General features: G+C 44.4%; 1 protein-coding gene across 3 annotated transcripts; it reads right to left on the minus strand.

The window, feature by feature from the left end:
* Positions 1–37,605: 37,605 nt before the first annotated feature.
* CHODL (chondrolectin) lies at positions 37,606–192,507 on the minus strand. Of its 3 annotated transcripts, XM_040421771.1 has the most exons (8): positions 192,209–192,507; positions 97,118–97,430; positions 73,494–73,651; positions 46,079–46,126; positions 42,577–42,660; positions 42,115–42,217; positions 39,286–39,379; positions 37,606–38,087 (listed from the first exon to the last, which is right to left on the minus strand). In XM_040421771.1, the coding sequence occupies exons 1-8, from the start codon at positions 192,303–192,305 to the stop codon at positions 37,992–37,994; spliced, it is 993 nt and encodes a 330-aa protein (XP_040277705.1). In that variant the 5' UTR covers positions 192,306–192,507; the 3' UTR covers positions 37,606–37,991. The 3 variants fall into 3 exon arrangements, with proteins under 3 accessions (XP_040277705.1, XP_040277706.1, XP_040277707.1); XM_040421772.1 differs by lacking the exon at positions 46,079–46,126; XM_040421773.1 differs by lacking the exon at positions 39,286–39,379.
* Positions 192,508–288,358: the final 95,851 nt, after the last annotated feature.

A 288,358-nucleotide genomic window follows, 5' to 3' on the forward strand; every position in this document is an offset into this window, starting at 1 on the left:
TATAGAGGAGTCCCATAGTGACTGGTCTAGTCCTATAGTCTTGGTTCCCAAACCTGATGGCACCATACGTTTCTGTAATGACTTCAGGAAACTGAACACTGTCTCAAAGTTTGATGCTTACCCAATGCCTCGAGTGGATGAGCTGATTGATAGGCTTGGTAATGCTAGGTTCTTTACCACATTAGATCTTACAAAAGGTTACTGGCAAGTACCGTTGACTGAGGGGGCCAAAGAAAAAACTGCTTTTAGTGTCCCTGATGGCCATTTTCAGTATGTAGTCCTTCCCTTTGGTTTGCATGGGGCCCCGGCCACATTTCAGAGGATGATGGACAAAATTTTAAGACCACATCGTAGATACGCAGCTGCCTATTTAGATGATGTGATAATCCATAGCACGGATTGGGAAAGTCATCTACCCAGGGTAGAAGCCGTCCTGAATTCTATTAGGGAAGCAGGGTTAACAGCGAATCCAAAAAAATGTGCCATTGGGCAAGAAGAGGCAAAGTACTTGGGGTACATGATTGGGCGAGGAGTTATAAAACCTCAAATAAACAAAGTGGAAGCCATCCAGAGCTGGCCAAGGCCTTTGAACAAAAAACAAGTCAGAGCATTCCTAGGTTTAACTGGTTATTATAGGCGTTTTATTGAAAATTTTGCCAGCATTGCGAGCCCTTTAACAGACCTTACAAAAGGGAAGGATTCAACCATGGTCAAATGGACCACAGAAGCGGAACAGGCCTTTCAGAACCTGAAGCAGGCTCTATGTGCCCACCCAGTGTTAGTCACACCAGATTTTAAAAAGGAGTTCATTGTGCAAACAGATGCCTCGGATGTTGGTATAGGGGCTGTGTTGTCGCAAGTAAGGGCTGGGGAAGAGCATCCTGTAGTATACCTGAGTAAAAAGTTAAATGAACATGAAAAGAAATACTCCATTGTAGAAAAGGAGTGTTTGGCAGTTAAGTGGGCCATAGAAGCTCTCAGGTATTATTTGGTAGGGAGAACATTTAAACTGGTAACTGACCATGCACCCCTTAAATGAATGTGCCAAAACCGTGAGAAAAACAGGCGAGTGACCCGATGGTTCATGTCTCTTCAAGATTATAGTTTTACAGTTGAACATAGGCCCGGGCGTCAGCTTGGAAACGCAGATGCCCTGTCCAGGATGTACTGTTTAAGGGCACAGAGTGTTCCTACCCCAAGGTCGAAACAGGGGGGGAGGATATGTGACAGGACCAGGGGGAAAGTGGTAGAAGGAGTCTACATTTCACCTAGGTTCCTGTCCTATACGTTCTAAAAAGCAGCCAGGGAATTGACAGCAAGGAAAACTAGGTTTTCTCTTTGCAAGGGTTTTGTTAAAAACCTGGTTAGAAGGGCCTGGCTGCTTGGAGCAGGGAGAGTTGGGTGGGTCCCTGCTCCAATTAGCCACTCCAGGTATTCAGGGTAACTGTGGCTAATCACCTTGCAACCTGAGTGTGCTATAAAAGGGCAAACAGCTCACTAGCTGATCTCTCTGCTCCTGGGAAGAACCCTGCTGGGTGAGTGAAAAACAACTGTGTGTTTTGTTGATGGAGCTGGGCACAAGGCTCAGTTTCATGTAGTTAGGGACTACTGCCTGTTTAGAAGTAGTGGCCAGACGGCCAGGTATTTCATTTGTTTTGAACTGTTTTGTTTAATTCTTTTTCTGCAAAAATCAATAAAACTGGCTGAGGCCAGTTGCACCGTACTTGCTTGGACTGGACTGTGTTTTATGTGCCTATAGCGCCCGTCTATCCCAGGAGACGGCGGTCCTGTGAGCTAATCCCGCTACAATGCATTAAATCAAACTGAAGCATTTTGCTCCGGGTTTGAGATGCTCTGTCGGATCTCAAAACCAGAATTTAAAACGCATATGGGAAAGTAGTCTTACCCTGAAGATCACAAGTGACTGCTGTGAATTACATCAGCGAGATACCTTCTGAGAAGCTTATTTTCAGAGGACCTTTCTTAGAAACCTACAAGTCTTAAAAAGTCTATATAAAGTGAAGTTTCTTCTTAGCAATCCTTTGCTGAAATTATTCCATCTCACCCTTGAGCAGAAGCTAACAATGATCGGTGTTACATCCAGCTATACATTTTCCTGGAAGTGAAATTCCAGTTACTGAAATTAATGGTCTTCCATGAAAAACATGGATAGCCAATAGCCAGTGGGTGACCAATCTGCCCATCTATGCTATTTATGAATAGGCTTGGTTACCTTACTGACGTGAGAAGTTTTGATCAGTAGGGGTCAAATGTAGTGCTGATCGAGCACCCGAGCACAATGGAAGTCAATGGGAGAATCTGAGCATTAAACCTGCTCTGAAGAGGGGAGGGTGTCTGGTTCACATGAAAAGGTCAAAAATTGATGGAAACACCACTGAAATGGTTCGGGAACAGCATGGGAGGATGTCTGGATGCATCCTGGACTCCCAGGCCGCTGCTGGGAACGATGTTGTCCGAGTAGTGCGCCTCTTTTACAGACTGACAATAATACGCACAAAACCAGAGATAAAATCAATTTTAGAGGAAAAATTGTTAGGAAACATTCTTTCCTGTATATTTACTTGTACAGTTGTGTTGAAAATAATAGCAGTCAGACATCACTAACCTGATCAATCACTGTTTTTGGTAGAAAGGATATTTCTACATGGCAAATAATTTACTAGCAGGTGTAGTAGAGTAATAGAAACCCAACAGACCCAACAGTCATGACCTGCATGCTGCTGATTCTCCGTAATTCAATCACTTATTGAAAGGGGCATGTTCAAAATAATAGCAGTGTGGAGTTCAATGAGTGAGGTCATTCATTATTTGAAAAACAGGTGGCAATTATTGCCCTTATTTAAGGAAGGAAGGCAGTAAATGTTGTAGATGCTGGTTACAGTGCATTTCTCTCTGAAATTCTGAGGAAAATGGGTCGTTCCAGACATTGTTCAGAAGAACAGCGTACCTTGATTAAAAAGTTGATTGGAGAGGGAAAAACATATAAAAAAGTGCAGAAAATGATAGGCTGCTCAGCTAAAATGATCCCACATGCTTTAAAATGGCAACCAAAAGCTGAAAGATGTGAAAGAAAGCGAAAAGCTACCATTCGAATGGATAGAAGAATAGCCAAAATGGCAAGGACTCAGCCAACAATCAGCTCCAGGAAGATCAAAGAAGGTCTAAAGTTACCTGTGAGTACGGTTACAATTAGAAGACGCTTATGCGAAGCCAAGTCATCTGCAAGAAGCCCCCGCAAAGTCCCACTGTTGAAAAAAAGACATGTGCTAAAGGTTACAATTTTCCAAAAAGCACATTGACTGGCGTAAAGAGAAATAGCGCAACATTTTGTGGACTGATGAAAGTAAGATTGTTCTTTTTGGGTCTAGTGGTCGGAGACAGTTTGTCAAACGACCCCCAAACACTGAATTCAAGCAACAGTACACTGTGAAGACAGTGAAGCATGGTGGCCAAGCGTCATGATATAGGGATGTTTCTCACACTATGGTGTTGGGCCTATTTATCGCATACCAGGGATCATGGATCAGTTTGAATACATCAAAATACTTGAAGAGGTCATGCTGGCTTATGCTGAAGAGGAAATGCCCTTGAAATGGGTATTCCAACAAGACAACGACCCCAAACACACCAGTAAACGTGCAACATCTTGGTTCCAGACCAACAAGATTGACGTTATGGAGCGGTCAGCCCAATCCACAGATCTTAATCCAATAGAAAACTTGTGGGGTGACATAAAAAATGCAGTTTCTGAGGCAAAACCAAGAAATAGAGAAGAACTGTGGAATGTAGTCCAATCATCCTGGGCTGGAATACCTGTTCACAGGGGCCAGAAGGTGGGTGACTCCATGCAACACAGATGTCCAGCAGTTCTCAGAAACAGCGGTTATACAACTAAATATTAGTGAAGTGATTCAAAGGAAAGCAAAATCTTCAAACATTTTTCAGCTTATATAGTGAATGTTTGAGTTTGTAAAGAAGAATAAAAACACTGCTATTTTTTTTTAACAGTCTACTATTCACTTTTTTTTTTTTTTTTTAGAGGAACAACACAAATTTTATATATTTTTCTTCATGTTTTGATTTGGAATAGAATGTGTAGTGTTCCCAATGCATTTGTGTGTATGGAAATAAAAGCTCTTAGAAGGATTTTGAGCTTTATTCACTTTTTTAAGCACACTTCTATTATTTTGAACACAACTGTATATAAAGTGCAAGTGCTGCCAAAAATTACAAGGAAGAGGCACTCCGATACAACCTGTATATCACATAAAGGAGGGCCTCATTCACATTGTGGTACAATTGTTCAGGTAGTGGGACTCCTACACTCATGAAGCCTATGCACTAAGTGAAAGGGCTGCCAAAAATTACAAGGAACCGACACTCCAATGCACCCTTTATTACACATAAAGGAGGGCATAATACACCCTTGTTGATGATTGATGGCCTGCTTGTGAGCTGACCCTCTAAAAAATTATATGCGAGGGCCTGTAGGTGAGATGACCCTGTAAAACATTATATGCGAGGGCCTGCAGGTGAGTTGACCCTGTAAAACATTATATGCAAAGGCCTGCAGGTGAGCTGACCCTGTAAAAGAATGTAAGTTAGGGCCTGCAGGTGAGCTGACCCTGTAAAAGATTGTAGGTGAGAGCCTTCTAGGGAGCTGACCCTGTAAAAGATTATATGCGAGGGCCTGCAGGTGAGCTGACCCTGTAAAACATTATATGCGAGGGCCTGCAGGTGAGCTGACCCTGTAAAACATTATATGCAAAGCCCTGCAGGTGAGCTGACCATGAAAAAGATTGTAGGTGAGGGCCTGCAGGTGAGCTGACCCTGTAAAACATTATATGCGAGGGCCTGCAGGTGAGCTGATGCTGTAAAACATTATATGCGAGGGCCTGCTGGTGAGCTGACCATGTAAAAGATTGTAAATGAGGGCCTGCAGGTGAGCTGACCCTGTAAAAGATTGAAGGTGAGGGCCTGCTAGGGAGCTGACCCTCTAAAGAATTATATGAGAGGGCCTGCAGGTGAGCTGACCCTATGAAAGATTGTAGGTGAGGGCCTTCACGTGAGCTGACCCAATAAAAGATTGTAGGTGAGGGCCTGCAGGTGATCTGACCCTGTAAAACATTATATGAAAGGGCTTGCAGCTGAGCTGACCCTGTAAAACATTATATGTGAGGGCCTGCAGGTGAGCTGACCCTGTAAAAGATTGTAGGTGAGGGCCTGCTGGTGAGCTGACCTTCTAAAAAATTATATGTGAGGGCCTGTAGGTGAGCTGACCCTGTAAGACATTATTTGCGATGAATAAGCATGTTGATATGATGGAAGAGGAGGAGGAGGATGAGAAAAGGAAGATTCAACCATATACACTTGTTTGTGTGGAAGGAGTACATGGGAATACAGTATATTCAGTTCATTATAAATAACACATTTAAAGTACCTTTATGTTCATCAGCTTTCCTCTGGTGAAGTCAAGAAGTCATGGTCAATCCAGGCCTTGTTCATTTTTATAAGAGTCAACCTGTCAGCATTTTCAGTTGTCAGGCTGATACGCTTATCTGTTACAATGCCACCAGCAGCACTTAATACCCGCTCAGACAAAACGCTGGTGGCAGGGCAGGCCAGCACCTCCAAGGCATAGAGCGCCAGTTTGTGCCATGTGTCCAGCTTTGACACCCAGTAGTTGTAAGGCACTGAGGGATCATTGAGGATGCTGACATGGTCTGCTATGTACTCCTTCACCATCTTCCAAAATGTTTCCCTCCTTGTGACAGTAGGCCGCGCATCAGGGTGAGGGATCTGGCGGGGTGTCATGAAACTGTCCCAGGCTTTGGAGAGTGCTGCCCTGCCTCTGTTGGAACTGCTGTGTGTTCCCCTTGTCTCCCCTGCTCAGTTGCCCAAGGAACTACAGACTCTGCCGCCAGCGTTGTCAGATGGAATTTTTTGGAGCAATTTTTCAACAAGAACCTTCTGGTATTGCACCGTTTTGCTCATCCTCTCCACCAGAGGAATAAGAGATGAGAAGTTCTCATCGTATCGGGGGTCAAGAAGGGTGAACACCCAGTAATCCGTGTTGTCTAAAATGCGTATAATGCACGGGTCGTGGGAAAGGCAGCCTAACTTGAAGTCAGCCATGTGTGCCAGAGTAACAACAGGCAAGACTTCGCTGTTGTCATTAGGAGGATGACTCTCAATATCCTCATCCTCTATCTCCTCTTCTGCCCACCCACGCAGAACAGATGGAATTAAACTTTCATGGGTAGTACCCTCTGTAGCCGAGGCAACCGTCTCCTGCTTCTCCTCTTCATCGTCCAATTTGCGCTGAGAAGACGAACTGAGGGTGGTCTAGCTATCACCCTGTGTAATGTCTTCCCCAATTTCCACCTCTTCCACATGCAGCTGGTATTCCACTACTGCCCTCTGTTGCTCAGAAAGTCTGGCCAACATGTGGAACGTCGAGTTCCAGCATGTGCTGACGTCACACAACAGCCTGTGAACTGACAATTTCCAGGTCTGCTGCAGCGTTGACAGACCGGCTGAAGCTGTCGATGACTTGCGGAAATGTGCACACACGCGGCGCACCTTCACCAGTAGTTCAGGCAAATTTTGATGTGTTGAGAAATTGCTGAACCACTAAGTTTAAGACGTGGGCTAGGCATGGGATGTGTGTGAGCTTGCCGAGCTCCAAAGCCGCCACCAAGTAATGGCCATTATCAGACACAACCATGCCTGGTTCTAGGTTGAGTGGCGAGAGCCATAGCTCAGTCTCGTCTCTTATTCATGCCACAGCTCTGCGGCTGTGTGCTCTTTGTCCTCTGAGCATATCAGCTTCAGCACGGCCTGTTGCCGCTTCCCCACTGCAGTGCTACACTGCTTCCAGCTATCGAATGATGGCTGACTGGTGCTGCACGTGGATAATTCAAAGGTGGAAGTGGAGAAGAATGCGGAGGAGGAGAAGTGGGGGTTGGAGCCACTAACGTAGGTGCTGGCGGAAACCCTGATCAACAATCCTTGGCGTCGGTAGCACCTGTGCCATCCCAGGGTACGACTCACTCCCGATCTCCACAACGTTCACCCAGTGTGCCTTCAGGGAAATGTAGCGTCTCTGGCCGAATGCACTTGTCCATGTGTCCGTGGTTAAGTGGACCTTCCCAGTAACTGCATTGGTCAGGGCACGTGTGATATTACAGAACACATGTTGGTGTAAGGCGGGCACGGCACACCTCAAAAACTAGTGGCGGATAGGGACTGCGTAACGCGGGATGGCCGCCGACATCAGGCTGCAGAAGACCTCAGGGTCCACAAGCCTAAATGGCAACATTTCCTGGCCCAGTAATTTGGAAAGTTGTGCATTTAGTGCTGTGGCCTGCGGATGGGTGGCTGGGTATTTGCGCTTGCGTTCAAATGCCTGGGGTAAGGACATTTGTACGCTGCGCTGGGACACAGAAGTGGATGTGGTCGCTGATGGTGCTTACGAAGGTCCAGGTGCAGGGCGGAAGGTATCCGGCCCTGCGCCTTCAACAGGGGATTGGCCAGCACGTAACACAGGGGAAGAGGAGGCAGTGGTGTGACCCGCAGACACAGATTGTGGACCCAAGCGTTTGGCCCACTTATTACGGTGCTTGGATGCCATGTGGCGGATCATGCTGGTGGTGGTGAGGTTGCTAGTGTTCACGCCCGGCTCATTTTGGTACGGCACAGGTTGCAAACTACTATTCTTTTGTCATCCGCATTTTCCTCAAAAAAGCGCCATACAGCGTAACACCTACCCCATGGCAAGGGATATTTACGCAAGAGGGTGCTCCGTGGAACAGTTGCGGGCCTGTTTGGTGTGGCCTGTGTCTCCCTTTTGCCACCCCACTGCCTCTTCCAGCCTATTGCGGTGCAGCAGATCCCTCCCCCTCTGTACTGCTGTCCTCGCTCGGTTTCCCAGGTTGGGTCAGTGACTTCATCGTCCACCACCTCCTCTTCTACTTCCTCACTCTGCTCATCCTCCTGACTTGTAGACCTAACCATAACCTCAGTGATTGACAACTGTGTCTCATCCTCTTCATCAACCTCTTGAGACAGTAATTGCCATTGACTTATTCGCAACTGTGTACTGTCTCATCATCATCCACCTCATTAAACAGTAATTGGCGCTCCCCACTGTCATCTTCTTGTGACTGTGGATGCTTAAGAGTTTGGGAATAAGAGGACAAGATCTGTCCCTCTTCAAGCATGCTTGGCAAGAGGGCCAAATCAAGGAATGGCGCTGAAAAGAGCTCCTTGGAATATCCGAGTGTGGGATCACTTGTTTGCCCAGACTCTCCATGGTGGGAGGAAGGATGATCAGGGTGAGGATTGTGTTGAGTAGACTCTTGGCTACTGAGACTGGACTTGGTGGAAGACAGGGTGGTGCTTAACCCCTTAAGGACATAGGACGTACCGGTACGCCCTATTTCCCGAGTCCTTAAGGACACAGGACGTACCGGTACGTCCTGACTTAAAATCGGAATTCCGGCGCCGCGGGGGTTAATCGGAACGGGATGCCGGCTGAAATCATTCAGCCGGCATCCCGTAACAATGCAGGGGGGGTCATTTGACCCCCCCGTATCGGCGATCGCAGCAAACCGCAGGTCAATTCAGACCTGCGGTTTGCTGCGCTTTTTGCAGTTTCTGATCCCCGCGGGCCCTGATCAGAAACTTGAGAGTGCATAAAATCAATATTTTTCACCCCCCCCCTGCACCCCTGCACGATTTGATGCCGGCGGGTGGTGCGGGGGGGATGTCGCAGGCGGTGGGGGCGTTGCGGGAGGCGGGCGGTGCGGGAGGCGGGCGGTGCGGCAGGCGGGATCGCAATCCCCCGCCCGCCTCCCCATGAACGATCGTTGGCTTCTAGTGGGTATACCAGGGTGCCAGCACATTGCTGGCACCCTGGTATAAACGACTGACATCTGTGCAGATGTCAGCCGTTTAACCCTTTCCATACCGCGTACGGACCGCTGTATGGAAAAAGTTAACTGTCATCGGTCAGGGAGCTCCCTCCCTCTCCATCGGGGGGCTGCTGTGCCTTTGCAGCCCCCCGATGGAGAGGGAGAGAGCCCCCCGACAGCCCCCCTCAGCCCTGTGCTTACCCTTCCCCGTCTGCGAAGTTGTGGCAGACGGGGAAGGTTCCCATGGCAACAGGACGCCTGCTCAGGCGTCCTGCTGTCCATGGTGCTGAACAGATCTGTGCTAAAAGCAGAGATCTGTTCAGACAAAGTGTAAGTAAAATACAGTGCAGAGCCCTATATATGGTTCTGTACTGTATTATACAGACATCAGACCCACTGGATCTTCAAGAACCAAGTGGGTCTGAGTCAAAAAAATGTAAAAAAAAGTGAAAAAAGTTAAGATAAAAAAAAAAAACATTTATCACTGAATAAAAATTAAAAAAATAAAATAAAGTACACATATTAGGTATCGTCGCGTCCGTAACGACCTGATCTATAAAACGGTCATGTTACTTTCCCCGCATGGTGAACGCCATAAAAATAAAAACTATGAGAAAATTGAAATTTTGCCCACCTTACTTCCCAAAAAAGGTAATAAAAGTGATCAAAAAAGTCGCATGTACGCCAAAATAGTACTAATCAAACCGTCATCTCATCCCGCAAAAAATGAAACCCTACTCAAGATAATCGCCCAAAAACTGAAAAAACTATGGCTCTTAGACTATGGAAACACTAAAACATGATTTTTTTTTGTTTCAAAAATGAAATCATTGTGTAAAACTTACATAAATAAAAATAAAGTATACATATTAGGTATCGCCGCGTCCGTATCGACCGGCTCTATAAAAAAAATCACATGACCTAACCCCTCAGATGACCACCGTAAAAAAAAAAAAAAAAAACGGTGTAAAAAAAAAGCAATTTTTTTGCCATCTTACGTCACAAAAAGTGTAATAGCAAGCGATCAAAAAGTCATATGCACCCCAAAATACTGCCAATCAAACCGTCATCTCATCCCGCAAAAAATGAGACCCTACTCAAGATAATCGCCCAAAAACTGAAAAAACTATGGCTCTTAGACTATGGAGACACAAACATTTTTTTGGTTTTAAAAATGAAGTTATTGTATAAAACTTACATAAACAAAAAAAATTGTATACATATTAGGTATCGCCGCGTCCGTGACAACCTGCTCTATAAAATTACCACATGATCTAACCTGTCAGATGAATGTTGTAAATAACAAAAAAAAAAAACGTGCCAAAAAAGCTATTTCTTGTTACCTTGCCGCACAAAAAGTGTAATATAGAGCAACCAAAAATCACATATTCATGTACCCTAAACTAGTACCAACAAAACTGCCACCCTATCCCTTAGTTTCTAAAATGGGGTCACTGTTTTGGAGTTTCTACTCTGGGGGAGCATCAGGGGGGCTTCAAATGGGACATGGTGTAAAAAAAAAACAGTCCAGCAAAACCTGCCTTCCAAAAACCGTATGGCATTCCTTTCCTTCTGCGCCCTGCCGTGTGCCCATACAGCGGTTTACGACCACATATGGGGTGTTTCTGTAAATTACAGAATCAGGGCCATAAATATTGAGTTTTGTTTGGCTGTTAACCTTTGCTTTGTAACTGGAAAAAAAATATTAAAATGGAAAATCTGCCAAAAATGTGAAATTTTGAAATTGTGTCTCTATTTTCCATTAAATCTTGTGCAACACCTAAAGGGTTAACAAAGTTTGTAAAATCAGTTTTGAATACCTTCAGGAGTGTAGTTTCTTAGATGGTTTCACTTTTAGGGAGTTTCTACTATAGGGGTGCATCAGGGGGGCTTCAAATGGGACATGGTGTCAAAAAAACAGTCCAGCAAAACCTGCCTTCCAAAAACCAAACGGCGCACCTTTCACTCTACGCCCCGCTGTGTGGCCGTACAGTAGTTTACGGCCACATATTGGGTGTTTCTGTAAACGGCAGAGTCAGGGCAATAAAGATACAGTCTTGTTTGGCTGTTAACCCTTGCTTTGTTAGTGGAAAAAATGGGTTAAAATTGAAAATTAGGCAAAAAAATGAAATTCTCAAATTTCATCTCCATTTGCCAATAACTCTTGTGCAACACCTAAAGGGTTAACAACGTATGTAAAATCAGTTTTGAATACCTTGAGGGGTGTAGTTTCTTAGATGGGGTCACTTTTAGGGAGTTTCTACTCTAGGGGTGCATCAGGGGGCTTCAAATGGGACATGGTGTAAATAAACCAGTCCATAAAAATCAGCCTTCCAAAAACCAAACGGCGCACCTTTCACTCTACGCCCCGCTGTGTGGCCGTACAGTAGTTTACGGCCACATATTGGGTGTTTCTGTAAACGGCAGAGTCAGGGAAATAAAGATACAGTCTTGTTTTGCTGTTAACCCTTGCTTTGTTAGTGGAAAAAATGGGTTAAAATGAAAAATTAGACAAAAAAAATGAAATTCTCAAATTTCCTCCCCATTTGCCAATAACTCTTGTGCAACACCTAAAGGGTTAACAATGTATGCAAAATCAGTTTTGAATACCTTGAGGGGTGTAGTTTCTTAGATGGGGTCATTTTTGGGTGGTTTCTATTATGTAAGCCTCGCAAAGTGACTTCAGACCTGAACTGGTCCCTAAAAATTGAGTTTTTGTAAATTTCTGAAAAATTTCAAGATTTGCTTCCAAACTTCTAAGCCTTATAACTTCCCCAAAAAATAAAATATCATTCCCAAAACAATTCAAACATGAAGTAGACATATGGGGAATGTAAAGTCATCACAATTTTTTGGGGTATTACTATGTATTACAGAAGTAGAGAAACTGAAACTTTGAAATTTGCAAATTTTTCCAAATTTTTGGTAAATTAGGTATTTTTTTGTGCAAAAAAATTTTTTTTTTTTACTTCATTTTACCAGTGTCATGAAGTACAATATGTGACGAAAAAACAATCTCAGAACGGCCTGGATAAGTCAAAGCGTTTTAAAGTTATTAGCACTTAAAGTGACACTGGTCAGATTTCCAAAAAATGGCCTGGTCCTTAAGGTGAAAATGAGCCCGGTCCTTAAGGGGTTAAGCGACTGGAAGCATTATCTGCTGCAATCCAACCGACCACCTGGTCGCACTGGTCTGACTTCAAGAGTGGTGTCCCGTGCTGCCCTGCAAACTGGTACATGAAGCTAGGTATCGTGGATGATTGTTTTTCTTGTGCTCTGGCAGCAGGCACAGTTTCACCGTGCCCAGGGCCACGGCATCAGCATCACGGCCACTTCCCCATCCCTTAACGCTCGCCTTCTTCATATTAAATGTTATATAAGCTTGAAAGTCTGTCACACGTACAGTAGCATAGCATTTGAAAGTGTATGCGCAAACAAATTTAAAAAGGTATTTGGGATGTAGAAACGTCACACAGGAGATATCCCACAGATAATGTCAATGCTGTCACCAGCAGCTAATAATAAATTACAGGGAATGTCACAGGTATTTGGGATGAGGAAACGTTATACAGGAGAGGTACAACCGGTAATGTCACTGTCCCCAGTGTCTACGAAAAATGTACACTGCATGTCACAGATAAAAAATTTCAGCGCACACGTTACACTGCAGATGTACCCCAGGTAATCTCACTGTCAGCAGCGGACACCGTCTACGGAAAAAGTACACTGGATGTCACAGATATTTTTTGGATGTGCACACTTTACACAAGAGATGTGGTGCAGCTAATGTTGCTGTCTGCAGCGGCCTAACTATTGCACGCTATTTAGCGCAGGATGCGCTAAAAATAGATATTGCTGCTGCCACACATAACAATAGTCCTTAAAAGGACTTTTGGGTCTCTGAAAAGTTTTTCTAATAAAATTATTCCTATATCACTCCCTATACTGTCTGTCCCTTCTTCGGGACAGCTCTCCCTGAATAAAAATTAGCCGAACACACGTCATCGGGTGCTATATAGCACCCGATGACGCGTTCCGTCCAGCCAATCACTGTAATGCCAGTAACCAACATGGCTACGGCATTACAGTGAGGGCAGTACTTACCTGCACGATTATTGGCTGCGTAGCAGCCAAGAAACGTGCGTGAAGGAGACTCGAGCATTGCGCTTGAGCACAAGCGGCATTCGGCTGAATACCGCCATGTGCCAAGCATCGAGATGCTCGAGCCGAACTGGTGTTCAGGCGAGCATGCTCGATCTACACTAGTCAAATGGTTGGGAACCCTAGTTGTCACTGGAAGCTTTTAGCTAAAGCCATGTACTAGACTTTTCATGAGGATTGGTACACCGCTCTGTGCAACTCTCATAGAAAGTCTTCATAAAGCCAATCAGAGCAGAAGGGATACAATACTTGCCCCTTCATTTCAGTTACCTTTCACTATCACATGAAGATGTTATTATTATTTTTTTATATCAATCATAGCGGTGTGGTATTAACATACCAAAGATGGGTGAAAGATTTTGTAAATTTTGGTCCACAGTGAGACATTCAGTTCACCACTCAGTTTAACTTGGTTCAAGGTTCTTTCACAGCACACAGACGGTATGAATATTTGGTTGTATTTTTGCACAGTTTGCATATGTAACTGGCTGTAGCTTCCAAGCAGTGGAATTTGAATCATAATATAAAAAATATAAAAGTGCTCCATTAAGATCTCAAGTCATTTCAAAAGCTGTTAGTAATGAAAATAACATATGGAAAATTGTGCAATTTACGCTAAAAGTACAGCTTTCTACATGTATTGTTCACATTGGATGTATTGTTATGTCTAATAATGTCACCATTTTTGCAAGAAATGTAACTAAATTAGTATAATAGTCATACTTAAACTCCTACTGGCAGCAGAAGATATTGGATGGAATCCAGCTAGTTTAAGCAGATCTCAACTATTATTAGAAACTGCAGGATATAGCAGGGCATTTAAGAAAAGGATGAAATGTGCTTAAAACAGCATGCACTCAAGATCATCTTGTTCACTGCATTTTCTTCAACTTTTATTTTCTTTTTTCTTTTTATTTTGACTGCTGCTAGCTTACCTGCTGTAATGTCCCACTACATCTTTGAGGTATGGGTTTATAGTCAGCATGTAAGGGGGTCACACCTTTCCTAAGGTCTATGTTTTATGTCTATGTTCTACAGGGTGGGCCATTTATATATACACCCTTACAAACTCCAGCTACTGCAGCATCTCAACGAGGATGACCCAGATCGGCGCACTGAATTTGCACAATGGGCGAAACAAAAATTGGAACAGGACCCTCAGTTTACGCAGAAGATTTTGTTCAGTGATAAGGCAAACTTTTATGTGAATGGTGAAGTTAACAAAAAAAAAACCACCGCTATTGGTCTGACACTAACCCAACATTGTGAAAGCACAACTCCCGAAACAGCTGCTAGTCAATTTTTACAGGTGCACCATAGAATCTGTTATCACATACTGCATTACAGTGTGGTCCTCCGGCTGCTCTTCTGAGGACAAGAAGACCCTCAAGCGCATCATCAGAATGGCTGGCAGAATCACTGGTACTCAGCTACCATCACTGGATGACATCTTCACTGCTCGCTGCAGCAACAGGGCAAAAATTATCTGCGGGGATCCAACTCACCCCGGCCACAGCCTTTTCATTCCCCTACCCTCCGGTAGGCATCTTAGAGCCCTACATGCCCGCACCACTAGGCTGAAGAACAGCTTTTACCCCAAAACAATCAGTCTCCTAAATGCTCAGAGACTATTGCCCCTTCCTAGGATAGAAACTACCACAGACTGAAAGTGACTGCTGCATTCATGACCCCATGATGATCTCTTGTCTGCAGTGGTGTCTGATCAGTGTGTATATATACTCATAAGCATTTCCTACTTTGCTCTTGCTGTGCATATATATGCTGTGAACTGTGAATAGTAATGCTTTCTAGTGCAATGTTTTGTTTTTTTCTAGTGTAATGCTTTAGTTTAGTCAGTTCTTGTTCCTCTGTCCATGGCATCTAGGATTGCTCCAAACAACATTTCATTGTATTGTACATTCTATTACATTGTATTGTACAGTGACAATAAAGGCATCTTATCTTATCTTATCTTATCTTATCTAATTGGATAGATCCCTCCAAGACTGAAGAAAAAAATTGATGGTATGGTGTGGTATATGGGGTACAAAGATAGTGGGGCCATTCTTCATCAATGGAAACCTCAAGGCCACTGGATATGCGAAATTGCTACATGATGATGTGTTTCCCTCTTTATGCACTGAAGCTGGCACGTTCCCTGAGTTTTTCCAGCAAGATGGTGCACCACCACATTATGGGTGTCAGGTCCGAGCATTCCTAGATGAACAGTTTCCTGGAAAGTGGATTGGTCATCGTGGGCCAGTTGAATGGCTCCCAAGGTCTCCCGATCTGACCCCCTTAGACTTTTATCTTTGGGGTCATCTGAAGGCAATCGTCTATGCTGTGAAGATACGAGATGTGCAGCACCTGAAACTACGGATACTGGAAGCCTGTGCTAGCATTTCTCCTGCGGTGTTGCTATCAGTGTGTGAAGAGTGGGAGAAGAGGGTTGCATTGACAATCCAACACAATGGGCAGCACATTGAACACATTTTATAAGTGGTCAGAAACTTGTAAATAACTCATGAAAGAATAAAGTTACGTTAAAACCAAGCACACCATTGTTTTTTGTGTGAAATTCCCAATACGTTTGATGTGTCACATGACCCTCTTCCTATTGAAAAAACAAACGTTGGATTCAAAATGGCTGACTTCAAAATGGCCGCCATGGTCACCACCCATCTTGAAAAGTTTCCCCCCGTACATATACTAATGTGCCACAAACAAGAAGTTAATATCACCAACCATTCCCATTTTATTAAGGTGTATCCATATAAATGGCCCACCCTGTATATCTTCTCTGGAGGGTGGTCCTCTTTGCTTCTGGTCCCCCATGAGAAGTAGCTTGTTTGTCCCACCCTTCCAGTTATTAAAATGTTTGTATTACCTTTTTGCAAGTGACTGCTGGTGCCGGTAATTGTGGTGCCCATTGAGGGGTACAGGCTGTGGGCATTAACTGCAGGTGGAAAACGTTTATGAATGGTTTGTGCTTTTCAATTTTAACTAGAGATGAATAAATTGATTCAACATGAAAAATAATTTTAAAAAGTCAGAGATTAGAGAGAAAAATATCCTAGGTGAAATTTTAGGTCCACCAGAGTACTTTCGATTCAGGTAGAGTTCATTCGAGCCCAAATCAGACCAGATCAAACCCAAACCGAATGTTATATATACTATGTGGGTCAATTTTTTATTTAATGGGGTTGCGCTACTAAAATTATTCATCAGCACCTGGAACAGTATACCTTTTGTAATTGCATGTAATTAAAAACTTAGTATAGCCACTGAATTATTCACTAAAATGTATCTGTACAGAGCCACCTGCTGTGTGTTTTTTTTCTTATTTCCCAGCACAGTTGGACACACAACCTGACTTATAATAGGCAGAGAGCTAGAGCAGAAGGGACACTTCCCACGAGCTGCCAGCTTGATATAAGATGCACTTTTTCCCCAAAAAGTGTGTGTGTGTGTGTGTGGGGGGGGGGGGGGGGGGGGAATGGCAGTGAGTCTTATGGAGCGAATGCTGGCGTTTTTACTTTGCACTGATATATACCGCCGCGATGCTGCACAGTGCGGCCTGAGATGTATCAGCGGGGAGGGAGGAGGGGCTGGAGGCCGGCAACTTGTGTTGAATCGCAGCGGGGCCCTGTGCAGTCACTGTTCTCTTTTACACCAGGCACCGCTCACAGCAGTATTTATTAAGTGAAGACATGGGTCAAGCTTTGTTAAGGTATAGCAATCCTCTGCCGCAGTAGCACACAAAGTACTCACTTCCTCATGCGCATGCTCCTCCAACTTTATGAATAAAGCAGGCGGAGCAGGCGCGTGACGGAGTGAGTGACGTTACGCTGCCGGCCTCCCTGCCTGCTTCGGGAGTTTCATAGTGAGTACTATGTGCGCTACTGCTGCAGAGGATTAACAAAGCTTTACCCATGACTTCACTTAATAAATACTGCTGTGAGCAGGGCCCGGTGTAATAGAGAATAGTGACAATAATTCCAACACAAGTTGCCGGCCTCCACCCCCTGTATTGGGGGTCACTATTTTCACAAGATATAATATGGGTAGAGAAAGAAACAAAGTTCGCGGCACTCACCGAAGCTGTGACAATGTTGCGGCTTTATTTATACTTCATGGAAAAAAGCGTTACATCGGATCCAGGGGCAGACACACTGTGGCAGGTAGTAGCGGCTAGGGCCGTTCCACGCGGCAGGCGCGCTTCTTCTGGCTGCTGTCAACGTCATGGCGCAGACTTGCGCTTTATAAAGGGCGGGCTGGATGTGGCCTGTACTATTAGCCACAGCTGTGCGCCGCTGATTAGTGACATTTTAAAAACAAGTGGAGCAGGAAACAGACTGCTCAATTACACCTCAGGTAAAGAAAGAGGAAAGAAAGGTGGGATACAGTGCAATTACTGTGAAGTGAAACATGATGAATGCTGGAATCATAATATAACGCAAAATATGCATATATAGTATTAAAGCAATATACATTAGAGGCTAAGTAGGATCAAGTGCACAGAGGGATAGCTCATATAAACACTGACATATCATTCCTCTCGTTTAACCCCGCAGCTCCCATGGCCTCAGTAAGCATGATCCACCTTGCCTCCCTCTGCAGGAGCAGGCGATGTCGGTCCCCACCCCTTGGGATAGGTCGGACATGTTCTATTCCTGCAAAGGAGAGGCACCGCGGATGGGCATCATGGGCAGTGCGGACATGCTCAATTAAGCGTGGGCAACCTCTGCCTGATCGTATGGAACCCACATGTTCGCGGATCCGCTCAAATAAGGGGCGGATAGTCTTGCCGATGTAGAAGCGTTTACAGGGACAAAAAACAACGTACACCACATAGGGTGTACGACAGTTAATGAAATCTCGTACAGTGTGATTGATTCCTCCTACCTCTACCCTTTTGCTACAAGTATTTAGTGTACAAAAAGAACAGTGGCCGCACCTAAAATTACCTCTAGGTTTCCTAAGCCAGGACACTTCTTGCGGTTCACTGTACATGCTTCTGACCAGCTTATCCTTGAGGGTGGGGCACTATCTAAATGTAACTAAGGGTCTTTGGTCGGACAAACTGCTCAAGGATGAGTCCCCCTTGAGAAGGTCCCAATTATCCTAAATGGCCCGTTTTAATGCCGTCGCAACCGGACTATACTTAAAAGAGAAAGCAAAACGAGGAGGTGTCGTTGATCCTCCTTAACCGGACAAATTGCCCGTACGGGACCGCACGTTTCACTGAGTCCGGGTGGAAGCTGGTCTGGTGGAGGAGCGAATTAGTCGCCGTAGGCTTACGAAAAGCCCTTGGTGTGTACTACACCATCTATGACCGTGACGCGCATGTCCAGAAAGTCAAGGGATCCACCACCAAAATTAAAGGTGAATCTCATGTTCATCTGGTTGTGTGTATTAAGATGGTCAACAAAAGCACGGCATGACTCCTCGCTCCCCGACCAGACCAGAAAAATATCGTCCACATATCTTAAAAGTAGGTGAATGGATTGCAAGAAGGGGTTATCCATCGAGAAGATGTAAGTCTCTTCAAATACCGCCAGGTACAGGTTCGCAAATGTGCACGAGACCGGTGTGCCCATTGCGGTACCTAGTACCTGGCGGTACCACTGGCCATTAAACTGGAATACATTATTGGAAAGGACAAGGTCCAAGGCCTCCTGGATAAAGTGCTGGAACAGGGTATCCTTATTACTCAGACTGAGGGTACGTTGAATGGCCCTGAGTCCTAGGTTGTGGGGAATGCGGGTATATAAATTCTCAACGTCCAAGGACACAAGGCTGAACTCACTCCGCCACTCTAGGGATCTGAGTGCCCGGAGGAAGTCACCCGTGTCCTTGAGATACGTTGGAGTACTACTCAACAGTGGTCTTAGGAGCCAATCGATGTAACCAGACAAAGGTTCAGTCACCGACCTGATCCCAGCCACTATGGAGCGGCCCGGGGGTCGGGTCAGTGACTTGTGAACCTTAGGCACAAAATACTAGACAGGAGCTTTAGGGTGTGCTGGAATAAGTCGGTCCACCATATTTTTAGGTAGGAAACCTAGCATGATGTATCGATCAACTAGCGCGTGTAATTTCAACGAGATCTCCGAAATTGGATCCCCTCTAAGTTTGAGGTACACTGTATTATCATTTAGTTGCCTGTGGGCCTCCTCCAGATAATATTCCCTAGACATCAGGACCACATTCCCTCCCTTGTCGGCCGGCTTCACTACTATACTGTCCTGCTTACAAAGCCACGAGAGAGCCCGGGATTCCTCAGTCGAGAGGTTAGGGTGCGCTACGGGATGCATCAGCGCACGCATATCCTTCAGAACTCTCTTGTGAAACAGGTCTATAGCTGAGCCGGCCGGCATGGGAGGAAGGAAGGTGGACCCGACGCCTCCAGTGAACCTGTCCAGATGGCCGTGTGCACCTGATGGCTCCCCTAGTTCCATGCTGGACAAAAAATGGATACACTCAATTTCCTCCTCGCTAAACTTTCCCCTAAGGTGAAAATCGGTTTGAGTCATAGTGTCTGGGACTTCTCCCGATAAAGGGGTGGAACCCTGCAGGGGGGTCTCAGCGAACAGCTTTTTCAAATACAATTTACGGACTGATAAAAATAAATCAATCTAAAAGTCCACTGGGCTGAACTGTTCCGGCAGGCTGAATCCCAGCCCTCGGTTGAGGAGTGGGATGCAGCCCGGCGGCAGTTCTAAGCCCGTGAGGTTAATGACTATGTCCTTGATTGGTGTACTGACGGGGTCTGCGTCCGTCATTGTCGCCAGGAGACCTGACGCCTCCTCCTGGTCGACTTGCGGACCTCTCTTGTTTTTTCTTGAGTTTCTGCCACGCCCCCTTCTCTTGCTTTTTCCAAAGGGGACGGATTTAATAAGCGCAAGTCTGCGCCATGACGTTGACAGCAGCCAGAAGAAGCGCGCCTGCCGCGTGAAACGGCCGTAGCCGCTACTACCTGCCACAGTGTGTCTGCCCCTGGATCCAATGTAACGCTTTTTTCCATGAAGTATAAATAAAGCCGCAACATTGTCACAGCTTCGGTGAGTGCCGCGAACTTTGTTTCTTTCTCTACCCATATTATATATTGCGGATCTCCTCTCTACGCTGAGCACCACACAGGAAGCACGCCTGAACCGCAGCATCGGCTTTCTGCAACTGTGGGCTTTGAATCAGTACAGGCAGTGCCGCCGTATTCACCCTCTCAATTGTTGCCACTATTTTCACAAGGACAGTGTTATAGGGGGGATCTGTGGATTAAACATACAGGTGAAACTCAAAAAATTTGAATATCGTGCAAAGTTCATTTATTTCAGTAATGCAACTTAAAGGGATTCTGTCACCTCTCATAACCCAAATTCGGATTTTAAACGAGTCATGCTCCACAGCTTACCTTGAATCGGCTGTGCTGTTCTATATTGTAATCCATCCAGTAGTTTTGCAGAAAAACGACTTTTATAATTATGCAAATTAACCCTGAAGGTGCCCAGAGGGGCGTTATGTTCCCCTTTGTGTGCCCAGTAACGCCCCTCTTACAGTGCCCAAAACGCCTTCCTCCAGAACCCCTTTCCTCCCCCTCCCTGACGGCCGAGCGAAGTCTTGCACAGACGCAGTACCCACTGAGGGCTGCGCCAGTGCGATTTGCTGGAGACTGAGGGAAAAGCGAGCATCGGACGTCACTGGGGTCGGCGCATGCCCAGTGACGACAAGGAAGCTCCTGCCCTCAGTCTCCAGCAAATCGCACTGGCACAGCCCTCAGTGGGTACTGCGTCTGCGCAAGACTTCGCTCGGCCATTAGGGAGGGGGAGGAGAGGGATGAGACGCTGTGGGCGGTTAGGGATTCTGGAGGAAGGCGTTTTGGGCACTGTAAGAGGGGCGTTACTGGGCACACAAAGGAGAACATAACGCCCCTCTGGGCACCTTCAGGGTTAATTTGCATAATTATAAAAGTCGTTTTTCTGCAAAACTACTGGACGGATTACAATATAGAACAGCACAGCCGATTCAAGGTAAGCTGTGGAGCATGACTGCTTTAAAATCAGAATTCGTGTTATGAGAGGTGACAGAATCCCTTTAAAAGGTGAAACTAATATATGTGATAGACTCATTCCATGCAAAGCAAGATATTTCAAGCCTTTATTTGTTATAATTTGGATGATTATGGCTTATAGCTTATGGAACCCCAAAGTCTCAATCTCAGGTCCCCTTTGCTCAGGGGATATGGATTAATTAGCTGACTACAGTGTGACACTTTGAGCCTAGAATATTGAACTTTTTCACAAAATTCTAATTTTAAGCTGCATTAATGCAATTCCTTTTAAGTTGCATTACTGAAATAAATGGACTTTTGCACGATATTCAAATTTTTTGAGTTTCACCTGTATATAGCATAAGATGCTATATATGTGTCATCCCCAGATCCCCCCATAGCAGTGTCATCCACAGATCCCCCCATAACAGTGTCATCCACATATCCCCCATAACAGTGTCATCCACAGATCCCTGCATAACAGTGCCATCCACAGATCCCCCATAACAGTGCGTGATCCACAGATCCCCTCCATAACAGTGTCATCCACAGATCCCCCCCATAACAGTGTCATCCACAAATCCCCCATAACAGTGCATCATCCACAGATCCCCTCCATAACAGTGTGTCATCCACAGATCCCCTCCATAATAGTGTCATCCACAGATCCCTCATAATAGTGTCACCCACAGACCACCATTAGTTCAAAACCCACCAAAAGCACACCTTTTGGTTCAAAATATTTTTTTCTTATTTTCCTCCTCAAAAACCTAGGTGCGTCTTATGGACAGGTGTGTCTTATAGGGCGAAAAATACGGTATTTTACTATGCATTTAGACACAGGGATAGGACAGCAAAACAAAACTTTGCCCTAGGTGAAGAAAACCCTAGCTATTACTCCATGCCATTCATGGATTATTACATGTAAGGACAGTTACCGTATTTTTCGCCCCATAAGACGCACTTTACCCCCCCAAAAAATGGGGCGTCTTATGGGGCGAATGCTGACAGTTTAACATCGCAGTCTGCGATTTACGAGCGAGCGGGGGAGGGACTGGGAGGAGGAGCTGGGGGCCAGCAATTGCGGCGGGGCGGTGCAGTCACTGTACTATAGCCCCGCCCGACGCTCCAGTGCTGCACAAATATAAAATGTCTTATTCAATTAAAAGTTATTAAACATGCCCCCTCACTCCTATTATTACCGTACATCCTAATAGCTTCTGTACAATGCCGGCAGCATAACTCCCAGATGTCACGTGCCTGCGCCGCCTACTTTATGAATGAAGCAGGCTGCGCAGGCAAGTGACATCAGTGAGTGACGCGCCGCCCGGCCTGCCTGCCGGCATTGTACAGAAGCTATTAGGATGTACGGTACTATTAGGAGTGAGGGGGCATGTGTAATCATTTTTAATTGAATAAGACACTTTATATTTGTATACTGGGGGGGGGGGCGGCGGCGGCGGGGGGGGGGGGGACCGGTTGATAACATCCGTGGATGGCACAGTTAAGGGGTGGGGGTCTGTGGATGGCACTGTTATGGGCTGGGGGGGTCTGTGGATGGCACTGTTATGGGGTGGGGGGTCTGTGGATGACACATATATAACAGTGCCATCCACAGATCCCCCCTGTAACAGTGCCAGCCACATATCCCCCCTGTAACAGTGTCCGTCATCCCCCCTGTAACAGTGTCCGTCATCCACAGATCCCCCATAACAGTGTCCGTCATCCACATATCCCCCCATAACAGTGTCCGTCATCCACAGATCCCCCCATAACAATGTCCGTCATCCACAGATCCCCCATAACAGTGTCCGTCATCCACAGATCCCCCCATAACAGTGTCCGTCATCCACAGATCCCCAGTAATAGTGCCATCCACAGACCACCATTAGTTCCAAACCCACCAAAAGCACACCTTTTGGTTAAAAATATATTTTTTCTTATTTTCCTCCCCAAAAACCTAGGTGATTCTTATGGGCTGGTGCGTCTTATAGGGCGAAAAATACGGTATTTGAATTTGTGTCATATAATACTATCAGAGGGTCAGAGGCCAGACGAAGTGCAAGTTAGAGCGAAACGGCCGTCGCCGCTTTTGTGTCCGTGAAGCTTGCATGTTTTGCTCCTGCCGAATTGCGTTTTTAAGTGAAGAATAAAGGACTGTTTTTATTCAGCAGTGGTGAGTGCCGCCCCTTCTTTTATATTTTATCTTTGTTATTATATCCACTGAGACTCTCAGTTTTTGGGCTGAGCACCACGTTCACTGGCTGTCGCATTGACAGGGTGATCCAGTGCCTGGTGCTATTTCACGCTACACACAGCAGTGCCACCCTATCCTTTTTGCTCTCATGCTACATTTTCAAATAATACTATATTATGCCTCCAGAAGATTGCTGAGGGTTAATACCACTAGCTTCCATTTAAAAAGAAATTGTCTTCATGACAAAATATGTGTACTGCCCTTTTAGCATTTCTCAGGAACAATCTTGTGACATAAAATTTTCCAATAACCTATACTTGGTCTATAGCAGTAATTAGACTGAGGCGCTTATATGTAATTGTAGAAAATAACTCCAAGTGAACATTTTCCCAGCTCTTCGCTACAATAAGCCCAATTTCAGCATTTCATTCAGAACAGTGATATACTATATTGAGCATACTATGTCTTTGTGAAAGTCTCAAGTTCAATGTTTTCAGTTAGTCGCAAAATGTATTTGTTCTGTAATGATACTACAGTATTAAAGGCTATATACACCTTCTGGTGCATTTTGTTTTATTGCTTTTAACTAATTTTGGGCTAAAAATTATTTTTTCAATTGGCCTTTATTAAAGATATTGAGCTGCTCTGTCACGAAGGGTTAATTGTCTGGCTGCGTGAATTGTACTTTCACTTTCACTTTGTGCTGGTCATCTAATAAACCTTATCTCTAAATTACTAAAAGGTCATAAACACTTATTTAAGCCACATTCTTATCATTGAGATAAGAATTGAGCTATAATGAGTGTGTATAATATGAGACAGCAGAAATAAGGAGTCCGACAGCTCAGAGACTGCTACTAGAGAAACTCAAGGCTGCACAGAGACAAGTGATATGGGAAATGGCACCCATTAAACATGGGCATTCCCCCACTAATCACTCTAAGGGTACTTTCACACTTGCGGCAGGACGGATCCGACATGCTGTTCACCATGTCGGATCCGTCCTGCGGCTATTTCGCCGTGCCCCCGGGCCGCCGCTCCGTCCCCATTGACTATAATGGGGACGGGGGAGGAGCTCCGGCACAGCACGGCGGTGCACGGCGAAAGGCCGCCGGACTAAAATTACTGCATGTCAGGTTTTTTAGTCCGGCGGCTTTCGCCGTGCACCGCCGTGCTGCGCCGGAGCTCCGCCCCCGTCCCCATTATAGTCAATGGGGACGGAGCGGCGGCCCGGGGGCACGGCGAAATAGTCGCAGGACGGATCCGACATGGTGAACAGCATGTCGGATCCGTCCTGCCGCAAGTGTGAAACTAGCCTAAATAAGGTTATTACAGAGCAATTTGGAAAAATATATTTTACAAAATAATTACATAAAAAGTCAAACATGATTTAGCTACTTTCACACTCGCATTTTTGGCTTTCCGTTTGTGAGATCTGTTCAGGGCTCTCACAATCGGTCCAAAACGGATCAGTTTTGCCCTAAGGCATTCTGAATGGAAAAGGATCCGCTCAGAATGCATCAGTTTGCCTCCGTTCAGTCTCCATTCCGCTCTGGAGGCGGAAACCAAAACGCTGCCTGCAGTCTGATGAAACTGAGCCAAACGGATCCGTCCTGACACACAATGTAAGTCAATGGGACGGATCCGTTTTTTCTGACACAATCTGGCACAATAGAAAACTGATCCGTCTCCCATTGACTTTCAATGGAGTTCATGACGGATCCGTCTTGGCCATGTTACAGATAACACAAATGGATCCGTTCATGACGGATGCATGCGGTTGTATTATTGTAACGGATCCGTTTTTGCAGATCCATGACGGATCCACCCAAAACACGAGTGCGAAAGTAGCCTATCCCCTAGTTAAAGGGGTTTTCCCATCTCAGCTTTACTAAGGTGAGTTGGAAGTAAGTGCCGACCATCTGATGGTCGGGAAACAGGAATCTCCACTGTTTTAGTAGCTTCCACTGCAGTTCAGGAGCTAAGGAAACAGCATAGCACAGCAAGCTATGATGTTTTCTTAAGTTGCAGATAGTGTAACTTGCTGTACTATGCTGTTTTTATAACTCCCATGGACCTCAATGGGAGCTACTAAAACAGAGCCAGCCAGCTTCCCTGCTTCCTGGCCATTTCTTTAATAATTAACATTCACCATATGTTTACTTTATGTTGTCATTATTTAGTAAATGTCATTTTATTTTTTTAGGATATTAAAAGGCTTAAGGTGGGTTCACATCACATTTTATGCCTCCGTTTGACATACACGTTAGGAAAAAAAAGGATACAAAAACGCAGCACACCACATTCTTGATTCCTGCACAGTCTGGTAAAAAAACGTATACTTTTATTTTTACAATAGTAAAAAAAGTATAAGTTTTTTCCTTACAGTGGAACTCTATGGGGAACAGATGCCACTGTATGGTATCAGTCTGAGGCATCCGTTTTTTGTATATGTTAAACAGACAGGAAAAACGTGATGTGAACCCAGTCTTTTAGACGCAAGTTTTCAAACTTTTAACAAAATTTCTGCTTAGGCCGTTCACTGACTTTCCTTAACCCCTTAAGGACCGGGCTCATTTTCACCTTGAGGACCAGGCCATTTTTTGCAAATCTGTTATTCACACTTTATGTGTGAATAACTTTAAAACGCTTTTATTTATCCAGGCCATTCTCAGATGGGGTGCATCAGGGGGGCTTCAAATGGGACATGGTGTAAATAAACCCTAAAAATAGTCCCAACAAAACTGCCAACTTATCCCGTAGTTTCCAAAATGGGGTCACTTTTCTGGAGTTTATACTCTAGAGGTGCATCAGGGGGGCACATGGTGTCAAAAAACCAGTCCAGCAAAATCTGCCCTCCAAAAACCATATGGTGTTCCTTTCCTTGTGCGCCCTGCCGTTTGGCCAGACAGCATTTTACGACCACATATGGGGTGATTCTGAAAACTACAGAATCAGGGCAATAAATATAGAGTTTTGTTTGACTGTTAACCCTTGCTTTGTTAACGGAAAAAATGAATTAAAATGGAAAATTTGCTAAAAAATAGCAGTTTTTATTTTATTTTTTTGACTGTGTTAATTTGAGGGGTTAGGTAATGTGTTATTTTTATAGAGCAGATTCTTACGGACGCGTCAATACCTAATATGTCTATTTTTTTTATTTTATTTAGGTTTTACACTATAATATCCTTTTTTAAGTTTTTAGCCAATTGTCTTAGGTAGGGGCTAATTTTTTGCGGGATTAGAGGGCGGTTTTATTGGCACTATTTTGGGGGTGCATATGACTTTTTGATTGCTTGCTATTACACTTTTTGTGATGTAAGGTGACAAAAAAAAGCCTTTTTTTTTTTTCTGGGCGATTGTCTGTGGCCAAATAGAATTTAAATTGGGAAGGGTATTATAAATTTAGTACTCCATGGAAGTGTGGTACTCCCTGAAGCAACCGTCAATGCAGAGGCCCAGATGATCGGGGCTCGTGTCACATTGAGTAGTGGTGTCCTTCCGTATCCCCCGCCTGTGACACACTCTGCATCTTTTTTTTTGGGTCCGTCCCTTTTTTCCAGTATGGGGGACCACACCTGGAAAGTGTTGGCCAGGGACAATCCATGCGCCTCCAGTTCCTGAGGTACTCAGGCCTGCTCTTTCCCGGTCAGAAAAGATCAGGGCCTTGAGAACTGCCTCATAGAACTGGAGGAATGTCCCTGGGCTGCCAGCGCTCTGGGACAGCACAAAAGAGTTGTACAAGGCAACCTGTACATAGTAGACCGCAACTTTTTTGTACCATGCCCGGGTTTTGCGAATGACGTTATATGGCGTGAGGACTTGATCAGAGAGATCAACTCCTCCCATATACCGATTGTAGTCCACGATACAATCGGGCTTGAGGACCGTTGCAGCGGTACCTAGCACAGGTACAGAGGTGATGCCATTACCGTGAATTGTAGACAGTACAAGGACATCCCTCTTGTCCTTATATCTGACCAGCAACAGGTTTCCACTGGTAAGGGCATGGGTCTCACCCCTGGGGATAGGTACCTAGAGGGGGTGGGTAGAGAGGCCGCGTTCATTTTTCCGCACGCTCCCACAAGCGGACGTGGATCTGGCGGCGAGGGACTGGAACAAGGGGATAGTATAAAAGTTATCCTTGTACAGGTGGTAACCCTTATCTAGCAGTGGGTGCATAAGGTCCCACACAAGTTTCCCGCTAACACCCAGAGTGGAGGGACATTCTGGGGGTTCAATACGGGAATCTCGCCCCTCGTACACATGAAACTTGTAAGTGTACCCTGAGATACTCTCACAAAGTTTGTACAGCTTCACTCCATACCTCGCCCGCTTAGAGGGAACATACTGGCGGAAAATGAGTCTCCCCTTGAAAGCAATGAGAGAATCATCAATAGCGACCTCTCTTCCAGGTACATGGGCCTCCAAAAATTTGGCCCCGAAGTTTGAATTGACAGCCAACAATAATCCATTGTCGTGATTTATTCTTATTTTTTAAGTATTTAAGCCCAAAACATTGAATATGTGGACATCAGAGTTACTGCGTGACACTTTTGCTCTAAAAGCGCAGCTTTGTTAAATAGCTGTGTAATGTGTTTATCTGTTGTAATTGTCACATCGTATATTCATAGACAGCCTGACCTCGCTGACTGCATATAACAACGTTGCTTACAAAAAAAAACATTAAATCGTTAATTCAACCCTGTTTCACAGTGAGAGCTTGCAGCATGCCTGAATATGCCGTTTTTTGGCATGAAAATCTATGGCTAAGCCCTCAATTATCTTACACTATCTCTTGCTTTATAAAAAAAATATGTATAATCAGCTGCATACTGATCTGCGGACTAATACAACCCACTAGTAGTAACCCTATGATTTTAGAAATTGGAGGTGGAAGATAATAACAGGATTTATATCTTTTTGTTGATACCATGGTTGTAAATCCATTTTGAACATGCATTTGCACATTATTCTGGACACTAACCAGGCAATGTTACACTCTGGTTTTCTTGATTATACATGTTATATTATGTGCATGTTATTCTTTCTTGTCAACACGATCAGCCCAATTAAACAAGGCATATTGCCTGGTAGGGTTGTTCCTGCTGATTAAAATAATACCTATCTTGTGAAAATTGGTTTTAGCATTCCCAAGAAAAAAACTTCAGAAGGGCTTCAGTGCAAAGAAGGGATCAGGCTCTGACAGCATAATGTGCTGCCCCCAAAGATCCAGACAAAACATTTGGCTGCCTTCTGAGCCAATCACTTGCCACTAGGGTCTATTTCTTTGATTCAAAACCTATAAAATTTTATTGATGATCTAGGGGTTGAGCCTCAGGAATCATTTCCGCTTGTGGGCTCCAGGAACCTCAGTTCGATGCTGCCACCAAGCAGACTACCAATCAGAGAATGCAAACACCAAGATGTTTACCATTACTTGTAACCACCATCAGAGGAGAGACTGCAAACACCAGGATGCTTACCATTACTTGTAACCACCATCAGAGGAGAGACTGCAAACACCAGGATGCTTACCATTATTTGTAACCACCATCAGAGTGGCCAGGCGAGACTGCAAACACTAAGATGTGCACCAATACTTGTAATTACAAGGCCAAGTGCCCAATGGTGACTGTAACTGCCATGCTCAGAGCCACTGTTTAGAACCATTACACTGGTTGCTCTATTTGGAGTAAGTTCTGTTGCTTTGAACTCTGCTTCGTTAACCTCAATTTCTGCACCATCTTTGAGGGGGTTACCAAATCAGGATCAAACACCACACACAAATATTGAGCCTTTTACATTCCGGTACTTAGGACTGTACCTAAAAGCCTAGTGTGACCATATAAAGGGGTTATTTCACAAAAATATTTACTCCTAGTCACAGAATAGGTGTTAAATGTACATTTGCTGGAGTCCCTGATTCTGGGAGCTTCAGAATCACACAGAACTCCTGTTCTGGAGGAACGTAAATAGAATGGTGGTCACTCTACATCAAAGGGCATCTATCAGCAGATTTATACCTATGATGCTGGCTGACCTGTTACATGTGCGCTTGGTAGTTGAAGGCATCTGTGTTGGTCCCATGTTCATATGTGTCTGGATTGCTGAGAAAAATGATGCTCTCTGTGCAAATGCCGGGCACGCTCTACTTTGAGAGGGCCAGTGTCACCAATGTCCCGGCGACAGTGAGTGGCAGGAGATCTATGAGACTGGCAACACGTGGTTTGATCTGACAGGTTTTCCTTGTGGATCAATAGGTGTCTGTGTTGTTTCTGTAATGGCCACACTCCTTGCCTCCAGGTGTTGCTTAGGCTACTTTCACACCTGCGTTAGGTGCGGATCCGTCTGGTATCTGCACAGACGGATGTGCACCTATAATGCAAACGCTTAGATCCGTTCAGAACGGATCCGTTTGCATTACCATGAACAAAAAAAAAATATATATATATATTTATTTTTTTGTTCATGATAATGCAAACGGATCCGTTTTGACTTTACATTGAAAGTCAATGGGGGACGGATCCGTTTGAAAATTGAGCCATACTGTGTCAACTTCAAACGGATCCGTCCCCATTGACTTACATTATAAGTCTAGACGGATCCGTTTGCCTCCGCACGGCCAGGCGGACTCCCGAACGCTGCAAGCTGCGTTCAGGGGTCCGCCTGCTGAGCGGAGCGGAGGACAAACGGAGCCAAACTGATGCATTCTGAGCGGATCCGCATCCACTCAGAATGCATTAGGGCTGGACGGATCCGTTCGGGGCCGCTTGTGAGAGCCTTCAAACGGAACTCACAAGCGGAAACCCGAACGCTAGTGTGAAAGTAGCCTAATGTGGTCATTTAACCTTCCTTATTTATAGTTGCTTCTCCCACTATGCTGTGCAGTTTATAGCTTCTGTGCTTGTGGATTGTTTGTGGTTGGATCTTGGCTGAGTTCCTGGTGCTTCCATAGCCTCTTTGAAGTTAAGTTTTTCCTTTCCCTTTTGTATTTTGTTTGGGTTCTGTGTGTTGCATTTCCCTATTGTTTCTATTAAGCCTGAAGTAGACCCCTGTTCTCCCTTCCTTTTGGAGGAAGGTAGTCTTGTCCTTACCATTAGTACCAGGGTCCTATAGGGCTCAATAGGACTCTAGGTATTCCTGCATATGAACTCACCTACCTTTGGGGTCTGTTCATACTGGTAGTCAGTCAGGATTTTGGTTAGGGTTTTCACTAAGAGGTGTCCATCTTCCTTCCCTAGTTCTCAGGCCTGATTCCCTGTTTCCCCCTTCCCTCCTATGCTTGGTGTGGTGTTTCCCTCCCACACCGAAGCGTGACATTATAAACCGCCTTAACCGTCATTTTTTGTTTGTTTGTGTGCAGCCATGGATCCTATTGCTGCACTGGCAGGTCAGCTGTAAGGGCTGTCTTTGGAGGTAGCTGACCTCCGCACGACCATCTCGCAGATGCAGAGATCACAGGCTGTTGGTCCTGGTGATAGTGGTGGAGACCAGGCCTATCTGGAGCCTAAAGTTGCCCTCCCAGACAGATTCTCTGGGGGATGTGATCATTTAATATTGTTTAGGGAGGCGTGCAAACTGTATTTTAGGCTATGTCCACACTCATCTGGGGATGAGAAACAGCAAATCAGTGTGGTTATTCCCTTGCTTAAGGGGGATGCGCAGTCATGGGCTTTTTCTCTGCCGACCGGATCGCAGTCTCTCCGGTCGGTAGATGAATTTTTCGAAGCTTTTGGTCTAATCTATGATGATCCAGATCGGACCTCTCTAGCCAAAACCAAGCTGCGAGGCCTTCGTCAGGGTGATTGTACCACTGAGATTCATTGCTCTTAGTTTAGGAGGTGGGCTCCCTGCCCTCCATAGCCAGTTTTGTCAAGGGTTATCAGAGAGGCTGAGGGATGCTTTCGCCTTTCATGAAACCCCAGTGTCTTTGGACGCTGCTATGTCTCTAGCTGTACGCATTGATAGACGCCTGAGAGAGAGATCTAGGGCCCCCCACTCTCAGGACATACTATCACATGATGTATCGTCCTCCTCTGACACTTTGGGTGAAGCTACTCCTAGGTTTATGTCTGGGGACGAACCCATTCAATTAGGAAGAGCTACTCCTGGATCCGCTTTTAAGCATACTGGTAACAGGAAGGGGGTGTGTTTTTTCTGCAGACAGAAAGGACATTTTATCAGAGTATGTCCATAGATTCAACGGCAAAAAGAAAAAAGAGGGACATTTAATTCCCATCTGACTCTTGGAGGGGTGAGAGGAGAGTCAGGGAACGTGCATTTTTCTTTAACTGGTAGTTCCTGATTTCTCCTGACTGCTGAAGTGGCGCTAGAGTCAAAATCTGTGGGGATTGAGGTGCTTATCGACAGCGGGGCCGGGGTGAACTTGATTGATGCTCAGTTTGTCCGTATGCACGGGTTGTCACCGAGTGCTGTAGAAAAAATTTCCATTTTTGCTATTGATTCTGCACCTCTAACTCAGAAGTGTTTATCTCAAGTGGTGTATGATATCAGATTAAGAGTGGATGACTTTTAGAGATGAGCACATTTAAAAAAAATTTGATTCAGCCGGTTCGCCGAACTCTGGAAAAAATTTTGTTTGATCCAAATTTATTTGTGGCAAATCGCGTTAAAAAACGTCTATTTCCTGGCTGCAGAGAGTGCTTATAGTGGTGTAGAACACTGTGCCTTGCAGTAACACGCATAGGGAGTCTGCTGTGATAGTGAAACAATACTGTGAGTCAGTATGACATGCAGATGACAGGCGTCGCTCTTAGAATCACTGCACACTTCACTTATTTGGGCAGTCACGGAACCAAGTCATGGGCTTTTTCTCTGCCGACCGGATCGCAGTCTCTACGGTCGGTAGATGAATTTTTCGAAGCTTTTGGTCTAATCTATGATGATCCAGATCGGACCTCTCTAGCCAAAACCAAGCTGCGAGGCCTTCCAGGTCGATGTTAGCGCCAAGAAGAAAAACACTCCTTTTACACTGTTGTCAGCTGATTCCACCTAGATGTCCACCTGTTCTATTAAACTCATATACAAGTAGAGGCCCCCGACAGAGTGGAGAGGGTGTCATCAGTAAGTTTGTGTTGTCATCGCTGATTATTTTGCACTTCCTCTGATCCATCCGAACAATAACCCCCAAAAAACTGATCCTGTCTGTTGAGCATCTGCCTTCACTCGGTCAGCATTTGGTCAGTAATCCATCAGTATTGCTAAAGCCCAAAAAAACAGGAGTGGATCCAAAACAGAGATGACCGAGTCAACCATTCAAGAACCGCCGGGGTACTGGTCAAGACAAGACCGCTAGATGACACCGGGAGCTCAGGCCTGTCGCTGTGACTCCTGCTGCCACGCCCCCTTACTCTGCTATGACCTGTGCCTGCGCCAGAAACATTTAGGCCTCTGTCACTCCCCTGTGCAGGGCCTGGCACTTCTCTGTCTGACATACTGTTAGATCAGATAAATAAATAAAAAGGAAATTAAAACTCCCCAAAAAAGTCTGTAATTTTCTCACTTCACCACACAACGGATAATAAGCCCTTTTTTCCCCCTACTAATACACTCCAAAAAGGGCTGTAATTTTCTCATTTCACCACACAACTGCAAATATTTTTTTGTGCCACTAATACACTCGTGGACAAAAGTTTTGAGAATTACATAAATATTGGAAATTGGAAAAGTTGCTGCTTAAGTTTTTATAATAGCAATTTGCATATACTCCAGAATGTTATGAAGAGTGATCAGATGAATTGCATAGTCCTTCTTTGCCATGAAAATTAACTTAATACCAAAAAACCTTTCCACTGCATTTCATTGCTGTTATTAAAGGACCTGCTGAGATCATTTCAGTAATCGTCTTGTTAACTCAGGTGAGAATGTTGACGAGCACAAGGCTGGAGATCATTATGTCAGGCTGATTGGGTTAAAATGGCAGACTTGACATGTTAAAAGGAGGGTGATGCTTGAAATCATTGTTCTTCCATTGTTAACCATGGTGACCTGCAAAGAAATGCGTGCAGCCATCATTGTGTTGCATAAAAATGGCTTCACAGGCAAGGATATTGTGGCTACTAAGATTGTACCTCAATCAACAATTTATAGGATCATCAAGAACTTCAAGGAAAGAGGTTCAATTCTTGTTAAAAAGGCTTCAGGGCGTCCAAGAAAGTCCAGCTAGCGCCAGGATCGTCTCCTAAAGAGGATTCAGCTGCGGGATCCGAGTGCCACCAGTGCAGAGCTTGCTCAGGAATGGCAGCAGGCAGGTGTGAGCGCATCTGCACGCACAGTGAGGTGAAGACTTTTGGAAGATGGCCTGGTGTCAAGAAGGGCAGCAAAGAAGCCACTTCTCTCCAAAAAAAAACATCAGGGACAGATTGATCTTCTGCAGAAAGTTTGGTGAATGGACTGCTGAGGACTGGGGCAAAGTCATATTCTCCGATGAAGCCTCTTTCCGATTGTTTGGGGCATCTGGAAAAAGGCTTGTCCGGAGAAGAAAAGGTGAGCGCTACCATCAGTCCTGTGTCATGCCAACAGTAAAGCATCCTGAGACCATTCATGTGTGGGGTTGCTTCTCATCCAAGGGAGTGGGCTCACTCACAATTTTGCCCAAAAACACAGCCATGAATAAAGAATGGTACCAAAACACCCTCCAACAGCAACTTCTTCCAACAATCCAACAACAGTTTGGTGAATAACAATGCATTTTCCAGCATGATGAAGCACCGTGCCATAAGGCAAAAGTGATAACTAAGTGGCTCGGGGACCAAAACGTTGACGGGTGGACAAACAAAAACCCACTAATTCTGACAAACTCCAAGAAGTGATTATGAAAGAATGGGTTGCTATCAGTCAGGAATTGTCCCAGAAGTTGATTGAGAGCATGCCCAGTCGAATTGCAGAGGTCCTGAAAAAGAAGGGCAACACTGCAAATACTGACTCTTTGCATAAATGTCATGTAATTGCCGATAAAAGCCTTTGAAACGTATGAAGTGCGTGTAATTATATTTCACTACATCACAGAAGCAACTGAAACAAAGATCTAAAAGCAGTTTAGCAGCAAATTTTGTGAAATCTAATACTTGTGTCATTCTCAAAACTTTTGGCCACGACTGTACACTTGCACAAGTGTTTGTTGACAACATTGTGAAACTCCATGGAATTCCCTCTGTCGTGGTATCGGATCATGGGACTCAGTTTGTTTCCAGATTCTGGAAGGCGTTCTGTGCTCAACTGGGGGTACAACTGTTCTTTTCTTCGGCTTTTCATCCTCAGTCGAACGGACAGACGGAGCGCACTAATCAGAGTCTGGAGACTTACTTGAGATGTTTTGTCTCTGAGAACCAAGAGGAGTGGCCTTCGTTTTTGTCTTTGGCAGAGTTTTACCATAAATAGTCGTAGACAGGAGTCCACTGGGAAGTCGCCGTTTTTTGGGGCATATGGGTTTCACCCGCAGTTTGGCACATTTTCTGGTTCAGATACTTCTGGTATCCCTGAGGAGGAACTTTTTTCATCATCATTGTCATCTATATGGCGGAAAATTCAAGATAACTTGATGAATATGGGCAACAAGTATAAACGTGTGGCTGACAGGAAACATATGAATGGTCCGGACCTAAGAGTGGGTGATTCTGTCTGGCTGTCCACAAGAAACATTAAGTTGAAGGTACCTTCTTGGAAGTTGGGTCCAAGGTTTATTGGTCCATATAAGATCACTGCCATTTTAATCCTGTAGCTTTTCGTCTTGATCTTCCTCAGGCCCTGAAAATTCATAATGTGTTTCATAAATCTTTGTTGAAGAGATATGTTGAACCTTTGGAGCCATCTTCCTTGTTACCCGTTCCTGTCATGGTGGACGGTAGTTTGGAATTTCAGATCGCCAAGATAATTGACTCTCGAGTTCTCTGTAGATCTCTTCAGTATCTTGGACTGGAAGGGTTATGGACCAGAGGAGAGGATGTGGGTACTGGAATTGGACATAAATGCTAGACGTTTGGTGAAAGCTTTTCACAGGTCTCACCCGGATAAGGTCGGTCCTGAGTGCCCGGAGGTCACCCGTAGAAGGGGGGTACTGTCACAGACGTACTGAGACATACGGACGTCCTGGCGACAGTGAGTGGCAGGAGATCTGTGAGACTGGCAACACGTGGTTTGATCTGACAGGTTTTTCTTGTGGATCAATAAATATATGTGTTGTTTCTGGTAATGACCATACCCCTTGCCTCCAGGTGTTGCTTATGTTGTCATTTAATCTGCCAGAGTCTTGGTATTTCTCAAGTGTTTAATGTGGTTATAGCACCATCTAGCGGTGTTAAGTTGTATTACACTTTGTTTTTCCTGTTACAAAGACTGCTGCATTGTGGGTGGTGCAAAGCATTGTGGGAGTGCAAAGCATCCTGGGAAAGAGAAGCCTCTAGTCTCCAGGACACATCAGCAGAGCTGTCCTTTTGCATATCTCCTTCTCAAACACCACCATCCTTGTAAAAGTTTATCTGGTGAGAGATCTACCTTTGTTTCAGGGATATTATGTTATGCAGAGCTGTTCAGTCAGTTGTAATTGTTACTCTGGGAGTTGCTACTACTGTTAGTTAGACATTAGTCCTATGTAAGGCAGCCATTTTACCATCTGCTTCAGTGTTATGCAAATGTAACAGTACATGCTATTCTATACGTTATACTTATACATGTTATTTGCATTCTTGTAGTTTTACCGCACATTTGTACAATCTCTCACTCACGCACATTGCGCAGAGAGTATAACCTGTTGACCAATAAACAAGTTAGACTACAAAGAACAGTCCTCTTATTTGGAAGACAGGAATGGTTTATGCTGAATGTCAGACTGCACACTTTTGTATTTTGTTTGGGTTCTGTGTGTTGCATTTCCCTATTGTTTGTATTAGGCCTGAAGTAGACTCCTGTTCGTCCTTCCTTTTGGAGGAACAGGTAGTCTCGCCCCTACCATTAGTACCAGAATCCTATAGGGCTAAATAAGACTCTAGGTATTTCTGCGTATGAACTCACCTACCTTTGGGGTCTGTTCATAGTAGTCAGTCAGGATTGTGGTTAGGGTTTTCACTAGAAGGTGTCCATCTTCCTTCCCTAGTTCTCAGGCTTGATTGCCTGTTTCCCCCTTCCCTCCTATGCTTTGTGTAGTGTTTCCCTCCCACACCGAAGCATGACAGCCAGGCAGTGAAAATTTCACCAACAGCTTAGATGCCTTCAGCTGCCAAGTGCATATGCAACAGGTCAGCCAGTTTCTTAAGTACAAATCTGCTGACAGATGTCCTTTAACTCTCTATGGGACTGACAGAGATAGCCAAGCACTATAGTGTTTGGTTGAGGTCAGAAAAGTGGGACCCACAATGACCATACATTTAGCACCTATTCTGTGGATAGCTGATACATGCTTTTCATGGCATAACCCCAAAAAATGTGTCATTTGGCTCAATGTGTTATTTGTGAGTTATCCCAGCCCATAAAATGTACTGCTAAATAACATCTACATCTGTATAATAAGCCTCTTCTGGTTGATTTCCTACGCTTCTCCCAATGTGTAAACTAAGCCTAAAATGGAAAGTAAATGCAAAAATCGTGAGCATGGCTGGTTTATCTGGAATCAATACTGCTCCAGTTCACTTTCTTCCTGGGAGATGACGTTCTAAATAAGCTTAAAGAGTACCGATGTTTTAATATAAACTGCAAACGAAGGCGCGTCCGAGCAGAAAGCCCACAGTTCAATTTTTTAGCACTCTCAAATGCCGTGGTGACATTTGACAAATGCGACAAGGGGGCCCACTGAGATTTATCGCCCAAGGGCCCATATGAACCTGGAGCTGGCCCTGGTGAATGGGGATGAGCCGCAACACCAGATAGAGAAGGTGACGGTGCTACTGAGATCGCCAGTGCCTTCTCAAACAGCTGATTGGCAGGGGTCCCAGATGTTGGACCCCCACTGATCAGATATTGATGACCTATCGAGAGGATAAGTCATCAGTAAAAAAACTCTTGGAAAACCCCTTTAATTCTGAGTATAAGTATGGAGGCAAATGCAGGCAGATTCTTTTATAAATGTGGATCTCATGCTCTCCATATATGTATCGTGGCGTGTCTTCCTATATGTAAAAGTAATGTGACGCTGGGAGACAGAGCGACATGCAAACACATTGTTTTTATCAAATCTTTATGCAAAGATAAATTAGGTTTGTTTCTTTTTACAATACACATTCATAGCAATAGACTGTAATGCTCATCAAAAAGTACAATACATAAGGAACAGGATAATAAAATCAACCATTCTCATTGCAAACAGTGTCAAACATACAGAACATTTCTTCGTATAAATTGAAAGAGGTATTGTCCCTTTCCTCTGCTGCATGGTAATTGAAGATTTTCAACCAGCAAAATAAACATAGGCTTCTTTATTCTAAACGGAGCAAGACTCGGATGCCGGTTTACTTATGAATCAAACATGAGAATTACAAAAGTGTTCTTAAAATGTGCCTCAAGGGGGAGCCGTTCTCGCTGAACAGAATACTGATGCTGCTGAGATAGCAAGTCATTCCAAGCGGATGCTTTAAAGTCTACTGATCCAGAAAATACATTTTGATACATTTTCCTCGCGTGGTGGTGATATGAGTCATTGTTTTGTTAAACCTCCATAGTGATATCGCTCCTCGGGGCTTTGGAAATCCACAGGGTAGATTGAGTTGGGCTGGTCTTTGAACGTTCTTTGCTAAAAGTCAGAAGAACAATATAGAGAGATAATATATTACAGGGGTAGCGCTGAGCAAAACAGGGACTAGAGACAAATCATTGAATTTGTGCCTTTGTTTATGTGAATCTATGAAGGTGGGCTCATTAAAACACAACCGGTAAAGGTGAAGGCTGGCTTCTGCTGTAGGTGCAGACAGAAAAACTGATATTATAGCAACTTAAATATCTAAAAAGGGTTGTGCAGAGATTTACTGTATATTGATGACCTATCCTCTGGATAGATCACCAATATCTGATCGGCAGGGATCCGACACCCGGCACCCCCACCGATCAGCTGTTTGAAGAGGAGGCAGTGCTTCATGCGAGCGCCTCTTTCTGTTCATTACACTGCGCATCGTCTCCTGTGGAGTGGCGGTGTAATGTAATTACAAGTACTTGCTCTATTTACTTGAATGGAGAGAGCACCTGTAATTACATTACACCTCCACTCCACAGGAGAAAAGACGTAGTGTAAAGACCAGGACCTCCACATCAAACAGCTGATCAGACATTGAGGATTTATCTTGAGGATAAGTCATCAATTTAAATCACTGCAGAACCTCTTTATTCTTTATTGTTAATTTTCTTCTTAAAGTCCCCTGTGATCTACACTTTACAATTTGAGGAGCCAGATCAAAGGATGGTAGTGCTAGTGGCCCTCACAATGATGTGTCACAGTGAACTCCCTCGGGCCCTCTCTCCCAGGGATCAGAGCAGTGAAGGAGGGGCTCTCTGTGTTCCCTAGGGGCACTCCTTGTAGCTTTGAGCAAAATGATGGTAGTTCAGCAGTGTCCATGGTTTTGAGGGCCATGCGGGTGCTAGACAGGATAGGTGATGGACATGCAATAGCCAATGTGTTGTGTTGAGAGAGTTAGAGACAATACCAGATTGATCCTAACAAAAGTATTTTTTTACTGTGCACAATAGGAGTTGTAGTACATCCAACAGTTATCTGTACACAGTGCCAATTCCTTCCAGATGTCCAAGCATGAGCTAGACAGTTTGTTAAAGCAATGGCCCTCTAGTTATTCCTGCTCGTGCTAAAATCTCTGTTACTGGGACCTCTGGCTACCAACTGCAATCTGGCAACAGTGGCTGTAGTGTCTATTAGTCATAGGGTGTCTTAACTTGTTTCCCCTTTTCAGCAGCAAGTTCTGGAAAGCTTTAAGCTGGGTTACCTTGCTGACTTTCACGCTGTAGCCATGCGAATCCTCCTTCATATCTTCATCTTCTAGAGCATGTGCTGAAGGCTCCTGGGACTGAAGCTTGAGTCTGGGGGAGAGGAGCACATGAAGACTGCTCCTTACTTTCTTCATCTCTACATCTAGGTTAACTGAGATCTTCTGGAACTAGGGGGTGGAGCCAGCCAACACCCTAAGCTCCAGAGAAGGATGAGCCAGGATAGTTAACTCTGGCCATGCCTGTCTCATGCTTAGACATACTGGATGTAAGGTGCATTACACTAGTATTGCTAAATGTTACATAACATTGCATTGCAAATGAAACATTGCAAATACTCCCAGGTCTGGGGTACTGCACATGAACTAAAAATCCCTGCTGTCTAAGTCTGGGTGGGTTCACATATACTGTATCAGTTGTGTCCGGTCAGTTGTCTTATGAGTATATATAGAGTCAGACATATTTGATGTTAATTTAGGTGGACAGGCAGACAGACAGGCAGGAATTTAAACAGATGAGGGTTGGAAGGATGCACAGACAATAGGAAAGCGGGTCGATACTGTAGGTAGATAGACAGATATTAAGATATTTAGACAGATGATGGTTGGATGGTTACATGGAGAGTGGGAAGGTAGATAAATAGTTATAGTGGATATAAAAAGTCTACACACCCCTGTTAAAATGTCAGGTTTCTGTGATGTAAAAAAATGAGACAAAGATAAATCATTTTAAAGCTTTTTCCACCTTTAATGTGACCTATAAACTGTACAACGCAATTGAAAAACTAATTGAAATCTTTTAGGTAGACGGAAGAAAAAATATAAAAATAAAATAATATGGTTGCAAGTGAGCACACCCTTAAACTAATACTTTGTTGAAGTACCTTTTGATTTTATTACAGCACTCAGTCTTTTTGGATATAAGTCTATCAGCATGGCACATTTTGAATTGGCAAGATTTGCCCACTCTTCTATGCAAAAACACTCCAAATCTGTCAGATTGCGAGGGCATCTCCTGTGCACAGCCCTCTTCAGATCACCCCACAGATTTTCAATCGGATTCAGGTCTGGGCTCTGGCTGGGCCATTCCAAAACTTTAATCTTCCTCTGGTGAAGCCATTCCTTTGTTGATTTGGATGTATGCTTTGGGTCATTGTCATGCTGAAAGATGAAGTTCCTCTTCATGTTCAGCTTTCTAGCAGAAGCCTGAAGGTTTTGTGCCAATATTGACTGGTATTTGGAACTGTTCATAATTCCCTCTAGCTTAACTAAGGCCCTAGTTCCAGCTGAAGAAAAACAGCCCCAAAGCATGATGATTCACTGTGGGTATGGTGTTCTTTTGGTGATGTGCAGTGTTGTTTTTGCGCCAAATATATCTTTTGGAATTATGGCCAAAAAGTTCAACCTTGATTTCATCAGACCATAACACCTTTTCCCACATGCTTTTGGGAGACTTCAGATGTGTTTTTGCAAAATGTAGCCGGCTTGGATGTTTTTCTTCGTAAGAAAAGGCTTTCGTCTTGCCACTCTACCCCATAACCCAGACATATGACGAATACGGGAGATTGTTGTCACATGTACCACACAGCCAGTACTTGCCAGATATTCCTGCAGCTCCTTTAATGTTGCTGTAGGCCTGTTTGTAGCCTCCCAGACCAGTTTTCTTCTCATCTTTTCATCAATTTTGGAGGGACATCCAGTTCTTGGTAATGTCACTGTTGTGCCATATTTTCTCCACTTGATGATGACTGTCTTCACTGTGTTCCATGGTATATCTAATGCCTTGGAAATTCTTTTGTACCCTTCTCCTGACTGATACCTTTTAACAATGAGATCCCTCTGATGCTTTGGAAGCTCTCTGTGGACCATGGCTTTTGCTGTGGGATGCGACTAAGAAAATTTCAGGAAAGACCAACTAGAGCAGCTGAACTTTATTTGGGGTTAATCAGAGGCACTTTAAATGATGGTAGGTGTATGCTGACTCCTATTTAACATGATTTTGAATGTGATTGATTAATTCTGAACACAGCTACATCCCCAGTTATAAGAGGGTGTGCACACTTATGCAACCACATTATTTTTGTTTTTTTTTGTTTTCTTCCCTCCACCAAAAACATTTCAGTTTGTTTTTCAATTGAGTGGTACAGTATATAGGTCACATTAAAGGTGGAAAAAGTTCTGAAATGATTTATCTTTGTCTCATTTTTTTACAGGACAGAAACCTGACATTTTTACAGGGGTGTATAGACTTTTTATATCCGCTGTAAATATAGATAAATATTTGGATGGATAATGGATGAGTGGGTTTGGGTAGAGAGGTTGATATTGGATAGATAGATATGATAGATAGATAGATAGATAGATAGATAGATAGTTAGATAGATCGATAGATAATCTTGTAGATCGTGATCCTCTCTCCTTCTGTACCAGTCTGTAACTCGTCTTGTTCATGCTTATTGTACTTGTTTGGTATTGTATATGTACCCCTTTTTATATGCACAATGCCATGGAACTAATGGCGCTTTAATATTAAATAATAATAATATGAAATATGACAGATAGCTAGATATGAGATAGATAGATAGATAGATAGATAGATAGATAGATAGATAGATAGATAGATAGATAGATAGATCTTCTGCACATCTGCTTTCAGATGTTTCCCTCATGGTAGCATTTCTGAATTACAGCTAAATGGTATTTAGTTACAATACAATCATGGATACATTGCTCTCAGAAGAAGTCTCTAGTCCGGACCTCCCTCTCATGGTCAGTGGATAGGCAATTGATGTTCACAGCAAGCAAATTTAGTGAAGCGACAGTTTGTACCTTTTATGTAGCATTTGGAAACAGCAGGTCCCGAACGCCACCAGTATCAGCAGCAGCAGCGGTATGGTGGGTATAATAACATAGATTAGGTTTGGCATTATTCCTAGAAGATGAAGAAGAAAAAAAAAAGCAAACAGAAAAATATTAACAATCCACCTTCCCACTCAATTTTTCCATGCCGCAGTTTGCGGCACGTATCTAATGTTCTCTGCTTAAACAGCGATATAATTATATTTATTACAGCCTTTAAAAGTATTGATAATTAATAAATGATCAGCCGCTATCGCAGCCTTAATTACTGCTCTGAGATACAGCACACGCTGCTGGTTTTCCTCAGGCTGACAACTATATTATGGGAATATTTACTGCATGCTGCTGCGCTTATTGGAAAATGAAGTAAGCATTTCGCTCACACAAATGAATTTTAGCTGAGCTGTTTTCGAGTTAATGGAAACAAATCACCTGTTTCAGCCACAGATACATGAGAGGAGTCCTCCGGCTTGACTGTAGCTAGGGTTACATCTGTGGTCACAGGAGACTCTGGGTCTGGAAGCCAGAAGTAAAATATATTATTAGGAAGTAGTAGTTTTTCATTTTAAAAAAAAATTACCAAATCCACATTAATAGTTTTTACATAAATTCATCTCAATAATGAGAATACCAGCAGGTCACTGTCAACATGCCATTTATCTCTTCAATATTCTTCAATAATCTGTGAGTTGTAATGGGAAGTATGTGGGCTGAGATTGTCGAGGGGTCATTCTCACTATGTAGTTAAAAGGTTTTTCCGGGAGTAGAATATTGATGAACTATCCTCAGGATTAGGCGACGTTCACATCTGTGTTTTCCTTTCCGGTTCAGTTTTGTCCCCATTCATTTTCAATGGGGATGAAATTGAACATACCGGAATGGAACGCATCAGAATGCATTCCGTTCCGGTCTGTTGCATTCCCATGGGCATGGGAAACTGAACATGTTGGATCCGGCACCAAAAACAATGTAAGTCAGTGGTACCGGATCTGTTTTTTTAGGATCCGGCACTCATTGACTTACAGTGGTTTTAGTTCCGGATCCAAGTAAATTCATTTTCAATATAATACCACCGGATCGGTTCTCATTCAAACAGATGCGTTATGCTGTGGTTTTGAGATCCCCGCCTGGATCTCCAAACTGTAAAGCAAAAACGTTGATGTGAAAGTAGCCTTAGTCCTCAATATCTGATCGGTGCAGGTCTGACTCCTGGCACCCATCGCCAATCAGCTGAAAAGGCAGCATGGCTCTGGTGAGTGCTAGGGCCTCTTATGAGGCCACTGATATCATGTTCATTGGTCACAACATTTGGCTTATTTGCAATACCAAGGACAGCCACTATACAATGTGCAGCTCTGTGCTTGGTATGCTGCGAGGAGGCTACAGTATTCACTGGAGCATCATGGCCTCTTCAAATTGCTGATCGTCTAGGGTTCCAGGAATGTAACTCGCACCAATCAGATATTAATGTTCTCTCCTGAGGATAGGTCATTAATATAAAAATCCTGGAAAACCCCCTTTAATTTTCCAGAACATTGTAAAAATACCAAGAGGTAACTGTGGTCATTCTCATACCACTCAACCCACAAATGTATCTGCCCTCACCTTTCCTCTTGGTTTAAGATATCCTGATTCTGTCAGGCTACATTTATGTTATACAGGTGAAACTCGAAAAATTACAATATCGTGCAAAGTTCATTTATTTCAGTAACGCAATTTAAAAGGTGAAACTAACATATGTGATAGACTCATTACATGCAAAGCGAGATATTTCAAGCCTTTATTTGTTATAATTTGGATGATTATGGCTTACAGCTTATGGAACCCCAAAGTCACAATCTCAGGTCCCCTTTGCTCAGGGGGTATGGATTAATTAGCTGTCTAGAGTGTGACACTTCGAGCCTAGAATATTGAACATTTTCACAAAATTTAAATTTTAAGCTGCATTAATACAATTCCTTTTCATTTGCATTACTGAAATAAATGGACTTTTGCACGAATTTCTAATTTTTAGAGTTTCACCTGTATGTGCCTGCGTGATAATGTACCTATATTTAATTAATATCATGAGAAGTTGGAGTCTTTCCTGAAATTCACTGAAAGGCTGGACACATCAAAGGCCAGAAAGTAGCATGGCCCTTTCTGTGACGTCTTTGAAGCTGGAAGAGTCCCCAGTGACAATCCCATTTGTAGCTGACTTTGAAGGTAACCACCTGTATATTTGTTATAAGATGATTCCCAAGGAAACCATATGGACGATAAGTCTTCTGGGCGCTATGATAGCAACAAATTTTTATGCAATTAGAAGTCTACATGTATAGCTAGTCAGGGGTGTAACTACCATAGCGGCAGACCATGCGACAGCTATAGGGTCCAGGGCAAGAGGGGGCCCAGTTGGAATCATCCCCCTTTTACCAGGGTTAAAACTTGGTCAGGACTTTACCCTCTAAAGGAACAAATGAGACAGTGGAAAAAGTGGCCCAAGGATCATTGAAAGGGGTTTGGACGGAAACCCTTCTGTCCTGTGTGGGGGGCCTGGTTTGATCCTTGCTATGGGGCCCTTACTTCTCCATGTATGCCACTGGCTGGAGTGTAACCAGTAACCATGGGGACCCCATTTCAAAACTTTGAATAGGGTCCACTCTAATGGTAAAGTAATGAAATAATTCAAAACTGCTTACTTCTGAGTTGATTTTGGTCTTCACTGACTATTGGGTCCCATAGCAGCTGCTATGCCTTCTGACCTGGTAGTTACTCTCACAATGGACTAGTAATGATGAGTGAATAGATGCTGATACATGGCAGAGCAGAATGACCAAAATGAATGTAGTCATGTATATTTCTTGCCTCCAATAAAAACTTCAAGAGGTGGTTTGTTGTGCCCCAGTTGTTCCTTGTTGTTTACTGGGTAAGGGGCATTTGCATGGTTCACTAATCCAAAAAAGCCTGCCATCGCAGCCAATGGATTAATCCTAATATTGGGACCAGACAGAGTGTTTATCAAAAGATGATGAGAGAGAGGAAAATGCTTGCATACTTTATGAGCCTCTGTGTGTGGCCAAAAACACTTGGGGAAAGGAAGGAAACCAGAAACAATGCTATATATATTTTATTTTTTTTGGGGGGGGGGGTGTTATTTTCTTCTGGCATGTTTCAAATAGGCTTTTCTGCAAAACATCATAAAACAGCAGAAAAATGCATGTTACAAATGCCATGAATTGAAAAACACCACCAAAACATTTTTGAAAAACCCTATCCTCAGGATAGGCCAACAAGAGCTGATCAGTGAGGATCCGACACCCTGCATCGCTGCCAATCATCTGTTTGGCTACAGCTCTAGCACCAGAAGCAGACAGCTCCATTACGTTTGTAGTAGACTGAGCTCATCATTGCAGCGCAGCTCCCACGGAAGTCAATCAGGATAGGCCATTGCTTAATAAAGGTGAAAAACCTCTTTAAAACTTATGGTGTTTTATATGAGAAAAAAAAAAAATAATAATAAAAAAAATAAATGAATATGAAAGAAGCTTAACAAAACTTTATAAAGCACGCAGCTTCCCGTAGTATAGCCAATATGGACTTGTAGGAAGATTCTTTCACCCAAGGCCTGTCTGTGGTGGACCTCACTATAATTTATCGTATAATTTTTTTTACATGCACATTTTTTTTAACTTTTCCCTTCTCTTTAGCCTGACTGTATAAACAAGCTGTAAAAAATAAATTTGGATTCACCGTCACATTATATCAAGTCTACAAATCAAATTACAACAAACCAGAAGGGAACATTTCTAAACCATGCACAATTATCTTCTATGAGATTACTTCTCCATCTTTATATTTGGCCATAAATATGTCTATTATCATTGAGTTATCCTTTCGCCTGGTGAATCACTGGAAAACTTGCTGTATAACTGGAAGGCTTTTCGTTTCTTACCATGGTGTGGCTCTGCTCTGTCTCCTAATTCTTTCTCTAGGATATTTTCTGTTAAAGAAAAGAAAATCGCCCAAGAGGTGTAGAACTCGGTTAGCTCCGTGTAACAAGCACTCATTTCTCTTACACTTACTGTGTCATGCCAAATAAATCGGATTACAATGAGCGAGCATGCTAAGAAAGCAAATGGCTCTCCATCCAGGGACACAGCTCTGTACGGCAGGTATTCTAGTCTCAATACATTGTGTGGTGCCATTCAGGGTTATAAAAATGCATTGAAAAACATTGGCTGAACTATTTAATTTTTTTTATTTCATAGCAAAAACTTTCATATTTCACTTCAGAGCTGTATCTACACATTTGATGCAAAGATACAATTTAGTCCTCATATAAACATAAAAGCCTAGTACCTAACAAAATCAACCCTGAAATATACCATTAATTACATACCATTATAAAGTACACATATATAGTGTCACACAAGTGGCTCATTTGCATACCTTCTTTCCAGAATTCCAGAGGAAGGTTGAATGGCCTCTAAAACTGCTCGCGCCATTTAAGCGCTATATACTGTACTATCCCTCAAATCCTGACCGAGGCCTCTCACCCAGTTAAGCCAGTACTCTTTAATCTGCACTAAGGAGATGCAATCACCCTGAAAATGATGTCTGCAGATGATTTGCTGGCTTACTTATTATTTAAGTCATGTCTTAAGGCCTGTTTAAAAGGTTGAACATTAACTTATAGGCTAGCTGCCTCACATCTGGTGGTATCAGAGCCACAGCTTGTTAAGACTCATTAGAATACTCTCTTCCCAGAATTCTAGAGGAGTGTTGCCTGGTCTCCTCACCTTGTGCTCTCTATAAAGAAATATAGCATGCCCCGAATAGTATCACACATGCATTCATAGTACTCCTATACTACAAACAAACATGTTACATATAGCACAAATGTATGTTTTCCCCTTATCTTAGCATGGATTGTGTTAAAGGGATATTCCAGGAGGTAAAAAGTTTTTATCCTGTGGATAGGGTATAACTATCAGATCGGTGGGGGTCCCATAACCCTTGCTCCCCTAAAATGACCGGAGCAGCCGGTTGCGCATGTGCGCTGTCACGCCATTCATTTCTGAAAGGGGTTATCCAACAAAAAATATTCAGCAGTTTTCAAACAAGCACCCAGGTCTGAATACTTTTGCAATTGCATGTAATTAGAAATTACTCCTGACGAAGCTGAGGAAGCCAAACGCTCGTCAAGGCATTTTCTGGCCATCTCTTGGTCTTTTTCCCCTGATCATGTCTACAGGTAGGTTTTGTGGATGGGGGTCTTTGATGTGATTTATTACTCTTTAGCCTTATTGTCATTTGAGGATTATGGTGGAAGTCCCCCTCTGATTATTACATAATTCAATATAGGCTTTATATGCAATTATATGGTGCTATTTTGTAACACCACCCAGTTTCCCCTAGGTTATTCCTGGATAGAGTTGAGCGAACCCGAACTGTAAAGTTCGGGTTCGTACCGAACTTTAGGTTTTTCGGCACCTGGACCCGAACACGAACATTTCAGTAAAAGTTCGTGTTCGGTGTTTGGCAATTTTTATGGCGCTTTCTGAAAGGCTGGAAAGCAGCCAATCAACAAGCGTCATACTACTTGCCCCAAAAGGCCATCACAGCCATGCCTACTATTGGCATGGCTTTGATTGGCCAACTGAAGCATGTGACCCAGCCTCTATTTAAGCTGGAGTCACATAGCGCTGCCTGTCACTCTGCTCGGATTAGTGTAGGGATAGGCTGCAGCTGCTGTGAGGGAGAGATCAGGGAGAAATCTTATGAAGAACTGCTTCTTTACTCAGCGATCTACAGCAAATGTGTTTTGTGGGTGCAGTGCACAATTGTTATAAGCCTGCCCTAAGCCAACTACTACTGAAAACGAACTTTGTTTCCTTCAGTTAGTCAATATCAATACATAATCGGCAGCCATTTTATGCAACGATAGTGCACCAGCACAGGCTATCTGCATGTCTGCAAGTCCAGAAATACTGCTTTGAGACACTGGGCTTAAAAAAAAAACTTTTTTTCATATAGTGCACATCTAGGATTATACGTGCATAAGTGACTGTGAAATTTAGGCCACAAATACGGCTTTTTGCTTACTTGGGCATACTGGGGCGAAAAAACCCCATCTGTTTCATATAGTGCACATCTAGGATTAGATGTGCATAAGTGAGTGTCACATTTAGGCCAGAAATACAGCTTTTTGCTTACTGGGGTTAAAAAACCCTCTGATATACTGCACATCTGGGATTAGACTTGCATAAGTGACTGTGAAATTTAGGCCACAAATACGGCTTTTTGCTTACTGGGGTGAAAAAACCCTCTGATACACTGCACATCTGGGATTAGACGTGCATAAGTGACTCTGAAATTTAAGCCACAAATACCACTGTCATATAGAGTTAAAAAAAAAATTTTTTTAGTGCAATACCCTACATCAGGGTTTTTATTGGCGGTTAATTATTTTTAACAGACTTAACCACTTTTTACTTTGCTTGGTGAACGCTAACTATGAGGCAAACATCTAATAAGAGACGAGGTCATGGTCGTGGTGGTGGTGTTGGTGGAGCCTCTGGTGCAGGGAGAGGACGTGGCCGTTCTGCCACAGCTACACGTCCTACTGAAACTACTACCTAAGGTCGGGCCTAATTCCGTTCTAAGGATGGTAAGGCCTGAGCAAGTACAGGCGCTAGTCGATTGGGTGGCCAACAGTGGATCCAGCAGGTTCACATTATCTCCCACCCAGTCTTCTGCAGAAAGTGCACAGGTGGTGCCTGAAACCCATGCCCATCAGTCTGTCACATCACCCCCATGCATATCGGGGAACCTGTCTGAGCCTCAAGTCATGCAGCAGTCTCTTATGCTGTTTGAAGACTCTGCTGGCAGGGTTTCCCAAGGGCATCCACCTAGCCCTTCCCCAGGAGTGGAAGACATAGAATGCACTGACGCACAACCACTTATGCTTCCTGATGAGGACATGAGAATACCACCTCAGCACGTCTCTGATCATGACGAAACACAGGTGCCAACTGCTGCGTCTTTCTGCAGTGTGCAGACCGAAAAGGAGGTCAGGGAGGAAGACTGAGTGGAAGACGATGCAGGGGACGATGAGGTCCTAGACCCCACATGGAATGAAGGTCGTGCCACTGACTTTCAGAGTTCGGAGGAAGAGGCAGTGGTGAGACCGAGCCAACAGCGTAGCAAAAGAGGGAGCAGGGTGCAAAAGCAGAGCAGAAGAGTCCTGCCAACACAATGTGCTGACGACAAGACCCGAGTGGTTTGCATGCTGTGCCATCAGAGCCTGAAGCGAGGCATTAACGTTCTGAACCTTAGCACAACCTGCATGACCAGGCATCTACATGCGAGACACGGGCTGCAGTGGAGTAAGCACCTTCAAAACCATGAAAGGGCTCAGGCCCCTCCTGCTCCCTCTTCTGCTGCTGCCTCGGCCTCTTCCTCCGCCTCTGGAGGAACATTGGCACCTGCCGCCCAGCAAGCAGAGGATGTGCCACCAACAACACCACCTCCGTCACCAAGCATCTCCACCATGTCACACGGAAGTGTTCAGCTCTCCATCTCACAAACCTGTGAGAGAAAGCGTAAATTCCCACCTAGCCACCCTCGATCCCTGGCCCTGAATGCCAGCATTTCTAAACTACTGGCCTTTGAAATGCTGTCATTCAGGCTGGTGGAGACAGACAGCTTCAAACAGCTCATGTCGCTTGCTGTCCCACAGTACGTTGTTCCCAGCCGCCACTACTTCTCCAGGAGAGCCGTGCCCTCCCTGCACAACCAAGTATTGGATAAAATCAAGTGTGCACTGCGCAACGCCATCTGTGGCAAGGTCCACCTAACCACAAATACGTGGACCAGTAAGCACGGCCAGGGACGCTATATCTCCCTAACTGCACACTGGGTAAATGTAGTGGCGGCTGGGCCCCAGGCGGAGAGCTGTTCTCTCTCTCGCTGGTGCACGTCCTTCCGCCACCAAGGATCGCAGGGCATCATTCTTTGCCTCCTCTTCCTACTCGGCTTCCTCCTCCTCTTCTACCACCTCCTCATCCGGTCAGCGACAGACCTTCACCACCAACTTCAGCACAACCAGGGGTAAACATCAGCAGGCCGTTCTGAAACTGATGTGTTTGGGGGACAGGCTCCACACTGCGCAGGAGTTGTGGGGGGGTATAGAACAACAGACCGATGAGTGGTTGCTGCCAGTGAGCCTCAAGACCGGCCTGGGGGTGTGTGATAATGGGCGAAATCTCGTTGCAGCTCTGGGACTAGCCGGTTTGACGCACATCCCTTGCCTGGCGCATGTGCTGAATTTGGTGGTGCAGAAATTCATTCACAACTACCCCGACATGTCAGAGCTGCTGCATAAAGTGAGGGCCGTCTGTGCGCGCTTCCGGCGTTCTCATCCTGCCGCCGCTCGGCTGTCTGCTCTACAGCGTAACTTCGGCTTTCCTGCTCACCGCCTCATATGCGACGTGCCCACCAGGTGGAACTCCACCTTGCACATGCTGGAGAGACTGTGCGAGCAGCATCAGGCCATAGTGGAGTTTCAGCTGCAGCACGCATGGGTGAGTCGCACTGCGGAACAGCGCCACTTCACCACCAATGACTGGGCCTCCATGAGAGACCTGTGTGCCCTGTTGTGCTGTTTCGAGTACTCCACCAACATGGCCAGTGGCGATGACGCCGTTATCAGCGTTACAATACCACTTCTATGTCTCCTTGAGAAAACACTTAGGGCGATGATGGAAGAGGATGTGGCCCAGGACGAGGAGGAGGAAGAGGGGTCATCTCTAACACTTTCAGGCCAGTCTTTTAGAAGTGGCTAAGAGGGAGGTTTTTTGCAACAGCAGAGGCCATGTACAAATTTGGCCAGCCAGGGCCCACTACTGGAGGACGAGGAGGAGGAGGATGAGGAGGAGGATGGTGATGAAGCATGTTCACAGCGGGGTGGCACCCAACGCAGCTCGGGCCCATCACTGGTGCGTGGCTGGGGGGATACGGAGGACGCAGACGATACGCCTCCCACAGAGGACAGCTTGTCCTTACCTCTGGGCAGCCTGGCACACATGAGCGACTACATGCTGCAGTGCCTGCGCAACGACAGCAGAGTTGCCCACATTTTAACGTGTGCTGACTACTGGGTGGCCACCCTGCTGGATCCCCATTACAAAGACAATGTGACATCATTAATTCCCTCACTGGAGCGTGATCGGAAGATGCGCGACTACAGGAGCACGCTGGTAGACGCGCTCCTGAGATAATTCCCGACTGACACCGGGGGACAAGTGGAAGCACAAGGCGAAGGCAGGGGAGGAGGAAGAGGTCGCCAATGCAGCTGTGTCAGCGCCAGCACCTCAGAAGGCAGGGTTAGCATGGCCGACATGTGGAAAAGCTTTGTCACCTCGCCGCAACAACCGGCCCCAACAGATGATATGGAGCGTGTTAGCAGGAGGCAGCATTTAAGGGCTCTTTCACACCTGCGTTCTTTTCTTCCGGCATAGAGTTCCGTCGTCGGGGCTCTATGCCGGAAGAATCCTGATCAGTTTTATCCTAATGCATTCTGAATGGAGAGAAATCCGTTCAGGATGCATCAGGATGTCTTCAGTTCCGGAACGGAACGTTTTTTGGCCGGAGAAAATACTGCAGCATGCTGCGCTTTTTGCTCCGGCCAAAAATCCTGAAGACTTGCCGCAAGGCCGGATCCGGAATTAATGCCCATTGAAAGGCATTGATCCGGATCCGGCCTTAAGCTAAACGTCGTTTCGCCGCATTGCCGGACCCGACATTTAGCTTTTTCAGAGTGGTTACCATGGCTGCCGGGACGCTAAAGTCCTGGCAGCCATGGTAAAGTGTAGCAGGGAGCCGGGGAGCAGCATACTTACCGTCCATGCGGCTCCCGGGGCGCTCCAGAGTGACATCAGGGCGCCCCAAGCGCATGGATCACGTGATCACATGGATCACGTCATCCATGCGCATGGGGCGCTCTGACGTCATTCTGGAGCGCCCCGGGAGCCGCACGGACTGTAAGTATACTGCTCCCCCGCTCCCCGCTCCTACTATGGCAACCAGGACTTTAATAGCGTCCTGGGTTCCATAGTAACACTGAAAGCATTTTGAATACGGCTCCGTCTTCAAATGCTTTCAGTACACTTGCGTTTTTCCGGATCCGGCGGGCACCTCCGACAACGGATGTGCACGCCGGATCCCAACAACGCAAGTGTGAAAGAGGCCTAAACAACATGGTGGAACAGTACCTGTGGACACGCCTACACATACTGACTGATGGTTCTGCCCCATTCAACTTCTGGGTCTCCAAATTGTCCACATGGCCAAAGCGTGCCCTGTATGCCTTGGAGGTGCTGGCCTGCCCTGCGGCCAGTGTACTCTCTGAACGTGTATTTAGCACGGCAGGAGGCGTCATTTCAGACAGACGCAGCCGCCTGTCCACAGCCAACGTGGACAAGCTCACGTTCATTAAAATGAACCAGGCCTGAATCCCACAAGACTTGTCTGTACCTTGTACTCAAGTGCACTTATTCCTTTTTTTTTATTTTTTATATGTCACAATATTTTGGGGGATTCCCCTATGTAAAAATGCAAAATAACACACATCTGTGTTGGCTACCTATTCCTCCTTCGCCGCCGCTTCCACCTAGACCGCCACATGAGCCTACACGGCCACATCCACCCATTCACCGCCTCCTCAACCTCTTCCTCCTACATCATTCCTAATTTTTATTTTTTTAAGGTCTTTTAATGTTTTTCAATTCATTTGCCTATCCACATTTGTTTGCAGAGCATTTGCCATGCTCTTAAGCCCATTTTGCTGCCTTTTGCAGCCCTCTAGCTCTTTCTAGGGCTATTTTAGAGCCATTTTAGTGGCCAAAAGTTCGGGTCCCCATTGACTTCAATGTAGTTCGGGTTCGGGGTCAAGTTCGGGTCCAGGTGTCCGCTCAACTCTATTCCTGGACATGTTATACAACCTTTTGGGAGGGAGTAAGACCAGTGGCCAGTGACTTAGTACAGCATTGTGGTTATGGTTACCTACTTCTAAAGCTATCATTGACATTTTTATTATGTATTTTTCGTTTTTTTTTTGTTCAATAAACTGATATTTTTCTCATTTATATTGTTGAGCTTGGTGTAAATATTTATAGGTTATTGTGATAGAGAGAGCTGGTTCTAGCTTTGTTAGAAACAGATTGTCCTGTGCTATATGATGTCTGATTTTTATTTCTTACGTTAATCATGGGATAACCCCTTTAAGGGGTTTCTCAGGCTCCTGAAATTGCTGATTTATCCTCACCCCCTTCCCTCCACATACAGATGCATATCAGCAGAGAGGTGGGATGAGTTATTCACTGACAGCCTGTTTAGCTGCCAATGCCACATCACCACTCTGTGGTCTCCTCATGCTGCTGCCACATCACCACTCTGTGGTCTCCTCATGCTGCTGCCACATCACCACTCTGTGGTTTCCTCATACTGCTGCAACATCATTACTCTGTGGTCTCCTCATGCTGCTGCTTCCATCTCCACACTATGTTGCCTTGCCACTTTGTGGTCTCCTCATGCTGCTGCCAACTCACAACTGTGTCTCTGGGCCACTCTGTGGCCTCCTCATGCTGCTGATGCCACCTTCACACACTGTCATTGTGCCACTCTGTGGTCTCCTTTTGCTGCTGCCCCATCACCACTCTGTGGCCTCCTCATGCTGCTGCTGCCACCTCCACACTATGTCACCTTGCCAGTCTGTGGCCTCCTCATGCTGTTGCTGCCACCTCCACACTCTGTCATTGTGCCACTCTGTGGTCTCCTTATGCTGATGCCACATCACCACTCCATGGTCTCCTCATGCTGCTGCCACATCGCCACTCTGTGGTCTCCTCATGCTACTGCCACATAACCACTCTGTGGTCTCCCCATGCTGATGCCAAATCACTACTCTGATCTCCTCATGCTGCTGCTACCTCAACACTATGTCACTGGGCCACTCTATGGTCTCCTCATGCTGCTGCCACCTCATCACTATGTCACTGGGCCACTCTGTGTCTCCTCATGCTGCTGCTACCTCAACACTATGTCTCTGGGCTACTCTATGGTCTTCTCATGCTGCTGCCACCTCATCACTATGTCATTGGGACACTCTGTGGACTTCTCATGCTATTCCCACCCTCCCCACTGTGTGACTAGGCCACTAGTGTCCCTGTTTGGCCTTGTTGACATCATCATTTATTTGAGCCTTCTTCTGATCTGTCATAAGAAAGGAAAAATGAGACGCAAAATGGATCCTGTCTATGTAGCAGCTGAAAGGCCTCTAAGGTCCCATCAGAATTACGTGTCATCTCGTGTTTTGGATCCACTCCTGTTTTCTTAGCATCAGCAATACTGATGGATTACTGACCAAATGCTGACCAACTGAAGGCAGACAGGATGCGTTTTTTTCAGAGTTATTGTTCTGACAGAGCAGAGGAATCGAAAAATGATTAGTGACGTCAACACAAACTTACTGCTGACACCCTCCCCATTCTGTCGGGGGGGGGGGGCTCTACTTGTGTAAGCGTTTAATAGAACAGGTTCTGTAGACATCTATGTGGAATCAGCTGCCGACGGTGTAAAAGGAGTGCGCACTTTCACACTATAGTAGGATCTTGGGTAGAGTTGAGCGGACACCTGGATGTTCGGGTTCGACGAGTTCGGCCGAACTTGAAAAAAACCCTTGAACCCAAAACCGAACGCCATTGAAGTCAATGGGGACCCGAACTTTTGGGCACTAAAATGGCTCTAAAATAGTCCTGGAAAGGGCGAGAGGGCTGCAAAAGGCATCAAAATGTGCTAAAGAGCATGGCAACTGTTCTGCAAACAAATGTGGATAGGGAAAGGACTTAAAATAACATAAAATACAGAAAAATTAAAAATAACAATCTGGATCTAGGAGTAGGAGGTTGAGGAGGCGGTGGATGGGTGGATGTGGTGGTGTAGGTTGACGTGGCGGTGTAGGTGGAAGCGGCGGTGAAGGAGGTATAGGTAGCCAACACTGATTTGAGTTATTTTTTATTTTTAAATTGGGGTATCCCCCAAAATATCTGGACATATAACAAAATAAAACAAAGAATAAGTGCACTTGAGTACAAGAATGGATGGCTGAGGCTGGTTTAAATGTCTATTCTGCACAAGGTACGGACAATCCTGTGGGATCCATGCCTGGTTCATTTTAATAAACATAAGCTTGTCCACATTGGATGCGGCCTGTGATCATGCTCTCTGCCGTGCTAAACACACGTTCACACTATACACTGGCTGCAGGGCAGGTCAGCACCTCCAAGGCTGACAAAGCTTTTCCACATTTTGGCCATGCTAACCCTGCCTTCTCAGGTGCTGGCGGTGCCCCAGCCTCCTCCTCTGCATTCGCCTTGTGCTTCCACTGTGCCCCCGCTGTCAGGTAGGAATGCCATCAGCAGCGTGCGCTTGTCGCACATCTTCCGATCAGTAACAGATATTTTCACTAAATTTAGTCCCCTGTCAGCAATGCAGAGCAGGGGTTCATTCACGGCAAAAGGGGGTTAATGTCACCCAGCAATAGAACAGAGCATTTTGAGAGAACGAGGCCCATGTCACCCAGGCACAGCAGGCGTTCATTCACGGCAAAAGGGGGATCTTGTCACCCAGCAATAGAACAGAGGATTTTGAGAGATTTAGGCCCCTGTCACCCAGGCACAGCAGGGGTTCATTCACGGCAAAAGGGGGTTCATGTCACCCAGCAATAGAACAGAGGATTTTGAGAGATTTAGGCCCCTGTCACCCAGGCACAGCAGGGGTTCATTCACGGCAAAAGGGGGTTCTTGTCACCCAGCAATAGAGCAGAGGATTTTGAGAGAACGAGGCCCATGTCACCCAGGCACAGCAGGGGTTAATTCAAGGCAAAACTAGCTTCATGTCACCCATCAATAGAACCAAGGAAAAAGTAAAATTTGCTTAAAGGGAATCTGTCACTAGCAATTTACCAATTTTTTTTTTTCATGAATCCATGTTTAACAGAGTACCTTTTTTCCATCTGTCTTGTTCTTTTGATTGTCAGTCTTGTCATTTCTTCAAAAAATCGATTCTTATGATATGTAAATGACGCTGTAAGGAGCCCAGAGGGGCGTTCTTCTTTCTCCACGGTGCCCAGGAACGCCCCTCTGAAGTGCCGTGCCCGGCTAAATTTGAAAACTAATAACGCCTCCAAGTTCATCTAAATCGCCTCCCTGAGGCGCGGCTAAGTGCTCAACACCCCCCCTCCTCAGCGCCGCGCTCTGCGGCAAACACCCCGATCCTCCTCTCGCCAGCATCCCATTCCCCGCGCAGGCGCAGTGCCGGCGATTGCCTGCGCTATGATAAGATGACTGACGGCACTGCGCCTGCGCGGGATTTGGGATGCCGGCGAGAGGAGGATCGGAATGTTTGCCACAGAGCGTGGCGCTGCGGAGGGGGGGTGTTGAGCACTTAGCCGCGCCTCTGGGAGGCGATTTAGATGAACTTGGAGGCGTTATTAGTTTTCAAATTTAGCCGGGCACGGCACTTCAGAGGGGCGTTCCTGGGCACCGTGGAGAAAGAAAAACGCCCCTCTGGGCTCCTTACAGCGTCATTTACATATCATAAGAATCGATTTTTTTGAAGGAATGACAAGACTGACAATCAAAAGAATAAGACAGATGGAAAAAAGGTACTCTGTTAAACATGGATTCATGAAAAGAAAATTGGGGTAAATTGCTAGTGACAGATTCCCTTTAAGAGCATGGCAACTGCTCTGCAAACAAATGTGGATAGGGAAATAACTTAAAATAAAATTGTTGAGGGAAGTGTTGGATTTAAATATATATGTACCGTATATGTCGGCGTATAAGACGACTGGGCGTATAAGACGACCCCCAACTTTTCCATTCAAAATTAGGGTTTGGGCTATACTCGCCGTATAAGACTACCCCCTGGCACTGTTATGGGGAGGGAGATCAGTGGATGACACTGCTATGGGGGGGATCTATGGAGGACACTATATAGCATCTTATGCTATATGTGTCATCCACAGATCCACCCCATGACAGTGCCATCCACAGATCCCCCTCCCCCTAAACAGTGCCATCCACAGATCCCACCCTAAACAGTGCCATCCACAGATCTCCCTACCCATAACAGTGTCATCCACAGATCACCCCCATGACAGTGCCATCCACAGATCTCCCTCCCATAACAGTGCCATCCACAGATCCCCCAATGACAGTGCCATCCACAGATCCCCCTCCCCATAACAGTGTCATCCACAGATCCCCCCATGACAGTGCCATCCACAGATCCCCCTTCCCATAACAGTGCCATCCACAGACCCCCCTCCAAATAGTGCCATCCACAGATCCCCCCCTAAACACTGCCATCCACAGATCTCCCTCCCCATAACAGTGCCATCCACAGACCCCCCTCCAAATAGTGCCATCCACAGATCCCCCCCTAAACACTGCCATCCACAGATCTCCCTCCCATGACAGTGCCATCCACAGATCCCCCTCCCTGACGCCCAGAGGAGTATACATTTATTAACTGTAATCTGTAAACTTTACCTTTAAATGAGCGCTCATGTCTTTACTATTGTACTCTCAGCTCTGGTAATAGGCACTAGCAGTGCGGGCGGCGCTCACTCACTGACGTCACGCGCCTGCGCCGCCTAGTGGAATGAGCAGGCACGTAACGTCAGACGTCAGTGAGTGAGCGCCGCCCGCACTGCCTGTTAGCGGAGCTGAGAGTAAGGTACAATAGTAAAGACATGAGCGCTCATTTAAAGATAAAGTTACAGATTACAGTTAATAAATGTAGTGAGCGGTGGGGCCCTGTATATTCTAACACCCAGGCAAGCGTCCCCGTCACCATGGGAACGCCTGGGGGTTAGAATATACCATCGGATCTGAGTATACCCGGCGTATAAGACGACCCCCGACTTTTGAAAATAATTTTTAGTGTTAGAAAGTCGTCTTATACGCCGGCATATACGGTATATATGCCCTTACATATATACATATATATTGGCCCTTTTTCATGGGCCAGTCCAGGTGGTAGGTGTATACATAGAGATGTATGTATGCTCCCTTGTCAGCATACATCTCTATGTATATAATATATTGTAGGTGGGCTTATTATTGCCCATTCAGACCCCCTGATATATATATATACAGTGGGGGAAATAATTATTTGACCCCTCACTGATTTTGTAAGTTTGTCCAATGACAAAGAAATGAAAAGTCTCAGAACAGTATCATTTCAATGGTAGGTTTATTGTAACAGTGGCAGATAGCACATCAAAAGGAAAATCGAAAAAATAACTTTAAATAAAAGATAGCAACTGATTTGCATTTCATTGAGTGAAATAAGTATTTGAACCCCTACCAACCATTAAGAGTTCTGGCTCCCACAGAGTGGTTAGACACTTCTACTCAATTAGTCACCCTCATTAAGGACACCTGTCTTAACTAGTCACCTGTATAAAAGACACCTGTCCACAGAATCAATCAATCGAACAGACTCCAAACTCTCCAACATGGGAAAGACCAAAGAGCTGTCCAAGGATGTCAGAGACAAAATTGTAGACCTGCACAAGGCTGGAATGGGCTACAAAACCATTAGCAAGAAGCTGGGAGAGAAGGTGACAACTGTTGGTGCGATTGTTCGAAAATGGAAGGAGCACAAAATGACCATCAATCGACCTCGCTCTGGGGCTCCACGCAAGATCTCACCTCGTGGGGTGTCAATGGTTCTGAGAAAGGTGAAAAAGCATCCTAGAACTACACGGGAGGAGTTAGTTAATGACCTCAAATTAGCAGGGACCACAGTCACCAAGAAAACCATTGGAAACACATTACACCGCAATGGATTAAAATCCTGCAGGGCTCGCAAGGTCCCCCTGCTCAGGAAGGCACATGTGCAGGCCCGTCTGAAGTTTGCCAATGAACACCTGAATGATTCAGAGAGTGACTGGGAGAAGGTGCTGTGGTCTGATGAGACCAAAATAGAGCTCTTTAGCATTAACTCAACTCGCTGTGTTTGGAGGAAGAAAAATGCTGCCTATGACCCCCAAAACACCGTCCCCACCGTCAAGCATGGGGGTGGAAACATTTTGCTTTGGGGGTGTTTTTCTGCTAAGGGCACAGGACAACTTATTCGCATAAACGGGAAAATGGACGGAGCCATGTATCGTGAAATCCTGAGCGACAACCTCCTTCCCTCTGCCAGGAGACTGAAAATGGGTCGTGGATGGGTGTTCCAGCACGACAATGACCCAAAACATACAGCAAAGGCAACAAAGGAGTGGCTCAAGAAGAAGCACATTAAGGTCATGGAGTGGCCTAGTCAGTCTCCGGACCTTAATCCAATCGAAAACCTATGGAGGGAGCTCAAGCTCAGAGTTGCACAGAGACAGCCTCGAAACCTTAGGGATTTAGAGATGATCTGCAAAGAGGAGTGGACCAACATTCCTCCTAAAATGTGCGCAAACTTGGTCATCAATTACAAGAAACGTTTGACCTCTGTGCTTGCAAACAAGGGTTTTTCCACCAAGTATTAAGTCTTTTTTTGTTAGAGGGTTCAAATACTTATTTCACTCAATGAAATGCAAATCAGTTGCTATCTTTTATTTAAAGTTATTTTTTCGATTTTCCTTTTGATGTGCTATCTGCCACTGTTACAATAAACCTACCATTGAAATGATACTGTTCTGAGACTTTTCATTTCTTTGTCATTGGACAAACTTACAAAATCAGTGAGGGGTCAAATAATTATTTCCCCCACTGTATATATATATATATATATAAACATACAGTTGCAAGAAAAAATATGTGAACCCTTTGGAATGATATGGATTTCTGCACAAATTGGTCATAAAATGTGATCTGATCTTCATCTAAGTTACAGCAATAGACAATCACAGTCTGCTTAAAGAATTAAATGTTACCATGTTTTTATTGATCACACCATGTAAACATTCACAATGCCGGTGGAAAAAGTATGTGAACCCCTAGACTAATGACATATCCAAGAGCTAATTGGAGTGAGGTGTCAACCAACTGGAGTCCAATCAATGAGTTGAGATTGGAGGTGTTGGTTACAGCTGCCCTGACCTACAAAAAACACACACCAGTTCTGGGTTTGATTTTCACAAGAAGCATTGCCTGATGTGAATGATGCCTTGCACAAAAGAGCTCTCAGAAGACCTACGATTAAGAATTGTTGACTTGCATAAAGCTGGAAAGGGTTATAAAAGTATCTACAAAAGCCTTGCTGTTCATCAGTCCACGGTAAGACAAATTGTCTATAAATGGAGAAAGTTCAGCACTGCTGCTACTCTCCCTAGGAGTGGCCGTCCTGTAAAGATGACTGCAAGAGCACAGCGCAGACTGCTCAATGAGGTGAAGAAGAATCCTAGAGTGTCAGCTAAAAACTTACAAAAGTCTCTGGCATATGCTAACATCCCTGTTAGCGAATCTATGATACATAAAACACTAAACAAGAATGGGTTTCATGGGAGGATACCACAGAGGAAGCCGCTGCTGTCCAAAAAAAGCATTGCTGCATGTTTACAGTTTGCACAAGAGCACCTGGATGTTCCACAGCAGTACTGGCAAAATATTCTGTAGACAGATGAAACCAAAGTTGAGTTGTTTGGAAGAAACATACAACACTATGTGTGGAGAAAAAAAGGCACAGCACACCAATATCAAAACCCCATCCCAACTGTGAAGTATGGTGGTGGGGGCATCATGGTTTGGGGCTGCTTTGCTGCATCAGGGCCTGGACGGATTGCTATCATCGAAGGAAAAATGAATTCCCAAGTTTATCAAGACATTTTGCAGGAGAACTTAAGGCCATCTGTCCACCAGCTGAAGCTCAACAGAAGATGGGTGTTGCAACAGGACAACGACCCAAAGCATAGAAGTAAATCAACAACAGAATGGCTTAAACAGAAGAAAATACGCCTTCTGGAGTGGCCCAGTCATGGTCCTGACCTCAACCCGATTGAGATGCTGTGACATGACCTCAAGAAAGCGATTCACACCAGACATCCCAAGAATATTGCTGAACTGAAACAGTTCTGTAAAGAGGAATGGTCAAGAATTACTCCTGACCGTTGTGCATGTCTGATCTGCAACTACAGTAAACATTTGGTTGAAGTTATTGCTACCAAAGGAGGTTCAACCAGTTATTAAATCCAAGGGTTCACATACTTTTTCCACCTGCACTGTGAATGTTTACATGGTGTGTTCAATAAAAACATGGTAACATTTAATTCTTTGTGTGTTATTAGTTTAAGCAGACTGTGATTGTCTATTATTGTGACTTAGATGAAGATCAGATCACATTTTATGACCAATTTGTGCAGAAATCCATATCATTCCAAAGGGTTCACAAACTTTTTCTTGCAACTGTATATATGTGTGTATATATATACTTATGGATGTGCCCCAAGCATCTATAAGTATATATACAGTTAAACTGTGCCCAGAGCTCCCATGGATGCCCCCCCCCCTCTGGAATGTGCCTGCTGGGTGGGGAGAGACCGACAACTGGACAATTATGTCCAGTTTTGGCCTCTTCAAAGGACAGATGATCAATAAAGATCCTCTGCCCTTTGTCACCATCTCCGGCAGCGCCGCTCTGTGTGCCGCTCACCTCCGGCGCTGTAATTACAGCGCCAGAGATGTGCGATATCCCCACAGGCGGGAGGATCAAAGGATCCCTCTGCCTGGGAGCGCGGGCTGGTGCGGTGATGTCATATCACCGCACCAGCCCACGTGGACCTGGCTGCAGGCGCGCGTGCGCACGCCTGCAGGGCGGGAAAACGGGAGCGAGTTTAAATACCCCAGCGGCACTGCGCTCTGGAGATCGGGACCCCCCCCTTCAAAAGATTTTTGTTGCCCAAAATGGCTGTATTTCAAATGAATAATTCAAACCCCTGTATGTAGAGGTAGTATCTCAGAGGGCCTGAACCTCTGTAGGCCTGCAGTAAATATATCTTTGCACAAAATTGCTGTATTTCAAATGACTGTATTTCAAATGCCTAATTCAAACCCCTGTATGTAGAGGTAGTATCTCAGAGGGCCTGAACCTCTGTAGGCCTGAAGTAAATATATCTTTGCACAAAATGGCTGTATTTCAAATGGCTGTATTTCAAATGCCTAATTCAAACCCCTGTATGTAGAGGTAGTATCTCAGAGGGCCTGAACCTCTGTAGGCCTGAAGTAAATATATATTTGCACAAAATGGCTGTATTTCAAATGGCTGTATTTCAAATGCCTAATTCAAACCCCTGTATGTAGTGGTAGAATCTCAGAGGGCCTGAACCTCTGTAGGCCTGAAGTAAATATATCTTTGCACAAAATGGCTGTATTTCAAATGCCTAATTCAAACCCCTGTATGTAGAGGTGGTATCTCACAGGGCCTGAACCTCTGTAGGCCTGAAGTAAATATATCTTTGCACAAAAAGGCTGTATTTCAAATGGCTGTATTTCAAATGCCTAATTCAAACCCCTGTATGTAGAGGTGGTATCTCACAGGGCCTGAACCTCTGTAGGCCTGAAGTAAATATATCTTTGCACAAAATGGCTGTATTTCAAATGGCTGTATTTCAAATGCCTAATTCAAACCCCTGTATGTAGAGGTAGTATCTCAGAGGGCCTGAACCTCTGTAGGCCTGAAGTAAATATATCATATATTTCAGGATAAATTCGATTCACCACGAAGCCGAATTTCCTCGTGCATCGTGGTAGCGAATCGGTTTTACCTGAAACAGTGTAAAATTAAATAAAAAATCATACTTACCTCATCCATTTGCTCGCGACAGGCCGGCCGCCGCCATCTTATTTGAAGATCTCACACTAAATCCCATATGCGGTGATGAATAACGTCCTCACTGGTGGAGCGAAATTTTAAGGCAAATCTTTAAGCAAGATGGCGGCTGGCCTGTTACAAGCAAATGGATGAGGTAAGTATGATTTTTTGTTTTGTTTTTTAAATTTACACTGTATTATTATTGTCAGGTACCACAATCGTGTATGAACGCGGCATCCGAGGGGTACAATAACAGGGAGCGGTGCTATCGCACCCACTACTTACAAAGAAATGTACTTCGTGACTAGTGATGATCGAGCACCAAAGTGCTCGGGTGCTCTGGCCGAACACATCGGGATGCTCGGGTGCTCGGTAGAATAGTATAATGGAAGTCAATGGGAGACACCGAACATTAAACCAGGCACCCCCTGCTCTGAAGAGGTGAGGGTGCCTGGTTCATAGGAAAAGATCAGAAATTGATGGAAACACCACTGAAATGGTTCGGGAACAGCATTGGGAGGATGTCTCGATGCATCTTGAACTCCCAGGTCGCTGCTGGGAACCATGTTGTCCGTGTAGTACGGCACTTTTACAGCCTGACAATAATACGCAATAAACCGAAGATAAAATCGAATTTAGAGGAAAATTGTTAGGAAACATTATTTCCTGTATATTTGCTTGTATACAGTGCAAGTGCTTCAAAAAATTACAAGAAAGAGGTACTCCGATACAACGTGTATATCACATAATGGAGGGCCTCATTCACTTTGTGGTACAATAGTTCAGGTAATGGGACTCCTGCACTAAAGCCTATGCACTAAGGCTGGGTTCAGACCTGAGCGTATTTGATATGCGCGTTTAACGCGCGTTTTTGTTGCACATTTTTATGCGCGTTTTTTGCAATAGTAAACGCGCGTTTGACGCGCGTTTGTGTGATTGACTGCAGTGTCCTATGGCCACAAACGCGCGTCAAAACGCCCCAAAGAAGCTCAAGAACTTGTTTGAGCATAGGGCGTTTTTCAGCGCGTTCAAAAGCGCTGTAAAACGCTCAAGTGAGAACCAGGGCCATAGGGAAGCATTGGTTTTCATGTGTTGAGCGTTTTACAGTGCGTTTGAACGCGCTGTAAAACGCTCAGGTCTGAACCCAGCCTTAGTGAAAGGGCTGCAAAAATTACAAGGAACCGGCACTCCAAAACACCCTTTGTTACACATAAAGGAGGGCATCATACACACCCTTAAAAAATTATGATTGATGGCCTGCTGGTAACCCTCAAAAACATTTGGAGCAAGGGCCTGCGGATCTAACCATCTAAAACATTAGGGGGCGAGGGCCTGCTGCCGCATTGGTGACTCTAGATAACCTCTGGGCCATTGCACGTCCCCGTGACGGCGACGATCCATTTGGTCATCTGCCCCATCGAATTTAGATGTTTTTTTCTGCGCCTACTATGGTGATCATAGGTAACGGGGAATCAGGGTTCGATGCCGGAGAGGGAGCTTGAGAAAGGGATACCACATCCAAGAATGGCTGAAATCTGATTGGCTGTTGTTGCCTTGCCCCTTTTGGGAGTGGGTCAAGTTATTAATGCAGAAGCATCAAAGGAAGGCAGCAGGCACGCAGCAATTACCTTCTCCCGACTTGGGAAGGTAGTGACGATAAATAACAATACAGCACTCCTAAGCGGCCCTGTTATTGGAATGAGTACACTTTCCATTAACGAGGAAATATTGGAGGGCAAGTCTGGTGCCAGCAGCCAACTTGCTCCTGGCCTCCACAGCGTTCACTCAGTGAGCACTCATGGTGAGGATTGTGTGGACCAGACTCTTGGGTACTGAGACTGGACTTGTAGATGAGGGCCTTGTTGACTCTAGATAACTTTGAGGCGATCGCACGTCCCCGTGATGGCGACGATCCATTTGGATGTCTGCCCTATCAACATTCAAGCGATTTTTCAACAAGGACCTTCTGGTATAGCACAGTTGTGCTTGTCCTCTCCACCAGAGGAATGAGAGATAAGATGTTCTCTTTGCAGCGTGGGTGGAGAAAGGTGAACAGCCAGTAATCCGTGTTGTCTATAACACGCGGGTCGTGGTAAAGGCAGCTTAACATGAAGTCAGCCATGTGTGCCAGAGTAACAACAGGCAAGAGTTCGATGTCGTCATCAGAAGGTGAGCTGACCCGGTAAAAGATTGTAGATGAGAGCCTGCAGTTGAGCTGACCCTGTAAAACATTATATGCGAGGGCCTGCAGTTGAGTTGACCCTGTAAAACATTATATGCGAGGGCCTGAAATTGAGTTGACCCTGTAAAACATTATATGCAAGGGCTTGCAGTTGAGCTGACCCTTTAAAACATTATATGCGAGGGCCTGCAGTTGAGCTGACCCTGTAAAACATTATATGCAAGGGCCTGCAGTTGAGCTGACCTTGTAAAACATTGTATGCGAGGGCCTGCAGTTGAGTTGACCCTGTAAAACATTATATGTGAGGGCCTGCAGTTGAGCTGACCCTCTAAAACATTATATGTGAGGGCCTGAAGTTGAGCTGATCCTGTAAAACATTATATGCGAGGGCCTGCAGTTGAGCTTAACCTTTAAAACATTGTATGCGAGGGTCTGCAGTTGAGCTGACCCTGTCAAACATTATATGTGAGGGCCTGCAGTTGAGCTTACCCTGTAAAAAATTATATGCGAGGGCATTATATGCGACGAATAAGCATGTTGATATGATGGAAGAGGAGGAGGAGGATGAGAAAAGGTAGGTTTAACCATATACCCTTTTTTGTGGTGGAAGGGGTGCATGGGAATACAGTGTATTGAGTACAATAAACAACACATTTAAAGTGCCTTTGTTCATCAGCTTTCCTCTGGTGGAGTCGAGAAGTCTGGGGCAATCCAGGCCTTGTTCATTTTTATAAGAGTCAACCTGTCAGCATTTTCAGTTGACAGGCAGATATGCTTATCTGTTATATGCAGCACTAAATACCCACTCAGACAAAATGCTGGCAGCAGGGCAGGCCAGCACCTCCAAGGCGTAGAGCACTAGTTCGTGCCACGTGTCCAGCTTGGACACCCAGTAGTTTTAAGGCACCGAGGGATCATTGAGGACGCTGACACGGTCTGCTATGTACTCCTTCACCATCTTCCAAAATTTTTCCCTCCTTGTGACACTAGGCCACGCATCAGGCAGTGTTGCCCTGCCTCTGTTGGAACTGCTGTGTGTTCCCCTTGTCTCCCCTCCTCGGTTGGCCAAGGAACAACAGACTCTGCCGCCAGCGTTGTCAGATGGAAATTTTTGGAGCAATTTTTCAACAAGGACCTTCTGGTATTGGACCGTTTTGCTCATTCTCTCCACCAGAGGAATGAGAGATGAGAAGTTCTCTTTGTAGCGGGGGTCGAGAAGGGTGAACACCCAGTAATCTGTGTTGTCTAAAATGCGTATAATGCGCGGGGCGCGGGAAAGGCAGCCTAACATGAAGTCAGCCATGTGTGCCAGAGTACTAACAGGCAAGACTTCACTGTCGTCATGAGGAGGATCACTCTCAATCTCCACATTCTCTTCCTCCTCTTCTGCCCACCCATGCTGAACAGATGGAATTAAACTTCTATGGGTACTACCCTCTGTAGCGGAGGCAACCGTCTCCTGCTTCTCCTCTTCCTCCTCTTTATCGTCCAATTCGCGCTGAGAAGACTGGCGGAGGGTGGTCTGGCTATCACCCTGTGTAATGTCTTCTTTCCTCATTTCTACCTCTTTCACATGCAAAGTGTCGTCCTTAATTGTGAGCGGCAAGCGTTTGAGTAGACACAGAAGTGGGATGGTGACGCAGATAATAGCGTTATCGCCGCTCACCATCTGAGTTGATTCCTCAAAGTTTCTTAAAACCTCACAGAGGTCAGACATCCATGCCCAATCCTCGCTTCTGATTAGCGGAAGCTGACTGGAAAGGCGACGACCATATTGCAGCTGGTATTCCACTACTGCCCTCTGCTGCTCACAAAGCCTGGCCAACATGTGGAACGTGGAGTTCCAGCGCGTGCTCACTGAAGCTGAAGCTGTCGATGACTTGAGAAAATGTGCACACACACGGCGCACCTTCGCCAGTAGCTCAGGCAAATTGGGGTAGGTTTTGAGAAACCGCTGAACCACTAAGTTTAAGACGTGGGCTAGCCATGGGATGTGTGTGAGCTTGCCAAGCTCCAAAGCCGCCACCAAGTTACGGCCATTATCACACACAACCATGCCTGGTTGTAGGTTGAGTGGTGAGAGCCACAGCTCAGTCTGGTCTCTTATCCCCTGCAACAGCTCTGCGGTGGTGTGATGTTTGTCCCCTAAGCATATCAGCTTCAGCACGGCCTGTTGACGCTTCCCCACCTCAGTGCTACACTGCTTCCAGCTACCGGCTGATGGCTGACTGGTGCTGCACGTGGATAATTCGGAGGTGGAAGTGGAGGAGGAGAAGTGGGGGTTGGAGCCACTAACGCAGGTGCTGGCAGAAACCCTGATGGAATTAGGGCCCGCAATCCTCGGCGTCGGTAGCACCTGTGCTATCCCAAGGTACGACTCGCTCCCGGCCTCCACAATGTTCACCCAGAGTGCCGTCAGTGAAATGTAGCATCCCTGGCCAAATGCACTTGTCCATGTGTCCGTGGTTAAGTGGACCTTCCCAGTAACTGCGTTGGTTAGGGCACGTGTGACGTTTCGGAACATATGTTCGGAAAATAGTGGCGGTTGGGGACAAAGTACCGCAGGACTGCCGCCGAGATAAGGCTGCAGAAGGTCTCATTGTCCACCAGCCTAAATGACAACATTTCCAGGGCTAGTAACTTTGAAAGGTGCGCATTTAGTGCTATGGCCTGTGGGTGGGTGACTGAATATTTGCGCTTGCGTTCAAATGCCTGGGGTAATGACATTTGGACGCTGCACTGGGACAGGGAAGTGGATGTGGTCGCTATTGGTGCTTGTGAAGGTCCAGGTGCATCCTCGCCTGCGCCTTCGACAGGCGATTGGCCAGCACGTACCATAGGGAAAGATGAGGAAGTGGTGTGACTCGCAGACACAATTTGTGGACCCAGGTGTTCATACCACTTATTACGGTGCTTGGATGCAATGTTGCGGATCATGCTGGTGGTGGTGAGGTTGCTAGTGTTCACGCCCCGGATCATTTTGGTGTGGCACAGGTTGCAAACTACTATTCTTTTGTTACTGCGAAACACCTACCCCTTGGCAAAGGAGATTTACACAAGGGGGTGCTCTGTTTGGTGTGGCCCGCCTTCTCCCTTTTACCACACACTGCCTCTTTCAGCCTCTTGCGGTGCTGCAGATCCTTCCCCCTCTGAACTGCTGTCCTCGCTCGGCTTTCCACCTTCCCAGGTTGTGTCAGTAACCTTATCGTCCACCACCTCCTCTTCCACTTCCTCACTCTGATCATCCTCTTGATTTGTTATCAAGAATCAACCTCAGTGATCAACCTCAGTGATTGACAACTGTGTCTCATCCTCTTCATTAACCTCTTGAGACATCAATTGCGGTTGACTCATTGGCAACTGTGTCTCATCATCATTCACCTCAATAAACACTAATTGCGTTTCCCAAGATCATGTTCTTGTGACTGTGGATGCTCAAGAGGTTGGGAATCAGGGCACAAGATCTCATGTCCCTCTTTAAGCGTGCTTGGCGAGAGGGCCAAATCAAGAAATGGCGAAGAAAAGAGATCCTCGTAATTTCCGAGTGTGGGATCACTTGTTTGGAAACACTGTAAATGGTGGGAGGAAGGAGGATCAGGGTGAGAATTGTGTGGAACAGACTCTTGGCTACTGAGACTGGACTTGGTGGAAGGCAGGGTGGTGCTTAACCGACTGGAAACATTATCTGCTGCAATCCAACTGACCACCTGGTCGCACTGGTCTGACTTCAAGTCTGACTTCAAGACACCCTGCAAACTGGGACATGAAGCAAGGTATCGTGGATGATTATTTGTCTTGTGCTCTGGCAGCAGGCACAGTTTCAACATGCACAGGGCCACGGCCTCTGCGTGACCCATCAGCATCACAGCAACTTCCCCGTCCCTTACTCTTCACCTTGCGCATACTAAATGTTAAATGCATGCTTGACACACAAGATGTGGCACGGATGTCACAGTTCACAGCAAGCACAGTATATGGAAAAAGGAAAATAGATTTCAGTTATATTTCTCCTATCTCTGGCCCTAACACAGAAGGTATTGGACATATGTCTCTAGTCACTGCAGACACACTGTATAGAAAAATGATTGAAAATGATGGAAAAAATATAGTATTTTTACGTTATATTTCTCCAATCTCTGGCCCTGACACACAGAAGGTATAATACAGATGTCACTAGTCATTGCAGACACCCTCTATAGAAAAATCATTGAAAATGATGGAAAAAATATATACATTTTCAGTTATATTTCTCTAATTTCTGGCCCTTATACACAGAAGGTATAGGACAGATGTTATAAGTCACTGCTGACACCCTCTATATAAAAGGTATTGAAAATGATGATAAAAAATATATCAATTTTCAGTTATATTTCTCCAATCTCTGGCCCTGACACACAGAAGGTATAATACAGATGTCACTAGTCACTGCAGACACCCTCTATAGAATAAGTATTTAAAATGCTGGGGGGGGGAAAAATTGTACTGTAGCTATAAAATACTGCCAGCCTGCCACCACACACAATAGTCCTTAAAAGGACATTTGGGTCTTTGAATTTTTTTTCTACTGAATTGGTTGCGATCAGACTCGCTACACTCTCTGTCCCTTCCGTGACTACAAATGAGCCGATGACGTATTCCGGCCAGCCAATCACTGTAATGCCAGTAGCCAACATGGCTACTGGCATTACAGTGAGGGCAGTATTTACCTGCACGCTTATTGGCTGCATAGCAGCCGTGAAACGTGCGGGAAGGAGACTCGAGCATGGCGTTCGAGCACATGTGACAAAGTAATTAGTCACAAAGCAAATTTTTTTGTCAAATTCGGCAAAGCAGCCGATTCAAATTTTTCAATAATTTGCTCATCTCTAATTAGTGGCGCAAAAATCTGTCCCACACTAAGCCAGCCAATAATTGGTATAGAAATAGACAAAAGCGTCTCTCCCTGCACCATATTTATCATCCATCCTGAGTCCCTGGGATACATCTGCTGCAGGTCTAGACAGCTGGTCTAAGGTTACGCCATCTTTAAGATCAGTAAATCTGCCCCATTGTTTGCACATGCGACCTTAAGATGGCAGACTCACTGTTAAAGCTAAAATATCCCCTATTGTGGAATAATGTAGAAATTCTTCTTTTTTGCCTCACGTATATCTAATGACAAAAAATGACATGATTCTGCAATCTTATTCTGGTACATAAATGGACCTGTGTGTCCAGTACACCCTCCTCATAAGTATCGCATGGCCAAGTGCATGTAGAAACAAGTATGGGTGGAAACTTGCTGAAGAAATCCACCCTTGAATGATCGTATTCTTTAAAATTACCGTCCGGCATCCGAGACGGCTGATCAGCGTGGAGTGCCTGCGCGTCATCCGGTTGCTAGGCGATGGGTGACGCTCAGACACATCCACATGAATTTCCGGCAGCCCGAGTGATCATGTGACATCGACTTCCGGTGGAGTGGAGCGCATGGAAATAGCGTGCGTTCCATGTGCGTTCCACCGGAGGAAGGTGGAGCAGGAGGGCGTAAACAGCTGGAGGCGCTGATTTTAAAAGGTTAGGCGGCTGAATGGGCTGTGTTCTCACACAGCTGGCATTCAGCAGTGAGGTGAGGCGAGGGTATTACTGGGGACACTTCTCCATACCCCGGCAGGGACGCGTACCACTGACCGTCCACACCATTTTGTATTTACAAGAAACTCTCTACTGAAACAGTAAGTTTGAGACTACATACCTAATGCTGTCTGAATGTGTATCTAAATAGGCGCATGGTAGTGACCACGCTATGCATATTTCTCTTTTTGTGTATTTTTTGTAGAAACCTTCTGATTTCAATGAGCCCCTGATGAGCTCCATTTTATGGAACGAAACATGGCATGTAGGGCCATACAGTAAGGGACCTTTAGGGAATAGGCCCCAGCTAGGGACAGGTTCCGTATGGGGTCGCCCCTGTCGGGGCGGGTGCTCCGTGTCGTTGAGGCAGGTCTATGAGGATAGCCCCTGACCATCCATATAGGGAGGGCTCTAGACCAGGGCATTATAGGAGTATCCAGATTGCCATATCAACCTAACAACTGGACACCAGTGCCTGTGACCACACTGGAGCATTGCTGCCATCCACCAACCCTGACCGTGTACCTACAGGACGGGGTAAGACCCACCCAGTATTACTTTACCGTGGTCTTATAAGGTGGCAAAATAAGTGTTTATATGTATGTATGTCTATTTTGTCTTTGTCTCACTGCTACCACCAACGTTTTTAAGTGAAATTACAGTAAAAGTTAAATTTTATATATACTCAGTCCACATATGGTAAATAAGTTTATAGGAGGTGTGACATATCTCAGCACATATGCACCTGGTGCATTGAGGTATATTTTTTGTATATAAGATGGCAGTCCGCAAAAGAATGAATGAAATTGTAAGTGATGGGTATATTGAAGGACCTCTGTACTCAGGGGTGCACCTAGCCTTTCTGCTGCCTGAGGCAAAAACTGAAATGGCGCCCACCATGCAAATTTTTTAACCTAACTCCTTTGCCACAATGAAAGCGCTCATTGCCCATGGCCCTTCCACTGCCCCCCTCTTGCGCCTACCTGGTGCTGCCTGAGGCGGTCGCCTCACCTGGCCTCATTGGTGGTGCACCCCTGTCTGTACTGCAAAAAATATATATATATAATCCCCTTATTTCATAAGCCACAGGGAAACTGCACATGCGACTTTGTGTGACGTAGTGTACCAGAGTGTTTCCTTGTAATAAGCCATGCATCTTGTGCCATGCATATGAAGACTCAGGTTTATTTTCATAAAACCCAGAAACCCTCATAGGGCCCATTCACACTGCATCTTTTGCAACCAGAATTGTGGTGTGGATTCCGCTGCAGCAGTGGCCACATGGTGTCCACCTCTCATTGTTTTCAATGGGAGGTCACACAGCTGGTCACAGACGTGGCCCTTATTGGCACAGTGTTTGGACAGACACCGCTGGAAGCCTCAGCAGGTATCCACTCGCGGTTTAGGTCTATTCCATGGAGCAAAACCCTGAGTGGCTCTGCAGCATTCAAAATGAAAAACCACGGCAGAAACCAAGTGTGCAGTGTGAACAGGCCTGAAAAATGGACACATAAGTATAAAAGAACAGCAAAAACATTATAAAAATGATGACATATATACATGTATTAGCAGATCTGTTATCAGACTATGCTGGCCTATGTAAGGGCAGTTTAGTAGGGAACATGTCTGATGTCCTTTTAGCCAAAATAGCACAAAAAATATTCAGTCATTTGTCTAAGGGCAAATTGCGGATCCGCAAAACACGTGTGCGTTCCACAATTTGCAGAAAGGGCAGCCCATTATAGAAATGAATGGAGCAACGGATCTTTTGCGGCCCCATTGAAACTAATGGGTCTGCAACCGTTCCGGAACAAATGCGAACCCATTCGTACAGCCGTGTGAATGAGCCCTACCAGAAATGATCAAAGACTACACAGAAAAAAAATCTATGAGTTCAGTGTATTCACGAGGAGAACACTTTCCCTGCTACTCTTACTGGTGACTGATGGCTGAAGCTGTAGGGGGACCACTCCCCCCACCAAACTCATAATTATCTGTCCAGTGCAGTAAAGTAACTACCAAGGAGACAGACCACATGACAGCTATGGGGCCAGGGGAAACTGCTTCTCCTATCTTCAACATAGTTTCCCTGCATTTTCCAGCAGCCACCTCTAAGGGAGCTCAGTGCAAAGAAATTATTCATAAGCTCCCATTGATATAAATGGTAACTGTATACATTCCTAAGCACTGAGCTCCCCCTAGTGGTTGCTGCAGGCAGACAGTTTTATAATATACTGTGTGAAGGAAAGCAGGAGATTTTTCACTGTATTTCTGCCAATTCTCTGGTGTAAATATACTGACATATTTGGCGTTCAACATAAGCTCCATATATATGAAGCACCTAATCCACTTTTTTCAATGTAGAAGGGGAATAAAGTGAATGAGGCAGAGGTCAACTATTCTAATCACAATTTTCTCCACTTAAAAATCATAAATACGTCAGAAAATTGTGCTTTGTGTTCTGCATTCCCTCAGAATATTTAATGCACACGCAGAAGAAGGGGGCCCATGCAAAGTTTGTTATTGGGCCTATGAGATCTGGTCGAGTGTATTCTCCGATTGTCCGATTACCCTAATAGCTCATTTTTTCATTTTTTCTTTTGCTGTTTTAGAGAGTGGATCTCTTCCAACACTATGTGGCCCTTACATTCAGGCAGCATAGTCTGATAAAAACATACAATGAAACCAATGATAAATCACCTACCAGGAGGGTATTTACATATAAAATTGTGCTTCATATTACACCGGTCATCGTTCCACTGGTACAGATATGGGCCTCCTAGGCCAGGATGTGCCGTTGGCTGATGATACATGACAACACAGGCTTCACTGCCACAAGACGGCTCATCCGCATACCACTTCCTGCCAATATAGAGAGATAGCTCAGTTCATATTATACTTAAAGGGAATGTGCGGCCAGGAGATGCCATGGTGTATAATGGGGTATCACCGCATAATATTGGTATGGCAGGATGATCGGGGTGTGATTTCTGGGATCACTTTCTGGAGATCCTATCTATTAACAATGTAAAATGCAATCAAACATTTTAAAATGAATAACTAGACAGAAGAAATGTCTACATGTTGAGAGTAGTTGTTCTCACTGTATGTAATAAACATGATACATGAGTCATGGTGATTGAACAAAAGTGTTAAATAAGAACTTTTTGCAGTCACGTTTCAAACTGTTCACATGTAGAACCTAGTTTCAGACACTTGTGTGTAGCCTATATCACTGTTCATCCTGAGGTTATTGGTTCATGAATGTCATAAAAGATCCACACTCCAGAATTTTATTCCCTTCCGGGCATGGGACACATGCAGAATTTTTTAAAGATGGACATAAAAGTACATGCAAACATACAGAAACACGCACACATACAGTATACAGACTAAGCTGGCCGGACAGTCAGGCTTTCTGGCTTTCGGTCCCCCGTCTGGTGCAAGGTCTGATGGGATGCCTGGGAGTCCTCCTTTTCTGCAACCACAGACTGATTGAATTAACAAGAGCAGTGACTACCGACTGGGACCTGCTCTGTATCTGCTGCACTTAAAGGGAACCTGTCATCAACTTTATGTTGCCCATACTAACGGTAGCATAAAGTACAGACAGGTGAGCTGATTTCAGGGGTCTGTCATTTATAAGTTAAAAGTAAGTGGTTGCTGAGAACCAACATCACAATCATTGCAGACTGGGCCTGGAAAAGAGTCCCGGCCACCTGAGAAGAGTCCTGGTTATTCATGACTTCCTGCTCTCCTGCCCACCTGCTCTCCCTGACAGTCTTCTACCTGGTTTTCTCCCTTTCTCTCTAGGAGAGAACTGCCAATCATCAGCAGATGGTCGGGGAGAGCAGGAGATTATGTATAACCAGGACTCTCCTCAAGTACATTTGACTCTTTTCCAGGCCCGGGCTGCAATGATTATGATGCTGGTTCTCAGCAACCACTTAGTTTTAGCTCATGAGTGACACACCGCTGACATCAGCATTTCTGTTACTAGTTTATGCTGCCCTCAGTTAGGTCATCATAAAGTTGATGACAGGTTCCCTTTAAAGAGCTGAAGGACCCGTGATGATGTCACCATTATGTCATCAGTGCAGGAGGGGGCAGAGCTCAGCATTGGGGAGGGGAAGAGGTGGGGTAGGACCTGTGATGATGGTATGTTACATTAGGGGCAGAGGTTTGAATGGAGAAGAAGAAAGTGATGGGTCCAGTGCTTCTTCTACAGAGCCAAGATATCCTAGGAGTTATAGTTCTCTCCTCTGATGTTCTACAATAACAGTCTGTACATGCTGGGAGTTATAATTCTCCTCTCTGATAGTCTACAATAACATCTTTGATATGGTGGGAGTAGTAGTTCTCTGATATCCTAAAATAACAGGACCGGGACCCAGGAAGCCAGAGTGTGCAGCCTAATGCACACGACCATTCCGTTTTTTGCGGTCGGCAAATCGCAGATCCGCAAATCACGGATGGCGTCCATGTGCGTTCCGCAATTTGCGGAATGGCACAGACAGCCTTTAATATAACTGCCTATTCTTGTCCTCAAAGCGCGGACAAGAAAAGGACAGGTTATATTTTTTTTGCGGGGCCACGGAAAGGATTGAAGTGAATGGGTCCGCATCCGAGCCGCCAAAACTGCAGCTCGGATGCGGACCAAAACAACGGCCGTGTGCATGAGGCCTAAATCTGGACATCTACCTCAGTTGCAAGTTCTAGGGTGGCCAGATATCCAGGGTCCTATAAACAGTATTGTATTGGGGTTCATGTAGCCAGTAATATATGGGGGTCCTGTAGCCAGTAATATATGGGGGTCCTGTAGCCAGTAATATATGGAGGTCCTGTAGCCAGTAATATATGGGAGTCCTGTAGCCAGTAATATATGGGAGTCCTGTAGCCAGTAATATATGGGAGTTCTGTAGCCAGTAATATATGGGGGTCCCATAGCCAAAAATGTATGAGCATCCTGTAGCCAGTAATACATGGGGGTTCTGTAACCAGTACTGCATGGAGGTTCTGTAAATAGTATTATATGGGGGTTCCGTAACCAGTACTCTATGGGGTTTCTGTAAAAGTATTGTATGGGGGTTCTGAACCCAGTACTGTATGGGGGTTCTGTAACCATTACTGAATGGGGGTTCTGTAGTTAGGACTTTATGGGGGTTTTGTAACTAGGACTGTATGGGGCTTCTGTAACCAGTACTGTATGGGGGTCCTGTAACCAGAAATATATTTGGGTCCTGTGACCAGTATTGTATAGCGGTTCTGTAGCCAGTAATGTATGGGGGTTCTGTAGCCAGTAATATATGGAGTTTCTGTAACCAGTAATGTATTGGGGTTATGTAACCAGTAATATATGGGGGTTCTGTAGCCAGTACTGTATGGGGTTATGTAGTTGGTACTTTATGGGGGTTCTGTTGCCAGGACTGTATGGGGTTCTTTAACCAGTAATGTATGAGGGTTCTGTAGCCAGGACTGTATGGGGGTTCAGTTGCCAGGACCTCATGGGGGGTCCTCTAACCAGGACTATAGCGTGTTCTGTGACCAGTCCTGATTGGGGTTTCTGTAACCAGTAATGTATGGGGGTTCTTTAACTAGCACTGTATGTAATTCCTGGTCAATAGCAGTCTCTTAGGGGCCATGAGGAAAGTACTTAGGGCTCATGCACACGACCGTATGTATTTAGCAGTCCGCAAAAAACGGATCCGCATGAAATACGGATGACATCCGTGTGCATTCTGTATTTTGCCGAACGGAACAGCTGGCCCCTAATAGAACAGTCCTATCCTTGTCCTTAAGGCGCACAATAATAGGACATGTTCTTTTTTTGGGGGGAAGGGAAATACAGACATACGGAAACGGAATGCACATGGAGAAACTTCCTTTTTTTTGCAGACCCATTGAAGTGAATGGTTCTGCATATGGTCCGCAAAAAACGGAACGGACACGAAAGAAAATACGTTCATGTGCATGAGCCCTTAAGTACGTATTGCAAGTAGGCACCAAACTTGGGGAGTAAAACCACCATTTATCGTGCCCCACTGTCCCGAGTATGAGGTCCTCCTTTTGGGTATGTGATTTCCTCCTTTTTGGGGCTATGAAAGTGGCCAACCTAATACAGATTGTAAAACTTACATCAGTAGAGTATACATACAGTATATACTTACTTTTGCACACATATGCACATCCACATTGTGACACATACCATAATATATATTATACATTCACACACATGCTGTATAAACACAGAAACACGCCTGCATTCACAGATACAGTACATACAGTACAGACCAAAAGTTTGGACACACCTTCTCATTCAAAGAGTTTTCTTTATTTTCATGACTATGAAAATTGTAGATTCACACTGAAGGCATCAAAACTATGAATTAACACATGTGGAATTATATACATAACAAACAAGTGTGAAACAACTGAAAATATGTCATATTCTAGGTTCTTCAAAGTAGCCACCTTTTGCTTTGATTACTGCTTTGCACACTCTTGGCATTCTCTTGATGAGCTTCAAGAGGTAGTCCCCTGAAATAGTGTGCCCTGTCAGGTTTAATAAGTGGGATTTCTTGCCTTATAAATGGGGTTGGGACCATCAGTTGCGTTGAGGAGAAGTCAGGTGGATACACAGCTGATAGTCCTACTGAATAGACTGTTAGAATTTGTATTAGGGCAAGAAAAAAGCAGCTAAGTAAAGAAAAACGAGTGGCCATCATTACTTTAAGAAATGAAGGTCAGTCAGTCAGCTGAAAAATTGGGAAAACTTTGAAAGTAAGGGCTATTTGACCATGAAGGAGAGTGATGGGTTGCTGCGCCAGATGACCTGGCCTCCACAGTCACTGGACCTGAACCCAATCGAGATGGTTTGGGGTGAGCTGGACCGCAGAGTGAAGGCAAAAGGGCCAACAAGTGCTAAGCATCTCTGGGAACTCCTTCAAGACTGTTGGAAGACCATTTCAGGGGACTACCTCTTGAAGCTCATCAAGAGAATGCCAAGAGTGTGCAAAGCAGTAATCAAAGCAAAAGGTGGCTACTTTGAAGAACCTAGAATATGACATATTTTCAGTTGTTTCACACTTGTTTGTTATGTATATAATTCCACATGTGTTAATTCATAGTTTTGATGCCTTCATAGTCTTTGAATGAGAAGGTGTGTCCAAACTTTTGGTCTGTACTGTATATTCCCACACTTCTACATAAACATGCATTCACTACCTTCTCCATAGACTTTCAGGTTACTAGAGTATGAGTTACTTAAAGGGGTTGTCCAGGATTAGGCCTCATGCACATGACTGTTGGCTGTTTTATGGTCCACAAATTGTGCATCTGCAAAACACGGATACCGGCTGTGTGCATTTTGCACAATGGAACTTCCGAACCCTAATAGAACAGTCCTATTTTTGTCCGTAGGACATGTTCTATAATTTTGTAGACGGCACGGAACAGACGTGCACGCTGAGTACATCTTTTGCCGCCCTATTGAAGTGAATGACAAAATATGTTTGTGTGCATGAGCTCTTAGAAAAATATGTCTGTTTTCTTTAAAAAAAAAAACAGAACCACCACTGTTAATGCGCTGTGTTTGGTATTGCAGCTCAGCTCCTTTGGAGTATATGGAGCAGAGCTGCAATACTGCACACCACCTGTAGGCAGTGGCATGCCCAGGGGGGGCGCCCCGGGTGCCAGCTCTCACAGGGGTGCCACGCCCAGAAGCAATGAGCGCTTCCATCAATTCAGATGGAAGCGCTCATTGCTGAAGCGCTGACACCCACATACTGCGGCGGGGCACGGGAGCGGAGGGCAAAGTTCCCTGCCTCGCTGCCAATCACCGCCATAGGATTCAGGCTTAGTAGGCCTGAGGCCTATGTAGTAGTGAAATCCCGGCATAGTCACGCGTGGTGACGTCATCACGCGTGCCTGTGCCGGGACTCAGCAGCACAGTGCCAGGACTCTGCGAGCAAGCGCAGGTGAGGATTTATCTTTTATTTTATTTTTTTGTTTTTTTATGTGCTATCTTTGGGGAACATGAGGGGGGTGCATATAGTGGGATATTGTGTGGGGGGAAATTATTTATTTTATTTTATGTGCCAAATTTGGGGGACTTGAGGGGGGTGCACAAAGGAGGACATGTGGTGGGAAAATATGGTGGGATGCTGTGTGGGGGAAAATTATTATGGGAGGGATTACTATGTGGGGGGGAAATTACAATATGGGCAATGTACGTGAAACTACTATGTGGGGGCAGTGTGGGAGAAACTACTATGTGGGGGCAGTGTGGAGGAAATTACTGTATGGGGAAACTACTGTATGGGGCAGTGTGGGGGAAACTACTGTATGGGGCAGTGTGGGGGAAACTACTGTGTGGGGGCAGTGTGGGGGAAATTACTGTATGGGGGAAACTACTGTATGGAATAAACTACTGTATGGGGCAGTGTGGTGGAAATTACTGTATGGGGGCAGTGTGGGGGAAATTACTGTATGGGGGAAACTACTGTATGGGAAAATTACTGTATGGGGCAGTGTGGGGGAAACTACTGTGTGGGTGCAGTGTGGGGGAAACACTACTGTATGGGTGCAGTGTGGGGGAAACACTACTGTATGGGGGCAGTGTGGGGGAAACTACTGTGTGGGTGCAGTGTGGGGGAAACACTACTGTATGGGTGCAGTGTGGGGGAAACACTACTGTATGGGTGCAGTGTGGGGGAAACACTACTGTATGGGGGCAGTGTGGGGGAAACTACTGTGTGGGGGAAACTACTGTGTGGGGGCAGTGTGGGGGAAATTACTGTATGGGGCAGTGTGGGGAACACTACTGTATGGGGGCAGTGTGGGGGAAATTGCTGTGTGGAGGACACTACTGTGTGGGGGAAATTACTGTGGGGGGCAGTGTGAGGGAAAATACTGTATGGGGGAAGTGTGGGGGAAATTACTGTGTGGGGGAAACTACTGTGTGGGGGCAGTGCGGGGGAAACTACTGTGTGGGGGGAAGTGTGGGGGAAATTACTGTATGGGGAAGTGTGGGGGAAACTACTGTATGGGGAAACTACTGCATGGGGCAGTGTGGGGGGAATTAATGTATGGGGAAGTGTGGGGGAAACTACTGCATGGGGCAGTGTGGGGGGAATTAATGTATGGGGAAGTGTGGGGGAAATTACTGTATGGGGCAGTGTTGGGGCTAACTACTGTGTGGGGGCAGTGTGGGGGAAACTACTGTATGGGGGAAACTACTGTGTGGGGGCAGTGTGAGGGAAATTACTGTATAGGTGCAATGTTGGGGAAACTACTGTATGGGGGCAGTGTGGGGGAAATTACTGTGTGGCAGAAACTACTGTATGGGGGCAGTGTGGGCGAAATTACTCTGTGTGGGAAATTACTGTGGGGGGCAGTGTGTGGGAAATTACTGTATGGGGCAGTGTGTGGGAAATTACTGTATGGGGCAGTGTGGGGGAAATTACTGTATGGGGCAGTGTGGGGGAAATTACTGTGTGGGGGCAGTGTGGGAGAAACTACTGTGTGGGAGCAGTGTGGGGGAAATGACTGTGGGGGGAAGTGTGGGGAAAACTACTGTGTGGGGGCAGTGTGGGGGAAACTACAGTATGGGGTAGTGTGGGGGAAACTACTGTGTGGGGGACACAACTGTGTGGGGGCAGTGTGGGGCAAATTACTGTATGGGGTAGTGTGGGGGAAATTGCTATATGGGGACAGCATAGGGGGCCTTGCTATTGGGGAGGCACTGTAGGGGCAATTCTATTATTTCTGGGGACACTATACAGGGATTATTGCCTGGAGCACAATATAGGATGCTATTATTACTGGGGTTCTCTAGGGGACATTATAGCTGCTGTGGACACTATAGGGACATTTGGGGTAATTTATCAAACTGGTGTAAAGTAGAACTGGCTTAGTTGCCCATAGCAGCCAATCAGATTCCACCTTTTATTTTTGACAGCTCTTTTGGAAATCCAGTTCTACTTTACACCAGTTTGATAAATTACCCCAATTATGTCACTATTTTTCAGCAGTATAGTACCTGGCACATTGGGGAGCACAACGGGCACAATATAAGGGGTGGCAGCAGGATGACACTGTGGGGACAAAAAAGAGGTATGTGGTAAAGTAGGGGGGGGGGGGGGTGCCAGAAAAAAGACCCGCCCCGGGTGCCAAACACCCTAGGCACGCCACTGCCTGTAGGCAGGGGTGGTGCTTTTTGTGGAAGAAATCAGTTATATTTTCTAATCCTTGGCAGTATGAGGATGCTGGAGCTGTTAATCTCTCTCCCTTCCTCTTAGTCCTCATGCACACGACCATTGTTTTGATCCGCATCCGAGCCGCAGTTTTTGCGGCTTGGGTGCAAACCCATTCACTTCAATGGGGCCGCAAAAGATCCAGACTGCATTCCGTTGCTCTGTTCTGTGGTCCACAAAAAAAAATAATATAACATGTCCTATTCTTGTCTGTTTTGCGGACAAGAATAGGCAGTTATATTAATGGCATTAATGGCTGTCCATGCCGTTCCGCAAATTGCGGAACGCACATGGATGCAATCCGTGTTTTGCGTATCCGCAATTTGTGGACCGCAAAACACACAACGGTCGTGTGCATGTAGCCTTAGGCCAAGTTCACACTCCGGTTATTTGGTCAGTTATTTCCATCAGTTATTGTGAGCCAAAATCTGTTATTGTGAGTGAAAAACAGAACGGGTGCAGATCTTTCCATTGTACCGTATCTTTGAGTAGGCTTCACTACTGGTTTTGGCTCATAATAACTGATGGAAATAACTGACCAAATAACCGAAGTGTGAAATTTACCTAACTCATTGACCAGACTGCTGTATATAATCCAGTCTGCCATCTGCTGGTGAGAAGTGAACATTTTCAATGTAATGATAAGCTTTCACCAGCAGAGGGCAGGCAATATTACATACAGAATGTCTACAAATATAGAACATCTGGAGGAAGAAATTCAAGGGGGTGAGGTGATAAAAGTCAGAGTACAAGGGGTCAGTGTTCACCCTGCAGGGGCAGATTGGCCGTAGACCTTACATGGAAATTTCCTGGTGGGCCGATGTCCAGGGGGCCGCTCAAGCCCTCCTCTCTGCCGCTGGTACATAATGAGCTCTCAGCGGTAATTTGAGAGCAACCTCACATGTCCTCCTAAATTCAGCTGCTGTGGCCCCACCTCCTAGGCCCCCTGCTCCATATATTAAACAAAGACAACGTTGAAGAGGACAGAAAATGGCATCTATTGATGGCCACCAAAGGGACAGTATTTTGCACTATGGTACTGCTGACCCCATCTACTTGTGTTGCCTCATCTTGGTCAATTTGGACCCACCTTCAACATGGGGCCACTTTTTTTTTTTTTTCCAGGGCCACTTTAAGTTCCCAGTCCATCCCTCTCACCCTGTAACCCCCTTCCTCAGGGGCGTAGCTATATGGGGTGCAGAGATAGCAGTAGCAGCCTTAGGCCTCTTTCACATTGGTGAGATTTCCGCGCGGTTGCAATGCGTGAGGTGAACGCATTGCACCCGCACTGAATACCAACCCATTCATTTCTATGGGGCTGTGCACATGAGCCGTGATTTTCACGCATCACTTGTGTGTTGCGTGAAAATCGCAGCATGCTCTATATTGTGCATTTTTCACGCAATGCAGGCCCCATAGAAGTGAATGGGGCTGCGTGAAAATCAAAACCATCCGCAAGCAAGGAGACGATCGGGATGGGGACCCGATCATTATTATTTTCCCTTGTAACATGGTTATAAGGGAAAATAATAGCATTCTTAATACAGAATGCTTAGTAAAATAGGGCTGGAGGGGTTATAAAAAAAAGTCACCTCATCCACTTGTTCGCTCTTCTCCTCTGTCTTCTTCTTTGATGACCAGGAGCATAAGGACCTGTGGTGACTTCACTGCGCTCATCACATGGTCCGTCACATGATCCATCACCATGGAAGAAGTCCGGGTTCGGGTTTGGGTACCAAACATGCCGATTTTTGCACTCGCGCAGAAAAATCGCAACGCACCCGCATCTTATCTGGCTCTCACACGCGACGCCCGTGTGAAAGAGGCCTTAGTGATCTCACTCTGTACTCACTGATTGGTCAGACAGCCTTGTCATCACTGCAGCAAAGGAAACAAGACCAGCAGGGAACGCCGGAGCAGTGGTACTAGATCAACATGGCATAAACCGATGGCTGTGACTTCTTTTTTATTTTAATATTGCTTATTTTGAATTTTATTTCTTTTTATTTTACTATTGCTTATTTTATTTTTTATGTTAACATAGCTTATATTTTGTTTTTATTTTGTATTATAGTATTGCTTATTTTTTATTGTATTTATTTTATTATTGCTTATTTGATTTTTATAAAATAAAATAATTGAATATTAACCACCTCCGGACCGCCTAACGCAGATTCGCGTTCCGGAGGTGGCAGCGCTGCGTAGAGTCACGCATATACGCGTCATCTCGCGAGACGCGAGATTTCGCTCCAAGCCGGCCCGCGCATGCGCATCGCGGGCCGGCAAAAGTTAAAGAACAAGTTCGTCACCAGCCTGCCAGCAACGATCATTGGCTGGCAGGCTGGCGATTTTCAAAAAATCCAATCACAAGTCATATAACAGATCATATTAGTAAATATGATCTGTTATATGGCTTCTCTGCTCCTCTGCTGGTCCTTTTCGTCGGTTGGATCCAGCACAGGAGCAGACTGAACTGTGAGTACACCAAACACTACACCTTAGCCCCAGATCACCCCCCTGCACCCCAATTAACCCTTTGATCACCCCTTTGATCGCCCCTGTCAATCACTAGTGAAAGACAAAAAGTGATCAGTGTAAACTGTCACTTTTTTTTTTCACTAGTATTGACTGATAGGTTTTAGGGATAGTTTAGGCCCCTTGGTTAGGTAGTTAGCGTGAGTTAGCGCCCAGCCCACCGCACCGCAGTCACTTATTCGCTGTTTAGCGTATCGCTAATCAGCATTTGTACTTTTATAGTATCTGTAAGTGATCAAAACTGATCACAGTCAGATCTATAATTGTATTAGTTTCACCTTAGCTCGCCCTCCACCCAAAACGCAGTGTTTGCCCGATCAGGCCTGATCGGTCGCCCACACGTGCGTTCACCCACGCCTGCCCCACCGCAGTGACAAAAAATATATATTTTTTTGATCACTGCACATTCATTTTACACGCTCTGCGGCGATAAAAAAATCAGTTTTGATATTTTTTATCAACCGCAGCGGCCTCCGGTACTTCGCTAGCCTCCCCTTTGTAAGACAGGCTTGCTTTTTTTCTTGGGTAGTCTCAGGGAATACCCCTAAATTTAGTAGTCCAAAATGTCAAACAGGGGGTATTCTTCTGAAGAGGCCTACAGGATTCTGACCCAGTCGGATGAGGAGTGGGAACCCTCATCTGACGAATCTAGCGGGTCAGAATATGAACCTGTGGAAAGCAGTGGCTCTCTGACCCAAAGTTCGGACGAGGAGGTGGAGGTCCCTGACACCACCAGGCGTACCCGGCCCCGTGTCGCTAGACCACAGGTTACGCAGGATCCGCTTCAAGAGCAGCAGAGTGGGGCTGTCGCTGCCGGATCACGTGGTGAGGCATACACCAGCAGCGCAGCCCTCCCTGGACCTAGTACCAGCACTGCCGTACAACATGGTGACGTGGCGAGCACCAGAAGGGCAGTTGAAGCTGGTACGGTGGCACGTGCACTAGTTACCCCGTCGCAGCCACCGCACAGACAGGCCCGTAGAGCCCCTAGAGTCCCTGAGGTGCTGGCAAACCCTGATTGGCAGTCACCAACTTCAGCCGCACCAGTAGTTCCCCCTTTCACCGCCCAGTCTGGAGTTCGGGTTGAGACAGCTCAAATCGGTTCGGCCCTGGGATTTTTTGAGCTGTTCTTGACTGCGGAGCTCTTGGACTTAGTCGTGGCAGAGACAAACCGGTATGCCACACAATTTATATCCGCCAACCCGGGAAGCTATTATGCCCAGCCTTTACGGTGGAAACCAGTCCAAGTTTCCGAACTTCAAATTTTTTTGGGCCTTCTCCTCAACATGGGTCTAACTAAAAAGCATGAATTGCGGTCATATTGGTCCACGAACCCGATTCATCACATGCCCATGTTCTCTGCTGCTATGTCCAGGGCACGTTTTGAGACCATCCTGCGTTTCCTGCATTTTAGCGACAACACCACCTCCCGTCCCAGAGGCCACCCAGCTTTTGACCGGCTCCACAAAATTCGGCCCCTCATAGACCATTTCAACCAGAAATTTGCAGATTTGTATACCCCCGAGCAAAACATCTGCGTAGACGAGTCCCTAATACATTTTACCGGGCGCCTTGGCTTCAAACAATACATCCCAAGCAAGCGTGCCCGGTATGGGGTCAAATTGTATAAGCTCTGTGAAAGGGCCACAGGCTATACCCACAAATTTCGGATCTATGAGGGAAAAGATCAGACCCTGGAGCCGGTCGGTTGCCCTGACTACCTGGGGAGCAGTGGGAAGACAGTCTGGGACTTGGTGTCACCCTTATTCGGCAAGGGGTACCATCTTTATGTGGACAATTTCTACACAAGTGTGGCCCTCTTTAGGCATTTGTTTCTAGAACGAATTTGCGCCTGTGGCACCGCGCGAACTAGTCGCGTGGGCTTCCCCCAACGGCTTGTAACCACCCGTCTTGCAAGGGGGGAGAGGGCTGCCTTGTGTAACGAAGAACTGCTCGCGGTGAAATGGAGAGACAAGCGTGACGTTTACATGCTCTCCTCCATTCACGCAGACACGACAATCCAAATTGAGCGAGCAACCCGTGTCATTGAAAAGCCCCTCTGTGTCCACGACTATAATGCGCTCATGGGAGGGGTGGACTTCAATGACCAGATGTTGTCTCCGTATTTAGTTTACCGCAGAACCAGACGCTGGTATAAGAAGGTGTCTGTATATTTAATTCAATTGGCGCTGTATAATAGTTTTGTTCTCTACAGTAAGGCTGGGAGAACACGATCCTTCCTCAAATTCCAGGAAGAGATCATCGAGAACCTCCTTTATTCAGGAGGTTCCGTGGCCCCATCCACCAGTGTAGTTAGCCGTCTACACGAGCGACATTTCCCCAGTGTCGTTCCTGGTACCTCAACCCAACCGTCACCCCGAAAAAGATGTCGTGTCTGTAGCAGGAGTGGAATAAGGCGTGACACCCGCTATTTCTGTCCTGACTGTCCTGACCACCCTGCCCTATGCTATGGAGAGCGTTTCCGGAAGTACCACACACAGGTACACCTAGCATAGGGATTGCATCTCACAGGACAGGCACACAGGGCTATTAGGGCCCTTACACTCACAGCTGCTGCAAACCTCTCCTTTCACCTGGGATAAAGTGCATAACGTACTTCGCCACATCTTTGGGCGATTTGCGCTTTGCACATTGTCCCATGGGGAAGGAGAGGTTTGTTCTATAAAGGTAAAAAAAACTAAACAAAAAAAAAATACTGGTAAGTAAAAAGGTTAATGTTCAGTTAAAAAAGTTAAAAAAAGTTTAATATGTTCTGTTCAAAAGTTAATAAATTTATTGCGTTGCGGCCTGTTTTTTTCTTTTTTGTTTTGTTTTTTTTACCTTCCAGGTGGACCAACCGATCGACTAGCTGCAGCACTGATGTGAACTCACTATGCCCATCAGCGAATACCTTAGGGTGTCTACTTTCTGAAATGGGGTCATTTGTGGGGTGTTTGTACTGTCTGGGCATTGTAGAACCTCAGGAAACATGACAGGTGCTCAGAAAGTCAGAGCTGCTTCAAAAAGCGGAAATTCAAATTTTTGTACCATAGTTTGTAAACGCTATAACTTTTACCCAAACCATTTTTTTTTTTACCCAAACATTTTTTTTTTATCAAAGACATGTAGAACAATAAATTTAGAGAAAAATTTATATATGGATGTCGTTTCTTTTGCAAAATTTTACACCTGAAAGTGAAAAATGTCATTTTTTTGCAAAAAAAACGTTAAATTTCGATTAATAACAAAAAAAGTAAAAATGTCAGCAGCAATGAAATACCACCAAATGAAAGCTCTATTAGTGAGAAGAAAAGGAGGTAAAATTCATTTGGGTGGTAAGTTGCATGACCGAGCAATAAACGGTGAAAGTAGTGTAGGTCAGAAGTGTAAAAAGTGGCCTGGTCTTTCAGGGTGTTTAAGCACTGGGGGCTGAGGTGGTTAAGTTGCTTATCTTTTTGTTTTATTTTTTATTATAGTACTGCTTATTTTAATTTTATTTTTTACTTTCAATATTGCTTCTTTTTTATTTTATTTACTTACAGTAGTTTAATATTGCTTATTTTTAATTTAATTTTTTTATTTTTAATATTTCTTTTTTATTTTATTTTATTTAGTATTTATGTTTAGTTTAGTATTTTTTTAGTTATTTATTGCTTTTTTAGTTCATATTTTTTATTTTATCATTGTTTATTTTTTATTTTATTTCTTTTTATTTTAACGCTGCTTATTTTTTTTTTCTACATTCCTGGAAAACTCTTTCAAAGTAGACAGCTCATGCTAGCCTTTTCTGGTTGTATCTGGCATGCATAAATATTTAAGGACCTTTCATCTTCTGACATTTATATTTTATTAAAGGGGTTTTCCAACAAAGTGCCTTTATAAAGGATAAGGGCACTTTGTTGGAAAACCCCTTTAATAAAATATAAATGTCAGAAGATGAAAGGTCCTTAAATATTTATGCATGCCAGATGCACAGGACCCCTTATCCACAGGACCTCCCCATGACAATGGAGGTGTCTGATTTTCCTTGTGAATGGTGCTGCAGTGAGCATACTGTACCTGATTACTGCTCCATTTTACGGGACTGCTGGAAGGTGAGCCGAGAGCCTTCTCCAAAAGCTTCCGGCTCCCAGCTATCAATTATCCCGATTCTATGAATACGGGATAACTGTTCTTTGTTGGACACCCACTCATTACTTATACTGCCCATGTACTGACAATTCTGGAAAATCTTTTTTTTAGAACTCTGTGTTGTGCCATTCCTCTGTTAATCCTCTAGGAAATAAACGAACATTCGGGTGTTTCCATGCCCCTTTTCTTCAGGATTTGTACAGTCAGACATTGACGACACTGACTAGACAGTTTCAGAGTGTGTAGAGTCATAACCTGTGGTAAAGGAAAAGGTAATGCCCAGTTGTCAGTGTTTCATTCATTTCTAGGAGCAATAACAGAGGACTGGGATGTAAGAGATGTTCCCTATTTATTATTTCATGGTTTATGCAAGTATTTCCTAAAACAGACATGTCAGGGGAGGTAACAGTTGCCCTCTGAATTGGCGGTCTAGTCTGCTTTCTTCCAGAAACAGTGCCACCCTTGTACCATGGGATGTGTCTGGTATTGCAGCTCAGTCTCATTCAAATGAAAACTGTAATAACCGGATACAGTCCCTGGAAACATAGTCGTTCATTGATATATTTGTGATTAATGATGTTGTGGGAATTAATCAGATTCCAGAAACAGCGTTGTCCTTGTCCGTGGGCTGTGTATTGTGTTACGGATTGGCTCCTGAGCTGCAATACCAACTACAGCCTATGGATATCAGTGGCGCTGTTTCTAGAATCTTATAAAACCCCTTTAAATTGGTTTACCAAGAGTTTAAAATTATTGGCCCATCCTCAGGGTCGGTCATCAATATCTGATTGATATCCCCGGAGATTAGCTTTTTGAATAGTCCACGGTGCGGTGCTGTGGCCTCAAAGTACAGCGCCATACATTGTATAGTGGCAGTGCTTGGTATTGCAGCTCAGGTCCTTTCACATGAATGGGACAAGGCCATGTCATTAATGAACATGACATCACTGGCCTCTTCAAACAGCTAATTGGCGAGGGTGTCGGGAGTTTGACCTCCACTTCTCAGATATTGATGACCTGTCCTGAGGATTGGTCAATATTTAAAGAGGACCTTTAATTGGTGTGTAGTAAAGGAGATAAATATCTGTACCTGCGGGGTACCCTCTGCTGTGCTGCCACCCTGCCTGTTTTTTTTTTAAAAATAGCGCTCCTGCGCCCTGTTATGGCCCCCTGCAAATTTTACACTCAGTATGCTAAAAAGAAAAACCTCCCTGGCCGTGATGCTCTGCGCTGCGATTGAACAGCGCTACAGCCAGGGGAGAAGGAGACGCCCACAGAGAAAGACTGCGTCTCCTCCCCATTGCTCCACAGGCAGGGTGGAAGCACAGCAGGGGGTACCCCGCAGGTACAGATATTTATCTCCCTTACTACAAACCAATAAAAGGTCCTCTTTAAAGAGGTTCTCTGGGCTTTTAATACTGATGACCTGTCCTTGGAAAAGGTCAACAATATCAGATTGGCGGGGGTCCGACACCCAGCACCCCCCGCCAATCAGCTGTATAAAGGGAAGATGTGCGCTTGTGCCGTCTCCCTTCTCTCTTCATGCTCGATACTGCTATGTCTATGGCAAGCAGAAAGAGAGAAGGGAGACGACGCGTGCGCACTGCGCATGTCTTCCCTTCATACGGCTGTTCGGCAGGGGTTTTAGATCTGATATTGAGGACCGATCCTGAGGAAAGGCTGGAAAACCTCTTTAACTAATTCCTGGAAAACCAGGCAGATGTATAAATAGTGATAAGTGAATCAATTTTGTGTGAATTCAATTTGCTTAGTAGCGGCACAAGCACAGAGGTTCTGCTGCTGCTGGCTGAGCAGCCCAGATTCCGACTGTGCATGCGCCACTACACTTCTCAGTGTACCCAGATGTCAGTATTGCATGCACAGTCATTATATGTGCTGCTCCGGTAGTAGCAGCAGAACCTCTGTGCTTGTACTGCTACGGGTGCAGGCGTGAGATGGACACGGCTAGATGAGATGTCTGACTCTGTCAATCACGGGAGAGGATGGAGTCTCTTCTGCAGCGGAGCCAGCCCCTCGCTGCTCAAGGAGGCAGATCTTTGATTGACTTGGATTCGTACTGATTGATTTGCTAATCAAGAAATATGAATTATAAGAACGTTTCTTAGGCAGGGTGCTCCTTAAAGGGGTTATCCTGGAAAAGATAATGATGACATCCTCAGGACAGCGCTGGACATCGTATAGTGGCAGTGCTTGGTATTTCTGCTCAGCCCCATTGACTTAAATAGGACTGAGCTGCAACGAGGTCACGTGACCCATGTACAGTGATGTCAGTGGCCTAGGAAGAGGCTGCGGCGCTCAAGGCTAACAGCTCTAACAGCTGATCGGTGGGGGTCCCAGGTTTTGCACCCCCACAGATCTGATACTGATGACCAAAAATATGTTTGCGTGCCTGAGCTGTAAGTCATAAATATCTTTTCCTGGATGACCCCTTTGACCCCTTGATTGTTGAGGGACAAGTTTCTAATGGCAGCATTTAATATTGCATATGATGTAGCGGGAAGCTGGAAAAATTCTAATTTTCGTTTTTACGCCATTCTATGCAGTAAAATGAACCTGTTACTTCTATTCTCAATTTAAGCGATGCCACATTTGCATTGTTTTCCTTGTGTTTTACTACTTTTAAAGAAAAGTGGAAATTATTTTTGCTTTGCATCTCCATATTCTGACCCCTATAGCTGTTTGAGAACTCGCGTTTCGTGGGATGATCTGTCGTTTTCAGTGATAGCGTTCTGGAGTGCGTATGACTTTGTGATCACTCTTTAGTCAATTTTATTGGAAGATGAAGTGATGAAAAAAATGACAAATCAACTATCTGGATTTTTTTCTGTTACTGTGTTCACTGTACGGGATAAAAATGTTTTTATTTTAATAGCAAAGATGCGGCGGTACAAATTATGTTTGTTTTTATAATAGGGAAAAGGAGATGAATTGAATTTTTTATATTTTTAAAAACGTCTTTCTTTTTTTACTTGTTTTTAGTTATATTAAGTCCCCCTAGGGGACTTAAACATGCAAACATTAGATTGCTTCTCCCATACACTGCAATGAGTCACCATTGCAGTCTATGGGAGATTTGCTATGTTTCTATGAAGCCCTCTCACATACAGGGTTCCATAGGAACCATGGAGCCCTGCCTGTGAGAGGGCTCCATAGGCAGGACTCTATAGGAATTATTGCTGTGGTAGCTTTGGATCTTTCCTAAGGCTTGAGGCTACGCCAACGAACAAACGGCTCCCCTGATCTTGGGCCGGGGGAGATATTCAGGCCCTGGGGGCGAGCTGTGGTCTTTGATCACTTTATTGCTAATCACAGACATTAGCTCTGGATGTCTACTGTTTCTGAGCTGGCATAATGTTTAAAGACCCGGCTTCCACTGTACATGTATGTCAGAGGTCAGAAAGGGGCTAAGAGGATGTCAGCTGGTTATGTTGTCGTATGTAAAAACAGCATTTTGAGCTACATTCAGATGGACAATATTTTAGAATGAATTTAGGCAGCACGGTGGCTCAGTGGTTAGCACTGGGGCCTCGTAGCGCTGAGTTCCTGAGTTCCAATCCGATCAGGGACATCTACCTGGAGTTTGTATGTACTCCCTGTAGGTGTATTCGGTTTTCTCCCACAATCCCAAAAATGTACAAATAGGCAAACTGGATTCCTACAAAATTTACCCAAGTGTGTGTTGGGGGTGAGTGCCTATATGGCAGCCATTGACTTCCCAAGGAGTCGCCTCTGCCACACAACAAACCCTGCCCTTTGAGAAAAGTGCATTGCAAATGTTTGTCATTGTCATAGAATGATGAACAGCACCCAAACTAAACGCAGGCCCATTTGGGCACATTCACATAGTTGATTTTCCGCACATGGATTATCCATGCCGAGAAAACCACACCATGCCTATCCAGCTCTGATTGTCCAGCAGGACACATTCGCTGAAGCAAATGGGTTTGCAAGATACTGTAAATGGACCCTGGATGGATGGCATCTGTGTGTGGTCGATTTAAAAACTTGTCCGTGTTTATCATCCGGAATATAGACGAGTATCCTGTGTTCTACCTGAGCCCTTGGTTAATAGGAGATGAGTCTGATGTCCCCTTCTCTCCCCATCCCTCCTCCAACCCTCTCTGCGGTAGTTGACAGGCTGCTACTGTATGTTATACAGTATATGCACATGTACAGTCATGAGAAAAAGAAACTACACCCTCTTTGAATTCCATGGTTCTATGTATTAGGACATACAAAAAAGATAAACCCTTCAGCAGGCAGTAGTAGAAAGGATAGGATTAGGCCTCATGCACACGACCATATTCATTTTGAGGTCTGCAAATCGCGGATCTGCACCATCTATGTGCTTTTAACATCTGCATGTCTTTTCCGCAAGCGATGGAACATGTCATATTCAGGTCATCAAAATGTGGGCCACAAACTCACTAAAGTCAGTGAAGGTATCCTTATTTTTCTGATCGGCAATTTGCAGATACGGTTATGTTCATGAGGCTTTAGATACACAGCACAGTAGGCAGTATCACACATGAGAATCTTCGATACAGGAACAGATGACTGTATTGCAGACACAAGACACTAGCAGGATTCATGTATGGGTGTAGTAACATGGCCACAGGAGGTGTAGGAGGCCGAGTTACTGCCGATTGAACAGTGCGGGGGCGGGGCCAGCCTGGGACTCACTCTGCAGAGCATAAAGCTAGGTATATATGCATTGTGAGGGGTGTTAGGAGCACATAAAAATAATTTTTATTTTGGGACAACCTCTGTAAGCTGTGCTGCCATCATTTTTTTTTTAGAAAGAAGAGGCTTTCTCATGGCAACCCTTCCAAACAAGCCACACTTTTTTTCTAAATGAACTTGAACATTTAACATGTTGAGGCCTTTCGTGTCTTACATGTAGCTCTTGGGTTTTTTGCAATTGTCTCAACTTGAGGTGAATTTGCTAGGACATCCACTGCTAGGGAGATTCTCAACTGTTGTGAATATTTTCCACTGGTGAATACTCTTTCTCAATGTGGAATGTACTTTAAATTGTTTGGAAATAGCCTTATAAGTAGTGTTGAGCGAACTTCTGTTTTAAGTTCGGCGTCTAAAGTTCGGCTTCCGGTTAGCGGAGAATCCCGATATGGATTCCGAATTCCGTTGTGGTCCGTGGTAGCAGAATCAATAATTGGCCATTATTGATTCCGCTACCACGGACCACAACGGAATTCGGAATCCATATCGGGATTCTCCGCTAACCGGAAGCCGAACTTTAGACGCCGAACTTAAAACAGAAGTTCGCTCAACACTACTTATAACCCTTCCCAGACTGATGGGCGGCAGCAACAATTGCTTCTCTAAGATCATTGCTGTTGTCTTTTCTTCCTGGCATTGTGTTAACAGGGGTCTGAATGCTACAGACCTGCAAACTGCCAAGACGTCTGTTTTTATAGAGCTGGTCCTACTTCCTGATAATCAATTAGTCAAGGACTTTTGATTATCAGCACCTGGCTGCTACTTAGGCTACTTTCACACTGGCGTTTTGGTTTCCGTTTGTGAGATCCATTCAGGGCTCTCCCTTAGTGCATTGTCAATGGATAAGGATCCGCTCAGAATGCATTAGTTTGCCTCCGTTCCGCTTTGGAGGCGGACACCAAAATGCGGGTTGCAGCGTTTTGGTGTCCGTCTGACGAAACTGAGCCAAACTGATCCGTCCTGACACACAATGCAAGTCAAAGGGGACGGATCCGTTTTCACTGACACAATCTGGCACAATAAAAAACGGATCCGTCCCCCATTGACTTTCAATGGTGTTCAAGACGGATCCCTTTTGGCTATGTTAAAGATAATACAAACGGATCCGTTCTGAATGGATGCATGCGGTTGTATTATCTGAACGGATGCGTTTGTGCAGATCCATGACGAATCCGCACCAAACGCGAGTGTGAAATTAGCCTTATCCTCTTACTTCCTATGGAAGCAGTAAAGCCTCATTCACACGTCAGTGTTCTCCACGTACATTTGCTGTACATGTTTTCCACGGACAGCACACGTCCCCATTCATTTTAATGTGTGTATTCACACATCAGTGTTTTAGCACGGTCTATGGGTCTGTGTTTTTAGCACGGATGCATGATCTATTTTGTACGTGTTCATCACGCCCATTATAGTCTATAGATTCGTGAAAACCATGGATGCAACGCGGATACCATCCGTGTTGCATCAGTGTTTCGCGGATCATTAGGAGAAGATGCTTTGAAAATTATTTTTCAGCTGTTCAGTGTCAGTGAGACACGGATGGCACAAGGACAGCAAAAAACGGACACGCAGACCCAACACTGATCCTTCATACACAGCTTCATGGATGCATCACTGATCACCTTCTCACGGATTTCAGCACGGACATGGACGTGTGAATGAGGCTTAACCCTTTCGCTACCAGAGCTGTACATGTACGGCGCTGGAGCAATAGGCAAACATGGCGCCCGATTGCATGTTTCAAACAGCAGAGACCTGCGGCTAATTACTATAATGCCGATCGCAGTAATTAAAGCCTTTAGATGCCATGATCAAGTGAGATCAGGGCATCTAAATGGTCTTCCAGGCTGTTACCGTCATCCTCAGGGGTCAGTGAGGATGGATTACTCGATTTGAATGCGCTCCGCCTCGCAGAAGAGACTTAGAGCATTCAAACTGCAATTCTTATTTTGGCCACATAAGAAAGGAGCAATAGACAGGAATAAATGCATTTAAAAAATACAGGATTGTTCAAAATTAAAAATTAAAAAAATGGATTTTGTAGGCTCAAATCCGAGTTTCAAAATCATTACAAAAAAAAGTTTAAAAAAAACTGTTTAAAAAAATATAAAAAAAGTTAAAATATAAAAGTTGAAATCACCCCCCTTTCCGTATAATAAAAAATAAATGCCTAAATAGCAAAAAATATAAACATCATGGGCGTTACCGCGACCGAAAACGCCCATACTATTAAAATATAAAAATATTTTTCCAATACAGCGAATGGCATAACGGAAAAAAGGGTCAAAATGGCCAATTTGCCATTTTTTTTTATTGCTTCTCTTTCCCCAAAAAAGTCACACACACCAAAATGGTATCAATAAAAACTACAGATTGTCCCACAAAAAATAAGCCCCACACAGCTCAGTAGATATAACTTAAAAAGTTATGGATGTCAGAATATGGTTATGTAAAAAAAAATGTACGGTATTTTTTTTTCAAAGTTTAATATTTTTTTTACACTATTTAGACATAAAAAAAAACTATACATAATGGTGTATCATTGTAATCATACTGACCCAGAGAATGAAGGGCATGGGTCAGTTTTGCCGCAAATGGAACACCAGTGGAACAATTACACCCCATTTGGATTTTTTTTTTTTTCTGCTTCCCACTACATTGTATGCCATAATTAATGGTGGCATTAGAAACTTGTCCCACCAAAAATAAGCCCTCATACAGCTATGTGAACGGAAATTTAAAAAAAGTTATTGCTCAAGGAAGATGGGGAAGAAAAATGAAAATGAAAAAAATGAAAAAAATATATATTTACTCATTTTTTCACACACAGATCAGAATTTTGCCCTAATTTCTGTTAAATACTTAAAGAGGTGGTGTATTTACCTAAGCTTTATACCTTCTAAGGACCATGGGGGTCATTTATCAAACTGGTGTAAAGTAGAACTGGCTTAGTTGCCCATAGCAACCAATCAGATTCCTCTTTTCATTTTCCAAAGGAGCTTTCCAAAATGAAAGGAGGAATCTGATTGGTTACTATGGTTTGATAAATGATCCCCCCATTTTTTTTATGACCTGATGCAAAAAACCAAAGAATTCAAAGAGGGTGTACTTCATTTTTCTTAGCACTGTACAAAGCAGCTTATGAATCACTGGCCTGAGAGGTGGAAGGGAGAAGTGGGGTTAGTGGTCCTCTTTTGAGTACACCAGACTCATACTTGAGTCCTTTGTATTCTTTCGGTACTTCTATTAGACAAATGGCCCAACAGTGTTTTGTTCCATTTTGGCTTTTAGGAGTACAGACCTGTACAGACATATGTAACGCCCCAGAGTGGCATTACCACATTTGCACCTCGCTATTGTTTTTATTGGTTAACCTCATGTCATCATGTGTATTTATTCCAGGTTCAAACACTGTGTTTTTGCTATTTTGCAACTGTTATGTTAATGTAATGTGCCTGGTTCACCAGCAGGTGGCAGCAAACATGGCAGAGCTGCAGTTACATAGAATGGAGCTTTCCATTCTATTCTAACCCCCCTCTGTGGAGAAGTGGGCGATTTCCTGTAGGAAGGGTGGGGACTAGTTCTAGGAGTAGTTAGTTTACCCCCAGCTAGGGGAAGGGAGTGCAGCTGGGCATGTCTCTGCTGGACGTGCCCAGGTCAAGCAAAACCAAGCCAGAGCACCTTCAGCTCTGCTGAATATGGAGGCCACAGTTTGGAGCCTCAGGAGCCAGGAAGAGATTTCTCTGGCCTAATTAAGAGAGAGACTACAAAGAGAGAAGTTGCAGCATAAAGGAGAAGCTGAGTTATACAGCCAGCCTGTCAACACACCAGAGCCAGAGAGCAACAGATGTAGCAGAGTTGAGTTTGCCTGCCAGAGTATTCACGTTAAAGCATGCCTGGACCAAGATAAATTCTGTAAACTGTTATGGAAAACGTTTACCAAAGTAAAGCTGCTATTCAACTTCATCACAAGGTCTGGACTCAAATTATTTCTTTCATCCCTCAATTACTACCCCCTATTTGTCTGCTTCGGAGCCAACGCCTGGGGTTCCAGCTGTATCCAGGTAGGAGCACCGTAACACTCATACAACATTAAGGGACATTTTAGGCCCCCCATACCACTCGGCCATTCCTACACTTTTTGTGCCATAAACGCTGCGTAGGAGGGACGCCTGAAGAGGACATACCCTGTAAGATGTAGCATGAAAAAGAAGGGCGGGTTGGGAGGGTACACAGCACCGACGCTGAGTCCGAAGGGGAACACCTGTCAGATTAATGAAGGCTGCTGACGACCCTCCCACAAATCCAGGCCAATAAATCGGCCTTCATACTTATTCCGTGTCGTTCTGTTTTTTTTTGCTGACTGTATACGGAACCATTCATTTCAATGGGTCTGCAAAAAAAACGGAAGGTACTCTGTGTGCATTCTGTTTCCGTATTTCTGTTCCGCTGAAAAATAGAACATGTCCTATTATTGTCCTCATTACGGACAAGGATAGTACTGCTCTATGAAGGGCCAGCTGTTCCGTTCCTCAAAATACGGAATGCACACAGATGTCATCCGTATTTTTTGCGGATCTGTTTTTTGCGGACCGCAAAATACATACAGTCGTGTTCAAGAGGCATTAAGCTAATTGATGAATACCTGAATTGGGAGGTGCTTCCATCATCCCACTCATAGAGGTCTGGACAAGCACCAGATGAAGCCATTCTTTCTCGGTTTCTTGAGAGTCCAATCCAGAAATCTCCATCCGATTTTCCAGATCCTGAATTTGTAAGATTTTGTAGCATTCTCTCAATGAGTTTTTGCTCTGCTTCACTTTCAATGCTCAGAAGATGGCCTCCTTCCACATCGCAGACTTGATGTGCCTGATGGTAGCCAACCCGTGCTGTTAAGTCTTGAAAAAAAGCTATTTTGTAGCATGGATGTTTATAATCTGCATAACAAACCTTCCGACCTGTAATAAAAAGAAAAAAAATCTGATAAAACATCACAAGAGGATTACATTTAGCAATGTATATATTTAACATTAAATGGGTTTTCCCAGACTTTAACCTCTTAGTGACCAGCCTGTTCTGGCCATTACTGACCAAGCGTTTTTCTTCCTTTTTACATTGTCGCGTTCCAAGAGCTATAACTTTTTTATTTGTCCGTCTATATAGCTTTATGAGGGCTTGTTTTTTGCAGGACAAGTTTTAGTTTTTAATTGTGCCATTTTGGGGTACACATAACATTCTGATTAACTTTTATTAACTCTTTCTGGGAGGGAGATGGAAAAAACAGCAATACTGCCACTGCGTTTTTACACTATAAATTTAACGGCGTTAATTTTTTGGCATAAATAAGATAATATCTTTATTCTCTGGGTCAGTACGATTACAGTGATACCAAATACATATAGTTTTTTTTTACAACTTTTTTGCAATAAAACCCCTTTTCATTAAAGAAATTTTTTTTTGCATTGCCAATTCCCAAGACCCATAACTTTTTTATTTTTCTATATATGGAGTTGTGTGAGGGCTTTATTTTTGGGGGACGACTTGTATTTTTCATTGGTATCTTTTAGGAGTAAATGGTGCTTTTTAATCGCTTATTACGTTTTTTCGGTGGCAACTAAGAATAAATTATCAATTCTTTTTTTTTTACGGCGTTCACCGTAGGGAAAATTTACAAGATATTTATGTAGTCCCGGTTGTTAAGGACGCGGCAAAACCAAACATATGGGGAAGATTATTTTTTTTTGCAATTTTTTTCATTGAAAAGCTGTTTTCAATGGGATAAAAAGCGTAATTTTTTCTAGAGAGGCGCATCCAGCTGGAAATTACTCAAGGCCGGTCTGGGGCCTACATCAGACCCCAGGCAGCATTCACACACATCAGCACCCCGCAATCGCATTTTTGGGGTGCTGATGGGAGACAGAGGGAGTCCACTCCCTCTATCAGCACTCTTAATGCGGCGGGGGCCATTGCATGCAGCATGTAAAGTATTAAACAGCCAGGATCGGCACTCCTGCTGGTCCGGGCTGTTAGAGCAGGGCCGCGGTTCTCATGTGAGAGCCGGGGACCCAAGCAGCGCTTAGACTGGGCCGCCGTAAAAAAAGCGATGGCTCAGCCTAAGGCCCCTTAGTGACCGCCGTAAAAAAAAATGGGTGGTCACTAAGGGGTTAAAAGTGGGGGAAAAAAATTATAAAATCTTCCAGCACCTGAACTAAAGTGTCCATATTTCCAGCAGTGAAAGGTTAAAGGGGTTTTCTGAGACTTTGATACTGATGACCTATCCTTATTTCCCGGTACAAATTAATTTATGAAGTTTTTACTAGAGATGAGCAAATTTTTCAAAAGTTCGATTCGGCTGATTCTCCAAATAAAAATAAATATATTTGCTTCGGGATGAATTACCTTGTCACGAAGCGCATTTTTTGGTAAGTAGTGGGTGCAATGAAAGGGAGCTATGACCATCATTGTATCCCTCAGTTGCCACATTCATACATGATTGAGGCATCTGAGTGTAAAAACAGTGTGAAATTAACATAATTTTTTAAAAATCAAACTTACTGTGTCCATTTGCTCGCGACAGGCTGGCCTTAAAGAGGACCTTTCACCTGTATGAACGATGTTAACTGAGTATGCTGCTATATAGAGCGGCGCCCGGGGATCTCACTGCACTTACTATTATCCCCGGGCGCCGCTCCGTTCTCCCGTTATAGGCTCCGGTACCTTTGCTTCTTAAGTTATAGTAGGCGGGTCTTCTCTTGTCCTGTGGGCGTCTCCTTCTCCTAGGCTGCAGCGCTGGCCAATCGCAGCGCACAGCTCACAGCCTGGGAGGTTTTTTTGTCCCAGGCTGTGAGCTGTGAGCTGCGATTGGCCAGAGCTGCAGCCTAGGAGAAGGAGACGCCCACAGGACAAGAGAAGACCCGCCTACTATAACTTAAGAAGCAAAGGTACCGGAGCCTAGAACGGGAGAACGGAGCGGCGCCCGGGGATAATAGTAAGTGCAGTGAGATCCCCGGGCGCCGCTCTATATAGCAGCATACTCAGTTAACATCGTTTATACAGGTGAAAGGTCCTCTTTAAGATCTGGTGCGAAATCTCGCGCGGCGCGAGATTACGCCGACCGAAGTGGTGATGTCATAAGTCACCACACACAGGATTTCGGCCGAGATCTTCAATCAAGATGGTGGCTGGCGGCCCATTGCGAGCAAATGGAGGTGGTAAGAAAGAATTTTTTGTTCTTTATACTATTTCAGGTTAAATCGATTTGCTTACACGAAGCACAAGGAAATTTGGCTTCGAGGCGAATCCAATTTATCCTGAAATTCGGATTGAATTCCTCTTCGTGGGATTTGATTAGCTCATCTCTAGGTATTACCCGAAGTCTCACGAGACTTTGCAAAGCAATAACTTCGGCTCAACGGAGCCAATACATTCTAATATTGTATGGAGCTCGACTAAGGATGTTTCATCTGAAGTCGATTCGCTCATCCCTAATAATACGTTAGACAGCATATGACAAATTCTAGAAACTTGGATGTTGAAAAAAATATCTTATTTTTCCATGTTTGTTCTCACTAGAAGCAATGCAGTACCATCCTGACTACTATTGATTCTAGCAGCCAAGAAGCTAACCTTGATCAACTAGCATCGGCAAAGGCTGAATCCATTTAATGGAAATCTGTATAATTTAGTCTTTATTTACTGCAATATTTTCATGCTTGGTATACCAGTGTTTGAGTAGAAAAACTGCCCCAAGCAGTCATATACAGTTGCAAGAAAAAGTATGTGAACCCTTTGGAATGATATGGATTTCTGCACAAATTGGTCATAAAATGTGATCTAAGTCACAACAATAGACAATCACAGTCTGCTTAAACTAATAACACACAAATAATTAAATGTTACCATGTTTTTATTGAACACACCATGTAAACATTGACAGTGCAGGTGGAAAAGTATGTGAACCCTTGGTAACTAGTTGAACCTCCTTTGGCATCAATAACTTCAACCAAACGTTTCCTGTAGTTGCAGATCAGACGTGCACAACGGTCAGGAGTAATTCTTGACCATTCCTCTTTACAGCACTGTTTCAGTTCAGCAATATTCTTGGGATGTCTGGTGTGAGTCGCTTTCTTGAGGTCATGCCACAGCATCTCAATCTGGTTGAGGTCAGGACTCTGACTGGGCCACTCCAGAAGGCGTATTTTCTTTTGTTTCACCCATTCTCTTGTTGATTTACTTCTATGCTTTGGGTCGTTGTCCTGTTGCAACACCCATCTTCTGTTAAACTTCAGCTGGTGGACAGATGGCCTTAAGTTCTCCTGCAAAATGTCTTGATAAACTTGGGAATTCATTTTTCCTTCGGTAATAGCAATCCGTCCAGGCCCTGATGCAGCAAAGCAGCTCCAAACCATGATGCCCCCACCACCATACTTCACAGTTGGGATGAGATTTTGATGTTGGTGTGCTGTACCTCTTTTTCTCCACACATAGTGTTGTCTGTTTCTTCCAAACAACTCATCTTTGGTTTCATCTCTCCACAGAATATTTTGCCAGTACTGCTGTGGAACATCCAGGTGCTCTTGTGCAAACTGTAAACGTACAGCAATGTTTTTTTTGGACAGCAGTGGCTTCCTCTGTGGTATCCTCCCATGAAATCCATTCTTGTTTAGTGTTTTACGTATCGTAGATTCGCTAACAGGGATGTTAGCATATGCCAGAGACTTTTGTAAGTCTTTAGCTGACACTCTAGGATTCTTCTTCACCTCATTGAGCAGTCTGTGCTGTGCTCTTGCAGTCATCTTTACAGGATGGCCACTCCTAGGGAGAGTAGCAGCAGTGCTGAACTTTCTCCATTTATAGACAATTTGTCTTACCGTGGACTGATGAACAGCAAGGCTTTTGGAGATACTTTTACAACCCTTTCAAGCTTTATGCAAGTCAACAATTCTTAATCGTAGGTCTTCTGAGAGCTCTTTTGTGCGAGGCATCATTCACATCATTCTTGTCAAAAGCAAACCCAGAACTGGTGTGTGTGTTTAATAGGGCAGGGCAGCTGTAACCAACACCTCCAATCTCATCTCATTAATTGGACTCCAGTTGGCTGACATCTCACTCCCATTAGCTCTTGGAGATGTCATTAGTCTATGGGTTAGTCTATGGGTTCACATACTTTTTCCACCTGCACTGTGAATGTTTACATGGTGTGTTCAATAAAAACATGGTAACATTTAATTCTTTGTGTGTTATTAGTTTAAGCTGACTGTGATTGTCTATTGTTGTGATTTAGATGAAGATCAGATCACATTTTATGACCAATTTGTGCAGAAATCCATATCATTCCAAAGGGTTCACATACTTTTTCTTGCTACTGTACTTGCTGGAAAAGACTTTGTTTGATTTGAGAAATATACTGTAATAAAAATGAAATTGACCCAAAGATGGTGCATCTCGTATCCTGCAATGAGCCCTGCAGGTCATGAATATTAGGGATTGTGGTTTCAGTACTGAAATAGACAAATGTTCCCCTCATGCACTTCATTCAACATGGTAAAGATGACATGAATGAATACTTTAAATGTTTTTTTTTTTCACATTTATATTTTCACTGGGTATGTCTTATATGAGGAGTCCACATCTGTCAGAAGAACAGAGGTCCCTGCCGTGCTTACAATAAGCTATGGCACCGTGATCTAGACTTATGATGATGTAGATAAAGGGTAGCTCTACTTATTTAAAGAATCCCAGATTAAATTACATTAAGCAGCTCCTAGACTACAAACTATTTATGAAGTTACTTGCTAAGGAGCTGCTGACTGTAGTCACTTGCTATGAAGCAACTGGCAGCGGATAGGTAATAAATGCCAATTTTGGAAAAACTGCTTTAAATAATGATTCCCATCTCAGACATTTCTGGCATATCCACAAGGTATGATGGATGCAGGTTCTGTTTCAGGCACCCCCAACTATTTCTAGAATCAAGGGCCCCGACCCCTTCTTCCTGAATGCATAGTCAAGATATAGTTGGAGCAATGAAAATGTCCAAGCTGGCTGTGCTATGCTATTTACACAAGTCCCAGACAAGTGAATGGGACTTATGAAAACAGTGTAGGACAGCAAGCTATGGTTTTTCCATAAGTTGTGAGATGTAGATGCAGCATGACTCCCAGTTTCTGTAGCCCTGACCACATCTAGGCAGGAGTTGGTTGGTGAAGAGGGTCCATCCTGAGATAAGAATAGACCTTTGTTCAAAGTGTTTGGATCTAGGTGAATTAAAATTAGGTATTGTATATATATACTTTGAAGGGGTTTCCAGGTATACTGTGGTTCTTAACAGATATTCTCATGTAATTTCCTACTAATGTTCCTAATGTTATTTTAACTGTTAATGCCTAGTAATGTATCAACATATCACTGTATAAATCAGTTGGGGTTAATAATCTTGACTCTGCCCCAGTAGGGGGTCTAAGGGGTTGAACTTAGAGCTGCCCCTAGCTCAGTTACAGTTGTGAGCTCCTGGAGGAAGTGAGAGAAAACTATATATGCTCACTCCTCAGAGAACTAGGCCTTCATCCCAGAGACTATGTCACGGATGGTGTACAGGAAACAAGATGATACAAATACAAACGATGACTCACTGGATCCACAACTAAGGAACAAAAAGGGAGACCCCTGCAATCGACCTGCCGCTCTCCCTTATTGCTCAGCCTATGCGACCACTCCAAAGGTGAATGGGCGCATATCCACGTACCTCGGCTATCTTAACCTGAAGGCCCTACAATAGTGAGGGGACACGACCACCGGCTCCCTACACAGACACGGAGGGAGTCAGGGTCACCTGAATCCAGACAACAGAAAATCATAAATACATAAACAGAACTTATCTGCAGACGACTGGGAGCTGAGGACAGCATGCACACACATTCCAGGAAGTTGTATCAGCCGCACCCTACTACCTTATGGGGAAGAATTTAAAGGGAGGTAATGAGTCTGACTGCATGACAGCTGAGATAGCCTAACGAGGTGAGGAACAGAAACCAAAACAAAGAAACTCAAGGGGGAGGATCTGAACGGCTCCTGTCAGAGCTTCTCAGCTGTCTGGTTGTGACAGTACCCCTCCCTCTAGGAGTGGACTCCGGACACTCAGGGCCCACCTTCTCAGGATGGGACCTATGGAAAGCCCTGATGAGGCGAGAGGCCTTAATGTCCGTCACTGGGACCCACATCCTCTCCTCAGGACCATAACCCTCCCAATGAACGAGGTACTGGAGGGAACCGCGGACAAGACGAGAATCCACAATCCTAGAGACCTGAAATTCAAGATTTCCATCAACAATAATCGGAGGAGGAGGCAAAGGCGAGGGTACAATAGGTTGAACATAAGGTTTCAATAAGAACTTATGAAAAACATTATGGATCTTCCAAGTCTGAGGAAGATCAAGACGGTAGGCAACAGGATTGATGACAGAGAGGATCTTGTAAGGCCCAATAAACCTAGGACCCAACTTCCAGGAGGGAACCTTCAATTTGATATTCTTGGTAGACAGCCACACCAAATCATCAACATTCAGGTCCGGACCAGGCACACGTCTCTTATCCGCCACACGCTTATATCTCTCACTCATGTTCTTTAGATTATCCTGAATCTTTTGCCAAATAGATGACAAAGACGAGGAGAATCTGTCCTCATCAGGCAAACCAGAAGAGCCCTCTCCAGAGAAAGTCCCAAACTGCGGATGAAACCCATATGCACCAAAAAATGGTGACTTATCAGAGGACTCCTGACGACGGTTATTTAAAGCAAACTCAGCAAGGGACAAAAAAGAACACCAATCCTCCTGATTCTCCGCCACAAAACAGCGCAGATATGTCTCCAGATTCTGATTGACACGCTCTGTCTGGCCATTCGACTGCGGATGGAAAGCAGAAGAGAATGACAAGCGAACCCCCAAGCGAGAACAGAAAGCCTTCCAGAATCTGGAAACAAACTGCGTGCCCCTATCAGAGACTATGTCTGAAGGAATCCCATGCAATTTGACAATGTGGTCAACAAATGCCTGCGCCAGCGTCTTAGCATTGGGCAAACCAGGAAAAGGGATAAAATGCACCATTTTGCTAAAACGGTCCACCACCACCAGAATCACAGACTTCCCCGAGGAACGAGGCAAGTCCGTTATGAAGTCCATGGACAGATGTGTCCAAGGACGGGAAGGAATGGGCAAAGGAAGGAGAGGACCTGATGGCCGTGAATGAGGGACCTTGGCACGAGCGCAAGTCTCGCAAGCTGCCACAAAACCCTCAACCGACTTACGAAGCGCAGGCCACCAGAATCTCCGAGCAATGAGATCCAGTGTGGCTCTTGTCCCCGGGTGCCCAGCAAGGACCGTATCGTGGTGTTCTTTAAAAATCTTGTGTCTCAAAGCGAGAGGCACAAACAACCTCCCAGGAGGACAAAGATCAGGAGCTTCTGACTGGGCTGCCTGCACCTCTGCCTCCAATTCAGGAAAAAGAGCAGAGACCACCACACCTTCAGCCAAAATGGGACCCGGGTCTTCAAAATTCCCACCTCCCGGGAAACAACGTGACAGGGCATCTGCCTTCACATTCTTAACCCCAGGGCGGAACGTAACAACAAAATTAAACCTTGAAAAGAACAAAGACCATCTGGCCTGTCTCGGGTTCAGACGCTTGGCTGACTCCAAGTAGGCCAGATTTTTATGGTCAGTAAACACGGTAATAGGGTGTCTGGCTCCCTCTAGCCAATGGCGCCATTCCTCAAAAGCCAACTTGATGGCCAACAATTCCCTATCTCCCACATCATAATTTCTCTCTGCGGAGGAGAGCTTCTTTGAGAAAAAGGCACACGGTTGCCATTTGGCAGGAGAGGAACCCTGAGACAAGACCGCACACACCCCTACCTCAGAAGCATCAACCTCAACTATGAAGGGTAACGAAACATCAGGTTGTACTAGGATGGGAGCGGAAGCAAAACTCTCCTTGATATTAGAAAAGGCCTTACGCGCCTCTACCGACCAGGAAGAAAAATCTACCCCCTTTCTGGTCATATCCGTAAGTGGTTTAACAACAGAGGAATAATTCAAAATAAATTTCCTGTAATAATTAGCAAAGCCCAAAAAACGCATCAGCGCCTTCTGATTCTCAGGAAGCTCCCACTCAAGCACAGCGCGAACCTTCTCGGGGTCCATGCGAAAACCAGAAGCGGAGACAAGAAACCCCAGAAATTGGATCTCTGGAACCGCAAAAACACATTTTTCCAGTTTCGCGTATAATTTATTCTCCCGCAGGATGAGTAAGACCTGACATAAGTGTTCCTTATGAGTCTTAAAATCAGGAGAAAAAATCAAAATGTCATCCAAATACACTAATACAAATTTTCCCATTAAATGATAAAAAATGCTGTTGACGAAATGCTGAAAAACGGCTGGGGCATTCATCAAACCAAAAGGCATAACTAAATTCTCAAAATGGCCCTCAGGGGTATTGAAAGCCGTCTTCCATTCGTCTCCTTCTCTGACCCTAACCAGGTTGTATGCCCCTCTTAGGTCTAATTTGGAAAAGACTTTCGCCCCAACAACCTGGTTAAACAAATCCGGGATTAGAGGAAGCGGATACGGATCACGAATAGTGATACTGTTCAGCTCCCTGAAATCCAGACAAGGTCTTAAAGAACCATCTTTTTTCTTAACAAAGAAAAAACCAGCGGCAACAGGTGACTTTGAGGGTCGTATGTGTCCTTTTCTCAGACTCTCAGAGATATAAGCACGCATCGCGACCCTCTCAGGTTGGGAAAGATTGTATAAACGAGATTTAGGCAGCTTGGCACCTGGGATAAGATCAATAGGGCAATCATACTCCCTGTGCGGAGGTAAACCCTGAACTCCACTCTCAGAGAAAACATCCAAAAATTCAGAGAGGAAAGGTGGTACAGTTTTAGTAGAAACCTCAGAAATAGATGTTATGAGGCAATTCTCTCTGCAAAAGTTACTCCAACCATTTATTTGCCTCGCTTGCCAATCAATGGTGGGGTTATGTTTAGTGAGCCAGGGTAGCCCCAACACTAGAGGAGTAGGCAAACCGTTAAGGACGAAACATGACACATCCTCAACATGAGCATCATTCACAATTAAACGGATATTGTGAACTATGCCCTTTAATGATTTCTGAGAAAGTGGAGCTGAATCAATAGAAAAAACAGGAATATCTTTTCCCAAAGTGCATACCTGGAAACCATGAGTTATTGCAAATTGGTTATCAATGAGGTTGACAGCTGCTCCACTATCCACAAAAATCTCACAAAAAATGCTCTTGCTCTCTAGCGCCACCCTAGCAGGCAGGAAAAAACGGGAACTACAAGCAAAAGAAAAATCTTCAATTTCCGCCTCAACCCTGCCAATAGTAACAGACGGAATATTCTTAAAAGATTTCTTCCTTTTTGTCTCTTTATTACTCCCAGAAAACTGCCTGAATCTCCTAGAGGGACAAACATTTGCCAGATGATTTATACCTCCACAACAAAAGCAAACCCTCCCCTGCGGGCTGAATCTTCTATTGTCAGAGGCAATCAACCCCAGCTGCATGGGCTCCTGCTCAGAAGGGGCTGACAGCGACTGAGACCCCTGTGCATAGAATGACACCGCTGCACTGTCCCGGGACTGAGCATGACAAGAAGGAGAGATCTCTCCTCTTTCTCTAAGACGCCTGTCAATACGAACAGCCTGAGACATAGCAGAATTCAAGGAGGTAGGTCTTTCATGAAAGGCAAATGCATCTCTCAATCCCTCAGAAAGACCATAGCAAAATTGACTTCGGAGTGCAGCATCATTCCAACCCGTATCTGCTGCCCATCTCCGAAATTCGGAGCAGTATATCTCTGCGGATTGTTTACCCTGGCATAACAGACGTAGTCTAGACTCAGCCAGAGCAATACGATCCGGATCATCATATATCTGACCCAGAGCTAAAAAGAATTCATCCACTGAACGGAGGGGCCGTGCCCCCTCCGGCAGCGAAAAGGCCCAGGACTGAGCATTACCTCTGAGCAGCGATATAATGATGCCCACCCTTCGTTCTTCATCACCGGAAGAATGGGGAAGAAGGCGAAAATGGAGTTTGCAAGCCTCTCTAAAACGTACAAAATTCTCACTACCCCCGGAAAACGTATCCGGGAGCGAAATCTTAGGCTCAGCACAAACTCCATGAACGCAAGCTGAACCGGTCACTTGAAACTGAGAAAAAGTCTTACGGAGATCAGCTACCTCCAAAGAAAGACCCTGAAAGTGTTCAGCCAAAAGTGTAACCGGATCCATGCTTGAGACGGTTTTGGCGGCTGATAATGTCACGGATGGTGTACAGGAAACAAGATGATACAAATACAAACGATGACTCACTGGATCCACAACTAAGGAACAAAAAGGGAGACCCCTGCAATCGACCTGCCGCTCTCCCTTATTGCTCAGCCTATGCGACCACTCCAAAGGTGAATGGGCGCATATCCACGTACCTCGGCTATCTTAACCTGAAGGCCCTACAATAGTGAGGGGACACGCCCACCGGCTCCCTACACAGACACGGAGGGAGTCAGGGTCACCTGAATCCAGACAACAGAAAATCATAAATACATAAACAGAACTTATCTGCAGACGACTGGGAGCTGAGGACAGCATGCACACACATTCCAGGAAGTTGTATCAGCCGCACCCTACTACCTTATGGGGAAGAATTTAAAGGGAGGTAATGAGTCTGACTGCATGACAGCTGAGATAGCCTAACGAGGTGAGGAACAGAAACCAAAACAAAGAAACTCAAGGGGGAGGATCTGAACGGCTCCTGTCAGAGCTTCTCAGCTGTCTGGTTGTGACAGACTAGTGATGGCCTTGCAATTCATATGGCGATGTTCGCGCTCGCCATATTCTTTTGCATTGCGCTGAACTAGGATTCATGACATCCATCAGGTGGGACAGGACAGCCAATTGAGACATTTGAGCACATGGACACACCCCCAGCCTATAACAGAACCCGATCTGACTGACATTTTACATTCTGTATCTTTTCAGTGTAGGGAGAGGTTGCATGTGGAGCAGGGACAGGCTGTAAGGGACACCAAACACTAGCTAATAGGGCCACAAAAGTCATTTTAAGGAATGGTATAGGCGTGCTATCGATAGGTGTGATATACTTATAATATACTTTCTAACATAGAAAGTATACAGTATTATAGTGCAATTAAACTGTGCTATAGACAAATGCTATTGGAATAACTAATTGCAACTGGTGTGATATACCGATAATATACTTTCTATATAGTGCATTTGAACTGTGCAGCAGTTGTGTGCGGTTCTGCTGCGATACCGAGCTATTGTCATGGTAGGTAAGATAAGGGAAGGAAACAGAACACGGCAAAGCAAACAAAACAACTGACTAGGTCCCAAATGCTTGGAAACAAAGGGGCGACCTCCCAGCAATCCCTAAAACACTTTCCCTAAGCTGCTATGCCCATGTGCATATCTTGATGGTAGATATGCACATGCCCACGTACCTAAGACTATAACACACTGAACCAAACCCTCAGCTGTAGAGAAGAGGGAAAGAGACACCCAGCTCCTTCAACAACCGAAGGAGCTAGCGTCACCCTAGAGGCCTAGTAAAAACAGACACAGAAGGAAAAAGGGAAAAGGACTTATCTAGAGATGTGTTGGAGCAGACGATCCACCAAACTTCCAGAGCTCACGCAAGGCAGAACTATAACCCACAAAGGCTATAGGGATAGGGAGGAATAAATAGCCTCACCAATTACCTAAAGAACAACACCTGGGAGGAGGTGGGATTCTGTTCAAACCCACAACAAAACAAACTGTCAGATCGAGTCATGTGCAGGAACTCTGACAGATCTCCTCAGAAAACCCACAGGGCAGGGCGTGACAGCTATAAAGAGGGACAAACAGTATTAGAACAACTAATTGCAACTGGTGTGATATACTAGTTGCCCCCAAAAAAACTGACCGAGGCAGGGGTGTGATATACCTATAATATTCTTTCTATATAATGCCTTTGAACTGTGCAGCAGCTGCGGCTCACTCACCTTTTTGCTTCTGCACCCTCCTCATCCTCTGTATCTGCACCCTCCTCACTTTTAGCTGTGTGCCCCCCAAATCTACCACCACCACAACCACCATAGCCCCTCCACACGAGTCAGAGAAATTATTTTCCCATCCATTCCCAGACCTTACCGATGCTCAGGCATTCTTGACATTGGATGAGGAAGAGGAGGTAGCAACGGCCGCCACCCAGCGGTCTGACGACCCAGTACCCAGATCAGCCCAAGGAGGGAGGTCCCCGCTGTTGCGGCCTACTCCGAGATCTCAAATGTCAGTGGTGGTGAAGGTGAGGATGATGGATGTCACGTGGGTGCCCACAAGAGAGGAAGAGGGGCAAGGACCAGTACTGGGTGGCAACGTACTTAGACCCCCGGTACAAACACAAAATGGCGGACATGTTACCAGCATCACAGAGGAATGTCAGAATGCAGCATTTCCAGGCCTTGCTGCGAGAGATGCTGCATTCTGCTGTTGTGGGCGCTGGCAGAGGAATTTCCACCCACAGCAAAACAGGTGCGGGTACCAATCCTACCTCGCCTGCAAGAATAGGGCGGTTTGAAGATGTGTTGGTCACTACGGATATGAGATCATTCTTGCAGCCAACCCATCGACAGCCGCCCTCCGGATCCAGCCTCAGGGAACGCCTAGACAGACAGGTGTCCGACTACATCGCTGAGAAGCGAGGAACCCCTGGACTACTGGATGTGCAGGCTTGACATGTGGCCAGAGCTGGCACAATTTGCCATGGAACTCTTGGCTTGCCCTTTGTCGAGTGTCCTGTCCGAAAGGACGTTCAGTGCAGCAGGGGGTATTGTGACTGATAAGCGCACTCGCCTAGCTCACGACAGTGTGGACTACCTCACATTTCTAAAAATAAATGAGCCATGGATCTCTGAGGAATTCAACACCTGTGACGACCACATGCAATTGAATTTCCTCATGCCAGCCCACACATATTCACCACTACCTAGAACAAAGAATGGTCCTTGTCTTATGTATATACAGCAGCAGCATAAAATGCCTTTTCTGTCAGGTGAATGCCTAATTTTTGGGCCTATACTCCAGTGGCCTACAGCGCAATTTTTATCAAGTGACCGCCTAATGTACCTCCAGCCACAGAATCACAAGTTCTTTTGCGTCAGGTGAATGCCTAATTTTTGGGACCTATACGCCAGTGGCCTCCAGTTCTTTTTTTATCCAGTGACCGCCTAATGTTCCTTCAGCCACAGAATCACAAGTTCTTTTGCGTCAGGTGAATGCCTAATTTTTGGGGCCTGTACTCGAGTGGACTACAGTTCTATTTTTATCCAGTGAGCGCCTAAGGTACCTAAAGCCACAGAATCACAAGTTCTATTGTGTCAGGTAGATGCCACATTTTTGGGGCCTGTACTCCAGTGGCCTACAGTAAAGATTTTATCCAGTGAACGTCTAATGTACCTCCAGCCACATTAGCCAAAGTTCTTTTCTGTCTGGTGAATGCCAAATATTTGGGGTCTGTACTGGCCTACAGTAAAAATTTTATCCAGTGAACGCATAATGTACCTCCAGCCACATTAGCCAAGTTCTATTGTGTCAGGTGAATGCCAAATTTTTGGGGCCTGTACTCCAGCAGCCTACAGTAAAATTTTTATCCAGTGAATGCCTAATGTACCTCCAGCCACATCAGCCAAAGTTCTTTTCTGTCCGGTTACTGCCAAATTTTTGGGGCCTGTACTCCACTGGCCTACATAAAAAATTTTATCCAGTGACCACCTAATGTACCTCCAGCCACAGAATTAGAAGTTCTTTTGTGTCAGGTGAATGCCTAATTTTTGGGGCCTCTACTCCAGTGGCCTACAGTTCTATTTTTATCCAGTGACCACCTAATGTACCTCCAGCCACAGAATCACAAGTTCTTTTCTGTCAGGTGAATGCCTAATTTTTGGGGCCCGTACTCCCGTGGCCTAAAATAAATATTTTCTAGGCTCCAGCAGGGCACATTTTTTAAAGTTTCCCTTTAAGACGCATAAAAATGGCCCCTTATTAAAATACATATTTTTTGTGGGAATTTTTGCCAATAATCCCACTCTGGTATATCACTGTTCATATTGTGGAGCTATTTGTGTACTTCTAGTAAGTGATTGCTGGCTGCAATTATGACCTAAAGGTTTTTCAGGTTCACCTGCCGTTAGAGTGAAAGGGGCCCTCCGCGAACATTTGATTGCGAACGCGCGTTCGCGAATCTTCCCGGCCGATGTTCATCCATCACTACCAGAAACTACTGGAGGAAGTGAAAGGAAGCTACATTTGCTCACTCTTCAGAGAATTAGGCCTTCGTCCCAGAGACTGCAGGAGGAAGTGAGAGGAAGCTACATGTGCTCACTCTTCAGAGAACTAGGCCTTCATCCCAGAGACTACTGGAGGAAGTGAGAGGAAGCTACATATGCAACACTTCCTGTTGCTGTATCCAACCAAACCCATGATGCACTTCTCCTATTTCTGTCACAGCTCCAGCACTGCCCCTAACAATGCCCAGCCAGTTTATAGCCCCTCCCACCCAGCTAGTTACATAGACACTCCCCTATCATTGCCCCGCCCATGGACATAACATCACAGGAAGTAAGAAAGAGCTGCATGGACATGGTTATGTGACCAAATCCCAAAACGGGAGATAAAGCAGAAGATAAACCGGAGCAATAATGGTAAAAGTTATACTTTTCAAAATTGCAGCGACCTTCATAAACCATTATTTAATAGTATTTAACATGTGAGAGTGGATCGCACATCCTCAATGCTATGCTTTTGATATGACAACTGTTTTTCAGCATAATAAAACAAGGCTTCTCAGCACAATTATTAATAAATATGACCTTATGCTATGCACTAAAAGGAGGCATTGGTATACAGTTTGATCAAAGAGCATAGGCCTACTTACCACGACAAGGTTGCCGCTTCAAGTGGGGACCTACTCTAACTTTAGCGCAGCACTGCGCAGCGACCACCGGCGCCCCCTCACCGCACCAGAAGGCGACAGGACCCAGTAGCCACTATTATTTAATAGTATGTTGAAACTGGAAAACCCCTTTAAGATATACATAAAAAATAATGTGCTATGCCTTTCAGATTTTGAGGTTTACTTCAATTTCCATTCAGCATTGGAAATTCACATCACTAGATTTTCCTTAAAAATATTGACGGTGAAATATCCATAATTCAGTGGGCTGCTGTCTCACTGGCCAGCCTTGTGAATTGCTATCTCTGATCTTCTCTGGGTGAATCTTATATCTGACAAACATTCAATTCTTTGAAACGGCTTCTGAGAATATTGATGTTATGAAAAAGAGGTTTTATATCTATCTATCCAACACATGCTGAGAGCCGAGAGCTGCTGTATTCGGGCTTTGTCTTTCGGAAGAAAAAAGTTGCCAATAATGGTAGATATTTTATGAGATTTGATTGTGCCATTTTAATCACATGACTGCCTTTTTTATTGTTTCATTTATACAATTCCAGGAAAATCAGCAAATAAAATAATAATTAAAAAAAACTGTTCTATAGGTAAATAAGAAAGCAATACCCTGAGCTACCCAAAGATCTCCACAAAATGTGAATATTACATCAAATATATAGAAAGGAAACCAAAATTGTGACATTGTCAATCAGCCAGCTCTGAACTATGGCATTTGGGTATTGTTTGGGCAGAAATGTGACAGAAAGGCAACTATCAGATTGAGGCCTCATGCACACGGCAATATGCTGGCACCGGCATCACGGATGCGGACCCATTCACTTGAACATGTTCTATTTTTTTACGATGCAGACGGATCACGGACCCATTCAAGTTAAAGGGATCTCGATCCATCCCGGTCGTTGCACAGACGTTACCTATGCATTGGGGACCGCAAATTGCGGTCCCCAATGCACGGAACGGTTGCACAACGGCCTTGTGCATGAGGCCAGAGTTTAAGTTATGGATTATATGGATGTGTCATTGGGAAATAGGGGACCGCTTTAAAGGCTGTCACAAAAATACAAATTGCAAAAATATTATTTAAATGTAGGAATTTATATCCCAAAGCTTTAACTTTTTTATGGTGTCAGGTAATGGCAGGAGACATCTGCTCAACCGGCCACTGGCCAAAACTGTGATCTGCCTCTGTTAGTACTGTAATTGGCTATGTATGCAGAATCTCCGTATGCATCAGTCATTTCCTGTATGTTGAGCCGGGAGCAGTCCAATTCTATATCGGACTCCAAAGCAAGCCAAAGAAATCCCTGAGAGCGTGCATTAGACAAAAGTATCTACCCGGACACACGTGCGAGGAGACTGTTGCAAAAACATAGGTAAGAGCGACTGAATCGCCGACTTACTCATATTGTGTATGGTTATACTACTATGCAGAATACCGGGTGAGGAAGAGAGTAGTATTAGTAATAGCCCTTTAATAGTAATCTGATCTGCAGCAGTTGCGGTACTGCTGCATTACTGCAGCACTAATATATACCCTTATAGGAGTACCTAGAACATATAGTAAATTTTCTATATAAAACAAATAAAAATAAGGAAAAAATTATAATAGCTGGAAAGTACAGCAAAAAATACCACTCCACCGCTTTTACAGCTTTTCACTTGAAATGTTTTTTTTTTTTTTACACTACAATCTCTAACACTGGGGGAGATTTATCAAAACTGGTGTAAAGGGAAACTGGCCAATCAGATTCCACTTTTCATTTTCCAAGATGCAGCGGCGGCTGTGTGGGCATCAGGAGCGACGTGGATGGCAGGGAGCAAGGTAAGTATAAACTATCTGAGGGGCCCGGGCTTTAGGGGGGTCATCATAGGTGTTGGATGATACCTTTTAATATTATTATTTCTGTTTTTGCATTTATTGTAGCTGTATGATTATGATACAGCATCCTTAGGGGTTTATTTTGCCAAAAATTCATGAGAAATTGATATAAATCTGTAAATCAAAATTTTTGCAAAAAAATATATATAAATAAAATGGCCCATTTTTTTTAAATAGGTTTGGACCATCACTCTAGAAAAAATAAATGATGATTATTTTCTTTCTTGAGACCCTTTGACAGAGCACTAAGCTTTACCTTCCTCCCCCCATGAGTAGTTCTATCATAATTATTAATATGGGTGCCATAAAAGTCCAACAGAGATGAATTGGGATTATGTTCGTTGGTAAAATGCCAGACTAATAGCCGAGATAAACTGCTTCATATCACTATTAACTTTCATTCATTGCTGGATTTCTGCTTCTTACATTTTCATTAATGATTATAGAAAATTATTCTACAGATAAATAACCTTTTTACTGTGAGATGTGGCCAGAGACCACCTTTAAGAATCACTCAGGTACACTGTTCTGCTGTATATTACAGTTTTTTTGCGCTGTATATGTTTTATGGTTGTCTGCGTTGGTTCCTGTTGCTGCCAGTAGATGGCCCTGCTACACTGCCATATAAAAAGAGCTGGTAAAAGGAAGAGGAGTGCAGAGTGGAGTAGAAACCACATGGAATGGTAGGCAATGTTGTTGCTCCAAAGAGAAGTAACAGAAGCCACTTTATAAAGACTAAGAGTTACTGAGAAGGTGGTCTGCAGATCTGAGGGAGAGAAGAAATCTTTCTGTGCCACTGCCATGCAGAGAAACCGAGACCATAGGGACTGGAGTCTGGAGACTGGAGACTTATGTAACAGGCATGTAGTAGGAAGCTGTGCCATGGAGCTCCAGAGTGGGTAGAGGTATGGAGGCTCCTCATCATTAGCTGCCACCAGTTTAAGAAGCACACACCCTGGCCTGTTTATCAACATCCAAAAGCCACTTGAATTGGAGAGGATTGGTGGAGTGTGGAGACTCCTTAGTGGTATCTGAGTGAGAGTGGGGCTGAGCTGCAGGAGAGATGGGCTAGAACGCACTATAGGCCTTCTCCAGCAGGTAGGATCTACCAGAGCCTAAGAGATGGTCAGGCTTTTGCTCATACACCAGACAGGTACAGAACTTTAGATAAGTTGTAAATATGGCAACCTAAAGACTGTTGGAAACTACTAAGTGTGATGTGCCCACATGTTGAGAGACTGTAACTGTTCGCTGTGAAATGTGTAAACATGGATGCGTGGGGCATTGCACGGCCACTCTGTAACATACATTTTACTCAATAGTGATTTATGTATTACATTTTTAAATTGATAATGTGAGACCTTGATGTAATGCATGGTTTACAAGAGAAATGCAGCTGATTCAAAATTCCCTGGATCGCCCGTGTGTCAACTAATCACAGGTCAGAATTCAGTTTTTCCAGACAATTCTTCACCATTTCCCATTTCATGAGACTGTAGGCTGACCACTATGTCTGCAATTTAAACCCTACTACTAGACTATGGACTGCTACAAACAGAAGTACTGCATCTGTCCTCAAACTTGGATGATAGCGTGGATTGGGAATTACTTACGACATGTGAGTATTTTTTTTATTAACGATTTCTGCAATGACAGGCAAAAGGATTGCTGCAAAAAAAGGCAAAATTAATCCAACCAATATATATGGCATATCTACAAGATAATAGTTCTACCTCTGGGACCTGCATCTCAACAATTGAGGTCGTCTGTGGTAGCCAGTTTGGTGCTGCTTGGTCTCTGGCTGCAATTGACTGCAGAGGTGGCTTGGATGACAGAAATAGCTGAGCTCGCTGTGTTAACCTGTTCTGGGAGAGTTAGGGAAACCACTCAACAAAGCGAGCTTGACTGTTTCTGTAATCCTGGCCGTTTCTGTATTCAGTTGTAGCCTGGATTTGGTGGCCAGCAGTGGGACAGTGTCAGGGTGATGCAGGAGAGGGTCAGCGGACCTCACTTCTCAAAATTGCATGGCCTGTTCTGTCTATCTTAGATGAGAATTCCTCTTTAAAGTGTCATTGGGTTTTCAAAAATATTTTATATGCCATAGCGACACATCAAAAGTTTTGATTGGTGAGGGTCTCTAGAACAAGGCGAGGGAAGTGGGCTGTCTCTCCTTGCTGCAAAAAAAAGAAACGAGATGGATCATAGACGTCTATTGATTATTCATGAATGATTGGGGTAAGCTTAATCTTTTATATAGACTGAAGGAGAGCTTCCAAAGTATCTCCCATCACTCTGTTCTGGTGAAGGTTTGAAATAGATGGAGCACCATGAAACTTGTCAGCTAATAACCTAAAAATATATATATATAATAGGAAATCTAATATCTGATTTGTTACTATGCTTTGTAGTATCTTCCATGCATCTATTTCTATATTTCATAAACTGGACAAGGCACCTTGTTCAGGCCTATTTAAAGATGTCACGCTTCATTTATATAAAGCTCAGTTCTGGAAATGGCTTTGATGAAAAATTAAAACTTGAGTTTTTTCACTTCTCCGTTAAAGACCATTGTCCATCCGTGCATAACATTTCTTTACTGTCAGAATTACTTTAAGCAATACACTGAGAAGAGATCTCTAGTGTCTTATCAAATATAAATGGTTTAGCTTCTGGAAGTGCACCAAACCACTATGTGGTCTAGAGAGAAATACACTTCAAAATTAGATCTGAAAACAATGGAAACCATCTAACCTTGCACAAATCAATTACAATAATACAGTTCCTTGTGGAAATCCATTTCAATGCAGCCCCGACACATTGATAATTCCTTTATACTTTGTATCAAACATGTATAGACATGACTTCACATCTTTATAGATGTGGTATTAATAAAGTAATGCAATAATTAGGGTACAGAAAATTTACATTTTACAGCACTTTATTATTGATGGTAGTCTATGCTGGAGATTATGTTAAAGGTGTTGTCTGGTTTACAAAATCTATGGTGTAACCCTGTGTAAGAGAAATTTCCCAAAGTAAAGAACACATGCAGAAAGCTCCTCTTGGTCTGGAGGACCCGACAAGTGTGTGTATTCTACAGATAGCTAGTTGATTTCAGTAGGAACTGTGTAATTCCTCATTTCTCCTCTGGTGGTGCTGTAGGAAAACTGAACACTTTCTGTCAGGATCGTAGCAGGGCAATTTATGATGAACTTATTGTAGGGTAACCACTCTAGCAAAAAGGGATTTTTCTAAGCCAAAAATTCCTTTAGGTAAGAAAAAAAAGATAAATGTAATACTTTTCCCATTTCTGGATAGACAAGCAGTCTTATCTACTTTTGTCTAGAGATGGAAGGATAGATTTGCCAGATTCAATATTTGAAGCAAATTCTCTATGTATTTATACATGTCACTTTACAGGAAACATTTAAGAAAAGAGAATGATGTTTGCTTGAGACCCAAAGGTAGAAGTGAAAAAAGTGGAGAACAGGGAGCCTGTCATCAGTTTGGACCACCCTAAGCCACTATCACCACAATATAAGGGCTGATGAGGCCCTTCTGAACATATCTATGTGTGCCATCGGTAATGTAACAAACTATACCTTAGAAAAAACACTTTGAACGATCCTGCACAGCATGAAAATCAAACTCCAAGTGTCCACTGGGTGTCTCTTCAGCAGGCAAGTGTCCTGCGGTCCTGTTGGTAACTCCTCTTATCTAGGCCAAAATGATATCTCTAAAACCTCCAGTGTCATCTATTGTGTCCTGCCAAGAGATGTCAATTGACCCTACAATAGATGGGAGGGGTTGCTACCAAGATCGTAAGACATCCTTCTACTGATCAAACACACAGATGAGTGAATCAATTATAAACAAATTGAATTTGAACCAAATTTTGAAAAAAATTGAGTCATATCAGAATTTTTGATGATTTTATTCAGGTGAATTTTGAAGAGAGAGAAAGACAGAAAAAAAAAGTAGATGAAGAAAAAGTCCTATACGACCTCAGGGTGTCATACACAAATTTTCTGACTCATTGGAACATTTTGGATAGAATTGATTTGGAGTAAAATCGAATTGATTGGCCAATTTGTCCAAAATGAACCCAAATCAAATTTTGAGCTCATCTTAATTGATGACCTATCTTCAGGCTGTCCTGTTGGCAGGTCATCAAAATCTGGAACTTGGAAAACTTTTAGGATACTGGAGTTGTCCAAATAGTTGTTTTTTTTTTCTAAATTATGCTGTATGACTGATGGCATACATGGATATGTGTATAAAGTCTCCCTAGCCCCTAGAGAGGGGCGAAAGCAGTTTACGGGGGTCAGAGCCACTGACAGGTTCTCTTCAGGGTACCGTATGTCTTCATGGCAAGGAAAAATTGCGGATTTGCATTCATTTTACAGTACCAGATGAGTGAATGAGATTATACATTCAATCCAAATGTTGCAGAAGAATTTTGCAGTGCACATTGACCTGTGGTGCTAATTTTAAAGGCTTTTTTTTATGATTGCATGTTACTCATTATTGGCTAAAAATAATTTTTTAAATTGGCCTTTATTAAAAAATATTGAGCTGTTCTGTCACAAAGGGTTAACTGTTTTTCTAGCTGTGTGACTGATACTTTCACTTTGTGCCAGTCAATTAATAAACCTTATCTCTAAACTACTAAAAGGTCATAAACACTTATTTAAGCCACATTCTTATCGGTAAGATAAGAACTGACCTATTGTTTATAATGTCAGAGAGCAGAGATAAGGAGTCCTGGTCTGATGGAAAAGACTGAAAGGGTGCTACTAGAGCATCTCAGCTCTGTACAGAATTAAAGGACTTCATATTTTTATTAAAGACCAATTTAAAAAAATGTTTAGCTCAAAATGAGTATAGTATACAATAAAAAATGCCTCCAAAGGTGTACATAACCTTTAAATCTGTAGCATGTCAATTTATGCAGGGTGTTTTTGCTGCAGATTTCACCCTTTGCGATAAAGAAGGTAAAATCCACAGCAAATCTGCAGCGGAATTTCTGCCGCATGTAGCCATACCCTAAGAAAGAATTCTGTCCAAGTTGGCTTATTTTTTCTGGAGGACTTGACATATCAATGCCCATTGATTTGTGGGCACAATGTAACGGTCAGAAAAGTGGCTGTAACGATAATTCCCATCCCTGAATTAAAGATCTAAATCGGATTGTTACAGCTCCCGGCCTACAATTTTACTGCCCCCTAAGGGAAAAATACAAGTATTGACCTGAATCAGTAGGAAGATTTAGGCCCCTTTCACACGAGTGAGAATTCCGCGCGGGTGCAATGCGTGATGCGAACGCACGGAATCTGGACCCATTCATTTCAATGGGTCTGTGTACATGAGCGGTGGTTTTCACGCATCACTTTAGCGTTGTGTGAAAATTGCAGCATGTTCTATATTCTGCGATTTATTTATTTTTTGCCCAAGGCTGGCCCCATAGAAGTGAATAGGGGTGCGTGAAAATCGCATTGCATCCGCAAGCAAGTGCGGATGCGATTTTCATGGATGGTTGCTAAGAGATGTTGCTTGTAAACATTCTGTTTTTTATCACTCGCGTGCAAAGCGCAGTAAATCGTGTTGCACCCACGCGATAAAAACTGAACAACTAAACGCGATCGCAAACAAAACTGAATTACTTTGTTTAGCGAAATGGCGCAGTTTTCACTGAACGCATCCGCAACGCATCCGGACATAATCCGCACACGCTCGTCTGCAAGGGGCCTTAAAGTGTTTTTTCTTTAGAAAGTGCTTCTGAATCTTTTTTTCACCACTGTGGATATGTGGAAGCTATCTCCTACAGACAGGACATGTGGCCTTTATGTAGACATGCTATTAAACGTAATGGTGGTGAACGAGTTTTGCTTCTCAGAATGCGATTTAACAATACATTTAATACAAAGCAGAGGCACTTTATTGAGTGTAATCCTATAAGATTGATGGCAGTGACTGCACTCCTCATCATTATCAGTAGACAACCCAGGAATGAGTGATGCCGCGGTGATTCAGCAACGGATGGCTCAAACCACTAACTAGATGCATTTAATTACATTATATTAGGACTTAATGACAGCAGTAATAAATAACCATCCCGGTAGAACATCTATATTACATTGGATTCATATTTAATACTGCAGCATTATTATTTTTGGATGATGATATCAGCAGGTATTATATTTTTTTATAGGCCGTAGCTTACGATATATTCATTATTTATCCTTAAAGGAGAATCCCACTTCTTTTTTCCTAGCTAGGACTTCAGAAATGTGACATCTTTGACTTTCAATGATGTTCAAGACGGATCCGTCTTGGCTATGTTAAAGATAATACAAACGGATCCGTTCTGAACAGATGCAGATGGTTGTATTATCTGAACTGATCCATGACGGATCCGCACCTTAATGTTTTTGGCACTTGATTTCTGCACTTGATGCAGATCACTGCTATAGCTTATGTGTCCTACAGTTTTAGGCCTCTTGCACACAATTTATTTTTGCGTTCCGTATACGGACTGTATACGGAACCATTCGTTTCAATGGATTCGCAGAAAAAACTGAAGGTACTCCGTATGCCTTTCGTTTCCGTATTTGTTTTCCATTAAAACATAGAACGTGTCCTAATATTTCCCACAAATCACGTTCTGTGGCTCCATTCAAGTCAATAGTTCAGCAAAAAAACTGAATGCATACGGAATGCATCCGTATGTCTTCCGTATCCATTCCGTTTTTGCGGAACCATCTATTGAAAATGTTATGCCCAGCCCAATTTTTTCATGTACTTACTGTTTAAACATTATTGTATGCTTCAGTTTCCATTTGCGATCCGCAAAAAATGGATGAGAAACGGAAACCAAACGGAAAAAGATAATGGCAAAACGGAAACACTACTGAAACAAACAAAAAAATAATATATGGAAAAACAGATCCCTTTAAAATGGATCGCAAAACCATACGGTTGTGTGCAGGAGGCCTTAGGTCTAATGGTTCTCTGGATTAGAAAACCTACATTTCGATAAACTATTAGGGCATTTTGAGTTAATAATACAGTGAGTCTGAACCTCCATTAGTTAGCCAGAGAAAAGCTGCATAGACGTCTCTTGTCCTAAAGGGCTTGACTAGAGATCAGCGAAGTTCTGGAAAAGTAAGATACGGCTGCTTCGCGAAATTTTACAAAATAATTCACTTAGCGATGAATTACTTCGTCACGAAGCGCATGTTTTTATAAGTAGCAGGTACAAAGAGAGGGAACTACGATATCATTGTACCCCTCAGATGCCGCGTTCATACATGATTGCAGCATCTGAGAGTAATAATACAGTGTAAAATTAACATTAAAAAAAATTAAATCATACTTACCTCCTCCATTTGCTTGAGACGGACTGGCAGCTGCCATCTTGCTTGAAAATCTTGTGCGAAATCTCGAGATGACATCATCACGCTGCCTGGCGCGGTGACGTCATGCATCACCATGCACGGGATTTTCGGCTGAGATCTTCAATTCAGATGGCGGTGGCCGGCCCGTCACAAGCAAATGGAGGAGGTAAGTATGATTTTTTTTTTCTTACACTATTTAAGGTTAAATCGATTCGCTACCACAAAGCACGAGGAAATTCTGCTTCGCGCAAATCGAATTTATCCTGAGATTCGGATAAAATTCCGCTTCGCTCATCTCTAGACTTGATTGTAACAGCAGCTGCTGTGCGCCGCTGTTCCCCTGCTTACCACGCCCGCTGATTTGTGATATTGATACATGCCTGCATTTTCCAGACAGTCAATTGATTTAAAGGAGAACTGTGTAATACTCAATTTCCCCTGGGGTGGCACTGTTGGGGAAACTGTCGACTTCCTGTCAGATTATAGCTGATTGCCGGAGGTCCAACCTGTGATCGCCACAATTTCATCAGATTCTTGTAACAAGAGAGATTATAAAAATTGGACATCCCCTTTTTATGAGATTTGTCAGACATAATAATCAGTTGCGTTTTCTATCAGCTATATCTACTGAAAAAATGGTGCAGTAGCAGTTTAAGAATTTCAAGCTTTGAATCTCAACAGCAAGTCATAAAATAACCTTATTAGATATACAGTGAGGCATGAAGCTCTGCCCGATACAGATGTCATGAGAAAGGAGGCGACTTCCTGATCACTCTGATCAGGGACTCTTTACAGTGTGAACTCCCTATTCTTGACTTTCCTGCCCACTCATCATCATTAGGACTGTTGATGCTTTTGCAAAAGTTGCAAAATTTTTGGGCCTTTTGCCACAAAATTAAAGAATCAGAAATGTGTATTATTTTTAAATATACTGATAGATGTTTATTTAAACTGGTGTTTCCTCCAGTCTAAGCTGGAGTTAGTTGTGCCCAATATATGCAGGCCATTTTATAAACTTGGTGCATCTTTTGGGAGTCCAGCTAAGAGCTGATGTACAGGGTGGGCCATTTATATGGATACACCTTAATAAAATGGGAATGGTTGGTGATATTAAGTTCCTGTTTGTGGCACATTAGTATATGTGAGGGGGGAAACTTTTCAAGATGGGTGGTGACCATGGCAGCCATTTTGAAGTTGGCCATTTTGATTTCAACTTTTGTTTTTTCAATAGGAAGAGGGTCATGTGACACATCAAACTTATTGGGAATTTCACAATAAAAACAATGGTGTGCTTGGTTTTAATGTAACTTTATTCTTTCATGAGTTATTTACAAGTTTCTGCGACTTATAAAATGTGTTCAATGTGCTGCCCATTTTGTTGGATTGTCAATGCAACCCTCTTCTCCCACTCTTCACACACTGATAGCAACACCGCAGGAGAAATGCTAGCACAGGCTTCCAGTATCCGTAGTTTCAGGTGCTGCACATCTCGTATCATCTGAAGGCAATCGTCTATGCTGTGAAGATACGAGATGTGCAGCACCTGAAACTACGGATACTGGAAGCCTGTGCTAGCATTTCTCCTGCGGTGTTGCTATCAGTGTGTGAAGAGTGGGAGAAGAGGGTTGCATTGACAATCCAACACAATGGGCAGCACATTGAACACATTTTATAAGTGGTCAGAAACTTGTAAATAACTCATGAAAGAATAAAGTTACGTTAAAACCAAGCACACCATTGTTTTTCTTGGGAAATTCCCAATAAGTTTGATGTGTCACATGACCCTCTTCCTATTGAAAAAACAAAAGTTGGATTCAAAATGGCCAACTTCAAAATGGCCGCCATGGTCACCACCCATCTTGAAAAATTTCCCCCCTCCATATACTAATGTGCCACAAACAGGAAGTTAATATCCCCAACCATTCCCATTTTATTAAGGTGTATCCATATAAATGGCCCACCCTGTAGATTTGAGCAATAGTTTTCAGGCATAAATCGTAGGAAATTCTATGAACCGGCAGTGGCCCCTGCCACTGCAAAATAAAGCTTTTGTTTTAAGGTGCGACTTTTGGATGCCAGAAAATTTGCATACAGCTAATGATAAAATCCCCCAATGTGATTATCTTGAATGTGCCTGTCCCTCAGGATTGTCTATAAGCAAAAAATAATAGAAATCTTCACTTACCAACTTAGCAGCTCACTAATATATTACGTTCAGCGTACAGATGTAAAATTTTTCATATAAATTCACCAAAGGTTTTAAAGAAGTCACAATTTTTTTTTTATTTAAAGTTGCAAATAATGGCGCTGTAAACCACAGTTGCATCATAAGTTTGTGACTTTTTAAGCTTCTCGCCACTTTTCTAAAGTATTCCAAAAGTATCGGGACTTTGCGTGGGCCACCTGATTTTCTATAACATGTCAGAAACTGGCGTAAATTATGGCTAAAGCCTATGCCATCACCCAGCTGGCATCGACTTCAGTTTCAGTACAGTACTTCCAGTCTTCCACAAATATAACTGCCAGGAACATAATGTAAGACAGAGGCGTGAAGCTATTCCCTTAGCACTTTTTTCGCCAATTATTGCTAACATGACCAGAATAATTATGAGCCTGCCAGAGAGATGACTAATTTATTAAGGGGTATCTGCCGCTTAATAAACTGGGCTCACCTCACTCTGGCGCACAGGGCTCAAGACTGGCATTTTTAATAAATGTCTCTTGTTCATTAGAAGTCTCTGACATAGATTACGTTTAGAGATGAGCGAATCGAGCTTCCAATGTTACATCCGTAGTCGCTTCATTCAAAACTTCGGATTAATACTGAACGGAGATCCGTCTCCGTACAGTATTAGAAGGTATGGGCTCAGACGAGCCGAAGTTAGTTATAAGCGAAGCCACGCATTACTTTGTTGAATAAAGGTTAAAACTTGAATCCGAACTCAGCTTCAGGCGAGGCTTCGCTTATAACTGACTTCGGCTCGTCGGAGCCCATACATTCTAATACTGTACAGAGACTGATATCCGTACAGTATTAATCCGAAGTTTTCGACAAAGCAACTTCGGATGTAATTATGTTCGCTCTGCTTTGTGTGGAGACATTGGGGTAGATTTATTAAACTGTGTAAAGGAAAACTGGCAACCATAGCAACCAGATTCCACCTTTCATTTTTCAGAACTCCTATGGAAAATGAAAGGTGGAATCTGATTGGTTGCTATGGGCAACTAAGCCAGTTTTCCTTTACACCAGTTTGATAAATCTCCCCCATAGACATGGATTTATCAAACTGGTGTAAAGGAAAACTGTCTTAGTTGCCCGTAGCAACCAATCAGATTCCGCCTTACATTTCCCAAACTCCTTTTTATTGGTTGTAACAGCTGCTAGTCAATTCTTACAGGAGCACCATAGAATCTGTTATCACATACTGCAATACAGGGTGGTCCTCCGGCTGCTCTTCTGAGGACAAGAAGACCCTCAAGCGCATCATCAGAATGGCTGGCAGAATCACTGGTACTCAGCTACCATCACTGGATGACATCTTCACTGCTCGCTGCAGCAACAGGGCAAAAATTATCTGCGGGGATCCAACTCACCCCGGCCACAGCCTTTTCATTCCCCTACCCTCTGGTAGGCGTCTTAGAGCCCTACATGCCCGCACCACTAGGCTGAAGAACAGCTTTTACCCCAAAGCAATCAGTCTCCTAAATGCTCGGAGACTATTGCCCCTTCCAAGGATAGAAACTACCACTACTACTGCATTCGTGACCCCATGATGATCTCTTGTCTGCAGTGGTGTCTGATCAGTGTGTATATATACTCATAAGCACTTCCTAGTTTGCTCTTGCTATATATATATATATATATATATATATATATATGCTGTGAACTGTGAATAGTAATGCTTTCTAGTGCAAGCTGTTTCTTTTTTCTATTATAATACTTTAATTTAAATGTCAGTTCTTGTTCCTCTGTCCATGGCATCTAGGATTGCTCCAAACAACATTTCATTGTATTGTACATTGTATTACATTGTATTGTACAGTGACAATAAAGGCATCTTATCTTAATGGGCAACTACGGTAAGCCGGTTTTCCTTTACACCAGTTTTGATAAATCTCCCTCTTTGTTTGAGCTGGAAAAACACATTCGCCAAACATAGCTGTAGGCCCCATTTACAGGACGAAGGTCCTCTGGCCTCTGTAAGAATGGTAGGCCTTGTGCACTATTGCATGTAGTAAGCCACCACATTTTTGTATGCAGTGTAGCCAGTCTGTCTACTGTAGATCCAACATCTATAACAAACGTAGCCTAAAAGGGTGCACTTTACGGCCCGAGGGAGTAGAACATGACTTGGGGTTTAAAGTGCTCCACAGAAAAAAGTATCCGACACATCAGGCCCATGTCCTTTTTTCTAGTATGGTTCCTTTAAGAGAATGCAGCAGAATTACCTGTATTGTTCTGTCAGATGGAAAACCCAGCTCTGCTGTCACACGTGCAGATTACAATACCAACCTCTGTATATAATTCCACGTAAAGTAGAAAGCCATGTACAACTAGCTGGATATAAATTAGATTTAATGCAGATGGGGCCATCCCCTGTCAGATTTTGCAGTTTGTTTAGGCGGCCTTGTAAATCCTAGTGTGTGTAAGTACAGTACTTCCAGTCTTCCATAAATCTAACTGCCAAGAGGATGACGTAAGACAGAGGCGACGCGTCCAGGAATGAAGCTATTCCCTCAGCACTTTTTTTTTTTGCCAATTATTGCTAATATGACCGGAATAATTATGAGCCTCTGTATCTCCACAAATGAGACTGTATTCCCGTCGCCAAATATCTCTATCGGAGAGAGATCCTCGATGTGTTATATGACAAAGAGCCTTAGTCATGGCAGTTTTACAGTAGCTTTTAAGCGGAAAAGATGTCCATACCGTTGGCGTCTGCTCCATACTGTATATTAAACATTGATCGCCCCAAATGGATTATTCTCGGTAATTTAGCTCCTTGTCCACTTACTGCATTTTTAGATTATCTGCCCGTCCATCGCTTTACAATTCTAGACATATCATTCTTGATCCTTTTCTGTTTATTTTTTTTCCTGAACTTTATGACTCAGCTGATTTGTGACAGACTACTCACCGGAGGCTATTGTGTATGAAACGTGGAGGCCTACCACACTCGGGGGGGGGGGGGGGGGATACGTTGTAAAATACATGATTCAAGCTGATAGCGAGTCTTCTTGAGGTTAGGTTGTACATTACCTCATGAAATTTAATGTGTAACACTACATTAATATAGGATTGAGCACAGCTGTGACTAATCACCTCCGAAGAAAGTTAATGGAGACTGCCAACAAGAATTTACATAAATGGAAATCCAAAATGTGTTGTGCCGAGTAAAGAAGTTAGATTAAAAACAGGAGGAGGCAGGTGGAAAAAACATAAAATGAATAGAACTGTGTCAACATGAAAGGTCATTTACAAGGAATAAAAGCGGCATGGGCCTTTACTTGCACTATTGAACTTATTTGTCCACAGTAATGTAGTCTACGTACATGAAATGTCAACTTTCTTACCTAGGGCCACAGATTGCGAATAAAATGCTAGTGCAAATTAAAGATATCAGTTAGCTCTTAGGGTAGTTTCACATTTGTGAATAACGGACCCAGTAGGCTGTTCTCTACTGGAGTTCACTGGATTCGGCCTAGCTAGATACTGCCATTTACCTCCTGACCCCATTGACTATAAATAGAGATGAGCAAAGATCTTAAAAAGTTAATTTGGCTGCTTTGCCGAATTTAAAAAAAAATTCACTTTGTGACGAATTATTTCGTCACAAAGCGCAATTTTTTAAAAGTATTAGGCGCAATGACAGGGAACAGAGATTGCGCCACCCCTCACATGCTGCATTCATCGCTGATTGCAGCATCTGAGATCATTATTAAAGCATTTTAGTTGTTGCTTATAAACAAAAATTAAATTGTACTTACCCCATCTATTTGAGTGTGAAGAGGCCATCGCAGCCATCTTGCTTGAAGATCCAAAGCAAACTCTCGCACAGAGAGCGATGACGTCATCACGTCGGCCGGTGTGATGACGTCATACGTCACCGTGCACAAGATTTCGAATGAGATCTTCAAACAAGATGGTCGCGGAAGCCTCTTCGCGCTCAAATGGATGAGGTAAGTATAATTTTTTTTTTCTTTATTTTTACAATTTCTGGGAAAATCTATTAGTTACCACGAAGCACAAGGAAATTCGGTTTCAAATTTTTCCTGAAATTCGGATCAAAGTCCACTTCGTTAACTTCGATTCACTCAACACTAACCCTAATGGATTTGGCGGGGATCCGACCAGTAACAGTTTTGCATGCAATGGTTTTTGTCCGGCAAAAACCAGCCAGATCTCCACCAGATCCTATTATAGTCAATGGGGTCCAGCAGTAAATGGCAGTATATAGCCGTAAATGACCGCCAATATGTTAGTAATGGAAAGAAAACCTCGACCACCTTATTCAGCAAAAGGAGCCTGCCAAGCAGAACCCTAGATCTCAGCCTCTTGGGCCAATGTGGGAGGGTAGGGAAAAAGTCATGTCTTAAGAAAATCAACTGGAGAATTCTTATCCACCTAATAATACAAAACAACTGTGGATGAATGGATGAATGTCTAAGCCTAAGGTAATTATACAGCAAAGGTCCCTTAACTTACAAGTCCCCCTCAACTCCAGCACCAATTCTCTTGTGGTTCTCAGTCTTTTTTTGCTTATCAACATCATGTTCATCCATGTGACTGATGCAGCCAATCACAGGCCTCAGCAGTCTTGTGCTATAATTGATAGCATCACCACTAAAAACAGTGATTGACTGTGGGTGTACGGCATGTTATTACTACAGATATAGATCAAGACGGGCAGGGACCATAGGAGCATCAGGTGCTGGAGGGGCTGTGGATTAAAACGGTAAGTAACCTTTGTTTTTTTATTTTTAAAACAATTGAAAGACCCCTTAAGGCAGGTATATGTTTTGTTTTTATGCTAAATATTCCAGAAAAACCCTTAAGGTTCCTTATTGATGTACAGGTGAAACTCGAAAAATGTGAATATTGTGCAAAGTTCATTTATTTCAGTAATGCAACTTAAAAGGTGAAACTAACATATGAGAGACTCATTACATGCAAAGCGAGATATTTCAAGCCTTTATTTGGTATAATTTGGATGATTATGGCTTACAGCTTATGGAACCCCAAAGTCACAATCTCAGGTCCCCTTTGCTCAGGGGGTATGGATTAATTAGCTGACTACAGTGTGACACTTTGAGCCTAGAATACTGAACCTTTTCACAAAATTCTAATTCACCTGTAAGATGTCTAGGGATGTATACAGCGTTTTGACATGACAAGTTCATAAATATTGTTATGCATTTGGTGCACACACACTCTTAAAAGGAGCTGTACGCTTTCAGGTTAAAACCGGACAACCCTCCAGATCAAGCTGTAATGAAGACTGGGTAAGTACTTACCTGCCAGATCCCTCACCTCTTTTCTGCTACTCCCAGCTGGGCTCTATTGACCTGGCTGAAGCGGCAACCTCAACAACACGTGACCACTGCTGAGACCAGTGATAGGCTGCAGCAGTTATATGTTGTTGATATGACATCACTGCAGCCAGGCAATTACAGCCTGACGAGGACTGGAGTGGTGGCATGGGATATGACAGGTAAGTACTGTACTTACCTGTTCTCTATTGCAGTTTGATCCGGAAGGTTTTCTACCCTCATCCTCAAACTGGACAACCCCTGCTATACTGCTATACTATAGAAATAAATAAAACCATAGTACACAAATATCACACCCATATAACAACAGAGCACATGCCCACAATGACAGCATCATGCCCCCAGAACTAGTGCCAGCAAAGTTTGATGCTTTATACTACAGAAATATTAAGTGTTGCAAAATCCATTTATTTTCTGTAATTTGTTACGGTTGATTTATTCCTGCATTGTCTAATTATTTGCTTGCTGACGCACAATGGCTAGACCGCCTTCCATTAGGTTTGTGTGTATGTGTATGTCTGTTTTTTATCCTTTATAACCTGGCAGAAAGAACATACAGTTTGTAACAATTTTCTATTTGCGTGTCACACATGGTTGCTACATTTATTTTTATATGATTTTGTTTGATTGAACCCCTGTTTGCCATAAATTCAAATTTATATGTTTAGTATTGCTTTCTACTGAGGTCTGTCCTGTAATCCTAATACAATTTATGACTAATTACCCGAGATCTAATTCATACTCCTTCAGTAATTGGGTTTTCCAGGTTCTTATTAGTCAAATCCATTTATATAATTTTTCAGAATAGTTTATGAATGGTTACCAGAGAAGACTCCTCTTTAAGCCATCTGCTCATCTGGATTTTTTTATTGCTCATGAAGCAATCCATTAATACAGTCCATGTCTACTGTATCATATAAAAGGCAAAGAGCATGGAACATTCATACTTAAGAAGCAATCCAAAATGTAGAATATTATAGTAAATAATGATATAAATTTTAGGACATAACTAGGAATTCAACATTGCACAATGCGGTGGACCCGGCTGCTTGGCGAAGATAGTGGTAATGTGGGTGTCGTCATTATTAGAGATGAGCGAAGTATTCAAATATTCGATTCGGCTGCTCTGCCAAATTTTACAAAAATTTTTGCTTTGTGATGGATCACTTCGTCACAAAGCAAATTTCTTTGTAAGTAGTGGGTGCAAAGACAGGGAGCGGCGATTGCGCCTCCCCCCGTCCTTGTACCCCTCAGATGCCGCATTCATAGCTGATCACGGCATCTGATAGGAATAATACAGTGATAAAAAAAATATATATATTAATTAAATTATACTTACCTCATCCATTTTTCTTCGCAAAGAGATGGGTGCCGCTATTCTGATGATCTAGTGCAAAATCTAACACGGCCTGTGATGATGTCACACTTTGGCCGACTTGGTGATGTCTTAAGTCACCATGCACGGGATTTCGGGCAATATCTTCAATCAAGATGGTGGCAGCCAGGCCGTCACGATCAAATGGATGAGGTACTTTAAGAATTATTATTATTATTATTATTATTATTTTTTTTTTAGATCCATTCAGGGAGAATTGATTCGCTACCGCGAGGAAATTCGGTTTCACAGCAAATCTAAGTTTTGCTCAACACTAATCATCATGTGACTAGATATTTGAATGCAGGGGCAGTTTAAGAACTCATAGTGGCCCAATGTTGTAGGCTGAGCCAAACCAGTAGAAGATGTGGCCAAGCTAAGTAGGTGGGGGGTTTTGTGGGACAATTCTAAATTTTTATCTATATAATTTTGGAAAGTATATGCTTTTTTGATCACAAAGGCAAATCTACTTTTGGAAAAATTTGCTTTGAACCAAATAAATTTGCTTAGAATTACATTAAAAAAACAGCTATTTCCTGGCTGCAGAGAGCCTTTCTAGTGGTATAGAACACTGTGCCTTGCAGTAACATGCATAGGGAGTCTGCTTTGGTAGTGAAATAATACTGTGAGTCCGTATGACATGCAGATTACAGGCGTCACTCTTAGAATCACTGCATACTTCACTTATTTGGGCAGTCACGGGGCCAAAACTGACAAAATAACTAAAGTATCAACTCAACCTTACAGGTCGATGTTAGCATCAAGAAGAAGCGCAGTCTTTTTACAACCTCGTCAGCTTATTCCACATAGATGTCTATAAAACCTGTTCTATTAAACGCTTATACAAGTAGAGCCCCTCTGACAGAGTGGAGAGGGTGTCAGCAGTAAGTTTGTGTTGACATCACTGATTAATTAGGTTTTCCTTTGATCCATCAGAACAATAACGGATGCTGTCTGTGGAGCATATGCCTTCACTTGGTCAGCATTTGCTCAATAATCCATAAGTATTGCTAATGCAAAAAAAACAGGAGTGGATCTATAACAGAGATGACACGTGAATAGAATATTTGCATGTCTTCTGTGTTTTCTACCCACTCCTGCTTTTGGCTATCAAATCTTTAGCCAATTCTGATGGGACCATACAGGCCTTATAGCTGTTGCACAGACAGGATCCGTTGTGCGTCTCATTTTTCCTTCCTTCTGACAGATCAGAAGAAATATCAAATAAATGATGATGTCAGCCAGGCCAAAAGACAGAATAATGGCCCAGTCATGTAGTGGGGAGGGAGGAAACAGCATGAGAGGTCCACAGAGTGGACCTAGGACATATTGATGAGATGGAAGCAGCATGAGGAGACCACAGAGTGGCCCAATGTCAAAGTGTAGAGGTGGTGGAAACAGAAGCAGCATCAGGACTATACTCCAGAGTGGCAAGGAGACATAGTGTGGAGATGGCAGCAGCAGCAGAAGATTACAGAGTGGCAAGGTGACATAGTGTTGAGATGGCAGTAGCAGCAGCATCAGGAGACCACAGGGTGGCATAGTGTGGAGATGGCAGCAGCAGGAGGAGGATACCACACAGTGGTAAGGTGACATAGTGTGGAGATGGCAGTAGTAGCATCAGGAGACCGCAGACTGGCAAGGTGACATAATGTGGATATTGCAGTAGCAGCAGGAGGATACCATAGAGTGGCAAGGTGACATACAGTGGATATGGCAGCAGCAGGAGGATACCACAGAGTGGAAAGGTGGCATAGTGTGGAAATGGCAGCAGCATCATCAGACCACAGAGTGGCAAGGTGACATAATGTGGATATGGCAGCAGCAGCAGGAGGATACCACACAGTGGTAAGGTGTTATAATGTGGAGATGGCAGCAGCAGGAGGATACCACAGAGCGGCAAGGTGACATAGTGTAAAGTTGGCTGTAGCAGCAGCATCAGGAGACCACATAGTGGCAAGGTGACATAGTGTAAAGTTGGCTGTAGCAGCAGCATCAGGAGACCACATAGTGGCAAGGTGACATAGTGTAAAGTTGGCTGTAGCAGCAGCATCAGGAGACCACATAGTGGCAAGGTGACATAGTGCGGAGATGGCAGCAGCAGGATACCACAGAGTGGCAAGGTGACATAATGTGGAGATGGCAGCAGCATCATTAGACACAAAGTGGCAAGGTGACATAAAGTGGATATGGCAGGAGCAGCAGGAGGATACCACAGAGAGGCAAAGTGACATAATGTGGAGATGGCAGCAGCATAAGCATCAGAAAACCACAGAAAGGCAAGGTGGCATAGTGTGGAGATGGCAGCAGCAGCAGGAGGATGCCACAGAGTGGCAAGATGACATAGTGTAAAAATGGCAGCATCATCATCAGACCACAGAGTGTCAAGGTGACATAATGTGGATATGGCAGCAGCAGTAGCAGCAGCAGGAGGATACCACACAGTGGCAAGGTGTTATAATGTGGAGATGGCAGGAGCAGCAGGAGGATGCCACAGAGAGGCAAGGTGACATAATGTGGAGATGGCAGCAGCATCAGCATCTGAAAACCACAGAGTGGCAAGGTGGCATAGTGTGGAGATGGCAGCAGCAGGAGGATGCCACAGAGTGGCAAGGTGACATAATGTGGATATGGCAGCAGCAGTAGCAGCAGGAGGATACCACAGAGTGGCAAGGTGACATCGTGTGGATATGGCAGCAGCAGGAGGAGGATAGCACACAGTGGCAAGGTGACATAGTGTGGAGATGGCAGCAGCAGCAGGAGGATACCACAGAGTGGCAAGGTGACATAGTGTGAAGATGGCAGCAGCAGAATCAGGAGACTACAAAATGGCAAGGTGGAATAGTGTGGAGCTGGCAGCATCAGCAGGAGGATGCCACAGAGTAGTGAGGTGACATAGTGTGGAGATGGCAGTAGCAGCAGCATTATCAGACCATAGAGTGGCAAGGTGACATAATGTGGATATGGCAGCAGCAGTAGCAGCAGGAGGATACCACAAAGTGGCAAGGTGGCATAGTGTGCAGATGGCAGCAGCATCAGGAGACCACACAGTGGAAAGATGAAATAGTGTGGATATGATAGCAGCAGGAGTATACCACAGAGTGGCAAGGTGACATAATGTGGATATGGCAGCAGCAGTAGCAGCAGGAGGCAAGGTGGCATAGTGTGGAGATGGCAGCAGCAGCAGGAGGATGCTACAGAGTGGCAAGGTGACATAATGTGGCTATGGCAGCAGCAGTAGCAGCAGGAGGATACCACAAAGTGGCAAGGTGACATAGTGTGGATAAGGCAGCAGCAGGAGGAGGATACCACACAGTGGCAAGGTGACAGTGTGGAGATGGCAGTAGCAGAATCAGGAGACCACAAAGTGGGAAGGTATCATAGTGTGGAGCTGACAGCAGGAGGATGCCACAGAGTAGCAAGGTGACATAGTGTGGAGATGGCAGCAGCATTATCAGACCATAGAGTGGAAAGGTGACATAATGTGGATATGGCAGCAGCAGTAGCAGCAGGAGGATACAACATAGTGGCAAGGTGACAGTGTGCAGATGGCAGCATCAGCAGGAGGATACCACAGAGTGGGAAGGTGACATAATGTGGATATGGCAGCAGCAGCAGGGGGATACCACACAGTGGCAAGGTGACATAGTGTGGAGATGGCAGCAGCAGCATCATCAGACCACAGAGTGGCAAGGTGACATAATGTGGAGATAGCAGCAGCATCAGGAGACCACAGAGTGGCAAGGTGACATAATGTGGAGATGGCAGCAGCAGGAGGATAGCACAGAGTGGCAAGTTGACATAGTGTGCATATGGCAGCAGAAGGGAGATACCACAGAGTGGCAAAGTGACATACTGTGGAGATGGTAGCAGCAGGAGACCACAGAGTGGCAAGGTGTCATAGTGTGGAGATGATGGCAGCAGCAGGAGGATACAACAGAGTGGCAAGGTGAAATAGTGTGGAGATAGTAGCAGCAGCAGGAGGATGCCACAGAGTGGCAAGGTGACATAATGTAAATATGGCAGCAGCAGCAGGGGGATACCACACTGTGGCAAGGTGGCATAGTGTGGAGATGGCAGCAACAGCAGCATCAGGAGACCACAGAGTGGCAAGGTGACATAATGTGGATATGGCAGTAGCAGAAGGAGGATACCACAGAGTGGCAGGGTTACATAATGTGGAGATGGCAGCAGCAGCAGGAGGATAGCACCGAGTGGCAAGGTGACATAATGTGGATATGGCAGCAGCAGCAGGAGACCACAGAGTGGCAAGGTGGCATAGTGTGGAGATGGCAGCAGCAGCAGCAGGAGGATACAACAGTGTTGCAAGGTGACATAGTGTGGATATGGCAGCAGCAGCAGCACAATACCACAGAGTGGCAAGGTAACATAGTGTGGAGATGGCAGCAGCAGAATCATCAGACCACAGAATGGCAAGGTGACATAATGTGGATATGGAGGCAGCAGCAGGAGGAGACCACAGAGTGGCAAGGTGACATAGTGTGGAGATGGCAGCAGCAGCAGGAAACCACAGAGTGGCAAGGTGACATAGTGTAAAGATGGCATCAGCAGAAGCATCAGGATACCACAGAGTGGCAAGGGGACATAATATGTAGATGGAAGCAGCAGGAGGACACCACAGAGTGGCAAGGAGACATAATTTAGATATGGCAGCAGCATCAGGAGACCACAGAGTGGCAAGGTGACATAGTGTAGATATGGCAACAGCAGCATCAGGAGAACACCTAGTGGCAAGGTGACATAATGAGGAGATGGCAGCAGCAGCAGCAGGAGGATATCACAGAGTGGCAAGTTGACATAGTGTGGAGATGGCAGCAGCATCATCAGACCACAGAGTGGCAAGGTGACATAATGTGGAGATGGCTGCAGCAGAAGGATACCACAGAGTTGCAAGTTGACATAGTGTGGAGATGGAAGCAGCATCATCAGACCACAGAATGGCAAGGTGACATAATGTGGATATGGCAGCAGCAGCATCAGGAGAACACAGAGTGGCAAGGTGACATAATGTGGATATGGCAGCAGCAGCATCAGGTGACCACAGAGTGGCAATGTGACATAATGTGGAGATGGCAGAATAAGCAGCAGGAGGAGGATACCACAAAGTGGCAAGGTGACATAGTGTGGATATAGCAGCAGCATCGACCACAGAGTGGCAAGGTGACATAATGTGGATATGGGAGCAGGAGGTTACCACACAGTGGCAAGGTGACATAGTGTGGAGATGGCAGTAGCAGCAGGAGACCACAAAGTGGCAAGGTGACATATTGTGGAGATGGCAGCAGCAGCTCCATTAGGAGACCACAAAGTGACCCATTGACAGAATGGCGGTGGGTGGCAATACCAGTACCCGCTGACAAAGGGGGCTGGAGCACCTGGCATCAGATGTGTGGCATCAGGTGGGTGACAGCATTAGAGTCATAGCTGAGGCAGGTAGTCAGAAGAAACCAGTCTCTTTTATCTAAGTGTTGGTGTGGCACCTTGGATGATCTAGTCTGATGCATCAGGAATTGGTGGTTGGAAATCCTGGCTGATCCACATTTTGGGTGGACAGACGAGTTCCCCTTGGGGTAACTATGCCCCACGCCGCACTAAATTCCCATTCTGATGCCACACTACTGGTCGGTCAGGACAGCTTTTCCAGGGAAAACTCTGCTGGTTGTGGCCACAAATCTAGTTTGGCTACTCAGTAGTCCAGCGGATCTTCAATGTGGGGTGGCAGGGTGCTGCCCAAGTATGCCACCACCCACTGGTTCAGGTCCTGCTTCAGGTCTACCTGCTGCTGCTGGTGGTGAGTAGTTTCTTCACTATGCGGGTGAAGAAAGCTACTCATCAGCGACAGGCTTCTGCTGATGGAGCTGCTACTGCTCCTGCTACCCCACCCCTCCCCAGCAGCCATGGCAGTGGAAAGTGAGCGCAGAGGGCCCCCATGGTCACTGCGAGAGGATGGACGATGGCGCAGATAGGCAGCGGCCAACTGACCACATAGGATGTTTCTGTAGTAGTTCAGTTTGTCCTCCCTCTCGATGGGTGAAAAAAAGGCCCCCATTCTGGACTTGTAGCGAGGGTCCAACAAGGTGGAGAGCCAGAAGTCACCTCTCTGCTGAATGGTGACAATTCAGCTGTCACTATGCAAGCAAGTGAGCATGCATCGGGCCATTTGTGCAAGTGACTCGGAGGGACTCACTACCTCTATCTCCAATGCATACTGCCACAGTGTGTCCGGGTCCTCTGTCTAGTATTCCTCATCGCCCTGTAGCTCCTCTGGCTGCTCCTGCTCCTCCTGTCCTGTCAGCTGAGTAGAAAAACCACCAATTTCTCTACACATTGCCTGTGCTCCAATATCCTCTGCCCCCTCCTCCAGTTCAGCCCCCACAGGGCACATGTGGCCGTGAGATCTAGGCGCCACATCTCCTGACCAGCCATTTTTACAAGCATTTGTTCCAGGACATGAAGCAGTGGAATGACGTAGATCAGCCCGTAGTCCTGGCGACTGACAAATAACGTGGCGTCCTCAAAGGGCCTGAGCAAACGACAGGTGTCACGCATGAGCTGCCACTAGCTGACATTGAAGTTACACTGGGGAGTACTCCTATCTGCTTACATCATCAAGAAATCGTTGATGGCCTTTCTTTGTTCGTATAGTCGGTCCAACATATGGAGGGTGGAATTCCAACGGGTGGAACCGTCACATATCAGCCGATGTTTGGGGATTCAGTTCTGCTGCTGCAGCTCAAGGAGTCAAGGAGGTTGTGCTTTGCGGTGTATGAGTGGCTGAAGTGCATGCAAAGTTTCCTGGCCATTTTTAAGATGTCTTGCAGATGGGTGGAAGACTTTAGGAGTCGCTTGACAACCAGATTGAACACGTGTGCCATGTAGGGCACATGGCTCAGCCTTCCTTGACACAATGTCGACACTATGTTCTTCCCGTTGTCGGTCACCATGGTTCCGATTTTCATTTGTCGCGGAGAAAGCCAGGATTTGATTTCTTGATGAATCACACGGAACAGTTCCTCCCCTGTGTGACTCAGTTCGCCCAGCGAAACGAGGTGCAGAACAGCACGACACCGCCATGCCCTGCACATGCGGTATGCTGGAGGAGCACTGTTACTTGTCCCTGCAGTGGAGGCTGAGGACATGGTGGAGGATGAGGAGACAGAGGCAGACATTGTCTCAGGAGCAACGGCGTGACAACGTGGATGCGCAAGTGGCATCACCTGACCAAGTTGCTGGTGTGGCTGTGCAGGAACCACATTTACCCAGTGGGCCATAAAGAACATGTATTGTCCCTGATCGTAGTTACAGCTCCACAAGTCGGCGCTCCCGTGCACTTTGGCAGACACCAACAGGGTCACGTACTGGCCCACCTTCTGTTCTACATGTTTGTGCAGGGCTGGTACTGCTTTTTTCGCTAAGAAATGACTGCTTGGGACTCTCCACCTCGGCTCGGCACTTGGAACAGGAGGGACTGAAGCACCAGCAACTTGGACATGAGCACATTCGGCTTCTGCACCGTTGGATGCGTGCACACATATTGTTGTCTCTTGGCAATCGCTTCAGTGATCGATTGCTGACAAAATGACTGATGAGGAGTAGGAGCAGGAGCATCTGGACCAGCAGAAGATGGGAATGACAGACAGCTCACTTCGGCTGAGGTGGTGGAGCCTTGAATAGCTGAAACCGAGTGCGTGCCACTGGGCGATTCAGGGGTAGGTGCGGCAGGCTGGACCAACACATCGGAGACACGGTTCTGCCAGGCCACTTTATAGTGACGCTGCATATGTTGACTCATAGCCGTGGTGCCAACATTGGCACCCTGGCCACGCTTCACCTTCTGCCCACATATTCTACATATGGCCATGTTGACCTCCTCCGGTAGCTTCACAAAAAACTGCCACAATGCCGAGTACCTGATTTTCCCCCCAACACTACTCACTGACTGACTGCTACCGCCACTGCTTCCGTGAACCCGTGCACCACTCCTTTCCGGGTAGGTAGGCTGCTGCAAAGTAGTGTTGATCACGAATATTCAAATTTAGATTTTTATCGCGAATATAGGTACTTCGAAAATTCGCGAATATTTTGAATATAGTGATATACACTCACCTAAAGAATTATTAGGAACACCATACTAATACTAATACCCCCTTTTGCCTTCAGAACTGCCTTAATTCTACGTGGCATTGATTCAACAAGGTGCTGATAGCATTCTTTAGAAATGTTGGCCCATATTAATAGGATAGCATCTTGCAGTTGATGGAGATTTGAGGGATGCACATCCAGGGCACGAAGCTCCCGTTCCACCACATCCCAAAGATGCTCTATTGGGTTGAGATCTGGTGACTGTGGGGGCCATTTTAGCACAGTGAACTCATTGTCATTAGTGTTGATCACGAATATTCGAATTTCGAACTTTTATTGCGAATATAGGTACTTTGAAAATTCGCGAAAATTTCGAATATAGTTATATATATTCGAAATTTAGAATATTCGAATTTTTTTCTATATTTTTTTTTCTATTTTTTTTTTATCAGTACACATGATCCCATGATCCCTCACTGCTTCTAGCTTGTGGGCCAATAAGAAGGCTGCAATATACTTGACTTTAGGAGTAGTAGTGTTTGCGAATTTTGCTCTATATTCGTTTTTTTTAATATTCGCTATATTGCTATATATTCTTGTTTTAGAATATTACGAATATTCGAAAAAACGAAGTTATAGCAATATAGAGAATATTCTAAAAAAAATCGAATAGAGCAATTTAGCTAATATAGTGATATAATCTTCTTTGTCTAATAGTTGTAAGTTGAAAAATTCGCAATAAAAAATTTGAATCTGAAAATTCGAATTCCGAAAATTCGCATATTACACAATCATTACCTTTCCGATTTTTTGAGTAAAAAAAATTTGAAATGATTCGAGCTTTGTGACATGGTGCATTATCCTGCTGGAAGTAGCCATCAGAGGATGGATACATGTTCTCATTCTGTTTACGCCAAATTCGGACTCTACCATTTGAATGTCTCACCAGAAATCGAGACTCATCAGACCAGGCAACATTTTTCCAGTTTTCAACAGTCCAATTTTGGTGAGCTTGTGCAAATTGTAGCCTCTTTTTCCTATTTGTAGTGGAGATAAGTGGTACCCGGAGGGGTCTTCTGCTGTTGTAGCCCATCCGCCTCAAGGTTGTGCGTGCTGTGGCTTCACAAATGCTTTGCTGCATACCTCGGTTGTAACGACTGGTTATTTCAGTCAACGTTGCTCTTCTATCAGCTTGAATCAGTCGGCCCATTCTCCTCTGACCTCTAGCATCAACAAGGCATTTTCGCCCACAGGACTGCCGCATACTGGATGTTTTCCCTTTTCACACCATTCTTTGTAAACCCTAGAAATGGTTGTGCGTGAAAATCCCAGTAACTGAGCAGATTGTGAAATACTCAGACCGGCCCGTCTGGCACCAACATCCATGCCACACTCAAAATTGCTTAGATCACCTTTCTTGCCCATTCTGACATTCAGTTTGGAGTTCAGGAGATTGTCTTGACCAGGACCACACCCCTAAATGCATTGAAGCAACTGCCATGTGATTGGCTGACTAGATAATTGCATTAATGAGAAATAGAACAGGTGTTCCTAATAATTCTTTAGGTGAGTGTATATTCGTAATTTTGAATATTCGATTATTATTATTTTTTTATATTCGATTTTTTTTTTTTTTTAATTAGTACACATGATCCCTCCTTGCTTCTAGCTTGTTGTCCAATAAGAAGGCTGCAATATACTTGACTTTAGGAGTAGTGTTGTTTGCGAATTTTTCTCTATATTCTTTTTTTTTCGAATATTCACAATATTGCTATATATTCTTGTTTTAGCAATATAGCGAATATTCGAAAAAAAAAAGAATATAGAGCAATTTAGCTAATATAGTGCTATAATCTTTTTTTTTTATAGTTGTAATTTTTTTCCAATCTGAACTTATACTTATACTGTGTTGTGAGCCTGAGGTCAGATTGTTGTCTGTCTTTATATGTGTAGGAACTCTGCTCCTCTCTGGATGTGTCATCTTTCCAGTGTGAGGGCATCCTAGTTGGACATCGTTTGTGTCACCCTTTCCCCTCCTCACCTGTTATGTTGTTTGGTGTGGTTTATTTTGGGGTTTTGTTGTTTATGTCATGTCTGGTGTTCCATGTCTGGTCGGTGTGGTGTTTGTGATCAGCATGGATGATTGACATTTTCCCCTGTGTGTTGTTCATCAGATCAGGTTTATTTATAGGGTAGGGGTTAGTCCATGTGCTGAAACGTCTCAATTGGCTGTCCTGTCCCACCTGATGGATGTGTCATGGGTCAAAGTTCTGCATAATGCAACGAATATGGCGCCGGCAGACATCGCCATATGTTCACCTGTTCAGCGAACCGCGAACGAGCAAGGTTCGCTGCAAAACGACTGCTGGGCACACCGCGAGGCAATCTCCTCTATACGCTTTCAACAGAAATAACTGCAGAAGCTGATCTTTAACCACATGTATCACAAAAACTGCTGATATTTTTTAATAAAGACCAATTGAAAAAATTATTGTTAGCCTGCAATGAGTAAAATGCAATAATAAAAAATTACCTTGAAGGTGTCCATGGCATTAAAAAGCTATGGACACCTTTTGGAGGGGGATGGGCAATTCTTTTTTTATTATTGCATTGTGCTCATTTTGAGCTAAGCATATTTTTTTCATTTGGTCTTTATTAAAAAATATTTTTTCTGTAGAGAGATGAGATTCTCTATTAGCACCATTTGGATTTTCTGTCTTTTCTGTCAGACCAGGAGCTGAAGGGCTCCTTATCCCTGCTGTCTGACCTCCTAAACACTCATTATAGCTCAGTTCTTATCTTACTGATAAGAATGTGGCTTAAATAAGAATTTATGACCTCTTAGTAGTTTAGAGATAAGGGAGCACATTTATTAATAAAGGCCTTTAGCTAGCGGTGGATCCGCCGACCATATGAAAAGGCACAGGTCTTTCCATAACTTCGGTGCATCCAGCGCCAGTTCCAAATGTAAGACAGCTTCTGAGCTGTCTTACATTTAGACCATTTTCTATGCTTAAGGCTACTTTTACACTTGCGGCAGAGTGATCCGGCAAGCAGTTCCATCGGCAAAACGTATGCCAACTGATGGCATTTGTAAGACTGATCAGGATCCTGATCAGTCTTAAAAATGCCTAATCAGTCAGAAAAATGCATTGAAATGCCGGATCCGTCTTTCCGGTGTCATCTGGCAAAACGGATCCGGCATTTATTTACTTCATCTTTTTTTCGGCCTGACAGATCCGGCATTCCAGTATTTTGAATGCCAGATGCGACACTAATACATTCCTATGGAAAAAAATGGCATTCAGGCAAGTATTCCGTTTTTTTCGCGGAGATAAAACCGTAGCATGCTACGGTTTTCTCTTTTGCCTGATCAGTCAAAATGACTGAACTGAAGACATCCTTATGCATCCTGAACAGATTACTCTCCATTCAGAATGCATGGGGATATACCTGATCAGTTCTTTTCCGGCATTGAGCCCTTTTGACGTAACTCAGTGCCGAAAAAGAAAAACGCTAGTGTGAAAGTACCCTAAAACATGCGTAGAAAATTATGAATTCCCCATCCCCGCCCACGCCACACCCACAATTTTAGACCTAGTGTGAGCGGAAAAAAGTCGCAGCCATCTGTGCCTGAAATATGCCTAATTAGGGTGTATTTCAGATTAGTATATGACCCCAAAGGTTTATTAGATGACCGGCACACAGTGAAAGTGAACCAACCAGTAAGTAACACAGCTAGAAAAACATTTAAGCCTTTGAGACACAACGGCTCAATGTTTTTAATAAAGGGCAATCGAAAAAATTATTTTTAGCCAAAAATTAGTAAAATGCAATCATAAAAAAATTGCCTCCGCAGGTGTACATAGCCTTTAAGTTTCTCCCAAGTGCCTTTACTGCAATACTTGTATTAAACCTGATATTTAGCAGTAATAATGGAAATGAAAAAGACTACTGTACATTATATAAATCAAGTGCAGCTGTACTGGGGGGCGACAGCTTTTAAGGGAGGCTGCCATGATAGGTTTTGGGGAGCGAGGGGACGCAGGGTAGATGGGTGAGGGCTGGTGAGGCGAGGTAGGGGTTAAAATGGTGTGAGGAAGCGGCTGGGGAGTGGGGGCGGAGCTGAGGGTTTATAAGGGTGGCGCCAAGGGCTATCCGGCGCCATCTTTAGTTGGAACAAGCTGGGAACAAGCTGCAGCGTGCGCACGCCGGAGATGGAGGCGATTATGGACAGATTGCGGGCGGTGGCAGGGGAGCGGGGCCCGGAGTGGCTAGAGGCGCAGGTATCCAGCCTGCTGAGTGGGGAGGCGGCGGGCACAGCCAGCGCGCCGCCGGAGGGCAGACGGCCGCGGCGGGTACGGCCGCCGGCGCGCCTTAGCCCAAGCGACACCCCACAGACTCGGCGCCGGATTGGGAGCCCCCCTAGGGACCCTCCGCGCCGGGGAGGAGGTAGCAGACCCCCAGCATCATCCTCCCGGCGCGGGAGGAATCCCGCAGTACGGCGGAGTCCTGTGCAGGGCAGGGGTTCCCTCCCCCTGCCTTCCCCTGCTAGCGACATGGGATCCAGACCAGGGCCTGCGGGGTCCCCCCCCTCCCTGGGGGTGGGGAGGCCCGCGCGACAGGGGAGCGGTGAAAGTGCTGGAAGCGAGGCTGGGCGCGTGGTGTCAGGCCACAGGAGGCCCAGGCCTTTGGATGCTGAATGGGATGACGCGGGCCCAGTGGAGAGCGGGCGTGCAGAGGAGCTGCCTGCCTCATCTTCGCCATCTTCCGGCGCACCCAGCAGCTTGGAGGCTGGGGTGCGGGGTTCCTGTTCCGTGGTGGTGCCGTGTGAGGACGTCTCGTCGCAGAGGATGGAGCATCAGGATTCCGGACCCACGGCTGCGGGGTTCACAGCGCCCGGGCAGCCAGGTAGGACCATGGGGAATTCATTGCAGACTGTGGTGGGGGTTCAAGGGGGTGTAGGGGTTGCTGGAGGTCAGGGAGAATTAATTGGGGGCCTTAGCCAGCTTTTAGGGAGTTTAGCGGGATGGGTGGCTGGTCTGGGGGGGTCAGGGGTGTCTCCGTTACCGGCGTGGGGGGGGCAGGAGGCTTCTCTGGGGCCGTGCGGGGTTGGTGCGGGGATTCCGGTGGCGGCGGGCCGGGTGAGTGAGGCGGTTTCGGTGCAGACGCAGGCCGGTGGGGAAGAGGAGAGGCGCAAGGTGGATGATGCGGCGCAAGGGGAGGTTTATGTTTGTTTCGAGGGCCCCTTGGGGGCGCATTTGAAGCAAGAGGTGAAAGAGAGGATTTGGAGGGGGGAGTATATTGAGATCTTTTCAGTATTGCCGCTGGAACGGTTTAACCTGGATAGGGCGCGTCGCGAGGAGGGTAAGAAGGAAGAGGATGAGAAGCGGCGGTATCTTTTGATTCCGCGCACGTTCTCTAATTGGTTGCAGGCATTTGCGATACTGGCTAGCGTGATTGGGGAGAGGGCGCCGGAGTGTTGCTCGGCGCTATTTTGTTACATGGATGCAATTGGGGAAGCGTACCGGGTGTATGGGGGTGTGGGGTGGCTTCGGTACGATGAACAATTTAGGCAGAGGAAAGCGGTCCGCCCGTCTATGCGGTGGGACCATAAGGATATAGGGTTATGGATGCGGGTGACTGCACCGGGACGGCAGGGGCAGTCCTTTCGGGGGGTTGGAGGTTCTGGGGCTGGTGCATCAACAGCGATGGCAAAGGGGCTGTGTTTCCTCTTTAATGAGGGAACCTGTAAGTTCGGTGCTAAGTGCAAGTTCAAGCACGAGTGCACCAACTGCGGTGGGGGGCATGGAGCGTCACGGTGTTTCAGGGGGGGGGGCGGCAGCAGGGGGGGGCGAATGGTGGAAAAGGGCAGGACGCCGGTGCGGGTGGAAAAGATGTTGCCGTTTCTAGATAGGTACCCGAATCGGGTTGCGGCGCAGTTGTTGTGGGAAGGCTTTAGTTTTGGTTTTAGGATCCCGTCGGATCCGGGACCGGCCCCTTTCGTCGGGCGGAATTTGCGCTCGGCCGGGGATCATCCGGGGATCATCCGGGGGTGGTGGCGGAGAAATTGGCGAAGGAGGTGGGGTTGGGGAGGATGGATGGCCCGTTTTCGGAGCCGCCTTTGCCTAATTTTAGGGTTTCACCTTTGGGGTGGTTCCGAAGAAGGAACCGAACAAGTTTCGGTTGTTTCATCACCTGTCATACCCAAAGGGGGCGTCGGTCAATGAGGGCATTGACCCCGAATTATGTTCGGTGGTCTATACCTCATTTGATGCGGCTGTGGAGTGGGTTCGGCGGTTGGGGCCGGGGACCTTGTTGGCAAAAACGGATATCGAGGCAGCGTTTCGGCTGCTTCCGGTGCATCCAGATAACCTGCATTTGTTGGGGTGTTTTTGGGAGGGGGGTTTTTATGTGGACAGGTGTTTGCCGATGGGTTGCTCCCTGTCCTGCGCGTACTTTGAGGCGTTTAGTTGTTTTTTGGAGTGGGTGGTGAAGGAGGTAGCAGGGAGTACGTCGGTCATTCATTATTTGGATGATTTCTTGTGTTTGGGGCCGGCGGATTCTCGGGTTTGTGCGGTATTGCTCGCTACGTTGCAATCGGTGTTTGCGTCTTTTGGGGTTCCTTTGGCGGGGGGTAAAACGGTGGGGCCCACTACCGAGCTTAGTTTTCTGGGGATTGTGTTGGATACTGTGGCTATGGAATGTAGGCTTCCGGAGGACAAGTTGTTGGATTTGCGTGCAGTGGTGGCCGGGGCGAGCCGGTTAGTTAAAATTCGCTTGCGGGATTTGCAGTCATTACTAGGTAAATTGAATTTTGCATGTCGGATTATGCCCATGGGGCGTATATTTTGCAGGCGGTTGGTGGCGGCAACCGCTGGTGTGACTGCTCCACACCATTTTATTCGTTTGGGGAAGGAGTTGAGGGGGGGTTTGGGGGTGTGGGCTCGTTTTTGGAGGATTTCAATGGGAGGGCGTTGGTTTTGGGAGACGCGGTGGATAGTGTGGATTTTGACCTTTTTTCGGATGCGGCAGGGGGGGTTGGTTTTGGGGTCTATTGTAACGGGCAGTGGTGTGCGGATCGCTGGCCTTTGTTGTGGGTGGAGAGGGGTTGGGTCAAGAACGTTGCGTTGTTGGAGTTGTTTCCCATTGTGTTGGCGTTGGAGTTGTGGGGGGACAAGTTTAGGAATAAAAAGGTGCGTTTTCATTGTGACAACTTGGGGGTAGTGCAGGCAATTAATCAGTTGTCTGCTTCCTCTCCTCAGGTTGTAAGGTTGTTGCAGCATATGGTTCTGAGTTGTTTGTCCTTGAATGTTTGGGCGGTGGCGGTACATGTGCCGGGTGTTTCTAATGGTGTTGCGGTTGCTCTTTCTCGTTCGCAGTGGGATTGTTTTTGGCAGTTGGCGCCGGACGCGGACGTCGTCGGGATGGAGTGCCCGGGGTTGTTGTGGGAGATATTGGAGGTACGGTGAACAGGCTGTTCAGGGCGTCCCTGTCGGCTGGTACGTGGGCGGCGTACGAGGCTGCGTGGGTTGCTTGGGGGGATTGGTGTGGTATGCTGGGGCTGGGAGTGGATGCTGGGGAGATTCCTTTAGTGTTGTTCCTGGGGTGGAAGAAGGAGGAGGGTTGGTCGGTGGCGAGGATTAACAAGTGCATGGCGGGCCTGGCGTTTGGGTTTCGGGTGCGGGGGTTGGTGGACTGTACCAAGGCTTTTGTGGTTCGACAGGTTCTGAAGGGCTGGCGGAGGGGGTGGAGGTCAGAGGATCGGCGTCGGCCGGTGTCTTTTGACTTGTTGCTGAGGCTGGGGGTGCAGGTTGAGTTGGTTTGCAGCTCCGGGAGCGAGGTGTTTAAGGCAGCGTATTCGCTGGCCTTTTTTGGGGCGTTTCGGTTGGGGGAGCTGGTGAGTGGGAGTGTTCGCTGTGCTGGAGGGTTGCGGGATGATGATGTAGATATTTTCCCGGATCGGGTGGTGATTCGGCGGAGGGTGTCAAAGACGGATCAGGAAGGGCGGGGTCGTTGTGTCTGTTTGTTTTCGGTTCCGGGCTGTTCTATGTGCCCGGTGGTTTGCTTGCGGGAGTATGGTGCGGGGTTGCGGGGGACGGGTGCCCCTTTGCTTAGGCATGAGAATGGGGCATTTTTGTCCCGGTATCAGTTTTTAGCTGTATTGAAGAAGTGTTTGCGGAGCCTGGGGGTGGACCCAGGGTATTACACGGGTCACTCTTTCAGGATTGGGGCAGCCACGGAGGCTGCGCGGAGGGGTGTGATTGATGAGGTTATTCAGAGGATTGGGCGGTGGGAATCTAGTAGGTTCCGCTCATACGTGTGGCTTGGGGAAATCTGATGGTTTGTGGTTTAGGGCTTGCTCTCTGATGTTGATTGTTTCTTTTGTATTTTAGGTCATTCGCCGGCGTTGGTGTGGATTATCGACCATTCCTTTGTTTTCTGGGGGGCGATACGGGCTGACGTGAGGCCTAACGGGCGGCAGTTGGGTGTTAGCAGGGATGTTGCGGCCATCCGGTGGATGGGCTATCGAGGTATGTTGTGGGGTGGGGTTTTGAGGGAGGTGCATCGTTTCGTTCAGCTGGATCGCCCCCCGAATGTCCTAGTTGTTTATGCAGGTGGTAACGATTTGGGGGTGAAGCCGGTGAGAGAGTTGATAAGGGACATTAAGTTTGACTTACTAAGGTTGTGGGCCTTGTTCCCAGGGCTGGTGGTAGTATGGTCAGATATTGTCCCGAGGAAGAGTTGGCGGGAGGCGCGTTCGGTGGAACGGATCAATAGGGCTCGTATTAAGGTGAATAGGGCAGTAGGTAAGTTTGTGGCCCGGAACGGTTCGGTTGTAGTGCGGCATTTTGATCTTGAGTCGGGTGAGGGGGCGTATTGGAGAGCGGACGGGGTTCACCTTAATGCGGTGGGTGTGGATTTATGGGCCCTGGGTCTGCAGGGCGGGATCGAACGGGCATTGGTGGTGTGGAGGGGCGCGCAAGCTTGAGTTAGTTGGTTCAAGTTGTGCGTCTGTGGCGGTAGGAGGTCCTGGAAGCTGGGCTAGGACTTGGTGTTTTGTGGATGGGAGGGCCTCAATTGGTGGGGCTGGACTCCCAGGTTTTGGTAATCGGGCGGTTTAAAAGGGGATACAGCACTCGGGGGTCTCCGAGCTGGTGTGGTGCGGCTGGAGGCAAGTTGTATTTACCTGGGTGTTTTTGGTGCACTTGTTTTAGAGTGTAACTAGGGCTTTCAGGACCTCCTTCGTCGGGTTCATGATGTACATGTTTTAATGTTATGTTATGTTAATAAAAGGCTGCTGTGGCCATTTAATTCCAATTATCTGCCTCAGTGTCTTTATTGGTGGGTTGATGGGTTGGGGCTGGTTGAGTGTTAGGGGTGGGATGGTGTGTGAGGGACCCGAGAGAACTTCCCCAATAACCCTATCAAGTGCAGCTGTACTGGGGGGCGACAGCCTTTAAGGGAGGCTGCCATGATAGGTTTTGGGGAGCGAGGGGACGCAGGGTAGATGGGTGAGGGCTGGTGAGGCGAGGTAGGGGTTAAAATGGTGTGAGGAAGCGGCCGGGGAGTGGGGGCAGAGCTGAGGGTTTATAAGGGTGGCGCCAAGGGCTATCCGGCGCCATCTTTAGTTGGAACAAGCTCCCACCCACCACCCCTTTTTTGTTTTTGTATTGCTTGGTGGCGGGAGGTCGAATCTGTTTGTCACGGCAGGTGTGGCGGTAGGAGGTCCTGGAAGCTGGGCTAGGACTTGGTGTTTTGTGGATGGGAGGGCCTCAATTGGTGGGGCTGGACTCCCAGGTTTTGGTAATCGGGCGGTTTAAAAGGGGATACAGCACTCGGGGGTCTCCGAGCTGGTGTGGTGCGGCTGGAGGCAAGTTGTATTTACCCGGGTGTTTTTGGTGCACTTGTTTTAGAGTGTAACTAGGGCTTTCAGGACCTCCTTCGTCGGGTTCATGATGTACATGTTTTAATGTTATGTTATGTTAATAAAAGGCTGCTGTGGCCATTTAATTCCAATTATCTGCCTCAGTGTCTTTATTGGTGGGTTGATGGGTTGGGGCTGGTTGAGTGTTAGGGGTGGGATGGTGTGTGAGGGACCCGAGAGAACTTCCCCAATAACCCTATCATGAATACGCTATTCCACAATATGAATAAAATATCTATGAGATCAGGCAATTGTCATATTTTTCTATTAATTCATAGATGTCTATTAATGAACCTAAGGTCCACACATTTATCTTTCATGAACTCTCACATTTTGTTTCTCTGTAAAATCCTTTTTACTATGATGAGTATATTGTACAGTAATCATGAATTAATGAGGCTATAAATTACAAGGTAGATATGGTGTCAGTTATGAATGCATTCACTTTATATGTTGTGACACAATCAAAGGTCTGTTGGTTGATGGGAGGTATTTTCCTTCCAGCATATGCTGCAAAGACTGATTGTAACAAGGTGAGGTCAAGCACCGGGCCGGATTTCAGTTGCCGATCCGTGCTTTGCAGACGCCCAACTCTCATTAACCCCTTAAGGACACGGCGATATTTCACCTTAAGGACCATTTTTTGCAAATCTGACCAGTGTCACTTTATGTGGTGATAACTTTAAAACGCTTTTAATTATCCAGGCCATTCTGAGAATGTTTTTTTTGTTACATATTGTACTTCATTACACTGGTAAAATGAAGTTAAAAAAAATCATTTTTATTTATAAAAAAAATAGCAAATTTACCTAAATTTTGGAAAAATTTGCAAATTTCCAAGTTTCAATTTCTCTACTTCTATAATACATAGTAATACCTCCAAAAATAGTTATTACTTTACATTCCCAATATGTCTACTTTATGTTTGAATCATTTTGGGAATGCCATTTTAGTTTTTGGGGACGTTACAAGACTTAGAAGTTCAGAAGTAAATTTTGAAAATTTTCTGAAAATTTCAAAAACCCAATTTTTAGGGACCAGTTCAGGTCTGAAGTCACTTTGTGAGGCTTACATAATAGAAACCACCCAAAAATGACCCCATTCTAGAAACCACACACCTCAAGGTATTCAAAACTGATTTTACAAACATCATTAACACTTTAGGTGCCATCTTCATTGGCAAATGAAGATGAAATTTCAGAATTTAAATTTTAATCAATTTTTTCCACTAACAAAGCAAGGGTTAACAGCCAAACTAAACTCATTATTTATTGCCCTGACTCTGCGGTTTACAGAAACACCCCATATGTGGCCGTAAGCTACTGTACGGCCACACGGCAGGGCATAGAGGGAAAGGAGCGCCATGTGGTTTTTGGAAGGCAGATTTTGATGGACTGGTTTATTTACACCATGTCTCATTTGAAGCCCCCCTGATGCACCCCTACAGTAGAAACTCCCTAAAAGTGACCCCATTTTGGAAGTTACACCCCTCAAGGTATTCAAAACTGATCTTATAAACTATGTTAACCCTTTAGGTGCTCCACAAGAGTCATTGGCAAATGGAGATGAAATTTCAGAATTTTTCCCAGATTTTCCATTTTAATCAATTTTTTCCACTAACAAAGCAAGGGTTAACAGCCAAACTAAACTCTATATTTATTGCCCTGACACTGCGGTTTACAGTAACACCCCATATGTGGTCGCACACTACTGTACGGCCACACGGTAGAAACTCCCTAAAAGTGACCTAAAGGGTTAACATTTTGGAAACTACGGGATAAGGTGGCGGTTTTGTTGGGACTATTTTAAGGGTACATATGATTTTTAGTAGCTCTATATTGCATTTTTGTGAGGTAAGGTTACCAAAAATATAAATTCAGAAATTTCATCTCCATTTGCCATAAACTGTTGAGGAACACCTAAAGGGTTAATAAAGTTTGTAAAATCAGTTTTGCATACCTTGAGGGGTGTAGTTTCTTAGATGGGGTCACTTTTATGGAGTTTCTACTCTAGGGGTGCATCAGGGGTTCTTCAAATGGGACATGGTGTAAAAAAAAAAAGTCATCAAAATCTGCCTTCCAGAAACCATATGGTGTTCCTTTCCTTCTGCGCCCTGCCGTTTGGTCATACAGCAGTTTACGACCACATATGGGGTGTTTCTGTAAACTGTAGAATAAGGGTAATAAATATTAAGTTTTGTTTGGCTGTTAACCCTTGCTTTGTTTCCGGAAAAAATGGATTAAAATGGAAAATGTGGCAAAAATAGCTGTTTTGGCACAGTTTTAAATTTATTTTTGGACCGTGTTAATTTAAGGGGGTTAGGTCATGGGGTATTTTTATAGAGGAGATTCTTACAGATGCGGCGATACTTAATATGTCTACTTTTTTATTTTATTTAGGTTTTACCCTATATTATCATTTTTTAAACAAAAAAAAAAACATTTTAGTATCTCCATAGTCAAGAGTCCGTTTTTTTTACGTTTTTAGCCGATTATCTTAGGTAGGGGCCAATTTTTTGAGGGATGAGGGGACGTTTTTTTTGGCACTATTTTGGGGGCTATATGACTTTTTGATCGCTTGCTATTACACTTTTTGTTATGTAAGGTGACAAAAAAATACCTTTTTTTGCACCTTTTTTTTGGACCGTGTTAATCTGGGGGGTTAGGGTATGGGGTATTTTTATAGAGAAGATTCTTACGGACGCGGCGACACCTAATATGTCAACTTTTTTTTAATTTATTTTAGTTTTACTAAATATTATTTTTGGAAAAAAACATAATTTTTTTTGGTGTCAAGTCTGAGAACCATAGTTTTTTTTTCGATAGTCAGTGGCTAAATTGGAGAAGGGGATTATAAATTTAGTACTCCATGGAAGTGTGGTACTCCCTGAAGCAACCAATAATGCAGAGGCCCAGATGATCAGGACACGTGTCACACTGAGTGGTGGTGTCCTTTCGTATCCCCCTCCTGTGACACACTCTGCACCTTTTTTGGGTCCGTCCCTTCTTTCCAGTATGGCGGACTACAACTGGAAAGTGTTGGCCAGGGACGATACGGGCGCCTCCAGTTCCCGAGGTACTCCCGCCTGCTCTTTCCCGGTCAGAAAAGATCAGGGCCTTGAGGACTGCCTCATAGAACTCAAGTAATTTCCCTGTGTTGCCAGCGCTCTGGGACAATACAAAAGAGTTGTACAAGGCAACCTGCACCAAGTAGACCGCAACTTTTTTGTACCATGCCCGGGTTTTGCCCATGGCGTTATATGGCTTGAGGACTTGATCAGAGAGATCAACTCCTCCCATATACCGATTGTAGTCGACGATACAATCGGGCTTGAGGACTGTTGCCGTGGTACCTCGCACAGGGACAGGAGTGATGCCGTTACCGTGAATTGTGGACAGTACAAGGACATCCCTCTTGTCCTTATATCTGACCAGCAGCAGGTTTCCACTGGTAAGGGCATGGGACTCACCCCTGGGGACAGGTACCTGGAGGGGGTAGGTAGGGAGGCAGCGCTGATTTTTCCGCACGGTCACACAAGCGGACGTAGATCTGGCGGAGAGGGACTGGAACAAGAGCATACTAGTATAAAAGTTATCCAGGTACAGGTGGTAATCCTTATCTAGCAGTGGGTGCATAAGGTCCCACACAAGTTTCCTAGGGGCGGGGGCAAGCTGCAACACCCCTGGGTGGGTCTAGGGTCACACAGCTAAGTGCTGTGGACCCCAGACACCCGATCAAGGTGCGAAAAGTGCTTTAGAAAAAAGAAAACTTTTTCCCCCTATTTATCCCTCACTATCCCTGCCGAAATCGCCTATCCCTACCTGTCCCTACAGACTACAGTGCCTAATGGCACAAAAAACTCACTTTTTCTGGGAAGCACAGCCGGAGCTCCGCTCTTTTCCGCTCCACGGACCAGTATGAGCTGGGAGAGGAGCACCGACAATTCAAATTTGCCACTCCGCCCGCCCAGCCTCACTGCCAGCCAATCAGATGCGATCGGCTGTCAGTGGTTGGCGGTGATCGGAACTACACATGACGTACCGGTACGTCATGTGTCCTTAAGTACCGGGACATCATGCCGTACCGGTACGTCATATGTCCCTAACAGGTTAAAGGTAGCTAGAGTGTGGGATAGGGCTGTCTGTGTTAAGCTATAAGTGAACACACGCCTGGACTTGGACTTTTTATGCAGAAACTGCAGCATGGTGTGATGAACACCAGGACTTTCAACTACGGTGAAGTTGGTTACTGAGCTGCTAAATCTGCTTGTGTGAATAAAACACTGCAGTTTGATCAAGATCTGTTTTTGGTGCCTCTGTTCTGCGACCACTCACCCTGCCTACCAGAGCGAATCCCCACAATTGATGGCTTGGAGCGGGCATATGCAGCGAGGCTGATGCAAAACCGGCATAATTTTTGTTTTGCATTTTTTCCGGTCACAGTTTTATGTCCTAGATTAAGCTTGCTAAATTACAACCATTGTCACGGGACAAGATGAAGGCTGTAGTGAAAGCCCTCATGGAGGCTAACCAGCAACTGCTAGAGGCTAATCAGCGACAGCAAGAAACGAATCAGCGGCTGCTGCAACACGCAGGGGCGGACATACTGCCTGTGCAGCTGGTTCAGCTGCACAGGGGCCCAGCAAGGGAGGGGGCCCATCCCAGTGCCAGCAGAGGCGTTTATTTTTTTTATCTTATCATATTTTTTATTCCCTATCTCTGCCAACAAGGTAACCTGGGCACCTTGGTGTGGAGGTCTGGAGGGTGGGGGGGCCTGATTAGCACTTACTGCGAATCTGCTGCCCGTTTGTGTCTACACTCCATAGCTGAAGGACCTTCGATGACATCATAGTCATGTGATATTTTAAGCAGTGAAAGTGGAGATAGGACCTGTGATGAGGTCACCGTCATGTGACCAGTGCAGAAAAAGGCAGCGCTCAGCAGTGGAGACCTGTGATGCCATGGAATGAATGTAAGTGTCAGAGAAATGCTGGGAGATGTGGTTCTCCCCATTATACCTCCTCCCTGCTTAGTGGGAGGGAAATATGTTATTTAACTGGGACTGTATGTTAGAGGGGCTGACGGGAGGGGAGGGGTGTCAGTTACATAGGACTGTATGTTATGGAAGACTATAAGAAAGATATGTTTTTTACATGGGACTGTATGTTATAAAAGATTGGAGGGAGATGACTGGTGTTATTTACATGGGACTGGATATTTTAGAAGACTGGAGGGTAAGGAGTGATGTTATTTATATGGGACTATGTGTTGGTGGGGGGGGGTGAAGGAGGGAAATTAAGTTATTTACATGGGACTGTATGTTATAGAGAACTGTAAGGAAGATAAGTTATTTACATGGGGCTGTAGGGAGAGGACTGGTTTTATTTACATGGGACTGCATGGTATAGAGGACTGGAGAGAGAGGACGGCCATTATAATTTATGAGGGTACTACAGAGATGATTATAACTCCGGGGGGTACGGCAGGAGGTATTATAATTACAGGGGGCACTGCAGGGGGCATTATAAATACTGTGTGCAGTGGTGGACGTCATTACTACTACTGAGGGCTCTATAGAAGTGCCTTATAGATTATAAGAGGTGCCCTATACGGAGGCCTTATTAGTACTGAGGTCACTGTAGGGAGCCTTATTACCACTGGGGATACAATTTTGGGGTGTCTTCCGCCTGGCAGTGAGCCCGGTGACGTCACTGGCACTAATGGACATGCTTGAGCGCTGCCTTAGCCTGTAAAATGGCTAGGGCAGCGCTAAAGCCACCCATCAGTGCCGGTCTGTGTTGGGCCCATGTTCATATATGCCTGCATTATTGAGAAAAAAATGAATATTTACTATGGATAAATATATCAGGGGTCAGTACAGAGATCTATCCCATCATCTATTTATCCCCAGGACTGTGATGAGGGGACATCCTCTGCGTCTGGAGGAAAGAAGGTTTGTACACAAACATAGAAGAGGATTCTTTACGGTAAGAGCAGTGAGACTATGGAACTCTCTGTCTGAGGAGGTGGTGATGGTGAGTACAATAAAGGAATTCAAGAGGGGCCTGGATGTATTTCTGGAGTGTAATAATAGGATATAGCTACTAGAGAGGGGTCGTTGATCCAGGGAGTTATTCTGATTGCCTGATTGGAGTCGGGAAGGAATTTTTTATTCCCCTAAAGGAAAATTGGCTTCTACCTCACAGGTTTTTTTTTTTGCCTTCCTCTGGATCAACTTGCAGGATAACAGGCCGAACTGGATGGACAAATGTCTTTTTTCGGCCTTATGTACTATGTTACTATGTTATGTACTATGTAATATTTCAATATATGCAAATGATCCTCTAGGAGCAATGGGGGGCGTTACCATTACACCTAGAGGCTCTGCTATCTCTGCAACTGCCGCGCCCTCTGCACTTTAACATGGCCCGGTGGGATGCATAGGCATCTCAGCAAGCCCAGAGTCGGGTCTACAATCGAGCGGCTCGGGTACGGAACTTTAGCCCGGGAGATAGGGTCTTGGTTTTTGTGCCGCCTGTGGACAGGAAGTTCCTCATTAGGTAGCAGGGGCCCTATGAGATACTGAAGAAAGTAGGCAATGTAAATTAAAGGAGGTCCACCATGTAAACTTACTGCAGCCTTAGAAGCCTGTTTATCTAGGAGAAGGGGTTCCGGTCCTCTGTCTGTTGCAGGGGAAGCGGCTGCCACGGTACGTGTTGCTGACAGCCTTTCCTCTAAGCAGGCTCAGGAGGCCAGGGAGTTCATTAGTCGGGACACGGATGTGTTCCCGGACCTCCCTGGACGTACTTCCGCAATCCGCCGTGGTATTGTCACAGAGCCCCATATACATATATATATACTATAGATGCCACTCATTTTAATGTAAGCCATGTAATGCTTATTTTGCTTGCAGTAATTATTGCAGGGGAATTTTCTGTTCTGCGAACACCTTCCTCTTGTAATTAGCTAACATAGAGGTCAGACACACAGATCAGCTTCATCTTCAGATGCAAAATAAGGACACCCGCTTATGGGCAGGGCTTAAATAATCCCTGCCCATTTTTGTCTTGGACTGCCAAATCTGTCAGGACAGTCTTGGAAAATTTGAGACATTTCCAGCAAATTCAGAACTCTTGGCAAATATGCATCATGAGCAGATAATAGCCCATACTTACTAGCCACAACTGTGACCCCCTCAGCTAGTGATTAGTGTAGCATGTGTCTGCTGGCATTTCCTGTGAGACAGGACCAGGATTTAGAGACCTCATTGGACAACCCCTTAAATATAGCACATGTTAAGAGGTTGCCCTTCAGGGGCAACATAGGCTGTGTTTTTTATGTGCGTGACAAAAGTAAAACCAAATGTATTATATGGTGAAATTGTATTGAAAGGGAATGTTTCCCATTTAACACCATGTTGTTTTCATGTCCAAAATTCTGTGCCGATTGATTTTTTTAATATATCTTTATAGTACTTGAAGCACCATAAACAATAAAGACCCTCAAACCCTCTGGAGAGACATGGATTTAAAGGTGTTTTCCAGGACCTACTAAGTCATGCAAGACTATCCGACATCAATGTTCCCATATGAATGTATACAGAAATTGACTTCCTCTCCACACAAAAGACGCTGTGTCAGTTGGAAAGTCAGAGTGTTGGTCACATAACACAGCTAAGGACCAGAACTGAGTATCTAACTCCACTCATTAACCCTTAACCCTTCCTTAACCCTTTGGCTCCCAGCACTGTACATGTACAGGGCTGGGAGGGTCTTTAAACATGGTGCTCGCTCGCACTTGCAGTGGGCGCCATAGCCGGCGGGTGCCTGCTGTTTCAAAAAGCAAAGGCCTCAGCTCTTGTCTGTAACCGTCAGTAATGCCAATCGGAGGCATTTAAGTCTTTAAATGTCATGGTCAAGCACAACCACGGCATCTAAATGGTGAAAAACCCGGAAGCACGTGCTTCTGGGTTAAGACCGGCTTCCTCATGCGACAATAGCGGAAGCTGGTCAATAGTTCTAATATGCTAAGTCTCTCTGAAGAGACCCAACATATTAGAGCTGCAGTTCCTATTTTGGCCAACATAGGATACCAGCAATTGGAGCTTATACTGTAGTTCTATGGAACTACAGTGTAAGCCATATAAAAACAAATTTGTTGATATTGTAGCCTCCTAGAGGGGCTACAAAAAAAGCCCAAAAAAAGGATTTTTTTTAAAATATTTTATATATATATATATATATATATAAAAAAAAAATTTAAATCACCCCCCTTGTCCTAGAATAAAAAAATATAAACAATATAAACATCATGGGTATCGCCACGTACAAAAATGCCCAAACTATTAAAATATTTATCCCATAAGGTGAATGGCGTAATGTAAAAAAATATCAAAATGGCCAATTCGCCATTTTTTCATCACTTGTGATCAAAACGTCAGACGTCGCCATTTTTTCATCACTTGTGATCAAAACGTCAGACAATCCAAAATGGTATCAATAGAAACTACAGATTGTTCTACAAAAATGATCCCCCCACACAGCTCAGTAGACATATCTAAAAAAAAAGTTATGGGGGTCAGAATATGGCAATGTAAAAAAATATATATTTTTTAAGTTTTTATATTTTTTCAGTATTAAAATGTGGTATCGTGGTAATCATACTGATCCAGAGAATGAAAGGCACAGGTACAGTACAGACCAAAAGTTTGGAAACACCTTCTCATTCAAAGAGTTTTCTTTATTTTCATGACTAGGAAAATTGTAGATTCACACTGAAGGCATCAAAACTATGAATTAACACATGTGGAACTATATACATAACAAACAAGTGTGAAACAACTGAAAATATGTCATATTCTAGGTTCTGTCCTGTCTAGGTTCTGCCCTGTCAGGTATAATAAGTGGGATTTCTTGCCTTATAAATGGGGTTGGGACCATCAGTTGCGTTGAGGAGAAGTCAGGTGGATACACAGCTGATAGTCCTACTGAATAGACTGTTAGAATTTGTATTATGGCAAGAAAAAAGCAGCTAAGTAAAGCAAATGAGTGGCTATCATTACTTTAAGAAATGAAGGTCAGTCAGCCGAAAAATTGGGAAAACTTTGAAAGTAAGGGCTATTTGACCATGAAGGAGAATGATGGGGTGCTGCGCCAGATGACCTGGCCTCCACAGTCACCGGACCTGAACCCAATCGAGATGGTTTGGGGTGAGCTGGACCGCAGAGTGAAGGCAAAAGGGCCAACAAGTGCTAAGCATCTCTGGGAACTCCTTCAAGACTGTTGGAAGACTATTTCAGGGGACTACCTCTTGAAGCTCATCAAGAGAATGCCAAGAATGTGCAAAGCAGTAATCAAAGCAAAAGATGGCTACTTTGAAAAACCTAGAATATGACATATTTTCAGTTGTTTCACACTTGTTTTGTTATGTATATAATTCCACATGTGTTAATTCATAGTTTTGATGCCTTCATAGTCATGAAAATAAAGAAAACTTTTTGAATGAGAAGGTGTGTCCAAACTTTTGGTCTGTACTGTACATTTTTCCACATATAGAATGCCATAGGGACAAATACTATCATAAGGTTATGTGAAGGGAAAAATAAAATAGTTATTACTCTGGGAAGACAGGGAAGAAAAATAAAAAATAAAAAACCTCCGGTATCCAAGGGGTTATAGGAACACTAAATACAGAATACAAACAAATAAAAGAACAATCAACGAAACCTAACATAACATCCTTATTTTTCTTGTTTTTGTTTTGTTGGATATCACAGTTTCAGACCATGAAAAATAAAACAGAAAAGCAGTGGATTGTTCTCTTAGACTATGGCCATTAATTCTCCCCCTCTCTCTCCCCGCTCTGAGGCTAGTGCACATGAGCTAGGAAGCTTAGGAGGAGGGGGTTGGATTCAGGCTAAATTCCTTCTGTCTATACACTAAGCATGGTCATTTTGCTGCCACAATTCTCCTAGTTACTGATAGTACAAAATGGATTTAGTAACAATGCCAGACATAGTATCAATAGTACTAATTGCAGGGGCATAGCTATAGGAGTTTTAGAGGTCTCAATTGAGACCGGGCCCCTAATCCAGGGAGGGGGGGCACACATGGCCACCCTTGACAGTGGCGCACCACTAATTATGTATTGCTATCCTCAGGATGGCAATACAGTTAGGTGCTGAGACCTAGCTAAGTTCACAAAAAAAAGAGCATTTTTTGTACTGGCACACAGAAGGGGAATTTTTTATGCTGGCACACATTTTAATGGGCATTTTTTGCACTGGCATGCATTATAAGGTGGTATGTTTTGGGCTTGTGCATATTATAAAGGTATTTTTTGCATTAGTACACACTATAAAGAGATATTTTTTGTACTGGTGCACATTGTAAGGAAGTATTTTTAGCACTGTAATACATTATAAGGGGGGATTTTTTGCATTAGCGCACACTATCAAAGTATTTTTTTTTGTACTGGAACATTGTCAGGGAGTTATTTTTATCACTATCACACAGTATAAGAGGGTATATTTTTGTGCTGGGGCACATTATAAGGGGGTATGAGGACTATTCTGGGCACTATGGGGATATTATCACTATTGGGGGTACTGTTAACACTAAGTGCACTCTGGCAGACAATTATTTCTATTGGTGGGACCTAGGGGAACACTATTACTGTGGTGGGCACTCTGGCAAAGTATCAGCGCAATTATTTTTTGGGGGAAATTATGGTTACACTATTAGTGTCAGCTACACTATTTGCTGGGCACTATGGGCACTGTGCAGTTGGGCAGTTAAAACATGTGCTAGGTTGCTAATATAGCTTGTGTGTTTACATAGCTAGACCTGCCAATAACCGTAATACAGTTCCTATGTTTGCGTGTTAAAGACAAAAGCAGAGTTATTTACAGTGACTACATGTCTGGATGTCATATAACTGTTATATATATTGTGTTCACAGAAGCAGAAAAGATAATATGCCTTTAAGATTCATTATATGGATGTGAGGTAAGCTCAATGACACAGCAGAAACAACAGAAAGCATAGAGTTAAACTGTTGTTGCTGAGCAGGAGTCTAGACCAATCACAGCCAGCCTCAAACACAGCAAGATTTTTGACCAATCACAGTCAGCCTCATACACAGCCTGTGTGGGAAATTCCCTAGCAGGAGCTGCTAGAAATTATTATTCACCAGAGAGAGAAGCTGAACAGACTTTCACTCCACTAAGAGTTGTGTTTTATGGAAGCAGAGAGGCCAAAATAGGTATTTGAAACAGTTATATAATGTTCCTACTGTTAATATAGCGATTAGAACTGTATATTGAACCAGTTATATGTGTGTTTACTTACAGTTCCACCAATTGCAAGCTACAAAGTTCACATTCCAAATTCAAATTCCATATTGCAATACAAATTGCATACAACCATACCAGATCATACTCAACCAATCTACAAATAGTTACTGCTAACTGCATACTGCAAATTGCGACCAAATTCAGCAAGTGAACTATTGGTTAAACTCAGATATACCTCTCAGAGAGATCATAAAGTGCTTAAATAACTTAAAGTGAGAGTACAGATACTGAAGAGAGAAATATATCCATTTTATGTTGAATGACAAGATTGAACTGTTGAACCACCATCTTATGCATACCGCCATTTTGTGATATCTTTTCAACACGTGTTATGTACATGAACTATCTGCTGCGGAGGTGGCAGTGTTATATATGAAGAAAAGTTGAAGTTAATAAATAAGTTATTTCACGCATTTGGTGTGCTATTTAAACCTACTGTTTCCATAGAATGGCGCTAGAGGAATTAGAGTAATAGACAGTCTGGTTAGACTAAAAAGTCAGAGATATAAAAATTCTTCGCCACAGCGCAAAAGTCGCTTCATAGTGCTGCGCCTGCCACACACTGTGTGCCAATAATAACTGAAAGGGGCACTACTAGCAATGTACTAGTATTTTCAGGAGGACTTTCTGCAGTATAGTATTGGGGAGCACAGTGGGCACAGTACTGGGGGTGGCAGAGTGCAGTGTTGAGAAGGTGGAGATGATGATGGAAAAGTAGTAAACTAAAATTTTTTTTTTGTCAAACTGCAGAGATGAGAAATGGCAAAAAAAATCATCATGGTGGCTTAGTCTGAATGGAGAACATGAGGAAAGAGAATATCTACATCAGAGGAGACGTCACTGGATGTTAGGCTACATGCACACGGCAGTGGTTTTTTGCAGCCTCCGTTCCGTTTTTCTTGCGGATCGGATGGTTTCCCATTCATTTCTATGGATCCTGTTAAAAATGGTAGACTCATCCATTTCCTGTCCGCGTCCGCTGTCTGTGTTTACCGGCCGCAATAAAAGTATTGCATGTCCTATTCTTGTCCGCAATAAACGTTTTGCGGACCCATTGAAGTCAATGGGTCCACAAAAAAATGCGGATGACGAACGGAAGCCATCCGTATGTCATGCGCATCCTTTTTTTTTTTGCGGATGGTTGCTGGGAAACCTGTATATATAAAATTTCAAGAATTACTGCCTTCAGGTTTTTTTTTGCGGACCGAAAAAGTCGAATAACATTTACTAAGCAAGTGCTGGCAGCCTTGTGAGTAATAATAATAATTAGTGTTGAGAGAATCAAAGTTAACGAAGTGGAATTCGATCCAAATTTCAGGAAAAATTTGATTTGGCACTAATCCAAATTTGTTGGTGTTTCGTGGTAATGGATACATTTTTCCTGAAATGGCTGTAAAAAAAAAAACATACTCACCTTATCTTCACCTTCATTTTGATTTAAGAAAACGCGCCAATTCACTCACGCGCTGATGGGTGACTTCACGACTTCATCATGCTGGGCGGTGCGGTGATGTCATAAGTAGAGATGAGCAAATTTTTAAAAAATTTGATTCGGCCGGTTGGCAGAATAAAAAAAAAAATTGGTTCGATCCCAATTTATTTGCGGCAAATTACTTTAAAAAACGGTTATTTCCTGGCTGCAGAGAGCCTTTATAGTGATGTAGAACACTGTGCCTTATAGTAACACGCATAGAGAGTCTGCTGTGAGTCAGTATGACATGCAGATGACAGGCGTCGCTCTTAGGCCCCTTTTCACACAATGGCAAGTATTCCGCACGGATGCGATGCGTGAGGTGAACGCATTGCACCCGCAATAAATACTGACCCATTCATTTCTATGGGGCTGTTCAGATGAGCAGTGATTTTCACGCATCACTTATGCGTTGCGTGAAAATCGCAGCATGCTCTATATTCTGCGTTTTTCACGCAACGCAGGCCCCATAGAAGTGAATGGGGTTTCGTGAAAATCGCAAGCATCCGCAAGCAAGTGCGGATGCTGTGCGATTTTCACGCATGGTTGCTATGTGGCAGTCTATTCACTGTATTATTTTCTCTTATAACATGGTTATAAGGGAAAATAATAGCATTCTGAATACAGAATGCTTAGTAGGTGATCAATTGAGGGTGAAAAAAAATTAAAAAATTAACTCACCTTCTCCTCTTGTTCGCGTAGTTCCCGGTCTCTTCTTTACTTCTTAAAAGATGAACTATCGGATAGGACCTGTGGTGACGTCAGATCACATGCTCCAATCACATGGTCCATCACCACGGTGATGGACCATGTGATTGGAGCATGTGATCTGACGTCACCAAAGGTCCTTTAGCCCACAGCTCATCATTAAAGAAGTAAAGAAGAGACCGGGAACTACGCGAACAAGAGGAGAAGGTGAGTTAATTTTTTTATTTTTTTTTAACCCTCAATTGATCACCTACTAAGCATTCTGTATTCAGAATCCTATTATTTTCCCTTATAACCATGTTATAAGGGAAAATAATAACCTCTACACAACACCTAACTCAAGCCCGAACTTCTATGAAGTTCGGGTTTGGGTACCAAACATGCGTGATTTTTCTCACGCGAGTGCAAAACGCATTACAATGTTTTGCACTCGCGCGGAAAAATCGCGGGTGTTCCCGCAACGCACCCGCACATTTTCCTGCAACGCCCGTGTGAAAGAGGCCTTAGAATTACTGCATACTTCACTTATTTGGAAAGTCACTCAGCCTTAAAGAGGACCTTTCACCTGTCCAAACATTGTGAACTAAGTATCATGACATATACAGCGGCGCCCAGGGATCTCACTGCACTTACTATTATCCCTGGGCGCTGCTCCGTTCTCCCGTTATGTCCTCTGGTATGTTCGGGGACTTGGTTATAGTAGGCGGAGTCTGCCCTTGTTCTGCTGGGCGTCTCCTTCTCCTAGGCTGTAGCGCTGGCCAATCGCATCGCAGAGATCACAGCCTGGGAGAAAAAAACCTCCCAGGCTGTGAGCTCTGCGCTACAGCCGAGGAGAAGGAGACGGCCCGGAAGAACAAGGACAGACTCCGCCTACTATAACCAAGTCCCCTAAGTCTCCGCCTACTATAACCAAGTTCCCGAACATACCGGAGGACATAACGGGAGAACGGAGCGGCGCCCAGGGATAATAGTAAGTGCAGTGAGATCCCTGGGCGCCGCTGTATATGTCATGATACTTAGTTCACAATGTTTGGACCGATGAAAGGTCCTCTTTAAGCCTCATGCACACGGCCGTGGAACACGGACCGTGTGATACCGGCCTGAATTTCTTCTGAGTGCAGGAGCGCACGCCGTCATTGGTTGCTATGACGCCGTGCGCTTCCTGCTGCCGCCGCAGTACAGTAGTACACTGGTATGATCGATGTTAGTGTAAAGAAGAAGCGGACTCCTTTTACACCATCATCAGCTGATTCCACATAGATGTCTGCAGAACCTGTTCTATTAAACGCTTATACAAGTAGAGCCCCCCTACAGAATGGAGACGGTGTCAAAACTAAGTTTGTGTTGACTTCACTGATTATTTTGCCTTTCCTCTGATCCGTCAGAACAATAACCCCCAAAAAACGGATCCAGTCTGTTGAGCATCCGCCTTCACTCGGTCAGCATTTGGTCAGTAATCCATCAGTATTGCTAATGCGAAAAAAAAACAGGAGTGGATCCAAAACAGAGATGACCGAGTCAACCATTTAAGAACCACTGGGTTGCTGGTCAAGACACGACCGCTAGATGACACCGGGAGCTCAGGCCTGTCGCTGTGACTCCTGCTGCCACGGCCCCTTACTCTGCTGTGACCTGTGCCTGCGCCAGAAACATTTAGGCCTCTGCCACTCCCCTGTGAAGGGCCTGGCACTTCTCTGTCTGACATACTGTTAGATCAAATAAATAAATAAATAGGAAATTTAAAACCCCCAAAAAAGTCTGTAATTTTCTCACTTCACAGCACAACGGCTAATAAGCCCTTTTTTTCACACTAATACACACAAAAAAGGGCTTTAGAACAGATAACTGCACCGCTAAACGGCAAATATATTTTACTTTTGCCACTAATACACGCCACAAAAGCAGGTGCTGCGGACTGCTGCTGTAAGGTTGCATGGAGCTTAAAGGGCCAGTTGTCCTAATTTAAAGATACTGACCTGGGAAAAAAATTTGTGGTCTCTGATTAAATGGACTTGTGTGCTGAAAGTCTGTTGCCATGGGTCTCGTGGAGGAATATGCCAGACGGTAGTCGCATATAAAACGGCGAGAAACCCTGGCCAAGGAGATGGGATATGCACCACGGAAATTGCTGTGCTTGAATCTATAGCTGGAGGCACAGCTGCAGATGGCGCTGGAGAGAGAGTCTTCAACGCTGAATGTACACTTTGTTTAAGTCCAAGGTGTCTGTGATGGACCTGGAGGTTTGGAGGAAAAGCTAATGTGTGCCATTGCCAAGGGCAACGGAAGGGAAGAAAGTGAAATCGAGAGTGGTGTGGCTCTCAAGAGTACATGTGTTTATGGCCAATGTGCACCGAGTCCTGGAGAGGATGTGCAGAGGAGCCGTCATGCGGTTGCTAGGTGCGACCAACCATGACAGCATGCAGCTGTCTAGCAGTTATGGAGCGGAGAAAGTGTTTCATATTCTGCGGCTGGAGATCCCAAAGAAAGGTCTCCAGAGAGTGTGACTCCCCGTCTGGAAGGAGGCCGGAGTCAAGGCATTTCTCGTGGTAACCACTGCAGTAAGGAGTCTGCAGGCGATCGTGGGATGGAGGATCCTGGAGCGTCCTCATCTCCCAGGACTGCCGAACCCGTGACAACAATGGGTAAGAGCGTTCCAATTATTCCGTGTTGCAGAGGGTCAGGTGATCCTGGTTCAGACCAGCCCGGTGGCTGAGAACTATGTGCGGGAAATTTATGGGGATAGCATGAACTTTCCTGTGGCTCTCACTGAGTATGAGACTCCAGTGCGATCTGGGACTTGCGAACGTCGTGATGCAGTTTCACGTATATATGATGTGTTATTGGGCTGCAATATCGTTTGGTTGCTGTGGGGTAAGGTAGACACTTCTGCAGATAGTGACGAAACTCCTGCAGAACCTGTACCTGTACCCAGGGCCGGCGCCACCACCCGGCAAACCCGAAACAACAGGGTAGATGGAGTTGTTTCGGTAGATGATAGATCCTATGCTAGAATGTAGTTGTTAGAAGGAGGTCTGTGACATCACTGGTCACATGCTAAACCCTGATGGCAGCAGCAGCTTGTGGAAGGAGGAGGGGCTGTGTGTGCCTGCAAGATGCAGAGTGAGGTAGGATGTGCTGCTGGAGTACACAGAACTTTGTGAGGGGAAGCATATGGAGCTCATATATGAGGGGCAGGTGGAGCACTCAGGGGCAGTGGGGTTCAAGTGGAGTGGAATCTGGTGCAATTAAGGGGGTTTATCATACAGATCTGGGTGTATTCTGAGGGCCATGATGTGTGTGTGTGTGTGTCTGTCTGTCTGTCCCTGTGTGTGTCAGTCTGTCTGTCCCTGTGTGTGACTGTCCCTGTGTGTGTGTCTGTCCCTGTGTGTGTGTGTGTGTGTGTGTGTCTGTCCCTGTGTGTGTCTGTCCCTGTGTGTGTGTGTGTCTGTCCCTGTGTGTGTGTGTGTGTGTGTCTGTCCCTGTGTGTGTGTGTCTGTCCCTGTGTGTGTGTGTCTGTGTCTGTCCCTGTGTGTGTGTCTGTGTCTGTCCCTGTGTATGTGTCAGTCTCCGTGTGTGTGTGTGTGTCTGTCCCCGTGTGTGTGTGTCTGTCCATGTGTGTGTCTGTCCCTGTGTGTGTGTGTCTGTCCCTGTGTGTGTGTCTGTCCCTGTGTGTGTGTGTCTGTCCCACCAGTATGGAGTCCTGTGGGATAGGCACAGGGAGGCACACTAAGGACGCAGGTAACACTACTACATGATCTACACTAGTGTTATCTGTGGTTTACATAGGACTGCAGGTAACACTACTACATTTTCTGTACTCAGATAGCCATGACTGTGTTATCTATGCTGTTACATAGGACTGCAGGTGATATCTACTGTATTATCTGTACTCAGAGAGTTACCACTGTGTAAAGGGGCCCACTAAGACTTTATCGCCTGGATCCGGCCCTGCCTGTACCTTTAAGTGAAGGTCTAAGGGAGCTGCACATTGACCTCCATGGGGAAAGAATATTGACCATTATAAACAATGGTGCTGGCAAAGTGCAAAGTGATGGTGCCAAGAGTGCGGAAATGCATAATGAAAATGTGATGTCATATGAAATATGTGGTGACAGTGACATGCCTTTTCCGTTGAAGGATGTGGTCAGGGGAATAGCGCTCCCTGGGAAAAAAATTATAAAGAATGCAGAAATGCTGATAAATGTTGAGAGCACACAGCTGGGGGAACCCACTGTAGAAAAGGTGGCAATGCTAGAGGGTGTACCATATGTACCAGAGGTGGATAAGCAGTCTCCGCCGTGTTCTAATGTTACTAAGGAAGTGTCCAATGTGGGGATTAGCTCATCTGTGGCCCTAGAGGTCAGAGCTGATAATGGCATGAGCGGTGTATGTGACGTATGTGCTGTGACCGATTGCAACTCGGAGAGTGAGGTTGCCATGTCAAAGTCTGATAAAACAAAGGTGTTTGCTAGTGGCAACCAGGAGATGAACGTGTCTGACAAGATGAGTGGCAAGTCTGTGAGCTTGGTGTGGGAACAGAGAATACCTGGTGGTGACTGTATGCTGGAAGGGTGTACAGAACTAGTGGAGGCTGCTAATAAAGTGTTTGTGGATGTAACCGGTGTCAATGCTGAGAGAGAACCTGAGTTAGTGTTGGTGATAAACTGGGCTCTGCTGGTGTGGTTGTGGCAAAACAAGGGGAAAACTGTGGTTGATGGAGATGCCCCCTCACCAGCCTCCCGTGGTTATGCAGGTGTTCACCCTCACGGGCTTGAACAAAGGGAGAGGGGGTATGTGAGACAGTGACAGGTCTCACTCAGGTTAGAGGCAAGAAGGGGTGTCTAGTGCGGTCCACACCCCTATTCCACCACAGGTGAGACCAGCTGGAAGTAATCAGGCTGGCATAAAGCACCTCCCAGGGTGTCAGCAAGGGGAAAGTGTGTTAACCGTGGACAGAGCCCTGGAGGCTTTGTGAGTGTCGTCTCAGCTGGGCAAGGCTGAGGGACCACAAGGCTGGGAGATAGCCTGGAGTTGGGGGACGCCTGGGAGAGTCGCAGGCCCATAGTCAGGTGGAATACTGAGCCCCAATCTCCCACAAGAGACACTGGACTGGAGACAGTGGGTGTACTGTGCTCTGTACAGCCAGGAGGCTGTGGGACATTGGCTGGGAAAGCCGCATGTGATCACAGGGTGTGAACAGGGACTTAGGTGAGTCAGGGATATTATGTTTAGTTAGAGCCTGGACGGGCGAGTGTTAATTGTTTTGCTTTTGCTTGTGTGCCACATTAAATGCACTGTTTGAACCTGAAACCTGGTGTTCTGAAGCCGTATCTGTGAGGATGATCCCCTGAAAGAAAGCTACCCCTCACACTCCTGATAGGCTGAATGTGACTCTCAGATGCCATGATCATATTTGGAGGAGGGGAAGGCGCGCGATCACTGTTCCTCATTATTGCGCCCACTTCATACAATGGAATACAATTTGTTATAAACAGTGCTTGAAGTGGGCCGGAACGCGGCGGTACTCAGTACCGCCACTTCCAAAAATTGCCCTGGAGAGTACCAGCACCTCTCCGTGCGCCCAGTACGTGGGTTTCCGGTACCGGAGCGCAGCGGAGAGCTGGCAGTATCTCCTCCCTAATGTCGTTGGCTGGGCAGCTAGTGGAGGGGGGCGGGTCGTTGCAGAGTACGGCTCAGGCTGGCGCAGGCAGGGAGTTGACCTCACGTTAGGTGACGTCAACTCCTTCCCGCGCGCCTGTGACTGAGGAGCGATCAGTGCGGCGACCAGTGACTGGTCCTCCTTGGAGTCAGGAGTCGGACGGTGCAGCAAAGAACATCGACTTTGCTTTGGAATCCAACTTCTGAAGAGTACTGGTGAGTGACAGGCACCCCCCCTCCCCCCACACACATTAGTTCCTCTCTGTACCAGTACCCCCCCCCCCCCCCCTGGCAGGGGGGGTACTGGTACAGAGAGGAATTAATGTGTGTGATGAGGGGGGGGGGGTCTGATGTGCAGGGGGGTACTGGTACAGAGAGGAACGAATGTGTGTGGGGGGGAGGGGGGGTGCTGGTACATAGAGGAACTAATATATATGTGTCTGATGGGTGGGTCTGATGTGTAGGGGGCCCAGAGGTCTGCCCCAAAATTCACGTGTAAAAATCTGCACCTGTATCCGCACCCTCAAAGATTCTGCTGCAGATTTTACCTGTGCATTACAAATAGGTAAATCTACAGTGGAAATATGAAACGCAAATGGGCATGCTCAATATTTAAAATCCACGCTGCAGGACAATTTATATTGCAGATTTTCTCAAAATTATTACAATTTCATCAACATAAAACCACAGTGCCAAATCTGTACCATTTCAGTCCCCTGTGGTTCTTGGTGGATGAAGTACATGTGTCCGTCCTATCCTTTTGCTTTTGGATTGGGATATCCTGTTTGACAAAAACAATTGCTTTGGGCATCACACCCTACAGAGTAACACACTTTTTATTTTTTTTGTATGCGTTTTTTCAAGGCAGGCTAACTTGTGCCACTCGTCTTAGAATATCTCAGTCAAAGAGGATAGGTGAGGATGGGCACATGTCGAGAAGGTATGGAAGGACACATGTCAAGAAAGGAAGGACCATTCTGGATCCAGCCGAATAGTCCCGCATGTCCCAGTTAACTGTATCTGTGCCCTCAGGGGTGAAGCATGGAGTCATCATTTCCAGTCATCATCCAGCTCCACCAGTCGCCCTGTAACTCCTGCACTTATAGAGCACCATCCTGGGGGCGGAATAAGGGTGCATCATGCTGTAAATTTCATTCCGCATTTTGCGGAACGGAATTGCGGACCCATTCACTTATATGGGGCCGCACTTCCGGTTCCGCATTTCTGTTCCCGAAAAAAAAAAAATAGAACATGTCCTGATCTTGCCCGCAATTGCGGACAAGAATAGGCATGTTCTATTAGTGCCAGCGATGTGCAGTCTGCAAAATGTGGAACACACTCTGCCGTGTCCGTGTTTTGCAGATCCGCAAAACACGCTACGGATGTGTGAATGGAGCCTAAGAGGGCCATCAAGCTGTGGGGAGCACTTAAGGGTCATCATGTTGTGCGGTAGGACTTTGAGGCATTATATTTTGTGGAGAGGTACTAGAGTGGGACACTTAGGGGGCATCATGCTGTATAGAGGCATGTTGAGGGACATCATAGAGTAGGGTGGCGAAGTGTTGGGGGAAGGCACATCATACATCAGGGACATCATACTCTGAGGGGGGCAGTTAAAGGGGTTGTCCAGGCTTTTTCATATTGATGCCTTATCCTCAGGATAGGTCATGAATATCAGATCGGTGGGGGTCCGACAGCGTGCTGCCTCGCTTCTCTCTTCCTGCTCGGCTGCTATGGCTATGGGACAGCAGCAGCGAGCAGGAAGAGAGAAGGGAGATGGCACGTGCACACTGCATGCGCCGTCTCCCCATACAGCTGATCGGACCCCCACCGATCTGAAATTGATGTCCTATCCTGAGGATAGGTCATCAATATGAAAAAGCCTGGACAACCCCTATGAAGGCATTATAATTTGTGGGTAAGCACTTAGAGGGCATCATACTTTGTGGGGAGGTGTGTTAGACGTTAGTGAAGCTAATGGGTTGGTTGATGGTCCTGAGAGACCAGAACATTCTTCATCTGTATGAATGTACTACATGTATTCAATAAAAAGGCAGTGTCTGAACATGGGGCAGTGAATGCGCCTTGCTTTGGAACCGCAGCATTACAGAGCGATTTCTTATAGCGGTGTAATGCAGGAGTAAAAGGATTAGCAATCGTTCATATAAATGGCAACAGCCTAAAAAAAACAGAATGCAGTAAACAGCAGTCATTAAGGTATAATGGCTATGATTAATACACTGGTCGTTAAATGGAGGCTAACAAGATTAGCTTGCATCTTTCCTGCCCAATATATACTTAAAGTAATTGCATCTCTACAAAGTGCATTATCATCACTTCTCATTCCTTATGAAGTCATGGGAGAGCACAGCAGGCGAGGTGGAAGAATCGAGCAGATTTACGTTACCACCCTGCAGCTGCCTCCAGGAGACCCCCGAAACTGTTGATCTGCAAATACGAGATTTATTCTATCTATGTGCTATAAAAAAGAAGTAACAAATCCAGCTTGTACGGTACCTACATAAATACAGTCCCCGCGAGCCAGCAAAATAATCTCTGCTCTTAAAATGAGGACAAATCATAAGTGGTGTTGGCTTGGATATGCTGAATGCTGCATCTGCAGCCACAGGAGTTAATGTGCTGTTTATTCAGATGGAATACCCAGGTGTCGGTATCTGAGATAACCTACATGGAAAGAGAAGATAACTAGTTTCATGTGCACAAATAATACACATCATAGAGAACGAATATTACAAAAAATGCAGAGATTCGGTTTGTCATGAACAGAATTGTGTGGTTGCCGGATCCAATTTTTAGATTATGGGAATTGCCAGTTTTCTACTGGGGTTCTGGTTCTTGGAATATTAATACATTGTATTGTTGGCTGTTTGAGATGCACCTGATCATAACACACACCTGGGCTATAGAGGTGGAAAATATGAAAAACAAATATTTTTTTATCAGTCCCCAAATCAGACCCCCAATGTTCATCAGATCTCAGAATCACAACCCCAATTTTCATTTCAGTGGGGGATGTAATCTGCACAGAGGTCTGCCCCAAAATTCACGTGTAAAAATCTGCACCTGTATCCGCACCCTCAAAGATTCTGCTGCAGATTTTACCTGTGCATTACAAATAGGTAAATCTACAGTGGAAATATGAAACGCAAATGGGCATGCTCAATATTAAATGATACTCTAAATCTCCTTGATTTATACATCCCACCACTAGATGGGGATAAAACTTAGGCCATATATATACCTAGGTCAGGCCTAGTTAGTGGGTTGAGGGCTCTCTGAGGAGAGGAGACAGTTTAGTGGAGTTCAGGGTTGAGAATGGATGCAGATCTGAGGTGGTCAGATTAGATGAGTGGGAGAGAATGTAGAGTGAAGACTCCATGACCTCAACCACCATCTTGGCTGATGCTTCCCTACCACAGAGCATGCCCCGGAGTATTTTGTGCTGTCCACCTCAACACTGTGCTGCCAGCCCAGGGAGGCTTTCTGCTAACCATGAGTAAACTGTGTGTTATAATTTGGTCCCTCATCGGTCCACCGTGCTCCTCACGTGTTGCCCCTGCACTACTGGCTGGCTGCATATATTTTGTATTAGCGTACACAATAAAGGGGTATTTTTTGTACTGATGCACATTATAAGGGGGTATGTTTAGCAATAGCACACATTATAAGGGGTATTGTTTGTACTGTTGCACACTCTAAGGAGGTATCTTTTGTATTAGCACACATTATAAGGGGATATTTTTGTACTGGCACACCTTAGGGGGCATCTTTCTACCTGCACACATTATAAGAATTATTATGTATCTACTGTTGCACTTGTTTGTTAAAGGAGTTATCCAAGATCTATAATGCCCCCTTATAGGCCCAAGCCCTTCACAGAGGTTCTACTTACCTCGCTCCCCGGCACCCGCGTTGCTTGATCTCACCGTCGTGCGGAAGAAAACATCCAGCGTGAGGGGAGGGGGGGATTTGCAGTCAATAGCAGGCTGCGATGGGGATGAGCCTCCCTAGCATCAGAGCATTGCGAGTGATGCTCGGCCCCTGTTGTGGCCTGCTATTGGCTTCACACACACTCCCACACCCCCTAACGCTGGGGTAAATGGTGTAAAAATGCAAAAAGACACAATTTTCTCACATAAGCAAGGCTGAAAAGTCACAAACGTGGCTACCCTGACTCTTCTCTCAGGGGAGTCTTCTTCCCTAGTCTATCCAATTCCCAAATGGCTGGTTGAAGTGAGGATGGATATGCACAGCTATATCTCACAAGATCACACTAAGCTACCATTGATGCTGTCGTGGGGTGATTGGACAACATCAAAAGGAATAAGATAACTCTCCATTCAAGAGAAGAATTTGGGTATTTATGACCTTGGCAATTGACTCTGGTTGTTCTGGTTCTTAAGAAGACTGCAGAGCTGTAGTTCCCCAATTACAGTCAATCACCTTTCCTGGGTACTAACTGTCTCCCAATCAGTGCCGGCTCCAGGTTCATGTGGGCCCTTTGGCGATAAAGTCTCAGTGGGCACCCTTGTGGCATTTTGCATGACGCTTACAGCAATGAAACTGCATGTATTATAGATCGAATACCTTACACAGAGCATGCTACAGAGTGGATATACAGGGAGTGCAGAATTATTAGGCAAGTTGTATTTTTGAGGATTAATTTTATTATTGAACAACAACCATGTTCTCAATGAACCCAAAAAACTCATTAATATCAAAGCTGAATATTTTTGGAAGTAGTTTTTAGTTTGTTTTTAGTTTTAGCTATTTTAGGGGGATATCTGTGTGTGCAGGTGACTATTACTGTGCATAATTATTAGGCAACTTAACAAAAAACAAATATATACCCATTTCAATTATTTATTTTTACCAGTGAAACCAATATAACATCTCAACATTCACAAATATACATTTCTGACATTCAAAAACAAAACAAAAACAAATCAGTGACCAATATAGCCACCTTACTTTGCAAGGACACTCAAAAGCCTGCCATCCATGGATTCTGTCAGTGTTTTGATCTGTTCACCATCAACATTGCGTGCAGCAGCAACCACAGCCTCCCAGACACTGTTCAGAGAGGTGTACTGTTTTCCCTCCTTGTAAATCTCACATTTGATGATGGACCACAGGTTCTCAATGGGGTTCAGATCAGGTGAACAAGGAGGCCATGTCATTAGATTTTCTTCTTTTATACCCTTTCTTGCCAGCCACGCTGTGGAGTACTTGGACGCGTGTGATGGAGCATTGTCCTGCATGAAAATCATGTTTTTCTTGAAGGATGCAGACTTCTTCCTGTACCGCTGCTTGAAGAAGGTGTCTTCCAGAAACTGGCAGTAGGACTGGGAGTTGAGCTTGACTCCATCCTCAACCCGAAAAGGCCCCACAAGCTCATCTTTGATTATACCAGCCCAAACCAGTACTCCACCTCCACCTTGCTGGCGTCTGAGTCGGACTGGAGCTCTCTGCCCTTTACCAATCCAGCCACGGGCCCATCCATCTGGCCCATCAAGACTCACTCTCATTTCATCAGTCCATAAAACCTTAGAAAAATCAGTCTTGAGATATTTCTTGGCCCAGTCTTGACGTTTCAGCTTGTGTGTCTTGTTCAGTGGTGGTCGTCTTTCAGCCTTTCTTACCTTGGCCATGTCTCTGAGTATTGCACACCTTGTGCTTTTGGGCACTCCAGTGATGTTGCAGCTCTGAAATATGGCCAAACTGGTGGCAAGTGGCATCTTGGCAGCTGCACGCTTGACTTTTCTCAGTTCATGGGCAGTTATTTTGCGCCTTGGTTTTTCCACACGCTTCTTGCGACCCTGTTGACTATTTTGAATGAAACGCTTGATTGTTCGATGATCACGCTTCAGAAGCTTTGCAATTTTAAGAGTGCTGCATCCCTCTGCAAGATATCTCACTATTTTTGACTTTTCTGAGCCTGTCAAGTCCTTCTTTTGACCCATTTTGCCAAAGGAAAGGAAGTTGCCTAATAATTATGCACACCTAATATAGGGTGTTGATGTCATTAGACCACACCCCTTCTCATTACAGAGATGCACATCACCTAATATGCTTAATTGGTAGTACGCTTTCGAGCCTATACAGCTTGGAGTAAGACAACATGCATAAAGAGGATGATGTGGTCAAAATACTCATTTGCCTAATAATTCTGCACGCAGTGTATGTGAATCAGTCCTTATGTGCCACTGCCTACTTTTATTTTCTACCCAGTGTTTCAGTACCTCAGGTCTACTCACAGATATGTGCGCCCTCACAGTAGATATGCCAAGATATGCCCCCTTCATAATAGATATGCCAAAATATGTGCCCCTTCACAGTAGATATGCCAAAATATGTGCCCCTTAACAGTAGATATCCCAAAATATGTGCCCCTTCACAGTAGATATCCCAAAATATGTGCCCCCTTCACAGTGGTTATGCCCAGATGTGCCCCCTTCACAGGAAGTGAAAAAACAATAAATACTCCTCGCCTCAATCATCTGGCTACTCCCATGATCTGTGCTCCCCATCAGCAGCAGGATACTGTGACACATCGCGCTGCTGTGTAGGAGGAGCAGAGGCTGATTCCCAGCCTGCCCCGCTCCTCCTCCTACACAGATCAGCAGGACGATGTGTGAGGAGGACATTGTACTGCTATGGAGCGCTAGCGGGTCATTGGTGGATCGGGGAGCAAATAGTTCCCTGCTTCAGTGGCAAGCCTATGGTGTTTGGAACCCGGGGCGGGTCCTTTCTTGGAGCCCCCCCAATACTTAAAAAAATATATATTGTACCCCCTCACAGTAGTATTGTCCATATTGTGCCCTCTCACAGTAGTTATGCCCTCTCTGTGCCCCTTTCACTGTTGTAATGCTCTATCTGTGCCCCTTTCACAGTAATAATCCACATTGTGCCCCCTTCATAGTATTAATCCCCATTGTGCCCCCTTCTTAGTAATTATCCCCATTGGGCTCCCTTCATAGTAGAAATTCCCATTGTTCCCCTTTCACAGTAATATTGCCCACTGTGCACCCTTCACAGTAATAATGCCCACTGTGCCTCCTTTATTGTAGTAATGCCCATTGAGCACCCTTCACATTAGTAATGCCCTCTGTGCCTCCTCCAGAGTATGAAGTCCTCTGTGCCCCCTCCATAGTAATAAAGCCCTCTGTGCCCCCTCCATAGTAATGAATTCCTCTGTCACCCCTATGAATTAAAAACAAAAAAACACAGTAACTACTCACCTTGTCCCGTTCCTGAAGCTCACAGTCCTCTCTCCCCTGCAGGCACAGATCACTCTGTGGGCGGACCTTATGCAGATTACCGGGTTGCAGGCTTCGCCCACACATGCCGGCAGCGCAATCCGTGCCTGCAGGCTGAATGGTGGAGCGGGGAGAAGTCCTTTTGCTTCACCATTCAAAGCGCGGCCTGCCTGAAGAAGGGGAGGAGCGCTGGGAGCTGAGCGTTGAGTGACAGGACCCAGCTCCCAGAGCTCCAGAAATGAGCGCTTCCATCTGTATTGATGGAAGCGCTCATTGCTTCTGGCCTCTGGCAGCTGTGCTGTGGGCCCCCGCAGGAGCTGTGGGCCCCAGCACTTCTCCGGGTATGCTGGGTGCTGACACCGGCCTTGCTCCCAACACAATGATAACCCCAGGACTTTTCATTAGGGCTGAATTGTATAACAACCAGATTGTCACAAGAATGAATTTATCATCCTAATTTACTTCTTGTCCTACTCCTGTATACTTGTTACCTGCCCATGTTGATACTTCCTTCACAATATTATTTCTGTGAAGCACATACCAAAACTGTGAGGTAACAAATATGCAGAAGTAGGACAAGAACTGAGTAATAATGTTATATGGATGATGGTACAAAAACAGATAAGAGATGTCAGACAGGTAATTAAGCAGGATATGATGATGATGACAGCCAGGTAATGAAGCAGATCGATAAAAGTAACCAAAGATAAACTAAGACACAACAGCTGACCCTAACAAACTGTCACTGGATCCTTCCCTATATTGAACCCTGAACACCACACCACTGGCCATCAATGTCCCTAAATATCTCCTGTGACACAGTGAGAGGTTTTGTCTGGGAAAACAGGTATTTTCCTCCCAGCATGTGCTGCTGGGCTGATTTCCAGCCAGATGAGGTTAAATACCGGACCGGATTTTAAGTGCCGGTCCGGTTTTTGGCAGCACCTGGCTGTCCTTAAATAGGCAGCTGGGCTCAGAAGCAAGGTCTTTGTGTTGGGATCTGGGAGCCTTGTGTCTGGGTGAAGGCTTGCTACCTGTTGGGTGTCAAAACAGGATGGTGCTGCTATCAGCAAGTACTTTTTAAGGCAGAATTGCCGCATGGTGTGAATTACCACCAACACCGCCAGGTGACTTTTTGCTTGATTATGACTGCTTGTTTTGTCATAAGCCTAAAGTGTGAATAAAACACTGAACTGTTTGATCCAAAGAACTTGTTGTTGCCTCTATACTGCGTCCGCTAATCCTGTCTACCAGAGCGAAACCCCACACTCTCTATTGAAATTCTTTTCTGCAATGCTGACTGTACCACAACAACAGGAAGGCACTACGGTCCAGAAACAATAAATCTAGACTAAGCAGAGATAAACTGCAATCAAAGCAGACAGACTCAAATAGAAAGGACACAAGCGAACTACAAGCTAAAAAACTCAGAAACAAGACCTGGACTAGAATAATTGCAAGAACCAACTGCACCGTCAAAGAGCACTATACAAGGAGCAAGATGCTAGATAGAAAATACAATGATTTGCTGGATACAAACACATAGATCCTATGCTCTCACCAAGTTCACAGCTTAGACGAAAAATATTTAACGAAAAGCTATCCGTTCAGGAACTCCTTTACAGTCCGGGGTACGTCGAAACGCGCGTTGGGGTAAATCCATCCTGGTTTGCACGCACTCGTAGGTGAGTTTTTTTGATGCAGTATGTTGTAAATATTATGAGATGTGATTGTCTCTTGATACTCCGGTTGCCAGGATCCTCCATTCATGTATAATGATTGTTTATGCAGCTATAGATCACTATATTTGCTGCATCATGTCTTAATATGTATTTACATAGTTGTAGCATACTATATACCCCTGTATTGTGTGTGCTACCAGGATGGTGTTTTCTTCTGTCACTTTTTCCTTTTTACCATCAACATCCTTTTATATGTGAAGATTAATTCAATAAAATATTACATTTTATATGGGTACCTTGTGAGCTCCATTTTTTGTCTAAGTCTGGTTCTATGTCTGGGAGCTTGTACCGGGTTATTTGTGTAGTTGGCCCCTCACTTAGCCACAATATTTATTGGGACACTATTTGAGGTCTTGGAAAAGGGCCACACATGGTCTTTTTTCTGTACTCATCAGTACAGAGTAGAATTCTGGCTGGCTGGGTGCAGTGCTTTTAATGAGGCTTAGGCAGGGTCTTCTTAAATACACCAGTGCTGTATGGAGACCTATTGGCAATGGAAATTAATATGCAGAGTTATCTCCCAAGGAAGAGAATCATCCCAGTAATGCCACCTCCTGGAAGTGGCTCCTTATAGGCCAGTAGGAAGTAGGATGCTGGCTGGCATGCCGTTAATGCGGCTTCGGCAGGTTGGAATCTCATTAAAGAGACCAGTCCTGTATGGAGACTTACTGGAAGTACTCCATAGTGTTAAAACATATTGGCAATGCTCCATCGGAAACCAATATGCAGAGGTATCATCCAAGGAAGAGAACCATCTTACTAGCGCCATCTCTTGGAAGTGGCTTACTAGGAGTCAAAAATCTGAATTTCCAACAAGCTTTGGGATTTGACAGCCTGGTATGCTTGCTCTTCATCAGTATGTAATAGGCAGGGTGCTGAATACAGCCAGAATCCTAACAGTCATTAAAGGCATAACATCGATCCAGCCAGAATCCTATGGAGTATTTACAGGAAGTCTCCACATACAACTGGTCTCTTTAAGGAGATTCAGCACCTTGCCTAAAGACAACACAGCATGTCGAAGACAACACAGCATAAGAAAACCTGCTCATCATAACAACTAGTGGTACATTTACATACAGTATTATATCAGAAGCATGGGGATCTCTAGAACTGGGATAGAGGGAGAGGTAGAAATAAAAAAACATCAGAAAACTCAGAGGCAAGTAAATTGGGCAAGTACTAGTTTTCCAGGTTTTAATATGCTGTAAAGTTTTTGGAATTAGGGTATGGCTACATGCGACACTGGTCATGGCCAGGTTTGCAGAGTAGCAGTGATCCCATAGGAAAGAATGAGATTGTTGCCCCAGTTGCAAGATATCCAGCAGTGTAGGATTTCTTGCAACTGGCAAGGCGATCCCATTCATTGAGATTGGATCACTGCTACTCTGCTAACCTGGCCACAGCAGCTGTCGCACTACCAGTGTTGAAGTGTAGTTGTACCCTTACACTATGAGTGAACATAATAATATGAATTAACATAACATGATATTTGACTACATTCTGTGTGCCAGTAGATGTACAATAATAGCCCATAGTATACAATGGCACAATAAGGCTAGGATGATGCAGTCATCATTATTGCATCATTAGATATTCCTATTATTTGGCATAAAATGATCCTTTGCCCCAACAGTGCTCCTGACATGCAACACAAAAGCTGTGGAGCCCTAGTCTAACAGGAACACTCCAGGCAAGACTAGTACACTGTGGCATGCCTAGTGCATGGGCTACAGGGAGGTGTATGGTACAGAGATTCAAAGAACGCCAAAGAGAGAATCCCTGTGCCATGCTCAGGCTCTGAAGGCCATGCACTAAGCATAATACTGTTTATTGGTTTTGTTTCAATCGTTTCCCTTGTTCACTTGAGACAAAGGAGGAAAAGTATTATGTTTTTAGGGCTCTACAGGACTTCAGGTACATCTCTGCACTACATGACTAGTTTTAAGTTGGTGACTTGGTATATCACTTCCTTGGTGTCCTAAAATAACAACAAACAAGTAGCACCAGAAGAAGGGGCTTCAGCATTCAATGCATACTATAGGCTACTGGACTGCAACTTGTGGTTCCCAAACTGTTGTGAAACTATAATACCCATAATTACTTTACAGGCTGCGACTCTAGGAGTGAGATTGTCAGAGCCAGGCCAGATGTCCGGCCATGTCAGTTAAAAGTCAGAGGGGAGCTTCCTCAGCATTGGAAACATCCACTCATAGTTGAAGAACTAATTGTGATGAAAGAATTGTTTTGTATGAATCAATTGGCTTATCTCTAGTTTCCAGTTTTGGTGAAAATGTGTAGACATAGACATGTAGGAACTCTACACATCCTGAACTTTCATTTTTAGGAGGGGTAGTAGGTCTCGGGCTCTTTTTTCAACAGACTTATAGCCACAAACATGAATTTTATGATAAATAAATAAATAAATCTTAGGGGAACATTTATTGTAGTGTCTGTTTAAGGTGGCCCCAATGCCACACTGGGTCCCCCGGACACCGTTGAGGTGTCACTACGTGTTACTGCTCTCCAGACAGGATGGTAAGGTGTGGTGCACTCGAGTGGAAAACAAGTCCAGAGAGTCAGGGTCTGCAATAAACCAGTGTGCTTCTTTACTGGAGGAATTCAAATGCAAAACAATACAGCCAAGGCACTGGGCTGGCTTCTCCAGCCTCCTACATGGCAGAGTAAGGGTTTGATGCTGAGGAAAGGCCTAAGCTAGCTGTCCCTTTCTCTGTCCGAAGGCTGGTACCCTGGACAAAGGTTGGTGATCCCGGGTTTGCGGCGGAGTATCCCCATCTCAGTGTCTTCAGTCTGGCAGAATCTCTTCTTCTAAGCACTTTTCCCTAACTGCAGAACACTAGGGGCTCTGACTGCTCTCCTTATACAAGGTTTCTAGGTGAAACACAAATAAATATAATGTTACACTTTCCATCTCTCACAGACTTTCATTAGAGCTTCACTAATACTCAATGGCAATGACACAATTGACGTGATTTTTCCAGACAAAAACAAGTCTTCAGACATAATAACATACCTGTAGCTAACCCAGAGATTCAAAAGGTCAGTCTGTCTGGTTTTAGTGATAAGTCAGGCTTTTCCCCTTCAAAACATACTCTTCTTTAAACCTTATGGCAGCTATGGAAAATTACCAGCTTCTTATTATTAGCTACAACGTCCCAAAAGTCTCCTAGTGTCCATTACCCTTTTCACAGTGCTGTGCAAATACAGTGCAAGTAAGCAGGATATATATTACAAACTATATAATATATATATATATATATATATATATATATATACACTCACCTAAAGAATTATTAGGAACACCATACTAATACGGTGTTGGACCCCGTTTTGCCTTCAGAACTGCCTTAATTCTACATGGCATTGATTCAACAAGGTGCTGATAGAATTCTTTAGAAATGTTGGCCCATATTGATAGGATTGCATCTTGCAGTTGATGGAGATTTGAGGGATGCACATCCAGGGCACGAAGCTCCCGTTCCACCACATCCCAAAGATGCTCTATTGGGTTGAGATCTGGTGACTGTGGGGGCCATTTTAGTACAGTGAACTCATTGTCATGTTCAAGAAACCAATTTTAAATGATTCGAGCTTTGTGACATGGTGCATTATCCTGCTGGAAGTAGCCATCAGAGGATGGGTACATGTTCTCATTCTGTTTACGCCAAATTCGGACTCTACCATTTGAATGTCTCAACAGAAATCAAGACTCATCAGACCAGGCAACATTTTTCCAGTCTTCAACAGTCCAATTTTGGTGAGCTCGTGCAAATTGTAGCCTCTTTTTCCTATTTGTAGTGGAGATGAGTGGTACCCGGTGGGGTCTTCTGCTGTTGTAGCCCATCCGCCTCAAGTTTGTGCGTGTTGTGGCTTCACAAATGCTTTGCTGCATACCTCAGTTGTAACGACTGGTTATTTCAGTCAACGTTGCTCTTCTATCAGCTTGAATCAGTCGGCCCATTCTCCTCTGACCTCTAGCATCCACAAGGCATTTTTGCCCACAGGACTGCCGCATACTGGATGTTTTTCCCTTTTCACACCATTCTTTGTAAACCCTAGAAATGGTTGTGCGTGAAAATCCCAGTAACTGAGCAGATTGTGAAATACTCAGACCGGCCCGTCTGGCACCAACAACCATGCCACGCTCAAAATTGCTTAAATCACCTTTTTTTCCCATTCTGACATTCAGTTTGGAGTTCAGGAGATTGTCTTGACCAGGACCACACCCCTAAATGCATTGAAGCAACTGCCATGTGATTGGTTGACTAGATAATTGCATTAATGAGAAATAGAACAGGTGTTCCTAATAATTCTTTAGGTGAGTGTATTTATATATATATATAGTGACACAGTGAGGGGTTGTGTCTGGCAAGGCAGGTATTTTCCTCCTAGCATGTGCGGCTGGGCTGATTTACAGCCAGGTGAGGTCAAATACAGGACCGGAGTTTAAGTGCCGGTCCGAGTTTTGGCAGCACCTGGCTGTTCTTAAATAGGCAGCTGGGCTCAGCAGAGAGGTCTCTGTTTTTTGGATCTGAGGCTTTGTGCCGTGCTGGAGGGCTGAGAGCCGCATGCTGGGGAAACAGGCCCCTAAAGCCTGCTGTGGACTACTGGAGGCAGAACTTCCAGCAAGGTGACTTGTGTTTTATGAACTTTCCATTGTGTGTGAATTAACACCAAGACTGCAAAGTTACGTGCTGTTTTGTGCAATTATCTACCAGAGCGAAACCCCACAATATGTGTGTATATATATATATATATATATATATATATAATGCAGTTACACAGTATTAAACCGTGTAAATGAATGCAAGTTATGCCTTTAAAGTGAAATAAAGTAAGGAGTTGATGACTTTGTGGACTTTGTGTAGGAGAAACAGACAAATGTTCACAAATGTCGAGACTTCAAAGTATCTCCACTAGCTCCACTACTGTCAGCACAGTAGGCAGGAAAACACAGACAGTAAACCCTAACTTGGACCTAGCACCCTTTCCCTGCCTACTTCCAGTGCAAGCTGTAGGCGGCAAGTCTTCAACTGGTCGAGTCTGCTAAGAGCAAGACAGACACATACACTGAGACAGAGTTGTACGGGAATGGATTGGAAATGGGCAGACAATGCAGTACCAAATCAGAAGATGGAGGGTAGTCAGCATAGCCAATCCGAAGTCAGAACCAGGCGGGAAACACAGAACAAAAATCAGGAGACAGAGATTAGTCAAGACAAGCCAAGGTCAATACAATAAGCAATCCAACACACACAGAAAAGAACTGGGGGCACAGCTAGGAAGAGAAAACCTATAACTGGCAAGGGTGTATTGCCAGCAGGGGATTAAAATAGAACTTCGAGCCCCTGGATCGGAACCTGATAGGGCCAGGGACTCAGTGCCCCATCGGAACAGAGCACATGATGCCCTGACATAGGCTGAGAAGTCACTGAGCTTGCATCAGAATCATACACTGCTAAACCATATCACGGGTAACCCATTACTACAGACATGCTCGCATCACCAGGTGGTGTGGCCAGGCAGCTCATCATGGGAGGTGTGGCCTGGCAGAGTATCTGGCACCCTAGATCACAGCGCTGGAGCCTGGACGTTGGACGTTGAAGTTGGTGACAACTACATTATCAAAACCAGCACTTTGTTTGCTGGTCTTGATTCCCGCTACACAGCTGGAGGATGCGCCAAAGTTATGTAGACTCCCAGTCCTCTCATGGATTTGTTGCATCCTCTGATTGGCCATGCAACAGACTTAAATCTTCATAGATTTCTGTCTTTCTTCACACCAGAAACTGCGTAAATAAAGATAAATGTACTGGGCCTCTCGCCTCTTCCCCACTTCCTTTTCTCATCACTTCACAAAAGTGGTGTGAAGGAGTACAAGTCACAATTTTTGTCGCAAAATGTGAGACAAAATTTTATTTACACCACAAAAGTGGCATAAATAAAATAGTAAATTTCCCCTTTATGTTTTAATTCAAAATTGTATGAAGGCCCCAATCATTATAAAGTGCTGGGTGGCAGCAATGTGCTAGATGTCAGCTTTGAGAAAATATATGACAGTATAAGGCCTCATGCACACAACCGTTGTGTGCATCCGCGTCCGTTCCGTCATTTTTCACAGTTTAGCGGAGGTCCCATTCATTTCTATGGAGCTGTAAAAAAAAACTGATAGTCCTCCGTTTTTTTTCCGCGTCCGTGATTCCAGTCCGTCAAAAAAATATAACCTGTCCTATTCTTGTCAGTGGAAAACGGAGGATGGACCCATTCAAGTCAATGGGTCCGTCAAAAAAAACGGATGCACAACTGGTATGTCATCCGTGTCCGTTTTTTTTTCTACAAGACCTTGGTGCAATAAAATTACACTTTTCATTAACCTTCCTTTTTTTCCCCTGTCAGACAAAAAAAAAAAGGAAGACACCAGGAAACTGAAGCAAAATCGGACACGGACCACTAAAGCCAAATCACTGACAGTGAAAAAATACTGTTGTGTGCATGAGGCCTAAGACTACATTCACACCAGTTGTCTGCATCCGTTCTGAACGGATCCGGTTGTATTATCTCTAAAATAGCCAAGATGGATCCGTCACTAAAACCATTGTAAGTCAATAAGGGACGGATCTGTTTACTTTTGTGTCCGAGAAAACTGATCCACCACCATTGACTTACATGTGTCATGATGGCATGCAGCGTTAATTTGTCCGTGATAGGGAAGCAACCAGACGAAACGGAATGCATTCTGGTGCACTCTGTTTCGTTCAGTTCAGTTTTTCCACTATTGACAATGAATGGGGACAAAAAGGAAGCGGTTTCAATAGCAGAAACGGAAGCAGATCTCAATAGCAGAAAGGGAAAGCGCAGATGTGAAAGTGGCCTATTTTTTATTTGGTAATTCAGGCTTTATTCATGTTTGTTGATAGTGTGAAAATTGTCCTGACAGTGACTGCCAGGACCGAGCGCGAATATTCCAATTACGAATTTTAATTGCGAATATCGGTACTTTGAGAATTCGCGAATATTTCGAATATAGTGCTATATATTCATTTTTTGAATATTCGTCATTTTTTCAATCTGAACACATGATTCCTCCCTGCTTCTTGCTTGTGGGCCAATGAGTCATTGGCCCACAAGCAACTTAAGCAGGGAGGAATCATGATGACTTCAGATGGAAAAAAAATGACAAATATTCTAAAAAACGTATATATTGCACCGTTGCTATATACATTTTTTTTTAGAATATTCTTCAATGACGAATATTCTAAAAAACAAATACCGGTATAGAGCTATATATTAGTTTTTTTGAATATTCGTAATTTTTTTCCATCTGAAGTTATGATTCCCCCCTGCTTAAGTTGCTTGTGGGCCAAAGACTCATTGGCCCACAAGCAAGAAGCAGGGAGGAATCATGTGTTCAGATGGAAAAAAATGCAGAATATTCTAAAGAACGAATATATAGCACTATATTCTATAGTGCTATATATTCGTTTTTCACCCACGCTTGTATTGATCGGGTAATATTCGCATATTACGCGATCATTACCTTGCCGATTTTCAAGTAAAAAAAGAATGTAGAATGTAACGAATATTCGAATTTGCGAATATTCTACAAAATATTCACAAAATATCACGAATTCGAATATGACCCCTGCCGGGTTAAGGAGCTGGGGGTGAGGGGGGGGTGTGGTAGCAAGGGAGGAGCTTTGCCTTTATATAGGGGGGCAGAGTGAGGTCTGGTGACCATTTTAGGTTTTCTGAGACCAAGCTTGCTGCAGCACAGAGGCTTACCTCATGTCTAGGGTGAGAAGATGATTGGGCTGTTGCGGGCGGAGGCCCGCGGACCCGTATCGCTTAGGGATCAGATGGCAGGCCTGTTGCAGGGGGAGGAGGCGGGAACAGCAGGCCCGCAGCCATGCGCAAGACGGCTGCGGTGAGTATGTCCGCCGGCGCGTCTTAGCCCCAGTGAGACCCCTAGGGTTCGGCGCTGGTGCAGGGACCCTCTGCAAAGGGGGGATGGCAGGCGGGCAGTAGCGTCCTTCTCCCGGTGTGGGAGGAATCCATATCTACAGCGGGGCCCAGAGGAAGGCGGGGGGTCCCACCCCTTGTCTTCACCAGCAGGCGGGAAGGGAGCAGGAGCGGGAACTGCGGGCTCCTCCCCCTCCTGGGGTGGCGGGAGGCCTGCTCGGCGAGGGAGAGACTCCATCAGCACCAGAGAAAAGGCTGTGCCAGATGTGTCCAGCAGGGGATGCAGACCTCATATGGATGCCAGACAAAAAAATAATGTCCAGGGACATCGGGAAGAAGATGAGGCGGTATGCGTGTTGCAGAACGCACCCATCATGGAGGTCTCTGGTGTGCAGTCGTCCAATGGCAGGTCATCGGTCAGAAGTGGAAAAGAGATTTGTCGGCGAGAGAGGGATGTCTGGAGCCAGGGTCATTGGGTGCGGGGTTCACAGCACCCGGGCAGCCAGGTGAGACAATGTGGGGTTCTCTACAGACACTAGTTAACAGCCCGGGGAGGTTGGGGGCTGGGGCGAGCCATGGGGAGCTAGTAGGTGGTCTAGGGCAGCTAATAAATTGCTTGGCGGGTTGGGTTGCGGGATAAGGGATGGCGGGTTTATCTCCATTACCGGCCTGGGGGGTGGGTGAGGGATCCAGTGGGGCAATGGGGGGTCCTCCATCTTGGGTCGAGGGATCAGTGTCGGTACAGATGCAGGCAGGGGGTGAGGAAGACAGGCCTAGGGTAGATGATGCGGCAAAAGGGGAAGTGTATGTATGTTTTGAGGGCCCGTTAGGGGCGCATTTGAAACAGTAAGTGCTGGAAATGATATGGAAGGGGGAGTATGTGGAAATTTTTTCACTTCTCCCTTTAGAGCGTTTTAACTTAGGTCATGGAAGGACGATGAAAAAAAAAAAAAGAAGAAGAGGGTGAAAAGCATCGGCATAGACTGATCCCGCGCACCTTTTCGAAATGGCTACAGGATTTCGCCATTTTGGCGAGTGTTATTGGGGAAAAGATGGCGGAGTGTTGCTCGTCTCTTTTTCTACTATTTGGATGCGATAGGGGAGGCGTACAGGGTTTATGGGGGTTTGTGTTGGCTCCGTTATGATGAGCAATTTAGGCAGCGGAAAGCGCTTCACCCTAAGGTACGTGGGACCCTAAGGACAGTGGTTTGTGGTTAAGGGTGACGACGGCAGGGAGGCAAGGGCAGCCCTTTCGGTGGGATTCGGTAGGGCCTGGGCAGTCCTCCCTCATAGTGGCGTCGGCCAGGGGGTTGTGCTTCCTTTTAATGAAGGAAGCTGCAAGTTTGGCACAAAATGCTAATTTAAGCATGAGTGTTTGTCTTGCGGGGGAATCATGGAGCCAATCGATGTTTTAAAGGCAATAGACAAGAAGGGTCTAACTCCGATGCAGGTGGAAAAGATGGAACATTACTTAAATACATACCCTAATCGTGATGCAGCAGACTCATTAGAAAGGGGTTTCATGTGGGTATGTCTGGAAAGTTCTCTAAGGAGGTGGGTTTGGGTAGGATGGATGGTCCGTTTGTGGAACCGCTGCTTGCTGACTAGTGATGAGAGGCAGGGGTCATATAATTTGTGATATTTTGCTAATATTTTGTAGAATATTCATCGAATATTCGCGAATTCGAATATTCGTTATATTCTAATTTTTATTTTTTTTTACTCAGAAATCGGCAAGGTAATGATTGCATAATATGCGAATATTACGCGATCAATACAAGCTTGAGTCAAAAACGAATATATAGCACTATAGAATATATTGCTATATATTTGTTTTTTAGAATATTCGTCAGTCATGATTCCTCCCTGCTTAAAGGGGTATTCCCATCATCAGTTTTCATACTTACCTTCGTCCAGCGCTACGTTCACTTCCTGGATTCGGCTGGGCTTGATTGACATCTTCTCCCGGCCGGGCTGCGCTTGCGCAGAAGACTGAAGTTTTTCTCCCGGCCGTGCCGCGCAATGTCCTGAACGCGCACACCGCGCATGCGCCATGGTGACTTATTCCTGGCCTGTATAGTACAGAGCCGGCGTGCGCGTTCGCAGTCATCATGGCGCATGCGCGGCGGCGTGTGCGTTCAGGACATCGCATGGCCCGGCGAAAATCTTCAGTCTTCTGCGCAAGCACAGCCCGGCCGATTCGACAGGGGAGAGGTGGCCGTAACCAGGGGAGACGAAAGACAACAATCAGGAAAGAGGGGACTTATTTTCTCAAAAAGGGTGGGAATTGGGTAATAAAATGTATTTACAAAAATGATCACCGTCAAATCATTAACAGATTTAACAGTGATCATTGTGATGGGAATACCCCTTTAAGTTGCTTGTGGGCCAATGACTCATTGGCCCACAAGCAAGAAGCAGGGAGGAATCATGTGTTCATATTCGATATAACGAAAATATAGCACTATATTCTAAATATTCGTGAATTCTCGAAGTGGTAAGTATTCATGCTCAACACTATTGCTGACTTGAGGGTTTCGCCATTGGGTCTCGTGCCCAAAAAAGAGCCAAACAAGTTTCAGCTGATACACCATTTATCCTTTCCAAGAGGGGCGTCGGTCAATGATGGTATCGATCCTAAGCTGTGCTCGGTAGTGTATACTTCATTTGATGCGGCTGTGGCATGGATGAAAAAATTGGGCCCAGGTACATTATTGGCTAAGACGGACAATGAGGGGGCTTTTCGGTTGCTCCCGGTTAACCCTGACAGTTTACATTTGTTAGGTTGTTTTTGGGATTCGGGGTATTTTGTAGACAGGTGTTTGCCAATGGGGTGCTCGTTGTCGTGTGCTTATTTTTGAAGCGTTTAGTTCGTTCCTGGAATAGGTAGTGGCAGACGTGGCTGGTTGTTCGTCCATCGTCCATTACTTGGATTATTTTCTGTGTTTAGGTCCGGCGGATTCGCAGGTTTGTTCATTGTTGTTGAATACGTTGCAGATGATTTTGCATCTTTCGAGGTGCCGTTAGCTGACAAAACAGTAGGTCCTGTGACAGAGCTTTTTTTGGGCATAGTGATAAATACTGTGAGAATGGAGTGTTGGCTTCCTGATAAAAAAAAGGGCGTGCTTTAAGGGTAGCGGTTATAAGGGAGATAAAGTCGGCCAGATTCGCTTGCGGGATCTACAGTCCCTCTTGGGCAAGTTGAACTTCGCATGCTGAATTATTCCAATGGGCCGGATATTTTGTCGGCGGGTGGCATCGGCTACTGCACATCATTTTATCTGATTGGGATGAGAGTTGAGGAGAGATTTGGAAGTTTGGGCTGGGTTTTTGAAGGATTTTATGGGTGAGGAGGTTGGCAGTTTTGACTTCGATCTATTTTCAGACGCGTCTGGAGAGGTCGGTTTCAGAGCTTATTGTCAGCAGTGATGTGCGGATCGGTGGACAGAATCGTGGGTCATACGGGGTTGTATAAAAAACTTGGCTCTGCTAGAGCTTTTTCCGATAGTTCTCGCAGTGGTCTTATAGGGCGATAAATTTAGGAACAGGAAAATTTGTTTTCATTGCGACAATCTGGGGGTGGTGCAGGCGATCAATAGTTTGACTGCCTCATCTCCACCAGTGGTTCGGTTATTGCAACATCTGGTGTTACTTTGTTTATCGCATAATACATGGGTAGTGGCGGTTCATGTGCCTGGGGTGTCTAACTGCATTGCGGATGCCCTTTCTTGTTCGCAGAGGGAGAGGTTTCGCCACCTAGCTCCAGAAGCGGAGTCCGAAGGGTTGGTGTGTCCGGGGTCCTTATGGGAGCTCTTGGAGGTACAGTAGAGGGTATTCTGCAGGCCTCAATGAGCGCAGGCACATTGGCAGCATATGATAGAGCATGGATCAGGTGCGAACAGTGGTGAGAAGTAATGGGGGTGCAAGTGGATCGAGGGGAAGTCCCTTTGTTATTATTCTTGGGTCACGTTAAAGAATAGGGTTGGTCAGTCGCTCAAGTAACAGGTGTATTTCAGGTTTGGCTTTTGGTTTTAAGTTAAGGGGTCTTATGGATGTTACTAAAGCATTTTTAGTTAAACAAGTCTTTAAGGGTTGGAGGAGGGGTAAGCTGTCTGAGGACAGAAGGAGGCTGCTGTCATTTGCTTTGTGGTTGAAAATGGGGCGGCAGGCGGAATTAGCATGTAGTTCATTGTGGGAAGTACATTTGTTTAAGTTGTCCTTTTCCTTGGCGTTTTTTGGGGCGTTTCGCTTGGGCGAATTGGTGTGCAGAAGTGTTAGGTGTGTAGTTGGTCTTTACGAGGAGGATGTGGATCTGTATTCTGACAGAGTTGTGGTCAGGATCTGAGTGTCTAAGACGGATAGGGAGGGTAGAGGATGCAGGGTTAGTCTGTTCTCAGTTCCAGGTTGTTCGTTATGTCCGGTTCAGTGTTTGCAGGATTACAGGTTGGGGGCAAGTTTTGACAGCAGCCCCCTTCCTAGACACGAAGATGGGTCTTTTTTATCGAGGTTTCAATTTTTGGTTGTTTTTAAAAAGTGTCTATTAGGTTTGGGGGTGGACCCATCTGATTTCACAGGTCATTCATTCAGAATCGGGGCGGCAACATAGGGTGCAAGGTTAAGCATGAGTGATGAGTTTATTAAAAGAGTGGGTAGATGGGAATCGTTTAGGTTTCGGTCTTATGTGAGGTTAGGTAGTTTGTAAGGAATGGTTTAGGTTGTGAGGTAACATGTTCTGTTTTCTGTTGTTGTTCCAGGGTATTCCTCGGCATTAGTCTGGATTCTGGGGCATTCATTCTGGTGCTACACGTTGGAGGTAATGATTTGGGGATTAGGCCAGTAAGGGAATTGATTAAAGATATCATGTTCGATTTTTTTGAGACTGTGGTCACTGTTTCCAGCCATGATCACGGTGTGGTCTGACATTATTCCTCGTCGGAAGTGGTGGGAGGCGCGTTGAGTGGAACGCTTTAATAAAGCACGCATTAAGGTGAACAGGGCGATAGGAAAGTTTGTGACCAGGCACGGAGCAGTGGCGGTCAGGCATTTGGAGTTGGGGAATTTTGAAGGTCGGATGGGCTTCACCTTATTGCGGCTGGTATTGACTTGTGGTCACTGGGTCTTCATTCTTCAAGGAGGGATTGAAAGAGCTTTGGGGGTGTGGAGGAACGCGCAATCTTGAGTAAGTTAGTGGGGTCAAGTTTCACGTCGTTGGCAGAATGGATTGGTAATTGAGAATGGGAGGGCCCAATGGTGGGGGCTGGACTCTCATGGTTGGTTGGTTCAGAGAGGCGTCCATCAGTTGGTGTCTCCGAGCTGGTGCTATATGGCTAGAGGCAAGGTGCCACGTGGTTGGTGGGTTAATTAACTTTGAGGTTTCTAGGACCTCCCTCGTCTGGGTTAAATTATTGTTATTTATGTTATGTATTTATTTGTTAATAAAACGACTGCTGTGGCCAATTTAATCGGACTCTGGCTTTGTGTTTTATTTAATTGGGACTGGGAGGAAGGAAATAAGAGGGTGCATGTAGTCTAGAGGACCCGAGGAGTTAACCAATATTTTGATCATGGTACAGGTGCACCATAAATGTCTATGACTGGAATACCCCAACGATACGGCTCTGATATGCGCCCATTACTGGACGCCCACATGGCCAAGCTTTTTCCCATAAGAAGTTTCTGCCCAACTTTATCACATGGCTCTAAGTCCCAGAATATGGCTCGAAGCAGAAGACGTAACATTGCCTGCAGTAATTCATTAGCGAATGAATGAAATAATTTGTGACTAAAAACAGTAAAATCAGCTCTGAGTATTGGAAATGTCATTACATAGCAGCCTTGAGTAATCTGGCAGCATTTGACTATGGGTCTGCAGAATGGAGATTTTGGTAAATTGCCTCCGGCTCTACCCCCACTCCTTATAAATGATAGCCAGCAGATGAATACAATGCCCAACTCTTACCTATACATTATTCAGAGAGTCGCAAGGACTTGCCAAATTTGTTTTAAACTTGGAACTGACATCACTGGACAGTTCTGCTGTATTCTGCAGTTTCATAATTGACTCACTGTATCAACTACGGTACTTCTTTTATAGATGTAGCAGGGCTGACATTGCCATTTAACTCTTTGAAGCTGTATAGTTTGTGCATCGTCATAGCTCCATGAGCTGAAATAATGGGGTTGATTTGGATTTCCTGCATTTAAATTGCTTGATTAAAATACTGCAGAATTTACGACCACACGTGATACTAAGCTATTGGAATTTTCAAACGCAGCACTACTGTAAATCTTAACAACTCAGCACTGCTACATCTGTACTGCCATGCATTTTGGAGATGATTATGATCTAAACTGCATGCTCCTTTGGCAAGATTTGAATGTGCGTCTGCTTGCTTAGTGATTACTAGCTCTTCCATACGAGATGCACTATATATATAACATACTGTATTTTGGTGCTATGAAAGTTCCTGAAGAACATGTACGATATTGCTTTATAGACGTAGCAAATATGAATTTGTTATTTGCTGCACTGTTAGTGTACTGCGATAACTGTATGAGGATAATATAGTGGGAACTCTTGCCTCTTACATCCACATCTAATGATGTATTTTACATATTGCCACTGACACTAAGCATCAGATTGGGTCTTGTCATTACATATAGGACACTTTTGCTCTAACTTTGTAACTTTTTTTTATTTTTATATTTTTTTATATTTGCAAATTGCAATCGTTTTCCAAGATGCTGAAACTGCATAAAAGTTTCTGGACAACTGCTACTTCCCACTATTGTATCTGCAGGCACAGAGCTGAAGGTTTCTATCATCAGATCTTGAAGAAACACTGAAACATGAGGATCTATGGCTATAATAGTTCTACACAGATGTAGCAGAGATTTTGTCATTTGGCGCAATTCACAATGTGATGTTTTACCGGTAAACGTACTTGATGATCGTAACTCACGAACGAGCACTGACAGAGTTGCAGATTTGAAAGGATGAAAATAAATATAAATTAAAAAAAATAATTTACAAATGAAAAGCAATAAATAAAAATAAATATAATTAAATTAAATACTATCTTTATAATAAATTACACCTTTTAGGATACAGAAAACAAAATGAATATTTTTACAGCAAACCTAAAATTCAAGCCTATAAAAACTCTGTTTTTCAATCCTAAAGACATAGCAAATACTGTACATGTAAGCTCCTGTGTTGAAAGTTTGCAGAGCACATGCTGGTATATTACTTACCACTCACGACACGCGTCTCTGAATCGCTGTGCCCCCAGAGGATGGCACTGAGCAGCACTAGGAATGTGTTTGAGTAAAACATTGGGTACATGATCATACAGATGTCCAGGAATAAAAAAAAGAAATAATAATAAAAAAAAAGAAATATACTGATGTAAAGGCACAGGAAGAAATGGCAAAAAAAAAATTTGAGTGCAGGGGAGGCAGCCTCCTGAGCTCTGATCCTAGTGGAGCTGACGGTGTGTTCTTCACATCTCCTGTGCCTTTCAGGATGTGTTCACTGGCTCTTGGAAGTCATGTTACGCTCAGCCTGTTCTCTCTTAATGAGCAAAGCTTGTGAGTGCCTCAAGTACTCTGCAGTAACCAGCTCCATCCCTGTGCTATTGATTTCTATCCCTTCCATCCTGGAACAGCCAATCCCAAGGCTTTTGGTTTATGTGATAGACCAGTAACAGGTCATAGCAAACCATAGATTTGGCGTACTCCTTGCCAGGAAGAAGCAAATTATCAGAATTATAGTCCTCAAACACAATGCAAATGTTAGAAGTAGAATGATGTTCTGGAATCATTTTACTCCGATATGCGGGCGTGTAAGGAATAAACTTTATTAGTTATGCTGAAAAGTATTGTGATTTATGTTCTTACACAAGGTTTCCCTTTTTAACATTTTTTAATATTAGGATCTTTGCCATGAATGTGTGAGAAGTGGGGATTCCTTGGAGAATAGGTTCTGCAAGACAATGTGGCTAGGGTGATTCTGTGTATGTATATATATATATATATATATATATATATATATATTTATTTATTTATTTATAGTTCTCTTTATCAGGAGCTTAAAGAAGTGATACCACAAAAATGTTTATTCTCTGACCTGTAAGAAAGGTACATAATGTAATCTGTAGTGAAGACAATCTTCTCACCAGTGCCCAGTGATGCACCTAGCCTTTCTTCTGCCTGAGCCGAAAACTGAAACGGCTCGCCCCCCCCCTCCCCAATGCCAATTTCTTAACCTAACCCCTTCCCTTCAGCTCAGGGCCCTTCAGCTGCCCCCTCTCTTGCCCCTACCTGGTGCTGTCTGAGATGATTGCCTCACCTGGCCTCATTGGCGGTGCACCCCTACCAGTGACTGTATTTGTGAGTTATAACCTCCCTTCTGATCCTCAGCTGTGTCATGTGACTGACAGTCTGATCTCCAACTGACACAGAACAGGAAGTCAGTTACTTCTCAATTCATTCCTGTGAGACTGTCATTGAGGCTCCCATAAGAATACATAGAGAAACTGACCTCCTGTCCACACATAAGATGCTGTGTTATTTGGAGAGCCAGAGTGCCGGTCACCTGACACAGCTGAGGATCAGAAGGGAAGGGATAACTCTCACAAATACAGTCACTGGTAAGAAGATTGCCTTTACTACAATTTACATCATGTACCTTTCTAACACGTCAGAGAATAAACATTTTGTGGGAGTGCTTTATTAACCAGAGGATGCAGAGCCCAAAGTTAAACTTTTGAATGCTCACTTAGAGCATAGATCCCACCAGATCAGGCCTCAAATATATACCCAAGACCAATAAATAGAAAAAAAGCGACTTAGCTGTAGCAGGAGGAATGAGGACCCAAAGGACCAAGGCCCTAGTCGCAACTGCAAGCACTGTAACCCCACGGGGGTCAGACACCCCGGAGCAGGTCACCGAGGGGTCAGACAAATCATAGTCAGGGAAATGCTAAGGTCAGGGCAGATAGAATGCTTGCAATATAATAAACAGCCAGAGGTCAGGGCAAACATTGTATTATCTGTATGGGCATCAGGCACAGGTCAGGTCAGGCAGAAGAGGATGAAATATGGGTAAAAGGGCAGAGGTCAGTACATGGGAGGAAAATAAGAGAGCTGAACCCAGACATACCTACATTTTCACCCCTTCGGCACCTGTGATATGAGCAGTGGAGCATTTCATGCTCTGATCCCCTCCCTTGCCCTGTGCTGTATCGCGCAGGGCAAGGGCTATTTTGTTTATATTTTTACACTGCTATGCAGTGATTTCCGCCCAGCAGTGTATATGGTGACGTCAATGGCTCTGATGGGCCGGCTTTAGTGCATGAAATGCTCCAATGCTCATAACAAGGGACTTCCTGGGTGAAAATATGGGTATGTCCGGGTTCAGCTCTGAACCCGGACAACCCCTTTAAGTATCCACAGGAGGCCAGCCATTGGCTGTTAATGATTAGGGTGAATAGGGGCCCTTTAACAGCCAGAAAGAGTAAACGCGAATCCTATAGGCACTGTAGGAGGGACCTTGCCTGGTGGCAGGGTAGTGTAGGGACAGGCACATAGAGGATGGCAGCAGGAGGCCAGGAGATGGGTTGACCCTGCAGGGTAAGTAAACCCCAACCCACTGTGGCATAACTCTTTAGTATTCAAAGAAACACTGTCCTATTGCTCCTATTAAAACAGTCACAGTTCATTCATAACAGGGGCAGCAAAATCACCCCCTTTTCCACAATGCCCTGCAAACAACAGCTAATGTCTCCCATAATGATAGCTATAATGTCTTCATAATGAGACCTACAGGTAGTTCCCACATAACGTAGTAAGGATAAGACATTGATTAGGATCTCCTCCTTCATCTTTTTGTAGAATGGGAAATAAATATAGTTAACAGTAAGTTGTATTTATTCTTCCTTACAGTTCAAAAATAATGACCAAATAATATCACTACATAGTGCCAAAACATTACAATCATACAGTGTCCAAATAATCATGTACAGCCCAAATAATAAAAAATAATAATATATAAATAGATCACCATCACTAATGCCTAAATCCCAAATGATCCCAAAAGACAATACTCTAAACTACAATATCTCATGATAATCCCAAATAACACTGCCATGGTATACTCATATAATATGATTATACAACGTCCAAATAATGCCATGTAGTTAATAAATAATGTGAAAATTGTCAAATTAATATTAATATTAGTATTAACAAACAATATCATTATAAAGTTCCATAATACCACATGTTGAATAAATAACACTATTATACAAAACCCTTCATAGTGCACCTATGTACATTAGTTTTACCAAGAGTCTAAATAGCACCAAACAGTACATGAATAGCATTGACATACGAACTGTCATAGAAAACAAATAATATTTCCATTTCCTGTCCACAATTATACTGCTTTACAGTGTCCAAATGATATCACACCATTGTTTATGTGCTGGAATAGAGACTGTATTAGCAGATGTTAAGACTTCGGAAACAGAGTGTTGTGGGGGTAGAGAGGAGCAGATGAGTTCCAGAGAGTTTGAGATAGATAGATTTAATTTATAAAGCTGAGTGTATGTGTGTGTGTATGTCCGCTAAAGGAATCCGCACCACCGCATTTACAATCATAAAATTTAGCACACAGGTACATCAGGTGTCCGGGAAGGTTTTAGACCGGGTCTCAGCTTTCTAGCACGTACCGTTCCTGAGATAGTCCCAAACATTAGCCAATAAATGCCTGGTCACATGACCCTTATCAGCCAATAGAAGCTCGCAGGCCCTTAGTCTCCACATACACACAGTTTTACACCAGGTTTCCATTTTTCTTTACTGCTGTAGGTCAGCTTTAAAGGGGCAAGGCGCTGTGAATGACACTATTAAGTAAGCGGAGTGCTGTGGAGGTCACAGTTATGGGGGCAGGTAGGGTGGCCATTCAGGCAAAAGACTGACTTAAAAACCCCACCCCCAGGTCGCGCTAAGCAACGGGTGAGCTGTTCAAAAGTACATCCCTGTGTCTGTCCAGGCCCTACGCCGGACGGAGGACAGGGAGTCTGAAAGCCAGACTGTCCAGCCTAAAACCAGACCTCTGGCCACCCTAGAGGACGGTCCACTATGGAGGTCAGTGTTAAGGGGCAGATTGCTGTAGAGGCCACTGTTAAGGGGACAAGGTGTTGTGGAAGTCACTGTTAAGGATATGGCTTACTGTGGAGGTCACTAATAAAGGGGCGGCCACTGTGGAGGTCACTGATGAAGGGGTGGGCTACTGTGGAGGTCACTGTTAAGGGGGAGGGATGCTGTGGATGTCACTGTCATAGGGGTGGTGTCACACTTCATGTGGGAGGGAAACACCACACCGAGCAAAAGAGGAACAGGGAATCAGGCCTGTGAACTAGGTAAGGAAGATGGACACCTCCTAGTAAAACCCTAACCGAAATCCTGACTTGACTACTAGTATGAACAGACCCCAGAGGTAGGTGTGTTCATCCACAGGAAAACCTAGAGTCCTATCTAGCCCTATAGGACCCTGGTACTAATGTCAGGGACGAGACTACCTGTTCCTCTAAAAGGAAGGACGAACAGGAGTCTCCTTCAAGCGTAATACAAACAATAGGGAAATTCAACACGCAGAACCCAAACAAAATACACAAATGGAAAGAAAAGACTTAGGGCCAGATTTATCATTAGCTCAAGTCAGAATAATGGAGAGAAAAAGTTGCAAATTTTTGTGCAATCACTAAAACTGTGCAACTTTTTCTGCTCTGAACTATGCTCGCCAGTTTTCTGAAAGTGGGCGTATTTTCTTATGTAAATGAATCTCTAGACAGATTTACTATTGCGACTATTTAAAAAGTGAGGACCATGCTTATCTTATGAGTCTTTTTAATAGAACATGCGACTTTTTCGTAAAGACGTGCGACTTTTGTAAAGCTGCTTACTGACGGATAAACTGCTACCGTCAAACCACATTTATTGCAGTCTTAAAGAGCCGATCATAAATCTGACTTGGCTAAAACTGACTTTAGCCATATATGAAAGTGGAGTAAGGTATCAGAGTAATGATAACTCTGGCCCTTAATTTCAAAGGAGCAATGGAAGCACCAGGAACTCTGCCGAGATCCACACACCAGCTATCCCCAACTGAAACTGAAGCTATAAACCGCACAGCATAGTGGGAGAAGCAACAATAAATAAAGAAGGTTAAATGACCACATTAGCAACACCTGAGGCAAGGGGTGAGGCCAGTACCAGAAACAACACAGACGCCTATCGATCCACAAGGAAAACCTGTTAGATCAAACCACGTGTTGCCAGTCTCACCGATCTCCTGCCACCTGTCACAGGAATGTCCGTGACAGACCGGCTGCTGTGGAGGTCGCTGTTAAGGGGGTGGGATGCTGTGGAGGTCACTGTTAAAGGGGCAGGCGCTGTGGAGGTCTCTGTTAAGGGAGCAGGGAATGGTGGAGGTCACAGTAAAGGGGACGTTCCGCTATGGAGGTCACTCTTAAGGGGACGGAGTGTTGTGGAGGTAACATTTTAAGGGAATGGAGCTCTGTGGAGGTCACTGTTAAGGAGGCAGGTTATTGTGGAAATCACTGTTAATGAGATGGGGTACTGTGGAGGTCACTAATAATGGGGCGGCCGCTGTGGAGGTCACTGTTAAAGGGGCGGGGTACTCTGAATGTCACTGTTATAGTGGATACTGTCGATTTATCTTTTAACGACACACACAAACATTAAATTAAATAGATGAAATATACCCCTGCGAAGCCGGGTCCTTCTGCTAGTAGATAATATATATGAGCTGGATAGATAGATATTAGATAGATAGATAGATAGATAGATAGATAGTTTTCCGCTATAACAAGTGTGATTTCCCCACATGTCACTTGGTTGATTAACTGCAAATAACAAGGCTCTTTTTCATCTTGCAAGTGTTCTCCTGCTTCTCCTGCTTTCCAACCAAAGCGCTTGGCTGGACTAAAATTACTAAGCCAGTAGAAATTGAAACCAAATTCCAGTCAACTTGATTGATAATCAAATCAGGGTCAAAAGAGCAATTTAACATCTCTGCTAAAGAAGTGAGACTGAAGGAAGGGTGGATGGGCTGGAGAAGGGTCAGCTTTCTGCACTGAACTCTCCTAACTGAATAATCTCATCTGCAGTGATGCTGGCAGGAAACTGACGACAAGCAATGCATCTGCTACAAAATAACATTGCAGATTGTTTTATACCAGGGATGCCCAACCTGCGGCCCTCCAGATGTTGCAAAACTACAGCTCCCAGCATGCCTGGACAGCTTACAGCTATCAGTCTACAGCAAGGCATTGTGGGAGTTGTAGTTTTACAACAGCTGGAGGGCCGCAGGTTGAGCATCCCTGTTTTATACAGTATTTTGTAGATAGCAAAAGGGAAATCGTAGGATGTTAATAATATGCAAATGGTAAAAATATAGAAACAAACTATTTTGATATATTCAGTGCTGAGCATGAGCTCCACACACAGAAATACATGCCTTGGCATGCTATCACTGATGTTCTTAAAGAGGACTTTTCATGGGATTATTTGTAAGTAACTGGTATGCTTAGTCTAGTTTCACACTAGCGGTAAGGGGCTCCGGCAGGCTGTTCCAGCGGGTGAACAGCCTGTCGGATCCGTGCTACCGCTAATGCACGCGTGTCCCTGGACTACCGCTCTGGCCCCATTGACTATAATGGGGGCAGGGCGGAGTTCCGACAGCAGCGCACGCCGAGAGGCCGACAGAATAAAAGTATGACATGATGGATCCGACAGGCTGTTCACCCGCCGGAACAGCCTGTCGGAGGTCCGTGCTGCTAGTGTGAAAGTACCCTTACCAGATAGGGCTAAAATACCCCTCAGTTCCGGCGCTGTGTCCCCCACTGTTTTTGGCTCCTCATATGTTAATTTAGAGTATTGGTACAGGGAGGAGGAGACGGACTGGTTTCTCAATGGGCATCTCCTTCTCCCTGGCTGTAGTGCGGGGAGGGAGAAAAAACAGCTCACCTTCTCCCTGGCTGTGACGCTCTCTGCTGCGATGGGACCGCGCTACAGCCAGGGAGAAACCCGACCACCCTATCTGGTAAGCATACCAGTTTCTAACAAATAATCCCATGAGAGGTCCTCTTTAATGGTTGTCTGAGGAATGTTCTGCCACAATGAATGCACTTGGCACACAAATCATCAAGATCCACTGCTAGCAGTCCCATTTGTAATTGCTGACCAATGACATCCCAGATTTGCTCGATGGGAGACAAATCCAGCAATGCTGCAGGCCATGGTAGCATGTTTAAGCCACACAGGCTGCTCACAGTGGCATGAGCAACATGCAGCCTGGCATTGTCCTGATTAAAAAAGACTCCTGGGACACTTTGGAGAAATGGACCGGAAATGAAGACTAGAGGGTTCTGACTACTGTACATTATATCACCTCACACCATAATCCTGGGAGTAGGACTAGTGTGATGCTCCCTTGTGAAGGCCTCTTCATAGAGTTGCCCGCGTGGTCTCCAGAATAACGGCTATCATTGCATCCAAGATAAACCTCTATTTCAGCCTCTATTGTCATCTTTCTGTGCACCATGATAACCTTTGAGAGTGGTGGTGGTGTGAGCTCAATGGAACATCTGTAGCTGGATGTCTGGCTTGTAGCCCAATGTTATGCAAATGCTTTCTGATGGTTTATGTAGATACTGTTTTCCGCCCTAGGCTTGGGATGTGACATCCAATTTCACTTGTAGTACAGAATGGATCACAACTCTCCGTTTTTCTAATCAAACAATTTGTTTGGGCAGAGGTTCGCCTTTGAGCACCTCTTTCTGTCATTCCAGTTCGTCATTGTTCTCACAACCACCAGGACGCCCAATGTGGCACAGTGCTGACATCTTGGCCTAGGCGCATAAAAATCTGATAAAACAAGATCTCTCAGTTCAAGGATTCTGTCCCCCTCAGTTTTTGACAAGTGATAACTAGCACGACAACAAACAGGAGGCATCTCACAATCATCCCACACAACTTGATCCAATTTTTGAGGTTTCACATGGCTAAAAAACTTTGCTTTCAATCTGGCTTTTATGCCTGTCCCATTTGCCACAGATTGGAGCTAGGGGTTTGAAAATGTGATCATCTGCAGGTCTTAGCGACACCCACTGCTTCCTCGATTTGCATTACCTTACAGCCTGTCCTTCTTGGTGTAGTAATTTCAGTGTTGAGGTGTGAATTTTTCAGCAAAACAGTATACTGTTTTTAGTTTTAAGAAAGTATGTAGAGATCAGGTGGCTCCCCTGCACACTGTACGGAAAAAGGTGCACTTGTCTCTGTGACTCACCCTGTCACTGAATAAAAATGGTTCAATAAAAGTTAAGAGATTGGCACTCTACATCTAGAGTCACTATGATGTAATTTATTCTATATACCATTCACATATACGATATAATGAAAATAAAATAATAACAAATATATAAAAATAGAAGATAAAAAATAAAGAATAAAATGGTTAAAACATCCAGAACCATTAATAAGTCCTATGGTGGGAGTTCTAGTTTGGAGGTATAATCACATATGGTAAAAAAATTATGCCAGATGTGGCGTCCCACGTGGTCTTGGGCATTAATGGATCTTACCTCCGGATGTTCCCTCTTTCGGTAATTCCGAATGCAGTATGTTTGTCCCGTGCGCTGGAGATGAACGCAGTCGGCGTGCCAAGTGATGAATGAGAACAGGCCGGTCCGCCTCTCCACTTACCAATAGAGAAGAAAATCTGGAGCGCTCCGTATTATGCTGATCATAAAAATAAATCCCTATCAGGATGTCTTCACATGAGGGGTATTAAAAAACCAAACTCATTTTGGAACCTTCACCTTGTTCCTTCTTCAGTGGTCAAAATCCTATGTCATCAGTCACTTCTTTAAATACTCTATAGCACCATATGTAATGGGGATAGCTGCAAAAGATGGAGTGGAGTCCGATATAGTTCTTTTCTTGTCCAGTTTTATTCGCCTCCATTATAAAACATAATATGTGATATCCATACTTAATATCGATCTGTTCCCTATTTGAATTTTTTTTTAAACATTTTTATAGAACCGATGCCATACATCCACAATGTAATTCCTATGCAGACATGCATTTGATCCCAATTAAATTTATGGTCCACATAGGTACTGTTGTCCATCCCAACATCGGTGGGACAGCACAATATAAAAAATATATTTCACTTACAGCCATATATAATATATCCTAATTCGGATATTTATATTTATCAGAGCCTTTACCCAAAAGGTTCATCAGACGCAAGGGAACACTGATACGGTTCTTATGCGATATTTATATATATATGTGTATTCCAATATGAACCAGCCTATATCTAAATGGATGATGCGCCTTCATATTAATCAGATTTTTTATTTATTATTTTAATTTTTGCTGTAGTCCATACCAATCCCCGTCTAATTACGTGTTGGCAGACGGGCTATCAACAAAGGGGAGGCCAAAATTCAGATGCGTTACCTGTGCGGTTTTATCACTTTTTATATGTGTCAATTTTGATGTTCTTGTTTATATTTTAGTTTTTATTTATATTTTTATGTTTTTGTCCCCATTTACATCTATGCTTCTTCTCATCTAGATGTTCATATCAGTTTGAACGAGGATGATCGTCTTGGGTGGGGGCCTCCCCCACCCAAGACGATCATCCTCGTTCAAACCGATATGAGGTACCAATAATTGGTTCAAATTGGTTCAAATCTCGATCTCCCATCGGCGAAGGGCACCACCCAGAAACTACGAAAATCCAAAAAGTTCCAGCTCTGCGTTCAAACCACCAGGTAGGAGTGAATTAAATTAAAAAATCCGTCTTGATTCTAATCTTGACATTCTACTCACATGATCACCACCCCCTTCAGTGTCTCTCCACCCTTTCTAAAGCTGCATATCTTATTCCTGTTGGGTCTTTGTTGTGCATTTGATTGAAATGGTTGGATAATGAATGTTTATCATATCCATTTTGAATATTTGTAATATGTTTGGAGATCCTCTTTTTGAAAGTCTGCTTGGTTCTCCCTACGTACTGTCTATTGCATGGGCATTGAATTATATAAATAACATTTATAGAGTCACATGTTAGAAAATCTTTTATTACATGTGTATGTGAATTAGTTGTTGACTGCACTCTCGTAGTTCTTTTCTGGAAAGAGGTGATTGTGCAATTTGTGCATCTTCCACATCTGTGGAAACCTGTGATACCAGCAGCATCAAAAACACCACCATGAAACTGCGCAATGTGTGGCGCAGAATGGTATGACCGAAAGATAGAGCTAAGACTCTGGGATAACCAGGTGGATATCACATATGAAAGGTCTCCCCAATACGGGTGTAGTATGCAGAGTACCACAGACCAATTATGGTAAACCCAGAGCCGTAGCTGGCAAGCACGGAAATGATGTAGGCACCGCAGTCAGCCAATAAAAAATAATACAATGAATGTAGATCACTGGCTGAAATAAAAATAACAAACGTGCGCCTAAGTACAGAGGCCCCAGTGTGGATACATACGAGGGTGCCCTGCACGCAGCATGAAACCGTGCTAATAGCGGGACGTACCTGAAGACATGGTGGTGGGATGAATGACAGGCCCTGAGCGCGAGACCTCGACGCGCGTTTCACCTCAGCGGCTTCGTCCTTCGTTATAATAAATCATATTTTGTGATACTATATTCCACTTGTTTGGTTTTTAGTTTACTCTGGATGTGGTACAAGTGGGTACTTTAGCTGTCTTAGTTGACAGAGCTGCCTTTTTGTAGGTTAACAACCTGTGATACCAGCCCATTTTTGGATGGATATATCCCTTTTATGATTTTTCTTAATAGAAGGAGCTACTTTAAGGGCTCTTTTACACCTGCGTTCTTTTCTTCCGGCATAGAGTTCCGTCGTCGGGGCTCTATGCCGGAAGAATCCTGATCAGGATTATCCCCATGCATTCTGAATGGAGTGAAATCCGTTCAGGATGCATCAGGATGTCTTCAGTTCCGGTGCGGAACGTTTTTTGGCCGGAGAAAATACCGCAGCATGCTGCGCTTTTTGCTCCGGCCAAAAATCCTGAAGACTTGCCGCAAGGCCGGATCCGGAATTAATGCCCATTCAAAGGCATTGATCCGGATCCGGCCTTAAGCTAAACGTCGTTTCGGCGCATTGCCGGAGCCGACATTTAGCTTTTTCTGAATGGTTACCATGGCTGCCGGGACGCTAAAGTCCTGGCAGCCATGGTAAAGTGTAGCTGGGAGCGGGGGAGCAGCATACTTACTGTCCGTGCGGTTCCCGGGGCGCTCCAGAGTGACGTCAGGGCGCCCCAAACGCATGGATCACATGTTCGCATTGGACACGTCATCCATGCGCATGGGGCGCTCTGACGTCATTCTGGAGCGCCCCGGGAGCCGCACGGACTGTAAGTATACCACTGCCCCGCTCCCCGCTCCTACTATGGCAACCAGGACTTTAATAGCATCCTGGGTGCCATAGTAACACTGAACGCAATTTGAAGACGGTTCCGTCTTCAAATGCTTTCAGTACACTTGCGTTTTTCCGGATCCGGAGTGTAATTCCGGCAAGTGGAGTACACTCCGGATCCGGACAACGCAAGTGTGAAAGAGCCCTAAGGCCTAGATTTGGGGCTCTGGTAAATGTTATTTGTGGAATATTTGGAATCAGTGGACCTATGGTTTTATCCTTGAGGATGTGATGCCAGTGCTTTTTCATGATTCTTTGAATCTCCCTATATTGTGTATTATACGTTAAAATCATTCGTATTATTTCACCTTCAAATTTATTTTGAGTGTCCTCTTTAAAAAACATTTTTTCTATCAATGACCCGTACTTTCGTTAATGAGTTTTTTATTACAGTCGGTGGATATTTTTCAGCAAAAATTGTTAAATTTTCTCTGCTTCCTTTTCGAAATTATCCTCTTTTGTGCAATTGCGTTTAATGCGCCAAAATTGTCCTAATGGACATATAGGATATAACTATTTTTGCTGATAGATTTCTGATATGGGTTACACATTAAATGTCAATTTTCCAATGTAATTTGCAGGTCCAGAAATTCTATCGTTGAATTACTTATATTAGATGTAAACTGTAAATTACATGTATTAGTGTTAATCTCCTTTAGGAAGGTTTGAAGTTCTTCTTCACTTTTTTGCCATATAAAAATTACATCATGTATGTATCTTTGCCAGAGCACCAGGTCTGTCCCTAGCTTGGGAGATATGGTGTCTTGTTCCCATTCCGCCATAAATAAATTGGCGTAGCTAGGGGCAAACCTGGTGCCCATGGCATTACCCTGTATTTGTAGGTAAAATTCGGCAAAATTCGGTAAAATTCAGTAAAATAGAGTTAAAATGAATTGGACACCTTCCACTAGATATTCAATTTGTTCTGGAAGTAGCCGATTGTCCTTTAGTAGTTGTTTCCTCATACCTTACACTCCATGTTGATGATCAATTATAGTGTATAAGGAATGTACACCTAGTGTTCGTATTATCCAGTGGGGTTCAACCTTTAGATTTTCAACTATCTGAATTATCTGTGTGGTATCTTTGATAGTGATGGATGAACATCGGCCGGGATGGTTCGCGAATGCGATCGCACAAACGCGATCAAATGTTCGCCAACCGCAAGTTCGCGGCGGCCCCCATTCATTTTAATGGCAGGCGAACCTGAAAAACCTTTAGCTCATATTTGCAGCCACCAAATACATAGTAGAAGTGCACGAATAGTCCCATAACATGGACAGTGACATATTAGAGGGGGATCAATGACAAAAATTCCAACAAAAAATATGGATCTTAATCAGGGGACATTTTTATGCGTCTTAAAGGGAAATTTTTTAGAAATGTGCCCTGTCGGAGCCTAGAAAAATTTTAATTTAGGCCACGGGAATACAGGCCTTAAAAATTAGGCATTCACCTGACATAAAAGAAATTCTGATTATGTGGTTCGAGGTACATTATGCGGTCAATGGATAAAATTTTTACTGTAGGCCACTGAACTACAGGCCCCAAACATTAGGCATTCACCAGACATAAAAGATCAAGTGATTATGTGGCCGGAGGTATATTGCACGGTCAATGGATATCAATTTTACTGCAGGCCAGTACAAATACAGATAAAATACATATGTTTAAAAGAACTAAAAATATAAAATTGGACTAAAAACATGGCTAACGAGGTAACTGGTGAGTTGTTTGTGAGTCGGCCTCATGCTCCTGTAATTTGCCCACTGGCTCCTGGTATTGCCCATACGGCTCAGTTAGGAGAGTGTTAGGTCCCGGGCTACTTGAGAAACCTTGGCGTGGTGCCCGGGCTTAGACATGTCCTACACCGTAGGATATGTTGACTAATCTCTCAATTTTAAAATCAGTTTGAGGGTTTAGTAAGACTGCAGCGTGCACCTGTCTTTGCTATTATTTTGTTATATTGTTATATTGATTATTACATCCACACAATTGCTACCTTGTGTAGGATGTCTATTGTGGTACTTGTGGTTCGCTGCGGGTATCCTCCACCGTATGCATTTTTGCTGGGGATCGCCACTAGCAACGGGCCACAAGTGCAGGATTTGCTCCCCTATATATATGCACGACTGCATGTGGGTTTGAGCACCTCCTGCTAATACCACGCTAGTCTTTTCAGTTTGTATATAACGAAATCCCCCCTCTTGAAAAACCCCTAATGATAATACTTGAAATTCGATTACACGTGGTCGTCATTGGTGTTGAATTTCTCAGAGGACAATTATTCATTCACCGTACAGAAAATAACAAATAAGTATGTGACTGGATGCAGATTACACGGTCATTGGATATCAATTTTACAGCAGGTCAGTGGACTACAGGCCCCAAAAATTATGCATTCAGCGTACAGAAAAGAACAAGTAAGTATATGGCTGGAGGTAGATTACACGATCATTGGATATCAATTTTACAGCAGGCCAGTGGACCACAGGCTCCAAAAATTATGCATTCAGCGTAAAGAAAAGAACAAGTATGTGGCTGGATGCAGATTACATGGTCATTGGATATCAATTTTACAACAGGCCAGTGTATTACAGGCCCCAAAAATTATGCATTCACCGTATAGAAAAAATCAGATCAAGTGATTATGTGGCTGGAGGTCTATTAGACGGTCAATAGATATCAATTTTACTGAAGGCCAGAACAAATACAGGTCAAATACATATGTTTAAAATAACTAAAAATATAAAATTGGATTAAAAAAATAGTTAATGAAATCCTTCCACTTGAAAAAAACCCTAATGATAATAGTTGAAACACGTGGTCGTCCGGGGCCTAAGACAGGGACCATTATTTGTTCTGGGTGGTGGCGGATAATGTGGGCTGTCATGAGAAAGTTCAATTAAACATGATCATCACATGTTTTGAATTCCTCAGAGATCCATGCCTCATTAATTTTTAGAAATATGAGGTAGTCCACACTGTCGTGACCTAGGCGAGTGCGCTTATCGGTCACAAACCCCCCTGCTGCGCTGAACGTCCTTTCGGACAGGACACTGGATGAGGGGCAAGCCAAGAGTTCCATGGCAAATTGTGCCAGCTTTGGCCACATGTCAAGCCTGCACACCCAGTAGTCCAGGGGTTCCTTGCTTCTCAGAGCGTCCACATCGGCAGTTAAGCCGATGTAGTCGGACACCTGTCGGTCTAGGCGTTCCCTGAGGCTGGATCCGGAGGGCGGCTATCGATGGGTTGGCTGCAAGAATGATCTCATATTCGAAATGACCAACACATCTTCAAACAGCCCTCTTCTTGCATGTGCTGTTGGATTGGTACCCGCAACTGTTTTTCTGTGAGAGGAAATTCCTCTGCCACCACCCGCAAAAGCAGAATGCAAAATTTCTCGAAGCAAGGCCTGGAAGTGCTTCATTCTGACAGCCCGCTGTGATGCTGGTAACATGTCCGCCATTTTGTGTTTGTACCAGGGGTCTAAGTACGTTGCCACCCAGTACTGGTCCTTGCCCTTTATGCTTTTTTATAAGGGGTCCTTCTTCAAACACTGGAGCATGAAGGCCCTCATTTGCACTAAACTGAAAGCAGTGGAGTGGCCTGGCTCCTTCCCATCATCCAGGATAATGTCGTCCTCTGTCTCCTCCCCCACAGCCACAGACAACACCAGGGATCCCAGAAAAGTTTAAAGCATGCTCTTCTTGCTCCTCCTCCACGCCGCACCATCCTCCTCTGACTCCTCTTCAGACTTCTGTTGACTTGTCTCAGATGGAGTAGCCCCCCCTGGGAATTCATCCAGCATTGCGACTTCCTCATCTTCCTGCTCCTGCTCCTCGACGGCTTGATCAATGACACGACGCAATGCACGCTCCAGAAAGAAAGCGTAAGGTACGATGTCACTGATAGCACCCTGGCTGCGACTGACAAGTTTGGTGATCTCATCAAATGGCCACAGAAGTCTGCATGCATCGCGCATGAGCAGCCACTGTCGCGGTGAAAAAAAAACAAGCTCCCCAGAACCTATCGTGCTGCAGAGTTCGTACAGGTAGTGATTAACTGCACGTTTCTGCTGGAGCAGCCTATCAAGCATATACAAGGTGGATTTCCAGTGCATAAGGCAGTCACAAATCAGGCGTCTGACGGTCAGCAAGGCGAGCCATGGCCGTGTAAGATCTTAAAATGGCCAGAGATTTTCCTGGCCTGCCGCAAGACGTTCTGGACTCTGGGGTATTTGGCAATGAATCACTGCATGACTAAGTTCTCTTGTGGGCACCCACCTGACGTCCATCGACACGTCATCATAGCCACCTTCACCACCACTGACATTAGAGATCTTTGAGTAGGCAGCACCCTCCTTGGGCTGATCTGGGTACTGTCGTCAGACTGCTGGGTGGCTACCGTTGATACCTCTTCCTGATCCGATGCCAATAATGGCTTCTCATCTGTAAGGTCTTGTAATGGATGGGAAAATAATTCCTCTGACTCGAGCGGAGGGGATATGGTGGTGGTGTCTTTGGGGGTGCACACAGCAGAGAGAGAAGAGGGTGCAGATAGAGAGGATTAGGAGGGTGCAGAAACGGAAGGCTGAGTTAGCCACTCAACAAACTCTGGTGCGTCCTTTGACGTAATCGCACGCACCTTCTGCAACTTCCCACTTAGGCTCTGGCCTGGTGCACCTGCCCAACCCCTACCACCCCTGTGGAATGGCCTGCCTCTTCCTCTGCCTGTAATTTTTAAAATGACCCTGTGACAAAAGTCCCTATAGAAGAGCAGTATTTGTGGAAGAAGGTATATCACACCCCTGCCTCAATCAGTTTTTTTAGGGGGCAACTGGTATATCGCACCAGTAGAAAGTATTTGTTCCAATAGCGTTTGTCACTCTGTGTAGCTGCGGTAACACAGCAAAACCGCAAACAAATGCTGCACTACCCACATGCACTATATAGAAAGTATATTATTGGTATATAACACCCCTTCCTTAATCACTTTTTTGGGGGGGCAACAGGTATATCAGACCATTAGAAATTATTTGTTCCAATAGCGTTTGCCCCTCTGTGTAGCTGCAGTATCACAGCAGAAACACCCACAACTGCTGCACAATACAAATGCACTATAATATACTTTCTATGTTGGAAAGTATAGTTTAAGTATATCACACCCCTCAGTAACTCACACCTATCGATAGCACACCTATACCAATCCTTAAAAGGACTTTTGTGGCCCTATTAGCTAGCGTTTGGTGTCCCTAACAGTCTGTCCCTGCTACACAAAGCAACCTCTCCCTGCACTGGCAAAAGACTGAATATAAAATGGCGGCCAGATCGGGTTTATTTATAAGGTAGGGGGTATCTCCATGTGCTGAAACGTCTCAATTGGCTGTCCTGTACCACCTGATGGATGTGTCATGGGTCAAAGTTCTTCACAATGTAAAAGAATATGGCACCGGCGGACATCGCCATATGTTCGCTGTTTGGCGAAATGCAAACTAGCAAAGTTCGCCTTGAAACGACCGCCGGGCGAATCGCAAGGCCATCTCTAATATATATCTTTGATATATGACATTGTCTTTTTTACTGTAGGTTGTAGTAATTTGTCAATATATTGAGACCGGTTTGAGGTGAGAGAACCAATTCCAGAAATAATTGGGCGACCGGGTGGATTAAGTGTTTTATTTGTGTAATTTGGGTAAACAATTGAAAACGGGCAATCTTTGTTGTGTGTTGAGTATAAACTTGTATTCTTGCTCTCATAAGATTCCTTTCTCTAGGCCTCTATTACAATATTGGACCAATTCTAAGTAATCATTTTTTTGTAGGGTCATTCTGTAGTTTTGTGTAAGTGGTTGTATCCATTAGTTGTTTTATACATTCCGTGTTGTACTTCTCAGTCTCCAAGATCACTGTAGCCCCTCCCTTATCGGCCGGGCGAATAAATCATTCAAATAAAAGACACATTAGAAAAATGACCCAGAAATGAGGATTATGATATTTGGCAGCAAAGAATTTGTAAGAGCTTAGATAAAGTTGAGCAGGAAATTATCAATAAAAAAATGAAAAAAATTTAAGAATAATTTAAAAGAAAATCAAAGAGATGAGGAACATATGAATCAGCAGCCAAATCAATATTAAAAGAAAGAACAGGAGTCAAAAATCAAAAATGAACATACAGAATAAATATCCAGTGCCAGTTACCAATAGGTTTGAAATATTAGCTGATCAGAATTTTTTAGACAAAACTCCACCACATCACAAAATACGGATTTGTCAGAGATCACCCCCACCACCAGCACGGTCATACCGATCAGGATCACCAACAACTCACCACTACAATTTGAGACACCGACAAACCACTCAGGATCAAAATCCCAGATTGTATCAACAACACCAAATGTCACAATCACGGAGGACACCTTACTAAACAGAGGACAATTATACACAGAGACACCAGTACACATCACACACATACGAAAGGGGAAGAAGAAATTACGGAGGGGAGGGAGAAATAAGAAGAAGATCCAACAGACAGTGATTGATAAATATGAAGGTAATTCGATAGTTAATTTGAGTTCCACAACACTCACGGAAGCACAAACTAGCTTACTTAACAAGGGTCTAAAATTTGCACCAACAAATAAACTAAATAAAGTTGATATGTACATAGGTGTGGAAAAAGTCATAAAGCTTTGCCTCAAAAAAAAAAAATTTTTTAAATCCAATAACAGGAGAGGAAATGATGAGACCAGATAAATACCAACACACAGAATTAAAAAACAAATCGAAAAAATATCCAAGACAGGAAATTAGCCAGGAGATAGCTACATTCCGTCAATGTGTTGAATATAACATTCGAAAAATTAGAGATAAACCCAAAAATACCAATAATAGCAATCTCACGAAGGCAGAGATAGAAGCAATTAAAGAATTACAGACAAATTAAGGGATAACCATTCGCCCGGCCGATAAGGGAGGGACTATAGTGATCTTGGAGACTGAGAAGTACAACACGGAATGTATAAAACAATTAATGGATACAACCACTTACACAAAACTACAGAATGATCCTACTAAAAAATATTACGTAGAATTGGTCCAATATTGTAATAGTGCCTAGAGAAAGGAATCTTATCAGAGCAAGAATACAAGTTTATACTGAACACACAACAAAGATTGCCCATTTTTTATTGTTTACCCAAATTACACAAAAATCCACTAAATCCACCCGGTCGCCCAATTATTTCTGGAATTGGTTCTCTCACCTCAAACCTGTCTCAATATATTGACAAATTACTACAACCTAAAATAAAAAATACAATGTCACATATCAAAGATACCACACAGATAATTCAGATAGTTGAAACCCACTGGATAATAGGAACAATAGATGTACATTCACTATTAGAGATGGCTTTGCGGTTCGCCCGGCGGTCGTTACGCGGCAAACTTTGCTCGTTTGCGATTCGCCAAACATGCAAACATATGGCGATATTTGCATGCGCCATATTTTTTTGCATAGCACCGAACTTTGACCAATCACACATCACTCAGGTTGGGCGGAATAGCCAATTGAGACGTTTCAGCACATGGACACACCCCCAACCCTATAACAGAACCAGATCTGGCTGCCATTTTACATTATGTGTTTTGCCAGTGTAGGGAGAGGTTGCATTTTGGAGCAGGGACAGTTAGGGACACCAAACGCTAGCTAATAGGGCCACAAAAGTCCTTTTAAGGACTGGTATATATGTGCTATTGATAGGTGTGATATAGAGGGGTGTGATATACTTATAATATACTTTCTAACATAGAAATTATATTATAGTGTATTTGTATTGTGCAGCAGTTGTGTGCGGTTCTGCTGCGATACCGCAGCTATACAGAGGGACAAACGCTATTGGAACAACTAATTGCAACGGGTGTGATATACCTGTTGCCCCCCAAAAAACTGCTTAAGAGCTGCGATATACCTTTTTCCACAAAATCCTGATTGAGGGGTGCTATATTCCTGTTTCCGCCATATACTGATTGAGGGTAAGCCCAACACTCACCTAGGGACGACCGCCTTAAGAAGACAGCTTGCCTCCCATCACTGAGCCCAGTGTGAGCAACGCCGTCAGAAACCACAAAGCCACACTCCCAGCGCTCCACGTCCTTCCTCTTTTCCTTGTCCTCTCTGCTCCCATTTTTCCTCGACTCTACCTTCCACCGTGCCGTTGTCACGTTCAACTGGCACAAGGCAGGCTTCCGTGGGCCCAAATGTTCGAGCGCAAAAACATTGTGACGCCGGATAATCCTTTTGCACAACGGCTGACCGCTGGCTTGTCAGAACTGCTAGCCCGCCAACTACTGCCATATAAATTGGTGGACTCAGAGGCCTTTAGAAAATTTGTGGCCATTGGAACACCGCAATGGAAGGACCCCAGAAGGAAATATTTTTCCCAGAAGGGCATCCCTGAACTATATGGCCACGTTCAGTGGCAAGTTAACATATCTCTGGCGCACAGTGTCAGTGCCAAAATACATCTGACCGCAGACACGTGGTCTAGCAAACTCGGGCAGGGAAGGTACATAACTTTTACTGCCCACTGGGTGAACTTTCTTGACGGCCGTCAATCATGTATCCCGTGGCACCCGTGTGGATTTGGTGTTACCGCCACGGATTGCATGCATGCCTGCCTGCCTCTTCTCCTCCTCCTACTCCATCCTCTGTCTCCTCCTCAACTGACTCCTCCTTTTCCACTGCTTCCGCCTTTGCACCCACCCAAGCTCCCCAGAACGTATTTGAAGTGCCAGGTGAGACGTTGCCATGCTGTGCTGCGGCTGTTGTGCCTGGAAGCCAAGAGCCACACCGCTCCTGCACTCCTTTCAGCTCTGCGGTCACAGGCCAATCAGTGGCTAACCCCGCAAAATTTGAGAGTTGGTAAAGTGGTGTGCGACAATGGTGCCAATCTGCTGAGAGCGCTGAAACAGGGCAAAACAACATACGTTCTGTGCATGGCACACATCCTGAACTTAGTCGTGCAGCAATTTGCTTCCAAATACCCCGGGGTCCAGGACGTCTTGCAGCAGGCCAGAAAAATGTCTGGCCATTTCAGAAGATCTTACACGGCCATGGCTCGCCTTGCTGACATTCAGCGGCGACACCACTTGCCCGTCAGACGTCAGATTTTTGACAGGCCGACACGCCGGAACTCCACCTTGTATATGCTTGATAGGCTGCTCCAGCAGCAACGTGCCGTTAACGACTACTTGTACGAACTCTGCGGCAGGACAGGTTCTGAGGAGCTTGTTTTTTTTTTTTCACCACGCCAGAGGCTGCTCATGTGCAATGCATGCAGACTTCTGCGACCATTTAATGAGATCACCAAACTGGTCAGTCGCAGCCAGGGCGCCATCAGTGACATCGTACCTTACGCCTTCTTTCTGGAGCATGCATTGCGTCGTGTCATTGATCAAGCCGTCGAGGAGCAGGAAGATGAGGAAGTCGCAATGCTGGATCAATTCCCGGGGGGGTTACTCCATCGGAGACAAGTCAAGAGAAGGATCAGAGGAGGATGGTGCGGGATCGGAGGAGGAGCAAGAAGAGCATGCTTTAAACTTTTCGGGATCCCTGGTGTTGTCCGTGGCTGGGTGGAGGAGACCGAGGACGACATTCTCCTGGGTGATGAGCAGGAGCCAGGCCACTCCACTGCTTCCAGTTTAGTGCAAATGGGGGCCTTCATGCTCCAGTTTTTGAAGAGGGACCCCCGTATAAAAAAACATAAAGGTCAAGGACCTGTACTGGGTGGCAACGTACTTAGACCCCCGGTACAAACACAAAATGGCGGACATGTTACCAGCATCACAGAGGGCTCTCAGAATGCAGCATTTCCAGGCCTTGCTGCGAGAGATGATGCATTCTGCGGCACTGTTGCGGGCACTGGCAGAGAGATTTCTACCCACAGCAAAACAGTTGCGGGTACCAATACTACCAATGCCAGCCCACACATATCCGCCACCACCTAGAACAAAGAATTGTCCTTGTATTATTTATATACAGCGACATAAAGGGCCTTTTATGTCAGGTGAATGCCTAATTTTTGGGGCCTGTACTGGCCGACAGTTACATATATATCCTGTGATTGCCTAATGTACCTCCAGCCACAGAATCCAAAATTCTTTACTGTCAGGTGAATGCCTATTGCCTAATTTTTGGGGCCTGTACTGGCCGACAGTTAAATTTTTATCCTGTGACAGCCTAATGTACCTCCAGCCACAGAATCTAAAGTTCTTTGCTGTCAGGTGAATGCGTATTGGCCAATTTTTGGGGCCTGTACTGGCAGACAGTAAAATTATTATCCTGTGACTGCCTAATGTACCTTCAGCCACAGAATTCAAAGTTCTTTTCTGTCAGGTGAATGCCTATTGGCTAATTTTAGGTGCCTGTACTGGCCACATTATCACACCCGTCTCACTCCTCTGCCTCTCATTATGGTGGCGTATGAAGCGCATTCACCATAAGGACCTTCTAATGTCACAGGGTCATGTGACTGTGCCCCCCACCCCATACTGTGCCCCTCACCCTGTACTGTGCCCCCTTATACCCTGCATTGTGCCCTCTTACCACAACCTGTGCAGTGCCCCTAGTCATTCCCTGTACTGTGCCCTCTTATACCGTTTTTTCAGGTCACGGTATGGCAGTGTTATCCAGTCACTGTACAGAGGTGTTATCTGGTCAATGTATGGCAGTGGTATCCAATAACTGGATGGCCATAACTGTATCCCTTTCCCTGCCCACACCATCCTTTTTTAGACCTGGCATGAGCGGAAAAAATATCCAGATTGCGGTGAAGCTGCGGCAGAGGGAAAATACCAGATTTTAGCACACTAAATGCTCAGCAGATATACAGAAAATGAAAATTTACAGACACCAGGAATCAGGGGCGCACCATGAACGAGGTCAGGCAATTTCCTCATCTCTCTCTATTTAACGGTATTGCCATTCTCAGAACAACAATACAGTTAAATGCTGCAGTGGGGAACAGGAGCAATGTCTTCCTGCCCCGGCATTCCCTCTGATAGGCTTCAGGCCTAGTGCAGGAGGTACAATGAGGTCATCATCATCATTGCACAGTTGAGCCGGACAGCATACAGCTCAGAACGCAGACCGGAAGAGGGCCTGGTAGCAGCATGGAGGTAAGTAAGGTAAGGATTCGATTTTGTTACTTTTCTATGGCAGCATGGCATTGGGCCACTATCACTTATTATGATTGGGGAGAGCACTATGGAAACATTGATTCTACTGGGGGCACTTAAAAATTATCTTTTTGTACTGGAACACATAAGAACCCATTTTTTGTACTGGCACAACACAGGGGATTTCTTTGTACTGGCACACATTATAAAGGGGGCCTTTTTGTACTGGCACACTTTATAGGGAAGAACCACTATGGGGACGTCGGTTCTACTGGAGGAACTAAAGGCCCCTTTACATGGTAATCACTTGCTAGTCAGTGGAGGGGGGTTAGCCCAGCAGTCCGTGCCGGCGTTGCTGCCCCTACCCATATGCATGGGCTCCCTCTTTCTCTCCTGCTGCCATGTATCGTGCTAACAAGCGTGGGCAGCAGGTAGCCCAACTGTTGCATCTGTGCTCCATGCCAGAGTTTACTTCCTGCTGGAGACCTGTACTGTTGTTAGGGCTTGCATGGATGTGTCTCTCCTCACTTTTGAGACAGCATATACACGCCCTCTGTCTCACCAGCCTATGGCTGGATTGCAGGAAGTATTTAAAGGTGCTTCCTACCACAGGAAGATGCCTGAGCAACTCATGGTCACTAGCTTGTCTAGTTTCAAGTGTGAAGGTATTTTTTAAGTTCTGCTTTGCTGTGTACCGGACCCTGCTTTTGGAATTATCGGATTTTGCCTGTTTGCCGCCTGCCTCTGACCTCGGACTTCGTTTACGGTGGTCCGGTAACAATAGAGTAAATGAGGAAAGTGAATGTCTACATCAGAGGAGATGTTGTGGAGAAATGGAGAACCGCACTCTGAGGGTTTTCTGGTGCCCACAAGGGCTGAATTAGCCACGTTACATGTAGTAGAGATTGAGGCACTCAGATCATTCAGCTTTGCATTTCAGAAAAAAAATTATTGATACATTGGTTTCATAATCCAGTTGTCCAATTTTGACATCAAACTTAAATAAAGGAAAATGACCGAACGTTTCGCACTCTACGGACCTTCCTCAGCAGTCAAATTTTATCTGTCAGGCATGTGGACCAGATGGCAGGGAGCTGGATCAAATTTGATGTGAAAATTGGGCAACTGGATTATGAAACCAATGTATCAATTAAAAAATATTTTCTGAAATGCAAAGCTGAATGATCTGAGTGCCTCAATCTCTACTACATATAAATCAGAGGAGATGTCACTGGATGTAATAGGTATGTGGTGGTATATTACCCTGCATGTTTTGTGACACTATATATCTAAAGCTTTCCAAGTATGTCTTTAACAGTAGAACTGGAAGAAAAAGGGGTTAGATTGAGAATTTGGCATGGGAGGGGGCGCCGTTTCAATTTGTGTCTCAAGCAGCAGAAAGACTAGTTGCACCCATGCCAGGAATGGGAAGGAAAAGACTCAAAATATGAAGAATAGATAATGACAGCTCCATAAACAATCAATTGAAGTAACCTCTCCTGGTCCTCTTCACAAGCTTTGTATTATTGGCGGAAAGATTTGGCAAGGGAGGTTGGGATGCCATTAGCACTTCACTACTGAATAGAATCATAACATGGGTCTGTTCTTTCTATATAGCTAGTATGCCACTATCTACAAATATGTCAATAAATACAATAATGTGCAAGACTTCTAAAATGTTATTAGTATCTGCATGCCAACAAGATATCTCTATAGCAACATAGCATACAGTACGCTATACAGACTGCAGCCAATAAGCCACCAGCTGGACAACTATTATACAACATAGGGCATCAGTGCCCAGGCTGTTATTATATAGAGGCTAGATTACTGGTGATACAGTATAATAAGATATGTTGAAGCATTTCAAGATAGCAAGATCTGGAAAATAGATCAGTGCCTGCAATAAAACTGCGGGGGGAAGCGGGGCATGGGACATAACGGATATTGAAGCCATTTCTATCTGTAAAACGCCAAGATATACAATACAATTTTATCTGCTTTATAAAAGTGTATTTTACCTACGCTTGTTTTTAATTCCTATATTATAGGGGTTTTCTGGTTTTATGTATGAACTTTCTAATACCCTTTGTATTTCAATTCTTCACCATTCTCTATGTAAATGTTTGCTGTCAGGGAATGAGGACATTTTTCTGTAAATTCAGACACATCAAACCTATATATAGCTAGTCTTGCGCAGATACAATTGTCTAGACCAGTCTTTCTCAGCCCTTTCACGCCTAATACGCCCTAGTGACAAAAAGTTTTAACCAAGTTTTAACCACCATAGTGCCCCCTCATAGTAATGTAGCCTTTTGGTAAGCCCCAATATTAAAAACTTCCCCATATAGTACTCCCAGTAATACTAATGCCTTCTTTATAGTGCCCACAATACAAATAAACTCACCATAGTGCCCACCAATAGTAATAGAGCCCCTATAGTGTAGCCATTAAAAGTAATAATGCTTCCTTAGTGTCACAGCCTTTGCTGTGTGCGCCGTGACACTGGTGCCATGCTTGCAGTTGCCAGTGGCAACGTGTTGCTGTTGTGGCATATGGTGGCAGTGTCTCAGCTTTGGCTGTGTGCGCCGTGACATGGTTGCCACGCATGCTGTTGCTGGTGGCAACTTGTTGGCGTGCGTGTGGACTTCCCCTTTAAGTTGTAGCCTTCCCCTGTCTGGTGCTGTTAGGGTTAACTCCCTGACTGGGTGTCGTCACTTGGGTTTTATCTCCTGTGGCTTCCTGGCTGGAGTCAGTTGTACTTCAGCTGTCGTTGGTGCTGGAGCTCTGCTCCAGTCCAGGGTGTTCTATCTGCCCAGTCCTTGAGGGCCACCTTGTAGGACATCGATGTCAACTCACAATGTCATGTGAGTTGTCTTGTTGTTCTTACCTGCCGATCCTCTTGCTGCATATGGTCTTTCCCTTTTCTTGCTGCTAGGCTATTTGAGACTCCTGTTCATCCGTGTCTGGGAAGAACAGGTTGTCTCTCCCCTGCTCCTATGTGAGGGATTATCAGGGCGACTCAGGGCCATAGGTATTCTGGTATGAGCCGTCCTACCATCCAGGTCCGCTCATACGGTGAGGAGTTAGGGTGAGGATTATGGACACTTTAGGAGGTGACCTGCTCACTGATTCCGGCGTCCTGGCCGAGCTGCTTCTCCTTTTTACCAGACATTGTGCGGTGGGGAATTTTCCCCACTCCCCACCGTGACACATAGTGCCTCCAGTAATAATTGTCCAATAGTATGCTCTGCCAAAGGGAAAATAACAAAATCAAATACTGTATTTACCTCACTCTTATTCCATGCTACTGTCTGCGATGTGGTGCAGGACAGGACCTTTTCCAGCATGAGTCCTGAGCTGCCTGCGCCTCGGCTCAAGTGGTCACAATAACGTCATTGTGTTGACTGTTCTGTACTCTAATAGGCTTCAGGTCTAGTGTCCAGTGGTCTATGAGACTGAACGGCAGGGCACAAATCTGTTAGCATCTGTGGTCCACTGCAGTATTCCACTATATTGATGTCATGATAACGGCCATATATTTAAATGTAGAGCAGCCCCATGTCAGCGCCCTAACAACCAGTATTCTTGTCTTCACCCCCACCCTATAGCATGTACCAGCTAGGGTACACATACTACAGGTTGAGTTACACTGGTCTAGGCAATGCTCTGTATGCCTCTACAAATATTGTACCTTGAACTCCAGGCTGACACATTGCAGCAAACTACCGGATAAATGTGTCCAATTGACATTCTGGGATCATGGTCACAGCCTGGGTTGCAATACCAAGCACAGCCGGTATACAATGACTGGCTATCTGCTTGGTATGCATCGCACCCTCTTCAAGTTTATGAAAGGGGGTGCCGGGTGTCGGAACTCCACCCTTCAGATATTCATGAGAATGAAATATCACAAACCTAATTGCACCACTCATGTACCCATGATCACTGGATCTATGTGATCATTTGTTTTAGCAGTAGTGCAGTTCTTTACAATATCATTATTATTATTAATGCTAAGTACACATGTGGACAAAATTGTTGGTACCGTTCCGTTAAAGAAAGAAAAACCCACAATGGTCCCAAATCAGACATTTTGGCAAGTTCTATGTTCACAGACGTAAAAATTAAGTATACAACGAAAAGAACATTGTACCTACTTTTAAACATGGCAGAGGTTCGGTTATGTTTTGGGGCTGCTTTGCTGCATCTGGCACAGGGTGTCACGAATCTACAGTATGCAGGGTACAGCGAAATCTCAGGACTATCAAGGCATTCTGGAGCGAAATGTGCTGCCCAGTGTCAGAAAGCTTGGTCTATGAGTCCTGATCTAAATCCTATTGAACATCTGTGGAAGCAGCTGAAACATGCAGTCTGGAGAAGGCACCCTTCAAACCTAAGACAGCTGGAACAGTTTGCTAACAAGGAGCAGGCCAAAATACCTGTGGACAGGTGCAGAAGTCACTTTGAGAGTTACAGAAATCTATTAATTCCAGTGATTGCCTCAAAAGGTTATGCAACAAAATATTAAGTTAAGGGCACCTTCATCTTTGTCCAGCCCAGTTTCATTAGTTTGTTTTATAAATTATTCTGTTGAGTCACAATTCAAAAGCAATGTCTGATTTTCATTAGATTTTCAGTAAATTTTTTATTTATTATTACTGGGGGGAAAGTAACCTCGCCACTGGGTTTTGTAGGGGCCTGTTTGCCAGTCTCTTGCCTCAGGATTATGGCCCATGTACATTCTGGAAGGAGAAGATAGACCGGCCAGACAACCTAAATCTGTGGAACTGTTTTGGGCAGGAAAGCCATGCTTGCGGTCGGTCAAATGTGACTTCCGTGGAATTCAGGAACCCCTGCTCGGATCTGGGTGATTTTTGGATATGTTGTTTGCCCAGATCAGAGCTATCCAGTGATGTATAAGGGGGAAATGTGTAGTTTTGAGGTGTTTTCTGTGTTTTGGGATGAATGTGTGTTTTCTGCCTGTGAGTGATTAAGTTAATTGTGCTTGGTAATTGTATCACAGGCAGAGCCCATTGTATTTTGTTAATTGTATCACAGGCAGAAAGGGGGGGGGGGGGTGTACATTTGCTGGGAGTGTTTCCCTACTGTAAATGCAAGTGATTGGCTAATGTAAAAACGATCTCAGTCTTCCACAGGGTCCCCAGGGGAGTGTCTCTTGCTGGAAGACCTGCATAAAAGGCTGACAGGTAGCCCCATTAAAGAGTTCCTGTTTTACCCTCAACATAGAGCCTTGTCTCATGTGTGGGGAAAGAAGGGCTGCATCTACACTAAGGAATGCTATACGCTGTATACTACCCTGGCTATAATCACTGAGCTCTTTTAAGAGCTGTTCCTGCATCACTCTCTGAAGAAAGACGGCAAGATCCCAACCAAGCTGCAGCGGTTTGTGGGGTCGGTAGTACTTACGGTGTCAAGTGAAGTGCTTGGAGCCCTCGGGAAGCACTAGGAGCATCCATCAACTGAGGTACCCAGTCAGGGTGCCAGGAGATCCGTTACAATTACTTTTGTCAGTTTTTAGTTATTTCACTGACCTTTGTGTCTTTTTTTCCTTTAACGTAAGTAGCATAAATTTGGCCACACACATATAGAATGGAAACCTTTTTGATAATATTATTAATAGGGCAGGATGAAAAACATAGCCTGCTCTTGAAATATGTTTTCATACATTTCCTTCACTTTTGTTTCAGTTTTTACAGGTATATAGAATCTTAACAAAAAACACAAAAAAAAAACTGTGCCATCATCGGCTCCTGTACATATAACTATAAAATGGACTATTACAAAACCATACTGTAATGTTTACTTTGCAATATTGTTTTTATTTTTTTAAAGTAATTACTAGTGATGAGCGAGGCCGAGTTGCTGCTGTTCGGCTCGAGCATCACTATGCTCGGCTGAATAATTCGGGTGCTCAAATACAATTTAATTCAATAGAAGTCAATGGGAGACAACCAGGCACCCCTTGCTCGGAAAAGAAGAGGGTGTTTGGTTCATAAAAAAAGGTTAGAAATTGATTGAAACTCCATCAAAAAGGTTTGGCAACAGCATTAAAAGAATAGCTGGATGCATCTTAGACTCTTATTATGTACAACATACAACCACACACAGGCTATATGCTAAAAGCCAGGTATGTACAAGCCATCCATCATTCCATGAGACAGATAACAGCCAGCATTCCTTACAATGGCAGCCTTGTGCATTATGAGATTTTCCAAACCAACTCTCATCTGACTGAGAACCAGTAAACCTCAAAGTTATTTTACATCTGTTGGATGGCTTGGGTGGACCTGCACACCTAGATCAATATCATTAGGGCGAAAAAAAGTTTTCAGATTTTAATAACCTTACTATACAGTTTTAGTAACATAGTAACATAGTACATTAGGCCGAAAAAAGACATTTGTCCATCCAGTTCGGCCTGTTATCCTGCAAGTTGTCATGTAAAAACTCATTTGCATAAACATAGGCTTATGGGAAAGACATGCAAATGAGCAGAATCTGCCTTGTTTTTCAGCTGTCATAAGACTATGAAAACCAATAGAGGGCGCTATTGAGTTATGAATAGCGCCCTCTATTGGTTTTACAATCTTATGACAAGACAAATATTCTGACAAGAATATTAGACTGAGTTTTATGACAAGATTATTAGTGTAGCCTTTTGCATGGAAAATTCGCAATTAGAATATTTGCGATCTACACTACGATGATATCTGACACTGGGAAAGCTGGGTAATAACTCAGTGATAAAATCTGACACTGGGTAATAACTCGCGATCTACACTTAGTTTTTACCCAACTTTTCCAGTGTCAGATATTATCACTGACTTACTACATAATTATTACATAATGTTCGCTATATTGCTATATACAGTACAGACCAAAAGTTTGGACACACCTTCTCATTCAAAGAGTTTTCTTTATTATTATGCCTATGAAGGCATCGAAACTATGAATTAACACATGTGGAATTATATACATAACAAACAAGTGTGAAACAACTGAAAATATGTCATATTCTAGGTTCTTCAAAGTAGCCACCTTTTGCTTTGATTACTGCTTTGCACACTCTTGGCATTCTCTTGATGAGCTTCAAGAGGTAGTCCCCTGAAATGGTCTTCCAACAGTCTTGAAGGAGTTCCCAGAGATGCTTAGCACTTGTTGGCCCTTTTGCCTTCACTCTGCGGTCCAGCTCACCCCAAACCATCTCGATTGGGTTCAGGTCCAGTGACTGTGGAGGCCAGGTAATCTGGCGCAGCACCCCATTACTCTCCTTCATGGTCAAATAGCCCTTACTTTCAACGTTTTCCCAATTTTTCGGCTGACTGACTGACCTTCATTTCTTAAAGTAATGATGGCCACTCGTTTTTCTTTACTTAGCTGCTTTTTTCTTGCCATAATACAAATTCTAACAGTCTATTCAGTAGGACTATCAGCTGTGTATCCACCTGACTTCTCCTTAACGCAACTGATGGTCCCAACCCCATTTATAAGGCAAGAAATCCCACTTATTAAACCTGACAGGGCACACCTGTGAAGTGAAAACCATTTCAGGGGACTACCTCTTGAAGCTCATAAAGAGAATGCCAAGAGTGTGCAAAGCAGTAATCAAAGCAAAAGGTGGCTACTTTGAAGAACCTAGAATATGACATATTTTCAGTTGTTTCACACTTGTTTGTTATATATATAATTCCACATGTGTGGATGCCATAGTTTTTATGCCTTCAGTGTGAATCTACAATTTTCATAGTCATGAAAATAAAGAAAACTCTTTGAATGAGAAGGTGTGTCCAAACTTTTGGTCTGTACTGTATGTTTTTTTTTTATATTACGAATATTCTAAAAAACAAATATATAGCAATATAGCGAACATTATGTAATAATTATGTAGTAAGTCAGTGATAATATCTGACAATGGAAAAGCTGGGTAATAACTCAGTGTAGATCGCAAGTTATTACCCAGCTTTCCCAGTGTCATATTTTATCACTGAGTTATTACACAGCTTTTCCAGTGTCAGATATCATCCTAGTGTAGATCGCGAATATTCTAATCACGAATTTTCCATGCAAAAGGCTACATTAATAAGCTTGTCATAAGACTCAGTCTAATATTCTTGTCAGAAGACTATGATGCCAATAGAGGACGCTACCGGTATTGAGTTATGAAAAGCGCCCTCTATTGGTTTCATAGTCTTCTGAAAATAATATTTGTCTTGTCATAAGACTGTGAAACCAATAGAGGGAGCTGTTCATAACTCAATAGCGCCCTCTATTGGTTTTCATAGTCTTATGACAGCTGAAAAACTAGGCAGATTATGCTCATTTGCATGTCTTTCCCATAAGCCCATGTTTATGAAAATGAGTTTTTACATGACAAAACTGTATAGAAAGGTTATTGAATATTATGTTAGGACAATCAGAAAACTTTTTGTCGCCCTAATGATATTGATCTAGGTGTGCAGGTCCACCCAAGCCATCCAACAGATGCCAAATAACTTTGAGGCTTACTGGTTTTCAGTCAGATGAGAGCTGGTTTGGAATATCTTATAGTACACAAGGCTGCCATTGTAAGGTATGCTGGCTGTTATCTGTCTCATGGATGGATAGATGGATGGCTTGTATATACCTGGCTTTTGGCATACAGCTCTTGTGTGGTTGTGTATTGTATGTTGTATATAATAGGAGTCTAAGAGTATCTAGCTATCCTCTTAATGTTGTTTCCAAACCTTTTTTGATAGGGTTTCCATCAATTTCTAACTTTTTTTTATAAACCAGACACCCTTTTCTCTTCCAAGCAGAGGGTGCATAGTTGTCTCTCATTGACTTGGATTATACTTGGGTGCTCGGCCGAGCACACGAATATAGCAATGTGTTCGGGCCAAACACCTGAATACTTTGGTGCTCTTTCATCACTAGTAATTACCTAGATATGTAATTCTTTAGCCAGTCTCCGCATCAATGGAAAGGCTATTTCATTTTATATTTAAATGTCTTCTTGTGCCATCTGAAATCCTATGCCATTCCCTATTTACTATGATATAAAATTGGCAGGAAACCATGACTACTGTTTACCATCCAAGCAGTTAACCTTTTGTGCTGTGTGTAAACTGCAGGGGCATAGCTGGAGCACAGGGGTTCACAGGTGTCCTGGTTTTTTGGTGGGTGATGTTGGCACCACAGATGCCAGCAGCAAAAATCATATGGGTTTTCCTGCCTGGACAACCACTGTGTCTATATGTCATTTTGGTTTCTGACCTCTGCCTATTAGAGCAGTTAACCCCATGTGTAGCATTACGTAGAGGCACTATCTAAGGCACTATACAGGATAGTATATATGGCCCTATGGCTACAATATACAATATATTAGTCCAAGTCTGACACTACAGTAAGATGCAGGTTGTGCTTAAAGGGGTTGTCTCACTTCAGCAAATAGCATCTATCATATACAGAAAGTTAATACAAGGCACTTACTAATGTATTGTGATATTGTCCATGGAATGGATATTGTCCATGGAATGGAATGTATTGTCCATATTTCTTCCTTTGCTGGCTGGATTCATTTTTCCATCTTATTATACTCTGCTTGTATCCAGGGGTTACAACCACCCTGCAATCCAGTAGTGGTGGTCGTGCTTGAATACTATAGGGAAAAGCACCAGCCTCTCTAGTGGCCGGTATGTATAGTTACTCCTGTCCCGGAGCGCTGCAGTGGTGGCAGTAATCCCTGAAAATGCATGGAAAAATGAATCAAGCCAGCAAAGGGGGCAATATGGATAATCACAATACAGTACATTAGTAAGTGCCTTGTATTAACTTTCTCTACATAAATGCCATTTGCTGAAGTGAAACAACCCCTTTAATTCATTAAAGGGGTTGTGCCAAGCTATCTCTTATCCACAGGATAGGGTTCGTGGGGGTCTGACCACTTGGACACCCACTGATCAAGAGAACAGGCATCCCGTTCCACTATTCTGGTGGAGTGGAGGGTCGACCATCCACCCAGTTGTCCATTCATTCTCTATGGATTGCCAGAAACGGCCGAGTGGACTGTGTTGCGTCATGACTCCCATAGATGTTCATTCGGGAGCTATAAAAACAATGTAGCACAGCCCGCTCAGCTATTTCTGCAACTCCAGTCACCTCAGGCTGACGGATACGATGGATATTCCAGTCTCAGCAATGAATGATTGATATGGAAAAACCCTTTAAGGGCCGGTTATTAATAGCTTTTTAATATAAGACAGTTGGTAATTTCATGTTAGTGTTAGATGATGCCTTATACAAGACATTTGCAAAAGTAAATAATAAAACTGATATTACAAGCAGGCAGCCTGACCTCACTCATAAATCATCTCCCATTATGTTCAATCCCTTTGTAAGATGTGGTTAAGCAATTTTTACTGCTTCTCTTCCGATTTCCCTTCAATCCGCCAAGTACTTTCACCTAAGTGTAGAAGATGATGCAGACAGACGACTAAGTGGCCTCTTTTTATTAATTTCCTGCATGATGGCAAACAGATGTTAGCTGTGTAATGGAGACAATACTGTAGAGTACAAGAGCATGGACATCAATAAGGTTATTGATCGAGCAGCGTACTGTGAAGAACATCGTAAAAAATCTAGGTAGGAGAGATACCAGTTTTATGAGAAATGTTCTTTGGATAGAATTTCTATCTGCCTTCTTGATCCATGAGCTGCAAATAAGCGCAATGTACTAATTCTTAGGTGAAGAAATGTCATTGACTCTGAGACAAGCCCCTCAACAGTCTATGTTAACCAACTTATGCAATACATGATATGTGCAGGCCCCCCTCCCCCCCACTCTGTGCAATATCTCTAGTATTTTCAGAGGTCCTTGCTTGTCTTAAGTGTGGCTAGGCTTAAAGTTTGAGAAAAGCTGATTTGCATATAGTAAGAATAAGACCTCGTACACATAAGCATGTGCAATTTGACGTGTAATACAGTGCCCAATGCAAAATCATATTGTTTACTCATACCTCAAAATTAAGGTTAGGCTTTATCTCCATGCAAACCAAGCAAATGTTTGGTGTTCTAGAGGTCAGGAGTCCTACTGATGGCCACAAGCAGTTGGCTGAAAAAATGAAAAACAAAACAAAAAAAGACTAAGCTGCACAAGGGCCCAGTGGGGGAGGGAGGCCCTTACCAGAAGAAGATAAGTCATGCCCAGGCTGCAGTTCTAGGCTGAGAGTGGGGCTCAGAGGTGTGACAGGGGCCATGGGGCATAAATTTACTTGAAGCCCCAAAAATACCAAATCCGCCCCTGTAGATGTTTGGAATCAATTACCAAGTTTAGCCCTAAAAGCATTGAAATTAGGTCTGCTTCTAATGGAGAACTCCAATTTCCCAAAATACACATATAGCATAAAAAACTGTATTTGTAAAGGCGGCTCTAGCTTTTTTGTGATAATTTCATGTGACCATTCATATGTATCAGTACACCAGCTAACCATTTTGACTTTGGGCTAATACATGGGCGTTGTCCTGGCAGTTCCCTACCATTCAACCTCGAACTCCTGTACAGGGATCTAGACTTCACTGCAGGGAACTAACCAGGCTGCTACCTCTTGGAGTAGTCTAGTGTAGTTGACAGCTGACCCATAAGGTTCAGAGACACCGGTGAGAAGCATCATGGGACCAATCAAAAGCCGTAGTTTGAGCACAGCCCAAGGTAGCAATTCCAAGGGTGGGGCAGGCTGAATACATGAGTAATCCAGACAGCAGCTCCAATGTTGGGGCAGTCAGCAAGGAGCAGAATCGGTATACATGCAAGGTACGGTACAGGGGTAGTCAGACAAGGCAGCTTACTGATCACTAGTCCCAACACACAGAGAGAGAGGAGAGACGCCCGCACCTGCCTGGGACAGCAGAACAGCGGTGGGCATGGACTGCCGGTGGGACATCCTAAAAGCCCCATAACCAGATTTATGCCATCGATATAGAAATCCCAGCAAACCAATTTAAACTATACCTGCCACAAGGAACATGGTGTCTGAGCTGAGGAGATTGATATATCGTTTTATGGGAAAAGATTCAATAAGTTATTTATTTAAATCCCTGCTCATTTTGGGTTTTGAAGTCAAGGAGGTGGTCCTATCAGTGATTAACAGCTCTCTCTGTACACACAGTCATAGAGGGAAGGCTGTCAATCACCGATAGGACACCCTCCTTGACTTCAAAGCCCAGAATGAGCAGCGATATAAATGGATAAAATACTGATTTTACAGATTTTATGGAATCTTTTTCCATAAACCTATACAGTATCTCACAAAAGTGAGTACACCCCTCACATTTTTGTAAATATTTTATTATATCTTTTTTAATGGGACAACACTAAAGATATGACACTTTGATAAAACACAAAGTAGTCAGTGTACAGCTTGTATAATAGTGTAAATTTGGTGTGCCCTCAAAGTCACTCAACACATAGCCATTAATGTCTAAACCTCTGGCAACAAAAGTGAATAAACCCCTAAGTGAAAATTGCCAAATTGTGCCCAGTTAACCATTTTTCCTCCCCGGTGTCATGTGACTCATTAGTGTTACAAGGTCTCAAGTGTGAATGGGGAGCAGGTGTATTAAATTTGGTGTTATCTCTCTCACACTCTCTCATACTGGTCACTGGAAGTTCAACATGGCTCCTCATGGCAAAGAACTCTGTGAGGATCTGAAAAAAAGAATTGTTGCTCTACATAAAGATGACCTAGGCTATAAGAAGATTGAAAAAACCCTGAAACTGAGCTGCAGCATGGTGGCCAAGACCATACAGCGGTTTAACAAGACAGGTTCTACTCAGAACAGGCCTTGCCATGGTTGACCAAAGAAGTTGTGTGCATGTGCTCATCATAATATCCAGAGGTTGTTTTTTTTAAAATAGACTTATACGTCCATGGCTGTCATCCCAGAAGAAAGCCTCTTCTAACGATGATGCACAAGAAAGCCCGTAAACAGTTTGCTGAAGACAAGCAGACTAAGGACATGGATTACTGGAACCATGTCCTGTGGTCTAATGAAGAAAGAGAGGAGCATCCCTCGGCGCAAGGAACCAACCAGATGCAGATGATGAATCTTCAGATATATTTATCTTCATCTGGTTGGTTCCTTGCGCCGAGGGATTACTCTCTTTCTACTTTATACTAATCCTCTATGTGGCCTTGGCACGCTCATCTGAGGACATCTGCATCCGTGGCTGCATACCTACCTCCCAAATTGGGGATTGAATATATCTCCGACACGTCTTCAATAGCGTTGTGCCTACATTTGCACAACCCTATAAGGTGAGCCTCCAAAATTGGAGTTTACTCTAAATTCCCAAAAGTTTTTACCCTATGGTGCGCCCTGTTTTTCTGTTTATACAGTTAACAACTTGCTCTTACTGTGGTCTAATGAGACCAAGATAAACTTATTTGGTTCAGATGGTGTCAAGCGTGTGTGGCAGCAACCAGGTGAGGAGTACAAAGACAAGTGTGTCTTGTCCATAGTCAAGCATGGTGGTGGGAGTGTTATGGTTTGAGGCTGCCGGCTGTTGGGAGCTACAGTTCATTGAGGGACCCATGAATGCTAACATGTACTGTGAGATACTGAAGCAGAGCATGATCCCCTCCTTTTGGAAACTGGGCTGCAGAGCAGTATTCCAACATGATAACGACCCTAAACCCATTCCCAAGATGACCACTGCCTTGCTAAAGAAACTGAAGGTAAAGGGGCTGGAATGGCCAAGCATGTCTCCAGACCTAAACCCTATTAAGCATCTGTGGGGCATCCTCAAACTGAAGGTGGAGGAGCGCAAGGTCTCTAACATCCACCAACTCTGTGATGTCATCATAGAGGAGTGGAAGAGGATTCCAGTGGCAACCTGTGAAGCTCTAGTGAACTCTATGCCCAAGAGAGTTAAGTGCTGGAAAATAATAGTAGCCACAAAAAATATAGACACTTTAGGAACAATTTGGCCATCTTAGGGGTGTACTCACTTTTTTTTGCCAGCAGTTTAGACATTAATGGCTGTGTGTTGAGTTATTTTGAGAGCACACCAAATTTACACTATTATACAATCTGTACACTGACTACTTTACTTTGTATCAAAGTGTCATACCTTCAGTGTAGTCCCCTGAAAAGATATAATAAAATATTTACAAAAATATGAGGGGTGGACTCACTTTTGTGAGATACTGTATATCAATCTGCTCAGCTCCTCCAGCTCTATAACATGCTTCCTGTATCTTATATTGCCTTTTCATGGGGAAAGGGTCCCTTTAAGAAAATTCCGCCATTGTGGTAATTTCCTGTGGTTGTCAGTGTCACTTATTTCATTCAATGCTCCATCTTGCCCTTAATTAAAAAAAAAATAATAACTGTCACCCAACATTTTTTAGATGTGATTAAATGGAACATATTGTTCTGGCCAGAGGGGTATTCATTGCTTTGTAATTTATGAGCTTTACAATATAAAAATATAATTATAGCCTGTCACTAATTTTGTAAGATTAAACCCCCTCAGATACGAGCACCACATCAATGAGTGATTTGTATCTTCAAATGCCGCAATCTCTCGCCTCCATCTTCTATAAATTTAGGAATACAGTAGATTTAGATAGAAAATGCATTAAGGAAAATTAATAAAGGCACGATGTATTAGATTATCTGGAGCGTTTTTTCCTCCTGTCTAAGCTGATGAGTAGAGCGAAGTAATTGGCACACTAACACGGAGCTTTTAACTGTAAGTGGTTGGTTTCAGTCCTTCTGTGTATAGAGCAGGCCGAATAGCATTAGCATCTGACAGCTGATCAATGACCTACGCGAAATTAGTAAGTGGCCCCTTTCCAAATTTACTGGACTAGTTATTATACCAATTTAATCACTATTACAGTCTCAGTCGCATTCCAGCCTTGGAGCCAGATTTCGAGCTAGACTAAAACAACCTATGTTCCCAAAATTGAAGTCTATTAAGGATAAAGTTCTTCTCTAAGGCTTCGTTCACATTAGTGCCATGCAGTGTGTGACGGACCCCCAGTACTCAGGAAGAGTATGTCCGCCTCTGTATTCTTCCTTACTCAGGAGATATTGCAAACCGCTGGTCTTTAGCTCCCAGTTTTCCCCAGTCACTGGTTGAGACTCAGTGTATGTGAGATAAAGTCTGCTTTATTGAGCAACTGCACAAACTTATATACAGAAAGTAATCAGATGAAACTGTAATCCCATCACATCCCCCTTCCCCTCCAAAAGGGTCCCCCTGCTAAACCAAAGGGATCCACCTGCTAAAATAGCTCCAGACAGCGCTAGCAGGAGCCTGAGCTCTTTCAGATTACAATGGGAGATAACGAAGGGGGTGGGGGGATATGTGCTGACAGTCTTTTGATAACAAGTTACATAGTATAACATAATTACACATATCCAACACCAATACACATTTAACTCAAACTGATGACCATGTCGTCACATAGCTCCCCCAAGTTAACCACCTCAGCCCCCCTAGCTTAAACCCCCTTAATGACCAGACCACTTTTTACAATTCTGCACTACACTACTTTCACGGTTTATTGCTCGGTCATACAACTTACCACCCAAATGAATTTTACCTCCTTTTCTTCTGACAAATACAGATTTCTTTTGGTGGTATTTGATTGCTGCTAAGATTTTTCATTTTTCCGATATTAATCAAAATAGGCCGCAATTTTCTCAAAAAAAGTGTATTTTTAACTTTCTCTGGTTAAATTGTTCAAATATAATTACATTTCTATACAAGTTTTTGTCGGAATTTATTGTGCTACATGGCTTTGATAAAAAAAAAAAACAATAAGTGTATATTTATTGGTTTGCGCAAAAGTTATAGCATTTACAAACTATGGTACAAAAATGTGAATTTCCGCATTTTGAAGCAGCTCTGACTTTCTGAGCATCTGTCATGTTTCTTGAGGTGCTAGAATGCCAGGATAGTATAAATACCCCCCAAATGACCCAATTTTAGAAAGAAGACACCCCAAAGTATTCGCGGAGGGGCATGGTGAGTTCATGTATGATTTAATTTTTTTTCACAAGTTAGCAGAAAATTACACTTTCTGAGAAAAAATTAATAATAAAGTTTCCATTTCTGGCAAAAAAAAATTAAATCTCCCACGGACTCACTATGCCCCTCAGTGAATACCTTGGGGTGTCTACTTTCCGAAATGGGGTCATTTGTGGGGTGTGTTAACTGTTCTGGCATTTTGGGCGGGGCTAAATTGTGAGCAACCCTGTAAAGCCTAAAGGTACTCGTTGGACTTTCGGCCCCTATACGCACCTAGGCTGCAAAAAAGTGTCACACATGTGGTATCGCCGTACTCAGGAGAAGTAGGGCAATGTGTTTTGGGGTGTATTTTTACATATACCCATGCTGGGTGAGAGAAATATCTCTGTAAATTGACAACTTTGTATAAAAAAAATGGGAAAAGTTGTCATTTATAGAGATATTTCTCTCACCCAGCATGGGTATATGTAAAAATAAATTTTTAGGCATTTGGATTCCAGACTTCTTCTCACGCTTTAGGGCCCCTAAAATGCCAGGGCAGTTTAAATACCCCACATGTGACCCCATTTTGGAAAGAAGACACCCCAAGGTATTCTGTGAGGGGCATGGCGAGTTCATAGAAGATTTTTTTTTTTTGGCACAAGTTAGCGGAAATTTTTATTATTTTTTTTTCTCACAAAGTCTCCCTTTCCGCTAACTTGTGACAAAAAGTTCAACCTTTCATGGACTCAATATGCTTCTTTTCAAAATGGGGTCATTTGTGGGGTGTTTGTACTGCCCTGGCATTTGAGGGTCTCCGCAATCATTACATGTATGGCCAGCATTAGGAGTTTCTGCTATTCTCCTTAGGCCTCATGCACACGACCGTTGTTTGGGTCCGCATCCGAACTGCCGTTTTGGCGGCTCGGATGCGGACCCATTTATTTCAATGGGGCCGCAAAAGATGCGGACAGCACTCCGTTCCGCGGACCCGCTAAAAAAATATAACATGTCCTATAATTGTTCGCGCTTTGCGGACAAGAATAGGCATTTATATTGCCGGCGCCCATTCCGTTCCACAAATTGCGGAAGTCAACACGGGCGCCTTCTGTTTTTTGCGCATCCACGCTTTGCGGACCGCAAAAAACGGCACGGTCGTGTGCATGAGGCCTTATATTGAGCATACGGGTAATGAGATTTTTTTTTTCCGTTCAGCCTCTGGGCTGAAAGAAAAAATGAACGGCACAGATTTCTTCATTCGCATCGATGTATTGGTTTCGATGAGCCGAAGTTATTACTTCGTGAAGCCTCGCAAGACTTTGGGTAATAACTTCAGAAATTTATTTCTACTGTTAAAAATCTTTTACCGAACTTGGGTTTGGTTCTAAGGTACCACTGAAAGTTAGGGTTGAGCGAACCCGAACTGTAAAGTTCGGGTTCGTACCGAACTTTAGGATTTTTGGACCCCGGACCCGAACGCGGACATTTTCGTAAAATTCTGGGTTCGGTGTTCGCCGCTTTCTTGGCGCTTTTTGAAAGGCTGCACAGCAGCCAATCAACAAGCGTCATACTACTTGCCTCAAGAGGCCATCACAGTCATGCCTACTAATGGCATGGCTGTGATTGGACAGAGCAGCATGTGACCCAGGCTCTATATAAGCTTGGGTCACGTATCGCTGCACGTCACTCTGCTGTTACAAGTGTAGGGAGAGGATGCTGCTGGACTTGTGATTTCTGGGAGAGCATAGGAGAGAATCTAACTCAGCGATCTACAGACAAATAGTTGTGTTGGTGCAGGGCACTATCGTTTTACCCTGCCCTGAGCTCATTGACCAAAAATACTAACTTTTAGAATTCTGTTAGTTAGGTTGGTGGCGGTGGTGGCGGCCATTTTATGCATGCTCAGTGCACCAGCACTGCATCTGAGCTTTTGGGACATTGCAAATCACCATTTTTTTGAGGCAAACTACAACATCTGTATTAGTCAGTGTGCAATTTAAGCTAGAAATACACCCATCATTTTCTGGGGCTTGAAAAAAACACACTTTTTTGACAAAAAACACTATTTTCAGGCCTTGCAGCATCAGCACATGTGAAATTACAGGCTTATATACTGCTGTCAAATTCAGTTGGCTTATATACTGCTGAAAAATTTAGTTGGCAGCCTTTGATGCAGATGTCATTGTGAGATAAGCCCTTAATACATTTGGGTTACATTCAGAGATTTTAAATACCGCCATTTGGTGCACCAATATTTAATTCAGGCCTACAGAGGTTCAGGCCCTGTGAGATACCACCTCTACATACAGGGGTTTGAATTAGGCATTTGAAATACAGTCATTTTAAATACTGCCTTTTTGTGCAAAGATATATTTACTTCAGGCCTACACTGATTCATGGCATTTGTGATCCCCACTATACATACAGGGGTTTGAATTAGGCATTTGAAATACAGTCATTTGAAATACAGCCTTTTTGTGCAAAGATATATTTACTTCAGGCCTACACAGGTTCAGACCGTGTGAGATCCCCTCTATATATACAGGGGTTTGAATTAGGCATTTGAAATACAGCCTTTTTGTGCAAAGATATATTTACTTCAGGTCTACAGAGGTTCTGTCACCGCCAGTTCTGTGAGAAGGTCTGGCACGTTCTTCTCTACCTCTTGTATGATGTTCTTTGTTTTGGTTTCACTTTCTCATCTCCTTTCCTTCTGCCAGGAGTCACTTATTTAGACTATTCGTATTCCTTTATATTCCCTCCCATACTGCCTCACTTTGCGGTTTATACTACTTCCTGGATGAAGTGTTCACTGCTGGAGGCTGCTTCTGCTGTCAGATAAGTCCTTTACTTTATTGTGTTTCCTTGCTGGCTTGATTCTAGGTGACCCTGACTCCATCCGTATTAAGTGCAGGGAGCCGGTGTTCGTGTCCCCTCACTATTATAGGGTTTTCAGGTGTTTTACGCAGACTTAGGGCCTACGTGGGCCTGCAATCGTCTACCATTGAGACCCTTGCATGGGCATAGCAGTCAGGGAGAGCTCTTAGGGATTTATAGGGCTCACCTATAAGCTCCTTAGTTTGGGATCAAGCCAGTCGCTCGTTTATTTATATGTTCCAGCTATCTGCTAACTTCATCCTTGACATTATAAACCGCCATAACCGTCTTAAGCATGGATCTGGTTTCAGCCTTGATTGACTGCATGCAAGGTCTTTCGCTGGAGGTAGCAGATCTCCGTAAAACTGTGTCTCACTTTCAGGTGACCGGTTCTGCTGGCGTTCATGGAGTTTGTTCTGAGCCTAAGATCTCTCTCCCGGATACGTTCTCCGGGGGTAGAGAGAATTTTGTTCGCTTTAGAGAGGCTTGCAAACTCAATTTTCGCCTACTTCCCCATTCCTCTGGTGGTGAGGAGCAGAGGGTGGGGATCATCATCTCGCTGCTCAGGGATAACGCTCAGTCTTGGGCCTTTTTCGCTGCCGGTGGGGGCACGGCCCCTCCAATCGGTGGATGAATTTTTTGTAGCCCTGGGGCAGATATATGATGACCCGGATCGTATTGCTCTGGCTGAATCTAAACTGCGTCTTTTATGCCAGGGTAAACAGTCCGCAGAGATATATTGTTCTGAATTTCGGAGATGGGCAACTGATACTGGTTGGAATGATGCTGCACTCTGAAGTCAATTTTGCCATGGTCTTTCGGAAAGATTGAAATATGCATTCGCTTTTCATGAGAGACCTGCGTCGTTAGAGTCAGCCGTGTCTCTAGCTGTTCGTATTGACAGGCGTCTTAGAGAAAGAGAGGAGACTACTCTTTCCTGTCATATTCAGCCCAGGGACAGTGGGGTTGTCTCATTCAGTGCGCAGGGGTCTCAGTCTGTCTCAATCCCCTCTGAGGAGGAGGCCATGCAGCTGGGTTTGCTTGCTTCTGATAGTAGAGGATTCAGCTCTCAGAGGAGGGTTTGTTTCTGTTGTGGGGGTATAAATCATTTGGCTAATGTTTGCCCCTCTAAGAGATTCATGACGTTTTCTGAGGGTAATAAAAACAAAACAAAAAAAACACTCTAAAAACTTTCCATTTGCTACTATTGGCAAGGTTGATGCGGAAATTGAAGGTTTGCCGTTTGCTTGTAGTTCCCGTTTTCTCCTACCTGCCAGGGTGGCGCTAGACAGCAAGAACATTGTTTGTGAGATTTTTGTAGATAGTGGAGCAGCTGTCATTCTCATTGATAATCAATTTGCAACAACGCATGGTTTCCAGGTATGCACTTTGGAAAAGGATAGACCTGTTTTTGCTATCGATTCCGCTCCACTTTCTCAAAGATCGTTAAAGGGCATAGTTCAAAATATCCGTTTGACTGTGGGTGACGCTCATGTTGAGGATATGTCATGTTTCGACTCTTAAGCGGATTACCTACTCCTCTAGTGTTGGGGCTACCCTGGCTCACTAAACATAACCCCACCATTGATTGGTAAGCAAGGCAAATAAATGGTTGGAGTGAGTTTTGCAGAGAGAATTGCCTCACGGCGTCTCTTTCAGAGGTTTCTACCAAGACTGTGCCATCTTTTCTCTCTGAATTTTCGGATGTGTTTTCGGAGAGTGGTGTTCAGGAGCTGCCCCCTCACAGGGAGTACGACTGCTCTATTTATCTCATCCCAGGCGCCAAGCTGCCAAAATCACGACTATACAATCTCTCCCAACCTGAAAGAGTCGCTATGCGTACTTATATCTCTGAGAGCCTGAGAAAAGGACACATCCGACCCTCGAAGTCACCTGTTGCCGCTGGTTTTTTTTCTGTTAAGAAAAAAGATGCTTCTTTAACCACTTCAGCCCCCATAGCTTAAACACCCTTAAAGGGTTTCTATCACTTCATATCACATATTTAGGTGTCAGACACTAGCGATCCGCTAGTGTCTGCTCTAACAAACCATCCTAATATGATAGGTTTTGGGGCAGCCGTTTTACTAAAATAACAACTTATATCTATATGCTAATGAGCCTCTAGGTGCTATGGGGGCGTCATTAGCACCTAGAGGCTCCATCTACCTTCCTAAACTGTCGCCGCCCAGCGCGTCCCTCCAGCCCGCCCATCTCCTGCTGAATGCAATCTTCTCCGTGCGCGTCTCTGTTCTGCGCATGCGCAGGGAATGTCTGACCACTTCCCTGCTCAGACATCTCCACTGCGCCTGCGCCGATGACATCATAGTGCTCCGAGGAACAGGCGCAGTGGAGATGTCTGAGCAGGGAAGCGGTCAGACATTCACTGCGCATGCGCAGAACAGAGACGCGCACCGAGAGGATCGCTTCAGCAGGAGATGGGCGGGCTGGAGGGACGCGCTGGGCGGCGGCAGTTTAGGAAGGTAGACGGAGCCTCTAGGTGCTAATGACGCCCCCATAGCACCTAGAGGCTCATTAGCATATAGATATAAGTTGTTATTTTAGCAAAACGGCTGCCCCAAAACCTATCATATTAGGATGGTTTGTTAGAGCAGACACTAGCGGATCGCTAGTGTCTGACACCTAAATATGTGATATGAAGTGATAGAAACCCTTTAATGACCAGGCCACTTTTTACACTTCTGACCTACACTACTTTCCCCGTTTATTGCTCGGTCATGCAACTTACTACCCAAATGAATTTTACCTCCTTTTCTTCTCACTAATAGAGCTTTCATTTGGTGGTATTTCATTGCTGCTGACATTTTTAATTTTTTTGTTATTAATCGAAATTTAACGATTTTTTTGCAAAAAAATGTCATTTTTCACTTTCAGTTGTAAAATTTTGCAAAAAAAACTACATCCATATATAAATTTTTCTCTAAATTTATTGTTCTACATGTCTTTGATAAAAAAAAAATGTTTGGGTAAAAAAAAATGGTTTGGGTAAAAGTTATAGCGTTTACAAACTATGGTACAAAAATGTGAATTTCCGCTTTTTGAAGCAGCTCTGACTTTCTGAGCACCTGTCATGTTTCCTGGGGTTCTACAATGGCCAGACAGTACAAACACCCCACAAATGACCCCATTTTAGAAAGTAGACAGCCTAAGGTATTCGCTGATGGGCATAGTGAGTTCACAGAACTTTTTATTTTTTGTCACAAGTTAGCGGAAAATGATGATGATTTTTTATTTTATTTTTTTCTTACAAAGTCTCATATTCCACTAACTTGTCACTTGTGGGGTAGTTATACTACCCTGGCATTCTAGGGGCCCAAATGTGTGGTAAGTAGTTTGAAATCAAAATCTGTAAAAAATGGCCGGTGAAATCCGAACGGTGCTCTTTGGAATGTGGGCCCCTTTGCCCACCTAGGCTGCAAAAAAGTGCCACACATGTGGTATCTCCGTACTCAGGAGAGGTTGGGCAATGTGTTTTGGTGTGTCATTTTACATATACCCATGCTGGGTGAGAGAAATATCTTGGCAAAAGACAACTTTTCCCATTTTTTTTATACAAAGTTGTCATTTGACCAAGATATTTCTCTCACCCAGCATGGGTATATGTAAAATGACACCCCAAAACACATTCCCCAACTTCTCCTGAGTATGCCGATACCACATGTGTGACACTTTTTTGCAGCCTAGATGCGCAAAGGGGCCCACATTCCTTTTAGGGGGGCATTTTTAGACATTTGGATCCCAGACTTCTTCTCACGCTTTAGGGCCCCTAAAAAGCCAGGGCAGTATACTGTAAATACCCCACATGTGACCCCATTTTGGAAAGAAGACACCCCAAGGTATTCAATGAGGGGCATGGCGAGGTTATAGAATTATTATTATTTTGCCACAAGTTAGCGGAAATTGATTTTTTGGTTTTTTTTTCTCACAAAGTCTCCCTTTCCGCTAACTTGGGACAAAAATTTCAATCTTTCATGGACTCAATATGCCCCTCAGTGAATACCTTGGGGTGTCTTCTTTCCAAAATGAGGTCATTTGTGGGGTGTTTGTACTGCCCTGGCATTTGAGGGTCTCCGCAAGCATTACATGTATGGCCAGCATTAGGAGTTTCTGCTATTCTCCTTATATTGAGCATACGGGTAATGAGATTTTTTTTTTCCGTTCAGTCTCTGGGCTGAAAGAAAAAATGAACGCCACAGATTTCTTCATTCGCATCGATCAATGTGGATGAAAAAATCTCTGCCAAAAAAAAAAAAAGGAGGGGAAAGGTGTCTGCCAGGACATAGGAGCTCCGCCCAACATCCATACCCACTTAGCTCGTATGCCCTGGCAAACCAGATTTCTCCATTCACATCAATCGAGACTAACCAAGAAAAAAAGCAAGCCTGTCTTACAAAGGGGAGGCTAGCGAAGTACCGGAGGCCGCTGCGGTTGATAAAAAATATCAAAACTGATTTTTTTATCGCCGCAGCGCTTGGAAAGTGATTGTGAAGTGATCAAAAAATATTATATTTTTTTGTCACTGCGGCGGGGCGGGCGTGGGTGAACCGATCAGGCCTGATCGGGCAAACACTGCGTTTTGGGTGGAGGGTGAACTAAGGTGACACTAATACTTTTATAGATCTGACTGTGATCAGTTTTGATCACTTACAGATACTATAAAAGTACAAATGCTGATTAGCGATACGCTAATCAGCGAATCAGTGACTGCGGTGCGGTGGGCTGGGCGCTAACTGACGCTAAACTACCTAACCAAGGGGTCTAAACTATCATAAAACCTAACAGTCAATACCAGTGAAAAAAAAAAGTGACAGTTTACACTGATCACTTTTTTCCTTTCACTAGGTGATTGACAGGGGCGATCAAGGGGTGATCAAGGGGTTAATTCGGATGATGGAGGTGATCTGGGGCTAAGGTGTAGTGTTGGTGGGTACTCACAGTGATCTCTCCTCCTCTGCTGGAACCAACCGACGAAAAGGACCAGCAGAGGAGCAGACAAGCCATTTAACACATCATATTTACTAATATGATGTGTTAAATGGCTTGTGATTTGTTTTTTTGAAAATCGCCAGCCTGCCAGCAACGATCATTGGCTGGCAGGCTGGTGACGAACTTGTCCTCTAACTTTTGCCGGCCCGCGATGCGCATGCGCGGGCCGGCTTTGAGCGAAATCTCGCGTCTCGCGAGATGACGAGTATATGTGTGACTCTGCGCAGTGCTGCCACCTCCGGAACGCGATCCTGCGTTAGGCGGTCCGGAGGTGGTTAAAGGGATTCTGTCACCAAGATTTGTGCTATAGAGCTGCGGACATGCACGGCTAGATCGCCGCTAGCATGTCCTCAATATACCTGTCCCATAAAGCTGTGTGCTTTTATTGTGCTTAAAAAATGATTTTAGATATATTTAAATGAGTCTTGTATGTGTCCAAGGGGCTGTACTAACCTTCCTGGAGCCCAGCCACGCCCACCTGTGAAGGAGCCCAGCACTGCCTATGTCCTCCGAATCTCCTCCTTTCATCACCAATAGATTGCCGTAATCTCGCGATGCGCGAGGTCGCGCAAGCGCAGTGCCGTTATAGTGTTCCTTCCCTGTGCTGGCATCAGCCTCAGGGAAAGAACTGCGCACGCGCGAGCTTGCGCATCGCGAGATTACGGCAAGCTATTGGTGATGAAAGGAGGAGATTCGGAGGACATAGGCGGTGCTGGGCTCCTTCACAGGCGGGCGTGGCTGGGCTCCAGGAAGGTTAGTACAGCCCCTTGGACACATACAAGACTCATTTACATATATCTAAAATCATTTTTTAAGCACAATAAAAGCACACAGCTTTATGGGACAGGTATATTGCGGACATGCTAGCGGCGATCTAGCCGTGCATGTCTGCAGCTCTATAGCACAAATCTTGGTGACAGAATCCCTTTAAGACGTTGTCTGGATTTCAGGGAGCTGAATCGTATCACGATTCGTGACCCATATCTGCTTCCTCTGATCCCGGACCTGTTTAACCAGATTGATGGTGCTAAAGTTTTTTCTAAATTGGATTTAAGAGGGGCATACAACCTAGTCAGGGTCAGGGAAGGGGACGAATGGAAGACGGCCTTCAATACCCCTGAGGGTCATTTCGAGAATTTGGTTATGCCCTTTGGTTTGATGAATGCTCCGGCCGTCTTCCAACATTTTGTGAACAGCATGTTTTATCATATAATGGGGAAATTTGTACTGGTGTATGTAGATGACATTTTGATTTTTTCTCCTGATTTCAAGACTCATCGGGACCACCTATGTCAGGTCTTGCTGATTTTGCGGGAGAATAAATTATACGCTAAACTGGAAAAATGTGTGTTTGCTGTTCCGGAGATTCAATTTCTTGGTTTTCTTCTCTCCGCTTCTGGTTTTCGGATGGACCCTGAGAAGGTATGCGCTGTGCTTAATTGGGAGCTTCCTGAGAATCAGAAGGCGCTGATGCGTTTTTTGGGTTTTGCCAATTATTACAGAAAGTTAATTTTGAGAAATTCCTCTGTTGTTAAGCCACTCACTGGTATGACTAAAAAGGGGGTGGATTTTTCCTCGTGGTCGGTAGATGCGCTTAAAGCCTTTTCTAGTATTAAAGAGAGTTTTGCTTCTGCTCCCATTTTGGTACAACCTGATGTCTCTCTACCTTTTATTGTTGAGGTGGATGCTTCTGAGGTGGGTGTGGGTGTGGTCTTATCTCAGGGTCGCTCTCCTGCCAAATGGCGACCGTGTGCCTTTTTCTCAAGGAAACTCTCCTCTGCAGAGAGAAATTACGATGTGGGAGATAGGGAGTTGTTGGCCATCAAATTAGATTTTGAGGAATGGCGCCATTGGTTAGACGGAGCCAGACACCCTATTACCGCGTTTACCAACCATAAGAATCTGGCCTACTTTGAATCGGCCAAGCGTCTGAACCCGAGACAGGCCAGATGGTTGTTGTTCTTTTCTAGGTTTAATTTTGTTGTTACGTTCCGCACTGGGGTTAAAAATGTGAAGACGGATGCCCTGTCACGTTGTTTTCCGGGAGGGAGGAAATTTGAGGACCCGGGTCCCATTTTGGCTGAGGGGGTGGTCGTCGCTGCTCTTTATCCTGATTTGGAGGCAGAGGTTCAGGCAGCCCAGGCAGAGGCTCCTGATCTTTGTCCTCCTGGGAGGTTGTTTGTGCCTCTCGCTTTACGACACAAGGTTTTTAAGGAGGACCACGATACTGTCCTTGTTGGGCACCCGGGGAGTAGAACCACAGTGGATCTCATTGCTCGGAGATTCTGGTGGCCGGCTCTTCGCAAGACGGTTGAGGGTTTTGTGGCAGACTGCGAGACCTGCCCTCGTGTCAAGGTCCCTCATTCGCGGCCATCGGGTACTCTCCTCCCGTAACCCATTCCTTCCCGTCCTTGGATGCATCTGTCCATGGACTTCATTACGGACCTGCCTCGTTCCTCAGGGAAGACTGTGATTCTGGTGGTAGTGGACCGTTTTAGAAAAATGGCACATTTCATTCCCTTTCCTGGGTTACCCAATGCAAAGACGTTGGCGCAAGTATTTGTTGATCATATTGTTAAATTGCATGGCATTCCTTCAGACATCGTTTCTGATAGGGGCACACAATTTGTTTCCAGATTCTGGAAGACCTTCTGTTCTCACTTGGGGGTTCGGTTGTCGTTCTGTTCTTCTTTTCACCCAGAGTCGAATGGTCAGACCGAACACGTCAATCAGAATCTGGAGACATATCTGCGCTGTTTTGTGGCGGAGAATCAGGAGGATTGGTATTTTTTTTTGTCCCTTGCTGAGTTTGCTTTAAATAACCGTCGCCAGGAGTCCTCTGATAAGTCACCATTTTTTGGTGCATATGGGTTTCATCCGCAGTTTGGGACATTCTCTGGATCTTCTGGTTTACCTGATGAGGAGAGATTTTCCTCGTCTTTGTCATTCATTTGGCAAAAGATTCAGGGTAATCTGAAGAGGATGAGTGAGAGATATAAGCGTGTGGCGGATAAGTGATGTGTGCCTGGTTCGGACCTGAATGTTGGTGATCAGTTGTGGTTGTCTACAAAGAATATCAAACTGAAGGTTACCTCCTGGAAGTTGGGTCCTAAGTTTATTGGGCCTTACAAGATCTTGTCCGTCATCAATCCCGTTGCCTTCCTCATACTTGGAAGATCCATAATGTTTTTCACAAGTCCCTATTAAAACCTTATGTCCAACCCACTGTACCCCCCTCTTTGCCTCCTCCTCCGATTGTTGTTGATGGTAATCTTGAATTTCAGGTCTCTAGGATTGTGGATTCTCGCATTATCCGCGGTTCTCTTCAGTACCTCGTTCATTGGGAGGGTTATGGTCCTGAGGAGAGCATGTGGGTCCCAGTGGCGGGCATTAAGGCCACTCGTCTCATCAGGGCTTTCCATAGGTCTCATCCTGAGAAGGTGTGCTCTGAGTGTCCGGAGTCCACACGTAGAGGGAGGGGTAACTGTCACCGCCAGTTCTGTGAGAAGATCTGGCAGACGTTCTTCTCTACCTCTTGTATGATGTTCTTTGTTTTGGTTTCACTTTCTCATCTCCTTTCCTTCTGCCAGGTGTCACTTATTTCGAATAATCGTCTTCCTTTATAATCCCTCCCATACTGCCTCACTTTGCGGTTTATACTACTTCCTGGATGAGGTGTTCACTGCTGGAGGCTGCTTCTGCTGTTTGTTCAGATAAGTCATTTACTTTGTGCTTCCTTGCTGGCTTGATTCTAGGTGACCCTGACTCCGTCCGTATTAAGTGCAGGGAGCCGGTGGTCGTGTCCCCTCACTATTATTGGGTTTTCAGGTGTCACACAGTATTAGGTACGCGGGCATGCAATTGTCTACCATACAGACCCTTGCATGTGCATAGCAGTCAGGGAGAGCTCTTAGGGTTTTATAGGGCTCACCTATAAGCTCCTTAGTTTGGGATCAAGCCAGTTGCTCGTTTATTTATATGTTTTAGCTATCTGCTAACTTTATCCGTGACACTTGGTGGATGATGGGGATGAGACACAGTTGTCAATATGTAGGGTCTTGTTAGATCAACACAAGTCAGGAAGATGACTAGCGTGAGGAAGTGGATTTGGAGATGGGGGACGATGACATCACTGACCCAACCTGGGAAGGTGGTAAGCCAAGCGAGGACAGCAGGACAGAGGGGGCAGGATCCACAGCACCGCAACAGGCTGGAGCAGGGTGTGTGGTGGCAAAATGGAGAAGGCGGGCCACAAAAAACAGGCCCTCAACTGTTCCCCCTTGTGCAAATCTCCCTTGACAAGTCGTAGGTGTTCTACAGTCTGGCGCTTTATCGAGCAAGGTGGGGACGATAAAATAATTGGAATTTGCTAACTGTAACTGTGCTATATCTAAATAAGAACTCAACATTTCATAAATAACAATAACCATAACATATTTTACATCCTATTAATAAACTAACTAAAAACATAACAATAAACACTCAACATAACATAATGGGGGAAGACTGTACACTGGAAGCTAAATGAGTAGGGGTGGGAACAGTAGCAACCTCAACCCCTCCAGCATAATCCACCACATGGCATCACAGCACCCTAATCGGTGGGCAGTTTCTGTGGGTCACACCACTGCCTCCTCTTCCTCCCCTGTGTTACATGCTGGCCAATCCTCTGTCCTAGACGCAGGCCTGGATGACTCCCGCCCTGCAGCTGGGCCTTTGCAAGCACAATCTGTTAGTACACCCCTTTCTGTGTCCAAGCACAGCGTACAAATGTCCCCAGGCCTTTGATCATAAGCGCCAATACCCCGCAACCCATGCACAGGCTATAGCAATAAATGCGCACCTTTCAAAATTTGTAGGCATGGTAATGTTACCATCTAGGCCTGTGGTCAATGAGGCTTTCCTCAGCCTCATGGCGGCGGCCGTCCTTCGTTCCCCGGCCGCTGCTATTTTTCATGGTGTCCTATCCCTGCATTACACTAGCAATTGTGTGTGTGTCCCGTAACATCACCCGTACCCTGACCAATGCAGTTATTGGGAAGGTCCACTTAACGACGGACACATGGACAAGTGCTCTTGGCCAGGGATGTTACATTTCCGTTACGGCACACTGGGTGAACCTTGTGTAGGCTGTTAGCGAGTCGGACCCTGGGATTGCACAGGTGCCACCGACGCCAAGGATTGAAAGGGCACTACTTCCATCAGGATTTCTGCCACCACCTACATTAGTGGATGAAACCCCCCCTTCTTCTCCTCCACCTCTTCCTCCACTGCAAACTCTGAATTCTCATGGGGAAGCGGCAACAGGCCTCGCTGAAATTAATTTGCTTGGGTGACAAAAGCCACACCGCCGCAGAGCTGGGGCAGGGTATAAGGGACCAGGTTGGCTGTGTCTGATAATGGCCATAACAAGATTTGTTTGATTTGGTTATAAACCAACATAGAACATATAGTCCCCACTCACTGATGAAGGGACTACAGGTAAGTTGGGGAAAGAATATTAACCTAAAAGCAATATAAAGATCGTTTGGACCCTTTGTTTGGATCCGAAAAAGGACTGACGAATACATAGGAACAAATCGATAAGAGCACCAGATCTAATCGATCGTATCCCAGTTACTTTCACTTCAGACCGCTACGACATAGGTCACGTGAAGGGAAGATGAGTGAGGTCAGCATTGACGTCCATTCTACGTGAGCTACACTGTTGAACAGATACTACGCAAACTCACGTGGAACGCTGAAGACTTACACATAGACACCAAAACAAACAGAATCTACCATACTGCGAAGGGCCAGAGAAGACTTCTGGAGAGGTAAGCGCCGTGTTAGAACTGGAGAACACGCGGGACGTCGCGTCTAGGTCCAGTGGCCTGAAATCGACTTACCACTTTATGCAGGTCCTTCATTCATGTGTGGTGTCGTAGCTTACAAATGTACTTCCTCACTGGATATGTGAAGTCTACATAGTGCTTACCTACAAGCACTTGATTACCTGATGCTGTTACTATTCTAGACTCATTAACTAGATCTATTGACTGCATCTTACCTCCTGAAACTGGTGCTAGTCATTTTTCACATTATTGGGACATTATTGAAGTCCCAATCCACCGTTTTATTGGAGTATTTGATGTCATCAGGATTTTTACCCCCTTTTGTCTTGGAATTTCATTGATGTGTGGATGCCACCATAATTAACTGTACAACTGTTTTTTATACTACCATATTTTTATATTATGATCCTCTTTTTTTATCATCTTTTATGTATGCTACTTTTCACTTTGTGATTTGATCCTTTGATTTGTGTGTGGGTTTTTAGATAATAAATATGGACTTCTTAGGTTAGAGTGCCTGCTACTTATTTAATAATAACAGAATGTCTTTGTTTAAAAATTGCTTAGAAAATTTCCATATGACAACAGTGGAGGCAAATCCGCCACTGGCGCCCTGTGCTCTTCACAGATGAAAGCAGGTTCACACTGAGCACATGTGACAGACGTGACAGAGTCTGGAGACGCCGTGGAGAACGTTCTGCTGCCTACAACATCCTCCAGCATGACCGGTTTGGCATTGGGTCAGTAATGGTGTGGGGTGGCATTTCTTTGGAGGGCCGCACAGCCCTCCATGTGCTCGCCAGAGGTAGCCTGACTGCCATTAGGTAGCGAGATGAGATCCTCAGACCCCTTGTGAGACCATATGCTGGTGCGGTTGGCCCTGGGTTCCTCCTAATGCAAGACAATGCTAGACCTCATGTGGCTGGAGTGTGTCAGCAGTTCCTGCAAGACGAAGGCATTGATGTTATGGACTGGCCCGCCCGTTCCCCAGACCTGAATCCAATTGAGCACATCTGGGACATCATGTCTCGCTCTATCCACCAACGTCCCGTTGCATCACAGACTGTCCAGGAGTTGGCAGATGCTTTAGTCCAGGTCTGGGAGGAGATCCCTCAGGAGACCGTCCGCCACCTCATCAAGAGCATGCACAGGCGTTGTAGGGAGGTCATACAGGCACGTGGAGGCCACACACACTACTGAGCCTCATTTTGACTTGTTTTAAGGACATTACATCAAAGTTGAATCAGCCTGTAGTGTTTTTCCACTTTAATTTTAAGTGTGACTCCAAATCCAGACCTCCATGGGTTGAAAAATTTGATTTCCATTTTTTTATTTTTGTGTGATTTTGTTGTCAGCACATTCAACTATGTAAAGAACAAAGTATTTCAGAAGAATATTCACCGTATATACTCGAGTATAAGCCGACCCGAATATAAGCCGAGGCCCCTAATTTTACCCCCAAAAAATGGGAAAAATTATTGTCTCGAGTATAAGACTAGGGTACATATAGCATCTTATGCTGGTCCCCCTCATGGCCCTATGTGTCCCCTCATGTGTCCTAAACTGTGCACATAACTGGCTTTGTGTGTAAAGTATTTTACTAGTGTGTGAAACAATCTCTCTCCTATTGATAACAGGTTCAGCCTCTGTACTCACTGTCACTATGAATGCACTACAGCGAGCGGGAGTGAGCTGGCCGGCGCGTGACTGATGTCACTTAGTAACGCTCCTTCCACTTCAGGAAGCAGGAGCGTTACTAAGTGACGTCAGTCACACGCCGGTCGGGCCGCTCGCTGCCGTTCGCTGCAGTGCATTCATCGTGAAAGTGAGTACAGAGGCTGGACCTGTTATCAATAGGAGAGAGATTGTTTCACACACTAGTAAAAATACTTTACACACAAAGCCAGTTATGTGAGCGGGGCCCCTTCATATATAATCGCGGCATTTTCGGGTCGGCCAAATCGCTCCTACTGGGAGCTTAACAGAGGTGCCGCGCGGACGTGCTGGGAGCTGACCGGAGCAGCTGTAAAGGTAAGTAACAGCTTCTCCGGCCCCCAACATGTCATGGTCTGTATTATGGCAATGTAAGTTGCCATAATACAGACCTAGACTCGAGTATAAGACGAGGGGGCTTTTTGAGGACACAAAAATATGTGCCAAAAAACTTGTCTTATACTCGAGTATATACAGTAATTAATTCAGATCTAGGATGTGTTATTTTTGTGTTCCCTTTATTTTTTTGAGCAGTGTATATAGTTGCGGACTAAATTCACACACACATGAGACCCAAAATACTGAAATTCTTTCCAAATAGAAATAATTCTCTGGTGACTAACTGTATACATGGTTGCGGCCTAAATTCACACACAGAAGTCACCCAAACTAGTGAAATTTTTCCCAAATAGAAATAAATCTATGCTGGATTACTGTATATATGGTTGGGGCCTAAACGCAGACACAGATGTGCGCAAAAGTATTGAAATTTGCCCCAAATAGAAATAATTTTCTGGTGACTAACTGTATATATGGTCACAGACTGAATTCACGCACAGAAGTCCCCCAAACTAGTGAAATTTGTCCCAAATAGAAATAAATCTATGCTGAATTACTGTATGTATAACGGTTGCGGCCTAAATTCACACACAGATGAAACACAAACTAGGGATTTTTGTCCCATATAGAAAGAATTCTCTGCTGAATTACTGTATATATGGTTGGAGCCTAAATGCAGACACAGATGTGACCCAAACTAGTGAAATTTGTCCCAAATAGAAATGATTCTAGGTTGGAATACTGTATATAACGTTTGTGGATTGAGCCCACACAGATGTGGCACAAATTAGGTTAATTTCCCCAGAAAAATTTATTTCTCTGATGGCGCGGTGTATATCTCACTAGCAGGCAGACTCTAGTGAATAAGCCCCTTTTTAGAATTTCTGCTAAATACACTGCTTTCTGATGGCGTACTGTAGATCTTATTGATATGTAATATTTATTTCTTTTGAAAGCTTTTTGGTACTGAACACAGCGATTTTCCAGCCCTGCACTATCTGTCCCTTCCTGCAGACGCCGGTCCCTAATACTGCTGAATTTAACCCTTGTTAAAAATAAATAAATGCTGCACTGCTGTCAAACACACACTTTAGTCTTGAAGAGGACTGTTTTGTCTTTCAAGAGCTTTTTGAGAGTTCAATCGTTGTAATTTCAGCAAACCGCTATATGTCCCTGCCTACTGTCGGCTCTCACTGATGCTGAATGATCCGAGCGTGGGACGTCGGCTTCTATATAAACTAGTACCACGAGTTCCGGCCAGCCAACCAGTGTAAGGCTTATAGCTAACATAGGCTATGGCATTACACTGGAGGGAATTACTTACCTGAACGCTGATTGGATGCTTTAGGAGGCGCCAAATGTGCGGGGCGGAGACTCGAACAATGCGACGAGCACACGTGGTATTCGGCCGAGTACCGCCACGTGCCGAGCATAGCGATTCTCGAGCCGAACCACTACTCGGCTGAGCATGCTTGCTCATCACTCGTTCTAACCTGTCCCCCATTAAAAAAAAACACTCACCTGTCCGTGGGTCCCCTGTCCCTGCACCACTGCCCCTTTCCTGGCTGCTTCCGCTCTCTGAACAACCAGCATTTGTTCAATGCTCTCATTAAGAGAAACAAAATAAGAGTACTGGAGTTTTGATACCTTTTAATGTCTAACAAAAATAGAAGTAATGATGTTACATAGCGAGCTTTCAAGACATCACCAGTCCCTTCATCAGGCGTACTACAAGAATATATGAAGAAACAGCAAAATATATACAAAAAGAACAGAAACATAGGGGAATAAATGGACATTTGAAAAACAACCGAACAACATATCAAAGATCTTGAGAATGAGTCTTTAATTATCTTACAAGATCTAAAGAGTCATCTATAGACATAGTCGGGGAACCAGGTCTCTGAGATAACATCAATTTAGAGACCATAAGACTTTCACACCCCTTATCTGTAAGATAATTAAGGACTCATTCCAAGATCTTTGGTATGTTGTTCTGTTATTTTTCAAATGTCCATTCATTCCCCCATGTCTCTGTTCTTATTGTATATATATATTGCTGTTTCTTCATATATTCTTGTAGTACGCCTGATGAATGGACTGGTGATGTCTACAGTTGAGCGAACCCGAACTGTAAAGTTCGGGTTCGTACCGAACTTTAGGTTTTTCGGCACCCGGACACGAACCCGAACATTTACGTAAAAGTTTGGGTTCGGGTTCGGTGATTTCTATGGCGCTTTTTGAAAGGCTGCAAAGCAGCCAATCAACAAGCATCATACTACTTGCCCCAAGAGGCCATCACAGCCATGCCTACTATTGGCATGGCTGTGATTGGCCAACTGCAGCATGTGACCCAGCCTCTATTTAAGCTGGAGTCACGTAGCGCCGCCCGTCACTCTGCTAGGATTAGTGTAGGGATAGGCTTCAGCTGCTGTGAGGGAGAGATCAGAGAGGAATCTTATGAAGAACTGCTTCTTTACTCAGCGATCTACAGCAAATGTGTTTTGTGGGTGCAGTGCACAATTGCTTTAAGCCTGCCCCGAGCCAACTACTACTGAAAACTAACTTTTTTTCCTTCAGTTAGTCAATAATTCTTATGCACTGCATGTCTGCAAGTCCAGTATTTCTGGACTTGCAGACATGCAGATATCCTGTGCTGGTGCACTATCGTTGCATAAAATGGCTGCCGATTATGTATTGATATACATAATTGGCAGCCATTTTATGCAACGATAGTGCACCAGCACAGGATATCTGCATGTCTGCAAGTCCAGAAATACTGCTTTGAGACACTGGGGTTAAAAAAACCCTCTGTTTCATATAGTGCACATCTAGGATTATCGCTGCATAAGTGACTGTGAAATTTAGGCCAGAAATACGTCTTTCTCATGCTGGGGCATACTGGGTGAAAAAAAAAACTCTGTTTCATATAGTGCACATCTAGGATTATCGCTGCATAAGAGACTGTTCAATTTAGGCCAGAAATACAGCTTTCTCATACTGGGTGAAAAAAAAAACTCTGTTTCATATAGTGCACATCTGTGATTATAGGTGCATAAGTGAGTGTTACATTTAGGCCAGAAATACGGCTTTGGCATACTGGGTGAAAAAAAACCTCTGTTTCATATAGTGCACATCTAGGATTATCGCTGCATAAGTGACTGTTCAATTTAGGCCCGAAATACGGCTTTCTCATACTGGGGCATACTGGGGTGAAAAAAAAAACTCTGTTTCATATAGTGCACATCTGTGATTATAGGTGCATAAGTGACTGTTCAATTTAGGCCAGAAATACGGCTTTGGCCGTCATGCACACGACCGTTGTTTTATTCCGTGTCCGTTGTTCCGTTTTTCGTGATTTTCTGCGGACCCATTGACTTTCAATGGGTCCGTTGAAAACTCGGCTAATGCATCGTTTGTCATTCGCGTCCGTGATCGTGGTTCCAGTCCGTCAAAAAAATATAACCTATCCTATTTTTTTCATGGAAAACGGTTTGCGGACCCATTCAAGTCAATGGGACCGTGAAAAAACGCGGAGGCACACAAGATTGTCATCCACGTCCGCGTCCGTTTTTTTCCTATCATTTGCATGGCAAACTTGACTTAGACTTTTTTTTTACTTTCCTTCATGTCTGGTGATCCTCCAAAAATAAAGGAAGACACACGGAAACAAAAACTGAAACGGATGACGGAACAACGGAACCCCATTTTGCGGAACGGAACACAACAACGGTCGTGTGCATGAGGCCTTTCTCATACTGGGGCATACTGGGGTGAAAAAAAACCTCTGTTTCATATAGTGCACATCTAGGATTATAGGTGCATAAGTGAGTGTTACATTTAGGCCAGAAATACGGCTTTCTCATGCTGGGGCATACTGGGTGAAAAAAAAAACTCTGTTTCATATAGTGCACATCTGTGATTATAGGTGCATAAGTGAGTGTTACATTTAGGCCAGAAATACAGCTTTGGCATACTGGGTGAAAAAAAACTCTGTTTCATATAGTGCACATCTAGGATTATCGCTGCATAAGTGAGTGTTACATTTAGGCCAGAAATACGGCTTTGGCATACTGGGGTGAAAAAAAAATCTCTGTTTCATATAGTGCACATCTGTGATTATAGGTGCATAGGTGGGTGTTGCATTTAGGCCAGAAATATAGCTTTCGCATACCGGGGTGGAAAAAACACAGTGTTTTATATACTGCACATCTGTGATTATAGGTGCATAAGTTAATGTGAAATTTAGGCCACAAATACGGCTTTTGCTTACTGGGGTTAAAAAAAAACCTCTGATATACTGCACATCTGGGATTAGAGGTGCATAAGTGACTGTTCAATTTAGGCCAGGGATACAGCTTTCTCATACTGGGGCATACAGGGGTGAAAAAAAAACTCTGTTTCATATAGTGCACATCTGTGATTATAGGTGCATAAGTGAGTGTTACATTTAGGCCAGAAATACGGCTTTGGCAAACTGGGTGAAAAAAACCTCTGTTTCATATAGTGCACATCTGTGATTATAGGTGCATAAGTGAGTGTCACATTTAGGCCAGAAATACGGCTTTGGCATACTGGGTGAAAAAAAAAAACTATGTTTCATATAGTGCACATCTGTGATTATAGGTGCATAAGTGAGTGTTACATTTAGGCCAGAAATACGGCTTTCGCATACCGGGGTGGAAAAAACACTGTTTTATATACTGCACATCTGTGATTTTAGGTGCATAAGTTAATGTGAAATTTAGGCCACATATACGGCTTTTGTTTACTGGGGTTAAAAAAAAACTCTGATATACTGCACATCTGGGATTAGACGTGCATAAGTGACTGTTCAATTTAGGCCAGAAATACGGATTTCTCATACTGGGGCATACTGGGGTGAAAAAAAACCTCTTTCATATAGTGCACATCTGTGATTATAGGTGCATAAGTGAGTGTCACATTTAGGCCAGAAATACGGCTTTGGCATACTGGGTGAAAAAAATAACTCTGTTTCATATAGTGCACATCTGTGATTATAGGTGCATATGTGACTGTTTAATTTAGGCCAGAAATATGGCATTCTCATATTGGGGCATACTGGGGTAAAAAAAAAACTCTGTTTCATATATTGCACATCTAGGATTATAGGTGCATAAGGGACTGTTCATTTTAGGCCAGAAATACGGCTTTCGCATACCGGGGTGGAAAAAACACTGTGTTTTATATACTGCACATCTGTGATTATAAGTTACTGTGAAATTTAGGCCACAAATACGGCTTTTGCTTACTGGGTTAGAAAAAAAACTCTGATATACTGCACATCTGGGATTACAGGTGCATAAGTTACTGTGAAATTTAGGCCACAAATATTGCTGTCATATAGAGTTTTTAAAAAAAAAAATTTAGTGCAATACCCTACATCAGGGTTTTTATTGACAGATAATTATTTTTAACAGACTCCACCACTTTTTCCTTTGATTGGTGAACGCTAACTATGAGGCAAACATCTAATAAGGGACGCGGTCATGGTCATGGTGGTGGTGTTTGTGGAGCCTCTGGTGCAGGGAGAGGACGTGGCCGTTCTGCCACAGCTACACGTCCTACTGAACCTAGTATCTCAGAATCTATAGCGATATTTGGTCGGGCCTAATGCCGTTCTAAGGATGGTAAGGCCTGAGCAAGTACAGGCGCTAGTCGATTGGGTGGCCCACAGTGGATCCAGCACATTCACATTATCTCCCACCCAGTCTTCTGCAGAAAGCGCACAGGTGGCGCCTAAAACCCATGCCCATCAGTCTGTCACATCACCCCCGTGCATATCGGGGAACCTGTCTGAGCCTCAAGTCATGCAGCAGTCTCTTAAGCTGTTTGAAGACTCTGCTGGCAGGGTTTCCCAAGGGCATCCACCTAGCCCTTCCCCAGGGGTGGAAGACATAGAATGCACTGACGCACAACCACTTATGTTTCCTGATGAGGACATGGGAATACCACTTCAGCACGTCTCTGATGATGACGAAACACAGGTGCCAACTGCTGCGTCTTTCTGCAGGGTGCAGACCGAAAAGGAGGTCAGGGAGGAAGACTGGGTGGAAGACGATGCAGGGGACAATGAGGTCCTAGACCCCACATGGAATAAAGGTCGTGCCACTGACTTTCAGAGTTCAGAGGAAGAGGCAGTGGTCAGACCAAGCCAACAGCGTAGCAAAAGAGGGAGCAGGGTGCAAAAGCAGAGCAGCCGTCGCCAAAACGGTTCGCCTGCTACTGGCCACTGCCACCCGGGACCGGGCACACCAAAGGCAGCTTCAAGGAGTTCCCTGGCATGGCACTTCTTCACACAATGTGCTGACGACAAGACCCGAGTGGTTTGCACACTGTGCCATCAGAGCCTGAAGCGAGGCATTAGCATTCTGAACCTTAGCACAACCTGCATGACCAGGCATCTACATGCGAGACACGGGCTGCAGTGGAGTAATCACCTTCAAAACCAAGAAAGGGCTCAGGCCCCTCCTGCTCCCTCTTCTGCCGCTGCCTCGGCCTCTTCCTCCGCCTCTGGAGGAACGTTGGCACCTGCCGCCCAGCAAACACAGGATGTGCCACCAACACCACCACCTCCGTCACCAAGCATCTCCACCATGTCACACGGAAGCAATCAGCTCTCCATCTCACAAACCTTGGAGAGAAAGCGTAAATTCCCATCTAGCCACCCTCGATCCCTGGCCCTGAATGCCAGCATTTCTAAACTACTGGCCTTTGAAATGCTGTCATTCGGGCTGGTGGAGATGGACAGCTTCAAACAGCTCATGTCACTTGCTGTCCCACAGTACGTCGTTCCCAGCCGCCACTACTTCTCCAGGAGAGCCGTGCCCTCCCTGCACAACCAAGTATCGGATAAAATCAAGTGTGCACTGCGCAACGCCATCTGTGGCAAGGTCCACCTAACCACAGATACGTGGACCAGTAAGCACGGCCAGGGACGCTATATCTCCCTAACTGCACACTGGGTAAATGTAGTGGCGGCTGGGCCCCAGGCGGAGAGCTGTTTGGTGCACGTCCTTCCGCCGCCAAGGATCGCATGGCATCATTCTTTGCCTCCTGTTGCCTCCTCTTCCTACTCCGCTTCCTCCTCCTCTTCTATCACCTCCTCATCCGGTCAGCGACAGACCTTCACCACCAATTTCAGCACAGCCAGGGGTAAACGACAGCAGGCCGTTCTGAAACTGATGTGTTTGGGGGACAGGCCCTACACCGCGCAGGAGTTGTGGCAGGATATAGATCAACAGACCGACGAGTGGTTGCTGCCAGTGAGCCTCAAGCCCGGCCTGGTGGTGTGCGATAATGGGCGAAATCTCGTTGCAGCTCTGGGACTAGCCGGTTTGACGCACATCCCTTGCCTGACGCATGTGCTGAATTTGGTGGTGCAGAAATCCATTCACAACTACCCCGACATGTCAGAGCTGCTGCATAAAGTGCGGGACATCTGTGCGCGCTTCCGGCGTTCTCATCCTGCCGCCGCTCGGCTATCTGCTCTACAGCGTAACTTTGTCCTTCCCGCTTACCGCCTCATATGCGACGTGCCCACCAGGTGGAACTCCACCTTGCACATGCTGGAGAGACTGTGTAAGCAGCAGGCCATAGTGGAGTTTCAGCTTCAGCACGCACGGGTGAGTCGCACTGCGGAACAGCACCACTTCACCACCAATGACTGGGCCTCTATGCGAGACCTGTGTGCCCTGTTGCGTTGTTTCGAGTACTCCACCAACATGGCCAGTGGTGATGACGCAGTTATCAGCGTTACAATACCACTTCTATGTCTCCTTGAGAAAACACTTAGGGCGATGATGGAAGAGGATGTGGCCCAGGAGGAGGAGGAAGAGGGGTCATTTCTCACACTTTCAGGCCAGTCTTTTAGAAGTGGCCCAGAGGGAGGTTTTTTGCAACAGCAGAGACCAGGTGCAAATTTGGCCAGCCAGGGCCCCTCTACTGGAGGAGGAGGAGGAGGATGAGGAGGATGAGGATGAAGCATGTTCACAGCGGGGTGGCATCCAACGCAGCTTGGGCCCATCACTGGTGTGTGGCTGGGGGGATACGGAGGACGCAGACGATACGCCTGCCACAGAGGACAGCTTGTCCTTACCTCTGGGCAGCTTGGCACACATGAGCGACTACATGCTGCAGTGCCTGCACAATGACAGCAGAGTTGCTCACATTTTAAAGTGTGCTGACTACTGGGTGGCCACCCTGCTGGATCCCCATTACAAAGACAATGTGACATCATTAATTCCCTCACTGGAGCGTGATCGGAAGATGCGCGACTACAGGAGCACGCTGGTAGACGCGCTCCTTTTATCATTCCCGACTGACACCGGGGGACAAGTGGAAACACAAGGCGAAGGCAGGGGAGGAGGAATAGGTCGCCAATGCAGCTGTGTCAGCGCCAGCACCTCAGAAGGCAGGGTTAGCATGACATGTGGAAAAGCTTTGTCACCTCGCCGCAACAACCGGACCCAACTGCTGATACGGAGCGTGTTAGCAGGAGGCAGCATTTGAACAACATGGTGGAACAGTACCTGTGCACACGCCTACACATACTGACTGATGGTTCTGCCCCATTCAACTTCTGGGTCTCCAAAGTGTCCACATGGCCAGAGCTTGCCCTGTATGCCTTGGAGGTGCTGGACTGCCCTGCAGCCAGTGTAGTCTCTGAACGTGTATTTAGCACGGCAGGAGGCGTCATTACAGATAGATGCAGCCGCCTGTCCACAGCCAACGTGGACAAGCTCACATTCATTAAAATGAACCAGGCCTGGATCCCACAAGACTTGTCTGTACCTTGTGCAGAATAGACAGTTCTAACAGCCTCAATCATCCATCCTTGTACTCAAGTGCACTTATTCCTTTTTTATTTTTTTATATCTCCCAATATTTTGGGGGATACCCCTATGTAAAAATTCAAAATAACACACATCTGTGTTGGCTACCTATTCCTCCTTCGCCGCCGCTTCTACCTAGACCGCCATGTGAGCCTACACTGCCACATCCACCCATTCACACATTGACTTTTTTTTTCAAGTTCGGCCGAACCTGCCGAACCCGAACATCCAGGTGTCCACTCAACTCTAGTGATGTCTCGAAAGCTCGCTATGTAGCATCATTACTTCTATTTTTTTTAGCCATTAAAAAGTATCAAACCTGCAATACTCTTATTTTGTTTCTATTAATGAGAGCAGTAAACTAGTTTTCTATTGACTAACACGGTACCAGAGAATGGGGCAACAACTTTGGCACAGGGGAAAGCGAGACATGGACAGGTGATTGTGTTTTTTTTTGTGTTTTGTTTTTTTAATAGGGCACAGGTTAGGACCACTGCTGTTGGTGACTGCTAGGCCAGACAACCCCTTCAAGGGAATATTGAGGGTCACTGACCCTCATCCAGTTGTAAGTTTTCACATTTTATAATTGTGTTAGAGAGTGAATGTCTAAAATAAGGGACATGCTTGGAACAAGCTTTTATCATTAGTTAGCACATTTTAATGATTTATAAGGTAAAAAGGTCTCAGACTAATTTCCATAAATTTAGCTTCAAGTCTCAGGAAATATCACATAATTATAATGTAACATTGTAAACATTACTAAATGACCATTAATGAAGAACAGCAGCGCTTCTGTTGTGGCAGGCGCAGCACTATGAAGTGGCTTTTGCGCTGTGGCATTAGAAGAATTTTGATATCTCTGACCTTTTAATCTAACCACACTGTCTATTACTCTGTAATTCCTCTAGTGCCATTCTATGGAAACAGTAGGCTTAAAGAGCACACCAAATGCTTGAAATAACTTCTTTATTAACTTCAACTTTTCTTCATATATAACACTGCCGCCTCCGCAGCAGATAGTCCAAAACACGCGTTGAATAAAGTATCATAAAATGGCGGCATGCATAAGATGGTGGTTCAACTGTTCAATCTTGTCATTCAACATAAAATGGTGGATATATTTCTCTCTTCAGTATCTGTACTCTGACTTTAAGTTATTTAAGCACTTTATGATCTCTCTGAGAGTTAAATCTGAGGTTAACCAATAGTTCACTTGCTCTACTTGGTTTGCAGTTTGCTCTATACAATTGCGTATGATCTGGTATGAGCAGTTCGCATTTTTATGCAATATATTAGAATTGTATGGTTGTAATTTGCATGTGAACTTTGTAGTTTGCAATTGGTGGAACTGTAAGTAAACACACATACAACTAGTTCAGTATACAGTTCTAATCACTATATTAACAGTAGGAACATTATATAACGGTTATAAATACCTCTCTGCTTCCATAAAACACAGCTCTTAGTGGAGTAAATGTCTGTTCAGCTTCTCTCTCTGTTGTAATGATTCTAGCAGCTCCTGCTAGGTAAATTTCCCACACAGGCAGTGTGTGAGGCTGGCTGTGATTGGTCAAAACTCCTGCTGTGTGTGAGGCTGGCTGTGATTGGTCAAGACTCCTGCCCAGCAACAACAGTTTAACTCTATGCTTTCTGTTGTTTCTGCTTTGTCATTGAGCTTATCTTACATTATATAATGCATCTTAATGGCATACTATCTTTTCTGCTTCTGTGAACACAAAATATAACTATTACATGACATCCAAACATGAAGTCACTGTAAATAACTCTGCTTTTGACTTTAACACACAAACATACGAACTGTATTAAGGTTATTGGCAGGTATAGCTGTATAAACACACAAGCTATATTAGCAACCTAGGACAAAATTACCTATAATTCTATGTTCTTAGTGGTAGGACTTAAACATTAATTTAGGGAATTTTTCATCCGGTTCTCAACTTCCAAGTGTCTTTTATCATTCTCAAGTAGAACAACTAACTTCTGTATAGGAAGTTCCACCCTGAGTGGAGCAGTGAGACTTTTTCCTTTTTTGTCAAGTTTTGAGTCTCCTATTTGTAACAACACTTTTCTTACTAGTTTATCTTCATCCTTTTGAACCTCTAGAACTTTGGCCAATTTCCATTGACTTCTAGGTAAATCTTCTTCTTTCACTAACTTGCTTACTGATGCTGAAACAACAGCTGCCGTCAGTTCAAGTCTTGGTATTGTCTGAATACTGGTAGGTGCAACTCTGGCCTTCCCCATAACCAGGTCACAGTGTATCTTTTCTTCTCCTATCACTCTGACGTAGGAGCACTGACCATAACCATAACTACTGGCATCTGAAAAGTGATGAAGTTCTATTTTCTTGTACTTTCCGAAATCATGGGGTACAAAACATCTGGGTATCCGAACCTCTCTCAAGTTTTGCAGGTCTCTTATCCAACTCTCCCACCATGGCATCAAATTTTCAGGTGTCGGCTCATCCCATCCCAACTTCTGTCTGCATAATTCTTGTAGTATTTCTTTTGCTCTGAGGATTACTGGGGCCAAGAATCATAATGGATCAAATATAGAAGCCACTGCAGAAAGAATGGTACGTCTAGTTACACTTTTCTCTTCAATAGATACTTCAATTTTTGCGAATTGCAAGTTTGCGGTGGGCCCCTTTCACTTTATTGGCAGGCGAACCTTAAAAACCTTCAGCTCATATTTGCAGCCACCAAATACTTAATAGGCGTGTACAAATAGTGCCACAATATGGACAGTGACATACTGGAGGGGAATCCATGACAAAAATTACAACAAAAAATATGTATCTTAATCAGGGGACATTTTTATGCGTCTTAAAAGGAAATTCTCTGAAATGTGCCCTGTTGAAGCCTAGAAATTTTTTTATTTTACGGAACTTAAAAATTAGGCATTCACCTGACATAAAAGAAATTGTGATTATGTGGCTTGAGGTACATTATGCGTTCACTGAATAACAATTTTACTGTAGCCCACTTTGTTTTCACTTTTTTTGGGGAGGGCAACTGGTATATCACACCAGTAGAAATTATCTGTAGCTGAGGTAACCCAGCAAAACCGCAAACAAATGCTGCACTACCCAATTGCACTATATAGAAAGTATATTATTGGTATATAACACCCCTGCTTCACTCAGTTTTTTTGGGGGGCCAAACGCTATTGGAATAAATAATTTCTACTGGTGTGATATACCAGTTGTCCCCCCAAAAAAACTGATTGAAGCAGGGGTGTTATATACCAATTATATACTTTCCATATAGTGCATTTGGGTAGTGCAGCATTTGTTTGTGGTTTAGCTGCGTTACCTCAGCTACCGATAGTGACAAACGACATTGGAACAACTAATTTCTATTGGTGTGATATACCAGTTGCCCCCCCCCCCCCCAAAAAAGTGATTGAAGCAGGGGTGTTATATACTGTTTCTTGCAACTGTAAGTATATTACACCCCTCAGTAAGTTACACCTATCTATAGCACACCTATACCAGTCCTTAAAAGGACCTTTGTGGCCCTATTAGCTAATTTTTGGTGTCCCTAACAGTCTGTCCCTTCTCCACACAGCAACCTCTCCCTACACTGGCAAAAGACTGAATGTATAATGGCGGCCAGATCAGGTTTATTTAACCACCTCCGGACCGCTGTACGCACAGACGCGTCCTGGAGGTGGTTGATTCATTCCTCCTGGACGCGCCGGCGCGTCCTCTCGCGAGACGCGAGATTTCCTGTGAACGCGCGCACACAGGCGCGCGCGCTCACAGGAACAGAAGGTAAGAGAGTTGATCTCCAGCCTGCCAGCGGCGATCGTTCGCTGGCAGGCTGGAGATGTGTTTTTTTTAACCCCTAACAGGTATATTAGACGCTGTTTTGATAACAGCGTCTAATATACCTGCTACCTGGTCCTCTGGTGGTCCCCTTTGTTTGGATCGACCACCAGAGGACACAGGTAGCTCAGTAAAGTAGCACCAAGCACCACTACACTACACTACACCCCCCCCCCGTCACTTATTAACCCCTTATTAGCCCCTGATCACCCCATATAGACTCCCTGATCACCCCCCTGTCATTGATTACCCCCCTGTCATTGATCACCCCCCTGTCATTGATCACCCCCCTGTAAAGCTCCATTCAGACGTCCGCATGATTTTTACGGATCCACTGATAGATGGATCGGATCCGCAAAACGCATCCGGACGTCTGAATGAAGGCTTACAGGGGCATGATCAATGACTGTGGTGATCACCCCATATAGACTCCCTGATCACCCCCCTGTCATTGATTACCCCCCTGTAAAGCTCCATTTAGACGTCCACATGATTTTTACGGATCCACTGATAGATGGATCGGATCCGCAAAACGCATCCGGACGTCTGAATGAAGCCTTACAGGGGCATGATCAATGACTGTGGTGATCACCCCATATAGACTCCCTGATCACCCCCCTGTCATTGATTACCCCCCTGTAAAGCTCCATTCAGATGTCCGCATGATTTTTACGGATGCACTGATAGATGGATCGGATCCGCAAAACGCATCCGGACGTCTGAATGAAGCCTTACAGGGGCATGATCAATGACTGTGGTGATCACCCCATATAGACTCCCTGATCACCCCCCTGTCATTGATTACCCCCCTGTCATTAATTACCCCCCTGTAAAGCTCCATTCAGACGTCCGCATGATTTTTACGGATCCACTGATAGATGGATCGGATCCGCAAAACGCATCCGGACGTCTGAATGAAGCCTTACAGGGGCATGATCAATGACTGTGGTTATCACCCCATATAGACTCCCTGATCACCCCCCTGTCATTGATTACCCCCCTGTAAAGCTCCATTCAGATGTCCGCATGATTTTTACAGATGCACTGATAGATGGATCGGATCCGCAAAACGCATCCGGACGTCTGAATGAAGCCTTACACGGGCGTGATCAATGACTGTGGTTATCACCCCATATAGACTCCCTGATCACCCCCCTGTCATTGATCACCCCCCTGTCATTGATCACCCCCCCTGTCATTGATCACCCCCCCTGTCATTGATCACCCCCCCTGTCATTGATCACCCCTCTGTAAGGCTCCATACAGACATTTTTTTGGCCCAAGTTAGCGGAATTATTATTTTTTTTTCTTACAAAGTCTCATATTCCACTAACTTGTGTCAAAAAATAAAATCTCACATGAACTCACCATACCCCTCACGGAATCCAAATGCGTAAAATTTTTTAGACATTTATATTCCAGACTTCTTCTCACGCTTTAGGGCCCCTAGAATGCCAGGGCAGTATAAATACCCCAGATGTGACCCCATTTCGGAAAGAAGACACCCCCAGGTATTCCGTGAGGGGCATATTGAGTCCATGAAAGATTGAAATTTTTGTCCCAAGTTAGCGGAACGGGAGACTTTGTGAGAAAAAAATTAAAAATATCAATTTCCGCTAACTTGTGCCAAAAAAAGAAATTTTTTATGAACTCGCCATGCCCCTCATTGAATACCTTGGGGTGTCTTCTTTCCAAAATGGGGTCACATGTGGGGTATTTATACTGCCCTGGCATTCTAGGGGCCCCAAAGCGTGAGAAGAAGTCTGGTATCCAAATGTCTAAAAATGCCCTCCTAAAAGGAATTTGGGCACCTTTGCGCATCTAGGCTGCAAAAAAGTGTCACACATCTGGTATCGCCGTACTCAGGAGAAGTTGGGGAATGTGTTTTGGGGTGTCATTTTACATATACCCATGCTGGGTGAGAGAAATATCTTGGTCAAATGCCAACTTTGTATAAAAAAATGGGAAAAGTTGTCTTTTGTCAAGATATTTCTCTCACCCAGCAAGGGTATATGTAAAATGACACCCCAAAACACATTCCCCAACTTCTCCTGAATACGGCGATACCACATGTGTGACACTTTTTTGCAGCCTAGGTGGGCAAAGGGGCCCATATTCCAAAGAGCACCTTTAGGATTTCACAGGTCATTTACCTACTTACCACACATTAGGGCCCCTGGAAAATGCCAGGGCAGTATAACTACCCCACAAGTGACCCCATTTTGGAAAGAAGACACCCCAAGGTATTCCGTGAGGGGCATGGCGAGTTCCTAGAATTTTTTATTTTTTGTCACAAGTTAGTGGAAAATGCTGTTTTCTTTTTTTTTGTTTTTTTTTCATACAAAGTCTCATATTCCACTAACTTGTGACAAAAAATAAAAACTTACATGAACTCACTATGCCCATCAGCGAATACCTTGGGGTCTCTTCTTTCCAAAATGGGGTCACTTGTGGGGTAGTTATACTGCCCTGGCATTCTAGGGGCCCAAATGTGTGGTAAGGAGTTTGAAATCAAATTCTGTAAAAAATGACCTGTGAAATCCGAAAGGTGCTCTTTGGAATATGGGCCCCTTTGCCCACCTAGGCTGCAAAAAAGTGTCACACATCTGGTATCTCCGTACTCAGGAGAAGGTGGGGAATGTGTTTTGGGGTGTCATTTTATATATACCCATGCTGGGTGAGAGAAATATCTTGGTCAAATGCCAACTTTGTATAAAAAAATTGGAAAAGTTGTCTTTTGGCAAGATATTTCTCTCACCCAGCATGGGTATATGTAAAATGACACCCCAAAACACATTCCCCAACTTCTCCTGAGTACGGAGATACCAGATGTGTGACACTTTTTTGCAGCCTAGGTGGGCAAAGGGGCCCATATTCCAAAGAGCACCTTTCGGATTTCACAGGTCATTTTTTACAGAATTTGATTTCAAACTCCTTACCACACATTTGGGCCCCTAGAATGCCAGGGCAGTATAACCACCCCACAAGTGACCCCATTTTGGAAAGAAGAGACCCCAAGGTATTTCGTGATGGGCATAGTGATTTCATAGAAGTTTTTATTTTTTGTCACAAGTTAGTGGAATATGAGACTTTGTAAGAAAAGAAAAAAAAAAAGAAAAATCATCATTTTCCACTAACTTGTGACAAAAAATAAAAAGTTCTATGAACTCACTATGCCCATCAGCGAATACCTTAGGGTGTGTACTTTCCGAAATGGGGTCATTTGTGGGGTGTTTGTACTGTCTGGCCATTGTAGATTCTCAGGAAACATGACAGGTGCTCAGAAAGTCAGAGCTGCTTCAAAAAGCGGAAATTCACATTTTTGTACCATAGTTTGTAAACGCTATAACTTTTACCCAAACCATTTTTTTTTATACCCAAACATTTTTTTTTATCAAAGACATGTAGAACAATAAATTTAGAGCAAAATTTATATATGGATGTCGTTTTTTTTGCAAAATTTTACAACTGAAAGTGAAAAATGTCATTTTTTTGCAAAAAAATCGTTAAATTTCGATTAATAACAAAAAAAGTTAAAATGTCAGCAGCAATGAAATACCACCAAATGAAAGCTCTATTAGTGAGAAGAAAAGGAGGTAAAATTCATTTGGGTGGTAAGTTGCATGACCGAGCAATAAACGGTGAAAGTAGTGTAGGTCAGAAGTGTAAAAAATGGCCTGGTCTTTCAGGGTGTTTAAGCACTGGGGGCTGAGGTGGTTAAAAGGTAGGGGGTATGTCCATGTGCTGAAACGTCTCAATTGGCTGTCCTGTACCAACTGATGGATGTGTCATGGGTCAAAGTTCTTCACAATGTAAAAGAATATGGCACCAGTGGACATTGACATATGTTCGCCCGTTCGGCGAACCGCGAACAAGCAAAGTTTGCCGGGAAATGACCGCCGGGCGAACTGCAAGGCCATCTCTAATCCCAATCCAAGTACGTTCTGGACTGGAAGATGATCATAATTGAGATCTACATTCTTCATTGATGCGCATAACTCTTGGCTTTCTTTCACTAGTTTGATTACAGATTCTGTGGACTCTAGACTTATAAGACATAGAATGTGTCGGCAGATAAGAATCATTTGGCCCATCTAGTCTGCCCAATATACTGAATACTATGAATAGCCCCTGGCCCTATCTTATATGAAGGATGGCCTTATGCCTATCCCATGCATGTTTAAACTCCTTTACTGTATTTGCAGCTGCCACTTCTGCAGGAAGGCTATTCCATGCATCCACTACTCTCTCAGTAAAGTAATACTTCCTGATATTACTTTTAAACCTTTGCCCCTCTAATTTAAAGCTATGTCCTCTCGTAGCAGTTTTTCTTTTTTTTATATTTTCTCTTTTACCTTGTTAATTCCCTTTATGTATTTAAAAGTTTCTATCATATCCCCTCTGTCTCGTCTTTCTTCCAAGCTATACATGTTAAGGTCCTTTAATCTTCCCTGGTAATTTTTATCCTGCAATCCATGTTCTTGTTTAGTAGCTCTTCTCTGAACTCTCTCCAAATTATCGATATCCTTCTGGAGATATGGTCTCCAGTACTGCGCACAATACTCCAAATGAGGTCTCACTAGTGCTCTGTATAGCGGCATGAGCACCTCCCTCTTTCTACTGTTAATGCCTCTCTCTATGCACCCAAGCATTCTGCTAGCATTTCCTGCTGCTCTATGACATTTTCTGCCTACCTTTAAGTCTTCTGAAATAATGACCCCTAAATCCCTTTCCTCAGATACTGAGGTTAAAACTGTATCACTGATTTTATATTCTGCTCTTGGGTTTTTACGCCCCAGGTGCATTATCTTGCACTTATCAACATTACATTTTAGTTGCCAGATTTTTGACCATTCCTCTAGTTTTCCTAAATCCTTTTCCATTTGGTTTATCCCTTCCGGAGCATCAACCCTGTTACAAATCTTTGTGTCATCAGCAAAAAGACACACCTTACCATCGAGGTCTTCTGGAATTTCGCTGATAAAGATATTAAACAATATGGGTCCCTGAAAAGATCCCTGAGGTACCCCACTGGTAACAATACCATGGTCTGAATATACTCTATTGACTACAACCCTCTGTTGTCTGTCCCTCAGCCTCTGTCTAATCCATTCAACAATATGGGAGTCCAAGCTCAAAGACTGCAATTTATTTATAAGCCTTCTATGTGGGACAGTATCAAAAGCCTTTTTAAAGTCTAGATAAGCAATGTCTACTGCACCTCCGCCATCTATTATTTTAATCACCCAATGAAACAAATCAATAAGATTAGTTTGACATAATCTCCCTGAAGTAAACCCATGCTGTTTTTTAATCTTTCAATCCATGGTATTTTAGATGTTCCACAATCCTCTCCTAAAGTATGGTTTCCATTAATTTCCCCACTATTGATGTCAGGCTTACTGGCCTATAGTTGCCCGATTCCTCCCTACTACCTTTCTTGTGACTGGGCCCAACATTTAATAATTTCCAATCTTTTGGGATGACTTATGTTACCAGTGATTAGTTAAATAAATCTGTTAATGGTTTTGCTAGTTCACCGCTAAGCTTTTTAAATAGCTTTGGGTGTATCCCATCAGGCCCCTGTGACTTATTTGTATTAATTTTAGACAGCTGACTTAGAACCTCTTCCTCTGTAAAGACACATGCATTAAAAGATTCATTAGTCTTCCTCCCTTACTGTATTCATTGAGGCAGTCAGCTAGTTATTTATCTTTTTCCATATACCTTCCTTCTTTTGTTTTTAATTTGGTAATTCCTTGTTTTAGTTTCCATTTTTCATTTATGTATCTGAAGAATGTCTTATCACCTTTTTTCATTGACTGAGCTAATTTCTCTACTGCCTGTGCTTTAGAAGCTCTTTGTCACGATAGGTAGGTAAGCGGGGAAATAACCAAACACACGAAAACAAACAGAAGAAATCACTAGGCCCAAAATCTAGGGAGAAAAGGGTCACCTCCTAGCAATCCCTAAAAGTTTTACCTAAACTCCTGTGCCCATGTGCATACCCTAATGGTGGATAAGCACATGCCCTCGTGACTAAACCTATACACCATGGGCAAACCCTAAGCTGTAGGGAAAAGGGAAGAGGCAACCTGCTTCTTCAAACCCGGAGGAAGCAAGCGTCTCCCTAGAGGCCTAGATAAAAGACACAATGGGAAATAACAGAGAGGACTTATCTTGAGCAGAGCTGGAGAAGATGATCCGCCACACATCCAGAGCTCACAGGATAGAACTATAACCCGCACAGGCCACTGGGGGATGGAGGGATAAATAGCCTCACTAACAGTCAAACCCAGTACACCTGAGGGAAGGTGGATCCAGCTCAAACCCAAACCAAAACAAACAGAGAAGTCAGACATGTGCAGCCAGTCTGACAGACCTCCGCACATTCACAGAGCAAGGCGTGACACTCTTATAACTTGCTTGGACTCCATTAAAACTGTTCCAATCTGATAGGGACTAGTGAGATCCCAAGATTTCCCCTACAGTAATATCAGATACCAAATTCCCATTTGTGAATACTAAATCTAAAATGGCCTTCTTCCGGGTTGGCTTCTCAACTACTTGCTGTAGAAATAATCCCAGTAGGGAATTTAGAATATCTGTACTCCTGGCAGGACAAGCTATTTTGGTTTTCCAGTTTACATCATGAAGATTAAAGTCTCCCATAATGATAACTTCCCCTTTCAATGTCATTTTAGCTATTTCCTCAACTAGTAGATCATCTAATTCTTTGACTTGGCCAGGTGGTCTATATATAACACCTACACGAGTTACCTTATGATTATCAAGTTGCAACGTAACCCAAACTGACTAACTTGTATTAAATTAGATTTTATGCTATATTTCACATACAGGGCCACCCCACCCCCTTTCTTGCCTTTCCTGTCTTTCCTATTTAGAGAGAACCCTGGTATTGCTATATCCCAGTCATTACTCCCATTGAACCATGTATCAGTAACAGCCACTAAATCTATATTCTCAGATGCCATTGTAGACTCAAGTTCATTGATCTTATTCCCTAAACTGCGAGCATTTGTAGACAAGACTCTGAGCTTCTCATTTCTTAACCTATGTGCTAATGGCATCTTCTGGCATTGTTCCGGGGGGCAGTCGGACTGCTGGATTATCACTCTTTTGCCCCCTTTTCCTAGTTTAAATGCTCCTTAGCAAATACTTTGAACTGTTCACTGAGGGCATTCGTTCCCTTGAGAGAAAGATGCAAACCATCTTTCTTGTACAGTTCATTTCCATTCCAACGAGAGCTAACATGAGACACAAAACCAAACCCTTGGTTCAGACACCATTCACCAAGCCATACATTGAATTCCTTAATGCGCATCTGCCTGTCATGCTGAAGGTTATGCACAGGCAAAACTGCAGAGAATGAAACAGTCAATGCAACCTCCCGTATATCATTACCAAGTGTGTGAAAAGCTTCCTTCACCTTTGAAACCTCATTGCAAGCCTGAGATGGACAATAACATCCACCTCCCTTTCCTGCTTTGCTTGCCTAACAATATTAAGGATATGTCGTCTGTCCCTGCTAGTGGTAGCACCAGGGAGACATCTCACAAAACCATTTTCCTCAAACTTCACACCTCTTATGATAGAATCGCCCACCAACAGCTGCTTACTATCAGTCCTCACCTTATTCTTTTTGTCTTTGGCTGCAGTCTTGCATACTTTAGGCATAGGAGATAATTGTTCCTCACCCACTGTGCCTGAGCCATCCTCCATGTTGCTCTTGCGCTCTGAAAGTGCTGCAAATGAATTATGGAGAGCCACAGTCTGTGGGACATGTCTTCTATCCACAACTCTAAGTCTACCAGAACCTGCAGTAACCCATCTTCCATTTCTAGGGGGCCTCTGTGGCAGTGGCATTGCAATGTTTCCAGCCTGAGTTTGTTTAACAGTTAGATTTTAAAAATGCAATTTCCTGCTGCATTATGGAGAGCTGTCTACAGATAAGACAGCATCCAAACCTCCGAAGAGTGGAACCTGAAATAAAAGCACATCAATTCCTGCACAGAACCAGGTCTGCCATTTTAAAGAGGGGAAAGATTTTAAACAAACAAATCTGCCTTTTTCAGATTGTAGCCATCTCCAGATTTCCTCCTGAGTATCTCCTGAATATCTTCAATGCACTTATAAATGCTGCACTTTGAGAATGCTGCAAGCTATAATTAGGAAGCTAATACTATGTTGCTATATATACACAAAAGCTCCTCCCCCAACAACAAATTTAACACCTTAATCACCCTATGCTCATTTGCAAAAACAATAGCAAAAATCTGTCTAACAAATTCCTTACCTGTTCTGAAGCAGAGTGTCTGAGTAGCCACCAAAAACACAGCTGAAGTTCTGCTACAGTGGAAAAGCTCTTAGTCTCCTCAATATCTCCAATGCACTTAGAAATTCTGCTGCACTTTGAGAATGCTGCAAGCTTCATCTACATAAATGTTTGTCTTCAGAAAATTTTCTGCTGATGGGCAATACTTTTCATTCTGATTGGCCAGGTACTTCATACCATAATAGGTGCAATCTGGAGACGATGCTGCTCCAAACAAGTGTACTTTAATTCTGTATTCTGCTGGCTCTGTATCTGTATTTCCATCCTCCCACCATAGAAACCTCAGGAAGTCTCTATCTTCATTCTTCACATGAAACATCTTTTCAATGTCACACATGACCGCTACGGGATACTTTCTGAATCTACAGAGTACTCCAGGCAGAGTGTTTGTAAGATCTGATCCTTTTAGTAGATGGTCATTCAATGCAACACCATCATACTTTGCTGAGTAATCAAATACCACTCTAATCTTATCTGGTTTGTTTGATTGGTAAACACCTTGATGTGGGATGTACCACACTTCTCCTTCTTTAGGCTGATTATTAACTTTATCTGCATGTCCTTCTTCAAGGATGCCTTCCATGAATTTCAAATAATCATTCTTCAGTTTGGCATCTCTTACCATCCTTTTCTTCAAACATTTCAATCTTGCTAGGACATGATTTCTGTTATTTGGCAGACGAGGTCGTTCTCTAAAAGGTAAGGGCATTTCAAGATTACCTTGTTGATTCTGCTTAATACTTTCTTCTAGAGTGTGTACAAACTTTATGTCTTCTTTGGATACACTCGTTTCTTTAGAACTTATGTCTGCAAAGTCAGATTCAAGGATCTTGATTACTTTCGCTGGACTTACAGTTGGTTTTTGAACAGATATTCGATGACACAATCTTGTAACCTGTCTTGAGTTTGCGATCTGCTGTTTTCCTCCAACAACACCCCATCCTAGATCAGTTTGAACAGCGTAGGGTTCACCTTTTCCTTCTGTGATTACTTTTCGTGGTACCAAGGCTTCGGGACAATCGTAGCCTATCAACAGTCCAACACCAAACTCCTTCAGTGGGGAAATTTCATGAGATATGACAGATAGCTGTTCCCATTTATTGGCTGTTTCACAGGTAGGTATGCGATCTCGATCTAGAGGGATATCGTCTTTTGTATAAGCGGGGGGTAGATCTAATGTGAAGTTTGAATGACTAACTCTCAGTCCTTTGACCCTTTGACTGTTCACTAATATGTCTCTCCCTGTCATTGTGGTGAGTTTGAGCTTCACTGGTTCTGTAGCCACTTGTAATTTCTTGCAGATTTCTTGATAAATGAAAGTGACAACACTCTGGGCATCCAGTAGTGCATAAGCATATACCTTCTTGTTCCTGCTTTTAGGATTTGAAATGCACACTGGTACAACCATTGATGCTACTGTACGGGCACACAGTAGGGCGTAGAGGGAAAGGTGCATCGTATGTTTTTTGAAAGGCAGATTTTGCTGGACTGGTTTATTTACACCATGTCCCATTTGAAGCCCCCCTGATGCACCCCTAGAGTAGAAGCAGCATTTGGTGTCTAGAGGGTACCCGGAGCATGATGTGAGTGCAGGAATGCACAAAGTGCTGAGTGATTTTTCTCAGCATGATTTATTGAAAAACGAGAGGTAATAATAAACAATTGACGAGTAAGAGGCATGGGAAAGAGGACAAAGAAATGGACAGGTTTCCTTTTACCTTTAGGTTCAGCCCGATGGCTGAAAAACTACGGTCAGTCATTTTTTGTAATTGGAATATCTTGGAGAGAGATCCATCCCTAGCAATGATCATTAACAATAAGCCCCGTATTTCTTTCAGAAGGTGCCATGCCATAAAGGATAAAATAGTGAGAAGCAGATTTGCCACTCCCCCAAATACCACTTGGCTCACTAGGAATATCCCAGTAGGAAATTTTAGATGTGGGGGTTGCACCCTGTGTAGACAGAACTCTCAGTCTAAGTTCATCAGGGTGGCTGGTTTGAACTATAGAGTCCGCAGCTTTAGGAATTGCCGCAGCACATATGTTGTGTACATGGTGACCTGCGGTTGTGGCCGATTTTATATTGGCAAGACGATTCGCTGCATGTATGAACGTGTTAGAGAACATTTGAGTTCAGTCGACACAGGGAAGGGATCCCCCAGACTCATTGAACATTTTAGGGAAGTGCACGCTGGAGATGCAAGTTCATTAATATTTGCAGGGATTGAGTCTGTCCCTTCTCCTTTGAATGGAGGAGATAGACATCGCCAATTGTTGCAGTGTGAAGCGCGTTGGATATTGCGGACGCAGGCAACAGGAAACTCAGGCCTGAATGATAGATTAGATTACAGTGTTCTGTTGTAATTTATATAAATGCTCTGTGACAAATATGTTAAATGTAGCAATTTGTTCTCAATTGTAACCAATGTGTATTAGCACCAAGAGAGCGTCACTGATTGCACACCTGAAGCACTGACGTGAAGTGCTTTAAGAGATGGAGTGCAGGTGCACACACCTGTAGCAGCCTGACGAAGCGCATATTGCGTGAAACGGCCGTCTCTGCATTTAGTGTGCAGGGAAGTGACTCCTAGCTCCGGTGCCGCGTGTGTTTTGCTTGTTGCAGCAATAAAGGAATATCTTATATCTTCACGATGGTGAGTGCCACCCGCTTTCTTTCTACAAAGAAGAATACAACCATTGATGTGCCGTCGCTTTGTCCTTCCCTCACTCTGCAAGAGAATACCAATACTTTCTTTCCTTTCTCAGTATCTTTAGGTATTGAGGATTTATCTTTTTTTGGACGTTCTTCATGTAGTGGTGTAGGATGGCGTCCTTTCCAAACGCTGCATGTGGCCATTTTCTTACACTCCTTAGTGACATGGCCTTTTCTTAGACATCCGAAACACAGTTGGTTATCCAGTACAAATTTTTTCTTTTCTTCTGGGGACTTCTCCTTCAATTGGCACTTGTGTATGGAGTGGTTCTCTCCACAGAACCACTCCATTTGAAGGTAGTCTGAAGATTTGTCAGTTTTGTCTCTCTACTGATCCCAGTAGTGACTTTGAACTTGCTCTCGTAGGTATCTGGACCTTTAGCTGCTGTGTTGGCTGCAAAGCTAGTTGCTCTTGCACGTCTTATCTCTCTTGCAGGCTTTTCTTCTACGGATTTTAAGACGTAAGATGATGTTACTGGATTACATGCTATCCATGCTTCCTCATTGACGAACTCAGAGAACTATTTAAAACTTGGGAAGTTCTTACCTGTTAACTGTTTAGTCACATAGCGATTCCACCTAGAAGACACTTCTTCAGGTAGCTTAGTTAGCATCCTGTGGTTTTCTAGATAGTCGTTCAGTACTTCCAGTCCTTGAACATGTGGGATGGCATTGCTACATGCTTGCAGGAAGTCACCATACTTTTAGAGTCTAAAGTGTTCTTTAGGACCTATTTTAGGCCAGTTATTCAGTTTCTCTCTAAAGGCTCTTTGTACTAAAAAAGGATGACCATATCTTGCATTCAATTTTTCCCAAGCTTACTTGTAGGCTTCTTCGTCTCTTCTATAGAAGTTACCTTCAAGAACCTCCTTTGCTTCCCCACCAATATATCTCCGAAAGTAGAATAACTTGTCAACTGGACTGAAGCAATGATGCTCAATGATCATTTCAAAGCTTGCCTTCCACACTATGAACTTCAGTACATCTCCTGAAAATACAGTAGGTACAGTAGTTTTAAATTAGAGGGGCAAAGGTTTAAAAGTAATATCAGGAAGTATTACTTTACTGAGAGAGTAGTGGATGCATTGAATAGCCTTCCTGCAGAAGTGGTAGCTGAAAATACAGTGAAGGAGTTTAAGCATGCATGGGATAGGCATAAGGCCATCCTTCATATAAGATAGGGCAAGGGGCTATTCATAGTATTCAGTATATTGGGCAGACTAGATGGGCCAAATGGTTTTTATCTTCTGACACATTCTATGTCTTATAAGTCTAGAGTCCACAGAATCTGCAATCAAACTAGTGAAAGAAAGCCAAGAGTTATGCGCATCAATGAAGGATGTAGATCTCAATTATGATTATCTTCCAGTCCAGAACGTACTTGGATTGGGATTAGAGATGGCCTCGTTTTGCGGCAAACTTTGCTTGTTCGCAGTTCGCCGAACGGGTGAACATATGTTGATGTCCGCCGGCGCCAAATTCTTTTACATTGTGAAGAACTTTGACCCATGACACATCCATCAGTTGGTACAGGACAGCCAATTAAGACATTTCAGCACATGGACATACCCCCTACCTTATAAATAAACCTGATCTGGCCGCCATTTTACATTCAGTCTTTTGCCAGTGTAGGCAGAGGTTTCTGTGTGGAGAAGGGACAGACTGTTAGGGACACCAAACGTTAGCTAATAGGGCCACAAAGGTCCTTTTAAGGACTGGTATAGGTGTGCTATCAATAGGTGTAACTTAATGAGGGGTGTAATATACTTATAATATACTTTCTAACATAGAAAGTATATTAAGGTGCATTTGTATTGTGCAGCAGTTGTGTACGGTTCTGCTGCGATACTGCAGCCACACAGAGTGCCAAACGCTATTGGAATAAATAATTTCTACTGGTGTGATATACCAGTTGCCCCCCCAAAAAAACTGATTGAAGCAGGGGTGTTATATACCAATTATATACTTTCTATATAGTGCATTTGGGTAGTGCAGCATTTGTTTGCGGTTTAACTGCGTTACCTCAGCTACAGATAGTGACAATTGACATTGGAACAACTAATTTCTATTGGTGTGATATACCAGTTGCCCCCCCAAAAAAGTGATTGAAGCAGGGGTGTAGATGGGCCAAATGGTTCTTATCTGCCGACACATTCTATGTTTCTATGTTTCTATGTCTAGCTAGGACTGTTCTTTGCTGTCTTGCCGGGACAATGGTTGTAACACTCTCCTGAGCATTGCCGTGACATCTAGGAATAGAATCATCCTGTTCTAATTTCTCACTTAGTTCTGAATTAGGTTTGTCCCTTTCTTTATCTTTTCTGGTAGAGATAGAGGGTACATTCACACACCTTTTTCCTGACACTGGACTAGGCCTCTGTTTTTCTGAGCAGGGATGGAAGGATAATAACTTATTTCTTCACTACATGCTGGAGATTCCCTTCCATCCTCCTGGGCATATATGAAGGAAAGTAGTAGTCTGTTTCTTCACTTGGTACACATTTGAACCTATGACTACTCTGATTCATATCCTCTTCGGGTACTCTGAGTCTGGCTTCTATGATCTTAACTTCTTTCTGCATTTCCAGACTTTTCATCTGTTAGCGCTGTGCCTCCATTTGATAGCTCTGTGCCTCGATGGCAGCTTCCATCTCAATTTCTGCTCTCTTGACAGCAAGTTGTTCAGCTAATTCCTTTCTTTTGTCTGAAGTACTTGAGGATTCTGATATGGGTGGCACTTCTGCTAGCGAAGGAAGTCACAATTGAGATTGTGGTTCCCCCTAAGGACCTAGCATAGTCTCTCATAAAAAGCTTGTTCATTCTCTTTCTTGCTTCAACTTCATCATAGTTTGGTGCAGATGAAAGTTCTCTCATGAGCTTTACTAAATCTTTAGTGACCGCAGTACATGGGTCCATGTTCCTTACAATATCCTGGGAAGGTGTCGTAGTTGACCGCAGGTTGACTTTTACCGTCTGTACCATATCACTCTAGTTCCTTTTTATACTTTCTTGCTTTAGCTTTCTACGAATGTCTTTAATGTATGATTTCCACCTATCATATATCTTTTTTCTTTTTTAATGCTGCTTCTTGCTCCAAATTTTCCAGCATCTTTGAGGTCGGTTTTCTGGCACGTGATGAACGTCTTAGTTCAATTTTTCAAATCAGCAGAGAGCCAGCCCCTGTGATGTCACAGCCCTATAAAAAGCCTCATCCTGCCCAGTTTCCACCATTTTACTGTGAGCTTGGTGCAGGGAGGTACGTTACAGGTACAAACCAGATTCCAAAAAAGTTGGGACACTATACAAATCGTGAATAAAAACTGAATGCAATGATGTGGAGGTGCCAACTTCTAATATTTTATTCAGAATAGAACATAAATCACGGAACAAAAGTTTAAACTGAGAAAATGTACCATTTTAAGGGAAAAATATGTTGAATCAGAATTTCATGGTGTCAACAAATCCCAAAAAAGTTGGGACAAGGCCATTTTCACCACTGTGTGGTATCTCCCCTTCTTCTTACAACACTCAACAGACGTCTGGAGACCGAGGAGACCAGTTTCTCAAGTTTAGAAATAGGAATGCTCTCCCATTCTTGTCTAATACAGGCCTCTAACTGTTCAATCATCTTGGGCCTTCTTTGTTGCACCTTCCTCTTTATGATTCGCCAAATGTTCTCTATAGGTGAAAGATCTGGACTGCAGACTGGCCATTTCAGTACCCGGATCCTTCTCCTACGCAGCCATGATGTTGTGATTGATGCAGAATGTGGTCTGGCATTATCTTGTTGAAAAATGCAGGGTCTTCCCTGAAAGAGATGACGTCTGGATGGGAGCATATGTTGTTCTAGAACCTGAATATATTTTTCTGCATTGATGGTGCCTTTCCAGACATGCAAGCTGCCCATGCCACACGCACTCATGCAACCCCATACCATCAGAGATGCAGGTTTCTGAACTGAGCGTTGATAACAACTTGGGTTGTCCTTGTCCTCTTTGGTCCGGATGACATGGCGTCCCAGATTTCCAAAAACAACTTCGAATCGTGACTCGTCTGACCACAGAACAGTCTTCCATTTTGCCACACTCCATTTTAAATGATCCCTAGCCCAGTGAAAACGCCTGAGCTTGTGGATCTTGCTTAGAAATGGCTTCTTCTTTGCACTGTAGAGTTTCAGCTGGCAACGGCGGATGGCACGGTGGATTGTGTTCACTGACAATGGTTTCTGGAAGTATTCCTGAGCCCATTCTGTGATTTCCTTTACAGTAGCATTCCTGTTTGTGGTGCAGTGTCGTTTAAGGGCCCGGAGATCACAGGCATCCAGTATGGTTTTACGGCCTTGACCCTTACGCATAGAGATTGTTCCAGATTCTCTGAATCTTCGGATGATGTTATGCACAGTTGATGATAATAGATGCAAAGTCTTTGCAATTTTTCGCTGGGTAACACCTTTCTAATATTGCTCCACTATCTTTCTGCGCAACATTGTGGGAATTGGTGATCCTCTACCCATCTTGGCTTCTGAGAGAAACTGCCACTCTGAGAAGCTCTTTTTATACCCAATCATGTTGCCAATTGACCTAATTAGTGTTAATTGGTCTTCCAGCTCTTCGATATGCTCAAATTTACTTTTTCCAGCCTCTTATTGCTACTTGTCCCAACTTTTTTGGGATTTGTTGACACCGTGAAAATTGGAATCAACGTATTTTTCCTTTAAAATGATACATTTACTCAAATTAAACGTTTGATCTGTCATCTACGTTCTATTACAAATAAAATATTGACATTTGCCATCTCCACATCATTGCATTCAGTTTTTATTCACAATTTGTTTAGTGTCCCAACTTTTTTGGAATCCGGTTTGTACTAGGGACAAGACTTTATTTACAAAATATTAGTTTTCAACAATTCAGGGACAGCACTGAGATAGTGTAGGGATATAATAGGCAGACTTTATCCACACTTTAGGGAGAGCATAGGGAGAGTGCGGGGGACAATAGAACAGTGTAATGCTTGGCTAATAGAGAAGCCATTATATTACACCTTGCTGCACTAATTGGAGTTAAAAAGCATTCTAATACTACTGATTTTAGGATGTTCACATTCTTATATACATAAGTAATTCCATTAGTCCTTGATTCTGTAATTAGGGTGAAATTGCGGCCTGATACTACTGATGTTGGGGTGAACAGGTTCTGTAGCAATCTATGTGGAATCAGCAGACGGTGTAAAATGAGTGCTCTCTTTCACTCTATAGTAGAATCGTGGCCCAAATAGAACTGAGTCAGGCATAAAGGGTATATTGCAGCCACACTGGGAAAGAAGCATATGTTACTCAGTGATATTGTGCTGTGGGTGCTTCAAGTGTTCAAGATACACACCTGTTATGCAGCAGGAGGTAAATGAGATGTTAGGGTTCCTCCTTGTTGGTGTAATACCACTACCCTTACAGATTAGCCATGCAGTGGGTCCAGGGAATCGCTTAGGACTACTTGTACCCCTGAAGCCAATGCTTTGGAATACTGGTGCACAGAATGACCCTCTGCTGGAGGTAATTAGCAGCACCGGTCAGTGTGTGTCCCAGTCTCCACCTTTAGCATCGCAGGAGCAGCCTCTCTGCAATGATTTAGCCCTGGTGCACCCTGCTTATGGAACTAATGATGATTACCCTCCTGCAGGAGTTGTTATTTAACAACGTATATGCTTCTTTCCCAGTGTGGCTGCAATATACCCTTTATGCCTGACTCAGTTCTATTTGGGCCGCTGCCTGATTTTTAGATATTATTCAATAAAGTTATTGTTATTTTATGTTATTTAACAACTCCAGATCTTGCTAAATATTCCTGAAAGTCTTTTGCAGTCAAGAGGGAGCTAATTTCCCTTTCTAGCAATCCTATTTGCTGCTGTCACTGAAATCTCTCTTAGTCTTCCAGACCTTCTCTTGACCTCCACTGTTTTTGTTAACTGACATTTCTTAATTACATTTAATTAATTACTCTGAGGAAATAGCAATCTGAAACTACCTCAAAAGGCACAAGCTAAAGATTTTCCCATTTTAGAAATGCTCCATGGGAAAAAATATTCAAAGACATATCTCCCATGGAAAGAGAACAATCTTGTTAGTGCCACCTTCTGGAAGTGTCTCCCTATGAAAGTCTAGCTTTTTAACAAGCCTAGGAGATACCTCTTTGCATATTGTTTTCCCATGGAGCATTGTCATTAAATTTACATACCCTACTGGTCTCTTTAAAGGGAACCTTTCACCAGTTTTATGGTGTCCTAACTAAGGGCAACATAAATAAGTGACTGATTCTCTTAGCAAAATGCTGGATCACTTTCTTTAATTGACCCAGTCAATCTGCCAACATCTTGTATTGAAAATATCCAGCTGATAATGATGAGTCCTGAATATTCATGAGCTCCTGACTCTCCCCGCCCACCTGCTGCTGAATGACCGTTTTTTTTCCATATGAATCAGCAGCAGGTGGGCAGGGGAGTGGCTATAGCTCTGAATTAAATATACGCTGGACTCAATGACATCACGCTGGACTCAAATCAGCACATTAGCATGCAGCATCTTTGTTTGTATATTATGAGGTAACCATCTGTCACACCAGTAATTGAATACATCTAAGGTACTTTTTAGTAGTTAATGATTGTATATAATTAGTTAGATTATAATCAAATATCCACATGACAGGTTCCCTTTAAGAAGCTGCATTCGAGGTATTATACATAACCAGCCAGAATCCTACTCTGTGCTGATCAAGGGCGAGCACGTCCAAGCAGCTGATTACAGATGGATATTTGGCTTGGCTCTTTTCGCTTGTCATGTGCCAAGGCTAGTAAAAAGCCAGACTTTGACTCCACTTCGACACTACTTCCAAAAGGTGGTGCTAGTCAGATGGTCCTCTTTCCCTGGAATATTCCTCTTTGCATATATTTTTTTCCCATGGAGCATTACCAATAAGTCTCTGTACACAACTTGTCTCTTTAAGGAGAGCTAGCACCCTGCCTAAGCTGAGTGCTTACTCAGAAGAAAGATTTCACAAGTTGCTGTCTGCTCTACACTCAGACAGCATCCAGACTGAAAACGGACCCATCAAAGTCAATATGTCAATTCACGTGAGCAACATTCTGCACTTATCATCTAGCTCTGATTCATTTTGCAAGACTGTGATAAAAATGGACTGCACTTGGATGCCTTTAGCATGCAGTGAATGTAAAACTCATCTGTGTTTACCAGCCATGGTGCTGAGCAAACTCAATAGATGACTGCAGGGTCATGGAGGCAGAGTAATTGGTCATGCGTACAAGACAATATTCTCTAGATTACCTGGGATGTAGCACTAAATGAAAATTACATTTTCACAAGAATCACTAATGGGTCAGAAGAGATTGTCCACTAACTCTAATTAAAGCAAGCAACTCTCAACTTGTCTCCAAAGCACATGGTCTACTTGAATCTTATTAAAGGAGTTATTTAATGAAAATCTGTCCATATGACCTATTAAGGCTTATGCAATTTAGTTGGAGATCCTGGCTTTCAATCTCTCTTTGTGAGCCAGAATGAAGAGATAATCTGTATGACCAGCTCAGATTTTGGTGGACTCACACTATCCTTGTATGGCAAGGATGACCATTTATCTGGTCACATGTAATAATATATTTCCCCAGTAAGGACCGCTGTTAGGGGAAATTCCTGGCTGTCCGCTCCTCCTTCAGCAAGAGAAGAAGCTTGGCAGGAATGCCAAATTAAGAAAGGAATAGAAGATGTTCGAAAAGCCAAAAAGAATTAGATACATACAGTACTGTGCATGAGTAAGGATACGCTGGTTGTTATCCAAAACATGTGGGTCCTTTCTAATAATCAGTGATGAGTGGCAGGGCAATATTCGAATTTGCAATATTTTGCGAATATTTGGGCGAATATTCATCCTATATTCCTGAATTTGAGAATTCGTTATCTCCAGTCATTATTTGCTTGATTGCGAAAATCGGCAATTGGAAAATTCACGATAAAAATTCACGATACAAAATTCACGATACAAAAATTCAGAATATCTAGAATATTCACGATTATGAAGATATAGCACTATATTCTAGATATTCGTGAAGTGCCAATATTCGCTATAAAAATTTGCAAGTAGATTATTCCCGATCAACAGTTCAACACTACTAATCCTCACATTTGTAGTTGTGGATGGTATTTTTAATATGGATCAATAAAGCTTCTGTTTTTATGGAGACGCATGCCCCAAGTATGTTATACGCAAAACTCTTTGGCAGGTGTGGAGAAAATTCAGCAAAGTAAGAAAGCTTTTAAAAATAGAAGTGGTAATAGTTTAAATTTATTCTGCAGCAGGACAACAACACCGAACATACAACCAATGTCATTACAAACTATCTTCAGTGTAAAGAAGAGCAAGCAGTCCTGGAAGTGATGATATGGCCCACACAGAGCCCTGATCTTAACATCATCGAGTCACACTGGGATTACATGAAGAGACAGTAGGATTTGAGCAAGCCTACATCCACAGATCTGTGGTTACTTCACCAAGATGTTTGGAACAACCTCCTTGACGAGTTCTTTAAAAAACTGTGTGCAAGTGTACCTAGAAGAAGTGATACTGCTCTCAAGGCAAAGGATGGTCACACCAAATATTGATTAGATTTACATTTCTTTTTTGTTCATTTGTTTTGAATTTTGTTAATTGAAAAAAAAAAACTATTAACACTTCTATTTTTGAAAGCATTCTTACTTGGCAGCATTTTCCCCATACCTGCCTAACACTTTTGCAATGCACAGTACTGTATAAAATAGATCAGAATAAATGGATTTTTATGATTTATAGTCAGTTTTTTTATTGCACACAGTAATATTTTAGTGCAGAGCTTAGTGCACTCTTCTAATATTTTGCATATGGGTCACTGCAAAACCATATATTTTACTACGAAATACAAAATACAAAGAATGTGTTCCCTTCTGCATCTTTCCTGGCATGGGATTCTGGCATTAGTACCTTGCTTTGATTTTAAGGAGATTAAAAGATAAAATGAATACAGTAGGAGTCATCTCCGCCCAATGGCTCACTCGCTCAAAGCGTCAATTAGCTATCCCATTTACTATGCACTGGCAAATGAAAACAGTAAAAATTATTTGTAAAGTACGGTATGTGTCTGTGCTAGTAGACGATGCTGACTTTCTCATCTTCTGATACTGATTTTATCATCTTCTATACAAGCTATATATTAAGGCCCATATTATTTGGATCCCAAATATCACTTAAGTAATGAAAAAATGACTGGTGGGCACCCACTTAGCTTGCCATTAAGGGATGTCCACGATTTTGCTAGAGTGCACCTGTAATGACCGACGACACGCACAGGGAGGAAAACAGGGAAAGCCCTGCCCAAGGGAGAGGGAAAGGTGGTGACCCCTAACTCACCTTGCGGCTGGCACCTGACTGCCCTGACGTCCCTAGACGGGTTCCTCACCCGTGCGGCGATCGCGTGCCTAAACCCTGGCTTTCCCTAATATGAGCCCTGGATAGTGAACAGGCCGGTGGGATCGCTAGTCCACACCACTATCACTAAGAGGGAAACACCAGGGAGAGGACAGACAAAACATACAAACACATACACCCAGGTGGGCGACCACAATAAACCAAAAAGGTCCAACAGGGATCTGGAGGGTAGCGTACTGGACCAACTACCAGCGAACGCAGCAACACAGCTCCAGAAGGTCAGAATAGATGTCCAGGCAGGAAGCTCTATCTCTGGCAACCAGAGAAGTGTGAGCGAGAAATATAAGGAGGTCTGGGAGTGCTGGACAAGGAACAGCTGAGGAGAAGGAGCTACGGATCCCTGAGTGAGCCAAAAGGGTTTGCTAAGCAAACCCAGAAAGCTACCATAAGGAAAACAGCCCTATCTTAAATAGAGCGTGCAGCCAACCGCTGCGACTTCCTGACCCCGGGTATAACGGAGTCAGGCGTGGTCCTCGACACCCTCGTGACAGTACCCCCCTCTCTACGAGGGGCCTCCGGACACTCAGGACCAGGTCTCCCAGGATGAGAGGCATGAAAAACCCGAACTAACCTGTCGGCGTTTACCTCAGAGGCAGGAACCCACATTCTTTCCTCGGGACCGTAACCTCTCCAATGCACCAGATATTGAAGAGAGCGGCGGACCCGACGAGAATTAACAATTTTGGATATCTGAAATTCTAGGTTACCATCCACGACAACAGGAGGGGGTGGCAGCGGTGATGGTTCTAGAGGTGTAACATATTTTTTGAGTAACGACTTATGAAAAACATTATGAATTTTAAAAGTCTGAGGTAACTCCAGGCGAAAAGCCACGGGGTTGATGATGGCTACAATTTTGTAAGGGCCAATAAACCTAGGACCCAGTTTCCAAGAGGGAACCTTCAATTTAATATTCCTAGTAGACAACCACACATAGTCATTCACTCCTAGGTCCGGACCTGGCGACCGTCTCTTATCAGCCATGCATTTGTATTTACCTCCCATATTTTTCAAGTTAGCTTGCACCTTCTGCCATACCGATGAAAGAGATGACGAAAACCGTTCCTCTTCGGGAACCCCAGAAGACCCCCCCTCTTTGAAAGTACAGAATTGGGGATGAAAACCATATGCACCAAGAAATGGTGACTTGCCAGTGGATTCCTGACGACGATTATTTATGGCAAACTCAGCTAACGGTAAATATGATGACCACAACTCTTGGTTTTCAGACACAAAACATCTTAGATATGTCTCAAGGTTTTGGTTGGTACGCTCAGTCTGTCCATTCGACTGAGGATGGAAAGCAGAGGAAAAGGACAAGTGTACCCCCAAACGAGAACAAAAAGCTTTCCAAAATTTTGAAATAAACTGGGTACCCCGATCCGAAACAACATCGGAGGGGACCCCGTGAAGCTTCACGATTTCACTGACGAATACCTGAGCAAGAGTCTTAGCATTAGGTAGTGCGGGTAATGCAATGAAGTGTACCATTTTGCTAAACCTGTCCACTACTACCAAAATAACTGTTTTACCTGCAGACAAAGGTAAGTCAGTGATAAAATCCATTGACAGATGTGTCCACGGTCTATTGGGAATGACGAGTGGTAATAGAGACCCTGCAGGACGTGTATGTGAAACTTTTGCGCGCGCACAGGTAGAACAAGAAGACACAAAATCCAATACATCCTGACGCAACCTTGGCCACCAAAAACGACGAGACAATAGTTCCAAGGTTGCTTTACTACCCGGGTGCCCAGCAAGTGCCGAATTATGATGTTCCTTTAATAATTCGAAACGTAAGTTCAACGTACAAACAATTTCTCTGAGGGGCAAGAGACCGGGGCGTCCCCCTGGGCCTCTAACACCTTCCCCTCCAAAACAGAGTGTACCGCAGAAACAACCACTCCTCTTTGAAGAATGGGTACCGGATCACTCACATTACCCCCTCCAGGGAAACAACGAGATAGTGCATCAGCCTTGGTGTTCTTTGCCCCAGGACGATAGGTAATCACAAAGTTAAACCTGGTAAAAAATAGCGACCACCTAGCCTGTCTAGGGGTGAAACGCTTAGCTGATTCGAGGTACAGAAGATTTTTGTGGTCCGGAATTACAGTGACGGGGTGGACTGCCCCCTCTAAGAAATGACGCCACTCCTCAAATGCAAGTTTAATAGCTAATAGTTCCCTATTGCCAATATCGTAGTTCTTTTCTGCTGCAGATAGTTTTTTAGAAAAGAAAGCACAAGGACGCCATTTGCCAGGAGACGGACCCTGAGACAGCACCGCCCCCACTCCCACCTCTGACGCATCGACTTCAACAATAAAAGGCTGAGAGACATCAGGTTGGACCAGTACAGGTGCTGAGGTAAACCTCTCTTTTAGAGAGGAAAAAGCAACTTTAGCGGCGTCAGACCATTTAGAAAAATCAGTCCCCTTCCTAGTCATGTCAGTAAGCGGTTTTACAATAAGTGAATAATTTTTAATGAATTTCCTATAGAAATTCGCGAAGCCCAAGAACCGTTGTAGTGCTTTGAGGTTCTCAGGAAGATCCCAATCTAAAATTGCCTGGACCTTCCTAGGATCCATACGGAAACCTGACGCAGATAAAAAATAACCCAGGAATTGTATCTCCTGAACGGCGAAGACACATTTTTCAATTTTAGCATATAATTCATTCGTCCGTAGGACCTGCAGTACTTGTCTGACATGCACCTCATGTGTTTTCAGATCGGACGAATAAATTAAAATATCATCTAGGTATATTACCACAAACCTGCCGATTAGATGACTAAAAATGTCATTAACGAAATGTTGAAAGACGGCAGGAGCATTGGTCAGACCGAAAGGCATAACTAGATTTTCATAATGCCCCTCAGGGGTGTTAAACGCTGTCTTCCACTCATCCCCCTCCTTAATACGAATCAGATTGTAGGCACCCCTAAGATCAAGTTTGGAGAACCACCTAGCACCCGCAATCTGATTAAACAGGTCAGGAATGAGAGGAAGAGGGTATGGGTCTCGGATGGTTATCTCATTTAATTCGCGAAAATCTAAGCAAGGACGCAGGCCCCCATCTTTCTTTTTAACGAAGAAAAACCCTGCAGCCACGGGTGAAGAAGAGGGTCTGATGTGTCCCTTAGCCAAGCTCTCGGAGATATAATCTTTCATGGCTTGTCTCTCTGGACCCGAAAGATTATATAACCTGGTCTTGGGTAATTTTGCGCCGGGAATAAGGTTAACCGGGCAATCATAAGGACGATGAGGTGGTAACTTCTGACAACCCTTTTCAGAAAAAACATCCTCAAAGTCCGAAATAAATGTAGGTAGGGTAGTTATGGAGGCGACTAAGCAATTGCTATTTAAGCAATTTTCTCTGCACTGCTCACTCCACTCCAATATCTCCCTGGCCTGCCAATCCACCACTGGATTGTGCGCTACCAACCAGGGAAGACCCAGTACTACCGGAGTGGGAAGCCCCTCCAGAACATAACCTGAAAGCATCTCGTTATGGTGGTCCCCTACCCGAAGGTGTAAATTATGAACCATGTGCGTGAGGTTTCTCTGAGACAGGGGAGCAGAATCAATAGCGAATATGGGAATGGGTCTCTGTAAAGTACAGAGAGACAAACCCAAAGTGCGGGCAAAATGAGCATCTATCAAATTTACCCCTGCTCCACTGTCTAGAAAGAAAGAAATAGTCTCCGTCTTATCACCAAAAATAATAACCGCTGGCAACACAAATTGCGATGTACGTATGGAGGAAACGTATACCCCCCGGCTGACATCCTCCACACAGCCTGGGGTTAGTAGTTTTTCCGACGGTCTTTTGTTTCTGAGGAAAGAAGGACAGACATTAATGAAATGACCCCTCTCCCCACAAAAAAAACAAACCCCACGCCTACGGTGAGCCTCTGGAGGACGGACCTGACGAGTAGTTCCTCCTAGCTGCATAGGCTCGTCTAAGTCCGTACAGACTAACTGCTGCTTGGGACGGGTTACCAATTGCTCCGGTTTTTTCAACCTGACCCTAAGGCGTCTATCTATTCGGATAGAAAGGGACATAACCGCATCAAGGGAAAAGGGGGTCTCATATAATGCAAGCGCATCCTTAACCCTTTCGGATAACCCAGAGCAGAACTGACTCCTGAGAGCCGGGTCGTTCCATTGGGTATCCGTAGCCCACCTACGGAATTCAGAGCAATACTCCTCTACCGGCCGCTCTCCTTGTAAGAGTCTCCGTAATCTTGATTCAGCCAGGGCGACTCGGTCAGGGTCATCATATATGAGACCCAAGGCCCCAAAAAACTCATCCACTGACCGAAGAGCCAGGGAATCAGTAGGTAAAGAGAACGCCCAGGACTGCGGATCCCCCTGCAGCAGGGAAATAACAACCCCCACCCGCTGATCTTCATTACCAGAGGAGTAAGGGCGCAGTTTAAAATATAACTTACAGGCCTCACGGAATGTCAAAAACTTGTCCCTTCCCCCAGAAAATCTGTCAGGGAGAGGGACCTTGGGTTCCGCAACAACCTGGTTACCAGTAGCAACCGCTGGGCTTGCAGTCAGTTGTAATTGCTGCTGTTGCTGGAGGACCGACGCCTTCAATCCTACCACCTCCAAAGACAGGCCATGAAATTGTTTGGACAGAGCAGCAATTTGATCCATACTGGATTCTAAGTAGGTAAAAAAATTTTTTTTTTTTTTTTTTTTACCTACACAAAATAATGGCCAGAGATAATGTAATGACCGACGACACGCACAGGGAGGAAAACAGGGAAAGCCCTGCCCAAGGGAGAGGGAAAGGTGGTGACCCCTAACTCACCTTGCGGCTGGCACCTGACTGCCCTGACGTCCCTAGACGGGTTCCTCACCCGTGCGGCGATCGCGTGCCTAAACCCTGGCTTTCCCTAATATGAGCCCTGGATAGTGAACAGGCCGGTGGGATCGCTAGTCCACACCACTATCACTAAGAGGGAAACACCAGGGAGAGGACAGACAAAACATACAAACACATACACCCAGGTGGGCGACCACAATAAACCAAAAAGGTCCAACAGGGATCTGGAGGGTAGCGTACTGGACCAACTACCAGCGAACGCAGCAACACAGCTCCAGAAGGTCAGAATAGATGTCCAGGCAGGAAGCTCTATCTCTGGCAACCAGAGAAGTGTGAGAGAGAAATATAAGGAGGTCTGGGAGTGCTGGACAAGGAACAGCTGAGGAGAAGGAGCTACGGATCCCTGAGTGAGCCAAAAGGGTTTGCTAAGCAAACCCAGAAAGCTACCATAAGGAAAACAGCCCTATCTTAAATAGAGCGTGCAGCCAACCGCTCCGACTTCCTGACCCCGGGTATAACGGAGTCAGGCGTGGTCCTCGACACCCTCGTGACAGCACCTAGCCTTTCTGCTGCCTGAGGTGAAAATTGAAACAGCCCCCCCTAACCATACCAAATTCTCAACTTAACCCCTTCCCTCCTAACATTACATATATCACTACAAAACATGTAGGGTAATACAGCCCTACATACCTCTTACATCCAGTGATGTCTCTTCTGATGTACAGTACAGACCAAAAGTTTGGACACACCTTCTCATTCAAAGAGTTTTCCTTATTTTTATGACTATGAAGGCATCAAAACTATGAATTAACACATGTGGAATTATATACATAACAAACAAGTGTGAAACAACTGAAAATATGTCATATTCTAGGTTCTTCAAAGTAGCCACCTTTTGCTTTGATTACTGCTTTGCACACTTTTGGCATTCTCTTGATGAGCTTCAAGAGGTAGTCCCCTTAAATGGTCTTACAACAGTCTTAAAGGAGTTCCCAGAGATGCTTAGCACTTGTTGGCCCTTTTGCCTTCACTCTGCGGTCCAGCTCACCCCAAACCATCTCGATTGGGTTCAGGTCCGGTGACTGTGGAGGCCAGGTCATCTGGCGCAGCACCCCATCACTCTCCTTCATGGTCAAATAGCCCTTACTTTCAAAGTTTTCCCAATTTTTCGGCTGACTGACTGACCTTCATTTCTTAAAGTAATGATGGCCACTAGTTTTTCTATACTTAGCTGCTTTTTTCTTGCCATAATACAAATTCTAACAGTCTATTCAGTAGGACTATCAGCTGTGTATCCACCTGACTTCTCCTCAACGCAACTGATGATCCCAACCCCATTTATAAGGCAAGAAATCCCACTTATAAAACCTGACAGGGCACACCTGTGAAGTGAAAACCATTTCAGGGGACTACCTCTTGAAGCTCATAAAGAGAATGCCAAGAGTGTGCAAAGCAGTAATCAAAGCAAAAGGTGGCTACTTTGAAGAACCTAGAATATTACATATTTTCAGTTGTTTCACACTTGTTTGATATGTATATAATTCCACATGTGTTAATTCATAGTTTTGATGCCTTCAGTGTGAATCTACAATTTTCATAGTCATGAAAATAAAGAAAACTCTTTGAATGAGAAGGTGTGTCCAAACTTTTGGTCTGTACTGTATGTAGATGTTCTCTTTCCTCATCTTCTCCTTTCAGACCAGACCACCATGATGATTTTTCAGCCATTTCTCGTCTCTGCAGTTTGACAAAAAAAAAATCTTAGTTTACAACTTTTCCATCATCCTCCCATCTTCTGGACAAATCCTCCTACCACCCCCAATATAATACCACCCCCAATATAATAGCTGTGCTCCCCAATATAATACTACAGAAACAGATAAACCCTCTGAAAATACTGGTACAGATTGTACCCATAATTATTGAAGGGCACTAAGTGTCCTAAAATAACTGCGCCACGCAAATAATGTCCCTGACACTTATAGTGTAAACATAATGCCCCCCAAAAATAACTGTGCTTAGCTGATACTGTGCCAGTGTGCCCCCCATAGTAATAGTTCTCCCCAACGTCCCACTAATAGTAATATTTCTCTGCTAGAGCGCACTTGGTAGTAATAGCGCTCCTGCATTGCCAAAAAAAATTCCCCACTGTGCTCCAGAAGTAATAATGCTCCGATAGTGCTAATAGTAGTAATCATGTTCCCCATAGTCCCCCAGTAGTAATAGAACCTACCATAATGCCGCCCAGTAGTAATAATTCTCCTTATAAAGTGACAGTAGAAAAATGCCCCCTTATAATGTGTGCCAGTGCAAAAAATATCCCCTTTTATTGCCCCCCATTGAGCTAATGTTCCCATAGTGCCCACACAATGTGTGCCAATATAAAATGCCCCTATATAATGCCCCCAAGTCAAGGCCCAATAGTGCTCCTCTTCCCCCTTCCCCATCGTGCCCTACAATGTTCCAGTATAATATACCCCTATATAATGTCCCCAGTAAATGCCTCCATAGTGCTCCTCTCCCCCTTCCTCATAGTGCCCCCCATAATGTACCAGTATAAAATGCCCCTATAAAGTGCCCCAGTAGATGTCCTCAGTGTCCCCCATAATTTGCCAGTATAAAAAAAATCTTCTTAGTGCCCCCCATAGGGCTCCTCTCACTCTTTCCCCATAGTACCCCCATAATGTGTCCCAGTATAAAATGCCCCACTACAGAGCCCCCATATAAAATACCCTTTCTTTGTGGCCTCAGTAGATGTGCCAGTAACGGGTGTGCCTAGATGCCCCCTTTGTGTTTCTCTCCCCCTCGCCAAAGTGCTTCCCCATTTAAAATACCCCTTCTTTGTGCCCTCAATAGATACCCCATAGTGCACCCCAATATTGTGCCAGTAAGAAGTGTCCCCTTAGATGACCCATAGTGCTCCCCAATAATGTGCCAGTGAGAAATGCCCCCATAGAGCTCCTCTCCTGCATTGTGTGCCAGATAAAAATATAAACACATATACTTACCTCCATGAAGCTGGAAAAGATGCAATGCAGGCCTGTCTCTTGCGTGTATGGCTTAGGAGGCGCCATAATGTCATCGTGCTGCCTGCACAGGCCTCAAATAGGCTGTGGGCCTAATTACTGCAGCCTATCAGAGGAACGAGGAAGGGAGACGCCTCTCCCTTCCCCGTCGCACCATTCATCCAGATGAATATAGAACTGAGCTCTTCCACAGTGGAAGTGCTCATCTCCACTCCTGCTGCCGCCCCCCACTTGTGACCAATGCCTCGCCACCTGAGGCGATCGCCTCACCTGGTCCTGTTAGTACCCTTTCTTCAGGATAGGCCATAAATATCTTGGGCAGGCGTCCGACACCTGGCACCCAAGCCAATCAGCTGGTTCAGGGTTGGTCTGATGCCATAAGAAGGTGCTGGAACTACACAGCTCCATTCATTGTGCAGTGAAAGGAGCTGGTTATTGCAGCACTGCTCCAATTCACTTCAATGGGTACAATGCTGCAATAATCTGCTCAGTAGTGGTGATCAAGCACCACAGTGCTCGGGTGCTCTAGCTGAACAAATGGGGATGCTCGGGTGCTCTACCGAGCACCCGAGTATAATGTAAGTCAATGGGAGAACCTGAGCATTAAACCAGGCACCCCCTGCTCTGAGGAGGGGAAGGTGCTTGGTTCATAGAAAAAGGTCAGAAAATGATGGAAACACCACCAGCATCAAGAGGATGTCTGGATGCATCTTGGACTCTC

The sequence above is a fragment of the Bufo bufo genome, chromosome 3, assembly GCF_905171765.1.
Source record: "Bufo bufo chromosome 3, aBufBuf1.1, whole genome shotgun sequence".
In the NCBI taxonomy this organism is placed as follows: Eukaryota; Metazoa; Chordata; class Amphibia; order Anura; family Bufonidae; genus Bufo; species Bufo bufo.

What these genes read in the sequence shown, in the direction of transcription:
- CHODL (XM_040421771.1), bottom strand. Translation starts at nt 192,305, where the DNA reads ATGATCATGTACCCAATGTTTTACTCAAACACATTCCTAGTGCTGCTC. An exon ending in GGAAGCACCTCCCAATTCAG is followed by an intron (nt 73,652 to 97,117) that starts GTATTCATCAAT and finishes CTATATTGGCAG; the next exon opens with GAAGTGGTATGCGGATGAGC. An exon ending in TATATGTAAATACCCTCCTG is followed by an intron (nt 46,127 to 73,493) that starts GTAGGTGATTTA and finishes TTTCTTTAACAG; the next exon opens with AAAATATCCTAGAGAAAGAA.